Genomic DNA, 288,358 nt, shown 5'->3' on the forward strand with positions numbered 1-288,358 from the left:
CCAAGAGATTTGGCTAGAAATACCATAATTTCAGCCAGGAGGGGGTTTTCATAGCTCAGTTTTCAGTACAATGCCAGCACAGAGTGGGTAAGGCCTAAGTGTATAAGGATGGGAACTAAATTCTAATCCCACCTGTCATGGTCCTGCCCATGCTTTATGAAAATTGACTTATGAATATGAATATGCAGAATTTAAAATTCTAAATATGCCAAAGAGGGTCATTCAGGATATAACTTTAGGAACTTAATGATTAGTGATTAATTATTAGAGATTAGGAACTTAATGGCTCAGTATTCAAACCAATGGTTTTATTTTTTTTTTCCTCTAAGCCCAAACTGTGGTTGGTCCTAGAAGGACATGTGCCCATGCCATATGATGCTGGAATCCATCTTGGATCTGCTATTTTTCCCAGGGAGTGAGGAAACTGACCAAAGTGTGGAAAGCCTATTTACAGAATGAAAAGCCATCAGTCTTTTATCTTCATCTGGCTTTAGAAATTGCCTCCATGTCTTAAGAGGATACATATAGCTGAGTGGTTTGAGTATTGGCCTGCTAAACCCAGGGTTATGAGCTCAGCCCTTGAGGGGGCCTGGGGCAACTAGATTAAAAAATCTGCCAGGGATAGTAATAGGCCCTGCTGTGAAGGCTGTTTAGGGTAAGATTTTTCACATAACAAGTTCTGTAATGTATTGGCAGTTGTCCTGAATATCCTGCTGCATGGCTCGGAGTCTTGGACAATATATCTACCACCATGTTTAAAAACCTCAATCAGTTCTATATGCACTGTCTGAGGAAGATCACCCATGTGAATTGGTGGGACAAAATTCCCAACAGGGAGGTTCTTAAGCTGTGTGGGGTCATGGACAGGAAGCAATGCTTATGAACAAACGTTTTTTCTGGATTAGTCATGTTGTGACAATGGATGATACACAGATACCAAAGATGGTCTTCTATGTCCACTTGCTCATGGAAGGAGCTACATCGGTAGTTGGCAAAAGCACTATAAAGACATCTCAAAGGCCAACATGAAGTCATGTGGCATATCTCCTAGTTATCTGGAAACTCTAGTTCAGAACAAATTGTCTTGGCAGCAAACCACTGTACAGGCTTATCATTGCTTTAAGAGTCAGCATATCCAAGCACTACAGGAAGAGCATAGGATCCAAAAAGAAACTATGCCTGCAGTTGTCATTTTTTTATGTGACATCTGTAATTGGCTCTGCTGATCAAGGATTGGTTTAGTCGCTCACCAATGGCATCACGGAAGACAAGATCTGTCAGTCAACAGTTCAGTCCAAGAAGAAGTGTATTGGAATTGGCTGGTGTCTTCTGTTTGTTAATTTAGTAATTTTGATCTGTTTTCACTTGCAGTCACTTAATCCTATTTTTTATAATTCATAAAAAACTTGTGTTGTTATCAACCCTGTGTAAATAATTTTTACCTGATGGGGGTTGGGGAACAATGACTGTGCATCTCTCTCTCTCTCATTGATAAAGAAACATTTTAATGAACTTTCTCTGTATAAAGTTTTTACAGGGGGTAAGATGGATTTATTTGAGTTTTTGGGTTGGCCTGCTGATGGAGGAGGCAAAGGCGGTGACTGCCCTAGGGTGCAGAAATTTAAAGGGTCCCAGGCTCCTGGCTGCCACTGCTCCCACTGGGGCAGTGGCGGGTGTCTAGAGGCCCAGGCCATTTAAATGGCTGATGGAGACCTACATGGTGCACATTGTGCCTCTCTCAGGGTGGGTGGGAGCTTGGCAGTACCCCAGGCATCACTGAGGGCTGGATTGTCCAGCCGTGCCTCTTCTGCCCAAGGTCTTGCCTCTTCCAGGAGCATGGAGCCAGTTCCCCCCAGACTTTGCCCGGGAGCCTGGAGAAACAGTTGGCTCCTCTGCTTTTGGGGTTTGGTTTTCTGGATGTTAGCTGAGTCCTCCCAGACCTGAACTGGATCGGTGTTGAAATTGCTCTGGAGGGGAACAGTAACCCCAACTCTGTGCCTTGGCTAGGGAAGACCAGAGCTTCTGGACCAGTAGCACAGGGCTGTGGGGAGCCCTGGAAAGCAGGAAGGAGGACATCAGTGGCTTGATCGGTGCACCAGGTAACAATCCCAAGGGGAGTTCTGTGATCCAACCCATCCTACCATCTCTGCTAATGTCATCGATCAATCATGGGACAGATTTGTTGGCCTCTGTCCTTTCTTTTCCCCATTGGTAAAATGGGGATTGTGCTCTTTATCTGACAGGGTTCTCGTGGGGGTTAATTAGCCAGTGCTCGCAGCTAAACCTGAGGAAGCTGTATTTGCAGGCTGTTTAATTGCCACAAACCATTCCTTCACCTTCTGGGATATGGGTTGCTGGTGTTGCTGGACAAGGAGAAAGAAATAGAGCGACCAAGAAGCCCAGGACATGTGTGAAATGAAGAAAAAAGAAATAAATTGGTGCTATTTTTCAAACCACGGCTATGATTATCCAAGGTGACAAGCATCTGGATGTAAAGTAAATGTGATGAATAAAGGTCTATATATGGAGAGCAAGCAAAAGATATTTTTAGGGTGTCTATATTAGAGGGTCAGATAATGTAAAGCAGTAAGGTTTGCTGTATCTTTGCAGCTGGATCACAAGTGTGTTATCACAGAAATATTGAAGAAATATGAGCAATGATAAGACCACACGAGTAATGTTTTCTTAGTGACTGCAGGAGCCGAATGAGATCAAAGTCATGCCGCAGATGTCTTGGCACGGAAAAATATTGGTTGTAGGTTTGGACGTGCTGAACTAACATTGCAAATCCCATTTATTTGCCAGAAAAAATTAACAAGGGGCTGTTAATAAGATCCTGTTTTCCCCCATGGACCTCCTGGCTCTTAGTAAGCATGGTCGTTGATTTTCTAGGGAGGCACGTAATCTGAAAAGAAAATGTCAGGGTGAAGCTGCTCTTTAAGAAGTAAAAAACTAGAGGGGTGGAGGCAGGTTTATAAGCCCTCAGGCTGGCGAAGGCTGCATGGGCTGATCCTAAAAAGGAGCAAAAGGAAAGAAAAAGCAGCTTTTAAATTTCTCTTGGGTTTTTGAGAGGGTATTCATGGACCAGATTCTCTGCCAGGGGTAAGTCAGCATACCTTTATTGAAGGCAGCATAACTACCTATATTTATACCACACTATTAGGGATTGTGCAGTGCAATGGAGAATGGCCTTAAGTAAGTACTAGACTTGAGAGAGGCATGTGAAAATCTTTTACAAATATGGGGCCAGATCCTACTCTGCTGGAAACTGGCTTAGATTTGTTGAAATCCACAGAGCTGCACCCATCTACACGAGGTGAGGATCTGGCCTTCCTGGAATGTGATCTCTGTTCAAAAAAAAAAAAATCATGAAGCAGAAGGCACCAGAGAAACTTAGCTAATGCATATATCAGAGAGTTAGCCATGTTAGTCTGTATCTTCAAAAACAACAAGTGCTGTGGCACCTTGTAAACTAACAGATATTTTTTGGAGCTAATGCTCCATATCCTCAACAGGTTTAAACTAGTATTGCCTCTCAGTAGACTCCCTGCTAAAGGGCAGAGCAAACTCCAAACAAGCTAAAATGTAAGAGTAGCACAGACTTGCTATGGGAAATTCAGCCTGGTATACAGGTGTAGTAAAACCATTGTCTATATTAACAATTTAAAACTGGGTAGACAAAAGATTCTGGTGCTTTGATCTACCACATCTTTCATGGAGTTCATCCAAAAGACCTGCATTAGGCTGAAATGTCAGCGGCTCCTTCTCTGAGCAACTTGAACTGGGTAATCAATCATGATGTCCTTGCTCTAAGAACTGAGCTGATTACGACTCCTCTCTCATCTGCATCTATTCGCTCATCTGTGTTAGCTGAGGGATGCCTGGGAGATACAGACGTGCACTAGGGGAGGGTTGAAGCTGTAAGGCAAGGGTCTCAAACTTATGGCTCAGGAGCCATGTACAGCCTGTGCAGTTCCACAGTCTGACCCCAAAATGGCTGCTGGCGTATGAGTCCATGTGGCCCCCCGGGGCTGTCCATACCTTCCCCTGAGTCAAGCCATGCTCTGCCCCAGCTTCTCTCCTTCCCTCAAGCCCCTGCCCACCAAGAATACAGCCTAAGGGGCTACCGGGGGGGGGGCAGGTGTGGGGCAGCAGCAGAGTCAGGTCCCCCTGTGCTCCCTGCAGTGGGGAGAGCCACGGTGAAGTGGAGCAACTCAGTTGTTTCTGCTCTGCCACCATCTCCTGGGCCAGCCCGGTCGCTCCACTTCACAGAGGTTGGAAATGGATGTCAGCAGAGGGATCGCTTTTGTGACTCTCTGTGCTGTTCACTCCCTCTGGGGCACCTGCCATTGGCCTCAGTCAGAAGACAGAATACTGGGCTAGGTGGACCCTTGGTCTGACCCACTATGGCCATTCTTATGTTCTAATGCCTCTGGCCCCACATGGGCTGGCTTGGAAGATGGTGGAGGAGTGGAGCAGGCCACTCCCATGGCTCCCGTTGCCACAGTGAGTGCAGGGGCCCGACTCCTGCTGCTGGCCCCAGCCCACCCATAACCAAAGCATGGGGACCACCCCATCCAGATGATTGGGGTGGTTGCCAATCTATCGTATGGACAGGATGGCTCTGCAGATGCCTCCCTTGGGCCACTGGGATGTGCTGGCAGCCTCACAGAGCTAGCAGCCAGAAATAGCTCTAGCCCCGCTTTGCTATTGGAGGCTGCCAGAGATGGGGGGTGTTAAGTTGTTTGGAGGTGACAGACAGGATCAGGGGATGCACAGGGAGGTGAGAAGCCCACAGGCTGACAGGTGGGGCTGGGAGACTCATGGAGGAAATACTTGTAGACACATCCCCCCACCTCTGGAGCCCTGTCAGAGGCTGGCTTACTAGGAGGGTTGGAAGACTTGCATTGTCTTTAAGGTAAATTGAGTTTGACACCCTTGTGCCAAAGGTGTGTCTGTCCTGCTGAGTGAACCTGGTGTCTCACCAGGGTTTTAACTGTGTCCCCCAGTCTCTCTATCTCTCTCACACACACCCGCACATGTGTGCACACCTTTTCGGAGGTGCTTTAAGGCCAGGTATCTGGCCCAGAGGGAGGAGTGCGTTTGGGCACAGGCTTCACTTTGCAACCAGGATGAAAACTAACCCCCCAGGGACTAAATAACTCTGTGCGGACTGGTTTGGGTAAAGAAAGCCCTCACCCTCTCCAGGCCGAAAGCTGAGCATTTTGTGCCCAAGACCTCCCCAGTCAGCCCGTTGACTTGGGAGAGTTTTGGACCAGAGCCTGGGTTAAGTTCATAACCAAACACATTTTCTTATTGGTTTAATTTTTATGCACATCTGTGTTCCAGTCAGGGTTATACTTAGTTATGTTGGTGGGGAACCAGAAAGTCTGGCTGCGGGGCAGGGTCACTGAATCCTCATCCCTGTAGACAGCGCCTGACAACAGTCGCACACTTTGTCACGTGTTGGCCAAGTTTCCCAGAGGTGTTGAACATCAATGCTGAACTTACGGTCTGGGTTGGTCTTTATTATCTCGAGGTGCATTGTTCAAAATCTGGAACAATGTACTCAGGTGCTGGAAGAGAAACTATTAAAGAGAAGAATCAGAGAGGTAGCCGTGTTAGTCAGCGTCTTTTAGAACAACGAGAAGTCCTGTGGCACCTTATAGATTAACAGATATTTTGGAGCATAAGTTTCAAGTGGGTCTTTGCCCATGAAAGCTTATGCTCCAAAATATCTATCAGTCTATAAGGTGCCACAGGACTTCTTGTTATTAAAGAGTAAGGAACATGCCTACTGGGTAGAGCCATGGGTCTGAAAGTCAGGTGTTCCCTACCACTGACTTAGCTGTGTGACCTTTGGCAAGTCATTTGGGCCTACTTCTTCAAGGGGATTAAGGCACTTTGCTCCCATGAGCCTTTCTAGGCCCCTCTCAGGCTCAATATCCTTCCCCTGCCTGTAAAATGGGAGCAGAGCCGATTTATTCCAACACGTGGAAGTGCTATAAAAATGAGCGAGGATTTGAAAAGCATGGTGAGAAAGACACAGGAAGGGCAGAGCATTAGGGGAAAGAATGGAGGAGCTACGGAAGTGTGACAGCTGGTGCAGGAAAGAGGAACCAAATGGACAAAACATAAACTGCACTGATGGAAAACAATGTGGCATTTAGCAGCAGAGTAATAACTGAGGGAGAGATGAAGCCTTGTAGCTGGGCATCTGGAAAGTATTACTTTATCAGCAGTGGTGGCCAAACTCTTCTCGGCTTGGGGTGGGGACCCAGTGCTGTGATCCTAGTGGTGCAAAGGGCTGATTCCCCAGGCCCCTCCACTTCCATTCTTGGCCCCACCCTTTCTGAGGCTGCATAGCTGGGGCACCCCCCTGCCATTTTGCCCTGGGCACTTGGAGGCTGTCAGACCTGCTGAGGTCACATGTCTGGTGGGCTTGAGCTCCAGCTAAAATGAGAACTAGTTTTGAGGCAGCCATGCTTTGGCAAACCTGTTGCAGGCCTTGCATTCCTTGTTCCTTACTGTGTCTCTAGCTCCTGTGCAGAGAAATTGCCTTTATTGTTGTCACAGCTGGGAGATGAAACCCCGGAATTGTCGCCAGTGGTAGACTTACTACATTTCTTCACAACAAGCAGGCAAATAATTGCTCTTGGCTTGAAAGATTTATATTTCAGAAGTATAACTCAGTAAGACTTGTTTGTGTTTAATATTATGGCCCTAATTCTCTACTTGGTTCAACTGGGACAATTGTGAAAATCAGCAAAGAATTTATTTCCCTATCTGTTTAGTCACTTTCGACTCACTAACTTGTCACTAACATCTGTAGGGTTTTTAACAATGTCAAATTCAAAATATGCAATTTAAAGCAATAGGTTGGGGTTCTGACAATGCAAATTCTGCTTTAAAAAGACATTCTGTGAAACATTCTGCTTTCGTGGATTATCAAATTCCGTATGTTGAAACCTTGAGTGATTCTCTCTGAAGAGGCCTCACATATTTAAACCTAGATTATCCACAGTTACATCTGCCCAGAGTACTTATCACCACCGCCACCCCTTCAGTTTATTTTTAACAGTGTTTCACAAGAGATAAATGGTCTCAGTTTATGTATCCTCTTTGCCCCTCCCACTCCAGGTACAGTTTGTCAGACTAAGTGCTGTTTGGAGACAACCAGAAGTGATTTCATAAAAGAATAACAACTTCAGAAAAACAAATATTAGTTGCATGGCTTTTTCTTATGTCTAGACAGATAAAGCTACCGTATGGTTGCAGATATTTGCTCACAAATCTCCCAGTTTTGAGGACAAAGTGCTTTTCTGTAACCACATTATTGCTTTAGCTAGAGCTCATAAAGCTGAAATCCATGTGGGATACTTTAGAATGTTCTGTGTTGTGGTGGATGCGTTTCTCTCCTGGATGATCAATAAAAAAACAAGAACAACTGAATTCCTAATATTTGTAAGCAGGTCCCTTCATTTAATAAAGAAATTAAATTATAGTGAGTCTTTTATCCTCCTCAGAATACCAGTAGGTGTCTTCAAGGTCAAGTTGAAATCTCTTGTGGGTCATGCAGGATCCATGATGGATCATGTAAGGAGAGTGTTCATGAATCATTAATGCAGTCCATCTTAAAAACAGCACATTAAAAAATGTCAAGGTCAAAAATATGATTAAGTTTGGAGGTTTGGGTTTAACCTTTAGGAATTTCAAAACTTGATGTAGAAGCAAGATGCAGCAGAAGAAGGTGAGATTCACCAATAAGAATATAGGCTTGGCTCCAAAACCCATCAAAGACAATAGAAGTTGATTAACAAATAAAATAGGGTTTAGGAACCCTTGCCAAGGATCAGAGAGAGACCCATTAGATAGAAAGCTCTTTGGGTCAGCAAGTACTTCTGGTTGCACATCACCTCACACCATGGGGTGCTGGGCCATGATGGGGATTCCTACGCACTACAGCAATACAAATAACAGCATTGTACTAGGCACTCTAGAGAAAAATCACAAAGAAGACAGTCCAAACCTCAGGGACTGTGCAATTTCCACTGATAACAATGGGCTTTGGATCAAGCCTGTTTTGAATAAATGTGTCATCTTTTGATAAAATGTATTATTATTTGAATTACTGTGTCACCTAGGAGACCCAGTCATGGACCATAGTGCAGGATATTCTACAAACACAGAACAAAAGATGGTACCAGACCCAAGAAATTTACAATGTAAGTAAAATAGTCCAGGAAGGCATTTCAGATGCTTCTTCTGATGACTGTATTGCTCATAGGAAGCTATCAGGTGCTGGGATGACGTGTGCTATATATTGGGATGCAGTCTTTTGTGGCTCATGTGGGACCCATAGTTGATCTTGTAAGGAGAAGGTTTGTGGGGGATTAATCCAGCCCATCTTAAAAACAACACACAAAAAAGGTCAAGGTTTAAGATCAACGAAAAATAATTAAGGCTCTGTCCAGCTAGGGATAACAATAGCTTATTTATGTTGTTGTATTGAAGAAGTAGTCCAGGGGAAATCAAATATTGCACATCTGGAGGAAGGCAGAAAAGTTACAATGTTTTAAAACTGTTAGTTTCAACTGTGAAAAAGCAGATTAAAAATGATAGAAATGTTTTCTTAATTTTTTGAATAAGCACCCCTCCTCTTTAATACAAAGGCTTTGTACAAGCTGCTTAAAAACCCCGAAACCAAACCAGTTGAGGAACTGATTTTTCTAGGGCAGCATCCAGCTTCAATGGGATTTGTTTCCTCCAGTTGAGGAGAATCAGGCTTTGTCTGGTGATGACACATAAAGAAGCAGGTCTGGTGATTTTTTTTTCCCAGCAGTTTATAATGCTTGGCTCTGAGGGTTATTTCAGACACTATTTTGAAGTAACTATCCTAGTGGCTACACAACATAACTACTCTTTCAAAACAATTTAGAAATAGCTGATAGCTTATTTCAAAATAGCTAAACTTCATTGCAAGATGAACAGCACCTATTTTAAAATAGCTATTTCAAAATAGGGGCTGCATAGACAGGGAATAAAGCCTATTTCAAAATAAGCCATAATGCATCCAAATGGCTCTATTTTGAAATAGGCTGTGTCTTTGTAGATGCTCTATTTTGAAATTGCCAAGTGCTATTTCAAAATGCATTTTGTGTTTAGCAGTGTTATTTAGAAATAAGCTCTTCTGAAATAGCTCTTCCAGAATATCTTTTTTGGAATAACGCTGCTGTGTAGACATTCTGGCTATGTCTACACTTGCATTCCTCTTTTGAAAGAGGAAAGCAAATGAGGGAAGTCAAAAATGCAAATACACTGATTTACATATGTCATACTTCATTTGCATAATCTCTTTTCAGAAGAGATTCTTTCAAAACTAAAAGAGCAATGTAGACGGTGCTCTTTCGAAAATAAGCCCTGTCTTAGAAAAAACCCTTCTTATTTTGTTTCAGGAAGAAGGGCTCTTTCAAAGATGGGGTTTATTTTTGAAACAGCCCCACGACATTGCTTTTTTTCTTTTGAAAGTATCTCTTCTGAAAAGAGATTATGCAAATAGAGAGATATGTAAATCAGTGCCTCATTTGCATTTTGAATTTCCTTTATTTGCATTCCTTGTTTGAAAGAGGAATGACACTGTAGACGTAGCCACCCTGAGTTCGGACTGGTTGTGCAATGAACAGACAATGGTACAATTTTTGTTCCACTCAAGGTGGTGTTTTAAACGCTCACATCTTTACAGGGACATTGTAAATCTCTGGATCTTCTGAGACACCTCCCTGGAAGATATATGTAGAGGGTTGACAGGTACGTGAATAGGTTAGTGCCGTATTACAAAATTGCTGTGGTGACTCAAAGGTCATCCCTTTCACAGTGAGTCCCTTCATATTCCTCTCAAATGTTACCAGTGTCATGTACTGACAGTTCTGACAAGCAAGGTGGGCTAATTCTCCCTGTGTTCTTGTCACCGATAAGGCGGAATTAACATATTTCCAATTACCTGAGCTCTGCTTCTTCAGGATATGTGGCAAATGGTTTAGAAGAGGGGCATTAGGGTGTCAAGCCGCCAGAGGAGGAAAGAGAGAATATTTGGGATCAGCTCGTTGGCCTGGAGCTCCATTTACTTCAATTAAACTTCGCGGACTGGCTCGTTTGGCCTCTGTGGTTGCAGGAAGGTGGGGAGGTGCTTGGATGTGTAGGGTTTCTGTTCTTCCTTTCATGGCCCTCTCCAAGCAAATAGGACAGAAAAAGACTAGGATGATCTTCAAGGACAGACTTTTGCCTTTCACTTGTTATGACCCCATGCTGTTGCTGCCGGAAGTGGGCATGGGGAGTTTGTACTACGAGGTTGTGAGCAGGGAAGTCGTTTGCATGAATATTTGAGTCTCTGCTAGTGGACAGAAGAGGTGATTGGTGCTGGGGCACGAGGGTGGGGGGCAGCACCGGCCACCTGTCTCCCGCCACCCAGGGAAGGGCCAGGACAACCCCTTCCATCCCAGGCCCTGCTTTGCCTTGCCCTCCCGCCACTTCACCCATACTCTGCCCCTCCTCTTCCCCCAGCCAGGGTGGCCCAGGAGACTTCCAGGGCCTCAGGCCAGCCCTGAAAGCAGGAGTGTGTGCTGCCCCTTTCTGCACTCAGCGGTAGTGGCGGGGATGGCACAGCAAAGCAGGCCCAGCATATACAGTGCAGGTCTCTAATGGTGCCGCTCGGGGTGGGGACACCATCCCCTGCTCTCCAGCCGGGGCTGCCAGGCTGCGCTTCCCTCCCCTGACACTGCTGGTGTGTGTGTAGGGGTAGGAGGGATGTGGTGCAGCCTCCAGCCCCCGGCACAGTCCGTTGTCCCTGCTTGTCCCACTCTAATCCGTGCCTTCCCTGCCCCCCACTCACCAGCAGCGGGGTGTGGAGAAGTGCTCGTGTTGCTCTTGAGCTGTGCCACACTGTTTCCTGCTGGGGGGGAATGGGGGTGGTCCCTCCCCTCCTCTGGAGCAGCGCGAATTGGAGCTGCCTTGTGCTGAGGTTGCTGAGCATGGGTGGGACACGCTCCCGTTTCTGGTGCTGGTCCCCAGCTGCGCTACTACTCCCCTGCCAGCTGCTGGGCAGCCCCTCCTGCCTTGAGGCTGCATGCGGCCTTTTCTGCGCCACCCCCCTCGCCCCTGCTGGAAGGTCAAAGGACTCAACTGGTTTTCCTTGACAGAGAGAGAGGCTTCATCAGCACCCTTGTGTCTGCCTGGGTCCAGTAAAACCCCGATGTGGCTGGAGATAATGCAAGTCTGAGCAGGGTGGGAGAAGACAGCTCAGCCCTTGAGGGTTGGGGGAGGAATCTAGGGGAATGCTACCACCGTTGGAGCACGTTCACTTTTCTGTGGAATCCTGTGTGTGCACGAGCACGTGTGTATGTGCAAGGGTGTGATGTGAAAGCTCACAAGTGCTAGAGGTAGCCTTGGCAATGCAGCTTCCAGGGGAGTCTGTGTTTTTGGGGTGGCACAAATTTCCCCTGGCTGATGATTCTTGTCTCTTGACTCTCTCACAGCAGCTTCAGAGTGCCACGTATTTTTGTAGGTATTGGTATCAGCTCATTACATCTGCATTGCTTGGGAGATCCATTCAGTCAGGGTCGACGTTCCAGGCTTTGATTTCACGCAGCCCAAGGGGAGGCATGAACCCCAACTATCGGGGTCAGCATTGTCCCATGTACTCCTCAAACTCACAAGGCGAAAGGGAGGTCGACCTCCTTCGGTGAGGATGGCCAGGTAAATCGACCATAGATAAATCGATTCCAGCTGTGCAACTGCTGAAGCTGGAATTGCGTATCTATGATTGACTTTCAGGTCTAGTGTAGACCTGGCCTTAGACAGCCAAATGCCCAATTCTTCCTTTTACCCACTAGACAACACTGCCTCTCTCCTTTCTGCTCTATAAAGCGTGGCAAAGAGAAGACATGAATCACAACAGAAAGCAATTTCTGAATGTGATTGTCATCAGCCAGCCCGCCCCCTGTGAGGCCAAGTCATTGAGATACAGTCTGTGTTTTAACTCTGTATATGTACTCCCACCAGACAGCCTAGTTATGCAAGACAGCTAATAAGTGAGGCTCTTCAATGAGAGCAGTAGACAATCCAAAAGCATTGTGTAGCAGGCGCTTGAAGTAAGTGATGTGTCATCTTCTAATTGCCTCGGCTGGAAGGCAGCCTGACATTATGTTGTACAAACAGATGACAGACTTATTGTGGTTTGTCACCTGAATGCTCAATAAAGCAGGGTGCAGCTCTTCAGTCACAGGTTACACGTTACGGAAAGTATTGGTCCCATCGACTTCTTTGAGTTCATTACAGGGAGGTTTCTTTCAACCCCACGTGGTAGCTGTTCTAGCCAATTCCGCTGCTTACACCTCATCACTGTGGCAGCTTAGCGTCTTGTGATCATTAATGGATTGTATCTGGACAATAGGCACCAGCCCTGGGAGGCAGGAAGGGCCCAACCTCTATTTCACATCCTATGATGAGGAGCAAGGGAAGTTAGTGCCTTGCTAAAAGCCTCCCTGAAACTGGACTTGAGCTAGGAATTGAATTCAGACCTCCTCGGTCTGCAGTGATCATTTTTTTTTCTGTCTCCCTAGCCGAGGAGTTGGCAACCCCTGGCACGGGTGCCAAAAGTGGCACGAGCCAATTTTTGTTGGCACCCAAGGTGGGAGCTCAGTCCCATCCTTACTCCCCCATGCAGCGGGGAGCTTGCTTAAACCCGGGCTGCCTGTGGATTAACAAATGAACAGCTAATGCTACCGACCACCATGCCAGCTGTAACACTCTGCATCTTCATTTATTTATTAAGGAAGTTGTTGTCTGTAGGACTATTAGTGACTTTAAAAAGTATCCCTGGCACTCAGCCTGTGCATGAAGGTCAAAAGGTCAAATTCTGGGCATTCTGCTTTGGAAAGGTTGCTGACCCTTGCCCTAGCCACTCCCATCTGGTACAAATATATCTCAAAATCTGGGGTGTCCAACTTGCTAGTCACTAGCCACTTCTGGCTATTTGGCTGATTGAGTGTGGCTAGTTGGCTTGAACAATAAATGTATTTTCAGATTAACGTGGCTAGCAGTCACTCTTGTAGTGCTTAGTGCTTCAGAACAGGTTGGGCATGATGGTTAAAGTGTGGCTTTCCAATCTGGAGTATATGCACGATCTCAGAATGAGCAGTCGTGTTCTGGGATTCTGATCCACAGTCTCTTTCTCCTGTGACTTTTCATGGAAGCTGCCTCCTAGTTCTGGCACCCACCTTCCTTTTCCTGCCTGTCACATAAAACAGCTGCATTTGGCTGCTCCAGTCTTCTAGACCAATAACCCATTCCAGAATCCAGACATGGGACATAGGACTGGAAGGGCTCCTTAAGTCAGGCACTTCTTGGACGGTATCTGCCCCAGTGTGCAGACCCTTCAAAACCAGGCAGGTAGCAATCTGCTGACATCAGGTTCTGATTTTGAAACCTTCAGATCCAGAAAACATTCAGGCTCCCTCCAGCCACCCTGAGATTAGGTGTTATGCACAGGAAGTGCTGACAGGCAGAACGGAACCTGGGACCTCTGGAGTTTAGTGCCTGAGCCTCTACTGCATGACCCAAACCCCAGCTGCTACTCAGGTAAGCCTGTAGAGGAGACTCATTTTCTCTCTCTGTAAGGCCATGGCTACATTATGCAGAAGATCAACCCGTTCAGGCTGGGAATGGAGGGACCATGCGCTCTCATGTTCAGTCAACTACCTGAGCATGTGGACAGGTGTCAGTGTACTTTGAATCACCTGTGGCTTTCCCACTTCAACAACTATTTCTTGAGCAGCCTTTGCAAGACACAGGATGGATGATCCTTAAGGCTCTTAAGGCTTGTCTCTGCTTGCAGGGTTTTGGGGTTTATTTTGAAAACAAAAAAAACTTTTTTCTGTTGGGGGGAAAAAAGTGGGGCATTCTCACTGCAATGCACGAAAAGCCGAGATGAGAGAGCTTTTCCCTCAAAATAACACTGGCTCTGCAAATGTCGTTCATTGACTCCATCCCCTTTCAAGGTCGAAAATGAATAGGTGTGAACAAAGTTCAGCTATTATTGGCTTATGAGAAGGTTCCTTTTGCAATGCTGTGAACTGTGGCTGGAGATGTGAATGCTCTGGTTTGTAGTGCTGTAGCTGTGTGAACGTGATTTTTCAACTTTATGTATTTTGACCTAGTTTGTATTTTAGTTATGTATTTTGTTGTAGTTTGAAAAAAGTATAGTTAAAAAATGCAGTTTAGACACAACACTTTTCAGCCACAGATCTCAGTGCTTTACAAAGGTGAATATAACCTCTTGGGGACCCAAATTTTTGTTCTGTGTTCGCACAACATGCAGCGAATGTAAAGAGGCCTCTGGGCTATGACGGGGGTTCACAGGCACCACAGAAATGCAAATAATACTCACTATCCCCATTTTACAGATGGGGGAAACAAAAGCCCACAGAGGTTAAGTGACTTGCCTGTGGTCATACAATGAGTCAGTGGCAGAGATGAAACAGAACTTGTACATCAGCTTTGTGGCAGAAGCTGGACTAGAACCTTGTTCAGTGTCTTAGTTGCTGGACCAGTCTTCCACCTTAACATAGCATGACGTCTGTATTTGGTTATATGCAGTATGCACTGTTCATGGGTTTAAAAGCAGCAGCACAATTAAAGGAAATTGTGCCCTTGTTCATTTGGTATTTTTTCCACCCACGAATAAGGCTTTCAAAGGAGACAAGTTCCAAGATTTCAGCACCAAATTAAATTAAAGCAAATCAGCAGAGGAAATAAGTCTTTACAGTATGAGCAGTTCCTTTTGGACTTTACTAGCAAAACAGTGCACTAAATGCAATCGCTTATCATTAATGTCACTAATAAAACCTGATTTAGGATGCACAGTAGACTAGCACACAATACGGCTGTAGAGCTGATAGTTCATGAGTTACAGATAGCTTCTTTTCCCTTAATTCCACCTCTGGACTTCTATATATAATAGACCAAATCCTGAAACTATTATTCAGGCAAACACTCACTGAAATCTCAGTGAAACTGCAACGGGAACATAGGCTTTATCCCAGCGTTTTTTTTAACCTACCATGTGAAATGAAGCTGGCAACACATGTGGGTGCTTTCCAGTATTAGTGACATGGATTTACAGAAACCGACTATCGCAGAGAACCTGACACTGGCTTGAAATACTCCACATTGTTTACCCACTGCCATTCTTTGATCTCTCCTGATTAGGAAGCAAATCTTCTCAGGTCCTATGGATTGTCGGCATGCCCAAGTAAATCGGGGACAGAGCTGTGGTCTGTACCACAACAGCTCAGATTGCTACAGTCCCATCCACCAGGAAACAGGAGCATGGAAACAGTAACCTGGGAATCCAATAGCAACACAAGGCCAGATTTCCAGAGAAGCTCAACTCCCCTTTAGGCACCCAAGCAACGGGCAAAGTGTCTCCTGGGCTTATCACCCAAAGTACTGAGCACATTTGATAATCTGCCACAGGAGGAATAGATCACTGTTAGGGAACAGCTTCCTATCAGCTCTGCAGTTTTTGGGGCAGTATGTGATATGGGAGAGTCCTTTATAGGAGTACGAAGCTGAGCTTTCAAATGATCACTGCTCTCCAGAGCACAGATATCCCCTATGCTGAATGACAGTGGACATCCTTCATCCTCTGGCTCCCTGCATATACTCCAGTGCCAGGCAGTTGGGGGTCTGAAGAACAACTCCCAAGGACACACAGTAAAGCCTAGGAGCCTGTAACTGGAGGTGGAGACTCTAGACAGCGTGGGTGCCATGGAAAGGTTAACCTTTGCTCTCTGTTAGTGAAAGGAGCACAGGGAATGAGAAGGGAACTGGTCAGGGGAAGTTGTAGGGAAATGCTTAATTCCCCAGCTCAGTGTGGGTCTGATTCAAAACTCACTCAGTCAGTGATGGTTTTTCCATTGATGAGGTCATGCTTTGGATCAGGCCTCATAAGAGGGAGATTCAAAGGGGTCCAGAGTGCTGGCTGCTGCACTGAGGGCTGACTGCCCTAGGCCCCGTCCATTCCATCATTGGCCTTGCCTCTTCTGGGGTACAGAGCCAGGCCCCCCCTCACACTTTGCCCCAGGACCTGCAGCAGCTGTTGGCCCCACTGGCTGAAGGGTGATCCATTTTTCCCCATCCCCCTCCTCCTTCTCCTTTTCTGATACCTATCTGCACCGAGTTGGGCTTTAGACCTTCGTCTTAGCCTTGAGCTGGCACAGGCGGTGCCTCTCCCCTTTACTTACAGGAGGGAAGGCTTATTACATTTGTCATTGCCCCTTATGGGAGCAGAACAGTCTTCCATTTACAATTAACTCCACCTTTTCACCCAGCTGCTGACAGAATGGAACAGGGAGGATGACATTGCTCATGTCTTCCTTTTTATAGATGTTCTTGAATCACTAAAGTTATCCAAGTGCCTTTCAGGGTGTGTATTCAGAAGTCTCAGGAGGGTCGCCTTGTGAGTCTGTTTAAGCAAAAACAATGAGGAGTCCTGTGGCACCTTAAAGACTACAAGTTGAACCTCTCTAATCCGGCACCCTTGGGACCTTCCTTTGCTGGATCACAGGAGGTCAGTATTGGCGAGCACATTCCCAGCACTTCCACTAATTACTGGGCTCTTAGAAGACATTGAGGGGTAAATTACAGCTAAATAACAGCACAGAACACTGAGAACCAGGACTGGTGGCTATAAACAAACTTTATGGGACCACGGGAAACTTAGCTACACCCATGGTAAGTGGTCATCCAGCTAACTAAAATCATGCTAGACCACAGATGTTGCTAGGTGAGAGAGTTCCGGATTAGAGAGGTTCAACAGATTTATTTGGGCATAAGCTTCATGGGCTGGTACCCACTTCAGCAGATGCATTAAGTGGAATCTACAAGTTGGCAGGGATATACACATACATGCAAAGGTGGGCAATAGGAATTACCAAATTCTAGCTATGGCTCTGCCACTGGCACATGATGAGGTTCTGGAAAAATCACCTAACCACTCTTTCTTTGTTTCCCTATCTGTAAAACGTGAACAGTAATATTTGGTGAATCCAGGGACACAAACATCTGTTTTGTACTTCTGCAGCCCTCCTATGCAGTGAATCTGTGTCTGCTCCTCATGCAGTTGGAGGCTCATAAAATGTGTAGTCGCAGCTCCACATTGAGAGTTTTATTAACAGACCTCTAAGTCATCCCAATAATTTAACTTGTGCATTAGCACATTTCATAGCGAACTAAATGTGCATACAATTAAGTCTACCATACTGCAAATCAACCAGGAGCAAGTTCAAGGCAATATATTGTGCAGACAGCAAGATACTGTATTTGTTATGCAAAATGACTTTGCAAAACTCAGCATGAATGTTTCTCACACACAGGCAAAGAAGGCAAGTAGCTAATTCTGCCCTGACCAACACCAGTTTTACATTGGGGTAACTCCCCAGACTTCAGCAGAGTTCCTGAAGTCTGATTTGCACCAAACTAAGTGAAATTCAAGCCCAAACAGAGTGCAACACATAGGTGTAACCCACCCACCTACTAGATATGGTTCACTGCCCCATGTAATGGCACAAAGGCTTGGTTTACATTAGGCAGGTAAGTTGGTTGCAGATATGCAAATCTGGCTACAGCAATTGCATAGCTAGAATCAACTTGTCTGCAATCGACTTACCTGGCCATCCTCACTGAGAAATGTTGGTGGGAGAGTACGGGGACCAACTGCTGATCCCTGATAGGTCGATTTCACACGTCCCTACTAGGCACACAAAATCAAACCTGTGCGGGAGACCGGCATGATGCTGTGTACATGTATACACCCACGCCCACAATGCTGCTTTTGCTAGGTGATGTCAGGTTACTGTTTTAGGGTTGGTCTCCCAAGGTCCTATGCCTCACAAGACACAGGCTAGGAACCACCTTGCTGGTGTGGTGTTGATACTCCATAGTATTTACTTCACATGGTTTGGAGAAGGTCCAGAGAAGAGCCACAAAAATGATTAAAGGTCTAGAAAATACGACCTGTGAGAGAAGACTGAAATAATTGGTCGTTTAGTTTGGAAAAGAGAAGACTGAGAAAGGGACATGATAGTAGTTTTCAAGTGCCTAAGAGGTGGTTACAAGAAGAGAGAAAAAATATTCTTGTCCTCTGTTGACAGGACATGGAAGAATGGGCTTAAACTGCAACAAGGGAGGTTTAAGTTGGACTTTAGGAAATGATTCTTAACCGTCAGGGTGGTTAAACACTGGAATAAGTTGCCTTGGGAGGTGTGGCATCTCCATCACTGGAAATATTTAAGAGTGGTTGGATAAACCTCTCTCAGGGATGATTTAGATGGAGCTTGGTCCTGCTGTGAAAGCAGGGAACTGAACTTGAACACTCGAGGTCCCTTCCAGTTTTAGTATTTTGTGATTCTATGTTTGGCAATAGCAGCTTCTGCTCATGTCTCCCTACTGGCTGGAAGATGGGAAAGGTGTGAACGATGGTCATTCTGGCCACAGATGGTGATTTTTTTAAATAAAGGTATAGGCTTCTATCTCAATTCTTAAGATTAATGACAAACTCCGCAAGAGCTCAGACCAGATGACCTAGTTCTGGCTCCTTCTGGCCTGAAAACCTATAATTCTATGAACTGTGAGTTGAATAGCTATTGATAAAGCCTCTTTGAATAATTTACATTCTATTATCCAGGAAGCAGTAAGATTTGCTTTTCAATTGGTTATTATTTTGGTAATCTTTCTGGGCTAAATAAATCTTTAATACCATGTGATGCGAAGGTTCTCTCTGGCTGAGATGACAGCTGTGTTAGACTAATGAGTCCCAAGAAAGTTGAAACATGTACCTACGGCTGCTGCTTCATCCCAATCAGAATTAATGACATGGGCCTTGTGTACGGCACCCGAGAAGGGCCATTAATGAGCATGGGTTATATTAGTGCCATTTCCCATTCTCATTAGGCTTCTGTCACTCTCCTGTCAGAATGGATTGATGTCGTCCTTCCTTCTGTCCTCATTACGACCCGTAGCTCTGAGCATGTGAGGGCTCCTCCCTTCTGAATCGTTCATCTGCGCTGCAACAGGCAACGAGATGCGCAGACCATTTTTAATGATCTGGGCCTGGATTGGTTGCTCTCTTCTTTTCGCGGTTGAGAGTAATTGGGTGGGGGGTAAAAGCAGAAACAGGCAGGCAGATGGGATAGAAGGAAATGAACAAAGAAATAATTGACAGCCAGAATATTTGAAAGGTTATGGTATCATAATACAGGTCCAGTTTCTCAGGGTAAGGAGAGGCAAATGAATAAAGAATGGTACAAACGTAAGACATCCTCACTCACTGATATTTTAGGATTACAATCCATACCCTCCTTGGACAGTGAAGATATCTTTCATTGTTGTATATGGAGTGCAGAAGGTGTGCTTGATATTGTTCAGAAAAGGTCAACACAAATAATTAGGGGTGTTTAATAGATGCCATATGAGGAGAGAGTAATACGCCTGGGACTTTTCAGCTTGGAAAGGAAACATCTAGCGGGGTATATGGTAAAGGTCAATCCAGTTATGGCTGGTGTGGAAAAAGTGAATAAAAAAGAGTTATTTACTCCTTCCCATAACACAAGAACTAGGGGTCACCACATGAAATTAAGAGGTAGTTGATTTAAAACAAACAAAAGTGTTCTTCACACAACATGCAGTCAATCATTGGACATCCTTTCCAGAATCACAGAATACTAGAACTGGAAGGGACCTTGAGAGGTCGAATCGAGTTTCCTGCACTCATGGCAGGACGAAGTGCCCTTTAGATCACCCCTGACAAATGATCCATCGTTTACAGTCAAGCCCTGAGATACAATTGCATCTGCTCAGATACTACTGGTAGAGACTGAAAACTACAAGATCACTACGAAACATTCATAAACCTTAATGACCCACTGTGAGAAGTAAAATAACAAACACACAGGGCCAGATGAACACCCAGAAACCAGTTACTCCAAGATAGGCCCAAAAAAGCTAATAACAGAACACCACTCATTATTACCTACAGTCCCCAACTTGAACCACTGCAATGCATCATTAAAGACCTGCAACCTATCCTAAATCATGATGCAACACTCCAGAAAGCCCCAAGTGACAGGTCTGTTCTTTCCTATAGACAACCTCCCAGCCTTATGAGCATTCTCACTAGCAACCATAGGCTATAGCACAATAACGCTAATCCTGCAACTTTTCCTTACAACGAGCCCGGTTGCCAACTTTGTTCATATATCTATTCTGGAGATACTATCACTGGACCTAACCATGTTAACTACACTCTCCACATGACACATTCTCCTGTTCCTCAACTAACATCATATGTGCCAACAATGTCCATATGCTTTGTATATTGGACAGACTGCAAACACTCTTCGCCAAAGAATGAATGGACATAGAGCAGACATCAAATATCTCCAAGAACACAAACCTGTCACCCAGCACTTTAATGGAGTGGGCCATTCTATTAAAGACCTGAGAGTTTGTGGTCTGCTGAAAAGAGACTTTAATAACTGTCTACAGAGGGAATGTTCATAACTAACATTCACGTTCAAATTCGACACATTGACACGTGGTTTGAACAGGGACAGCAATTACCTGACCCATTACAAGGACTCTTTTAAATACTTTGATCTAACACTTACTTCCCCACCCCTCACCCCCTCTCATGCTTTTCTATCTGATTTGCCAGCAATGATAATTTTTCTGGTTTGTCAACCTTGATAACAATTTTTGGACCTCTGTGCTTTATATATTGAGTGTGTTCTGGTAAGGCTGTAGATCTGAAGAAGTGGGTCTGTCCCATGAAAGCTCATGACCCAACAGATTATTTTGTTAGTCTTTAAAGTGCTACGTGACTGCTTTTTTTGTTTTGATAGATTACAGACTAACACGGCTATGTCTCTCGTATTATGTCTGATAAATGTTTATCTAACCTGCTCTTAAGTATCTGCAGTGATGGAGATTCCACAACTGCCCTATGCAATTTATTCTACTGCTTAACCACCCTAATAAGAAATATTTCCTAATATCCAAGCCAAACCTTCCTTGCTGCAATTTAAACCCATTGATTCTTATCCTACCCTTAAAGGTAGAGGAGAATATTTTTTCTCCCTCCTCCTTTTAACAACCTTTTAGGTGCTTGAAAACTGTCACATGCCCTCCCTGTTTTCTCTTTTCCAGACTAAGCAAACCTAAATTCTTACAGTCGTTTCTCATAGGCCATGTTCTCTAGACCTTTAATCATTTTTGTTGCTGTTCTCTGGACCTTCTCCAATTTCTCCACATCTTTCTTGGAATGTGGTGCCTCAGACTGGACACAGTAAGTACTCCAGTTGAGGCCTAAAAATGCAGAGTAGAGCAGAAGAATGACTTCTCATATCTTATTTGTGACTCTCTTGTTAATGCATCACAGAATGAGGTTTGCTTTTGTATTTTTTATTTTTATTTATTTATTTATTTTGCAGTAGCGGCACATTCGCTCATATTTAGCCTGTGGTCTACTATGACTCCTACATACTTTTCTGCAGTACTCCTTCGTAGGCAGTCATTTTCCCATTTTGTATGTGTGAAACTCGTTGTTGTTTCCTGAATGAAGAACTTTGCATTTGTCCGTATTGAATTGTATCCTATTTACCTCAGACCATTTCTCCAGTTTGTCCAGATCATTTTGGGAAGATTTATACAGGGTCATATAAGTTCTGGGATCTCAAATTGTTGTAAAAAGCAATTAATTTAATCTCAGTATACCCCTTTGCAGTGGGTACATCATTTTATCTTAATTTTACGGATAGATAAGTTGAGGCAAAGAAAAGTCATATGATCAAAGTTATATGGTGAGTCTGTTTCAGTGCTCTGTTGTCCTGATTGCTCTTGCATGAGAGAAGGACCTGCAGCACAAGGGCACAAGTAGCTTTGTCTAACCATCTTGGGAAGTCCATTCTTACTATGTGTTTCCTAAGCTCAGTCCCAAAATGATTAATGCAAATTCATTTTTATCTCTTTGCTAACATAGATATTAACTTCCTTCTGTACTTTATATATTGCAGCAATATATCCCAGGCTGTAAGTGATCTAATGGCAATCTACACATAAGTATCTGACTGGTTTCCTTACAAAAGCCACTAAGCTTTTCAGTATACGCCATATCGGAAATAAAAGCCCAGCTCAGTGCACAGATATTGTTGGCTAGTAATTTTCCTGTAACTTTTATTATCTTAAATGCAATGGTCTTAAAATTATCTTGCACATTTCAAGGAGATGATAAAGACACACAGCACATAATAAATAATATAGCACTTATGTGTTGCTTTATGTCTTCCAAAGACTGTACAAATGTTAACCATTTAATTAGTCAGCTTTGGGAGTGTGTTAAAACAAATAATGAATAGCTGTCAAGTAGTCAAAGCAGGCAGGTTACGTGTTCTGATACTGGTTATTTACAAACCACGCAGATGGTTGCAGAACCCGGGTTTAATTCAGAAGCAGAAAAGAAGGGCTGAGTGCACCGGATTATTTATTCATGGTGAATAATTTGACTAGCTCTTATCTGTGCTATGGAGACAAAGACAGAAAGCAGTAGTTACAGCAAGGATGCACATGCCATATCTTTGTTCTCTGATAGGAGCAGTTTACACACCTGTACTTAAGGAAAATGGCATCTACTGTGCGTGGCTAGTCCTAGAATTGCTTCTTATCTACCTCTTAAGGGGGCGGGGTTGCTTTATGTACTGAGTTTGGATACCTGCCAATGTGGAAATGTACTGTGCAGAATGCCGGCAGTAATATAATTTAAAGGAGCAGCTCCTTGGCTGGTGTTTATCGGTGTAGTGTCATTGACTTTGAATAACTGGATTCGATACACCCCGAGGTTAATGACAAGTTCTCATTTACTTCAGTGGGGTAGGGGCAAGGCCTGCAAGCGATTCTCCCCCCGAAGAGCCTGGTTGTCTGCGATAACTAAACTGGCGTGTGGGATTGGAAAAGAAGCCAGCTGAAGCACAGACATCACAGCAGGGATTGTCTTGCACCTTGAGCTAGTTCTGTCTGAGGAGCGAGTCCCTGTGGTGGAGTTTGTCACTGTTTTCTATTCAGACAGCAGAGCATGGGCATTGCTTATGTTTAAATCTAGAGGTCCTAAGGAGATTGGAGGTTTAAAGGCTGCCAAAGCACCTGCTGAGATTTGCTTGTCAGAGCAAATCCAAGAGGCAGTTTTCCCTCTAGTGTTTTTCCATCCCCGGGCAGAATAATTTTGTTCTGTGCACCTTGGTACGTGTGGATGTGCACCACCAATTGAAACACATACTGCTGGCTGTGAGCGCTCTGCTACCCAGCTGGGCTGCCAGTGAATCCTTCCTGGGTGGCTGCCCAAGCGCTCAGTTTACAGGGAATGCTGTTGGCCTGGATTTTTCCTGGGAGCTTGGGTAAAATTTCATCTGTGTGTCTCTGACTGAGGAGCCCAAACCCCACTGAAAGTTAATGGGACTCAGGCTCCTAAATCACATTGGTGATTTTGAAAATTTAACCTTTGGAAAGAGGTCACCACAGGAGCCCCTTGGCAAGAGGGACGGTTCTGGTCTGGGGGAGGTAGTGAGATGTAAAGCCAATAAACATTGAGTCAAGCTTTTGAATCCACAGTGTTAAGGGTGTTTGAAAACTAGGCAAAAAGGGTGTATGTAACTCCCCCACCTCCGCTGGGTGGGGTTCACTGTCTTGTGTAGCAACACAGAGAAAGAATGTGTCTCCTTGATGGCCTTAGCTGAGCGCCAGCTGGCTTTTAGCTCAAGTCGTAGATGCTCCTGCACTAAGCTCTGGAGCTTCTGGGTTTGGTTCCACCTGTCGGTGTTACATGGATGGCCCTGGGCTGTGTTTTCAGCTGTGCACAGTCTGCTGTTGGCATAGCTCCTCGGAGACCACAAAGGTGTGGATTGCGGCTCCCGGATCCAAAGGCTATTTCATGTGGACGCTGTCCCTGGCACAACTCAGGATTGCTCTGAACTTTCCTAGGTCCATATGGCCCCAGGGGACCATTGCATCAGCAGGGGTGTTGCTGGAGTGCAGCAAAACTCTACCCATGCCCAAGGCGGTGAGTGATGCTGCAGCATCCCCAGGCTTTGTGCCCAGCATGGCCACGTGCCAGGGGCCTGGCCACTAGCTTGCATCCGGGACTCCTGCTGCCATCCAGCATCCTGGCTGCTGGTGCCTCACTCAGGGACCCAGCTGCCAGCCCCAGAGTCCTGGCCGTCTGCTCCACTGCCACCACCTGGGATCCCAGCTGTTCCTGAGCATGAGCTGGGGCTCTGCAGACATCCTCTGCTTTGACCCCTGCCTGGGCAGTGACGGGCACAGGCGGGGCAAAGGGGGCATGGCTCAGCACCCCCACCCTAACGTTGTTGCAGCGACACTACCCACAGTCCTTTTCTCCTAGCGACATTCCCTATACAGGGGGTAGGAATGGAAGGAAGAAGGAGTTTGACACTGGCACTATGTCACCTCTTTACACCTGGGAATTTCCCATACCAGGCCCACTGATGCGTGTAGGACTGGGGGCAATTGCTCTGGGACCCAGAGATTCAAAGGGGCCCAGAGCTCCAGGCTGCTTTGAATTGCCATTGGAGCGCTGCTCCACGCAGCTCTGAGGACTGGATGGGGCGGAGCTTGCCATGCTCTGGGCGGTGCTACAGGCTGACTGTCCTTGGCCCTGCCCATTGCACCTTGGCCCCGCCCCTTCCATGGGCACAGAGCTGGTTCCACGCACCCCCCCACGCATCTTGCTCTGGGACCCACAGTGGCTGTCGGTCCCACTGCCCACCCCAATGTGACAGCCTGCCAGCTGGCTGGCTTCATCCACATTTAGAGACTCTTTGCACCAGCCAATGGTCACAAAGGGGCCGTAACGAAGAATAGAGTCTCAGTGCATGGCGAGAGACAGATGAGTGCTGTGCTGAGGTGCGATTCCTTTTCCAGGGCTCAAAGCTGATTTTAAAACCAGCTCATTGCTCATTCCCCTGTTTGTGGCTCCCTCTTTTAAGACAAGCTGATCAGATTTATTTAGAAGCTGCCCTGGGTTAGTAACCATGTTTGTCTATTTCATTAGCTTTGCCTCATTTTGCAAACCAATGGGGGAAAGCCTGGTAATGTGCCGGAAGGAACATTTTCCAATAGAAACCATGGCTTCTAAACAAAGATATACGGTAAATCCGATATCTGTGTTGTGCCCGTTCTAATCCTCTGGTTATTCTTCCTTTGTGATTAATCACAACATAATGCTGAGCCTCTTTTTAAGCCTCTCTAACCACCAAATAGGTGCACATAAGACAGCCCTGGTCATTATCTGTTCATCTACTCTGTCTGTTTCACAGCAATTAAGGATAGCTTATCCTAAGTTTTTGTTGATCTTCAGACACAACTGGCACTTGCACGTGGTCCTGTTCGTGCTCGGCAGCAGCGGAAGCTCATCTGCTGAGCTTTGGCTTTGATGTGACAGAAAGGGTTGGTTATTCATCAAGATTCTCATCTTTTTCATGGTAATTTTGATCACTCTTCCCATTTGTTTCCTGGGGAACATGGTAGCAGCATGTAAGAGATTAGATCCAGTGGATCTGATTGAGCCCTGGAACATGAGTGTTATGCTTTATAACAAGGGAGAATATTGTCCAATAGATTTAGTGACGACAACTGACCACTGGTGTGCCTAGTTTAGCGTTTTTCTATCTACCTAGATACTCATCTGGCCCTCATTATCATAGTTAATGAGTATGTCATAGTTTTCTGCATACATACTCCTAACCTCCTATGATGAAGGGAAGTGTTGTTATCCCCTTTTTATTATAAGGGAAACCGAGGCACAAATAGGCTAAGTGATTGCCCAAGGTCACGCAGGAAATCTCTGGCAGAGGGGTGCAAAATTGAACTTAGCTCTCAGAAGAACATGAAAACAGCCATACTGGGTCAGACCAAAGGTCCATCTAGCCCAGTATCCTCTCTGTCAACAGTGGCCAATGCCAGATGCCCCAGAGGGAATGAACAGAACACATAGTCATCAAGTGATTCCTCTCCTGTCATGCATTTCCAGCCTCTGACAAGTAGAGGCCAGGGACACCTTGCCTCCCCATCCTGGCTAATAGTCATGCATGGACCCAATCTCCATGAATTTATCGAGCTTGTTTTTGAACCCTGTTAAACTCCTGGTCTTCACAACATCCTCTGACAAAGAGTTCCACAGGCCGACCTTGTGCTGCATGCAGAACAACTTCCTTTTGTTAGTTTTAAACCTGCTACCCATTAATTTAATTTGGTGACCCCCAGGTCTTACGTTATGAGAACAAGTAAATAACTTTTCCTCAGTCACTTTTTCTGTACCTGTCATGAGTGTGTAGACCTCTATCATATCCCCGAGTCTCCTTTTTTCTAAGCTGAAAAGTCGCAGCCTTTTTCATTTCTCTTCTTATGGGACCCATTCCAAACTCTTTTGCTGCCCTTTTCTGAACCTCTTCCAGTGCCAATATATCTTTCTGAGATGAGGTGACCACATCTGCAGGCAATATTCAACATACGGGCATAACGTGGATCTATATAATATTCTCTATCTTATTCTAATTGCCCCTGAATCCCAGTTCAGTGCCTGAACCACAAGACATCCTTTCTTAGACAGTGGCCACTGCTAGATGTTTGGACGTATTTTCAGAATGAATGATGAATGAAAAATCAAGACCCTAGTATTCGGCATAATGGATGGTTCGAATAGGAGAGGCAGACCCCACAGAGAATGGATAGATGATGTAGTAGATTGGTGCGGAGCTAGGCTACAGAAATTAAGCCACTCTGCACTGGATCAGGAAAGATGGAAGGAAATAGCGAGAGAGGCATCAGACACCAACGGGCGCTGAGCCCGCGGTTATTGATGATGACGATGGCTGCTAGATGCTTCAGGGGAAAGCATAGTTCTTGTATCATCTGCAAAAGATTTGACAAAAAATGTTGCTAAGTTTGAGCAAGAGCAAAGCTAGTTGTGAGTGAATCTGAGGCTCACATCCCAGTCAAGAATAACTTGTGGGATTTGCATGTGTTCTTGAATGCAAAACCAGGTGACCCTTGGGAATTCATTTGAGTTCCACATTTCTGCTGGTGTAAGGATTTGATAATTGGAGCAAATTGAAGTGATGCATTAAATGTTCCCTCAAGACCAAGCAAATCAAAACACCAAGGTCTTATCTTTTTTTAGCAGGTCTACTCCCCTTTTGAATGAAGGATGTACAGAACCACCCAACTTATTTAGATGAATGGTCCTCATCCTTTCTCATACTTGGACCCTATTATCTGTGTCTCTTTTTCCTGTCCTATCCAGCTAGGACCTTTGTGGGGCCCTGGTTACATTTAATAATGTCATGAGATTTGATGTCTGATACCCCTGTTCCCCCTCCTCCCCCCAGACATTGCTATTCCATGATTTTAGATCTATCATTTGAGAGTAGCTAATTAGATTTTTTTTTTGGTCTGAAATTTGATTTTTTCAAAGCCATATAATAAAGTGATGAAATATTAAGCTTTCCTGGTGGCTTATGATATTGGGTTTCCACATGTTCACACAGGACTAATACTTGATATATTATATTATACATTTTATGGTGCACATGAAAGCACATCATGGACCATTACATCTTGTGTTGCAAGATTTCAGCCATAAAAATACTTGCTTTAGCAGATTTATGCTATGAAGACTTTACAGTGCCTACAACAATGGATGTGTTTTTATAAATGACCTCATATGAAGAAAACAACCGATGATATTTTGATTTGGTTAACTGACAAAACTTTGGAGATGAGCATTTAAAACCATGTGGGACAAATTGTCTAATGACTTCTAAGCTTGTTGTTGTTCATTATTGTTCCTGGATAGCACTTAGGAGCCCCAGTCATAAACCAAGACTTCATTGTGTTAGATACGGAGCAAACACAGATTTGTTCCTGAATTGTTGTACATGCATTGTTTGTGGCATTTTTCTGCAAATAACAATTGTACATGAAGAACTGGACTGTTAAACACACAAATGTGGGGACGATCTTGAAAAGTGCCTCCATGTGTTAGATTCCTTTTCTAAATTAAAAAACATAACCAAGTCCCAAATATCTTGAAATAATATAACAGTAATTTTCAAGGGAGTGTTTCTCTAAAACCTTCAATCACTTTTGTACAGCTCTGCAAATAAACTGGTAGATTTTAGGCTTGAAGTATGGGAATTTAATTTTTTATTCTAATCTGTATATGGGCACAGGTTGATACAGGGGTTGGCAACCAAAATGGCAAGAAGAGTTATTTTTTCTTCGTTCAATAAAACACTCAATACTTCAAGAGCCACAATGCATGTGACTACGAGATGGTCCTTAATAAATAATGTCAAACCATACTTTTTGTAACCCCCTATTTTAAGAACAGCGCGCACACACTGATTTGTAATGTGATACGTTTACTTCAGGGCATTCGCCATTTATTGAAAGTAATCAGGAGGGGTTGTTTTTTTTTTTTTTTTTTTTACTGTGCAATTATAGCATCAGGGGCTGCAAAGAAATCCTTAAAGAGCTGCATGTGGCTCTAGAGCTGCAGGTTGCAGAGTCCTGGGGATAGCAGATCACAGTGACAGCCAGTATCCCCAGAGCTTTTAACTTGACATACAGACTCATGGGAAACGACAAGGTGTTCATTGATTTTTACTGTGTGTTAGCTAATGTGTCTTTCTTTCCCGGAGGAAGACGCAGTGCAGGAGAGTTAGACACCCAGTTCAAATGTGTGGGTTCCTAATTTCCTCAAGCTCACTTGAAAAATTCCGGTCCCCATGCATAAGTGTCTGGAGGATCAGATACTGTATGAAATATGCAAGTCAGTCTGAGACTACAATATTTAGGAGCCTGGTTTTTCTGTTGCCTTGACCTTGTGTAATTATTTCCACCTTTATCAAATGAGCACAGAACACTGCCAGATCAGAATGTAAATAACTATAGCAAGTGCACACTCTGGAAAACCCAGGCCTTAATAGCTGGCTCTGCATCCACCTTCAATTTATTATTATTTAATAATAGTTGTTCCACGCTTTACCATAGTCTTGACTGGCACAATATGGTTTCCCTAATTTGTTCAGGTCCCCTGGTGCAGACTAATATATAATTTCCAGAGAACAGGTCTGTTTAGGGCATTCTTGCTCTCTGTTTTTCTGAGGCCATCAAATCGACAGTCAAATTAAACACTCATACACCCTCATGTCCACTAATGCAATAAGTACCATCCTGTGCCAATAATGTCCCTCTGCCATGTGTATTGCACAGACCAGACAGTCTCTGCGCCTAAGGATGCATGGACACAAATCCGACATCTGGAACTGGAATACACATACACCTATAGGGGAACACTTTAACCTCCCTGCACATGCAATAATGGATTTAAAAGTAGCCATTCCTCTACAAAAGAATTTTACCATAAGATTGTAGAGGAAGACAGCTAAATTGGAATTCGTTTACAAATGTGACACCTTTAATCTTGGTCTGAATAGAGATCTTAACTATTTTATGCATTACAAGGGCAACTTCCCCACCTTTGGTATTTTTTTCCTTTTTCCTGTGCCAGAGGACCAGGAATGGGACTGCTCCACCTGTATAAACCAGTTATTAATATGTCTCTGTCTCTGTCACTTCTACCATTTGGTTACCATTGTCTTCTCCACTTCGACCCCTTTGATCATTCTGCCTGCAAAAGCCTACCCAAGTGTAGCCATGCAAAGCCAAGCTGGTTCTCTTGGATGGCAGAAGTAGGTAAGGGGTTTTTGGCTGTAGAGAAATGGGTGAAATTTTTCAGAGGAATAGCTTGCTCAACATGAAATGCCATTTCAGACAACCTAAAATTAGTTGTGAGTTTGGTACAGATAACTCTGTCTGTTCACAGGCTGGAGGAGGAGTTTAAATTCAGATGCAGATTAATTAAGGCTCAGATCCTCAATGGGATTTACACGACGAATTCCACTGATTGTAATGGAAGTTAAGTGTCTAGCTGTCTTAGACAATCTAGTCTTGAATCATGGTGTTTGTTCTCAGACATAGACTTTATTCATGTTCCTAATTTGTTGACTGCTTTCTTTTATCTGAAAGTTAAAAACAACAACAAAAAACAAACAAACAAAAAAACACTGCAGTGTTTTGCATGTTTTGCTCCTTGCGTGTAGGAAAGCACAACTGAGAATGAGGGTGAAAGTCGATGGGAGTTTTGAGTATGGCCTTTCGGATTAGGTCCATCTTCTTCTGGTAGGGCTTAAATCTCCAGTTAAAGATCTGTGCCATATAGTTCTGGGCATTGTACTTGTATTTCACTTTTCTTTTGGATTCTCAAATAACTTCAAAACACTTAATCAATATGAAATATTTAAATATATATATGGGCTACAATTATTTAATATTGATTAATATATATATATACACACACAATTATTTAATATTGATTAATATATATATATACACACACACACAATTATTTAATATTGATTAATACTATGTATATATAAATAAAACCCTAAATGTATCTATAGTATACAGAGTGAAAACTCAGGCATAGAGAAGTTAAGTGACTCACCCACTGTCATATAATGAGTCGACGGATTTCCAGCAGTTGAGGATCTGGGCAGGGAAGTCCTGAGTCATTCGTTCTAAATGCTGTGCATCACTCCCCTCCCATTATTTAAGTTAAATTATCAGTGCTCTGGAGTTAATGCTCTGAATATTACTTGCATCCATAAGCTGCTTAGGAACATCAGTAGGCCGTCCCATCATGTTAAAATGAAAACTTATATTATACTGTACCTTGTATGGCTTACATAGAAATAAATGAGAATCAGTAATTGATGGGTACTTCGGTAAGACACAAAGATGAAGGTTAGATATGACTTTGTCACAAAGTGATATGTTCCAGTATCTCTTGCTTAAGAATGAGCAGAACAAGTGCTGAGAAGAAAATGCCAAGTTCTGCATAAATGAGCTTGGCACAGAAATGATGTGTTAATAATGGCGCATAATTGTCCAAACCTAAAAGGAGGTCTCTCTAATTCCTCTAAATTAAAATGGTTGTTTAGCTGCAAAACTGTTTTTACTGAAGCATAAATGTCAGGGCCGTTTTAACAGGTGTTTACTTTTTGTGCAGTAGTTGCAGCTACATTTCCCTCAAAGGTCATTTAATCATTAAAAAGATAATATTTTAAAAACGTAAGTAAGAAGAAAGGAGAAATAAGGCTGTACTCTTATGGGAGATAAAGTCTAGTGCATAGACTGGCTGTGATGGAGGATTGTTTCTTAAACTGCGTTCTACAGAACCCTGGTGTTCTGTGAACAACTCTCGGGTGTGCTGCAAGCATTTGGAAAAATAATTCAAAGTATATATTTTCTTGTTATTAAAACCAGGGACAATGTTACTTCTTCATTGCTGTGATACCTGATGAAATCTATTTTGCTTTTCCTGTGTATGTTGCTGGGTTTTTTTTCGGCCTAACAGCTATTTAAAGAAAATGTTCATAAGTGTTCCGCTTAAAAAAGATTATAGTTTGGTGTATGGTGGTCTCAAAAAAATTTAAGAAACACTGTGTTACAGTACTGAGCTTATGCTTCAGTTTCTCTTATGTGCATCTGTTGTTAAGTGGTCTCTGGGCTAATGCCCTCTCCAACCCCGAGACAGTGCAAAGCATTGGCTCAAGTATTGTATAGATCTCAGCATTCTTTACAAAAGAGAGAGTGTTTTGTGCCCCATTTTACAGATGGGGAAACTGAGGCAGGAGGAAGCAAAGTGACATCAGCTCTCCTGGGTCCCTGCTTATTGTGCTACCTACTAGATTGTACTTCATCCCATTTTACTGGACATAATCCTGGTTGGGGAATCTGGCCCAGTACAGTTTGTTCTATCTTTTTACTTTTGGAGAGATGAACTGAGTTGAAAAATAAAAGCAAAAAGAGTCTGGTCCTTTTAGCGATGCCCTAGTACAGGGGTCAGCAATCTTACCTAGGCAGAGTGCCAGAATTCAACCTTTTTGCCCCATGTATGGGCCGAGGGCCACTGATCCTCTTTAAAGTCACTAATAGTCCTACTTAAAACAGCTTCATTAATAAATAAATAACGATGCACAACTTTACCGTATAGATGGTGGTTAGTAGCATTATCTGATCTTTTGTTAACCGACAGCCAACATGGCTTTGAGCAAGCTCCCAGCTGCACAGAGGAGGAGGGGTGGGGCTGAGCTCCCACCTTGCATGCTGATGAAAATCAGCTGATGTGCCACTCTTAGGACCCAGGCTGGGGGTTGCTGACACCTGCCCTAGCTGATCATGGCCCAAGCCCATTGCAGAATCTGGCAAGTTTTTGCAACCTTGGCAGACTCCAGAATAGATTAGCAATGTGGTGACAGGGTAGAACTGACTATCTTTCGCACAGAGCAAGTTTGAACAGTGCTGACCTGGGGCTCAGTTGTGGACCAGCTGTGTGCCCTGGGACGGCTTTTCAGACTCTTTCTTGTGAGCTCTTAAAGGATATTAATTCTGGCCCATGTCACAGTTTTGATTTTTAAAGAGAACTCCGCTTGGGGTTTCCAGTGAGCAGCAATGCTTCCAAAGTGTGATGTATTTGTGTTGGTGCCATTGATACATACCAAGACGGAGACCTCCTTGGAGGGTTTGAGCCATTGGCCGTTGTTAGTGGGAGGCCTTTTTTTCACTTTTGGACAGGCCCACTGATGGAGGGGCACAAAAAGGGTATCTGCCCCACGTCTGGCATTTCAAAGGGGCCCAGAGCTCTGACTGCCATTGCTGTTACTTTGGTAGTAATGGCGGCTGGAGATCTGAGCCTCTTTGAACTGTCACGGCAGTGCTACTCTGGCTGTGCGTGGCTGTTATGGAAGTCAGGGGGCAGTGCCACGGTTTGGGTGACATTGAGGGCTGAATGTCCAAGGCTTCTCCTCTTCTGCCCTAGGCCCTGCCCCTTCCAGGGCGCTGAGCTGGGTTCCTCCACCCCCCTTGTGCCAGAGCCGGCGGTGGCTGTTGGCACCTCTGCCTTTGGATCAGGCCCTCACACAGATGAAGTTATGTTCTGATTGGCATTCATTTGCCACATTTATCCTGCAGTCCACCCAGGGAATGGAAATAATATTTCTCACTAGTGGAGCGACTGTTAGTCAAGGACAAGGGAAAGGAAACGGGAAAATCCAGCTCAGGAGGTGCAATACCAAAAGGAAAGAATCATAACAAACTTTCGCTTCTCTTCCATTTCCCAAGATTAGATAAGGTCTTCCAGCGTGCACAGCGTGGTTAAGATAACATCATCTCTTCCCTCCCAGACTTTAAAATGCTGCCCAGAACTATTGCCTCTGGACTACCAGCAAGCTGGACAGTGCTGATAGGCAAGATTAAATGTTCATAGAATCCCCAGGCTGGAAGGGACCTCAAGAGGTCATCAAGTCCAGCCCGCTGCCCCAAGCAGGATCAACCCCAACTAAGTCATCCCAGCCATGGCTATGTCAAGCAGGGACTTAGAAACCTCCAGGGATGGAGATTCCACCATGTCCCTAGGCAACGCATTCCAGTGCTTCACCATTCTCCTAGTGAAATAGTTTTTCCTAATATCCAGCCTACTCCTCTCCTTCTGTAACTTCAGACCCTCACCCCTTGTTCTGCTGTCTATCACCACTGATGTTGCTCAAAGGGTTCACCTAAGAGTGGCCTTGCATGCTTATGCTGCATCACTGTGGCATGAGTGAGTAAGAATAGAATATTAGGACTAGGGAGTTTGAAAAAAGGACTCAAGTAAACTATGCCTTGAACTTCTGTCAAAGGCTGGAGTTTTCTTCCTCCTTCCTACAAGAGACAGCTGTTTTGGTGTGATGATGGAATGTACATAGATGGAATAGACAGATGTGTAAATCTATGACTTATGGACAGTAGATGCATGACAGGTGTAACTGGACAGGAAATGGATAGGTCATTCTGTGATCATTTGTGAGAGCTTGAGTTATGTTTCCCCTTTTGAATTGGGATGCAGTCAACATCTTAAATATTCATGAATTGGAAACTGATTTAAAAATGTGGGGGTTTTTGGCCCGTCAAAGTTTTGTTATGTATTTTCAAAGTATTTTGCTTTAATTTTTACTTTTTTCTATTTTGATCTGTTGTTTGTCTAATTAGCTTGCATTTTGAAACAAAAGATTGCTTTGAACTGAAAAACTAGGTTTCTTTGTTTCTGAAAACATTGCTGAATATGGCTTCCACATTTTCAGAATGGTTCTCGTAACTTTATTCTTCTGAGTCAGGAAATTCGTTGAGTATGATCCTGTTTGGTGAACTGTTTTGGTTTTGATGTTTGATGAACTGACTTTTCCCGCCCTCCTCCCCTGCCCTGCTTCAAAAAAAAAAAAAAAAAAAAGGAGTCCTAACCAGCTCTATTACAAGTGAGAAAAAGATTGAAAAGTAGGTGTGCACCGCCCAGCCCAAATACTCCCTTTATTCTTGCTGGTTTACCAGAGAGAATGCTTTGCTTTATGGTAAGGCTCAGTCAGTACAGGTTGAACCTCTCTGGTCAGGCAACATCCATGGTCCATCATGATTTTAGTTAGCCAGATGTCCACTTAATTATGGATGAAGCCAAGTTTCCCACAGTCCCATCAAGTTTGTTTACTGCCACCAGTCCTGGCTTTCAGTGTTCGGTGCTGTTATGCAGCTCTAATTTAACCCTAAAATTGCCTAGTAACCAGAGGAAGTGTTGGTAATGCTGCTAGACAATATTGAGCTCCCGTGGTTTGGCAAATTCTCTGGTTCAGCGTTGGTCAGTCCCAAAGGTGCTGGACTAGAGAGTTTCAACTTGTACCACTCCCTAAAAAAACAGACTGGAAGGTTATAAATTCCTTGTACAAAGGCTGGCAACCAGGTTTACTAAGGTATTGTGTAGGTGAGTTAGTCACTTACCTGTCTTTTTGAATCCCACTAGGCACCCAGCCACGTCTTTAGGTGCCTGACTACCTTTGTAAAACTGGTGTTGGGCTCATGCTGTGTGCTAGGACCAAACCACGTTCTCAAGACAGGGCAGCTGCTTTTTGAGAAGCACTGTGCTTTGGCTGGGATTAAATAAATTCCCTTCTTATGCCCTTCAGGCCCTAATGGGGTAACCCTGTTCCCCAGACAACATTAAATCATTTCCTGATATCTCAGGCTCTATGGCAGAAATTCCTCCCTCCTGCAGGATCACTCCACGGAGTCCTGTGCTCTGCTTCTGCCTGATTTTGAGGGCTGAAGTGGAACTTGGTTGGAGTGTGTTCCTCTGCACTGGGGAATTTTCATACCTACGGAGATGGTTCTTACTGGGGAAAGGACTAGTTTTAATTGGCACTCTGTGGAATGTTCTACTGAAGAAATGGGGGAGGCTCTTTGTCCTTTGTGGTGGTATCTTGCCTGGGATGCTGTAGCAAACAGCTCTTTCTGCTTCTTTGGAGGAAGTTACTGTAGGAGATACGGGCAGGGACATGCATGGAATAACCTTTCAAGCAGAGAGGAACCCCACGCAAAGAGCTTCTGCAAGCCAAGCCTTCCCCCTTCCATGCTTCTGTCTGCAGTGCCTTCAGCCCGAACATGCACATGGCTTGTGTTTCAGAGCCATCTGCTGCCTGACACACATTCTCTTTTATGCCCCGGCTTTTCTTTGTGAAGGCAGGAGGAGTCCATTTCACAGTCTATTTGTCAGGCAGAAATCATTACGCCGTGTGCATGATGTGCTGGTTCTTTGGGAAGATGATTCACAATGGGAGCAGGAGATCAAAGAGTATGTGTCGTAGAGGAGGACAATGAGCTGTAGCGGGAAGAGGAGCTGAGACAGAAAATGATGTGGGTACTCCAGCAAAGGATAAGACTTGCCTGCCTTCTGCCACTCATCCGCCAGGCTTTAATGACTGACTTTATCTACCCTAGAGGGCTTTCATCACACTGCAGCAAACAAAACACACAGCTCATCTTCCTCCAGTACATACCCATGTGCATGAGCACAGAGGGGCTCTTGGGACCAAAATCCCCCTAGATAAAATGTCTTTGTGTTGGAGCTATAACAGTGGATTCCCCAGGCTGGCCTTCTTCCAATAGTTACTTGCCTAGCATCCTTAATGCATCAGTTGCAGCTAAGGTAAAATGCTGTTGATTGTGTGACAGAACAAATAAAAGACCATTCTGAAGTAATGATTCAAGGCCCCTGTGCTGTTGCCTTGCTGGTGTCTTGCTCACTTTCTGCTACAATGGAAGTCTCTGTCGACTTTGTGCCAGTTCTTTTCTCCATTTAAAGTTTTAGCATCTGGCTAAGGACATCAGGGTGGATCCTCAAGATACCTTCTCTTATATTTGCTGGCGCGGCCTTTGCTAATACAAGCAATTCTTCCGACAGAAACATGCTCAACTCCTGCATGAGGATTGCCACTTAGGCTGGCTGATGAAACTTCTGCCTTTTCCAAATTGGTGAAAGAGCTTTTATCTTCCGAAGGAGGTGTACCGTTCAGCCCTGTGTTCAGACTGGAGAGCACTTGAGGATCTGGTCGGAGGGGATGCATTTCCTTCTTCCCAGCAAAGATCATCTTTCCTCTTTTGGATATGGCTGGATCCTTGCAGTCTAAGGTGCCTTTTAACCCTGGCTGATAAAGAAGAGCAAGTATTTCTTGTCCTTGATAGCTCCACATGTTGGACCAGACAGCAGGTTGTTTAAAAAATATCCCTAGCATGAGGAAAACCCTAAAAATACATATTCACTTTCCTTTCCCTTGCTAGAAACACTGTCACAGACCGAATATTTGAGCTGCAACAGGAGAAACAATTGCACCGGGCTGGGGATAGGGAGTTGCATTATATTATCAGTTGTTTCTTTTACAGTAGTGTCCAGAATTATTATATCCAGGCCTGCTAACAGGTGGGGCAAAAGGGCAGCTGCTCTGGGGCTCAGTGGTTTGAAAGGGTCCAGGGCTCCTGACCACCTCTGCTGCCACTGAAATAGCAGGGGCCAGAGCCTGGAGCCCTTTAAATAGCTGCTGGGGAGGCTAGCTTCCAGAGCCATCCCTTCTGCCTGAGGCTCCACCCCCTCTGGGGGACCAGAGCCACCCTCCCCACTTTGCTTAGGGCCCAGCTAAGTGTCAGCAGCCCTGCTTGAGGTACAAGTGAGATCAGCGCCCCTTGGCTTAGATGCCGCACATACATGCAGTAAGAGACAGCCCCCACTCTGAAGATCTTACAATCTAAATGGACAAAAGCAGATGAAGGGTGGAAGTGTTAACACCTTCATTTTACACAGGGCCCACTGAGGCAGACCTTGGGTTTATGTCCACATTGCAATTGACATAACCCCAAACTAGCTTTAATCTGGGTTGCGTGGGTCCCAATAGCAGTAAAACCACAGCAACGCGGGCTGGCTACAAGTACACACCCAGCTGGGTTTCTACTCAAGCAGTTAGCCTGTGCTATCAGTACCTGAGCTGGGTAGTATAAAGGTAGCTTGGGTAGGCCTACACATGCTGCATCACACCTCCACTCACTAAGTGACTTCCCCAAGGCATCACAGGAAGTCCGTGGCAGAGATCTTCTGTGTTCCAGTCCAGAGCCTTCACCAGAAGCCCAGCTTTTCTCTAAAGCATCATTCTAGCCCCATTTGATCATGTAATTTACAAATCATCTGAAAACTAAGCCTCAAATAAACTGATTAGCGAAGAGCCACGGTTTGTCATGCACAGGTGGAAAGGAAAATGTTGGCTATCTACCTCAGTGATTCTCCATTTCCAAACATTAGGGGATTGAACATCTGTAGAAATCAATACAAAAACACTTCAATGTAAAACATGAGAAAATTGATACTTGACTTGTCTCTGAGTGCGTGTGGTGGGTGGGGCAGTGGGAGGGGAAGCGTCTTCAGAGGGAGAGCCTCGATGAAATTCAAACCTGCCTGTTAAAAGTTAGAGGTAAAAGGCAGGTCTGCTGATGGGAGTGGAGGTAAGGGGGCCGTTGCCTCTAGGCCCAGAATTTCAAAGGGGCCCTGAACTCCAGCCATAGCTGCTACCAAAGTAGCAGCTGCAGGGGGTGGAGATCTGTGCCCCTTTGAAACACTGTGGAGCACTGGCCTCTGCTCTTTGTGAAGCTCTGAGGGAGTGTAGGGGGACCCAGGGTTTACTGCTCTAAGCCACGCCCTTTCCACCCTGCCCCACCCTTTCTGGGGTGTGGAGTCAGGCCCCCCTCCCACCTTGTCCCCGGCCTGTGGCGGCTGTTGGCGCCACTGGTAAAAGGCTTAAAATCCAGCTCCTGCTCCCCATGCCGTGAAATCTGATGAGGTGCCAGAGAACTGATATAATTTGGCAAGAATTTTTTTTTTTCCCCACGACTGTCTCAGAAATTCATCAGGCTCTGATGCTTCCTGTTCGAAAGGGAGCAGCCAGATATTTTCAGCAAGAGCAAAGGGATTAGCTGGACCACACAAGCTTTATTAAAAAGCTTCAGAGTGGGAGTTAAGTGCTGTCTGCATCAGGATTTATTATATCTCCCTCCCCCACTTGCTGAAGTTTCACTGGCTGCCTCAGAGGATCGAGTGGCATGTTACCAGCAGGACCAACAGCCACCATGGGCCTGGGGCAAGGAGGGAGGGGGACTTGACTGTGTGCCCTGGAAGGGGCAGGGCCAAATGAGGAAGGGGTGGAGCCTATTGCTGCCTCCTCCCCCTCCACCCCCCCGTGCTTGTCACAGCCATGTGGAGCAGCACTGTCATGACACTTCAAAGGGGCCCAGAACTCCTGGGCTGTCAAAGTAGCAGTGGCTGGAGCGCCGGACCCCTTTGAAATGCTGGGCCCCAGGGCATCTGCCCCCTTTACCTCCCTCCATCAGCAGGGCTGTATGCTATATTGTGAACTCTGCTGTGAGCAAATCTTAACCCTTTTCAGCTTATAATAAGGCTGATTTTTCCTGTGGGGCTGGGATTCTGCATTTTCCCTGCCCCAGTTATGTGAATTGAAATGCACAAGTTCTCAGCAGCTGTTTGAAGTCATTAAGCGCCTGATCCAAAACCTGTTGAAATTTTTCCTTTGACTTCAATGGGCATTGAATCAATTCCGTTAGACCCATGATGTCCAACCAGTTCTGAAGCAGTAGCCACTATTGTGAACTAGCCCCATTATTCTCAAAATGTATTTATTGTTGAAGCCAGCTAGCTACATTCAACTGGCCAAATAGCCACATGTGTCTAGGAAGTTGGACAACACAGCTTTAGACCATGATCTTGCAAAGACTGTTATGCATGTGGTTAACTTACCGTTGACTTCAGTGGGACTATAGGTAGGCACACAGTTACATGCATAAATCTTTGTGCAAATGGAGTGGTAAATACCGTTCCATGGCTAGCTTGTCCTGGGATTAAAATAAGTTCACAGCACTGATGAACACGTCTGTTATATAATTAGCTGTCTGACTAAACAGCGGCTGAGAGACAGGAATTCATTATAACGCAGAAAAATTGTATGTTCTCTTTGGAGAGAGGCTTTGTGGAAATAAAATGTCTGATCATGTGATTAAAGACTGTATAAAATGTGTGTGTGCAAGAGGGCAGAGTTAAGGTTATACAGGCAACTTTAAGCATGGTACTTTTAAATGATGATCACTCTGGACAACTGACTATGGGGAGAGCTAAAATCACAATAAGGAGTATATCAGGTTAATGTATGTCTGGGGTGAGTATGTATAAGAATGGAAGATCTGCTCTCTTCCATGCTCTCCTCCTAATGGTTGCAGTTGTAATCTTGATGTGAGTCTTATAAAATTGTGCACAATAGATGTCCCACACCAGAGGTGACTGCTCATCAGTTATACAGGAATCCCTGCTCATAATGGAGAGACCACAACCACAGAAGGAGCAACATCATAAGCTACAGTGTTTAGGGACCAGGACCATGTATGTTCCTACTGCTGGTCAGTGTTCCCTCTATCTTTTCCCCTCCATGGGCAGAATAAATTTTGTTATGTGCACCAAGAGCTATGTGTAAATGCAACACTAGTAGAAACGCATGCTGCTGGCTGTGGGCGCTCTGCTAATCAGCTGGGCAGCACCTGAATCTCACCTGGGCAGCTGCCCAAGCACTCAGCTTACAGGGAACTTTGCTGCTGGCTAATGCTTACAGTTACAAAATATAATGGCCTCCTTTGCTGAATGCAGTGCACCCCCAGCGGAGCTGCCAGGTCTACCATACACAGCTCTGGGAGACAAACTAACAATCTGTCGGGTGTTGGGGGAAAATAGATGATGGCTAAGTCAGGCAGATGAGAGACAGCCACTTACTCCCTTGCTTTAAACATTCTCAGCACCTATGAAAAACCGGGTGCATAGTTGTGGTGTCCAGGTGCCTCCATCCCTTACTCAGACGATCAGCCTGAACTCAGTGAAACTGACAGCACAGCAAGGGTCACATTTTCACGTGTGTGAGCTGTCTTGGAATGACTGCTGCAATGCATCATGAAGGGAAGATGGATTTCTTAAAAAATGCTCCTCTTCTGCATCAGATTTTGTGTGTTCCTTTTTGAAGCTTATCTGAATCATAGAACCATAGAGTCCTAGGGCTAGAAGAGACCCCAGGGGGTCATCAAGTCCGGTCCCCTGCCTAAAGCAGGATCAACCCTAACAATTTGGTCCTGAGCCAAGACATTTTTTGTCGACTTTACCAGGAAAACCCTATGTTCTGTTAATGATTGACTCCACTTCTTACAGGGTTCCTAGGTAGGGTAGGGTCCCATTTCAGCTCTACCAAGATCCTGGTGTCACAGGGCAATTATTAGAGTTAACTCTCTGCTTCTCCCTGTTTTTCCTCTATTTTGGAGTCAGGGTTGTTGGTGAACATCTGAGGATTGGAAGAAGGTGACATTGTCTTTGTCCTGCAAGCTCAAATGTGAACTTTTGTTCCGTTTTGCTAGACTGAGGGTGTGCGGGCAACTGGCTTCAGGATGACCGTAGAATGAGGCTGCTGAGGTGATGCATTCATACCACCAGATGTCCAATCTGCTCTTATGATGTACTTGCTGGCAGAGGCAGGCGTGGCCTGAGAGCAAGGCAGTTGCCTTGGGCCCTGCACGCTAATTAACTATAGCATCCACTGCCCACCAGGTGGGCCCCACTGTCAGGATGCCACGTTGGGTCCCTCCCACCAGCTGGGCCCCACTGTCAGCATGCCACCCTGGGCACTGCCAATGGTCTGGGCCCCACTGAGTCAGTTCTGGGCAGAGGCTGCTGCTTTGTGTCAAAATAACACAGAAAGAAGTCATTTGTTGACAGCTATAGGCATAAATTTGCGCATCCTCTGCCACGTCCCCTCAGTAAAGAAAAGAGACTCTTCAGTGCTCATTGCTGACATCCAAATTCAAAGAAATAGCTCTGAGTTCAAACTCTGCCCAGCAGTTTGTGCATGGCCTTGAGATGTGGTCATTCTTTGGGTAAGGATACCGGCATAAGCGACCACTGCACTCGTCTTTATGCTCATAAGAATCTGGGAAAATAAGACAAGTCCTTAGGATCTAATGAATGCATGCAGTTCAAGAAGGAGGATGGATGGCTCTGATTCCTCTATTATTAACAAAGACTTCCTGTTCTTCATGCATTAAGATTAGACTAGCTAACGACTTGGAAAGTACACCATAGGGAACAGTTCTATCCCACAGGGAACAGTTCTACACTGTCGGGGAGGGTGGACTGGATGATCTAATAAGTTTATTATAACTAAGATACTACCGCGAAAAGGAAAGAGATAAGGAGTCATAGCTGTCTTTGGCCAGATGCTTATATTGTAGTCTTGCAGAAGGGGAGAATTTGTGCCTGCTTGCTCTTTTATGGTGCATGGCTTAAGCCACAGAACTTGGATTTAGTTTCATCTTGCAATTAATGCATGGCAAGTGATTTCGCTGGTCTTGTGTTTATTTCTAATGTGAGAATTAAACAAGCATGAATGGTAAGTGATATGGGAGGATGGAAGTGGGAGGAAGGATGAGACCTTCTTGTTTTATCTCCATGGTAACATGCTTTGAAAGGGAAAAGTGTTGCTGTGGATGATCTAAGGTCGATTATGTACCGACTACTTGGTAAAAAAAAACAAAAAAACAACTGGAACAGGGAACATGACCTATACTGTATGTAGCAGACTAGAGGGGCTACATTTTGCAGCACCTGTTAACAGACACAGCTCCATACATGGCTAGATAAAGTAACAAATTTATTCATGTGGCATATTTTAAACACAACACAATGAACTACATTTTGGCATTATGCCAACTTAATCCTAGCTGTCCCAATATGCAAAATAATTAATGTATTGAAAATAATTTGCAATACAAAATAAAAACCCTTTCTCCGATTTTAAGGATGCTTTAATTAAGTTGACCATATTGAGGTTCTTATAAAATCTGAACTTTACCCTTAACTATGCATTTTAGTTGCCACATTAGATTTCAAGAATTAAAAATAAAATCCCTTTTGGTTCTGATGTTTTTAAAATTCATCTAATTCCCAGGAGCAATCAGGAAATGACATTCAATGCGGGGCTGTGGTGGTGGTGGTGGAGGTGGAGGAAGATATCTTTACATTTAATCTAAAAGCAATTGGTTAAAGCTGGTGCAGTGAATTGACAACCACAGTGGCAACTGAGCCAAAACTCCCTAAAAACTTAGTTTTGCTTAGACTGCAGATTTGGGTTTTCTGTTCCAGTGAAGATTGAGAAAAAACTGGTAATTAATTACACCCACTTTTTAGTAATCTTGGTTTCCCCAGGATAAAATCAATGATGCTTTGAATGCCCTCTGCCTTCATAAAACACACACTGTACGTGCTCATGTGTGCACGCGCGCACACACACACACGCACACACACACAAATCATCTTTGTTCAGAAAAATTTTAACAAGCAATACCAGTGGAGAAACCTGAAAGCTGTCCTCGATGTATGCGAGTCCCAACTCCACGCAGTTCTGTTCAGTTTGCTTGCAGGTATCGTCCAGCAAATTACAGAGTGGAAAACGCTCAGTGTGTTACTTCTGCATCTGCTTTTGTGCTAACTTTAAAACGCCGAAGACGAGCCCCCAACTTCAATTCTTTCGGGATCTGGAGGGGGGCATGGATTGTGGCTGATGGTGGAACGCAGGCATGACAGAGCTGATGACCGCATCTGAGGCTGGTACAGTTTTTAAGTGATTTAATTGACTCGGAAATGCCACCCTTCTGTGCGCCGGCAGCTTAGCAACCCGGAGCAGAAGCAGAAGCAGAGGCTGTAGTCAGCTAGGAAGGGGAGGCAGGTGACTTGAAGGTCGCTGGAGTAAGAGAAGTCACCTGATTCAGCCAAGAGCTTTCCCTGTGAGGCAGGAGTAACAAGGCAGAGGAGAGAGGGAGAGAAAGAGAAGTGGGTGTTTTAGTTAGAGGAGGGAGGTTTGCACTTTTTTTAAGCAGGTCTCTTGCCAAGGGTTGAGAATATTGGCAGCAGAGCCTGTGGAAGTGTCACCTTAACTATGTCACAGCCGGCTGACAGAATGCATTCTAAAAGGGCAGGAATCCGAGCAGCTGTTGTACTGATAGGTTTATTGCACAAATCCCGAAAGCAAAATAAAGAAAAAAGGTAAAGCGCAAGTTTATTTAGTATTTTCTCTCTCTTTTTTTTTTTTTTTAAAGAAAAAAAGAACAGTCATTGCCACTTCTTCGGGACGGAAATGTGAGCTGAGATCTGGGGAGGGAGGGGTATTGTGGAGCCCGCAGTCTGTCTCTATTGTAGCCATGATTGTCTTTCCTAGATCATATATTATTAGGAATGTATCTGTCTGTGCTGACAGGACTAGTCCAAAGCAAAACAATAGACATGATGATAACACCTATATGTTTAAAGCCCTTTCATAGCTGCTAAAGATTTGTATGTGTGTATATTTAGAGAAAGAGAGAGAGAGGTGAGGCTCCATCAGCCCCTCTTAAGTTTACCTCTTGACCCTAAACGTACATTTTTGTTCCTGTAGAAAACCAGCACAGTCTGTTTTCTTCCCAGGACTGTAGAACTGGTTTGTAGAATTTTGTAGAACCGATTGGACTCGAATGAAAGGCTTTGTCTCATTCCCGAAAAAAACAATTGACAAATGGTTTTCAGATTCATTGACTAAGCCATGGACTGTACTTTGTGTTCAACTTTGTGGTTTGGGGGAGCAGTATGTTTTGAGTGGTGTGTTAGCTCTCAGCTGAATTTCTGTTTTCTACAAAGGCTTACAATGATGTGATTTATGTCTCTATTCAGAGAGCTCTGTCTCCTTATGCAGTTTTTTTTCTGGCAAGTTTTTTGGTAAAGTTATGAAATGTGCACCCAAATCTATGCAATGTGTAGAATTTTTAGTTTGAATTGGGTAGCAAGACAATGATCACTTCAACTTAATATTCTTCACTGCATTTTTAATCTTTTCAAAATTTTCATGTGGAAGGAAAACATGCAGGCAGACTAGAACCATTCAGAACTCCGTGTTGAAAATGATATTCTGGTAAATCCACAAAAGCAAAGCAAATCCAGACATGAGGGTAGGCTCACCCCAGTATCTCTAGGTTTTGTGGCACCTGCTCTGGGTTACGTTTCACTTTGTTTCGACGTGCCTGCAAGATGATGCATGAGACACAATAGACAGCAGGTTGACTTAGGGACAGAGTTTTCTTTTGTGGATTTTAAGGTAGACCCAGAGCCATCCTTACCCATATGTAGAAGATGCAGCTGGGTAGGGCATCTGAAAATTAGGGGCATCACTGGGTCTTAGTATCCACTCATCCCTCTCCTTATCCCTGTTCTATGGCTCTGCTTCCTCAGGAGAGGATCTAGTTAAATTAAAAGTGAAAAAGCCACCAGCCCCATTAGCAGAACATAGAACCTGTGGAAGAGCGGTTCAAGGGGTAATGAAGCCATTTAACGGGCATTTGCCAACCCCAGGCATAGGCTGTCAGTTTCTGGACTTACTGTATTAGTTCTATAGGAGCTGAGTTTAAAATTTGCTGAAAACTATTGCATTAGTGTGTTGTGGAAGGTTTTTTTTTCCGTTCCTGGAGGCTTTCCTGGGTATAAGATTAAAACAATAGTTATGATATATGTGACTTAGTGCTCTTGGCCCCTCTCCCTGATTGGAAAATTACCCAGATGTGCTCATGCTGGACGTGAATAATCTTATTGCCACAGTGAGTCTCTTTTTTCATTCTGTCCCCTCCCTGTTATTTTGTTACCTGCACTTGTCCCATCAAAAGCTGGGTTTGGAGGTGTGTACTCTGCCACTGGGCAGAATACAAAAGTCAGCAGGAGCTGCTCTGGTAGTCAGTGCTTACAGGAATGGGACTGTAGATCGTAGTCTTTTGAGGGCGCACTTTTCTCTCTGAGATAACATGGCATTCTTTTTGCCATGGGAACAATAACACTGGGCTCCCGCAGAAGGTTCTCTCTAATTGTTTCCACCCATGGGCAGAATAGAGTTTGTTGTGTGCACCAAGGCATGTGCAGATGTGCACCCCTTATAGACACACACACTGCTGGCTGTGGGTGGTTGCAGGCACTCTGCTAATCAGCTCTGTGGCACCTGGATCTCTTCTGGGGTAGCCACCCAAGTGCTCTGGCTTACAGGGAATATTGCTCCTACATAACCTTATGGACTAGTCCCATAGCATTAAATAGGGAATGGTCCCCTTTCCAGATTTGTGAAACCCATTTCACAGAATGCAATGCAGGAGTCTATCCCTGCTAGGGGATGGTTAAAAAACAGACTGTGAAAACTTATTCTGTATTAAATCCTGTTGGTTTGGAGGTTTACTGGTTACAACTTAATTCCATTGCTGCACAAGCCTTTCCTTTGAATCCTGATACCGTTCTAAAGGATGTTTCCAGGAGGGGAAGAGTACAATGGTGCTTGAGTCTCCCATTGCTTCCTACTGGGGTGTCTCTACTCTTGTTCAGTGCCAGCTGTATAGCAAATAATACCAATAGTTGGTGTGCTGGCCATTTACAGACAGGTTTTCAAGAGTTCGATATATTGAGTCCTGCTCTTCATCCATGGGCACCCCGGGAACATCTCCAACGCTGCCTCAGTGCCTCCTTTCAACTCCCTCTGCCATCATTCCCTCAAAGCATAGGACCATGGCTAGCTGGTGGTGCCAACCAGTATTGTGCCCTTGTCACCTTGCATTCTTCCCTCCTGTTGTGTGTAGCCTTCTGCTTGCACTGTAGCTCCTGCGGGGCAGGGGTTCTCTCTCATAGCAGCAGTTCTCAATCTGGGATCTGGTGCCCCCTTGGGAGGCCAGAAGGAGGTTTCAGGAAGTCTGCTAAAAATAAACCGGAGAGCAGGGCTAGAGTTAGATTCTCTTTTGGAGAAATGCCAAAGCCTGCACCCCACCACCCAGGGCTGGAGGACAAAGTTTGAACAATTTAGCTTTGTGTGGTTCCCTTTGATGTGGGACTCTGGGCAGGTACCCTCAGGGATGTGTGTGGGGTGCACAGGTCTCACATGCACTCCCCCCACACCCAGTTGCCCCCTATCACCATCAGTACTGCTCCACTTCCTCAGGAAGAGGCACACAGGGGCAGGGAGAGGGTGGTGCATGGATGGAGAGGGGTGGAGCACCGGTGAGCCAGTGGTGGGGAGGAGGCGGGGCAAGTGTGCGTCTCACCCCCTCCCCCAGCCAAACCTGTGCACTAGGTGCCTCTGTTTATCCTGCTTGCTGCCCCATATGGTGCACCCTTCCTGGCTTTTAAACTACCAGCTGTGCAGAAAAGCAGGTGATGGGGCACAGCTGGACTGTGGAGCTTTTAGGGTGTTGCAGGATGGGGAACTCAGAAAGAAAAAAAAGCTGAGGTTTGCGGTCTTAGAGCACGTGCACACCTGAGCTGATGGTGTCACTTCCAGCGTTCGGAGACGTCCACGTGCCAGCTCTGACTGAGCTCGTACGCTGCAAATGGAAGTGTGGTCTGGGGGGCAGAGGCTGGTCGCTCAAATACACACATTGGCATCTGGGGCTGGAATGTTCTTGGCATAGCTAGTCCATCTCGCTGGCTTTACAGCACTGGCTGCACCGCTAGCTTGGTGAAACCTAGAGCACACACATCTGTCTGAGCTGCAAATTGCCAAGGGTACCATTTGGAGAGGATGGGTGGTGGGGAGGGAGGGTAAACCCCACATACTGGGGCATTACTTGCTCTTCCTCCCCTTCCCCTGACTTTCAGGGAGCGGGGAGAAAGTACACAGCTTGTGTGCATGCCTCTCATTCTCAGCTGGTGAAGGGAGTAAGTGATGCAAGCTGCGTGCTCTCCCCTCGCTCCCTGGTACTCAGGGGAAGGGGAAGTAGAGCAAGCAGCATCCCAGTATTAGCTGAGCACTTGGGTGGCCATCCAGGAAAGATTCAGGTGCTGCCCAGCTGGTTAGCAGAGCTCCAGAGCTGGCAGCATGCGTTTCTCTTGGTGGTGCACACCCACACATGCCTTAGTGCACACAACAAAATTCATTCTGCCCCGGATGGAAAAATTAGAGGGAACACTGCCCACGGTGTGTGTGGGGGGTTGCTTAAGCCCTCTCTGCCCTCCCCAATGGCACCCTCAGAAATTACACCTCCTGCTGAAGAGTAGATGTAAATTTTGTTCTTTGTCCAGACAGTGCCTGGCACAGTGGCACCCTGGCCTTTACGGGCTACAGTTATACAAATAAATAATAAGCGTTTAAAGGAGCTGCTGGGTGCTAAGTTCCTATCAAAATCCAGGCCTTCACGTTTTTTTCTTTAAATGTACTTAACAGTCTTAGGGGCTCAGAGCCTGTGTGCGAAAGTATAAATGAATTAAGGTATTGTGTTCAACAGGGCTACCTATGGGCTGATTCCCACTTCCGCTGAAATTAGTAAAGGCTCTCATTTAATGTTCTCTTTAATTTTCCATTCATGTGTGGAATAAATTTTATATGCACCAAGTCATGTTAGATGTGCACCACCACTCAAAACACACAGTGCCCATTGTAAGCACTCTGCTAACCATGTGGACAGCATTTGAATCTCACCTGGGCGGCCACCCAAGCACTCAGCTTACAGGGAACACTGCTCCCATTTAATGGAGCCGGACCAGATACAAGTGAATAAAGTCATTCACCTACCTAAGTATTTGCAGGATCAGGCCTTAAGATGGCTGCAATTTACCAGGAAGTTGATTTATTTTTTGGTGGGAGGCTTACAAGATGTGAAGCCGCACCCTGCTGGGAGCCTGGAAAATAAGAAGAGCGCATATGCTCGAGCAGGTGTTTGGTGATGTCAAATTGCCCGTTCTCAGACTGTGCTTGTTGAACCTGCCCCCGTCAAACCCCTGAAATGAATGAAAATTTTCCTTATGGGATGAGTGCAGGATCAGGCCCAACATGTCACTGGGGGAGAAAGGATAAGAACCAAACGCTCTGAGAAATCTGGCAGTGGCTTCAGGAACTTGAAAATTTGGCTCTGAGGTTGTTGGAAAATCTGGTTCGCAAAAGGCCAGCCTGGTTGTATAATAGCATGTCTAGCACACACTCTTGCCTTGTTTAGCCCTTGGTGCGGGAACATTGAGGCTAACAGGAGGCTCAAGGGCAGTACAAGCTCCTTCCCCGCTTGCTCCCCTAGCCGTCTTCTAGTCTGTCTTCTTGAGAGGGGCTGCTGGTGTTCAGGAGGATGTGCTCTAGCTGCACTATTTAAACTTACGTAAGTTTCTAGCGCTGTACAAGCAATATGAGCTGTGGAGGGGAAAATGTGATTTAGTTGTGATGTTAAAGTGACCCTTGCATAAAACTGTTCCGTCTTTGTTCTGCATTTGCAATTGAATTTCACTCCCCAGGAGCCAAAGGCAAGTGCGTCAGGTTTGGAAGCAGATGCTGACTCCCTGGTGGCCTGTGTCACGTGCTCATTAGCAACCCACCAAAGTGTAGCACTGCAAATGGACTTTGCTGAGGTTTCTTTCCAGAAGCCAGGCCTATACGTACTGGGTTCTCACTGCCTTCCTTCCTGAAACAATCAATCCATCCGCCAATCCACACCAGTCCTGTTCATTCGGAAACTATCCTGGATGTTAAGTAATGTGTAGTAACAACTGGCATGTTAATTACTGTTCCTTTTCGTGCATCTATAGTGGGGCCAAAAGTCCCTCTGGACCCCAGGGCAAGGTGGGTGGGGGCTTAGCTCTGCACCCTGGAAGGGGTGGAGCCAAAGGATAAAGGGGCGGAGCCAAGGGAGGAAGGGTTGGGGCCTAGAGCAGTGAGCTCTTAGCACTGCTCGGTTATCGGTGTTGGCTCCCCACACCTCAGACCCATGCGAAGCAGCTCTGCCACGGCACTTCAAAGGTGCCTGGAGCAACTGCCACCTTTGCCCCACCTCATCTGTGGGCCTCTGCATCCAAAACTCCTGCTGCCGCTGCTCAGTACTCCAGAATTCAGGGCTATGCCTTAGATTTTCTTTTTTACTAGGAAACTGGAAATGCACAATTTTTAAATTCTTTAATTAACCACCCAAACAGTTTAGCAACTGAGGAGGTTAGTGCTTGTAAAGCTCCAGCTATTTTTTAAATTTTCATGATGGACACAGGAAGCCCAGAGGTGCCACACCTGTGGACTGCCAAGACCAGAAGAGCCAGTATGACTTCCCACAGGCAGACTTGAATGGGGACCCTCTGGAGCTCAGTGGAGGGAGCCTCTGTAGTTTGAGCTACAAGCCAGCTGGCTCTCAGCTAAGGCTGTAGAGGAGGCTCATTCTTTCTCCATGTAAGTGGTCTAGATGCCACTACATGGGACAGCGCATTGCACCCCGAGGTGTGTGGGTTACACCAGGGCTATGAACTACTCAGCCTAGAGCTTTGGCACAAATTTAGCACTGGATGCAGTAGCCTGTGCATCATCTCCACTTTCTTCTATCTACACAAAGTCTTATCTGTGTGAATCATAGAATCCTAGGGCTGGAAGGGACCTCAGGAGGTCATCTAGTCCAGTGCCCTGCTTCAAGCAGGATCAACCCCAACTGAGTCAGTCCAGCCAGGACTTTGTCAAGCCGGAACTTAAAAACCTCGAGGCTTGGAGAATCCACCACCTCCTTAGGCAACACATGCAAGAGACTTGGCTCTTCAGGACCTTCTTCATTCCAGTCTGTCTTGAAGGAGTTTCTCACTCTGCAACCAATCAGCTATTTTTGTATGACCTCCATCCACTGAGGCTGGGCCTGCCAACCCTTGTTTTACCCTCCACTGACTCTCTGTTGCCTTTAAATCAAGACTGGCAGAGACAGAGGCAACCGGTGTGGGAATACTAGGAGGTGCACAGGCCACATGCCCCTGCTTAATCCCCTCCCTGCCCCTGCTCTGCTTGTGCCCCACCCCTTCCCAGATGGTGCCCCACCTCTTCACCCATGCCCCTCCCACTCCCTGCTCCATTGTGCCGCAGAAGCACCATCTCTTCCTCTAGAAGCGCTGCACTGCCACCAGTGTGTGTGGGGGGGCAGTTACCCACTTCCCCTCAAGTGGTGCAGCCTAGTAGTGCAAGCTAGGAAGCTCATGCTGCTTTCGGGCCATACCAATCTGTGGGAGGGGTGCGACTACCACCACACTTTTGGGAAGTGGTGCAGAGCTGACAGTGAGTGATGTGGGAGGCAATGCGTGGGCGGGGCCGTTGGCCCGCTGTGTGCCCTCATGCAATGCTCATGGGCAGAGTGCAATTCTGGCCTCACTGAAAGATGGGGAAGTCTGGTGAAGTCAGAAGGATGCTTTATTTTGTCCCATTGGCTCGATGCAGGAATAACTGGTTGAAAATCCTTGTGCTGTGTTACGCAGGGAGTCAGGCTACATCAGTGATTCCCAAGAGGTACACAGATGTTTTTCAGGGGGGACATCAATTCATCTGGATATTTGCCTAGTTTAACAACAGGCTGCATAAAAAGCACTAGTGAATTCAGTACAAACTAAAATTTCATACTGACCATGATGCTGTATATGCTATGCAAGGACATGGCAGAACAATATGTGTATCCCATTGATTTACTTCATAATTGTATGGTGAAAATGAGAAAGTCAGTATTTTTTTTAGTAATCATGTGCCGCAGTGCTTTTGTATTATTATGTTTGAATTTTGTAAGGCAACTGGTTTTAAGTGTGGCAAAACCCAAGGGCATGAAGGACCTATCAGACTCTTGAAACAGGCACTATATTTTGGAAAGACTGACAACCACTCCACTGGGTAATCAAAATGATTCCTTCTGGCCATAATATCCATTATCCCTTGAAAACTTCACCTGCACAATTATGAAAGTGTCATTTTTATTACAGGTTGAACCTCTCCAATCTGGAACTCTCTCATACGGCAACATCTGTAATCTAGCATGATTTTGGTTAGCTGAACAACCACTTGTGGCCAAGTTTCCCATGGTCCCATAAAGTTTGTTTACAGCCACCCATCCTGTTTCTCAGTGTTCTCTGCTGTTATTTAGCTGGAATCCTAAATGTCGTCTAAGAGCCCAGACAGCAGTGGAAGTGTTGGTAATGTGCTAGAAAATATTAACTTCCCATGATCTGGCAAATTCTCTTGTCCACCATGGGTCAGATCCTGAGGATGCTGGATGAGAGACATTCAAGCTGTAGCTCTAATATTAAATTATAAAGCAAGAATTGTCAAAGATAAGAATCTACTCCCACCCTTAGCCACATGTTGAGAGTGTGAGCTGTCCTCAGTTTATTAAGGATTTACTGCTTAGAAGTGTGTGTGTATATAAATAAATACAGGAATGCTGGAATAGTTTTTGCAGAGAGGTTCTGAGAGCCATTGAACCAAACTGTAAACGCTGCATATAATGGAAACCACTTCAAACCAGAGGGTGTGGTGGCATCCCTAGTTTCAGCAGATATATATGAAAACAAAAGTTAGCTAATTTCAAGTTACTTTGGGAGTTGTCTGCTTGTGTGTGATCCATTCAGTGACCTATAAGAACAGTAGTACATGCAGTAATGCATGTTCGAATGCAAGGCTCTGTGAACTGTACTGAACAACATTTCTCCTCTGTACAGAGGAGTAATTAAAGCTAAACTCATTTGCCGTTAAATGTCACCTTGCTCCCAGTTGTGCTTTTTCATCCTATTGTGAACTATCCCTTAGAGAAAGCTTTGTGTAGACAGATTTAAACTGTTAATTGGCAAATGCATAATTCCTTCCAGGAAAGTTTAGACCAGGGGTAGGCAACCAAAAGAGTAAGAAGAGCCATTTTTTTTAATTCAGTGAAAAAACCAACCAAACAAAAAACACTCAATAATTCAAGAGCAGCAATGCATGTGAATACAAGACGGTCCTTAATACATAACGTCATACCATACTTTTTGCAACCCCTGTTTTAAGAATGGCAGACACATATATCCCACAATGCACTGACATTAAAGGGGGAGTTATCCAACGTTTCGAGATCACATATTGTTTGTTATTTAGATATGAGTTGTTCATTGTTCAGCTTTTAGACGTCCACCAAAATACTGAAAATTATCAGGAGAGGGATTTTTTTTTACTTTGAAGTTATTGTATTAGAAGCCACAAAGAGGTCATTAAAGAGCCACATGCGGCTCTGGAGCCCTAGGTTGCAGACCCCTGATCTAGACCAAAGACATCGTTCTGTGTGTGGGCTGACTCATGCTTCACTATGTGCAAGTAACTTATGGACAGGGCAAAATCCAGAGTCCTGCACACAACTTGAACTGCATTGTGTATGGCACAAGCAGTGAAGGGAGTTATCTAGCACAGGGGAGATCTGCATTGCATGTGCAACCCTGACTCCTGAGCAAAACTTGTATGGAAGAAAAGAGGATCTAATGACAGTGGGTGAAACCTGAGCCCTGTTGAAGTCAATGGGAGAGCTTCAATTGACTTGAATGGGGCTAGGATTTCCCTCCTCCATCCCTGCCAATGTGTATCTTTTTTACCCACACCAACTCCAAGGTAGCATTTGATGCTGTGAGTAGCTCCTCTGTTTTCAACAGGGGTTCTGCATGGTGCTCAGGGGCAGAACTGGGCTGATAGTATTTTAAGAGACACTTTTGGTTCAGGGTGTCCTAAAAAAGAACCTGTATAGTGCTGGGAGAATCCCCAGAACATCATCAGCCTCATGCAGATGCTCATTCAAAGCTTGGCCTCTGTCAAGAATCGAAGCATTTAAGGTTACCCTTAGCTTCTCTTGATATTCACAGCATGACAAAAGTTATCCATTTCCAGCTCTTCTTCCAGACACATCACATGCTTTGTTTGTATCTCTGCATGACATGTGAGAACTCAGGCCCCCATCCAAAGTAATCCTTTAGAACCCAAACAGAGAATTGTCTCGGATGCTCAAGACCAGGGTTTTATGGAAGACTCACAAGCAAAAGCACTTATGAAGAATTTCTGCCTTCAGCATCTATCCTGTTCTAGAGGGGTAGTCATGTTGGAATGTTTCAGAATAAAACAGTGAGAAGTCCTGTTTCACCTTGAAGACTAATACATTTGTCAGGGCTGCCTCCCCACTCTGACACTCAGTGTGCAGATAGGGAGGGCCCGGCAAACCTTAAAAATACCTTGCCTATAAAAGGCTTGTCTTGAAAAACTCCCCAGGGTCACAGATTCCCTGACTCTGGGAGAGGGGTAGTTGCTGCCACCACCCAAGTAAAAAAAAAAACACTTTAACCCAGCAATATACACGTGGGGATGCCTCTCTGTGGGATAAGCCCCCAGCGCTTATCCTTTCCTTCAGAGAGAGCTTAGGAAAAACGAACTGTAATCTGAGAGCTGGCCTTTCAGTCTAAGGCATGAATACACACAGACCCTTCTTAGGACACAGGAATTCGATTGTTTGCTCAAAGAAAAAGTGATTTATTCACAAAACAAGAGAACATAACTCAGTCATACTGGTTGCAGCCCAGAGAATTACCTCCGTGGGATTCAGCTTAGAAGTTACAGAATACAGGGTAAATAATCAAGTCGTTAACCAGAGCCACTAAAAATAGTCCATACAAAATAACCATAACCTGATCATGTCTAACGACACATTTCCCTTCTACTTACGTATTGATGGCTGATTATGAGATGGCCAGGATATTTACTGGATTAATTCCAGCTGTTTAGGAGTAACCGTCTCTCTCAGTTCTACTCTGCAGCCACACAGATAAAGACCACTCAGACTGCAATTGCTCTCAGTTCAGAAAAGTTTCTCTTCCTTCAATTGGCTTACCTCCTGCTGAGACCCCTCCATTAGGGTTAACTCTTCTCAGGCAGTGTGAGCAGTGTCTCAGACAGTCCCTTCCACCCCCCGACACATGTTGCTGGCAGGAGCTTTGTACCACTTTGTATCTTAACTCCATATTGTACGTCAGGCTCCATTTTCGAGGGATATGCTCTGCTGTATTAGCCCATGTGAGGATGGCTGTGTGTGAGATGCATCTGGAAGTGTCAATGTGGATGCTTACTGAGTTAGCCTCTGTAGCCAGCCCGTCTGGACAACGAAGACTTGGTGGCTGAAGAACAATGGGATCTGGATTCTGTAGCAATGACCCACTCAGAGAGGAAGATTAAGTCCCATCTGTAGGTGATGAATCAAACAGAAACCTGAGGCAGTGGGAAAGGACCAAACCCATCTGCCATTGACTGCATCTGGCGTTGCATCTGAGGAAGTGGGTCTTTGCCCATGAAAGCTTATGCTCCAAAATATCTGTTAGTCTGTAAAGTGCCACAGGACTTCTTGTTGCTCTCGAAGATACAGACTAACATCGCTATCTCTCTGATACCTTTCCCTGCATGCATTCATGACTACATTTATTTGGGCATGATCAATTGACTTGTATTTATCTCGTGGTCCACTCTGACTCCGCGATCCCTTTTTGCAGTACTCCTTCCTAGACGATTAATTTCCATTTTGTACGTGTGCTAGCGGGAGTGTCTGGTGCCCACAGGAAGAGAGGGTATAAGGAGAGCCAGCACAGGAACAGGGAGACAGCCTTTTGGGGCAACCCATTTACCAATTAAAGTATTGGTGGGGACATGGGGGTGCACTTCCCAAATGTTACCATGAATCACATATCAGCAACTGATTGTTCCTTCCAAAGTGGAGAGCTTTGAATTTCCTTATTGAATTTTGTCTGGTTTACCTCAGACTATTTCTCCAGTTTGTCCAGATCATTTTGAATTATATCCCTGTCCTCCAAAGCACTGCCAACTCCTCCCATCTTGGTATCATCTGCAAACTTATTCTCTATGCCATTATTTGAATAATTAATGAAGATATGGAAGAGAACTGGCCCCAAAACTGATCCCTGTGGAACGCCCCTTGGCAATGACCTTCCAGCATACCCATTCAATGTTTTGATTTCGATATAACTGCACTTTGCAAAGGAGAACTAGCCAGTCAATGAATTTTCAATCAACTTTATTGCCATCCACCCATTTTCATTACTAGACTTACCTACAGGAGGACATGCATGATATTTAGCAACAGTGATTTATGCTAACAATCCAGCTGTCCTGTCATTAGTTGGGGTTGATTGTATGAAAGACACTCTGAAATTTTCAAGAAATTAGCCTTTTATTAATTGTCTTATAATTGAAAAATGGGTATGGAGCAGGGGTTCCCAACCTGGGGTCCACAAGGGTATTGCAGGGGGCCCATGAAAAAAAGATAAATAATCATAGAAAAAACGTTTAAATACATTTCAAAGTTACAATTGATAATTATTTTTAAATTAAATATTTTCCAATAATGTTATCAATTACTGCCTGAAAATCTATGTTGTGGTTTCCCTTTTATTTAATGACGTGTACATAGTGGCTAGACTTGGTTTGATAGGGGTCTGTGAATGGTTTGGGTGCGTGAGATTGTGGCTCTGCACTAGTGAAAAGGTTGGGAACAACAACTATAGAGTAAATATAACGAACTAAGTTGCCAGTCTTTGCATCTCATCGTCATAGTGCCCCATGCTGCAATATTAATTCTAGGTCACCTTTGCTGCTCCTACTAACACTCATTTTATTTAGTAACACAGTAGATGTTGCTTTGCATGTTGTTCTTTTTGTGGCTTAATTTCTCAATATTTTTAGATATAAGGAGGAGCTGGGTTCAAAGCTACTGAATTTGCATGCTGGTGTAAACCTATGGCATTGCGTCAGACAGTGGTGCTGGCCCTAGGTTATGGAGATCCAAAACTGGTGAAGATTCAAATCCGGGCGTTTTGGTTGAGTCTATTACAGAGAAGGCATCTGCTGCAAAATGGCCATTTGGATGAGGGTTTGAATTCTAAACATTTGGGTTTTTTCCATGTTTCTGTCTCAAATATACATTTAAAGTTGGTGGTCTAAGTCCTCAACTGGTGTCAGTCTAAGAAGCTCCATTGAAATCTATGGCTTGATAGCAGCTGATGATCAGGCTCACATATTCCATTCAACTCATTCATTCCCTGTCTTGACAGTGGAGACTGAACCTCTCTAATCCAGAACTCTCTCTTCCAGCAGCATCTGTAATCCAGCATGATTTTACTTCGCTGGATGACCATTTATCATGGGTGTCGCCAAGTCTCCTAAGGTTCTATAAAATTTGTTTACAGCTTCCAGTCCTGGCTCTCAGTGTTCTGTGCTGTTATTTAGCTCTAATTTACCCCTAAATGTCTTCTAAGAGCGCAGTAAGCAGTGGAAGTGCTGAGAATGTGCTAGACAATATTGACCTCCTTTGGTCCAGCAAATTCTCTTGGCACCAGTCAAGTCCTGAGGGAGCTGAAAGAGAGAGGTTCAACTTTTTGAGAGTTTCTCTCTTTCCCCGTAAGAGAAGCACAAGGGAATGTGTATAAAGCATGACTTTCTCATGCATGGGGATGAAAATGACTCTTCTTCTTCCAGGAAGCCCTTCTAGGAACAGCGGAATGCTTGTCTGTATTTTATTGGACTCTTTAACCCCAGCTACAAAGCAAGCAGCAGTGTGTTGACAGAAAACTAATAGAAAAGTGCAGTCTGCAATGAAAACTTAAAACAGTAAATGTTAGTTATTAAATACATTCAAAAGAGCTCTGTCGAGAGCAAAAAATGACAGCATCAAACCTAAGGGGCATCCCTATTTTCCTTCATCAGGCTAAAACAGAGGGGCAAATTCAATCCCACGTAAGGGGAACACTCCCAGTAGAATTGCACCTGTTTGTACAAGGCACACATTTGGCTCAAAGAATTCATTGCATAGGTGGTGATGCTACATATGTTTAATTTGCACAGTAGAATGCAGAACAGACTTAAACATTTCCTGTGAAATCTTTATGTAGGATAGTCAGTTGACGTTTCCCCCTCCCCCCTGTGTGTTTATATTAACCCATTTAAAAACCCGCCTGTTAGCACAGACATACAAAATAATAAAGCAGAGCACACTGGTAATGAGTTTCTTTCCCCCCCAGGTTTTCGATTCAGAGAACAGGAGGAAGATACTTACTCTAGGAAGGAAAAATGCGGTTAAGACTCTGTCCTAGGGCTCAGGCAATCTGTATTCAAGTTCTGGCTTTGCCACAGACTCCCTGTGAGATCCTGAGCATGTCACTTAGCACTATAGTAGATATGGTGCAGAGCACTTGGCAGCATTTGGTATTGCTGCGTCTGCAGTCTATGCATGGCCAAACCTATACACCTCAGTAAATCACCGCTAAAGCCCTCTGAATGAACAGAAACTGTGGGGGAGTCAAACTGCGACAATGAGCCCCACTATAAATACCTCAGTCACTCGAGTCACATTGGGCAACATTTTCGAAAGTACTGAAGTGACTTAGGAGCCTGAATCCCTTTGAAAGTCATTGACAGGTAGGGTCTTACTGTACCATCCTTAGGCAGAAGACCCATTGTGGTGAATGGCGTATTTCGTGCTCTTAAGAATGGAAGTAGGGGTTGAGATCCAGGATTTTTGGGCTCCAACTGAACCGTTGCCACTGACTGGCTGTGGGATCTGCCTCTCAGGCATGCCTCCACTTTGATGACAATAAAAGTATCATTAACAATTGCTCGACCCTAAAGGGTGTTGAGCTTAATTAACATTTGGAAAGTGATTCCAGATGCTCAGAGAAAAGGTGCAACAGACAAGGAGAACATTATGTCAGGGCAGGTTTATCTGGCAGACCGAGAGCTATAAACGTGCTCCCTGCAATTACTGTGTGTAGATTCATTTTGGAATGGAAGGAAGAGAATAACTTTTCCCCCCATAAAGACCTGTGAGGTCAGGCCCACTGATAGGGGGCAATGGGGACAACAGTCCAAGGCCTGGTGATATGAAAGGGCTTGGAGCTCGTGGCTGCTGCCGCTGCTGCCATCGTGGTGGTGGTGGCTGGAGCCCTGGGCCCTTTTAATCACTGCTGGAGTGCTGTGTGGCACACACCATCCAGCATGGAGGGTGAGTGGGGGCGGGGTGGCACTGCAGTCTGGGCGGTGCTGAGGGCTGCCTGCCCAGCCCTACCCCTTTCACCCAAGGGCCTGCCCCTCCTGCCTGAGACCCCGCCCCTTCCACCTGAGACCCCTCCCCTTCTTCCCAAGGCCCCACCCCTTCCAGGGGCCGTGGAGCAGACTGCTTTCCCCACCTTGCCCAGGGCCTCAGCAAGACTGTCGGCCCTGTGGCGTGAGGTGGATATTTCACAGACACACAGTCATCTCTCATGTAATTTCACTGGAAACAGTAGAGTTGTACCAGGGATGGATTTAGTACCGTCATCTGTTCCTTAAATCAGGGCTTCTTAGAGTGAAGCTGTTGCATTTCCTGGAGGCCTCTGTGTAACTGGAAACTTGCTCTAAAACCATTCTTGTGCTCCTATGAGTGCTTGAATCCCATTCTGCAGAATGGATTAAAGCAGAGGGTTTATTTGCTGGCAGGAGGCTGTGTTCCTGTAGCTGCGTCTACACGTGCACGCTACTTCGAAGTAGCGGCAGTAACTTCGAAATAGCGCCCGTCACGTCTACACGTGTTGGGCGCTATTTCGAAGTTGAAATCGACGTTAGGCGGCGAGACGTCGAAGTCGCTAACCCCATGAGGGGATGGGAATAGCGCCCTACTTCGACGTTCAACATCGAAGTAGGGACGTGTAGACGATCCGCGTCCCGCAACATCGAAATAGCGGGGTCCTCCATGGCGGCCATCAGCTGGGGGGTTGAGAGATACTCTCTCTCCAGCCCTTGCGGGGCTCTGTGGTCACCGTGGGCAGCAGCCCTTAGCCCAGGGCTTCTGGCTGCTGCTGCTGCAGCTGGGGGTCCGTGCTGCATATACAGGGTCTGCAACTAGTTGTTGGCTCTGTGTATCTTGCACTGTTTAATGAAAGTGTGTCTGGGAGGGGCCCTTTAAGGGAGCGGCTTGCTGTTGAGTCCGCCCCGTGACCCTGTCTGCAGCTGTGCCTGGCTCCCTTATTTCGATGTGTGCTACTTTGCCGTGTAGACGTTCCCTCGTTGTGCCTATTTCGATGTTGGGCTGAGCAACGTCGAAGTTGAACATCGACGTTGCCAGCCCTGGAGGACGTGTAGACGTTATTCATCGAAATAGGCTATTTCGATGTCGCAACATCGAAATAAGCTATTTCGAAGTTGGGTGCACGTGTAGACGTAGCCTGTGTAACATGCATGTTTTCAACCTGTGATTTGTGGACTCTTTAAGGTCATCAGATTATGTCTCAGATTTCCGACAGGTCTGGGCCTCCCTTCGAAATTTTGAAGGGTCCAGAAATAAAAAAGGTTAACAACCATGGGTGTAATATAAAGGTAATGGGACAGCACCTAGTATGAAGCAATGCAATTTTGACAAGTTTTTCAATATTTTAAGCTTTCCTTAAAAAAAAAAAAAAAAGCTTAGAAAACCAAATTCAAGTCCAGTAAACCCTCAACATAGTGGATTAATGGGGGGAAGGGTGTCCGTTAAAACTGAAAGTCCATTATATTGGATGGTTTACTCTGAGGGTTTGCTTCTCTGGCTCCCAGCTACCCACACTCCGCCCTGAGCATGGCGGCTTCTCTGGCTCCCAGCTACCCACACTCCGCCCTGAGCATGGCGGCTTCTCTGGCTCCCAGCTACCCACACTCTGCCCTGAGCATGGCGGCTTCTCTGGCTCCCAGCTACCCACACTCCGCCCTGAGCATGGCGGCTTCTCTGGCTCCCAGCTACCCACACTCCGCCCTGAGCATGGCGGCTTCTCTGGCTCTAAGCTGCTGCTGGCGCTGTGTTCCCCAGCCCTGTGGTTGGGATCACCACAGCTGTGGGGTCCCTAAGCACAGCTGGGGTCACCACCATGGATTTCAGCCATCGATGAGCGGTGGACATGGTGGTGGCAGCTCTCCAAGCTGCGGCCAGGGACCCTGCGGCTGTGTCAGTCTCACCCATGGCCAGGGACCCCGCAGCTTTGGTGGTCTCAGCTGTGGGGTACTGGTGACATTACTGGTGAGTCACCATTTACAGTATGTAGAGTACAGTACTCTACTCTACTCTACTCTACTCTACTTTGTTTGGGAGGGAGGCTAGTGGATGTCTGTTATTACTGATGTCTGGTAAAACTGGGTCCGCTACAGCGAGGGTTTACTGTAGTCCTTTTACTACCTTAGGGCCTGATCCCGTGTTGCTGGAGAGAGTGAGAATATTCACACTGTCTTTATTAGATCGTTGTTCCTTTCTGCTCCATGGGCTTGCCGTCATTTACATGATATCAGAGGACAGCTGAACTAGAATTCATTTCCCGGGCAGCCTGCATGATCATGTAGCGACAAAAGGAAGTTAATTTTTTGGTGAAATGTTTTTAAAGGAAATGGCTTATTATGGAGCTGAAGACTTTAGTGGGAAGTTCTTATTTCTGTCAACAGTTTCAAGGTTTTCCATGCAAAATTGTTGAAGCCTTAAAAATACTCAGTTTTCAAAAATTAAGAACAATGGAAACCTGAAACACTTTTAAACCTGTTTTTTCAAATGTTGGAAAATGAATATTTTGAGGGACTTGAAAACTGAAATAACTGTTTAGCATTTGGGTCTTCCTTAGAAAAAGGGTGGGGGAGGGAGGAAGAAAATCTATGGAAACATTTAACTCCTGGCAAAAATTTTAATTTATTTTCATTTTTTTTGGCAAAATATAATTGCTGTTTTCCAAGCAGTATTTGTAGCAACCTCCACCATCATTAACAGAGATCGAAATTAGAAAAAGTTTTCAAGCCTCTGTACCTTGAGGTAAAGGAGGAATTTTGTATTTGTAGCTGTAGTAGACTGTTATCCTCTGTATGGACTAGAAACTAAATGGAGGTAGGACATGCCCAACCAGAGTGTTACAACTTTATTCGTCTTCAATGTGCTCCCAGCTACAGCCTCCGTAATCTTCCAACCTAGCCACATCACCGTCTTTTCTTCTTTGTGGCCTGTCTCACTGTGTTGAATGGCTTCTGGTTCAACAATCAGGCATAGCCAAGAATGGCAGAATCACAATTAGCCCCCAAAAGTTTAAGGACTTCCTAAATGATCAGGGTTTAGAAATAAAATAAGCCCACCCAACATATACTGTTCTTAATACACATTCTACATGATCATTTTATTACCCACCTTTGGTTATTAAAGTATATAGGTAGAATAATGGATAAGCCATTAACATGTCCTGCAGGGTAAAATGATTCTATTAAATGGTCTCTGATGGAATCTCAACAGACAGGAGCAGGCTTTGTGAGGGAAGTGGCATGATTTATGTTTTTCTTAGGTCCTGATTTGCCCTTTTGTTTCCTCTTGTATTCTCCTTCTATCTCTTCTCTGATTTTTATTATTTTGTTTGCTGCTTCTCTGATATGTCACCGCTAGACCTGAGATGCCAGATCCCTCCTGTTGCAATCAAAATACACTAGCTAATGATGGGATAAAAGCCTGCAACAGCTACTAAATAGTTCTGGTGCAGGTTGAACCTCTCCAGTCCAGCACTCTCTTGTCTAGTAGCATCTGTGATCTGGCATGATTTTAGTTAGCAGGGTGTCTACTTATCACAGGTGTGGCCAATTTTCCGTGGTCCCATAAAGTTTGTTTCCAGCCACCAGTCCTGGCTCTCAGTAGTCTGTGCTGTTATTTAACTGTAATTCACCCCTAAATGTCTTCTAAGAGCCCAGTCAGCAGTGGAAGTGTTGGTAGACGATTGCTAGAAAATATTGACCTCCCATTATTCGGCAAATTCTCTGATTTGGCACTGGTCAGGTCCTGAGGGTGCGTGACACAGGTCAAGCCATGAGAGTACCTAACTAGGTAGGTTCAGTGTTAGAGGCATGCTGTTAGTGCTGACGGTCCTCAGAGTCACACACCAGTGATGATGCATGAGACGATCATGAGAGGTTGAGTAACATTGGGGCTGAGGTGAGGGGGGAGAGAGAAAGGAGTGATAACTATATGTTTGGCTGCAGGGTTTCCCAACGGAGATTCTAAGTTCAACTATATGATACTCAAGAACAATAGTACCTGTGGTGGGTGAGAAGGGTACGGTTTGGTGTAACTGCATCAAGGTATTTGCCTAACTAGATTTACTAAGAAATGTAGGTGTTGATGCCTTTTTGCTAATCTGGCTCAGTAGAATATGAACAATACTGAAATGATGCGCATTGGCTTCCAGGAACCTCTGCAGTGGTTGGAAATTGCTTCCAACTTTGACAGTTTCAAGTGAACAGGGTACTTGAATTAGCCTGAAGTCTAGACATGGAGAAAGTGGGAGGGATGGGATGGGATGGTTTGGCAACTGGCCGTGATTGTGTAATAGAGGAGTAGCTTAATTCCTGGAGCAAATTCATATAATAAGTGGTGGGCAGAAAATTTCAGGCTCTGCGTGCAGAACAAAATGTGCTTGCATAATGTTTAAAATTAGTTTCCTGATTGGTTTTCAATTTAGTTGGAATGCTTATTAAAATTATGTAGTTCACATTAGCAGCTATAACCCAGTGCTCAGGAATACCATATGTAGTATCCAGAGGCACTGAGACCTCATACTAGGGTGAGTGAAGTCTCTGCTCTACAGACTCTGCTGAGAACCAGCTGGCCTTGGATTGTGTGGTAGAGCACAGGGCTTTAGCCCCTATACTTGCAGGTTCTATCCCTGGTGCTGGCAACCCAGGTCTGTTGGTATTACACATAGAACGTGCACCACTGAAACTGTGTTAAGGACTTAGGTCAGTGGTGGGCAGCCTGCAGCCCCTGGGCCACAGGTGGCTCAGCAGGGTTCTATGTGTGGCCTGGGAGACATTTCATTCCCATGCACAGGGTTGCCAGATTCTGCTGGGTTTTATCCACGCAGTTTTTTCCTACTGGTATTACTAAAGTGTCATACACATACAGCCAGGGCATGTAAAGCATGGGGCATGTGGATTGCACATAGCATTGACTCTGAGAGCCATGTACTCCCTCTGCATCCAATCAAAGCACTGCTATGATTCAGTTGGCTCACCCCACAAATTGTAGGTATGCAAGCGCAGTGAGCAGAACTGCCCTATCCCAGGAGACCTTTCTGGCTATGACAGTTTTGTGGCCCGCTGATATGGAGGGCCACTCATGCAGCTCATTCACTAGCCTAAGTTGCCCCTCACTGGATTAGGTAATATATCAGAATGCCTTATTTCCTCAGGAGGCACCAACTCAATGGTATAACCTGCACCCTTTTACAGTAATCCAGACACCAGGGTGCTGGCAGTGAAGCAGTTTTGGGTGAGGCTGAAGTACTAATTCAAGAATAAGAAGTAGTCCTGAGGCACTTTAGAGACTAACAAATTTGTTAGGTCATGAGCTTTTCTGAGTAAAATCCTCTTGATCTGATGAAGTGGGTTTTACCCATGAGAGCTCATGAGCTAATATATTTGCTAGTCTCTGAAATGCCACAGGGCTGTTTCTTATTTGTGATACAGATTGAACCTCTATTGTCTGGCACCGTTGGGACCTGACCAGTGCCGTGTGAGATGATTTTCCATATGACGGGAGGTCAATGTTTTCTAGTACATTACCAACACATTCACTGCTCACTGGGCTCTTGGGGTAAATGACAGCTAAATAACAGCCCAGAACACTGAGAGCCAGGACTGGTGGCTGGAAACAAACTTTATGGGACCACGGGAAACTTGGCCACACCCATAATAGTTGTCCAAATAACTAAAATCGTGCTGGATTATGGATGTTCCTGGATGAGTGAGTTCCAGATTAGAGAGGTTCAATTTGTGCTAGTTCAAGGTAATGTAGATACATGTATCACTGGTCATTAACAATTAATAGAAATTGCTTATTAACTAACAGATTTTGCACCCAGGGGACAAGTTTGACCCTAAACAAGAAATGTATTGTGCAAAAAGAAAACCTCTTGGTGAGATGAATATGATGCTATGGCAACCTGTTTCAAAATCCAGATAAACCGGAGCAGATAAAACTATTTGTACACATCTCTACAACTTCAGTCCTTATAAACTGCAGGGTGGGACATGTTTTGTGCCTTTGGGCCTACTGTTTAACCTCAGGAGCCTGCTCCAGTGCTGGGAACCAAATACAGATTAAAGCAATCAAGCAGGGGTGCAGGCTTCAAAGGAAATGGAGCAAAGGATTTGTGGTTCACTCCAGACCAGGCTGTGCTCTTACACAGAGCATCCCAGCAAGCCAAAAAACAATGCTTAGCTGTTATATAGTCTCTTCATCTGCAGACAGATAGGCACGCTCACTTGATAAATGAGTGGAAGGGCTGGATAATTAATAGAGCTGATGGAAATATGAATACCCCCATTCCCACCATACAATTTTAACCAAACTTTTTTTAAAACAATTTTTTGTGTTCTCATCAGCAAAAGACTAAAAAAAGTCAATTAATTTTTAAAAGGGTATGTGAAAAAAATGAGATGAAAACTGTTGTTTCTCTTAAAAAAAGATGGTGTATATTTTTAACCGCCTCTAAAACAGGTCTGAACAATTCCATCCCTTCATTATAAATTTCACGTTTGGGAAGAAAGGAGTCCTTTTTCACGGGTGCTCAAGCCATTTTACATCATCCTGGCAGCGTCAGTGTAAATCATGCCCATTTTAAGCTTCCTTTGCACTGCCAGAGTGTCAGAAAGGGCTTGAATGTCAATGAGAATCAGGCCCAGAATGTACCAGGTTTTGACATGAAAAATGTAGCTCTGGGTCCATGTAAGAAACAATCCCTAGAGCACTTTGTGTGTGTTCATTACCCTCCCTCTTTCTATCAGCCGCACGATGCATCTTCCACTTTCCACTTCATTCGACTCTGCACACGGCCTCTCTGTTGGCCTGGAGGCAGGAAGATCCATTTTGCTATCTCATCTCAGCCTCCTCCTGTCTCTGTTGGGCCTGAGGGAGGAAGCCCAGAAGAATCAACTGCTTCAATGCCAAATACATCAGGGACTTCCCATTTGCTTGTTCCCCGCAGAAAATGCACAAAGGCAGCACAGCCTCCCAGCAGCCCATTCAAAGACAGACGCCGCCTGCTTGAAGCCACCTGTGGGAACTGTGGTTTGGTTCCTCAGCTGATGAAGAGTGATAAAGCTCCTCTGAGGTCAATGGAAATCACACCCATTTACACCCTCTGAAGGTTTGGCCCTGTTCTTTGGTTGGCTATACCCACCGTTCATTTGGAAAGGAAACAGGCCAAGAATGTGGGCAAATTACCCCTCTGTCTCAAGACTGCTGAAATCAGTGGGATTAAGGCGATAGAGCTGGCTGTGGTTATGCAGTTTGCATACCAAACCCAGCACTTCTCATGCTGTCTAGACTTGTCTCCCCTTTGGTGCTTCTCTCTGCTGTCTTTTGTTTTACAAGGAGAGTGTGAGCTCCTCCCGGAAGGGGCTGGGATTTGTGGTCTGTGACTGTGGCCTTTCAGAGCTACTACACTATACACGAAGGCAGTGTTTCTTAATCTTTTTTATAAAGTACTCCCTTTTCAAAAACAAAAATAAGCACACCCAGACTTCTCTCTCATACCCCTACGGGGATGCGTACCACTGGTTGAGAAGCATGGTCCTAAGGTAATCTGAGGTCTTGAAATAAATGCCAGTCAAACTTTCCAGATTCCTGTACCCTTTTCGGAGTCAGATTTGTTTTGCCTCCCAAATTACACCTCACTCAAAAACTATTTACTTACAGAAACAGGCAAAACTGTCACAGAAGACGACTATTGAAAACCTGCTGACTTTCTACCATTTTATTATCAAACAAAGGAATTGGAATGGAAATATTGTACTTACATTTCAGCGTAAGGCATATGAAGCAGTAGAAACAAGTCACTGTCTGAATGAACTTTTAGATTGTACTGACTTTACTAGTGTTTTTATGTAGCCTCTTGTAAAGCTAGGCAAATGTCTAGATGAGTTAATGTACCCCCTTGGTGTACCCCCAATGGTACATGTACCCCTGTTTTGAGATACACTGTAATAGTGGACATAAAATGGGAGGAGCAGTGTAGCAGATCAGGCCCAGCGTATAATAGTCAAATATTTTTATCTTAAGCAAGTGGTGCCCAACATCATTACACTAGAGGTTGAGGTGGGGGTAGGGAACAGGCTTGTCAGGCCCCTGGGCCAAGTGTGTGTGGGGGCGGCTCTGAGCTCCAAGAAAGGCAGGGCCTTGTGTTGAAGGGACAGGGCTGGGGGCAGGCAGCCCTCTACATTGCCTGGAGCCCATCACATGCCCTTAGAGCTGCACGGAGCATGCAACATGGTGATTTAAAGGGCCCAGGGCTCTGGCTGCCACTGCTCCTGTGGGAGTAGCAGCTGAGGGGCCTGATCCCTTTTGAATGACTGGGCCCTGGGGCAACTGCCCCCTTTGCCCCAACCCGCACCCAGTTCCCCCCAGACATGCCTTTTAGAGGGGAACGTAAACCTAAGCTCTGTCTCCTTTGAGCCAAACAGATTCTACATATTTCAGTAAAATATAAAGTCTCCTGTATTGATTTATATTTTAAGTTCAGCTTGTTCCGTGTGTATCTGGATAGCTTGTTTCTATGTACAGTGTGTATTGTTTAGTCACATATTTGTGTAACCTAAAATGATGTAAATATGATGACAAAATGCTCAGGAGTCCGCTGTTGGTGTGCTGTGTTGAAGCAAGCAAGTCACAGGCTGGACACCTCTATATTAAATGACAGTTTTAAAGCCATGAAGTTGTTCCATCAAGAGTAAATCTACTGAGCAGGAGAGCATCTGCACGAGATGTCTCATGATGGAGATAAAATATTTGTTAAGATTAACTCCTCTGTTGGAACTTCTTCTTCATGATTGCACTGCTACTTCTTCCAGGACCTAAAAGCTTGACGATATCAAGGGCCAGAGCCCCATCTGATATAAATTATCATCTAGTCACTGATGCCTATGTAGCTATCCTGTTTTGTAACAGCAGGAAGTGGCCCAATCTGTTTAACCTGACAGGATAACATACTCCTTTTCTTTAATTTTGCAAGTTATTCAGTCCGCCTGCACTCTGTTATTCTGTGAGTACCAGAATAATTAAAACTTCATCCCCTTAATTAAAAATCATCAGACCATTTGGGTTAGCTGGAATCTCAAATGGATCATGTAGCCTATTCCCCTGGTGCTGCCAGTCTGGACTTCATTATTTCTAAACCACCCCGGACACATTGGTGTCTAGTCTTTGCCTTGACTGATAGTTCCACAACTCCCTTGTTGAGCTCACTTCATTGCTTGAGGTATTATAACACCTCTAGGAACAAATTTATAGGCCTAAATTTGGCCCAGAAGTTTTCCCTAATATCCAACCTATATGTCCCTTGCTGTAGTAAATCCATTGTTTCCGATCTCTTCTAATTAACTAAAGAGAACTATCGATCCATGTCTTCTTAATGCCCTCAATTTGTAGACAGCTACTATGTGTCCCATTTCATTCAGACTCTCCTCAGAGGATTTACTTGCCCAACTTCTAATCATTGTTGCTGTTCTCCTTTGAACTTCCTTCAAGTTGTCTGTTTGTTAGCTTTTTAAAATGGTGCAGGCTCAGCTTCACTGCTGTACTTACCCATGAGAGGGGAGTTACCAAGCTCACCTGCTGTGGGTCTTAGTTTCTGTACTTGGTTAGCTTTTTTTCCCCCTTTTGGTGACAGATGTACAGTGCTGGACAAGCAAAACCGCCTGCACTCCAGCTGATGGCCAGTGTCATTCAGATAGAAGGCAGTAAATTCTGAACGCTGCATCTATTCAGCTCCAGAATTTCAGGGAATGTTTCACAGCCTCTGATGAACCCAGAGGCACACATTGTAGGGAACAGGGCCATGAAGGCACATGCAGAGACATTGGATGGGCTGGGAGAAAGGGTGAAAACTGAGTCCATGGCATGTGGTGGGGTGGGGGCAGTGGTGAAGGGCACTCAGACCCCCAGGCATGAGGAATGAGTAGGAGTCCCTAAAACAGAGGGAAAAATGGGGGGATGGAAAGAGCCCCGGTACATGCTCCACAGACTACATTGTGCAACCCCCCAGTTATTTATAGGTAATGATTTAGCCACTGTAACCTCCTTCATAGTGTATTCGCTGTTCCAGCATGATTTGAGGATGTGCATTATTCAGAGGGCGGTGCAGCAATAGCCTCTTAGGGCTGAAAAGTTCCCCGTAGGAGCAGATTTCATGAATAGGAAGGAAGAAATACAGTAATAAGACAAAAGGGGAAAAATAAAATACCACAAATGGTGTTTTGTCAAACACTGCTAATAATGGGTTCAGAATGTTATTAGTACTTTTGCTTTGTTCCAATTGACCTCCTCCTAGTTGATAATATTGTAATTAAAGTAAATGCTATTAATGCACTATATTCACAGAAAGTACTCGCAAATGGCAGGCTCTCTACCACCTCTTCTAGTATCAAGTCACAAGGGAACACAACAGTCCCAGTCAGCATTCTTAGATATAAAGCAGTCTCATGCAGTTTTCAGTTGCTTTACTTTGATACAGTGACAGGGCAAGGTGCCAAGTCCAAGAGCTTTTTCATCTGGTAACATTCAGATTGCAATGTTACGAAGGCTGCTAAGTTAAAATCTGTGACAATGCTGTTGAAGAAGAATATGGGTTTGTGATGGGGTGGACCAGACTCTGAAGCCCCCTGCTGGAGGCTTGTGGCCTTGCCACACCTTGTCCCAGAAGAGAAGCCATAGAGAGATCCTCCAGGAAAGCTAGAGAGACTATAGGAGAAACCAGCCAATCAGGAACAGGGAAGGACTACAAAAAGAGCTGCAGGACCAGAGTCAGCTCAGTGCCCCTGGAGATCTGAGAGAGAGAAGAACAGGGGTGTGTGGCTGGTGGAGGGAGTGGCAGCACCATGGAGAGCTCAGTGTGGATGTCTTGTTGCAGACCAGATGGAGGCCCATGTTTGGCTAGTAAGCGGTGACAGAAAAGAAATGTTGCAGCACCCTGGATAGGGTTCTGCTAGGGCTTGGAGACAAGGAGCTAAGAGCAAGGACAGTGCAGGCCCATGGGGTAGTGGCCCAGGGAGGGAGGCTGAAACCTTAAGGATTGGCAATCAGCAGGCAACTGCTATTTTTAAGACCCTGAGGCAGGGCCTAAAGAAGTGGGTGGACCTGGGTCCCTGCCACCTCCAGTAGCCACTGGAGTGAATGGGGTGAGGGTGGGGAGGAGGAACCTAATCTTAAGTGACTGAGAGGAAGAGTCGTTGGGACCTCATCCGGTCCTTATCGAAAAAAGAAGGAGATAGAAATCTAAGGCAAGGATGAGGATGCTGTTTCTGGGAGGGGAAGCCCTGGAGGCATGACTCTTGAACAGCGTGAGAATCAGATTGAGAGACAACGCTGAAGGCACCGGTATGGGCCCTTGTTAAATGTGTACCCTAGAAGGGGTATTTGATTTGCATAGAGTGTGGTTCGACTGGAGGGCTGAGTAGCTGCAAAGGCTGATAAACTGAGGTAGTACAGGCACATGCACTCAACCAGACAGAGGTGCTTGTGAGCGGTGAGTATCAACCGTTACAGGGCTAAACTGACTTCAAAAAGAACACAGCAATAAGTGATGTGTTATATAATTGAAGCTGATATAAAACATTTGTATTATCACAATAAATAGAATCACATCTTCATTAAAGTTAAAATTAGACACAGACATAAACATACAGAACCAACATTGGTTGAGTTCCAGCTTAATTTCCTTTGTTTACCAGGGACCACAGGCCATCAGGAACTCTATGAAGCAGAAAGGGACACGTACAGTTGGATTTTCAGAAATCCAGTTGTGGCCTAACTTTGCATTCATATAAGTCAATGGCAGTAAAATTAAGTCACTGCTCTGCACTTGAGAAAATCCTACTGTAGTAGTTAAATGGTATAATGGGAAAGCAAACGTACCGTTATGCCTTTCTATCACCTTGATGGTTCTGAAGCACTCTGTAAACAACACACAAACAGAAATCAATCATCACAGAAATGCAACCAGTTCTGGAAATAAACTATGACAGCTGTTTAACAGCACAAAGTAGCAATGCACAAGTGGAAAGATGGGAAGTGGTAAATGCTGCATCCCTTTGAGATTGCAGGTGGAATGTTCTGAATTATCATAATGGATCCTTCTGCCCTTAAAATTGCTGAATCTAGGGCCATGAAATGTAATCAACATCCTGGCCACATGACAGCTGAGTTACTGTTAACATTATTACTTGTACTAGCAATGCCTTGTTATCTTTGAGATTGACATGCCATCTTAATAAAGTGTAATGATGGTGATCATTCATTGCTGAGTAAGATCATCTTCCATGGCAATTAGGTGGCTGATAAGGCCTATCCTTGAACCAAAAGTTCTATTACAGCGAGGACAGATGTTTCCAGCTATGGCAGGAGGTTGTTGACCGTGACTGGAAGCCAGTCTCTCCTTCCTCCTGCCCCTCTTGTCCTTCTCAGCTTGCAGGCAGGCAAGTTCAAAGTTTGGGGGACTACTGCATAGGACTTCTCTCCATTTTGAAAGATCCTGGATGAGTGTCTCTTTCATTTACTTAAATTGAAGGTCAAATTTGCAGAATCAGAATAAGGATTTCAACCATACCAAAGTTGAAAGTTACCATCATTTTTTATATAGCGTTAGCGTTTGAGGGCTCTGGGGGGTGAGCCAGGACTTCATTGTTCTAGGTTCTATATGAACACAGAGCAAAGAGATGATTTCCACCCTAAATAGCACAGTGACATGCTCATGTCTGCAATTTTGGGTCTGCTCATTATAAACCATCTTCCATACTTGCCAAATTAGGGTCTGGGTTTGGATTTTGAACCTGGGCTTGATTGGCAAAAATGTAATACTGAGAACACACAGGATGAACTACCCTGGGAACTTGTCAGAATTATATTAAACAGGAGATCTTGGACCCACCACCAGCAACTCAGTAATGCCACTAATGGTGGAGTCCTTTAAGCATATAACGTTGAGTGGAAAGGTACTCTTCAAAGAAAAGAATAAAGAGAATTAAGACTGGGTATGTCTTTGCCTCAGAAAACAAATTTCCTGTGGCAGAGGGCCTCAGGGTACATCTGTACTTACTGAAAGATCGACCCAGTCAGGGTTTGATTTAGTGCACCTAGTGGAGACTCATGAAATTGAACTATCAGAATTCAACAGTCAACCCTGGTACTCCTCATTATTGTGAGGAGTAAGGGAGGTTCATGGGAAGAACTCTCCCTTTTGACCTTCCTCTGTGAGGACAGCCTGATAAGTTGATCTTTGATATATTGATTTCAGCTATGAATTGTCAGAACTGGAACTGTGTATCTAAGATTCACTTTAAGGGCTAGTGTAGACCTGTCCTTGGATGCTGAGCTTCAGGCTGAGCCAGAATTTCTATGTGTGGTGAAAGCCTAAATCTGTACACCTGGGGTCTAAGACTTGCAGCCCCAGTGGTTTTGTTTTTGTTTTTGTTTTTCTTATTTCTTTTTGTGTTGAAACATGCACTGTGGTTTGGCTGTAGTCTGGAATAATCAAGACCATCATATGAAAGCCCATCTGCATCTCCCTGAACTGGAATTCTTTTCAAGGATTTTCTCTTTTGGTGCCTGATCCAAGGCCCGCTGAAGTCAGTGGGAGTCTCTCTTGACTGCAGTAGGCTACCGATCTCTCCAATGAGGGGACCCAGGAGTTTGAGTGCCCCCATTTTACTTCTGAAAATGTAAATATCATCCCTCCCTAGGAGATCTTTGTCTTAGTGAGTTATCTGGCTGCCTCAACATTTTTCTCCTAAAAAATCCCTTTTAATCCTGCTTAATACCTCCTTATTTTGTGCTATTGGGCAAAGGTCAGGGAGAGACAATGGTTTATCTCTGACATTGCATCCATTTAGGTCTTCTATTATTTCTCAATTTTCTCTGAGTCCTGTCCTAATCATGAGGGCTCAAGAAAATCCAGATTAACATGCCCCCCACTCTCCACTGGAGGGATCTCTCCTTGGCAATTGCTCAATACCCCATCCCCCAGAGCTTGTGCTGCTTTATCCTGAATAAAGAATCTCTTGAGCAGTGGCATCTTCCAGAAAGCAATTGTAGCCATAGGCCTTCTTGCCCTCTGGGACCCTGAACTCTTCTTTGATCTTCACTTGCTTTTCCTTCCCTTGTTTTTTCCCCCCTAGCTTTTATTCTCTGGAGCTGGCCATCTGGCACCATTTTGGAATAGAGCTGGGTGAAATAATTCAGACAAAAGTCTTTTTTCAGCAAATAATGCAGATTCAGATCATCCAAAATGTTCTGCCACTTTGTGTTGAATGCATCAAATTGTTAGGTTGAAAAAAATGAACATTTCTGAAAAAGTCAAAGTGTTTCATGACGACGCTTGCAAAACAAAATGCTTTGCCTCTGCTGCGCAATGGCATTTTGCTTTTGAGAGTTGGTTTCAATTGTATTACTTTTTTCTTTACTTTTTTGTTATGCTGAATTGTTTTGGGTCAACCTGAAATATGTTTTTAGACATCTCTGGTTCAAAAAATCAATTATTTGCACAGCTCTATTCATAGACTCTCTTGTGTATCCATAAGGAACACAATGTGTAATCCTGTAATGTTACACATTCTTGCTCTGGGGTTTTGGTAGTTTTCTGGGCTACTCCAAAGGATAAATTATGGAGATGCTGCAGAGCACCATTAAAATCCTATGAGCCAGGTTCTGGTGTCCTTACTCATGCTGGATAGTATTTTACTCCTCGAGTAACTCCTGTTGCCTTGAATGTGGCTAAACAAGACATCAGTGAGTATGTTTACCCAAAGTGAGTATGTTTATCGGGATTTCATTGCATTAAAGCAGTGTGCTGAATCAAATGTTCTTTCAGCGGTGTGCATAAAATGCTTTGGCCATGGGAAAGTCTATGCATCTTCTAACTATTGTCACTATTAGCCATCTAAATGTCTTCCTTTGCAGAAGCACATTGTGTAGCATGTGTAAATTGAGACCGCCACATTTTATAAGTTCGGTGGAGCTGGAGACCAGCTGACAGTGGTAGGGATTGGTGCACTTGTAAAGATCTGCCCTCAGTTCAGCCCACTAAAAATTGTTCATGGCAGTTTCTCAGTCAACACTAGCTCCCCTCAGCTGCTGTTGATCTAACCTATGTACTTACCTGAGATAATTTCAGTGGAGGTGGATGTCCCATCGACTCCAGCTATTCTTCTCATCCTGGTGGAGTACCAGAGTGCTTGGAGATTTGATTTATCATGTCTAAGCAGATGTGATAAATCAACCACTGGTAGATTGATCACGGTAGTTTCGCTCCACCACTTAGTGAAGACAAGCCCTCTGTGAAACAGAACAGAATATTTATTCCTCTCCGATTTCCCACACAAATGGCTTCAGTCTCATTTAATTTCACCTGGACCATCTGAGCAGGAAACAAAATATTTGCCAAGCCATATGGTTGTGATATACACTGATTAGGGAAGCTGTGAATTAGTCAATGAGTGCAACAGATGCACCATAGCAAACTGCATAATTTTCTTGTGTGCAGCACAAAGGTCAAGATGAAGACTGAAAGAGCAAGAGAAGAAGGACGGAGGTAGGGGGTTGGGTTTCTGGAAATCTGAGTTTAATACCTGACTGGCTACAGATTTGTATTTGACCCTGGGCAGGTCACTCAGTCTCTCTTGGTTCCCCATCTGTAAAATAAGGATAATGGTACCTATTCTCCTCCAACCTTTGTCTGTGTGTTTAGCCTGTAAACACTTCAGGGTAGGTACTGTCGTCTGTTATCTTGTATGTACAGCACCTGGTGGGGCCCTGATCTAGATGAGGCTTCAAATGTTATTGGAAGACAAATAAAAATAATACCCCCGCCTCAAAAATCAGAGGTGTCTGCGATCACTTGTGCTCTGCCGCCAAGAAGTCTGAGTCCAGACACCAGGACTCAGGGTAAAGTCCTGGCCCCATAGAAATCAATGACCAAACTCCCCTTGATGTTGGGGCTTTGGGGGCAGGATTTCATGCACGGTACCAGGGCAAAGCAGTGTCAAGTTCATTGAGTATGCCCTGGCTTGCCTACTTTCACCTAACTAAGACTGGCCAAAGGGCCTTATGTTAACATACAGCCAGGCCCACTGACAAGGGGGTGAGCAAAGGGGGAAGTTGCCCCAGGCCCAGCACTTTAAAAGGGCCCAGAGCTCTAGCCACTGCCCCTGCTGAAGTAGCAGCATTGTTGCCCAGAGCTCTGGTTCCCTTTGAAATGCCACAGATGTGCTGTGCCGCTGCTCCACATGCAGCTCTGAGGGAGCATGGGGGGCAGGGCTGCCTACCCTAAGCCTCCCCTCTTCTGCCCTTGGCCCTGCCCTTTCCAGGGGTGGGAGAAGAGCTGGGCTCTCCTCCCACATTGTCTCCAAACCTGCAATGGCCGTCAGCCCCGCTGCGTGCAACTGGCTCTTGAGTAGAGGCTGGGACAGATGATTTCAGAGCTGCAGCAATGCTCTGGAGTGGTCTAAAGGCTGGTTGTTGAAATGTTCTGCAAAGGATCTTTCTAGGACTTGAAACCATCTTAAATATCGTGAGAATGCTTAGCCCCCTGAAGGTCCATGAGCTGTGTTTATTGGTAACTGGCTCAGCAGACCAAAACCTGAAGAATTGTAAAGGGCAACAAAGTAATGTCAGTATGTTATTTAAAAAGAATATTTTAATTGATTCCATACACATAAACATCTGCTAGGAGATACAGCTCCACAGCTGCTTCTGTTCTGGGTAGCAAACTGAGCGCAAACCTTGAATTCCTTACTCAGTGCACCCTCCCTTTGACTTCAGCTGGGGGCTTGCCTGAGAAAGGGCTTGAGTGTGCAGTCCCAAACACAACCCAAGTGAGCTCTGAATGAGGATCAGGTTGGAAATTAGGCCTTACTAACAAGGTTTCTGGACTGTGCATTAGCAAACCATCATTTCTTAGACATGAGATAGCTTCATTTTTACTGAAAGAGCCGGCCTTATGCAGAGACACGGTTTGCCATCTGGAGTGAGAAATGGCTAGAACAAGGAGAACCTGTTCTACATTTGTGTTTTGTAATGGTCCGAGCAACGACTGAAGGAATGCCGTGAAAATCGGATGAAGAGGCGTCAGGCCAGATCCTTGCAGGAATACACCATTATAGCTCCATTGACTTCAATGGGCAGTGTGTAGCACCTCATCAACTTTGGAGTTATATTGATTTACAGCAGTGCAAGAACTGGCTTAGAGAGTCTTGGGGGTCCCTCTTTTTTTGATTGCTTTGAAGTGAGGCTTTCTCTCCACTGTCTTAACAAAATGTTTTAGGCCTTAAGCAGTGATTGGGATAAATTGTTCACATTCTGTCAGTTTCACTTACCACTAGGATAAGGGCAAAAAAGGGCAGTTCTCAAGTGCCACAAAAGAAAAACAAAGTGCTAACAGAAATAGAGATTATGATACCATGTTAGTTCTACAGGAAAAAAAGGGAAAAATCCTCACCCATTATGACCAAATTTAAGGGCATATTCTTGTCACTGGGTTTGGTGTTTCCTTTTAATTTTGACATGAGTGATTATTGTGAAAGAAGCTGTTCCTGCTTTGGTTTGTATTAGATGAGGTCCACAGTACATTGTCATGCATAAGCTAGTATTCTTCTAGCGCAAATTTCTTTCCTAATACAAATATCAGAGAGGTAGCCGTGTTAGTCTGTAGCTTCGAGAACAATAAGCAGTCTTGTGGCACCTTGTAGACTAAGATATTTTGGAGCATAAACTTTCGTGGGCAAAGACCAGATGAGACAGGGGGATGCTGCTCACATATCTACACCAGTGACATTATCACGGGACCTAACACCAACTATGCCATCAGGGGCTCCTTTACCTGCACATCTACTAATATAATATATGCCATCATGTCCCAGCAATACCCCACTGCAATTTACATTGGCCAAACTGGACAGTCTCTCTGTAAAAGAATAAATGGACATAATCAGACATCAGGAATGGTAATGTACAGAAGCCTGCGGGGGGAACGCTTCAATCTCCCTGGACACTCAGTGGCAGATTTAAGGGTGACTGTTCTGAAACAAAAAATTTTCAAAAATCAAATGGAAAGAGAAATCTCTGAGCTGCAATTTATTTGCAAATTTGACTCCATTAACCATGGATTAAACAGAGCCTGGGAGTGGCTCGCAGTTTACAAAGGCAGTTTCTCTGCTCTGGGTGCTAGTATGTTCTCATTAGACTCTGACAAAGGCTCACATCCTCCTGTCTGATCTGACTTGTTTTTTCCTCTTTTTGATAAGTGCTGCTGATACTGGGCCATTTCCATCTTGCTGAATAGACCTTGTCAGCTCTTGCCCTCCCTTTTACTGGGACCCCACTCTTTAAATAACCCTCTGAAACCACCCTCCGACTCATGCATCTGATGAAGAGGGTCTCTGCCCAGGAAAGCTTATGCTCCAAAATATCTGTTAGTCTATAAGGTGCCACAAGACTTCTTGTTGTTTCCTAATACAGGTTCAGAATCTACTAAGTTGTATCTGTCTTGGAACTATGTTGCATTAGATCGGCTAACTCACAGCAGTTCTTTTAAGATAGAAAAGTTGCAGATGTCAGGATAAAATCCTGATCCTGCAAAAATCAGTGGCATTTTTGCTGGAAATTATCATGGAACTCCCTGTAGATTCAGATTCTGTGTGGCACTCACCTGTGTTGACAATGCATGGCAGGAAGGTATAAGGAGCCGGAGCAGCGTAAAGCAGCCACCTAACAGCCAAACAGCAGCCTGGGACTAAATACTCAGCTGTTTTCTTGAAAGGAATTTTGCTCATTTGTACAGTAAACCCTTGACTTAATGGACCCTGATATAGGGGACTTTGGAAATAACGGACACTGTCTGCCAGCCCCCCCCCACAAATAAATGCTGGAGACTCACCACAGCTGCTGCTGGACCTGGAGGAGCTTCTGGAGCAGCTGGGGCCACTGGGGCTGGAGGGGCCACCGCAGTGGCTGGGAACACCAGGGCCAGAGGAGCTGGGCAGAGGGGCTGCTGTGGGGTGCAGGAGCTCTCCTCCCCCAGCTCTGTGTGTGTGGAGCATGTTGGTGCTCAGCCACCACTGCCTGCAACGGTGCTGAGCAGCAGCCATGTGCGGGAGGCAGCTGCCCACTGGCAGGCTGGGGTGGCCACGCTCTACCTTTGTGCAGACAGGTTGGAGCCGGGGGCTAGAGGAGCCCCAGCATTGAGAGCTGCAGGAGGTGGAAGAAGCTAGGGTGGCGCTCAGCTCCTGTCCCAGTAGTTGGGAGAGGGAGATGGAGGTATATGGGAAAGAAGGGGGGCAGAGGAGAGGAGTGAGTGATGGGAAGGTCAGTGCATCCTCATACGGTATAAGTCTTCGGATATAATAGACTTTCTGCATTAATGAACACCCCGTCACCCCATTAGGCCATTAAATCAAGGGTTTGCTGTACCCGTAGAGATTTTAGCCATCCGAGCTTCATCTGTAGTGAAGTTGGGAGATGCAATTTCCAGCTCGGTGAGACTTACCTGCTTTACCTTTGGTAGTGCTGACTTACTGAAAATAGGGCAAAATTAGAGGCGTGGGCAGCCGTTTGGGCCAGGCACAGTAATATGCTGCTATTTTTAGTAAGTTAGCCCAATCCAAGCTAGCTCGGGTATGTCTGCTTGAAATGAAGACAATGCCTCTGGCTGCAGTGTAGGCTTAACTGCAGGGGAGAAGAAAAGAGCCTGTTACTTCAGACTCTGAGACGGACTATGGACCGCTGCATGTATCAGCCACTGTGTTCCTGAATTTAGATAGGTTTTCCAGAATTGGTAACAATTTGCACTCCATGGCAGAGAGCAGGAAGCCTTTCACATGGTTTGCATCCAGCAGGCTGCAAGGTATTTTTAATACAGTGTAACTTTTTGGGGGGTGGCGGGTAGCAGGCAGGGAGGAAAAAAATATCTCTCATGACTTTTTCCTCTGCTTCTTGGTGCTGATTTAATTTTCACCTTTACAAGGTGTTATGTACTCAGACACCACACGACATCTTCATGCCTGACAGTTCATAAGTGGTATCAGTAAGAGGTTAGGCCACTCGCCGCTGGAGTCACATGTTGTTACAGGGCTAGAAGCGCGAGCTTGCTCAGGTTATCACGGCTGCCACTTGCATGCATGGAATTTAGGCACTGCTTTAAAACTGATTCTCTGCTGGCATCAATGTGTATTGTAATGGAGTTGTGCTTATTTACGTCAGCTGAGGATCTGTACCTCAAGATTTTGGCCCAGACTCAAGGTCTTTTTCCAGACTTTTTGAAGTGACTGGTTGCTTGGGGCAGGGAGGGGAGCAGTTGTCTGATGCAGTTGGAGCCTGTTTTTCAGAGCGGATGAAATCTCACCACACTAATTGCGGACAGTGGGACTGGTTTAGCCACACGTGCCGTTGGTAGAGATCTCCGTCCTCTTCCCTAGGGCTGCCAAACCTCAAGGATTGTCCTGGAGTCCCCAGGAATTAAAGATCAAACTTTAATTAAAGATTATGTCCTGAGATAAAACCTCTAGGTATATTTCCAGCCAAAACTGGCAACTCTCCTACCTACACTGTTATGTCCCCTGCTGCTCTAAGCTAAGGCTGAGGAAAATAGGAATGACTATGCTAGATAAAACTGGCCCATTGTAGGCCCACTGATGGGGAGGACGAAGGGGACAGTTGCCTTAGGGCCCGGCAATTCGAAAAGAACCTGAGGCTTCCTGTTAAATCACAGCCAGAGTGCCATGCAGTGCAGTCTGTGTAGCTGTGAGAGACGGAAGGGAGGGTGGGAGGGCCCCACTCTGGGGGGGCATGGAACTCTCCCTGCAACTTTACTCAGGGGCCTGTGCAAGCTTTTGGCTCCTGTGCCCGTTATTGTGTGGCTAGCGTGACAGAGGCTAGCTAATACCTGATGCTGTGGAGGAAGGTGAAACTCCTCCCCCAGCCCAAGTGAATAAGTTTGACCTAACTTGCTCATAGAGGAAGATTTAATTTTCTAATCACAGGTCATTATGCGCTGAAGCATGAAGGTTTGTGGTCCTTGTAGTTCTTAACCTTGAATAGCTGTGGAAGTTCTATTTATTCATCTCTCTACTCCTTTGCTGAATTCTGCCAAATTCTTGGTCTCAGTGATATCTCGGGGCAGTGAAATCCGTGGGTTCATTAAGTATGAAAAGTGTTCTTAAATACATTGCCTTTCACTTTCATTGACCATCCCCTACAAAAAACGGACTTATAGGCTCATTGGATCTACCTTCTCAGTGTGTTTTCAATCCACCCCTACTTGGTATAACAGATCGCAGGCTGGGGACTTCATAGTCATTGCTAATGCTTCTTATAAATCAGTCTTAGCTTCTTTGTATCCCTTTGATACATAACATTCCACTGTAAAAGCAGAGTACATTATTATTGTGGGTCTGACTCCCACTGATTTAAATAGGCTGTGGATTATGCCCTGTTTTCTTTAATTAGGGGAAAGGTTTAAAGAGTCTCCAAAATTTTTTTGGCAGAATGGTGAATGTTTGTGCAAGCGTTGTGTATAAAATGGCCCCTTATGGCTATCTATCTGCTTTGCAGTTGAAAGAGTCTGTCTGTCTGTCTGTCTGTGTGCCTGTGTTTGTTTGTTTGGTCAAGAACTTCTCCTGAACGGTAAGAGCTAGGACCACCAAATTGAAATACAGCTTCCTCTTATCGTAACTTAAAGCCAAGTCAGGGTTTGGTTGAGCCAGAAAAATGGGGTGTGCCTGGAATGGGATTGCATCTCTCAAAGCCAATAGAAGAGAGACAGAATCACCACGCAGGGGAAAATGGGTGGCTGGGGCCACCCCCTCTTCCATCCGGAGCTGCCCCCACCCTGAGCCTCTGACCCCCCAGGCACCTTTTAGGGAGGAAAGGTGGGTGGGCGTGTGATTCGTATGAGGACATCGCTGGCTATCCTTCAGCAGGGAGCAGGGGGAAGTGCACAGTTTGCTGCATTCCTCACTTTGTCTGGGAAGCACAGGGGGCAGATGAAACTTGACCTGCCCAAGCCAGGGGCATGCACCCCTCCCCCAGCTGTGTCTGCTAGAGCTGCAGCAGCCATGGCCAAGCACTTTTCACCTGGCCCTGATGCTGCAGTGACAAAGGGCTAGGGTAGTCTTCTCCCCCCAAGGCAGCCTGTGTATAGAACCCTGCCTCCCCGGCCCCACCCCAGAGCAATGATTAAAATGAAGCCTGTACATTTCCTTTTATTTTCCAAAAACCAAAAATTAATTGAGTTAAGGACCCAAGCAGCACTGGATAAATCTCTAGTATCTATATATAGCTGAAGTGTGACTTTTTCTGATCTGCAGGTCAGATCCTGTTATAGAAACCTTTCAAAGTTTTGGATATTAACATAATTGAATGCTCACATCCCAGGAGAACCTGTTACCCAGATTTCCCTGAATCTCTCATTAGATGCATCTGTCATGGTGCATCAGTCAGCTGCGTTTTATTGCACTTTGCCATCTTATGGCAGGTTACCATAGAAACAAAGGGCTTGTTATTGCAAAATAAAGAGTTGGACATATTGGCCCAGTTACTGTGGGACTAACCTGTCTGGGACAAGAGTAAACTAAATTAAACGTCAGATTTTCTGACCCTCCACCACCCCTCCTCCCAGACTTGCATCTGGCACCACCCCTATATACAGCAATTTAATTGTCTTCTTAGGAAGTGATTTTGCTTTTTAAAAAAGAGACAGTATTTTTATCAAGCGAGCTCACATAGATGTCTCTTTATGCATGTTAAAACCACAGAATGTCTGTCATGCTTTTATTTTCCAGGGGAAGAGTTTCCTAATACAGCCGCTTTCCCCCCACAGACTTTATTTGAGATGTAATATCATATCTATAGAGACTCTGGACTGAAGAATCAGAGAGTTGCACATTCTTTAATGCATGCAGCCTCACAACGCTCCTGTGAGGTCAGGCAGAGTTATTCTCTCAGTTACTCAGATGGGGCACAGTGTTCCCTGTAAACTGAGTGCTTGGCCAGCCACCCAGGAAGAATTCAGGTGCTGCCCAGCTGATTAGCAGAGCGCCCACGGTAACCCAGAATGTTTCTATTGGGGGTGCACCTGTGCACATGCCTTGGTGCCCATAACAAAATTTATTCGGCCCTGGAGGGAGCACAAATAGGAGACCAAGCCACAGAGGAATTAGGAGTACATCTACACTGCAAAAAGACCTCTGTGGCCGTGAGCCTCAGAGCCCAGCTCACGGCACTCTGCCTCAACACTAAAAAATTACCACATAGACGTTCCTGCTTGGGCTGCAATTTGGATTCTGGAACCCAGGGGCAATGCACTGATATTTTTAGGCCTGCAGCATGGCCCTGTGAGCCTGTTTGCTGACCTGGGCTCTGAGAGACTCTGCCACAGGGTTTTTTTTGCCATGTAGGCATAGTGTGAGTGATATGCTCAAGGTCACACTAGACTCTATAGCGGAGCAAGGACTTGAATCCAGGTCTTCAAAGTTTGAGATTGCACCTTATCCCCTGGACCATCCTTCCTTTCAGCGGCTGATGGTATTAAATTTCCAGGTAGCTGAAGTTGAGATCTGGGAGAATACAGCATGGGATAAAGACTAGCAAACATTTCTTAAAATTAAACCCACAAGTATGTCTCAAGAGTGGCCATTATTCAGTATGTATTAATTATTATTAAGTATTTTTATTATAGGAGCACCCAGATAATCCACAGTCAGGGCCAGGAAGCCGACACTCACAGCTGGGGCTGAGAAGCTGGCGGTCCTATCGCCAGGGATAGGGAGCAGGGGGCCAGGAATCCTGCAGGCTGGGATCGGGATCTGGAAACCAGTGTCCCAAACGGGGGAAGCTGCAGGTGGTGTTGGAGAAGCGGTTGGAGCTGGGAGGGGGACCGTGAGGACATTGACCTCCCCTGGTCTGGCAAAATCCCCTGTCCAGGACTGCTCAGGTCCTGAGGGTGCTGGACCAGGGAGACACAACCTGTTCTAGTGGATAACTGGTGGAAAAATGGGTGGGGAACAACGTTGCCTATCATCTTCTCCACCTATGTGCAGAATAAATTTTATTATGCGCATAGAGGCATGTGGTGCTTTGCTGTCAGCTGGGCGGCACTGGGATCTCTCCTGAGTGGCCACATCAGTGCACACCTTATAGAGAACACTGATGGGGTCTGAATTAGTTGTACAGATTCTGTTCTATGAGAACAGCAAAGGACTGGTTGAAAATGAAATTTCTGTCCTGTTGGACATTCCAATTTTTTGACATTTTGTTTCATTCTGTTTTGGAATGAAATGGCCAACTTTCAGATTTTCCACAAAGGGGAATATTCTGATTGGAAAACAGCAAACATCATCTCCTCCTCCTCCAATAACTTGAAAACCTTTCAGTAAAAATTTTCATTGAAATGGGCAGATGGGAACAATTTATTTCTGCAGCAAACCATCCCACTGAAAACTTTCCAGCTAGTTTTGGCAAAGGTACAGGGACGGGTTAAGGACTCTGAAAGGCTTCCCTTACAGGATTGTATAACTATGATTTTTTTTATGCTGTCTATACTATATATATGTCTGGAAAATCATGGGAGACAGGGGAGATTCCAGAAGACTGGAAAAGGGCAAATATAGTGCCCATCTATAAAAAGGGGAATAAGAATACCCCAGGAAAATACAGGCCAGTCAGCTTAACTTCTGTGCCAGGAAAGATAATGGAGCAGGTAATTAAAGAAATCATCTGCAAGCACTTGGAAGGTGGTAAGGTGATAGGGAACAGCCAGCATGGATTTGTAAAGAACAAATCATGTCAAACTAATCTGATAGCTTTCTTTGATAGGATAACAAACCTTGTGGATAGCGGAGAAGCGGTAGATGTGGTATACCTAGACTTTAGTAAAGCATTTGATACGGTCTCACATGATATTCTTATAAAAAAACTAAACAATTACAATTTAGATGAGGCTACTATAAGGTGAGTGCATAACTGGCTGGATAACCGTACTTGCAGAGTAGTTCTTAATGGTTCTCAATCCTGCTGGAAAAGTATAAAAAGTGGGGTTCCGCAGGGGTCTGTGTTAGGACCAGTTCTGTTCAACGTCTTCATCAACGATTTAGATATTGGCATAGAAAGTACGCAGATGATACCAAGCTGGGAGGGGTTGCAACTGCTCTGGAGGACAGGGTCATAATTCAAAATGGTCTGAGGTAAACAGGATGAAGTTTAATAAGGACAAATGCAAAGTGCTCCACTTAGGAAGGAACAATTAGTTTCACACATACAGAATGGGGAGAGACTGTCTAGGAATGACTACAGCAGAAAGGGATCTAGGGGTTATAGTGGACCACAAGCTAAATATGAGTCAACAGTGTGATGCTGTTGCAAAAAAAGCAACCGTGATTCTGGGATGCATTAACAGGAGTGTTGTGGACAAGACATGAGAAGTCATTCTTCCACTCTACTCTGCGCTGATTAGGCCTCAGCTGGAGTATTGTGTCAAGTTCTGGGCACCGCAGTTCAACAAAGATGTGGAGGAATTAGAGACGGTCCAGAAAAGAGCGACAAGAATGATTAAAGGTCTAGAGAATGTGACCTATGAAGAAAGGCTGAAAGAATTGGGATTGTTTAGTTTGGAAAAGAGAAGATTGAGGGGAGACATGATAGCAGTTTTCAGGTATCTAAAAGGGTGTCATCAGGTGGGGGGAGAAAACTTGTTCTTTTTGGCCTCTGAGGATAGAACAAGAGGCAATGGATTTAAACTGCAGGAAGGGAGGTTTAGGTTGGACATTAGGAAAAAGTTCCTAACTGTCAGGGTGGTCAAACAGTGGAATAAATTGCCAAGGGAGGTTGTGGAATCTCCATTGCTGGAGATATTTAAGAACAGGTTAGATAGATGTCTATCAGCGATGGTTCAGACAGTACTTGGTCCTGCCATTGGGGCAGGGGGCTGGACTGGATGGCCTCTTGAGGTCCCTTCTAGTCCTGGTAGTGTATGATTCTATACTACGCATAGCGGTTGACCACTGATACGCAATTTTAGCTATACCAATTACGTTGCTAAAATCACCTTATCAGTGGTCAACTGCTATGCCTGTCTACACAGAAGAAGGTCAATGGGAGCGTTTCTCCCATCAAGCTTCATTAATGCTCACCTCTTGTGAGGAGTTCAAGGGTTGACTTTGACCCCGAAAAGCACCGTTTTGTGCATGTGTGAAACAAAATCCTGGAAGCTCAACCCTGAGTGGGCCAATCTTCTGCAGTAGTTGGCTGTAGGCACAGGGTATGTCTACACAGCAACCTTATTTCAAAATAAGCTATTCCAGAAAAGCTATTCTGAAATAGCTTATTTCGAAATAACACAGCTACTCACAAAAATGCATTTCAAAATAGTACCGCAGGCCTGACTGTCCACTCCTTGTCCTAGTTTGGCCTCAATGGGATGTCCTTCTCTTGTGTCAAACTGGCATAAGAGAAAGAACTAAGACCAGCACCATTTACAGCAGGTTCTAGGATTTTTGCCCACATAGTTTTGAAAGAATTCATCGCAACTAGTGCTCTGGCAATGGCTACTAAATGAAATGCTTATGAAAAAGCACTCTACATAATTTAGCTGCAGGGTAGTTTGTAGACCAGAGCAGAGATAGTCAATAGGCAGACCATAGGCTAAATCAGGCCTACCACTATTCCCATGGAATATTTTGAAATATTGTTTTTCCACTCAGAATATTATAACAAGATCCCAGAATGTAATTTCTATAAAGCATTTATTACTGTATGTTTAGTATGTTGTAACAAAATCATTTTATCAGTCACTGTTTCCACTGAAATTTTTCGTTAAATTCTCTAATGCACACTCATTACCAAAAAAAAAAAAAAAAAAGGTGCACAACCCTCCACGGAAATTCCAGCATACAGCCCTTATATCTATTTGCCAAAATAAAAGAGGTGTGATTTTAAAAGTGCTGAACACTTACAAGATGGGTTATCCATAGTATGCTAAGGGGAACGGACACTCCAGCCACTTTTATATCAATATCTAATTTCGGAGACTCAAGGTGGATTATTTCAGTACTTGATCTACAGTGTAAACTATAGGTAGGCATCTGTTGCCCATTGATTGTAAACAGAAACCTACTCGCCATCTGCCTTTAAAATTCTCTCCCATGGACTTAAACCTAATGTGGATCTTGCTGTAATATTGTGAGTGGAAAAACAATATTCCAAAATATTCCAGTTTTCATGTTCAGAATTTTTCAGATAAGACTATATATAGGCCAATAGCAATAGGCTTTAGGTAACAGTAAACTTTTCTTCATGACATTATGTTCACAGCAGTGTCTTTTCTGTTGCTAGCAGCCAGGGGTGTGCTGGGAAATATAGTCCTTTCTCTGTTCCAGAGCCAGCTCTCTAGGCAGGGAGCTGGCCAAGGAACTACAGTTCCCAGGGTACCATGTGTTTCCCCATCATGCCTTGCAGGTTCCCTCTGCACAATGCAGCAGAGAGCAAGGAAGAGAAACTGGACAGGGGCAGGGTTGTTGCGCTCCTGTGTATGGGCCTGGATATGGATTTAGGTTCTCCAGGGTCCAGATTCATTGCACACCAGGAGTTTACAGTGTTTTACATCAGAATAGACCCTGTTTGCACCAGGGAGCCTCAGAGGAGAGCTTGCACCTTCTGCTACCCCCAAGGCAAAAAGACTTTGCAGCTCAAGGTATTCACTGAGTGCACCCTACTCTATGCAAGCTACCTACAGTAATCATCAGTGTGTTACTACCTCTTGCACTACCATTATTTCCTTTTCCACTGTGGGCAAATGTTGACTTCTTAATAGAAATCACTCCTCAGAATGTGGCTTTCTTTTTGTGCTAACCACACCATACTACGTTACGCTGATCTCTGCTAAGAGTACGTGGTAGAGTCACTCTGGATTTACTTCAGTACAACTGAAATCAAAATCTGTTCCACTGTGCATAATGTTCACGCTGTTGAGAGGTGAACAAACACTGCTCAGTCAATAAATAACACCAGATGGAGAAGATAGAGGGGGAAAAAACGGTTGCAATGGTGTTGTCATAGAAACACAAGTCTGTTTATCTAACTCTCTGCCATCTCCACAGTGTAAATCACCTCAAATGAAATTTACCTGCAGAACAGATAGTTATTACAGGCTCTATTTCCCTCCCTTTAGTTGGACTGTCAAGGAAAGAGCAACCCACTTGATGGCACAGTCAGGCATTTATAATTGGGTTCAGTCAAAATCTTTCCAAACTACAAGATTTATTTTTTTTTATTTTAACAAATGTTGCCCCCCCAACTTCTATATATATATATATATATATATATCTATTTAAAAAACCCTAACTTAAAAGTTTACAGGGTTGAAAAACATCAGAGATCTAATTTTCTCTTCTCTGAGCTGTCCTTTGTTCAAAGGCTGGGTCGTTGGCTACGGCTATATTATTTTCCCTTTTCTGAGGAGAAATGCAAATGAGGGAGATCAAAAATGCAAATGAAGCCCTGACTTACAAATCTCACATTTTATTTGCATGATCTCTTCCGATTGCGTATACGGAAAACACTTTTCCAAAAGCCAAAACAGCTGTGTAGACAGCGTTCCTTTGGGGAAAAAAGCCCGTTTTCGAAAGAACCATTGTTGAGTTAGATCTTCTTCCTTTACAGGAAACAGGACCTGTTAAACAACACAGATGTGACCATTCCAGAGCGACCTTTATCTCCTCCATTCACTGCCCCAGCAACCATGAAGGTAGGTCACATAGGCTACGGTTTGCGTTCATTCCATTTTGTTCCTGTTCTGCGTTGCAAAGTGCACACTATGTCCCCTTGTGTAGGGTGCAGGATCTCTTGAAGGACTGACGAAAGGAATTGTACTGTATGTACGCAGCTCGGCTTAAGGTGATGGTCTTGAAACTGAAGCCTGTTAGTACTCCTGTTTAAAATAGCAGTGGGCAATCTGCAGCCCAAAGGCCACATGCTGGGGTTTTGTGTGTGGCCCATGAGACATTTTGTTTCCTGTCGCCCATGTACAGGGTCACCAGATTCTGCTTATTTCTATCTGCACAATGCAGTTAGCAAAACTACCCTATCCTGGGAGACCCTCTTGGTTATGCCAATCTTGCAGCCTGTTGAGATGAAGCAGGGCTGCTCACGTGGCCTGCTCACTAGCCTAGGTTGTCCATTGTTGCGTGTCTTGGGCACTCCTGAGTAGATTCTGGAGTTGAGCCCGAAAATTGCTCAGCTACCATCAGTTAGGGTGAAGTGCAACTGCAAAACTCTACAGGCCTGATTCTGTATTGCCTTGCACCACAGGGCAAAGCACTTGTGAAGCGATACTACATTGGAGGTGCTGGCACTTCGTGCCCACTTGGCATGAGTGATGGCACATGCTGCAGGGTGAAGAAGTGGCTCACCCTTTGTCTGTCTCGAAAACTGTTCTGCTGTGCAGTGGGGTGGATGACCCCTACTGCAAAGAAAGGGTTAAGGCAGGCCGGAGGGGAGCCTGTGCAGCTCCACCAGCCATCCAGTGTAGGGCTCCTGCGGGGAGCCAATCAGAGGGCAGCTTGCTGGAGTAGCCTTGCATATAAGAAGCTGCTCCGGCAGAGCTGAGTCAGTTGGGTCCTGGTCCAGGAAGGTGCAGGATCAGCTTCCAGAGAGAGCTAGCACGTTAGATAGGACAGTGCTGGGCAGGATAAGGGGAGCTTGGGAAAGGTTCCAGCCTGACTCCTGCTGTACTGTGGGCCCTGATGTAGAGTCCCAGAGGGTGCATGGGGTTCCAGGGGAAGTGCCCCAGGGAGTGAGGCAGTGAAGGGGAGTGACTAGGCTGCCAGCCCTGACTGCAGGTGGCTATGGTAGTCAGGCCTGACTGTAAGAGACTAGGCCACTGAAGTACTGGGCTGCTGGGCCTGAGCTTAAAGGACTAGGCCACTGGGCCTGACGGAGGGGGAAACTAAGCTGCGTAGGAGAACTGCTATGGGGCAGTGCCCCTTGAAAGAGGAGCAGGACAGGAGGCCTTGTCACACAGTGTCAGAATAACATGGGATTGCCTGTCTGTATACCCACCGACCAGCCCCCTCTATGGAGAGGGAAGCCTGCTGCACCCCCAGTGCATGAGTTGGAGGGGCCCTCCCACTGCGGTGCCCAGTCTGGGATCCCTGGCAGGAATTGTTGCTGAGTCAGCTCCAGCTGCGTTCAAGGCTTGGCGGAGTTGCCCTTAAGAGGCTTTGCCGCAGAGGAGGGATTTGACTGCTGAGCGAGCGAGCGCGTCTGCAGCAAGGAGACGGCGAGTCACGCAGCATCCTGCGGGGAGGGCTGAGTTTGGCGTTTTTGCTTCTTTCCACCCTGAGACATGTGCAGTCTGCAAGAATTTGTTCTGCTGGGATGCCTTATGGCCTTGAATCACCCGGGATGAAATCCAGCCAGAACACTGAGTCCGTGTCATCCCACCTCATCCTCTCTTGCCTCAACTCAGGCTTTCTGATTCCTCTGCAAGCTCTTGGATGGCATTCCAGCTCAGCGCTGGGCCAGAGCGTGTTGGCAAGGGAGCTGTGTGCTCCAGAGGCCATTTCATTCTCTGGGAAGGTGCTGAGGAGCTTTCAAAAATGGAGGCTGGAAGAGCTGGTTAGCTGAGGGGAGTTACCAGCTTTCATGCATGGCGGTAGCCAGGGTCCTGGAGATCTGGTAATTGGTGGAGGTGGGAGGGGAAGACACCACTACACCCAGGCTACTCCAGTATAGAGAATATTCAATTTGAGTAGACATGTAGGAAACAAGAGGGAAAATGAAGGAAGGGGGATGGGGGAAGCAGCAGGGCTGACAGCCACCGCAGGCCCTGGGGCAAAGTGGGAGGGGCATCTGGTTCCTCACTAGTGCAAGGGGTGGGGCCAATGGCAAAAGGAGGAGGACCAAGAATGGAAGAGGTGGGGCCAAAGGCCGTCACCTTTATCCTGGGCGCCCCCACAGTCATGCAGAGTGGCAGAGCTGTGCTACCAGCTCTTGAAAGATGCCCGGAGCTCCATCTGCTGCCACTGCTGAAGTAACAGCAGCAGCGGTGGCTGGAGCTATGGGATCTCTTGAGAAGCCAGGCCCTGGGGCAACTGCCCCCTTTTGCCCTCACATTGGCAGGCCTGGAGGGAAGTGAGTGGTGGAGGGATTTGGTGAGAAATAAAGAGAGGGGAGAGGTCAGGGGCCAGTGAGAGAGAGAAGAGGCGAGAAGGAGATGTGTGGTGAACAATGTTCCTTCTAATTTTTATCATTCATATGCAGAATAAATTTTGTTATGTGCACAAACACAGGCATGGATGTGCACCACAAGGAGGAACACACACTGCCAGCTGTGGGCACTTTGCTATTCAGCTGGGCAGCATCTGAATCTTTCCTGGGTGGCCGCCCAAGCCCTCAGCTTATAGGGAACACTGGTGGTGAAGGACAGTTGTGAAAGATACACTACTGCCCAGGCACCTACCCAAATCCTCTATGATTAAGCCTCAAGCATCCATCAGGAGGAGCACTTACTTCTGTAGAGGCCTAACCCAGTGCCTGATGACAGCAGTTAACAACCTGTAGTAACAGAGAGGAAGCCGTGCTAGTCTATATACTATCAAAACAAAAAAGCAGTCAAGTAGCACTTTAAAGACTAACAAAATAATTTATTAGGTGAGCTTTCGTTGGACAGACCCACTTCTTCAGACCATACCCATATCAGAGACCAAAAACTACAAGATCTTTACCAAATATTCATAAACCTGAGTTACCCACCAGGAGAGATTAAAAAAAAACAAATCGACAGGGCCAGACGAATACCCAGAGACCAGCTACTCCAAGATCGGCCCAAAAAAGCCAAGAAGAGAACACCACTGGTCATCACCTACAGCCCCCAACTCAAACAACTGCAACGAATTATTAAAGACCTACAACCTATCCTTAATCAGGATGCCACACTCCAGAAGGCCCTGGGTGACAGGCCCGTTCTCTCCTACAGACAACCTCCCAGCCTTATGAGGATTCTCACCAACAGCCACAGTCTATGCTGCAGGAACACCAGTCCTGGGACTTTTCCTTGCAACAAAGCCCGCTGCCATCTTTGTCCACGTATCTATTCTGGAGATACCATCACTGGACCTAACCAGGTTATTCACAGAATCACGAGCACATTCTCATGATCCTCAACTAACATCATGTATGCCATCACATGCCAACAATGCCCAGGTGCTTTGTCTATTGGACAGATTTCAAACTCTCTTAGACAAAGAGATAATGGGCACAAAACAGACATAAAAACGCTCCTGATCCACAAACCTGTTAGCTGGCATTTTAATGGATTGGTCCATTCTGTTAATGACTTAAGAGTCTGTGTGTTACTGAAGAGGAATTTTCACAGCACTCTTCAAATAGAGGCTGCTGAACTGTCTTTTATATTCAAATTCGACACATTAACATGTGGTTTGAACTGAGATTGGAATTTTCTGGGTCACTATAGGGGCTCATTTGCATACTTGGCTTAATCTAATTCTTGGCTCCCCGCCCCGCCCTTCTGCCCCTTTACTTTCTGATTTGCTCACCTTGATCATTTTTTTTCCTGATTTGTCCACCTTGATTACTGTTTTTGGTTCTCTGTGCCTTAAATATTGAGTCTGTTCTGGTATGGCTATGATCTGAAGAAATAGGTCTGTCCCATGAAAGCTCACCTAATAAATTATTTTGTTAGTCTTTAAAGTGCTACTTGACTGCTTTTTTGTTTTAATAACCTGTAGGTATATTTATAGGTGCACCCACCCCCAGGTCACAGGGATGTCCCAAGGAGTAATTAGCTAGCTAATGATTTGAAAGTGTGAAGCACTATGTGAGAGCTAAACCTTGTTGTTTATCAAAACAATAAAGCAGTAAAGTAGCACTTCTGAAATACAAACCCCATGAAAATGGAGGCTTTTGCACTCTGTTTTCAATTGTGCAAAAAAAAAAAAAGTGATGGTGACAATGGGCGAAAATTTACCCATTACTATACCTGTATCTTGCAGCAGCAACTGATAATTAGGCGATAGGCTTCTGAGATGTTGCATTGAGCTTTTTAGGCAAATCAAAGTGCATTGCCAAATCCAAAGTTCTAATATTTTGCTTGACTAATTTTTTTTTTTACCTGAAAGAGACATTGTGCTAGAAATTTGAGGTTGTAAGATGATCTGAAATGAAAGGATGTCAATGGCTTGATCATTTCTCTCCCCAGAATCCCTCAAAAATGAGGAAACAAATAAATGAATAAATAAAAAGGCAAGAAAATATTCATTGTTGTTGCTCAGCACAGCTGGGTTCAGCTAGCGATTGCCCTTCTCACCTGCTTTGTTTTGGTGTATTCAGAACAGGAACGAGCCCTGGTGTATAAATAAAGAGAAAACCAGCCTTCCCATAGGAGCCCAGTTGTCCCAGAAGTATCAGTGGAGTAACTCTCCGCCCTTGCAGACTAATCCTCATGACAGGGATTAACATGATTTTCAGTGAGGACTTGCTCCAGGCAAGCTTTAAATGGTGTTTTCTTTACATTGCAATTGTCAATGTAATATTTTTAGGGCCATGCACAGTTTTATATTAGCTCTTTGGGCCAATATTTTGCTGTGTTTCAAGAACAATGTGGTTTTTTTGTAACGAGGTGTTAATTAAGGCTCAGGCAATATGACTTACAGCCAGAGTTTGGCAAAAGAAGGAGACACAGATGGCCAGATTCCCATCTCACTGCTGCTTCACAGCAGCGTGATTCTGTTGGATCTGGCTCATTTAGTATATTCACTGCTTCTTGAGACCTGTTTTAATTGGCCAGAGAAAACCCTGGTGCCTCCATATTATTTTAGATGTATTTGCACATCTATGCAATGCTCTCTCTCTGTTTTGAGGGTGCCATGCTGTCCAGGAGAGTGTGATGCTACACCTCTGCAGGGAATTTTGACAATGATTTCCATAGGTGTAAAATAATAATAATCAGATTTAGCTCTTAATGATAACAATCAGAGTTAGCTCTTACATAGTCAGACAATAATAATCAGGCTTAGCTCTTAAGTAGCCCTTCTCATTCATAGATGTCAAAGAGGTTTGTAAACGATGGACGTATTCTCCATAATGGGAAACTGAGGTGAAGTGACTTGCCCAAGGTCATCCAGCACAACAGTGGTGGAACCAGGAATTGAACACAGTGTTCTATCCACTAGGCAACACTGTGCTCTTTGAGTTAGATGTGGGCCCTCCCTATGTAATCTTATTGATGTTGTCTCCTCTGATCTTCCTCCTATATTCCTTTTCCTACTGGTACTTACTGTATTGTCAGGGACACAGTTGGGTGTTATAAAATCATTCATTCATAATGAGGAGAGGACTGAGACTCTGGCTAGCCATAGGCAAATCAGGGCTGGAGGCGTGGGCAGATTTTGCCAGCCCATGTTTCCCAACCTGATTTCTCCCTGCTCCGATCACATTAGGACTGAGATCATGTTTCTTCAGATTGCTTGCTATGTCTGCCATGAGGGCAGAGAGGTGATAACTAGGTGGGCTTTTTCTCCCCCAGCTAGAATGTATTGCCCATAGAACCAATGCTTCTGCTGAAGTTAGACCATTCTGTTTGCCTGGAAGATGTTAACATGAAGAAAATTAATTGCACAACCTGTTCAGCATGCTGAATGCAAGATGAATGCATTTTAATGGGTTATGGAGGGTTTGCTTGCCAGCTATCCTCCAGGCTGAGTGTTGACCAGGTCTGGGTGTTCAGTTTGTTGGTTTTAGAAAGTGAGTCTCTGTCACTTGTTCACTGATGTTGCTTAGTAGTGAGGGCAGGTGACTGAGTGTCAGGCTTTCTGGTGGGGTTTTCTCACTGTGCTGGTGACTCATCATTTGACCTTGAGCAAATGACAGGCTAGAAGTTGGCATTTATCGCACATCTCTGAGCCATGGGCTATGCAGAGCTGCCCTAAACCAAGAGGGGTACTGAGAAAATTCTCTCAGGCCTACAGCAGGAGATGCATCATCTCCTTCTGAGCCCTTACAGTCCGACCCTGCCAACTGCCATACCAGTGTAACTCCACTGCAGTCAAAGAAACAGTTATCTCCAACTGAGGAGGGTGCCTTGATTTACTTGTCTGTGAAATGGGTATAATATCTCTCCTGGGTGCTGAGAATGAATCAATAGAAAAGTGGCTAGAGGTGATATGAGAGGAAGAGAGCTGTTTCAGTGGCTAGACTGCTAACCTAGGGCTTTGAAGACTTGAATTCCCTGCTGTCACAGATTGCTTGTGTGACCTTTGGCAAGTCACTTAAACTCTCTGTTCCTCAGTTCCTACCATGCCCTGCCTTGTGGGAATGTGACAAGGATAACTACGTTAAAGATTGTGATGTGGTCAGCTATGCTGGTAGTTGTAATAGCAAGTACATAGGCAGTACCACTAACACTCTCTAGGGAATAGTAACAGAGAGTAAGCCGTGCTAGTCTATACACTATCAAAACAAAAAGCAGTCAAGTAGCACTTTAAAGACTAGCAAAATAGTTTATTAGGTGAGCTTTTGTGGGACAGACCCACTTCTTCAGACCATATCCAGACCAGAACAGACTCAATATTTAAGACACAGAGAACCAAAAACAGTAAGCAAGGAGGACAAATCAGAAAAAGATAATCAAGGTGAGCAAATCAGAGAGTGGAGGGGTGGGGGGAAGATCAAGAATTAGATTGAGTTAAGTATGCAGACAAGCCCCTATAGTGACTCAGAAAGTTCCCATCACGATTTAAACCATGTGTTAATGTTCCGAATTTGAATATAAATGTCAGTTCGTCCACTTCCCTTTCTACAAAGGAGTGATAATTTCTTTTCAGTAACACACATACCTTGAGGTCGTTGACAGAATGCCCCATTCCATTAAAATGTTGACTAACTGGTTTATGGATCTGGAGTGTTTTGATGTCTGTTTTGTGCCCGTTGACCCTTTGTCTAAGGGAGTTAGAAGTCTGTCCAATATACAAAGCATCTGGGCATTATTGGCACATGATGGCATATACGATGTTAGTAGAGGAGCATGAGAAAGTGCCCGTGATTCTGTGAGTAACCTGGTTAGGTCCAGTGATGGTATTTCCAGAGAAGATATGTGGACAAAGCTGGCAGCGGGCTTTGTTGCAGGGAAAGGTTCCAGGACTGGTGCTCCTGGGGTATAGACTGTGGCTGTTAGTAAGGATCCTCATAAGGCTGGGAGGTTGTCTGTAGGAGAGAACAGGCATGTCACCCAGGGCCTTCTGGAGTGTAGCATCCTGATTAAGAATAGGTTGTAGGTCTTTAATAATTCGTTGCAGTGGTCTGAGTTGGGGGCTGTAGGTGATGACCAGTGGTGTTCTGTTCTTGGCTTTTTTGGGCTGATCTTGGAGTAGCTGGTTTCTGGGTATGCGTCTGGCCCTGTCGATTTTTTTTTTTTTTTACTTCTCCTGGTGGGTAATTCAGGTTTATGAATATTTGGTAAAGTTCTTGTAGTTTTTGGTCTCTGTCAGTTGGATCAGAGCAAATACGATTATACCTAAGAGCTTGACTGTAAACAATGGATCTAATCACGTGTGCACGATGGAAACTAGAAGGGTGTGATAAGTATAGCGATCAGTAGGAAAGCCCGCTGCCAGCTTTGTCCACATATCTTCTCTGGAAATACCATCACTGGACCTAACCAGGTTACTCACAGAATCATGAGCATTTTCTCATGCTCCTCTACTAACATCATATATGCCATCATGTGCCAACAATGCCCAGATGCTTTGTATATTGGACAGACTTCTAACTCCCTTAGACAAAGGGTCAACGGGCACAAAACAGACATCAAAACACTCCAGATCCACAAACCAGTTAGTCAACATTTTAATGGAATGGGCCATTCTGTCAATGACCTCAAGGTATGTGTGTTACTGAAAAGAAATTATCGCTCCTTTGTAGAAAGGGAAGTGGACGAATTGACATTTATATTCAAATTTGGCACATTAACACATGGTTTAAATCGTGATGGGAACTTTCTGAGTCACTATAGGGGCTTGTCTGCATACTTAACTCAATCTAATTCTTGATCTTCCCCCCACCCCTCCACTCTCTGATTTGCTCACCTTGATTATCTTTTTCTGATTTGTCCTCCTTGCTTACTGTTTTTGGTTCTCTGTGTCTTAAATATTGAGTCTGTTCTGGTCTGGATATGGTCTGAAGAAGAGGGTCTGTCCCACGAAAGCTCACCTAATAAACTATTTTGCTAGTCTTTAAAGTGCTACTTGACTGCTTTTTGTTTTGATACTCTCTAGGGAAGATTGTGGTGCTAGGAGCATAGAAATTACCATACAGGATGATTATTTATTTACTAATTGTGTTGCATTTGCTCCGAGGAGCTCAAGTCTTGGATCACAGTTTGTGGCAAAATAACATATTCACATGCTAGTTTGCCAAATTTCTGTTTAACTAAAGCGAGTCAACTGAAAGAGGTCAACCAGGCATGAAGATCAAAACAACATGCTGAGCTGCTGCCGGGACAATGAAGATATATAGTTTATTTGCTCTGCAGAGTGCCAAGCTAACTTCTGGAGAGTGACCTCTATTGGTTAAATTTATAACCAATTGTAAATAAATCTGTTTGTTTATGCGCCCTGACCATGAAGCAAACTATTTTTTGTACTGACATCCAGCTGTTGAGAATTAAAGGGAAGGCTGTTAGTTAAAATGAGAGAGTTCAGTCTTGCTCCTGTTTGGCTTCATGCTAATCCTCATCAGAGAGTGTTTAGCGTCTCAGATTATGGGTGAGGGTTTGGCATTATTTTTTTTCTCCTCCACTGCTCTTTAAAGCGAAGTGCAGATGGTATAAAACACTCTTCAGACCATGGATTTGGATACAAAACATGGTCCCAGAGAAGTTTTAGCTCATGTGTGGATTGAGGAACTTGCAAAAGTGATTTGCTGACTGCACAGTGGTCTGTCCCTAGGTGCTGGAGTGAGGGCTGCTACTGAACCCCCTGGCTTGAAGTGCTACAGGGCTTACAGTTGAGTTCTATGGCTCTCAGCCACTCCCCTCCCCCCCCGCCATTAGACACATTGCTTCACTACCCCTGGGTCGGTCACCTTGTTGTGTCAGACTAGGTCCCAGCAGATAGGTGTGTAGATCCCCAATAGCACCATCACTGGGGACACTTACACTGCGCCTCACCTGCACCCTGCAGCCAGTGTCAGGGCTTACAGCAACTGATTCAGGCTCACATGATGAGGCTAAAAATAGCAATGTCCCCTTAGGCTATAATACAGGCTCTGAAACCCAGCCAGGGCAGAGGGTCTGAGAGACTAGGCTCCAGGAATGTCCTACGCAACGAAAAGAGCAGCGTAGACATGTGCCTTGCGCCTAAGTCTGTGGGTCTGGGCTCTGAGACTTGCTGCCCATTTTGGACTTGCAGTGTAGATGTACCCAAAGCCACCTTTTTTTGGCAGTTCAGTGTGATGAGATGAATCAGAGGAGTCCCCGTAAGCTTGTCCCTGGAGTGCTGATCATGCCACCGATGGCCACATTCTTGCTTTCTGGGACTGCTCACCACCTTGTCCTGATGGGCCAGATCCTCTGCCTCCCACACCCCCAGAAATGGCACGGAGATGGGGTTACTGCCCCCCTGCAGAACAACACAGACATTGACCGAGTTCGGTTCTAGGGGGGCTCAGTTATAAGGGCTCAGGTCCCAGGAACCCAACCCCAACAAAGGGACCAAACCCCCCAAACAAATCTGTCTTACTAGAGAAAGCTGATAAAGAGGTCCACCCCCACCCCCTTTATCAGTGAAGGAGAGGGATGCACAGTGCTTGCTCCCTCCCAGGTAACAATGATTTACCCTCAGCTTGATAATCAACAGAAGTGTTTTTATGAAGTACAAAAGTAGGATTTAAGTGGTTGTAAGTAAAAACAGATCAAAGTGAGTTACTTAAACAAAATGCTTAGCTAGTTCTAATCCACTGAGAAATGTATTACATGAAAATTCTTACCCTAAACGGTTGTTCTAAACATGTCTTTCACAAGCTAAGCAGCCTCCTGTCTTGGCCCCAATCCTTCTCTCTTTTCATTCTTATATGTTTCCAGCAGGCATCTTAGATGGTGAGAAGAGGGTCTTGGTTTGTGGCATCTGCCCTATTGTTTGGTTTTCCCTCCCCCTTAAATCCCTTTTCCCCAAGGAGACAGTTCTTTGTGCTTAGTTCAAACTTTTCTCACCTTGAGCTGAAAATTTCCAGATCCAAAATGGATTTCAGCTTCAGGTGGCCTGGCCACATGCCTTTCTGGGAACAACCACAGTTTGGGCTTATAGGACAATCAAGACTATTCAGAGGTCGTTGACTTGATCACCAAACAATTCAGGTTCTGGGGCACCAATAGTGACCCTCATTGGCATATTTAGAATTCTAAAATTAGAAGTACAAAGTGTGATTGTTTATGTACAAGAACGATACATATACAAAACTAGGATATATGCCTTCAGCACATTGTGACCTTAAAATTGATGTGTTACGTGGGGTATTTAGTCTAAAATGTCTTCTAATTATACATGGTCATATTCATAAGCCAATTTTCATAAAGCATGGGTTTTGGGGGCATGACACTCAGTATAACACACTGGTAAAAGTGTGGTACAGATCCATTTCCATCCTCAATCCACAGTGATTAGAATTCTGTTATAGCCCTGGCCACGATGGTTAGAAATCTGTAACAGCCCTGGCCTTCCTGTTTACTCTAGAGGTCCCCAATTTAGTCATGTTGCGATATCTAAGGTAGCATCAGCCAAGAGGGCAAGGTCTCACTGAGCAATGAGCCTACAGGCATTCCTTCCAGCTGGAGTCTGCTCCCCATCCCAACTAGGAGATAGAGGGTAGGTCCTGAGGGGGCTTTGCCACTCCCTGTTGTGTGGGTGAAGAGAAGCCTTTGCTCTCCAGGGCCCACCTTTCACAAGCACAACTGTTCCTTTGGACAGTACTAAACATAGCTGCAGAATTGTCAGGTGGGCACCTCACTGGGTGCTCAATGGGTGACTGATTCAAGAGCCAAACCACAATCAAGTAGCTGAAGACAGGAAGAATACGTACAAAAGAACCCTGATGGCTACTCGAAGTTTCTGGACACTGTTGTTAGTTCTCTTTACCATCTCTCTCACGTTTTCTTTACAAGGAGGTGGGAACTGAACTCTTGCTGCGTATGGGCAATAATTTAATTTTCCAGAAGTTTTGCATTGAAAAAGGACTAAAGCAATATTGTATCAGTAACGTTCCATTGAAGGTTTGAGTTAAAACCAAGCAAAGTATGGCAATGCTAATGTATATTCTTTAGTAAGTATATTATGAAAATGCTTGGGTGGGATCAGGCCCCTATTGTGTCAGGTGCTGCACAAATAGAAGCTCGAGCCCTGCAATGAATTTTTTTTGAGGCACTTGGCTCTGCCTTTGTGGAGCTCACTGCAGATTCAAGGTATGGGCACTGTGTCAAAATTAACTGTGGAATGTTACAACCGTCGGTGGTCAGAAAAGCATCCACATTTTCCTCTCCCCAATTACATAGTGATACAATAAATTTTCAGGGGGAAATGCCTACTATTGATCAATACTTTCAGGTTTTTGTCAATGAACAAAGCAAGCTTTTTCTTTGGTTTCCAACAAAACAAAATCAAACCAAACTGCAAATTTTAAATGATCATTTTTTTAAAAAAGGCTGAAAGCTCAGAAAATTCAATGTAGATGTTTATTGAAAACTCAATTTTTGTTCTAAATATTCTCTGAAAATGAAATAGTGTTTGACCAGCTCTAGCACTGACCCTAGCTATTCAGAGTTTTGGATAAGGATGGTCTCCTTTTCAAAGTCGGCAGATGTTTCAGTTCCACTGTATGCTTTATGGTACAGTTCATGGCCCAAGTGAGCTCCCAGTGTGGTCAGTGGAAAGAGCCAATTGACTTCTGTGAGTGTTGAGCTAGGCCCTTACTAATATATGGTATAGTGAAAAGGATGCTTCATGGTAAATCCAATATTACTGATCATTAGGACAGGGAATATTCCATGGCATATAAGGCTGGGTCTACACGGACCTATAGTGCCAGCAGCTTCATGGAAATGAGCAGTCTTGCTATTGCAAATAGCATGCAAGACCTCTCTGCTTTCAGTGAACAGGCTGTATAGATGTGCCTCTGCTGGCAAAAACCCCCTCTGTTGCCAGCCCTGTTTAATTTGTCCTCTTCTCATGCCGGAGACATGTCCAGAAACAGATCATGATTTCGTCACGTGTATTTGAGGGTCAAACTCATTTGGTTTACATCTCTTAGAATGTTTTTACTCTTTGGCTTCATAGCCTATGTTTGAAGTATATGACGTATTTCTTCCCTGTCACTCAGATATGTAGAGAGGGAAGATAAAAGGGGCAACAAGTGTAGCAGAAGGAATTAATTAATACATTCTATTGAATATTTGTGGACCATTATTGCAATGTTCATTGAGATCTGCTAGTCAACGACAACGTCAAGGACTAGTGCAGCAGGGCTGCCAGCCGCTGCAGACCCTGGGGCAAAGTGGGAGAGGAGTTTGGCTCTATGCCCTATAATTGGTGGGACTAAGACTGAAAGGGGAGGGGCCAAGGACAGTTGCCTTTAGTGTGGGCCGGACTCTGGTGCTGGGCGCCTCACATCTATATGGGATCCAGGGCAACAGCTCCCTTTGTCTTCCCTCCCTCCCGCCGCAGCAGCAGCAGCAGCAGCAGCAGCAGCAGCAGCAGGCCTTGACTAGCGTGGAAGTCAGCTGAACTGGTGGGATTTCTTCCCTATTTCTCCTCTTGTAGCTGCTCATTAAAACACTTGGCTACCGCCTGCATCACAATTACAGTGCTATTGTATTCAGTCCCATCTTTACCATGGTTTAGTAAATAGTTTGTGACACTCTCACTCGGACTAGACTAGGGGTGGCTGGAACACAGCTTTCACATCCCACAGCCAAATTAAAAATTGTTTTCATCTCATGTTGGGAAACAAAGCCAAAATTTCATTTTTCCCCAAGAATGGAATTCTAAAAAATAATTGTTTTGCATCAATTGGAGCATGGCTTTGACCATTGGTATATTTCTTAACATAAAATAAGTTTTTTAAATGAAGAGTTTTAAAATAAGAAATCCAAATTCTTGTTCATTAAAACAATGATCAAAATTGAAGTTTCCTAAAATATGTTGGTTTCCTTGAAACAGTGTTTTTACACATAAAAGCTTTTGGACCAGCTGTGGTTGTACGTTGCATTGTTGGTCTACAACAGCTTTTTCACCAATGTAGCTATGAGTCAACCACGCTTGTGTCTTCAACAACCACGCTGCCTAATTGTATTAGCAGTGCATTCTGGGAAATTCTGGACAACGATTCCGTAGATTCACGCAGGGAATGGAGTGTCCAGAGAACGTCCGTGAAGGATGTGACAATAGATTCTGATGCCCCAGTGGAAGGAGCATTAAGGAAAGGTAATGGGCCAAACCAGTTAGTGTACCACTGATGTTGCCAAAGATCAGTGTGCTGAACCAGTTGCAGGAAGATGAGTATCTATCTAGCTGCCAGACACATGGACGAATATTAAGCAGATTTCCTGGGTGGACTCCAGCTGTCACCCCAGGAAATGAAGCGTAAGCCACCCTAACTTTCTTTACCTTGTTTGTAGGTATTGTACTGATGATGAGCAGAGCTCTGAAGGTCTGGAACTTGCATTCACCTTTGATTATGGTGATGATAATAATATACATTAAACTCTTTCATATCTGGCAGCCCTGGGACTGGGAGGTTGCCAGATATTCCAATATTCTGAATAATAGAGAGGTAGACCTAGCGACGCATAACACTAAAGAAAAACAAGATTAGATATTAAGAAATAAACAAAAACTATGCAGAGTATTTTATTTACCAACAACAGTAGCATTGTACACTGTAAACTTATACTGTATTTGGTGTATTTATTTGTGTTTACTTTCACAATACTGTACTTATGGAAAACATAACTAAAATTTACTTTTGATTTAAAGGCCAGGTATTTGAGCATTCTGGATGATAGAATGCTGAATATGAAAGTGTTTACTGTAGGAATAATAATAATGCTTTGCAGAACTGTGCCACTCTTTGCCTGTGGTGGTTGAGGACCACAGGCTGAGGGGCCGGATTTGTAAAGCTAGTTAGGTGCCTAATTCCCACCAAAATCAATGGGAATTAAGAGCCTAAATTCCTTTCCAACTCTGGCCATACATGAGTTACTCACACTGGGAATGGAATCCAGATCCTCTGGCTTCTGAGCCCACAGAATAACCTAGATATGCTTCCTCTCCAGTTATGGGAGTTTGTATGAAGCTTATCCTCCAGCAGCTTGCAGTCATTGGGCTGCATATAGTACTTTGTTCACTTCCACCACTGGTCTTCAGTGGATCTATTACAAGAATAGTCAGATTTATCACTGTTTGTACAATCCTAGTGGGAAACTAGAGATGAGACCTAAATAACATATCTAGGCTGTGCAGTTTTTCTTTGGTTCAAAAAGCAGACGAAGCAGAAGAAGGAGCTGATATGATCTGAATTCAGTCATTCTGTCTACTGCCGCTAAGACCTTATGAGTATATTGTTAGCTGGCACTTTTCATGTACCAGTTTCAAAGTGCTTTATATAGGGAGATGATATTGTCCTTTAGGCTATATCTACATAGCAGCCTTTTTTAGAAATAAGGTATTCCGGAATAGCTATAACTATTTCAAAATAGGAATGCTCCCCACACACGTCTGCACTCATTGCCCTTATTTCAAAGTAAGCACTATTCTGCATGTTAACAGAACTTGTTTTGAAACAGTTATTTCAAAATAGGGACTATTGCTCCTGCTATTTGAAATAGCACATGCATAATGTAGAAGACCGCAAAGTTATTTTAAAATAACAGGTGTTATTTTGAAATAACTTGGCTGTGTGGCCATAACCAAAGAGATAAAGAAACTGAGGCACAGAGAAGTGATGTGAGCTGCCCAATAACTAACAAACAAAAAAAATGGCAAAACTGGAAGGCTAATTAAGATCTCCAGTCTCCCAATCTGGTGGTCACATGGTCTTCCCCACATAGGTTTTTTTTTTTAAATTAGAGATAGGAATTAGCTGCAAAATGTGGATCCAGATTCTGATCTTAACAACCATACAGTGATATAACAACAATAGCCTCTAGCTTTTGTGTAGTGCATTCTGTCATTAGTTCTCAACAGACTTTATAAAGGAAGTAAGCATCATTATTGCAGGGAAACTGAGGCAATGATAGGTGAAGTGACTAGCCCAAGGTTACCCAGTAAGTCAGTAGCCCAGACAGGAACGCAACATTGGTCTCACAAGTCCCTGGCTAGTACTTTATCCCTTAGGGTAAAGTTTCTGGACCTGAGGATGTTGCTTGTATCCATCTTTAACTCTCACATCTAACTCCGAAATCATGGCATTTTATAACAGGAAAGTGTTTAATTTTCCACTCGAGTGACAATTTTTGGCATACAGATGCTTATTTTTGTTGTTGAGTGTTCATCCTCAGGAATTAAGCAAAGTAAACATGTTATAAAATGCTTACAGTTTGTTCAAGCGTCAGACTCCCTATTACATGGCAATCATCAGGCAATGCAATGAATTCTTTCTTTCTTTCTTACTTTCCTTCAAGGAGAGGAAAACACCCTCTCCGCTGTACCTTGCCCAAGGGATGCTCTGTTCCTTGACTCACTGAACTAAAAATGTGAAGCTGATTTAGATTCTGGGTCCATTCCATTCTGGGTCACTGATCCTCCTTCACCCCTGCAGTCCACTGTTCAGCTGTATACACAGCTGTCGCCCAGCAGGTGAACTTTCAGAGGCTGCATCTGGAGGTGGTATAGATTGGTGTAACTCCATTGGCTTTAGGGAAGCTATCTTGATGTACAGCAATTCAGGAGCTAGTCTTTGTGTTCCTGGAGCCACCTCTGAAAGCAAGAGTAAATAAAACAAGGGAAAATAACATTGTGAATGACCTCCTCAGATGCTCCTCATTTCTGATGGCTGCTTCTGTTTGTAATAGATATACAGGTACCAGGTTATCTGTCTGGTCATCCAGGGAGCTTCAAGAGAATTTCTTTCCTGCAAAGAATATGTAATATTTTTGGTTACTTTTGTTGCACATGAATCTTCACCTATCATAGCTTGGCGACCTTGCTCAGAGGACAGATACAGGGGAGTTTAGGACCAATCCTGTTCACATAGCAGTCAAGGAAAATACTCCCATAGTTTTGAGTGCCAATAGGCCCCAGAGAGGACAAGTCATCTGTTCCAGCCTTTTAATGAAGATTGTGACAGGTCAGCAAGTGAAATTTCAGGAGTTAGTAAGAGAAAACATTAGTTTTGTTGCAGTAGGGAAAAGACCTCAGGGCTGAGGAGAGAGGGAAACCCCTTTTTTTCCTCTGGCTGTTTGATGATCTTGCAGGAGGCATAGAGAGGCTGATTATTTTTCCAAATGAGCTCTTAACATAGAGTCAGTGCTAACATTTGCACATTGGAACTACAAACAATTTGCAGAGGTTTGGCTAATCTCTCTGGTATTAGGCCTCTTCCTTGATCAGGCTCTCCTTATTTTGTTTAATCTGGTTGTTAGCAGATGCCGGGAACTTTCTCTCCCCTCTTTCCCAGAAAGTGACTGGGAACCTGAGATGCTTCATTCTTCTACTGTTCACAGCATTCCCTGGCAAAGTTACTGCGTGCTTTGAGACAGCAAAATCCTATCCTTGAGCTAAACTTCCTGGTCAGTCGGCGGTGTTCCCTGTAAATTGAGCATTTGGACGGCTGCCCAGGAGCAATTCAAATTCAGCCCAGCTGATTAGCTTAGCACACACAGCTGACAGCATGTGTTTCTATTGATGGCGCACATCTGCACGTCTTGGTGCACAGAGCAAAATTTATTCTGCATGTGGATGGAAAAAGGTAGAGGGAACATTGTCGGTCGTACTCAAGTGTATGATCATAATCCTGTTTGGAGGAGGGCCCAGGGGATTCACCATTTGAAAGGTGGATGCATATGTCTGAGATAACAAGGGACATGGTAAATTGGGACAGACAGGGTGAATTGCAGTCCAGTGACTAGTAGATGTGGTCACTTTGTCAACACAGCATGCTACAATTCTGCATGCTGGCAGGTGACTCTGTTCCGGAGGTGTCCTGGCCTGGAGAATAAACGTACAAGTTCAAAACCAGGCTACAAGTTGCATTGGAAGAGTATGGGTCTCTGACACTCCAAGTGCAGAAAGTGGGAGTCTGCAAAAACCTTAAAAATACCTAGCCTCTATAGGCTCTGCTTAAAATAGCTCCCCAAAGTCACAGATTTCTTGAACCTGGGGGGTAATCACCACCACCACCAGGTGAAAAAGCCCCCCTAAAAACCAGGGAAGATGCACTTGGATATCTCTCTGTGGGGCAACCCCAATTTTATCCCTCCCTTAGGAGAGCCTTGGAAACAAAGATATGAAATTAAGATGTAATCTGACAGTCGACCCTTTAGTCAAGGCAGGCGTTCACACAGACACCCCTTTAGGACACAGGAATTAAATCATTGCCTTAAAAAAGTAATTTATTAACCAAAAAGAAAAAAGACAAACAATACCATAAAGTAAATAAGCATATTTGGTTGCAGGGTACAATAAAGCAACTCAAAACATCAAGATTGGAACATGGAGAATTATTTCCTTGGGATTTATTTTAGAATTTACATTCTACATGGGAAAAATACATCAACTGCCTTAGAAAGTTCCATACCAAATCCGAAATAAAAATAACCTGATCACTTCTAACTAAACATTTCCTTTCTACTTACATATTTATGTGCTAATGATGATGTGGCCAGGAGAACTACTGGATTAGGTTAAGCTCAGTCATCTTGGTCTGTCTCTCTCTGCATCAGCTGCAGACAAAAACCCCTCAGCAGGCAATGGTTTTAATTCAGGAAGAATCCCTCTTTTTCCCCATTGGCTCACCTGGCTGCCTCCCACAGACAGCCCTCTCTCTCTGGCTACAGTGTCAGAGAGATAGCTGTGTTAATCTGTATTCTACTTAAAGCAGTCATGTAGCACTTTAAAGACTAACAAAATAATTTATTAGGTGATGAGGTGCTTAATGACTCCTCTGTTTCGGTTTTCATAAGAAGACCAATGCAGAAATGCCAAACATAATGCATGCTTGCAGGAAGGGGGTAGCTTTGGAGGATAAAAGACATAAAGAACAAGTTAAAAATTACTTAGGAAAATTAGATGTCTTTAAGTCACCAGGGCCTGACGAAATGCATCCTAGAATACTTAAGGAGCTGATAGTGGAGGTTTCTGAGCCTTTAGCTATCATCTTTGAAAAGTCCAGGAAGTCAGGAGAGATTCCAGAAGATTGGAAAAGGGCAAACATAGTGCCCATCTATAAAAAGGGAAAAAAGAACAAACCAGGAAACTACAGACCACTCAGTTGAACTTCTGTGCCGGGAAAGATAATGGAGTAAATAATTAGGGAATTCATCTGCAAACATCTGGATGAAAATAAGGTGATAGGTAACAGCCAACATGGATTTGTAAAGAACAAATCATGCCAGACCAAACTGATAGCTTTTTTTGACAGGATGACAAGTCTTGTGGATAAGGGAGAGGCGGTGTACGTGGTATACCTAGACTTTAGTAAGGCATTTTACACGATCTCGCATGATCTTCTTATCAAGAAACTGAGCAAATACAACTTAGATGGGTCCACTATAAGGTGGGTGCATAACTGGCTGGATAACGTTTCTCAAAGAGTAGTTATTAATGGTTTGCACTCATGTTGGAAGGGCATAACAAGGAGGTGGGAGAAAAATTGTTCTTCTTGGCCTCCGAGGATAGGACAAGGAGCAATGGTCTTAAAAGGGAGGTTTAAATTAGACATTAGGAAAAACGTCATAACTGTCAGGGTGGTTAAACACTGGAATAAGTTACCTAGGGATGTTGTGGAATCTCCATCGCTGGAGATATTTAAGAGCGGGTTAGACAGGTATCTATCAGGGATGATCTAGATGGTGTTTGGTCCTGCCAAGAGAGCAGGAAACTGGACTCGATGATCTCTTGAGGTCCCTTCCTGTTCTAGTGTTCTACGATTCTATGAGCTTTCGTGGGACAGATCCACTTCTTCAGATGATGGACTTACCAGAACAGATTCAATATATAAAGCACAGAGGTACAAAAATTGTTATCAAGGTTGACAAATCAGAAGAATTGTTATCAAGGTTGGCAGATCAGAAGAGCAGAGGAACGGCGGCGGGGTGGAGTGGGGTGGGGAAGTTAAGAATTAGATAAAACATCAAGGTAAGTAAAAGAATCCTTATAATGGGTCAGGTATTTGCTGTCTCTGTTCAACCCATGTCTCAATGTGTTGAATTTGAATATGAATGTTAGTTCTGAGCTTTCCCTCTGTAGGTGGTTGCTTAAGTCCCTTTTCAGTAGAACACAGATTTTCAGATCTTTAACAGAATGGCCCACTCCATTAAAGTGCGGTCTGACACGTTTGTGTATTTGGATTTTTTTGATGTCTGTTCCATGTCCATTCATTCTTTGTCGAAGAGTATCTGCAGTCTGTCCTATGTAAATGGTGTGTGGGCATATTGGCACATGATGGCATATATGATGTTAGTTAAGGAATAGGAGAATGTGCCCATGATTATGTAATTAACGTGGTTAGTTCCAGTGATGGTATCTACAGAATAGCTATGTGGACAAAGTTGGCAATGAAATTTGTTCCAAGGAAAAGTTCCAGGATTAGTGTTATTGTGGTATCGCCTGTGGTTGCTAGTGAGAATCCTCATAAGGTTGGGAGGTTGTCTATAGAAGAGAACAGGCCTGTCACCTTGGGCCTTCTGGAGTGTGGCATCACAATTTAGGGTAGGTGTGTGATGGGGTTCAGGGGTCCCCCTGCACTGCACCCCATCCGCTAGCAGGAGTGACTCTCACTCAGCAGGTACAACAGGAGGTTTATTAGGCAACAGATGCCCAGTTTCTCACAGAAGCGACAATACAGCAGCCAGAGACAGTCCTTCCAACCTGTCCTGGGGAGAAGACCCCGAGGGGTGCCCCTCTGGGGTGTAGCTTTCCCCCTCCTCCCGGCTGGCTGCCTTCCAGCTCTCTCTTCCTCTAGCCTCTAACTGCCGCCCCCGATTCAAAAACCAGCTCAGCTCCTCCCTCCTCTTTGTTCAGGGCAGAGGTGTTACCTGCCAGTTGTAGCCCCAGGGTCATCCTTAGCCACTGGGAGCTGCTGCTTGCCTCAGACATCCAGCCTTACTCACACATGCACTCCCCCCACTCCATCACAAGGTTGCAGGTCTTTAATGATGCATTGCAGTGGTTTGAGTTGGGGGCTGTAGGTAATGATAAGCGGTGTTCTGTTATTGGCTTTTTTGGGCCTATCTTGGAGTAGTTGGTTTCTGGGTATTCGTCTGACCTTGTCTATTTGTTTTTTCACTTCTACTGGTGGGTAATTCAGGTTTATGAATGTTTGGTAGAGATCTTGTAGTTTTCGGTCTCTGTCAGTAGGATCAGGGCTTGACTGTAAATGATGGATTGTGTCGTGTGTGCGGGATGGAAGCTGGAAGCGTGTAGGTAAGTGTAGCCGTCAGTACATTTCCTGTAGAGAGTGGTATTGATCAGGCCATCAGTGATTTGTACTGTAGTGTCCTGGAAATGTGTCTCTTGTGTGGAGTGGTCAAGGCATAAATTGATAGTGGGGTGCAGATTGTTAAAGTCTCTGTGGAATTCTTCTAGAGCTCTTTACCATGGGCCCAGATGATAAAGATGTCATCAATGTATCGTAAGTATAGGATGGGTAATAAGGGATGAGAGCTGAGGAATCGTTGTTCCAAGTCAGCCGTAAATATAGTAGCATATTGTGGGGCCGTGCGCTTGCCCATAGCAGTGCACTAATCTGGAGATATAAGTTGTCCCCAAATTGGAAATAATTGTGGGTGAGAACAAAGTTACAGAGGTTGGACACCAGATTAGCTGTGGTAACGTCAGGGATGATATTCCTGATTACTTGTAGTCCATCTTCATGTGGAATATTTGTCAGCAAAACTCACTAGTGGAACCATAGCTTCTGGGTTTAACCTTTTACAGGCATTCATTCATGACAGGGCCTGGTATGAGGCTGTGGTAAGGTACTATGAGAGTAAACCAGCCCCTTTGCCCTCCCCTTTGCCCCCCAAAGCACAAGATTAGCACACCTGAAGACTGAAACTCTGAGTTCATTGAACCTGATCCTCTTCTTATTGATGTTAAAGACAGAACTCTCCTTGATGTCTGTAGGAGTGGGCTCATGTGTCGGGGACGTGAGGGCATTCAAAGCACATTCCTCCCTGCTCTGATTCAAGAGGGTGTAAGGGAGGTGGATTGTGTCTCCCTGATTCACAGGCTCTGAGTGGGGGCCTAATTTCCAGTTCCCACTGCTGCAGCCACAGTCTGACAGCACAGTGAGGAATCCGTGCAGTTCACAACCACTTAAGCCACCCCACCGCCTGAACTGAATCCCTGATTCTTTAGACTTGCCCCTAACACATTTCCCATCCACCTTTTTCAATGGTGCGGAGCTGACATACTACCCTGTTCCAGAAAGGCTTCACCAGGGCAATTTGTATCGGCCTTGAGGGCACTTGATGCTCTTAACAGGGCAATACATTTCCCTCTCAGAGCCGTATCAGGGCCAAAAAACAGAAGCCAGGTTGGAAGAGCTGAGCCACTGATTATTCTCCCATAACTGCAACTTTATCCCCTACTGTAAACGCGCTCTCGGCATCTCAAACCTTATCTTTGAGTCACAAACCATTGCAAAACCAACAAACCATAGCATAGCCCTTTCTCCATCCTTAATAGCTTCTTTCTCCCGCTGTGAAGAACAGAATGTTTGTTCCTCTCTCATGGGCTGAAACTGTCAGGCTTTGTTACTGTAATGTTTTCTATCAGCCACCCTGCCTCCACTAGAAGAAACACATTGTGGAGAGTAATTTATTTTATGTTGCAGAAGGGTATTAAATTGTTTGGTAACACTTGGCCTAAACTCAGTTGTTTTTGCATGTGTGTTCTGAACCCCACAGTCTCATAAGAGTTTGTTCTGCCTGCAATTAAATTACCTTCCTTTTGACAATCTCCCTGATGAGTTCTCAGCAGGGTGAAGCAGGTTGGGAATGTCTGTGCATTTTGTTATATGACTGGTGTTCTAAAAATGATTTGCTGTTGTTGGTTTTGTTTTAATGATGTTTGTGATAGAAATTTTGTCTTCTGTGAATTTGCGAGGGCGGAGTTATGAGCCCCCCATACAGCTGAGCTACTCTGCATTTATCTTCCTTGTAAATAAAAAGACAATAATTTATGCACAGGGCATCTGACTGCCCATCTCAGAACTAGAGCAGTGTTGCAATGGGGGCAGATCAGTGTTCAGGAAAAGTCCATGTAATAGCAGTATATGTCTAATAGTACAGGTTGAACCTCTCTCATCTGGCACCCTTGGGACCTGACTGGTGCCAAACAAGAGAATTTGCCAGACCACAGGAGGTCAATCTTGTATAGCAGCATTACTAACACATTCACTGCTAACTGGGCTCTTTGAGAACATTTGGGGTAAATTAGAGCTAAATAACGGCACAGAACACTGAGAGCCAGGACTGGGGGTTGCAAACAAACTTCATGGGACCACAGCAAACTTTAGTTAGCTGGATGCCCACCATGATAAGTGGGCATCCAGCTAACTGAAATCATACCAGATTAAAGATGTTGCAAGACCAGAGTGTTCTGGACTAGAGAGGTTCAATCTGTAGTACCTCTTGATTAACCAGAGTCAGAGAAATTTGTTTGTTTTCAAAAGGTTTGTTTTCGAAGAAACCCCATCTACATTACTGTTGTTGTTTAGAAAGCAGTCTCTTGTGGAAGTGAGATCACTTGAGATTACGCAAATGAAACACAAAATTTGTAAATCTGTGCTTCATTTGCATTTTTGATCTCGCTCACTTGCATTTCGAGGGGGAGTGTAGTGTAGATGCAGCCTATGTGATCATTGGCTGTGCTCAGGTGGGCTTTTCATAACTAAATCCAAGGCTTCTCAAATTCTGGATGTGGCTACAGGGACTCAGTGGTTCTAACCATTTTAATTTCACTCCATCTGCGAAAGACATCCTGGGGGTCACTTCCAAAGCTTATGGAATGGACCTTCCCTTATTCCAGATGAAGGCAGTTGGAACTCGTGTGTGTGTGTGTGTGTGTGTGGGGATGGAGTTCTTAGGAAGTGAATCTTATCTGGCCATTTGTAATTAGTATTGACAGCGCTTGATCAGTATGTTTTTTCCGAGAAAGAACATTGCTTCAGAGATACTCTGCAGATGAACACATGCAGTGTGCATGCCGGTGTGTGCAACAAACTTGATGAGTTCTTCAGTGTAACATCATGGCAATCCTCTTACACGGCCACTTATTTAAAGTGACAACTCCTTTATATATTTTTTTCTCTGCCCCAATTTAAGTTTCAGCCTGCAGAACCACTAAGTTTCACCTTCGTGTTGGAAAACCCTACATTTTGCGTTTCTGCCAGAACAGACTCACCTGGAAACGGCATCTACACTGATGCAAAGGCACGCTCAGCCAACCAAAGCAGTTTTCTGTTTTGGAATGAAGCCTGAAAGCTGAAGCATTTAGTGCAATTTGGGGTGACAGTGTGAATGGTCTGTGCAGACCTAATGACAACCTCCCAGTGTAGAGCATTTGTGTCAGTACACATCATGCATAAACTTTGCTGCAGCTCCTCATTCAGAAGCAGGAAAAAAAAAAGATGTCTAGCAGTTGCAGCAGAGAAGACTGTCTTTGGTTCAGTTTGCTGATGTTGCTGAAAGAAAGAAATCAGCTCAACTAAATGTCATAGGAGCATAAGAATGTCCGCAGCGGTGCCTGTGTGGCCCAGTATCCTTCTGACAGTGACAGCTGCCAAATGCCTCAGAGGGAATGAACGAACAGGACAACGTATTAAGTGATCTATCCCTGGTTGTCCCGTATCAGTTTTTGGCAGGTTAGGGATCCTAGAACATGAAGTTGCCTCCCTGATCATTTTGACTAATAATTATTGATGCATCTACCCGATGCTTTTTTTGTGCCCGTATGTGCTGCTACTGAGTAGTGGCATCTCAGCAGCCCCAGCCATAGGACTGGTGGGGAGTGAGCGGTGCGAGGAGCTGGCTGCGTACCAGCTCCTCTTTCTTTTACAAAAATCCCTGGATCTACCCTTGTATGAATTTATCTCATTCTTTTTTGAACCCTGCTATACTTCTGGCTTTCGCAACAGTTTCTGGCAATGAATTTCCACTGCTCATTGTATAAAGAAATACTTGCTTTCCTTTGTTTTCAACCTGAGTATTGATTTGTATAAGTCATCCCTGCTTCTCATGTTCTGTGAAATGGTAAATAACACTTCCCTGTTCACTTTCTCCACACCATACACAATGCTATAGACCTGTATCATACCTTCCCACAGTCAGCTTGACTAGCCATGATAACCATTTTCAAGTACACAGGGGGTAGTTGTGTTAGTCTGTAGCATCACAAAAAACAAGCGGTTCTGTAGCACCTCGAAGACTAACACATTTATTTAGTACTTTATTTAGAAGTACTCGTGGGTCTTACCCACGAAAGCTCATTACCTGTGAAAGCTCATCATCTCAGAAATAAGTGGGTTAGTCTTTAAGGTGCAACAAGACTGCCTTTTTTATTTTCAAGTACGTGAAATGTTATTATTAGGCAGAGGGAGAAAAATTGTTTTTCTTAACCACTGAGGCCAGGAGAAGAAGCAATCGGCTTCAATTGCAGCAAGGAAGGCTTAGGTTGGACATTAGGAAAAACTTCCTAACTTCCTAAAAAGAGTGACTTAGGTGTGGGAATCTCCTTCACATATTTTGCTGTGAGGACTGATGTAAATAATTCATTTAGCTTCCTTCCAATGGCCTTCTCTTCCTTGTGTGCTCCTTTAGCACCTGGATTGTCCAAAGACTGGAAGGCTTTCTGCTTCTAAGGTACTTTAAAAAACTTGCTGTTTGCTTTTGTGCCTTTTGCTACTTGCTTTTCAAACTCTTTTTTGTCTTGTCCTATCTGGTTATACTTTTACATTTATACATTTTACATTTGCCAAAGTTTATACTCCTTTCTGTTTTAATCTCACAGGGATTTGATTTCCAATGTTTAAAAATGTCTTTTTGTCTCTAACTGCCCTTTTTACTGTGTTGTCATGGTTTTTGGGCTGTAACTTTACAAAAAAAATTGGTATAGTGTGGAGTCTATCTTATGATGATTTAAAAAAGTTTCTATGTGGCTTGCAAACATTTTCTTTTGGTGATTATTCCATTTAATTTCTGTTTAACAAGCCTCCTCATTTTTGTGTAGTTCCCCTTTTTGAAGCTAAATGCACTGGGGTGGATTTCTTTGGGGTTTCCCCCTGCACAAGGATGTTAAAATTAATATTATGGCTGCCTATTAGTTAGCACTTCAGCTCATCAACTCACCGCAGTTCCTGGCAATGAATTTCCATATGTTCACATCCTGGACCAGATTCTATGCCTCACTTAGTACTAAATCAAGAATTGCCTCCTTTGTTGTGAGTTCCAAGTAAGTAAGAGTGTCTAGAAATGTTCTTCCTACATCCTGTCTGAAGGTGACTGTCACGAGTGGTTCAGGCCCATGAGTGCCTACCTCAGGCCAGACACTCCAAATTGGTGGTATGTTCCATAATTAGAATTCACCTGTGCAGTTACAAATGCATATAGCTCAATTACTGTAACAGCCTTACCACAGGAATCACAGGCAGTCCAATCTATCTTGCCATTTGGGTAAACTAGACTTGGTGACATGTACACCAGAGATTAAAGAAAACCATGCTGCTCTGGGTCTAAATAGACCCGTCACTTACCCAGGTCATTTCGTACCTTAGCTCTCACAACAAAGACAATGCTGGCAGCCAGTCCTGTTATCAACTAACTAAAGCCTTTTTAACTAGGAAAAAGGATTAAGAGAGTAATTTACAGATTAAAACAAGCAAGCATCTGTACACAAGTGAGTTTCAGTCTGTGATTCAAAGGATGACAGGGTAGTCAGTAAATTCAAAATGTCTAACCCTGCCACATAGCACAGGGATCTGTTTGCGCATGTTTAGGAATCTTTGCCCCTTAGGATGTGTCTACACAGCAACATTATTTTGGAATACTGGCCGCTAGTCTGAAATAACTTTGTGAGCATCTACAATGCAAAACCGCTATTTTGAAATAATTTCAAAATCGTGGGCGGCTTATTTTGAATTCTGTAAACCTCATTCTATGACAAATAGTGCCTATTTCAAAATAGATATTGTGGAATAGGGCTGTATAGACAGGGAATGGGGGCTATTTCAAAATAAGCTATTCAGGAATAATTTATTCTGAAGTAGCACTGCAGTGTAGACATAGAACAGCAGTTGCAAGTGACCGTCTTTTATGTGCTTCCAGGGGCTCTAATCTGACATAGGTTCTATTGTGTGTGGACATTCTATTTTGGAATAAGTTGTGCTTATTTTGGGGCTTCCTGGTAGTATGGACGCTATTCTGGAACAATTTATTTTGGAATAACAACTCTGGAATAAGCTGTTCCAGAATAACTCAGTAGTGTAGACATACCCTTAGAATCAAGGTGGCATGAAAAAGATCCAGTTATTCCTTGTTACGGATTTTATCCCCCTCTATTCCAAAGTCTCAGATTGATAGGATGAATTCATCCCTAGGCCTCTCTGTCCTGGAGGGAGTTAGGAATGCAGGTAACAGCTCCTCTCTTCCTTTAAGTGACTCAATCTTATTTTCCTATAACAGGCCATCTTGTACACATTACCTGAATTAATGCTGCTTTTCCTCTTTGGTGAATTACACTATTACAGAAGCTTACAATAAAACCTGCTATATATCTTTCTGTCCTGAGTTGTACAGGTTCTACTAGAGATGAGTACATGTAGCATCCTACAAGCATTGTATAAAGGCTAAACACTAAATACGTTCATATCAACTTAATGTCTAATATGTTTTTGGATAATGGTGACACACAGGTAAGCAAGACAAGTTTCTAGCTATGCCTTTGTAAGGGTTTGGTGAGGCATTGGCATGAGCTGACATCTGGCCTCTGAGCATAACCATGAAATGTTCCCAGTCAACATAAGGATATCTAAAATTTCCCATTTTTACTGGGTGTTCTGTTTTTGTATTCTCTCTAATCTCTCTGAGCACTTCACAGCCATTGTCACCATCGTGGTCAGATTGAACCTCTCTAGTCTGACATTCTCTGGTTAGGCAATGTCCGTAATTCAGCATGATTGTAGTTAGCTGGATGACCACTAACCATGGGTGTGGCCAAGTTTGCTTATAGCCCCCAGTCCTGGCTCTCAGTGTTCTGTGCTGTTCTTTAGCTCTAATTGACCCCTGAATGTCTTCTAAGAGCCCAGTGAGCAGTGGAACTCTTGGTGGTGCTGCTAGACAATATTGTCCTCCTGTGGTTTGGCAAATTCTCTGGTTCAACGCCAGTCAGGTCCTGATGGTGCCAGACTAGAGAGGTCCAACCTGTATTATATTTCTACTCCTGTGTTTTTATGAGCTCCAACGAGCGGGAAAAGTGATTTAAATTTCTTACAGGTACTATCCCATTGCAACCTGGGTACCTGCCAGTGCTTTAAATAGCTTTCTGCTGGTTTTTGCTGCAGATCTGCCAGCTCTTGCTGGAGCTGCGCACCAGGACACATTTGCTTACTTTCATTTCTGGTTACAATTCACTTTGTCAGAGACACAAAATGAAAGAACTTAGTGAAATCGTTAGTCCTTAAGGGGCCCTGGGAGTCCTGTTTTTTTTCCCCCTGAAACAGACTAACACGGTTACTTCTGTATTGTTATTGTTCAAGCCCAGTGATTCTGTGGTGCAGTTTGAGCTGTGTAAAATGTTTACTATGTTTGACTCTCTGTGTGTTTGACTTTCACCTTTAGTGCATCTCCTCCACCAATGGGAGCTAGCCTGTCATTTCTATGTATTTTGTACCCTGATATGACAATGTCTCATGATTCTCCTAGTTTCACCCAAGTTGATATGATGCCTGGTATATCAATATTATTTACTACCTGGTACTGAAGTTCACTCCACCTAGTATTTAGACTTCTTGTGCAGAAATCCCTCGATTTATGCAGAGGTTGCGTCCTGGGCAACCTCTGCATAAATTGAATTTCATGTGAATTGAGGGGGTGGCTGGGGAGGTCCCCAGAATTCCCCTGGCTGGGAGAGCGGGCAGCTCAGGGAGCTTGGCGGGGCTGCCACGCAGCCCCCGCCTTCTCCCAGTTGCGGCGTACAAAGCTGCTCATGCCACGGTTTATCTCAGCTGGGAGAAGCCACAGCACAGCCAGTTCTGTGCCTGTCGGGCTCTCCCAGCTAGGAGAGCTGGGGATGGAGGGCGAGGTTTCCATTTGCACTTAACTCACATGAATATGAGTTAAGCACAGATAGAAATCGCGCTTCTCATGGGTTTACTGTATTTGTAGAAAAACGCTTATGAAATTTGTCAGTGTTTAGTTGCCTGCTTTCATGTGGTGCAATTGAACAGGACTTTGTTTTGTGTGACTGTTTCTCTTCCTTTCCTACTAATATTTTTCCCCCATCCAAATCTTGCCTTAGAATAAGAATGCCTACGAAATCCAAGCACTAATTTTGTTTTAAAACATCACAGCCATTTGAAAACAGGCATTATGGGATTATTTTATTGTTTGTTGTTTGTACAGCAATGTTACCCGGCAGAGCCAGCCCAGCAAGGCCTGGATGGTGGGTGGGGCCCAAGCTGGCACACTGACAGTGGGGCCCAGCCGGTGGGTGATAGATGCTATAGTCAACTGATATGTGAGACACTGACGGTGCGTGGGCCAAGGCAACCGCCTTGCTCACAGTGTCGTAAGGTTGGGTCTGTTATACAGAGACCCCAAATAAGATCAAGACTCCTTTGTGTAAGGTGTGTTAAGTACATATAGCATGAGGTGGTTCCTAGATACACAAGACAGACATAGAGGCTATGTCTGCACTAGAAGCATCTGTCGAGAGAAGTTACTGTTGACAGGGAAATCTCAACAGAGCCTCTATCAACAGACTGCATCTACACACAACAGTGCACTGTCAACAGAGAGCTCCAAAACTGCACTGCCCTCTGGTGCCAGAAAGTGGAATAGCAGCTCTGCAAAGAGGGCGGGCTGGCAGCTGGACGCCCTCTCTGTCGACAGAACTGGCTGCATTGCACTTAGTGTGGACACAGCCCAAAAGTATTATTATTCCTTTATTTATCTGTATGTATTATCCCCAGAGGCAGAAGTGAGTCACAGAAGTGTGTCAAAGGTCATATAGGGAGCCAGGAAGTAAACCCAGCGTTCTCAGCCCCAGCCGAGAGTGTTGCACAGTTTTGGGCTCAAACTTTTTTCTTGTGAGAAATACAGATTCCCGGTCACTGAAATATTTAACAAAATTTTGTCAGTTTTGCCAAATTGCTTACTTAGGAGAGGGGAAATTGAATATTTTGTTGTGTCATTTTCTAATGGAAATGTTTCAGGTTTTCTGTTCCCAATGCCCTGTTTTAAACATCCCTTCATTTGAGTTAGCATCTCTCAAAACCATTTAAAAATGCTTTGAATGGAAATGAAATGTTGTGCTTTGAGCCATTTCCTTCAACTCCAAATATTTCTTTTTCATATTTTTTGCAATTGCCAGGGAATTGAAAAAAAAAATCTATTGTTTGCCCAGCTCTGCAGTCTGGGCACAGTCCACCCTTCCTTGCAAAGTATTCCACTTAGGAAGAAACAATCAGTTTCACATGTACAGAATGGGAAGTGACTGTCTAGGAAAGAGTACTGCAGAAAGGAATGTAGAGTTCATAGTAGGCCACAAGCTTAATATGAGTTAGCTGTGTGACGCTGTTGCTAAAACAAGGAAACATGATTCTGGGATGCATTAAAAGGAACGTTGTGAGCAAGACATGAGAAGTCATTCTTCTGCTCTACTCTATGCTGATTCGGCCTCAGTTTGGAGCATTGTGCCCAGTTCTGGGCACCACATTTCAAGAAAAATGTGGAAAAATTGGAGATGGTCCAGAGAAGAGTAACAAGAATGATTAAAGGTCTAGAGAACATGAGCTATGCGCGAAGACTGATAGAATCTGGCTTGCTTAGTTTGGAAAAGAGAAGATCGAGAGGGGACATGATAGCAGTTTTCAAGTATCTAAAAGAGAGTTAAAAGGATGAGGGAGAAAAATTGTTCTCCTTAGCCTCTGAGAATAGGACAAAAAGCAGTGGTCTTAAACTACAGCATGGGATGTTTAGGTTGGGCATTAGGAAAACTTCAATGTCAGGGAGGTTAAACACTGAAAAAAATTGCCTAGGGAGGTTGCGGAATCTCCATCACTGGAGATGTTTAAGAGGAGGTGAGAGAGACATCTATCTGGGATGCTCTAGATCAGTGGTTCTTAACCTTTACTGCAGCTTGCGCCCCTTTGGTTCTCAAAATATGTTCTTGCACCCCTTATCAAAATCAAATATGTTCTCGCACCCCTTATAAAAAAGGGAGATACGTATTAAATCTACTTAAAATAGTTTTATTTTATTATTCACCACAAATAATAGTACAGTAGGCATACAAAAATACACAAGTACTACCTAGAGATGTTGAGGAGTTTTGCTGTGGAAGTAAACTGTAACTAACATGTTAACAGTTAGCGGCTAACTGAATTCATACATAGATTTGATGAAACAAAGTAGCTGTACTTACGTGCCTGTTCTTAATTTGTGTTTTTGATCATTTACATTCTAAAATATGTGGCATGTCTCGCACCTCCAGAAAGGGCACCCCAGGTTAAGAATGACCTGTCTAGATGGTGCTTGGTCTTACTGTGAGGCAGGGGAATGGACTCAATGACCTCTTGAGGTCCTTTCCAGTTCTAGCTGTCTATAATTTCTGATTTATATATAGTTCAAGCCTAGTTAAGATGACCGTATCTCTCTGTCCCAAATACAGGATAGGGAGATATGCGGGGGAGGGGTGGCTCCTCCTGGCTGCACCAAGTCCCGGGGAGCTGGTGTCCACCTGGAGCCCTGGTCGCTCCCCACCTGGAACCCCGGTTGCTCCCCACCTGGAGCCCCAGGGAAGCTGCACCCCCTCCCCCGAGGGCCTAAATAGGGGACAATTAATCCCTTTTAAAAAATAAGTCAATATGGGACCATTTCGCCCAGTATGGGACGGATAGTCACCCTAAGCCTAGTGATAGGCTGAGTTGAGAATAGAATTTGGCTCTGTATCTTTAAGACAGGTTATGTGTAGCCACACACCGGTTTCCTCTGGTAACATTAACTTATGTGAGGTTCTGTTCCATTTGCTCTGCACTTCTTTTTAGCTCACACTCCTAATTTTGTTTGCCCCTTAAGGCTTTGCTGGAGACATACATACTGAACTAAAGCAGCATTGTATTTAGGTTTGAGGCTCTTACCACAGTAAATGTGATACTTCAGAAATCAATGTTTGTACTTTGTTCCAGGACATTAATAGGCCCAATAAAATCTTGATGGGACTAAACAAGCTTGTATTGCCTGCTCTGTTTGTATTACGGATTGCCGCCATTCTCATCTGCTGTGTCTCTGAAAAGGATAACCATCTTTGCATATCTTTCTTCATATTAGCAGGAAGTTTACTTAGGTTAGTGAGATATTGTCTGAATGGTTGGGGCAGACCACCACAATGGCGCTAAGGAATCGCCAGTAGCAGTCAGTACAACGGGGCTTTGTTTTGCCTTCTCTTAAGCACATGCAAATTTTTCCGTGTGTAGAAGTATGGAGTTAATTTTTGGAAGGAGGAAAGTGTGCTTGGTAGTTTTTGGAATCAGTTCTATGCAATGCATTTTGTGTTTCAAAAAGGGGGAAAAAAAGAAAAGAGGAGCCGGTACTCAGCCTGTACTCTGCCTTCCCACAGCCTATCTCATGTCTGGGGCTGCCGAGGTGCTGGTACTCAACACTGACACAAAAAAAACACTGCTTCTATGTCATGCTCTAGTTAGCATCAAAGTTCATCACCTGCAGTACAGATTGTACCTCTCTTGTCCGGCACCCTCACGATCTGATGGGTGCTGGATGAGAGAACTTGCCAGACCACGGGAGGTCAATATTGTTTAGCACATCACCAACATTTCCACTGCTGACTGGACTCTTTGAAGACCTTTGGGGTAAATTACAGCTAAATAAAGGCACAGAACACTGAGAGCCAGGACTGGTAGCTGTAAATAAACTTCATTGAACCGCGGGAAACTTGGCCACACCCACTATAAGTGGCCATCCGGCTAACTAAAGTCAGAGTGGAATACAGATGTTTGCGGACCAGAGAGTGCCACACTAGAGAGATTCAACCCGGTTACCATTAAAAAGCAGGGCAAAAAAAATAGACACTTGCTCCATGTCTGCATCTACACTTGCATTCCTCTTTCAAAAGAGGCATGCAAATGAGGGAAATTGAAAATGCAAATCAGGTGCAGATTTACATATCTGGCACCTCATTTGCATATTCTTTTTCCAAAAGAAGAAAAGCAGTGTAGCTGCAGCTCTTTCGAAAGTAAACCTCATCTTCAAAAGACCCCTTCTTCCATTTTTGTGTGGGAAGAGAGGTTCTTTTGAAGATGGGGTTTACTTTCGAAAGAGCTGTGTCTACGCTGCTTGTCTTCTTTTGAAAGAATGTGTAAAGAAAGATATGTAAATTTGTACCTCATTTGCATTTTGTTTCCCTCATTTGCATGCCTCTTTCAAAAGAGAAATGCAAGTGTAGACGCAGCCCACGTGTTTGAAATAATGTGAACTGCCTTCAAAGAAATGTGAAATTCTCTAGCCTTTCTCGTGAATTTAAATTCTGAACTGCTCTCTCCTTGTGCCCTAATCTGACTGCTGTGATTTCAGCAAAATTCCCATAGCAATCACCCAACACTTTTGTTTAAGAAAGTAGTGCAAGATCACATTTATTGGCAAGGCTGGTGGATTCTGTTTCATTGCTGATTATTCATTTTTATCTTTGTGTAATTAAGGCAAATCGAATGCAGTTAGTCACTTACTCTGCTTTGGTATGAGATTAAAGATTTCCACAATCGTTTACATAAGTATGGTTGTCTAAGAAAGGTGAGTCAGGATGTGCTGAAAGTCTCAAACTCATCTGCTCCTAAGTGAAAGTGACAATTCGAGAGTCTGGTCTAAATTATGCATTGTAATCAAGGTCCCTAGATCTCAGATGCAAGTTACCATGTGACTGCTTTCAGTTTGCTAGAAACTGCCCGTGATGGTCTGATTTGATTTTTTTTTTTCTGGCATGCCAGGAAGCTTCAGAAATGCCAAATGTGCATAGAAACAAAGGGCATGTTTTCTTCAAATCTGAATGGAAAGAGCATTTTATAGACATCTTTAGATGTGTTCATTAGGATCTGCTTTGTGTGTAAGGTTGCTGGTTTGTTCTCATCACATATTTTCCTCCTTGGGTGTATAAACTTTTTTTATTTGGTTTTTACTTGAATTTAAAGATAAGTCCATAATGGTCTAAAATAGCTGTTTCCAACCTTTTCAGTATTCAAGACCCTCATTCCCTCTCCAAAATATTCGTAGACCCCTATCAAAGCCAATTCTAGCCACTGTGTACACTTCATTACATGAGAAAGGAAACCACAGCATAGATTTTCAGGCAGCAATTAATAACATTATTGGAAGATATTTAATATAAAATTAATAATTGATTTTTTACTGTGGCATTTATTTAAAACTTATTTTCCATGATCATTTTTGTTTAGCTTTTATTTTTTTCACAGACCCTCTGCAATACCCTCATGGACTCCCAGGGGTCCATGGACCCCAGGTTGGGAACTGCTGGCCTAGAGAAAGGTTTTAGGAATTGTAAAATCTATCACTCAGAAGAAGGGCAAAGAAGGATACTCATTTTAATATATTGACTGGGAAAGAGGATATCTGTATTCAGTACCTGCTTCTCCCCAAGAAGACTTGCATTCAATCTCCTGGCTCTGCTATGGGCTTTATGCATTACATGGGGTAAATCACTTAACAGCTGATTCTATCACACTTAACACAAAGGTTAAGTCAATATTTTGGATAGCTACAAGTTTTCATAATACCCAACTCTTAGATTTGTCAATCATCAGAAAGTTGCAAAATGCTATACAAAGTAAGCAAGCATCATTATTCCCACTTCACAGATGGAAAAGCTAAGGCACAGAGTGGTGAAGGGGCTTGCCCAAAGTCATCCAGCAGACCAATAGCACAGATGGGAACAGAATCAGTCCCACTCTTGAGCTCTGTCCACTAGCTCTCACCAATTCCCTCTTTCATGGCGGAGTGTCGGGTGAGGTTGAGAAGGTTTACACTGGCCTTTGCTTATAGATAAAGTGATTGCCCATCTCTAATACAACACAAATGGGTTTAAATTCAGCCTATAAAGCCAAAGCAGTGTAAAATCAACTCAATATCTTTTAGAATATCAACAGCCCATGACTTCTATATGCTTGGCTAACCTCAGTAATCCATTTTCCTTCCTTCCTACTGCAATATATTTAATGCATTGCTGTAGCTTTATCAGTGTAGGACAGTGTGTCAGGCCATTTATCTGTCCATCACAAATGCACATAGAGAGTAGAGGGACTGTTACATCCAGAAAGTTTAGTCACATGAAAGACAGACTATGTAACACTTCTACCTGTAGCGCTTGGCACGATATTGCTCTAACAGAAATGTTCTTTGTTTACTGAAATAATGTTGCTGTGAAATGCAAAAGACTGTGTTATAGACAGCAATGCACCCACATGTTTAAAATTCATTATTATCTACACCAGGTGTCAGCAACCTTTCAGATGCAGAGTGCCGAAATTTGACCTTTCGACCCATATGTGTGGTCTGAGTGCCAGTGATACTTTTTGAAGTCCGGCTGGAGGCCCACACTCCTGGGAGTACTGCCCCGCACTCCAGCGAGGGCCCCAGCCCTGCGCCACAGGCTCCAGCCTAGGCTCTGGGACATTTTGAGCGGTCAGATTTCGGCACTCCGCCTCAGAAAGGTTGCTGACCCCGGTGCAACAGGCTTTGGGGTTAAGACTCAGGTTCTCGCTCCAGTTCCCCCAATGCTTCAGTGTGAGAGCTTTGCCACGCTGCTCAGCCAGCCCTGTGCCTCACTTCCCCTTCAGACAGAGCTGAACCTTTCCCTTGTAAAGGGCTGTGAGATCATCATTTCTCCAGAGATGTAGCTTGTGGATAAGGGAGTCTTAAAAGGGGCACTTTCAAATAGTTCCTTCTCCAAAGTGTCTGATGCCCGTAACAGCCATTCTCAACAGACTTCTGGCAAGGGACTCCAGCCCTGGTCCTGTGCTGCAGCGGGACAAGGACTCCTCTGCAGGAGCCTTGTGTGCCTGCGGGGGCCCCATGCTTCAGGCCCAGCCCCACGCTCCACCAAGGGCCCTGGCTCCAACTTCAGTCCCGTGCAGCAGCAGCAGTGGCTTCTGGTCTCATGCTGGCTCTGCACCGTAGCAGGGCTCCGGCCCTAGCCCCGGGCCTTTCACTGCAGCCCCATGCTCTGGCGGGAGACCCAGCTCCATGCTGCGGTGGGGACTCTGCAGCGGGGCTCCAGCCCCGGCCTTAGCTCTGGCCCCATGCCACGGGCCCCAGCCCTGTGCTCCCGCCCCGCCTGCCCTTCCTGCCACATGCTGCTCTCAGTCGACTTGCATGCCAAGTGTGGCATGCGTGCGGGGGGTTGCCAGGGTGGGAGGTGCAGTTATTGTTGAAGTAAGGCGTGTATGACTCTAGAAGATACACACAAACAGGCAGACATGAAAGCGCTGAAGGCACCGATGAATCGCATACCCATCACGTGCGTATTTCAAGCTGCTAGCCGATAACAGTTTAAAGATTTGACTCTCACATGGAAAGAAAATGAGAAACTGTCTTGGAATATATTTCAGCACACAGGGCAGTTTTCAAAATTAAAGAGAAACAAAAGCAAAACAGGAGAAAGGGATGAAATTGTGTGTGCACACTGTACATGTAAATACTTCTAGGCCCATAGTTCTTAGTGTAGGACACTAACGGTTTATTCAGATGGAAGGTTTTATTTGGGAATTAGAGATACGATGTTTTCTTAAATTCAGGCAGCATTGTTTTGAGTTTCGTTTTAGGTCTGCATCAAGCCACATTGAATTCCATTAATCAAAGCATTAATCTGCTTAATATTTCCCCTACTGTCCTTCCATCCACCAAAATACATCTCAATATTTACCTGGAAAAAGTAAATTTTTCCACCACTTCTCACCTGTTTTTGTTGCAAGTAATAAATACTGATAAATTCCTGGGGGAAATTAAATGAAATAAAAACAGAAAATGAATAGAAACTACTAATAGATAATCTGTAACACGTGTGACTTGGGCTTCCTATATGTGAGTGTACAGGTGTTCAAGGTTGGGGATTTATTCATCTCCTTCAGAAGAGCTGTGGCTCTTTCAAATTTAGATAGATGCCAAGCATTTCCCAGTAGGACAAATGGATCTCATGCACCCTAGCATTTGCTGCTTTCTGATTGTTGTGGGAGACCTGTATTAATGATACAATATTGACTGGTTCGTTTTGAATTTTTGTGGGCCATTCTTCTTCTGGGTAAGATGTAAAAATGAACGCTGAGATTCTTTTCAAAGAGGAATAAAAGTGTTTGCGGTGTTCCCTGGAAGATGAGAAACTGGGCGGCTGCTCAGGAAAGATTCAGTTGATACCCAGCTGATGAGCAGAGTGCCCACAGCTGGTCATATGTGTTTCTGTTGATGGTGGACATCTACACATGCCTTGATGCACTTAACACATTTTATCCTACCCATGCATGGGAAAAAGAGCAAACACAGGTTAGGAGCCAGATTTTCACTGGAATTTAGGCATCTGAAGGTGCGAATAGGCACCTGGAGGGATTTTCAAAACCATCTAAATTAGTTGAAAATCTATGGGAGTCAGGTGCCTCACCTGCTTAGGTGCTGTAGGAACATCACAGAAGGTGGCTGTCTGCATTTTAAGCATACTCCAAACCTTTGAAAATCTGTTCTTAGCTGCCGAAATTCCATGCATTTTAATAAGTGCTTCCCTTGCTCCTGGGAGCTTTTGAAAATCCCAGTTGTGGTTGTAATCGCTCATGCCAATGAGAAGTTTCAAGGCAAAGAACACACAGCTGGGAGCTACACTGTCTTGGCCAAATTCCAAGTTTCATAGATGAGGTGGTCTGCTCATTAGAGCCAGGACCAGTGTTCCCTGCAAGCTGAGCGCTTAGATAGCCACTTAGGAGAGATCCAGGAGCTGTCCAGCTGATTGGCACAGCATCCACAGACTCCCACCTCCGGAAGAGTGTGTTTCTCTGGCAGTGCACGTCCACCCATTGCACGGTGCACAAAACAAAATGCATTTTGCCCGTGGATGGGAAAAGTTAGAGGGAACACTGGCCGGGACTGGGACTCCCAGCTTGTGTTCTTGGAGTGCAACTCACTTGGGTCATCTTGAGCATGTCCCTTTCCCCTTTGTTGTCTCAATTGATATACAGTAAACCCTCGATATACGGCCCCTGTTATACTGGACATTGGGTATAACGGACGTCCGCTAGCCGTGCCCCCCCCGACCCCGCTGAAAGTAGAGTACTGTACCGTTCAGTACTACAAAAGACTCACCAGAGCCATCACCAGGTCCTTCAGCAGCTCAGACCTCCACAGCTGTGGGGTCCCTGGCTGCTCCACAGCTGCTGCCACCACCGGGTTCCCCCTCCCGCCGCAGCTCAGACTGCCACTGCCATGGCTTCCCTGGCTGCACCATAGCCACTGGGTTCCACCCCCCTGCTTCCCTGCTGAGACCACCCCAGAGGCTGAAGGAGCCCCCTGTGCTCTGCCCTGAGCCCCAGGGCTCTGCTGGAACCAGGAGGAGCTGGGAAGGTCAGGAAGTAAACCCTTGGGTGTAATGGACTTTCGGTTTTCCTGGACTCCTCTCCCTGCCATTTGTCCGTTATATCGAGGGTTTACTGCATCTATGAAGTAAGGACAAGGAGACTCATCTACATCACAGAGCACCTGTGTGACTTAATGTACGTAAAGTGTTTTGAATTTTGGTGTGTTAAGCAGCGTTGTTGTGCTCCCCTTTAACACCGCTTGAACCCCTCTAGTCCAGCACTCCCCTTTGGCATCATCTGTAATCCGGCATGATTTTAGTTAGCTGGACAATCACTTATCATGAGTATGGCCAAGTTTGCTGTGGTCCCATAAACTTTATTTATAGCCACAGTCCCGGCTCTCAGTGTTCTGGGCTGTTATTTAGTCGTAATTTACCCCTAAATATCTTCTAAGAGCCCAGTCAGCAGTGGAAGTGTCGGTAATGCTGCTAGATAACATTGACCTCTCGTTGTCTGGCAAATTCTCTTGTTCAGCACCAGTCAGGTTTGGAAGGTGCCAGGCAAGAGAGGTTCAAGCTTTAGTTTGTGTGCATGGGGAAGAGCTGTAATTTCCAGCTGGAGGGCAGAGATCATTTCCTTCCAGAACCAGCATCTCAGGCAGAAATAACAATTTGTCCTCTTGGGAAGCCAGCGCTTGCTGTCTCTACAAGAGGCTGAGCGCTCGGGACTCCTGAGGAGGATGAATTATGGATCTCAGAGATGAGGCTGTTGTCGCAGACAGTCCAGGATGTACTTCAAACCCAGATACCTTTGCCGTGCCTCATTCCCCACCTCTTCTCTGAGGACCTGGCCCGCTTCATCCCCTTCTCCAAGGCCATACTTACTCTGTGAAAATGTGGTACAGGGTGAGGTGAGAGGGAAACACCCTGACATCTGTACCCTGCTCTGCTGCCTCTGTCACCTTGCACAGCAAGCAGGAGATGGGGCAGGGCAGCTCCAAGGCAGAGAGCAGGACCAGCCTGGCAGTGGGGTAGGGGCAGTTGAGCTGCAGGAACTTGATAGCCTCTGGACCAAACCCACCAGGCTCCAGATCTATTGGTTGGTGACCATTGGTCTGGAGGTTCCCAATGGTCCCACCTAGCCTTGGAACCGAGGACTCCTCAGGCCCTTGGGGTCTTGACTTCTTCCAGCACGTGTGGCTGAAGAAGCTGTTCTTTGAGAGTCTCTGCTTCACCTAAGCACCTGTGAAAATAGGGGGATTTTCTCAACCACTGGGGCTGACACAGTCTTCCTGTCATCCCCCAGTTCATGTGGAAAAATGTGTAGGTTTTCATGGCTTTCACTTTGTGGTAAAGCGCCGGGTGGCCTGGTAGCTTGCAGGCTCCCTCTGGGGCTGAATGGGAGCAATTAGCCTCTGTGCCACACATTTACTGCCAGAGTTTCTGTGTTTCTGAAGTATTTATTCAGGGAATAATTGAAGGGAGGAAGGAGACAAGTTATTGTTGCTGCCAGGAACTGGATCCCTGGAGCATTGCTCGAAATGGAAGCACCAAGCAATGAGGAGACATCACAGATTGATTCTGTGCCGTTAACAGGGTCAGCCTGGGTGTTGTTTTCTGGGTTAACCTAGCCCAGATATGAACAGACCCACTGCGAAGCCATGTTTGAATTCCTGTGTCCCAGGAGTGTGGATGGAGGGAAGGGGCAAAGGAAGCAGTTGCCCTGGGGCCTGGGGATTTGAAAGGGCCTGGGCTCTGGGCTGCCACTGCTGCTACCATAGCAATAGCAGATTCCCAAGGCCCTGTCCCTTCCAGTGGACCTGGAGCTGAGCTCCCCCACATTGCCCAAGACCAGGTAAAGTCTGTCACTGTCCCTACTGTGTCCTCACTGGCCCTGGTCTCCTCAGTATGTGTGTCTGGGAGTCTGGGGGACACAACTTATGGTGCTTTGTACTACAATGCACTGAACCACTCTGTGGTCCTGTCCCAGTGAATTGCGGGAGAATTTGTCCTTCTGGGAACACGTGGGGAATTGTGGGAAGGCAGTGGATGACGGTCAGAGCTCAGGTCCTTTAGCCTGCATCCTCATTGACAAGAAGGGCGGATTACTAGCCATAGTGAAAGCAGCAACCAAGCTCTACCTTGTACTCGCAGCAGGGCTAGCTAACCCAGGTTTAAAGTCCCACCAAACTCAAGTGAGAGTTTTGTGTGTATGGATAGGAAGGTTTGGACCCAAGTAAGTGCCTAAGGCTAAGTCTACACTAGCCTGGAAGATCAACCAGCTCAGGACTGATTTTTGGGGTTCAATTTCGTCTGGTAGGAATGCGCAAAATTAACCTCTCAGGGTTTGCTGTGACCTCTGTACTCCTTGCAAGACATGAGGTGCAAGGGAGGTTGACAGGAAAAGCTCTCCTGTTAACTTCTTCAGTAGGGACAGCCAAGTAAGCCTAGTGCAGATACATCAATTCTAGCTACACAATTGCCATAGCGAGAATTGTGCATCTGCAGTCAACTTACTTTGCCTAGTGTAGACATAGCCTAAGTTAATGCTGGAGTGAAGCCATAGCTTTACAGACTCCTCAGGGCCAAGATCTTTTTATTAAATGCAATGTGCCATGCACTCATGAAGCATCACAGAAAAAATTAATAATCATAACAGCACATTGGTATTGTTTTCTGCTGACTTGCTGGAGCAATATCCCTAACAACAATCTCAGATGGAGAAGCCCAGACAAAATGCTGTGGGACACCAGTCTTCAGACATCACAGTCCACTGCCTGCCATGAGTGTGAATTCCCTAAACAGTGATGGGCAATTTGTGGCCCATCAGGGTTCTACATGTGGCCCACAAGGCATTTTTTTTACTGTTGTCCACGCACAGGGATGCCAGATTTCATGGGTTTCCGTCCAGGTAGGATTTTTTCCTTCTGAAATTACTAAAATGAAACACACCCACAAAGCCAGGGAACCTGAAGGGAGGTGTGAGCTGATTGCACACAACATTGACTGCGAGAGCTGGGCACTTCCTCAGCATCCAGTCTGAGCGCTGCTACGGTTCAACGAGTGCATCCTGCAAATCCTAGGTATGCAAATACAGTTAGCAACACTGCCCTATCCCAGGAGACCATCTCAGTTATGACAGTCTTACAGCCCAATGAGACAAAGGAGGGGCAGTCATGTGGCCCACTCTCTAACCTTGGTTGCACAATGCTCATCTAAAAGGGGAGGGAAGAGAGAGATCGAAATTGACCAGTAACTGATCATCGCTGTCTTTGAAGATTGGTATGATATTGGGAAGCTGGGTTCAGCAACCTCCGGGCAGGTATGCCCAGAGTGGCACGCAAGCTGATTATCAGCCTGACCCCTCCTCCCTCATGCAGCCAGGAGCTTGCTCAAAGCCAGGCTGCCTGTGGATTAACAAAAGACCAGCTAATGCTACCAACCATCACCTAAATGTTAAAGATCTGCATCTTCATTTAGTTATTAATGAAGCAGCTCTACATAGGACTACTAGCAACTGTAAAAGCTATCACCGGCACTCGGACCATGCATAGAGGTCAAAAGGTCAAATTTTGGCTCGCTGCTTCTGAATGGTTGCTGACCCCTGGGACTATAGGATCCTGATTAATGAAGGACTAATTTTTTGTGCCCTGGAACAGACATCAGGGTGAAGTTGTTTCATTGTTTAAAGCCTTTGTGGTTTAGAGGTCGTTCTGTATTTGCTCCTGTGTGAAATGGAATCAGGACTAGATAGGCATAAATATTATAGCATAATGCCTGGAGCCCGCCTTTTGTAGTTGCACAATGGGATTGGTTTCTCAACTTCCATTTAAAAATAAATAGGAGTCCTAGGCCTCATGGACTGAAAACATGACCCAACTGTAACTAATGCCTGAGTCTGCAGAAAGCCTGAAACAGGAGCTGCAGAAAGGAGCTGCCCCATTCATCTTAACTCACTCCTTCTACCAACCCAAGGAAAGGAAGGGACATGGCACAGGAATGGAACTATAGTGTGGGATTGTGGCTGTGGCAGTCGTTGTTGCCTTAACTGAGTCCTGATTGTGATTCCTTGAGATGAATGAGTCTTGATGACATAGTAAGGTTATTTTGTGTCATGGCCATTACTGCGTACCATGAACATTATAGGCACATGTTTCATTACAATTTGTTCGTATTTCTAGTTTTTCAATATTGAGCCACTGTAGCTTTGTTTAATAGAGTTAGTAGACAAATAGAATTTCCTTGCCACAGGAAATGTCGAAGTTTCAACATTTGTTTTCATCCTGTGTTTGGCCAAAATGTCATAATGTTGAAACTTTCCACAGGATGAAATGTCTGGAAAAACGTCAGTTTGGAAAATGTCAGAATGTTTTGGTTTTGGCAATTTTAATTGAAACAAAAAATCTCAATGTTTCCTGAATCTGTTTGTTTGTTTGTTGACTTAACATAAAATGTTTGGGTTTTTTGATTTTTTTTCAGACCAAAAATTCAGCTGAAAGTGATCTTGCCCAATGGAAATATTTAATTTGGACGAGGTCACATTTTTTGAGCGGAAAATGTTTAATTTGAAATTTTCCAGTCAGTCTTTGTGATTGATAATAAAGTGTGATTAGGATATTATCATGTGTTTTCAAATGGCTTAGTTTTCACAGATACAGGTTGAACCTCTGTAGTCTGGAACCCTCTCTTCCTGAAACACCTGTAATCTGGCATGATTTCAGTTAGCCAGGCAATCACTTATGTGTGTGGGGGGTGGGGAGTGGGTGAGTTTCCCATGGACCCATAAGGTTTGGTTTCAGACACAAGTCCTGGCTGTCAGTGTTCTGTGCTGTTATTTAGCTGCAATTTACCCCTAAATGTCTTCTAAGAGCCCAGTAATTAGTGGAAGTGGTGGTGGTGGTGCTAGACAATATTGACCTCCTGTGGTCTGGCAGATTCTCTTGTTTGACATTTGCCATGTCCTAAAGGTGCCAGACTAGAGAGGTTCAACCTGTATTATACTTTGGCAGTCCATATTATTGTCTGTCAGTATTAGCCTCTATAATTCAGATATGTATTATCCAAAAACACTTAAAATAGTGTGTCCCATAACAGTCACAGTGATTACAAACAAGAATGATCATTCTGAACTATGTTAGAGGATGCATCCATCAGATTGAGGTCACCACGATGGAATCTAATGACAAGATAGCTATGAGGATCTTGGTTTCTTTGCGCTCTGAAAATACATTGTGGCTACAGATGTGGTTACATTTCTTAAGTCAAACCTCCCTCCCTACCTCCCATGCTTTGATTTAAGCAATGGACACTAATTTAAGAAGTTACATTGTGCATCCTAAAACGTGTAGTACCCAGAGGCACTGAGACCTCATCTGGGGTAAGTGAAGTCTCTGCTCTACAGCCTCAGTTGGGAGTCAGCTGGCCTTTAGCTCATGTTGTAGAGTGCAGGGCTTTAGACTCTATGCTTGTGGGTTCTATCCCTGGTGCTGGCAGTCTGGGTCTGTTGGCAGTACACATGCTTTTTGTGGTTAAGAGAGATGGAGGGTTGGGTGCACTAGAAATGGATGTCACCTGTTTATTCACAGAAGAGAGGCCTTGATTCAGCAAAATACATGTGGTCACAGTTAAGAAAAATGCTGAATAAGGAGCAGTTTAAGTGCCTGCTTAAATTTAGGCACATGGTTAAGTCCCTTGCTGAGCTTGGGCCACATGTTATGTGGTTGGCTTCAGTAGAAACTTTTCTCATGGCACTGAAGCTAACATGAACCAACCAAGAGCTGGCGGGAGCTCTCGAGGCGTGAACTTTCTTCAGTCTCTGTGGTTAGGTGTTCAAACATAGGGTGGACGTGCACTAAGTTCCATGTCTGTTTTGGGGAGAAGGGTGTCTTTCCTAGGAGATCTTAACAGTGGATGCTCTGTCTCCTGGAGTATATTCTAGGAGCCTGTTTAGTCCAAAACCTGTCTCCCAAATGCACTGGAAAAGGAAACTCCTCAGTAAGTTGCTGTGGGAGAGAAAGTTCCAGACTTATGCATGCCCTGAAGTATGGAGGTTTATATTTCTTCCAGAGCTTTATGTTTATTTTTAACATTTAATATTAAACCCCTGGATACTTTCTTTATCCATATATATTTCCAATCCCCCCTTTTAATCTCAAAGGTACCTTTTTGGGGGCATGGGGTAAGAAGAGAGTTTTGCCAGGGTGGCATTGATCAAAATTTCTCTGTTTCCAATAGGGTGGCATGTTTGTCTTACGTGATGAAGCATTCCACCGCAGAGATGGCTATACCTCAACAGTGGGTGAAGTGATTCCTGTATATTTTGGTTCTGACACTTTGAGAGGAAAGATGCTATATAAGCATAAGAGACTGAAGTCTTCATTGCTATCAATGTGCAGAATTTGTTTTTTGTCGTCTTCTCGTCTGTGTTGTCATTAATTCCCTGATTATTGTTATTACTTCAATTACAAATTATAATTATCTTCCTCACTGCCAAAAGGGGAATGCAAACACATTTAACAATGGCCCTTGACAAATGACATGTTATGCATCTTTGTTTGCTGCGTTCAGGGTATGATTCATGCAGACTACAATTACCCTTCCATTGAGTGTTATGCATTCTTGATTGCCAGTGACTGCAGCCTGGATTGATTTAATTTAATGCTGGCTAGAAAGAGTGGGGAAATTCTGAACTGTTGCTATGAATACTGTCGGAACTATCCGAAGCTGGAAATACTGGATCCTGAATGCAGTTGTTTGTTTTTTTTTTAAAACTGAGGTAAAAAGAAGAAAAAGGACAAAGGCGGAAAGACTTGATTACGTTTCTACAGCATTCGTGTCAGTGCTTTTTTCTAGGGGAAAAAAAAAAGAGGCCAGAACTCAAGCCTGATGATTCTTCATAGGAGTTAGGACGTTCAGTTTTAATGTCCCTGTCCCTGCATGGCTGCTGGATCAGGGGTCAAAATTTTTCTAGTGTTCTAATGGAAGAAAGGCGCTAGAGATGCGTGCCGCCAGAAATAAAGCTCTGGTTCATGTTATGGAGTTCAGTGGTTAGAGTGGTTAGTAGTCATGAGTTTGATTATTATTGAGACCTCAAATATATTTCATGATAACAGATACGGCTTGGGAGGGAGATCCCACATGGAAGCCATTCTTTTGGGGAGGAGGTGTCACTTAGTGGGGTTCAGGGACTGGACTCAATTCCGGGATTGTCGGTGTGGCTCGACGTGGCTTTGCTTGCAGTCCATGGATGGTTTAGGGGGGTTATGGGGTGTCCACACTAGTAAAAAGGTTGGGAACCACTGCCCTAGACAAAGCTATCCACTTTGGGGGCTGGCCCCCAGGTGGTTGGGAAGTTACAGCTTCTTTAGGTAGCCTCAGCCTTCCCTGTGGACTTTGTGAGGCTGGAGGATTGGACCTGGCTCATGACCTTTAGTTAGTGCTAAAGGTTTCCTATAGATTGCAGGCTGGGATCTGCCCAGCTGTTCTGCTGTAGGCGAAGCTGTTGGTTATTCCAAAACAGGTTGGGTTCTGTCAGGTGGGAGTTTCTGAAATACATTAACAGAAGTATAAACATTCAACTGCAAAGTTGGCCTTGATCTGCTGTAGCTCTTACCAAGATGTTAAGCCCCTCACTGTATGCTCGGTGGTCTGGTGTCTAGGCTGCTGAACCGGGCTTCAGAGACTATGCCCACACGGCATGGTGAGCTTGAAATAAGCTCCGCAATTTGCATTGCTTATTTCAAGTAATTTCAGAATGGGATGTTTTGGCATGTAGCATTGTCTAAACAGCAGCATATGCCGAAATAAAGTCGTATTTCAGTGAGGTACACAGGGATGCCAGAGTATTGCACCCATAATCTCAAAAACTGTTTTGAGACAATGGGCATGTTGCATACATGTAGGCGGCTATCTCAGTATACCACCATATCCCAAAATGGTATCCACTGTCTAGACATAGCCAGACAAACCAAGTTCTCTTCCTCACTCTGCCAGTGACCCATATCGCTTGCTTCTCTTACTCCTCCTCTGTTGGTAAACTCTTCTCCAGAGGGACTGAATATTTGTAAATATGCCTGGCACTGTGAAGCCCCTCTCTAGGTACTGTCATGTTACAGCTCCACCACTTGCTAGCTATGGCTGTTGCATCAATCAGGAGAAATTTTTCATCCAAAGACAGAACCAGTTTGTTTTTTATTCTATTTCCTTATGCCTCAGTCAAACCTTGGTTATGTCAAATAAAAGATTCCCATTGGATTTCCATAGGTTTTGATTCAAATCTTTCAAGAGTGTGAACTTTCCGTGCAATCAGACTGTGCTGGTGACTCATGAATTTAGTACACAAGCAGAGTCCAAATTTAATGCAGATTGTCCACTAGATATGGCCATAACGCCTGTTGATTTAAGGGGGGGGGCAAAGAAATGTGTAATGGACTCTTGTGCTGCTGCGTCGAACATATTGAATAAATAAACCAGAAGACATGTGATGTGGAAATTGCTTTACAGCACACCAGGTGGAACAGCACGGCTCTGCTGCATCAGAAGATGCCACTCCTGTATGAGTAATTATTAATTGCTAGCATCTGCAGCAATTGCAGAATGACTCTTTAAATACTGTGTGATCCAGCTGCATATTCATGGTATTACTTGATCCCAGTGTAATCGAAATTCCCACTGACCTTATATAGCCATAATTACCAGGCTTTCTACGACGTACCTCTGTTTTTGAGGAAGTCCAAGGGCAGCTGGCCAGCTGCTTAGCTAAGAGATTGGCTCCTGTTAACAGTACCCAAAGGGGCTATCATCTCATATAATTGTAGCTTTCATTCTGGTGCAGCAGCACCTTCTTAGTATTAAGCTAGAACCTTGTTAATGTGCAAACCATTTGTTCATGAATTTCCAATAATAGGCACCTATCCAAGGCTTCGGGCATCCTCGCATCATTAATTATAAATGCAATTAAATTAAATCCCATCATCATTATGGTCATCAGTTCTATGGTAGTTCAGCCAGCCAGCCAGCCACCTCGTTCCTCTCTCATACCCTCAGACTTTTCAAAATCCAGGTGTTCTGGCTGTTTATCTGGAAAGTCACCAGATTGGAGCTGTTTTGGGCCAAGGGTGGGAGCAGGTTCCAGAGACTTGGAGCCCTCACAGAAAATGCCCTGTCAGCTGCCTGCTTTCCCACCCCACCCCCGCATCAGCCTCTGAATGGTTGAGAGCTTCAGTCGGGTGTAGAGCACATCACAATAGTCTAATCTTCAGGCAACAGTGGCGTAGATAACAATAGGAAGTGCCACATCTGAAAGGTCGGGTTGTAATCTCCTCCTCAGATGCTGAGGGTACAAAGCTGCCTGGGTCAACACTGCCGTGTGCTCATCAAACAGCAGCTGGGGGGGCGGGACTTAAAGAATGCCTTCAGGCAGTGGTGTCCAGTAGTAACTGAAGGATTGCCACGGTTGTGGTTGTCGTACTCCCATATTCACCACAGCCCCCACTGCTCTAGCAGTGCCTTCCTCAGAGCCAGGCACCTTCCCCCATGCAAACTGCCAGCAACTCACCAGAGCTGCCACTGCAGCACGAGGCAAGCCGCGCTAGGCCACAGGAGCCATGCTGGGGCAAGAGGCGCCAGAGCCGCACCGAGGCAAGAGCTGTGAGAGGAGTCACTGCCACTGCTGCCGTCACCATGCTCTTGTCCTACCAACTGGTGGGGCGTGGGCGGAGGGCGCGCCACGGTGTGCGGTGAGAGCCATGTTTTGCCACCCCACAGTGTCCAGGTCACCGCATGTGACGAGTGGCAAGCGTATTGGGCACTGCAGCCCTAAGGCGTGAATACTAATAATCAATAATCTCAATATTGGTGAGAAGGACCAATAGCACTTCGCAACAGGCTCAGAGGGGCCGCTGCCGTGTTAGTCTGTCTCTTTGCAAAACAAAGCAAGCAGCCCTGTCGCACCTTGCAGGCTAACAGTTTGATTGATTAGAGGATGAGCTTTCGTGGGTGAGACCCACTTCATCAGATTATGGAGCAGAACTGAACAATCAGGGAAATATGAAGCAAGGAGTGGGGGCGGGGAGAAAGAAGGAGGAATAGGTCTTACCCGCAAAGGCTCATTACTTAATAAATAAAATTGGTAGTCTTTTAAGGTGCTATAGGAGTGCTTGCTTTGTGTTACTTCCCAACCAGAGCTTTCCGTCACCGCTCTGATCTTGAGCTAGGAACACTAGATCTCACTTGTGTGTACATTGGGCTTTTAACCATGTGTAACGCTCTGCTTTCTTTTTCCTTCCTACCTTTAGCTCTCAGTTACTAACGAATTGGCATCAGTGTGAATCTTGGGTCAGATCGAGACACATATTGACTTAAGTGTCTGGTCCTTTGAGACTGGTGAATGTCACCTGTGGTGAAACAGGGGTCAGTTACCCCTCAACCCCTCCCCTTTGTAGATGGGAGCGAAGGGTTGCATTGCCTAATGGGGACTGTGTTTGCTTTCTGGTTAACTGGTGTGGTGTCACAGAAGCTGGATTGTCACTAACTTGGTGACTTTACTTATAGAATCAACACGTCTGGGGGATTCTCCACCCTAGTTTCTGCTGTCTGTCCTGAGTGTAGCATTCCCAGTGTGGTCACACCAGGTCATAGGAATATAATCAACTAACCAGTGTCGGGGGTACCATAGGGTTTCCTGAAATCTGTACACACATTCACATCACTTTCCATTGTGAAAAACAGCTGAAGAATCTACAGAGTTTGACAAGTCTTTTTTTAACTAGCACGGTGTGTTTTCCCACTCATTCGCCGTGCAGCGTACGCACTGCGCTGCCGGTGAAGAAACAGATGTAGCCTAGCTGTTAACTCACTTGGAGTAATTAGATCTGTCACATCCTCTACATGCCTTCTCGCTCTGATCCCCTCCTTCACGTCAGGTTCCTTTCCCAGCAGTGACAAGTGTGGACAGTTTGTATTTGCTAAATACTTGGGGTTGTGCCCTTTTTGCCGCCAGGTAGAGAAACCTTTCCAGCATTGGCACGACTGACTTAGAAAAGTGGCATAGAGTCTGTCCTGTGGATCTAGTGAAATTGTATCTGCATTCTGCCAGACGTGAAGTGGTATTGTCCTCAGTTTAGTGCAGGGAATTTGGGACCAGAGGACTCTTGGTCTGCATTCCCACCTGTACTGAGAGACTAATGATATAGTGCATCATCAATATAGCTACAGATGAGGAGAAAACTCCACAATGGCCCTCGCCAGGCAGATTTAATTTAAATGAGGGGCACTCAGATACTATGGTGATGGGCATCATGGTAACTCTTGAGGCAGATAGACTGGCCAGGTTATACCGCTTTGCTGTGCCTCAGTTTATCCACCTGTAAAAAGCATCTAACAATATTGTCCTGCCACTACCACTATGAGATGGATACTCTTCTGATATAAAAGTTGCTAAGTAAATGGTTATGGTTTTTATTGGTAGCTGCCCTGCACAGACTCCAAATACACCAAGGCCCAGCTCCTGCTCACAGTCACACTGGTCTAAATGCAGAGCTACCTCTGTTGAAGTGAACAACAAGAAGTCCCGTGGCACCTTATAGACTAACAGATATTTTGGAGCATAAGCGTTTGTGGGCAAAGACCCGCTTCATCAGATGCATGGGGGGGCAGTTTCCAGAGGGGTATTTAAAGAGTGGGGTCCCAGAAAAAGGGAGGGAAATGAGATCAGAATGTTGCCAACCAGCTCCTAGTTATCTTCCCCTCCTTGTAACCCTGTGTTTTCCCTCCTCAGTTCAGTGTGTGCCACTGCTAAAATGCTGCTCGGCTCTTTAAACCTCAAATTGATCCGCAGTTTACGGGTTGCCTTGTAAGTTGATATGAGTGTCACTCAGAGAAGGGCTTTGAATCCACTCCAAGATGTGAGTTTGAGGCAAAGAATTTCTTTCTTTTTCAGTCCTATAGCATGCTTCCTGCACAACCTGTTTCAGGCACAAGAGTTGACCCGCCCTTTACCCATAAAACAACAGCCCTGTCATGTCTCTTACTTGGAGAAACATTAACAAAGGGAGGGGACGGATCTGGGAGAGAGTTCTGCATGGATGAGCAGGCTGGCATCAAACTTTAGAAGCTCCTTAGCTGATCACAATAAGGAAGTTGAGCAGCAGCAGCTTTCCATGTGGAAAGAAGTTGCCCTGGCCGCTGCAAGGAGAAGAGAGTTGAGAAGATGATGGATTTCTTAAGGAAATTTTTGGTAAGAGTTGCACTCTCAAGCGGGAAATGGGTGATAAGATGTATGTGCTGCCTACATGCCCCAGTGCATAACATGTGGGATCATTAGCTTCCGTTTTCCAGTATGCAGCACTCCTTCTGGGTGTAATTTACAAGGACACTTTCAAACTGGGTGCTTGCTAATGGCATTTCCCTTCTTCATTAAATCACTCCAAATTCATAGTACTCCTTTTCTAAAACCCTACTTGTCTTTGTAATATGGAAATTAAATAAAGAGTAGTTGGTATAAGTCTAAACAGCCCACGGATTGTCTCATGCTCAAAGACTAGAATAACTGTGTTTTCCTAATGAAATGTAAACATTAATCTCTGCATTCTTTACCTTTTTTGTGTTATTGGAGTTCTGCTTGAGCAGAGTTTCACTGTGGTTGACAAGTGAAAGACAACTATGGGCTAAAAGAGTTTTATTTTTCTGCATTTTGCATTTATAAACCCAAATTACTAGCCCAGCTGGTCTTTTTTGTGCTAATAATGGAAATTACTTTCCACTGTGGCACTTTGGGTTCAGTGGGTTGTAAGAGGGGCACATAGTAAATTCAGTTTTGGACCATCAGTTGCACAAGAATTGGGAAGTATAGGCGTCCTGTGCTGCTAAACCGGACAATGTTGCATGCTGATAGGAATCAAGGAAGTGCCTTTGCTTTAGCTATAACCTCAGAGGTGGGAAGATTTTATTTGTGCTGCAATGTGAGGAAGCTGAAGGAGGCAGAGATACCTGAAGAGCTACAAGCAGACTGTCCACTCTGTACATACATTTTAAGTGTATTTAAAAAATTCTGCTCTGTACTAGAGTGTCACTTTAAAGCGTGGGCCAGATCTTGCCGTACTGGACTGTCAGTACATTCTGGCCCCACACCTGCTCTAACTGGCTCAGGTTGAGTCCTGCCACCTTCATTGATGTAGAGGCAATGTGGGATCTAACTCTAAAATACCCTGAATGTGGGAGCCAGGTTTTCAGAAGTGCAACACTCCTGACATTCACCAGTTGTGAAGAGTAGACTCTTTTGCTAGCATGGGTTCTGGAGACATTCTTGCCTCTCTGAAATTGCAGCGCTGTAAAAACAGACAAACCAGCCCAAGCCTGGGTTTTTCTCATGTTGTGCCATTTCTTAGTTGTGCTAATAGCTTCTTGTTACCTTTGCAGCCTGGAGTAAATTAGAGCAGCCCCTAGGCTACTATTATAGTGTAAATTGTCTTCTAGCTAATGTTTTCTCCAAAGGATTATACCAAATGTGTCTGGTTTCTTGGGCTGTCTCTGGTTTTACATACATAAACAAAAACCCTTTTGTTTTATTTTTTGGAAATCTGGTGGTATGTATATACAGCAGCATTATTTCAAAATAAGTTATTCTGTAAGAGATTTTCTGAAATAGCATATTTCGATATAACGCTGCTACACCCAAAGTCTTTGGCCACACTATTTCTCCCTTCAGGAGGGGGCATGTTAATAATGAGGGATTCAGAAGATGCTAATGAGGTGCTGACATGAATATGCAGCACCTCATTAGCATAATGGCAGCCATGCATGATTCAAAAGGGCTGCTTTTGAAATGCACACCACCTGTGTAGCCGGGGGCCTTTCTTAAGGACCCTCTGATTTCAAAAGCCCCTTCTTCCTCAAATCAAATGGGAAGAAGGGGCTTACAAAATCAGGGTGTCCTTTCTAAAGGCCACCAGCTACACAGGTGGGCATGGGTTTCAAAAGTGGCCCTTTTGAATGGCGCATGGCTGCTGTTATGCTAATGAGGCGCTGCATATGCATGCCGGCACCTCTTTCACATCTTCCGAAATCCCTCATTAACATGCCCCTTCTGGCCACAGCCAAATAGCCCTCAGCTGTTTCAAAATACAGCATCTACACACACAGAGCCTATTTCAGAATAGTCATTGGGTGCACTATGGCTTATTTCGAAATAGGCTCTGTTCCCTGTCTGCACAGCCCCTATTTCAAAATAGGTGCTATTCCTTATGGAATGAGGTTTACCTATTCTGAAATAAGCCAACCGTGGTTGTGTTGTGTAGACACTAGCAACGTTATTTCAAAATACCTTTGCTGTATAGACATATCCTGGATGTTTACTGCAGAGTCTGCCAAAAAGCTGCCTTCAGTGTCCTTCTCTCCCTAAGCCTAAGGTTCCTTTTCAAGCCATTAATGAGCAGGGAGAAGAATCGTGGCTACTAATCCCATCTTCCGCATTATCCCACTTTGGCCTGTAGTATTTTCTCACTGATTGGGAACCCTGTGCAGGAGGCTTTGCAGTTTGAGCTAAAAGTCTGCTGGCTCTCAGCTAAGAAGGTAAGGAGACTCGTTCTTTCTCTGTAAGTAGTCTAGGGGTATGTTTACACTACTGGGAAGATCAACCCGGAAAGGGTCAACCTTCCAGAGTTTGATTTTGCATGCCTGGTAGAGGCACGCAAAGTTGAACTGTCTGGGGTTGGCAGTCGATCCCTGTACACCTCGATTTAGTCAGCTAAGTTGATTGCAGATAAGTCGATTCTAGCTATGCAATTGCTGTCGCTAGAATTGCATATCTGCAATCAGCTAAACTCCCTAGTGTCTACCAAGCCTAAGTGCCACTATATGAGAGATTTCCAGGACCAGCATCTGAAGAAGTGAGTTAACTCACGAAAGCTCATGCTCTAAACTTTTCTGTTAGTCTATAAGGTGCCACAGGACCCTTCGTTGCTGCTATATGAGAGAGTGAGTCACACCTAGTAGAGGAGTATGGGTTATGCTTGATTCTGCAAAGGCCACCTGTTTGTTTACTGGGAGTGTCGCAATATTTGATAGACATATTTAGGGCAGGAGAGTAGTCTGTCTCTATTTTTAGATGAGGGATAGGGATGAGTGTGTATGGTGGAGGGAGGCGGGTAACTGAGCATTCAGTTGAATTACCCTGGGATTGTTTGATCAACAGATCTGAAATGACAGATGACTGAAAAGTCACGAAGTGATGCATTGATCTCGTTTAGCTTGGTTGGCTTGCTGGACTCTTGCCATTAATATCTCTAATTGCCTGTGTCTGTATTTTCCTGGGCTGGGCTGAAGGGATCTTTATTTTTTGTTACAAAGTCTGTCTGGTTTAGCCTTCCAGGGCCAATTTCTCAGCCAGTCCCTTTCAGATAAGGCAGTTGTGCCAACGGCATGCAGTCTTCACTGGCACAAGTGACATCCGATACTCACATGGGGAGGTACTTGTACATGTCAAGAGTGCATTGAGTGTGTGGTCCTTGTCCCCGGAGAGGCAGATTCACTCAGGCTGTGTGAAGTACGTCTACGCTGCACTAAAAGCCCAGGTCCGCAGGATCTTTCAAAGCCCATGCTGGAGGGATGACCCCGCATGGTAAACCAGGTCTTACACCTGCTGGATTCAGGTTTCACAGTCGTGCTAGTGCATCTGTGCTGCACATCACAGACCCTCTGCCTCAAGTCTTTGGCAGGAGCTGCGCCCACACTGGAAAATGATGGGGCTTGGACTGAGCCTCAGGGGGACTTTGGACTCTGATGGACCCTGCCCACCCAAGCAGGATCCTAGGACACAGGTCCAGAGCACTTGCTGACCTGAATCAAACTGAGCTGTGTGTGGACAGAATGGAGGTTTGGGTGCAAACCTGAGACAGAGCCCTGGCTTAGTGTGCAGCACAGCCATACTCACAAAGCCAAGTAGCTGGGTGGTGTGGATGAAAAGCAGAGGTGAATTTTAGAGGTAAAATCCATTCACCGACATGAAGGGCAGATGAGTAACCTCAGTCAGCAGTGTTGGTTGAAGGTCTGCAGTAGCTGTCCCAGCCCCTCTCAAACAGGGCCTACACTAGACCTTAAAATCAACTGTAGATACACAATTACAGCTATGGCAATTGCATAGCTGAAATTGACTTATCTACGACTGACTTATCTGGCTGTCCTCACTGAGGGAGGTCGATGGGAGAAACCCTCCCGTCAACCTCCCTTTCGCCTCATGAGAATGAGGAGTACGGGGGTCAACTGCTAGCGCCTGAGAGTTCGATTTCATGCATCCCCCCCAGGCGCATGGAATCGAACCCCCAGAAGAGCCAACCTGACTGGGTCAATCTTCTGGTAAGTGTAGACATACCCTCGGTCATTTTCCAGCGGGCTGACCCTTTCGAGCCACTGGCTCTTTTCTGTGATATATTCAAACCATCGCACGTTATAAAGGAGCTTCTTTAAAGTTCTAAGATAGTTTTTAAAAAGTGGACACAACTAAGAAACCATTTTAGTTTTTCCCCTTAAATTTAAAGGTGAAGTGAGTCACTGTTGTCATGTGTGGATCCATATTCCAGCAGCACATTCTTGTGTGCTAGGTACTTTGTAACAAAGACACAGGATCTGCTCAGATCTGAGTGTGGGGCAGGAGTAAGCGGGGCGTGTACGTGCTTTTCTCCCGCAGCAGCTGTCTGGGAGAGAAAGTCAGATTGAAAAGTGGGTAACTTTTAAGAAATGGTGACTGGGCAGATGGCGATGTACACAGGCAGCCCCAAGGAAGCTAGTGGGCTTTGGGCAGATGGAGCAGCTTGTCTGCACACTTGTAATTGTAAGATCAGGGCTGTGAACCACTTGAAGTTGAGCCCTGTTTGTGACGGGCCATGACTTTTAAGCCATGTCCTAGCCTGTTGGTCTCCTGAAATATTTGCCAAGTAGGCCTTTGTCTGTAAAACCCTGCCAGCTAACCCACTGCAGGGAGCCACATCACAGCATTCCTTGCCTTGCTCAGGGTGTTAGGGACCTCCTGAATTTGTAGCCTGCGACAGGCAGAAACCTGGACTTGTATCTTGCAAGGTAAGGAAAGGGGGGATATGATTTGTAGGTATTTTGCTTGAAAACGACATCATTTGTAGTTTTTGAGTCTGCTGATGAACCTTGTGATTAGTATGGATCTCAACTGGCTTTGCTTCCATGTGTTTATCACTAGATGATTTACCCGGCATTGCTCAGATCCTTAACATGATTCAGTCTTGTTTTTCTTCACTGAAATCATTGCTCTGTGATGAGGCTGGGGATGAAGGCTTCAGGAGGCAAGCTGCCCCAGGGAATGAGGACTACCTCAGCCCTCTCTCAGTGCAGTGGCTTGGGGCCAGGTCAGAAGCACCTCTCCATGGCTACTGTGTGTCTCTCAGCTGGGGCAGGTCCAGGTTCATCTGCCCCTGGCACCCCCTTAAAGGGCCCCAGGCTGGGGTAGTCCCAGATGGGGCAGAGAGCAACCTCAGCCAGCCATTTTCAGCTACCAGGTGATTCTTTCTCTTTTCTGTATGGCTTTGTGAAAAGCAACCCCATTCCCAGTACATCACATTTTCCTGGCACAACCAAACCCAACCTTCCATGAAGTTATGATAAAAGGAAGGTGTATATCAACTTTGGTGGTCCTGGCTCTTACTGTTCAGGAGGAGTTCTTGAACAAGCAGACAGACTGACTGACAAACTCTGTTAAATATATAGGTAATTGTTTAAAGATTACCTCCTGCAAAGGAAGATCTTGCATGTCCCGTTCGAAAATGTTGGGTGCAAATTTCATACACTCAGATTTATATGACAAACTGAGTAGCTAGCCAGCTGTTCTTCTGCCTGACTTCTGAGTACAAATGGCCATTTTGTGACCACTAGTAGAGTACTGGCTTATTGTCCATTTCTTTGGCTTTCAGTGTGCTAATGCCTGAACAAATTGTTCGTTTGTTTTTTTGCTTAAACCCTCAGCCCCTGTGTGGTCATATGAGAATCTCAATCCTGTTTTTGTTGTTCTTGTTGCTTTTAGGTCAGTTTATATTTCCCTTGGTTGCAGAGAAAAAATGGAAAACATGAACCCTAAAGGTGCAAAGCTCACTAGACAAATAAAAAGAACCCCAAACCTTATTTTTACAATCTCATGATTTTAAGGTTATGTCATGATTTTTGAACCAAAGGTTTGCAGTACTGGTAATCAGTGTTCCCTGTAAGATGTGTGCTTGGTTGGCCACTCAGGAGAGATTGAAATGCTGATTAGCAGAGTACCCACAGCTAAGTTTTTGTTTATACCACTGGTACACATTTGCATGTGCATCAGTGCATATAAAATTATACCACACATGCATGTAAAGGAGTAGAGGGAACATTGCAGGTAGTGCTATAAGAAAAAAATAGCTTCAGGGCCGTAGTGAAACTGATTATAAATTGGAACAGGTAATAAAGGCAACACATTACTGAACAGCTGAGTTGAACCGGGGTGATTATCATTTGAAATATTATATTGCACAAGCGAAAAGTAAACTCTGAGCCATGTGAAAGTGGCTGTTACTCCAAATGATTGTTATTAAGCTGCTAATGGAGAGCTTATGTTCACCATATTCACTTTGCCCTAAGGGTGGGTAAGGTCTCATCCGGCAGCCTTATGTTAACCCTTGTTCTGGCACTTTCTGTGGGAGTCAAGTGTTTTCAGCGTTGTTATTTCAAGAATGACTGAAACAAATTGCAAAAGGACATTAAAGGGAAGTAGCTTTGTTACAATAACCAAGGAAAGAAAGAGTCACCAGGGTGGGGAATATTTGATGAATTTAGCTGCCTGCTCCTAATCTCATGTATTCAGAGATACTGAAGAGAGTAAATAATTTACATAGAAGAAGGAAACATGACCTTAAGGAATCAATCTTGGAGTTGAGATTGATTGGCAGGTGTTGTGTGCATGTGTCTGACCCAGAGTACATGAGGTGCCGCTTCACTGAAATGGTGAGTGCTCTGTCTACCTGCCCTCCTATCTTGCGTTTTCTCTATTGCACCTGAGGTAACTGAAGTGGATCTGACAGGTCGAGAAAGCCTGTACCTTAGTTGAAGGGCCAGCAAGCCCTGGGCGTGGGTCTCAAGCCACAAGCTGAGAAAGAAACAGGGCTTTTCTGCAGCTGAAATTAACCAAAGAAAATCTCAGAGGATTCTTGTAACCAGATTTTCTTTGATCGTTCGAACCCTGAAGTTGCAAGGGGCTCAGCTGTCTCTCTCGATCACTTGGGATAAAGTCATTCATGTTAACTGGGTCTCTCAGAGCTGGGGTCTGTGGCCTAGTTAGTCATGGGAGTTCATACCAGCGGTTGATTCTTTTCTCGGATCAGTGAGCATTAGCAGAATGGCATCTTCAGGTCCTCATACATGAAGTTCTAATCAAACCTAGTTCCAGTTTCCAGCAAAGAAATTTAAAATACCAGGTTGTGTGTTTCTAGACGGAACACAATGCAAAAGATTGGCAAAGCCTGGAGCTGTTAATTCATCACAGCGTGTACCATTGCTGAATAATGGCTGTTGTAGCAAATATTTCTCCTACACAATCAGCTGATTAATTCTATGGTTATGGTAATGGCTGATATTGTGCCGGGAAGGGGAAGAGACCTCCTTTTTTTCCATGAAGTTCACACAGAAGCCCATCACAAAGGTGTGTGTGTGAGACTGAGCCAGAAGACCTTAGAGCAGCACTTCGTACATAGTACATACACCTAGTTACCTGCTAAGTTGAGTGTCTGCTTGGCCTGTCCCCCTGACAAGATGTGTGTGAACCAGGGATCCTTTACCAGATTGAAAGTCAAATCTGCATGAGTGTGCATGTGTGTAGTTATATTACCCTCTGGTTAGTTCATGCAAAAGTATGAACCACAGTGCTGTTGCTACTGCTAAAATGTGGGATTATATTTCTCTCCACCGGCCACTGTGCATGCGGCATATAAAACCAGCTGTGCTAAGATCATGAGAGAGGAATGTTTTGCTTCTGTCAAAACCACAAAGCTGGAAGTCAGGACTTGGAAATTTTAACCCCTTCCTGTGCTACTGACTTACTGGTTAGGCAAGTGACTTCAACTGTCTTTGTCCTTCTGTTCCTTTGGTAAATGGGAATACAAATATTGCCTTTTGGGTCTGTTGTAAGATGTAATTATTGATGTCAGTAAAAGTGGTTTACATGGCTCTGCCTCAGTACAGCCCACTGGACTTGATGATTTCTTAGGGTCCTTTCCAGCCAGATATTTCTATCATTTTATGGGCCTATAAAATGCTTTGCAATACTCAGATTGCAGGGATTACAGAGTGTGAACCATTGTTGCTATTCCTGTTTGGGCAGGAAGATTTCATGGTTATCATCACTAACAGTAGCCACCAAAACAAAAAAGCAGTCAAGTAGCACTTTAAAGACTAACAAAGTAATTTATTAGGTGAGCTTTTGTGGGACAGACTGTCCCACGAAAGCTCCCCTAATGAATTATTTTGTTAGTCTTTAAAGTGCTACTTGACTGCTTTTTTGTTTGGATAGAATATAGACTAGCACGGCTCCCTCTCTGTTACTATTCAGCATGCAAGGCAGTAGCTACTGGTGTTTCATGTATGTTGTCTGCTTAGATGGCTGCTCAAAAGAGATTCCAATGTGGTCCAGCTGATTAGTGGAGTGGCCATGGCTAAGTTACATGTTTCTGTTGGTGGTGCACATTCACACATACCTGAGTGCACATAGCAAAAATTATTCTGCGCATGGATGGAAAAAAGTCTGCCAAAGGCTGGAAAAGATTAGAGGAGACATCGGTGGCCACCTACTCCAGTTATTTAATTTGACAACTTCTTTTTTTTTTAATGCTACACTTGTTAAAGCCGCAGTGTCCAATATATTCCCCACATACGGCAAATGGGACACCGCGGTGTGGCAGTTGGCTCTGGAGCCATGTGCAGCTCTTGGAGCCTTTAAATGCAGCTCCTGCAAGCCCCACACGTGGGTGCCGTCTGCCCGCACGGTGCGTGTGCCCCACTGCATGGTAGGACAAGCAGGTGGTGGCAGTGGCTCTTGCTGGTTCAGCCGCAGCTCAGGCCATGGCTCGAGCCCCCGTGTGGCACCTGCCAGTATGGCTGAGGCTCCTGGCATAACTCCTGAGGTTGTGGTGGCTCTGGTGAGTCGCCGCATTCAGTGTGGGGTCGGGGAATAGGGGAAGAGGGTGCCTGGCTCTGGGTGAGGACATTTATTTGGAGGGGGGATGCCTGGCTCTGGGGGGAGGGCACTGTACAAGCCCCACTTCCTCCCGGAGCTGGAGCTGTGCTGCAACCTGAGAAGCTGCCTACACTCCTACCACCATGTGGAGAGGTGCCCCACGTTCACCACAATCCACAGCCCCGTTTGCCACACGTGGCGAACAGGGAGCGTATTAGACAACGCGGGTCAATAAAATCACAACGCATATGGAGAAAGTGAATAAGCAAAAGTTATTTACGTGTTTCCATAACACCAGAACTAGGGTTCGCCAAATGAAATGGATAGGGAGCAGGTTTAAAACCAACAAAGGGAAATATTTCTTCATGCGACATATGGTCAACCTGTGGAACTCCTCGCCAGAGGACATTGTAACAACCAGGACTTTAACAGGGTACAAAAAAAGAGCTAGATAAATTTATGGAGCATGGATCCATCAATGAGTATTAGCCAGGATGGGTAGGAATGGTGTCCCTAGCCTCTGTTTGGCAGAAGCTGGAAGTGAGTGACAGAGTGGATCACTTGATGATTATCTGTTCTGTTCATTCCCTCTGGGACACCAGGCATGAGCCACTGTTGGAAGACAGGACCCTGGGCTAGATGGACCTTGGTTTGACTCAGTAGGGCCATTGTTATATTCTCATAAAATCCATATCTAGAGCTGAATTGTGCAAGTTGAACTCATTTTAATTTTTATTCCAAACAGGCAAGTGATTTTGGTTTTCATTTATTTTTTTCAGTCTGCGGAGTTCTTTGAAATGCTGGAAAAAATGCAGGTGAGTAGCATGACAGAGGTGTTACAGCACCCTACTCATGCATTATTTCTCCATGGGAACACTGTCTAGAATGATAATAGATACTGTGCATATCTCAAGTTTCAAAACCAGTGTGTGGCCTTGAAGTACATTTAACATGGCAAGGTGATCTTACAAAACCAAATATATTCCACATCACTGTGTCATTAAAATAATATTGTCCAAATAAACTGATCAGAGAAGATGCTTTGGGACTATATCTGAACATCAAAAATCAGATGCAAATGTGTAAGTCTTGGTGAACAGAAGCAGATCTTAGTTCTATTGGGATCAACCCATGTTGTTGCTGAAAAATTCTTTGAAAGCCTATCCCCAGCTTTTAGTCTTTCTAGGGTATCAGCAAACACTGGCACGTGCCAGCTGAAATGTACGCCAGTTACTGTCAGGCGCATGAGAGCTAGAGTCAATATGCTTCTCGCCTCACAGTTGGAGCAGACAACACAAGGTTTATCTTGTGCTGGGATGCTGTTGGGCAAGACGTCCCTGATTCAGTAAAACCGAAGTGCTTTAAAACACCTACGTGGCTTCAGGCATATGAGTGGTCACTCTGACGTCGAATTTAGAGTGTCTGGATGAATTGGAGCCATAGCAGTTTGTGGTGTATTTTGCAGAATTTCCCTATAAATACTCAGTAGCTGCCAGCAGAGCTGGGGCAAGGTGGGAAGTGGGGGGCAGCTTTTCATCCTGGAATGGGCAGGGCCATGGGTGGAAGGGGTTGGGCCTAGGGTATTTGGCCCTTAGAGTTGCTGGGATCATGGCACTGCTCTCCACCCGCTCCTTCACAGCTGTGTGGAGAGGCACAGCAGTACTGCCACGGCAATTGAAAAGGGACTGGAGCTCCAGCCACTGCCATGGCAGCTGGAGCTTCAGACCCCTATGAAACGCCAGGCTCGGGAGTGACTGCCCCCTGTGCCCCCCTGGTCAGCGAGCCTCATAGCTGGTATTTGGGCTCTTGAGACTTGGCTGTAACTGCAGCAATCTCTGGCTGACTGTAAACAAGGTGACTTGATCCATTTTGGCACACTTGGCATGACATTTTCCTAATTCTCCTTGTAGGTCATGGCTACACTAGGAGCTCAGGGTATGAATTCTCTGGCTTGTGTCCATATGTTTGCGCTAGTTCTCATCAAGGCAGGGGTCTGCAACCTAAAGAGTGAGAAGAGCCACTCTTTCCAATTCAGTTCCAAAATCAATCCTTCAAGAGCCATGGTCAAGGACAAGACGATCCTTAATAAAATAATGTCAACCCGCACTTTTGTAACCCCTATTTTAAGAACAGTTGGAAGGTTTAAGTCGCTTTCACCCCTGGACTGGAGAGCAGATGAGGACAAGGAAAATGCCATGTCCGGGGACAGGCTCTTAAGCAGGCAGGAGCAATGTTCGCATCAACCCTCCACGTGACCCCTCCATTTTCAGGCTCTACCCCATCGGCCCCCAAACTGCCCCCTGTCTCCAGGCTTTTCCCACCTCAGCCTCCAAATCTGCCCCACCATCCTCAAGATTTGCCCCCCATCCGCAAACCTACATCCCCATCCCCAGGCTTAAACACTCTCAGCCCCAAACCTGTCCCCCTCCTCCCCAGGATTAACCCACTTCAGCCCAAACCATCCCCTGGGACTAACCCATCCTCCCAAACAGGCTCCCAGCCTAACCCCGCCTGAACAAACTCTACCCACGTTAGCTCCTCCTGTTACCTCACCAACATGGTGGTCGAAGCTACCTTAGCCACCACTGCTCCTCTGACTCTAGTCCCAAGGGCCTGATTTCATGGACTGCTCTATGGCAACGCGAGATGAAAGGTGAGGATGACACAGGAACTGCAGGACCCATCTGGCAGCCCTTCTGGATAGCCATTAGCTCCCCTTTCCCTGCTCCCACTGGGTGCATGCATCCAGGTACTTTGTGAGTGAAGGGCTCTCTGTGACTCCTTGCCCCACCACCGCTGAAATAATGGAACTAAATTCAGTTGGTTTAACGGCTGGATCCTTCCCGCTGCCCTGCCGGTCATTAAACCAATTAAATTTAGTTCTACTTTTTCAGAGGCGGCAGGGCAGGGAGCTGCAGGGAACTCAGCATCCAGAGCTGCAAATGACTCCTTTAAAGAGCTGCGTGCAGCTCCAGAGCTGCAGGTTGCCAGCCCGTGAGCTAGAGAGAGCTTAAAGAGCAGTGTAGCCACAGTAGCACAAGTAGTAGCAGTGGAAGCTCAGCTAAGCCACGTGCTCAACCATGCCTCTGCTCTAGCTAACTGTGATATGGTGGCTTGATGGCTGTATGCTAGCCTGAGGAGAGAGAAAACAAGGTTGTGTAGACAAGCAAGGGAACCACACCCTTAGATCGTAGTGTGTACAGAGCCTTCAAAGGGATGCGTTTGCTAGAGCGGTGCAAATAATGGAATTGGGGATTCTCTGGCAAGTCTAAATTAAAAATAGGTGGAGGAGTTTTGGTCTGAACCAAAATTACATTTAAAAAAATCAGTGAATTGAAAAATAATATAACAATCATTCTTGGTCAAATGAAACATTTTGTTTGACCCAAAATGAAACATTTCAATGTGATTTCAAGCATTCACAAGTGCTTTTGGATTGTTTGAATTTTTCAGGTCAAAATGACTTCTTGTTTCAATATTTCCTTTAATTTTGTTTCATAAAAGGCCATTATAGTTAAAAAGTGTCTTAGGAAAAAGTTTTGATTTTTTTCCCCCAGAATTAATTTTAGGCAGTTTTTGACCAAAACAGAGTGACAAAATTGTTTTAGTGTAGCCAAATCTACATTCTTTGCCAAAAAAAATTGACTCAGCTTTAGCTGTTACAAGAGGTTAGCCAGCATGTGGAAACTAATGTGGTAAAATCCCTATGTGAATCATTGGGCCTCAGAGCAACTGCGCCCTTATATCTTCCCACTTCCCACCATCAGCAGGCCTTCCTATTCCCATGGGATGGGTTACTTGCACCTACAGGATGGAATGGTGCTGTAGATTAGCCCTCTAAGTGACAGTTTAAGAGAGATTTCACTGCAGCGCAATATTACTGAGCTTTCTTGCATTCCATTGGAAACGTCTTAATTACTTAATGTATTATTGTCATTTGTTCAAAACAGGCCCCCAAACCTGAAGACCAGAGAACTGGAAGCCAGAAGAATAAGGTTGGTTTTGGGATGGCTGTTGCTCATTGTGCAGAATTCTCAAAATCATTTTTTGTCTCTAGAACTAGGGATTTCAGGGGAGGTTGGCAAAGACATTGAAAAAACAAAAGGGTTTAAGTGTTATCTAAAGACATGAGACTAATTGAATTGCAAAGATAAAATAGATGTGCACGCTGGTTCTTAATCTAGCCTCAGGTCTCCGACCTGTTTGTCTTTCTGCAGTGAGCTGCTTAAAATGGCCTGCCTTTTAATTGCATTGCTGAAAAGCTTTACGTTGGTAACTAAATGGGGAAATGGTTCATTATAGCCTTGCATGCTGGGGTGTTTCGAAACAAGGAACCCCAGGGGGAATAGAAAAGTCACCTACCCGTGTCTCTCTGTTTTAAGTCCAATTCAGTTCTTCAGCCCCTAAGGCAAACTGCTGGTCTGGTTGCCTTTCTAGGACTTGGTCTGTACTAGGCAGGTAAGTCGGTTGCAAATATGCAATTCTAGCCACAGCAATTGCGTAGCTGGAATTGATTTATCTGCAGTTGACTTTCCTGGACATCCACCCAGAGGGCAGTCAACGGGAGAGTTTCTTCTATTGACCCTCCTTTACTCCTTGTGATAGCAAGGAGCACAGAGGTCCACTGTCAACCCCAGATAGTTTTATTTTGAACAACTGTTATTTGTAGGAATTGCAGATACTTGCCCTATTCAAACCTGCAAAGCTCAGGGTATTGATAATAGGATGGGAAGAGATCTCTATGTCTGCAGCACTTCTCACATGTCTGAGCTCTGCTTGGCACCACAAGGGGACCCGTGGGGAGGCAGATATAGTTGTCTGATTTTGCACTGACCTGCCCGAGCATCAGTTAGAACAGTCTAGGGGCCGTTCCCGTTCATTATCTCATGAGTTGCGGTAAGGGTTATAGTTGGCACCGGAACCTCCTCCCCTCACCTGCTCCTATCATCCTTATTACTGGCATATCTGAGCACCTCTAGATAGTTAACCTCTGTAAAGGAAGAAGTATCTCACAATTTCATTTGGGGAACTGAACCATAGAGAGATGATGTGATTTGCCCAATGTCACACAGGAAGTCTGTGGCAGAACAGGGAGCTGAGCTGGGATCTCATGAGTCCTAACCCACCTGGGTTTACACTAGTCACTTTCCCCTTCACAAGGTGCGTTCTTTTCTGGACATTTACGTGCAGATTATACCAGATGGACCTTCCTTTTTTGACCAGGGGCAAGAATACTCTATGGCTCAGTTCTTCCATCTGTTGCTTCCCTATCACACAGAGCTGTGGTGAGAATACATCTGTGTTTGCAACGCACACTGCACTGGAGACGTTAAAACATACTTCTATGCTCTGTACGATAGGCCAGGTTTAAAATGTATGCATTACACGGAAAGGGGTAAAAAGGTATGATGTAATGGAGGACAAAACAATCATTTCTGTGATGTTTTGATCTTTTGCAGGAAGATTACATCCCCTATCCCAGCATTGAGGAGGTAGGTGCTCGAAAGCCTGTTCGGACGGCTGCCTTTTTCCAAACTGGTAATGAAAGTGATTTGCAGAGCTTTGTTCCTGTCTTGTGGATGACCTGTGAAACCAAGCTCCTGCCACGTTGCTCATTACAATGCCATTTGTTCTCCAGAATATTGTCCCTAGGGATAAGCTATGCAGCTTTGTAATTGCTTCTGTCCAGAAGCCTAGAGGCCACAACATGTTCTCATAAATGAGAATACACAGCAAGCACAGTATCCTGTCCTGGCGCAGTGCATTGGGGGAATTGTATTTTGTCTGCCTAAATTCCCCCAGCAGTGAATGTGATGTTTATCAGATCACAGAGTTATCCCCAGGCCTGAGTGAGGGGCTACCCTAGGAACAGGTTAGGGACTGAATTCTTCCCCTGGAGCGATCTGTGTAATGCAGTGATAGGCAATCTAGGCTAGTGAGTGGGCTGCATGAGTGGCCCTCCTTCATCTCAGAGGGAAGCAAAATTGTCATAACAAAGATGGTCCCCGGAGCAAGGGCAGTTTTGCTAATCGTGCTTCCGTTCCTAGAATTTGCAGGGTGTGCCAACTGAACTGTAGCAGCACAGAAGCAGTGGTAAATGAAATGTCTTGCAGCCACATGTAAAACCCCTGCTGGGCTGCAGGTTGTCCACCACAGATCTAGTTTCTTATTTTCCCATTTCCTAAGGGTCAGGGGAGTACTGCAGATTATGCAGGTTCCACACTGGCTCAATTATACTCGTGAACCCTTGGGGTGGGGTGAGGTGGGCGGGAAGACCAAAACAGGGAGTAGCAGTGATAAGGGTTTGTTTGCATCAGGGAACAAAGGGGCTTCTGGCACCCCTTTGCTCCCCTGCTCAGACACATAAAGCAGCTCACAACTGAGTCTTGTCTGTCTGGAACTGTTGCACACCATTTCCATATGCTGCCACTATGGCACACCCCAGAGGCGGCTGCATTTCAGTGGTGTGTGAAATGATTCTGTTTGCTAATATTCCCCATTTGGATTCTTTGGGATGAATGGTATTTATAAATGTAAGGCATTGCTCCTGCGCTGTGTTGCACTGCTTCGGTCCAACTCAGCTGGGGGCTGATTACAAAAAATAGTTTACCCGATCAGTTGGTGAAGTGCTTTGGGATCAGCCTGGATGAAAGGCATGATATAAACACAACTCAATATAAAGCTGTTCCTGATGTGGTTTTAGAACCTGATCCTGCACCACTAAGCCAGTGTAACTCATTTTAAGGCATGATCCCGATCCTGTTGGAGAACCGTTCTTGATGATGAGTATTGTATGCTTTCCTTCACTCCCAAAATTACCTTTAAAAATGAAACAAAGGTTGCACAGTTCACTTAGTGCTGTTAAGCTAGAACATTTCTCTTGCAATCTGACTTGCTGTCCCAGACCCTGGGGCAGTGAGGCTATTGATCAGTAGCAATGCAAGAAGTGCAGTGGTAGGCTTGTGAATTAGTGATTCTTTAAAGACTGGGCTAAAGTCTAGATTACAGGGATTTGTCGCAGAAGTTTTTGTCGGAAGAGAAAAAAATCTCGTCGCTGGAGATATTTAAGAACAGGTGAGACAGATGTCTGTCAGGGATGGTTTAGACAGTACTTGGTCCTGCCATTGGGGGATGGGGCTGGACTCGATGGCCTCTCAAGGTCCCTTCCAGTCCTAGTGTTCTATGAGTCTATGATTTTGACAAAACGTCTGTCGATAGATCATGGCCCAGCAGCCAAGTGGATTGCAAGAGCAATCTGCTCTGTCAACTGAGAGTGGTGGGACAGCCCGGCCACTCTCTCAACAAAACGGCCAACTGGAAGCACCAGGCTGCCCTGTTTCCCTGAAGCCCTGTCTGTTAAGAGAGGGCCCTCTGGAACGTCCAGACTGCTTTATGTCAGGAGATCTCTGTTGACAGAGGCGTTATGCCTTCTGGGGAGTGAGATAAGACTGTTGACAAGAATTCTGCATTCTGTCGATGTACAGTTGACAAAAAGCCCTTGGGAATCTGGGTGCTCCCTGGGTTTTGTCGCCACAGCACCAGTTTTGTCGACAAAATCCTGTAGTGTAGGCACAGCCTGGGGAACTATTCAGAGTGCTGGTTTCACAAGCACATGGCTGGTTGTTTGATAACATGCCTCTCCCACCTCTTAAACAATGAGAGGGTGTGAGGAGTGCAAAGGGCCCATGGCAGCTGAGAATGAATCTGACTTCTACAAAGGTGGTTAACTGATACTCAAGTCAGGGAGAGTTCTGCCTGAGTGGAAGGTGAGCAAACATTGATTAAAGGTTCCACAACTTGGCCCAGTGTGTACTGGTTAGTTGCTAATGAGCTTATCTGCAAGTGGTTGGAGGATGAACGGTTGTTTCCCCGCTTTAGCAGTCAGCATGAAAATCCTGTTGTTGCCAGATCTCTTGATACAGTTATGAATCTCATGTTTTGTCTGTTTCTTAAACCCTCAAATCCTGGAGACATAGGAAAGCTAAGGTCCTAAAGTGAGAAAAGGGCACTTCTAGGCCTTATAGTTGCAGAGATAAGCTTGAAAATATGACTCAACTTCACCCTTAACGGAGCAGAAGGCCAGTAAAAAGAACCCCAAATGAGCCAGGCTGACAGCCACAGCAGGCCCTGGGTAAGGTTTGTGTGGAGCTCCTGGCTATGCGCCCCTGGAAGGGGCAGGGCTGGGGGAAGCCAGGCCTCAGTGCTGCCTGGAATGCATTGTTGGTTGTTCCCCACTCCTCACAGCCCTGTGGATTGCCTGGCATGGAGCTCCAGTGGTGATTCAGACAGGGATGGGGTTCTGGCTGCCACTGCCCCGGAGTAGCAACAGCTGCTGGGAGCCCCCAGCTGCCTTAGAACTGCTGGGCCTTTTAGCTTCCCCTTCCTCAACTTTGTTTCTTTTTAAAGATCATTCTTTTCAAGCCTGTCACATGACTTTGGGGGCTGGACTCATGATTTTTAAATGTTTGTGGTTGGCACTATGTAGTTCTCGACTCCTCTGCTTCTCCTGGATAGTGATGGGAGACTCTCAAGCCCTACGGACTTTGGTGTGTTTTGCCCAGCTGATCCAGTCCCCGTTGCATTCCATTATGTTCTCATGGCGCTGTGTTGGAATTCTTCACAGATTTTAGAGAAAGGAGGCCCGTACCCCTTGATCATTCTGCCCCAGTTTGGCGGGTATTGGATTGAAGATCCAGAAAACCTCAGCACACCCACCTCGTCGGATAGCAGCATCTGCGAAGAGGAAGAGGAAAACCTGAGCCCTAGCACGTACGGGTATAAATTAGAGTGCAAAGGGGAAGCCAGAGCATACAGGAAACACTTCCTAGGGAAGGTCAGTGCTCAGTATTTATCTGTGTTTCTCAGTCTGTTGTAAACTATGTCAGTTTAGTGTGGCACTCTGTCCTCCTGTAATGGCAGGTAGGAAAATCAGAGATTGAGCCTGCTATAGCACTGTAGGGCTTTTGGCTTGCGGTAGAGCAGGGGTGGACAATATGCAGCCTCTGGGCCATTCATGGGTCATCACCTACTTTATTTACTTGAACGTCTGCAATTATGGCTATTTGCAGCTTCCATAGATCATGGTTCATTATTCCCGGTCAATGAGAGCTGTGGGAAGTGGTGTTCTGGTCCACGCCAAAGGGGCTGCTTAGTTCCCACCCCTGCAATAGAGGCATCAGCGTTCCATGTGTAACCAACAGATTTTCTTCAGGAAAGATAATTAGTTGGGTCAATCAAACATTTTTATTTATTTTCCTCAACATTTTAAATTACAATGAACCCTGAGGCACAATTTTTGCAGGGAGTGGAAATCTCCTTTCATTTTTCATCCACCTCTAATAACTAGTGTTTATTTAGAGGTAGACATTTGGATGAGGACATAAAACAGCACTTCCACTGCCGATCTGGCTGCAGAGCTCCCTCTCCTTAAGTTTTATATGGTGGTGTTCAGCTGTCTCTGTCATTTTGCCATTAGGTTAATCTCTGTGTTTAGGAACTCAGAGTTTGCTAGTGCTATGTGAAATTTGGTGTTGCCGACATCTGCTGTGGGTCATGGGGCACAGTGGGAGTGGGGACCAGCTCCGTGCCCTGGTAGGGATGGGTCCAAGAGGCAGTCAGCCCTTAGCACCACCCAGATCATAGTGCTGGGTTCCCCCACTTCCTCAGAGATGTGTGGTGGCCCAAAGTAAATTTTATCCTGCAGAAGCAGGCAGCAAGAAAATAGAATGGACCATGGGAATCCCTGAGACGCAGGTTAATTTGGGATCATGTGCCTCCCCACCTCATAAGAACAGACTGGGGTTGTGAGTTTGAATCCCATCATTTCAATAAAGGTGCCGTTCTTGCTAGTGATGGGAAGAGTTTCAAAACTTTCCTGGCCCAACCTGTATCAGTGTTCTAAACCGTGAGCTCCTGTCGCTAGACACAGCAAGTTTTCCATCGGCAAAAGCTGTTTCTACGCCAACAAAACTTTTTTCTTAATTATAGATTTTGACAAACTTTGGTCTGGAAAAAGAATTGGGAAAATCTGCTTTGAAAATGTCAGAATATTTTGTTGCAACGTTTTGGGAACAGAAAGTTTGGATTTTTTAAATGCCATTTCATTTCAAAACGTACTTAATTTTTGGTGTTAAAATGGTCAGAATCCCAGGCTATGTCTACGCTAGCACCCCCCTTTCAAAAGGGGGATGCTAATGAGACACTTTGGGATATGCCAATGAGGTGCTGCAGTGCTTCATTAGCATAATGGCAGCCGCAGTCCTTCAAAAGCTCTGCTTTCGATCGTGCATGAGTCGTCTACACTGGGTCCTTTTCAAAGGACCCCACACACTTCAAAATCCCCTTATTCATACAGCCAAATAAGAATAAGGGCATTCTGAAGTATGTGGGTCCTTTCGAAAAGGACCCCGTGTAGACGAGCCGCGTGCGATTGAAAGCAGCACTTTCAAAGTGCCACGGCTGCCATTATGCTAATGAGGTGCTACATATTCATTGCAGCACCTCGTTAGAATATCCTGAAGTGTCTCCATTACCCCTTTTGAAAAGTGGGTGCTCGCGTGGACATAGCCCTAACAAATCATTTCAAGTGGAATTGTGTACCTCACTCAACAGGACAATTTTTTTTTCAAAATTTCATACAAAAACTTTAAAATCTTGGCTTTTTATCCAAATTTGGGATTATTATTTTTTGTTCAAAATCGCAATGCTTTTTATAGGAGAGAAAATCAATTCCCAGCCAGATCTCCATGTTCCATGCTTTGAGTTACTACAAACCCCTTCCCCATTGTAATCTGGGAGCTCCCTTCTTGTGGACAGTGTGAAAACAGTGAGATTTTAGGACTGGTTCTGAATAGGGATAATAAAAGATTGGAAATCCAGCATACTATCCAGTACTTCAGATACTACATAGGCATTAGTGAGGCTTATTACTGGTCCCCGATATTCATTCTGTGACTTTTTACAGTGTTTTCATCTAGCATCTCTTCATGCTAATGAGTTAAAAATAGCGATGTGCTTACATCACAAGCATTTGGACTGAGATCACAGCTTTCCCAAAATTTTTTGTGGGCCTGGACGCTATCTGGGTCTGACCCATGTGTTCAGACATTCACAAGCTCAAATAAGAGATAAATTATTATTATTTGGTTCACATCTGACCCTTCCATTGATCAGCTAAGAGTTCTCGGGCATGCTGAAGGCAAGATGAGAAGTAATTGACTTAGTCCTTGTCTGCACTACGTGGTGCTGGCAGTTTACTTCAGCTATGCGAATAGCATAGCTGCAGACGACATTCTCATCATGACATCTTGCATGTGATAAAGTTGGCGGGAGCTGCTCTCCTGTTTGATGCCGGCTCCTCTTCTGATTTTGGTGGAGTACTAGCATAGACAGGAGCATGCTCGGTGATCGATTTATCATGTCAAAGCACATGTGGTAAATCATGTGAATCGATCACTGCAGCATCCATCCACTGTGTAGTGTAGACAAGGACTCAGTCTGCAACCAGGGAGATTTAGGTAAAGCATTAAGAACATTCTAACTATAAGGACAGTTAAGTACTGGAACAATCTTCCAAGATAGTTTGTGGAATTGCCAGCACTAGTGGTTTTAAAGCATAGAATAGACAAATGTCACTCAGAGGTGACTTGGGTATACTGGCTCCTGCCTCAGCCTAGAGAGATGGACTGAATGACCTCAGGAGGTCCATTCCAGTCCTATATGGCCATGCTCCTGTGTTATTTTTCCTGAGGAAAAAGTCCTCCCATCCAAATTTGACCTTTGCCAATCAAAATATTGTCTTCCACTTGTCCCTCTGGAACACCTGAAGGATGGAGCAATACAGTCTACGGGTTGAAAAAATAAATCAGCCCTTTCAGGTTCCCAAAGGATGGAGACATGGGGCATGTATGAGTGAAGTGACGGAGAATTTCTTAAGACTGTAATGAGCCAGCCTCAGCTTTCTACTGACATAGCGACCAGTGTCTAAGGCTAGGTGTACACTGGCCACGGAAGATTGAACGCAGTGTCGACCCCGGAACTCCTTGCAGGCTGCGCGGATTAAGGAATGTCAGCAGGAGGAGCGCTCCCGTCGACATTCTGCAGTGAAGATAGGGACCAATGTCAACAACTGCGAAATCGTTTCTAGGTACACAATTGGCGTACCTACAATTGCATAGCAGCCATTGACATTTCCAGTAAGTGTAGACATAGTCTAAGCAGCATTCTAGGAAGTAGGGATATAGGTTTTTGGTGTAAGATAAGGCTGCCTTATCATACCACATTAACACATCTCTTCTATTTTTAGGATCACTTAAATTTTTATTGTACAGCCAGCAGCCTAGGAAATCTGATTCTTTCTGTTAAATGTGAAGAGGCAGATGGTACTGAATATTTAAGGATCATACTCAGGTATGAAACTCCTTCCCTTCCCCTCCAAGGTTACACAAAAAAATATTGCTATTTAAATACTCTTTATCTGCTTTTTCATCCTGACGGATGTAGATGAACTTGCTACTCAGAGATTTAATACATGTCCTATATGCAATGTTCCCTGTAAGCTGAGCACTGGGATGGCCACCCAGGAGACATTCAGGTGCTGCCCAGCTGATCAGCAGAGTTCTCACAGCCAACAGCATGTTCCTATGGGTGGTGCACATTCACACATGCCTTGGTGCACATAACAAAATTTAGTCTGCCCATGGATGAAAAAAATTAAGGAACACTGCCCATATATGTGTAGTTGGTTGTGGCATTATTTTACTTTCTCTGGCTTGGGAAAACTATTTTGAGATTGTGCTGGGAATGAACATTAGACTGATCTGTAGCCAGGCCCAGTGAAACTGAACATAAAAATCTCTGAGAGGATATTGGATAATATCAATCAGATTTAGTACCATCATGTCTGTAAACTAATGAGACCGAGTGTCTGAGTTATCTCCTTCGTCTCTCACCAAAATATGAATATTTTAAAACAATGGAGCTGCCGCAACAGCAAAAGAAATGGAGGCAATCGTTCCTAGTCATTCCCAGGAAATGCAGTAGAGAATATCATTTCCAAACATCTGGAAGAGCTTCCTGCTGCACATTACCAGACATAATAAGCATGCCTGAAAGCTCTGGTGACATCTCTACTGTCATAACTTGTTTCATGTTTTCTGTTCTTCTCTTTTCCTTTGTTAGGTCCAAAGTGAAAACATTACATGAAAGGATCCCCCTGGCAGGACTTAGCAAATTCCCTAGTATCCCACAGATTGCAAAGGTAAACTGTCTCTATTGCCTGGAGAGAACTGGTTTATGAGATGTGCAAGCTACAAGTGCACCATGGGAAAATTTGCAAAAGCGTACACTGTGCTGTTATAGGATTTGTCTTGGGTGCAGGAGGTGGAGTTGTCAACGTAGAGAACAGTGTGCAGGTTTTAGGGCTCTAATCCTGCTTCTGTTACTTACTTGTTCTGTGACTTTGGGCAGGCTACTTAGCTGCTTTGTACCTCAATTTCTACATCTGTAAAATGGGGATAATATCATGTGTATCTCACAGGAGTGGTGAGTCATAATCATGTTAACAATTTCAAGGATCTTGGAGAAGTTTGATAGAATAGCGGTAAAAGTTCAAACTCCCTTGTCCAGCACACTCTCATCCAGCAACATTCCTCATCCAGGGCGTTGCTGGACCAGAGAGTAGCCATGAGACCCCAGCCGTGGGAATCCCAGCAGCCCCATGTCTAGGAGCTGGCTGGGTCATGGAGCCCTGCCAGCAGCTCCAGCTATGGGGACTCCAGCAGCCCTGCAGCTGGGAGCTGGCTGGGACACAGAGCCTTGCCAGTAGCCACAGCTGTGGGGACCCTGGCAGCCCCATGGCTGGGAGCCAGCTGGGGCATGGAGCCCTGCTGGCAGACCTGCAGCTGCAGGACCCCTGCGGGAACAAGTTGGGGAGGGGGAGCCCAGCAGGAGTGGGGGCCCCTTCCAGGCAGCTTGCCTGACCTCCCCTCATCTGGGAGCACTCATGTCCTGAGGGTGCAGGATGAGGGAGGTACAATCTGTATCAGAATGGCAGGTGTTAGTGTTTATTACAATTAATGCATGTTACCTGTGAACACAACCATAATGTGCTGCTGACAGAAAAGAGAGAAAGTATTAGGAGAGAGTGTCGGGGTATGTGTGTGTGTGTGCGCGCAAATGGTCTGCAAAGCCATAAAGAAGAGGCAATGAAGGTTTCTGCTATTATTTTGTGTGTTGACCTGACAGTGAGGGGCAACAAATACGTGCGTGTTTGTTCTCTTTTTCCAATCAGAAGCAAATGCTGTTTGAGTTTGTCTGCACTATGGTGTCATTATCCATCTCTACAGGGAGCAATTCTTCATGATAAAGCAGCTTTATGTTGGCTCCTGCATCAGCAAGGCAAAAACTTCACTTAAGTTTATTTGGCAAAACTCTTGCCCTTTATTCAGTTCACCTATTGTTTGAGAACAGACTGTGATTGATACAAATTTGTTTGTATGCTTTGTGTGAACCTGCTTCAGACTTGGAAACCACTCACTGTCAGCAGGCAATGTTTAATATTTGAGCTGTGTGACTGGTTGTCTTTCTTGTGTGGTATTTTTATTTTTTTCTGTTTCCTGATTGGATGACTTGATCTATACGAACAACTGCAAATAACAAATTTTGCTGTGCCATTGGCCCATGAGCATTTCCGTGAACAAACGTCTACCTATGTGCCCCTTTGTGAAAAGTGAAGAGAGCTATAAATGTGGCTTGGAGCAAAATACTGTATATGTGCCACGTCAATATCAATGGATCATTATTCACTTAACTCTGTTTTGTGCAAAGCCTTTAATGTGAAAGTCATCTCCTATGAATACTCTTCACATGTAAAATTCTATGAATACCACACCGTCACTGATTGAATTAGAATTAGAGAAGAAGCTGTGAAGCAACACATGCAATTTAGAGAAGCGTTTGGCTTATTATATTAAGTTAGCAGCCTCGACTTTGAACGTCTTCCCTCAGTGGCAATTCCATACATATAAGAAGTAGGGAACGCTGATGGTGAGGTCTGCTGTGCAGATTAGAGAGGGCAGTTCTGCCTGTACACTGGAGAAGTCAAGTTCTCTGAGGGAATTGCATTTATTTTCCCCTCACTGAGATGTTCAAAAGAAGCCAAGTGCTTTTCTGATCACAGATGTACTGGCTAATTTTAATAGTAACAGAGAGGTAATTTTGTTTTTGTTTGTGGTAGGCTTTCTGCGATGATGCCTCCGGACTGAAGTTTAACCCAGTCTTGTATCCCAAGGTGAGGCTAAAGACCATCAAATACTCTGGCATGCTGTACCTAGAGGTTTTGAAAACTGCTTGTGTCATTGCACACCTAATTTGTGCACTCCTTTGCATATGCAAAATAGGTTGGTGCTCACACAATTGGCTAGTTAGCTGCATAGGTAAGAGTGGTAAAGCAAGGAAATAACCGACCCTCAAGAGACACAGGCAAGCATAGAATCATAGAACACTAGAACTGGAAGGGACCTCGAGAGGTCATCGAGTCCAGTCCTCTGTGCTCCTGGCAGGACCAAGCACAATCTAGACCGTGGTTTCGCAAACTGGGGGGCGTGAAGAAATTCCAGGGGGGGAGTGAGGCAACCCAGCCCCCACACCACCCCCCAGTCATTCCCCTCACCTGAAGAAAAAGCCAGCCCTTGCTTCCAGCTCTCAGCCCCTGGCATTTCACATGGGTGACCTAGCGCAGTCACTATAAAAAGCAGGCAGCTGGCAAAGGACCATGTGGAGCTAGCTGCCTCCTGCAAAGGTGAGTGAGCGTGGGTAGGGGGGGTAAGACGAGGATGGGGTTAGATGAGGGGCTGGTGGTACCTGGCATTGGGGGAGTGGAGGGGCTCAAGCAGGCAGTTCACAGGTGGCTGAGGTGGCTGGCCTGGGGTAAAAAAAGGTGGGGGGGCATGAGGGTTTCTCAAAAATCAAAAGTGGGGTGTGATGCTGAAAAGTTTGGGAACCCCTGATCTAGACCATCCCTGATAGATGTCCATCTAAGCTGCTCTTAAATGTCTCTGGTGATGGAGATTCCACACCTACCTAGGTAACTTTTTCCAGTGGGTAACCACCCTGACCATTAGGAATTTTTTCCTAATGTTCAACCTAAACCCTCCCTTGCTGCAGTGTAAGCTCATTGCTTCTTGGCCTACCCTCAGAGGGAAAGAAGAACAATTTTTCTCCCTCCTCCTTATAACCCTCTTTTAGGTACTTGTAAATTGTTTACTGCTGGTGGAATAAAGGGAGAGTGTAACGTGTGTGACACAGGAATTCTAGAGAGTCATGGAACTTGGTTTAGGGTCGCAAAAATTTAATGTTCCTCCCCTTGGTCATGAGTGGGTCTGTATTCACTGACACCACTGGGTACTTTTTTATAGGGTACAGAAATGAACACTCTTTCTCTTTAAGGAAGTTTCTGTCTCAGTTTTGTGTAGCTGTAGTTCCTAATATACCATTTCTTTAATTAGATGAGTCAGGATATGAAATTGGAAATCTTCAAAATAGGAAGGAGCAAGTCGATCCTGGGCACCATATGCCAGTGGATTAATTTAACTGAAAATAATCTTGATCTTCTTCAAGGTGGAGGGTGAGACAGCCTCTACATTCCCACCCCTGTGCTGCATGTAGAACATAGAGGAGGCTGTTAGCTACTTGTATGCAAACCAAAAAGAGGTTTAATAGCAAACAGCTGCTACTGTCGTGGTGGAAAAACACATGTTCTGATTTCTTGCCTACTTTTGCGTCAGTGCACACAATCTCATTTGTGGAGGGTGTGTAAGTTTTTGAATGACTCTGGCAGTAATGTCTATACACACAAAACCGTGAACAAAAAGAAGCTTGCAGAGTTTCATTGTGGTGTGTGATGATTATTGCCATGCAAATCATTGACTACTTGCTGAACTTCTCTAGCCTGGCACTCTCTGGTCTGTCGATAGCCATGGTCCGACATGATTCAGTTAGCCAGATGATCACTTATCATGGGTTTGGCAGTTTCCTGCAGACCCGTAAAGTTTGTTTACAGCCGCCAGTCCTGGCTCCCAGTGTTCTGTGCCATTAGTTAGCCCTAATCTACCCTTAAAATGTCTTTTAAGAGCCCAGTAAGCAGTGGAAGTGTTGGTCATGCTGCTAGACAATATTGACCAAGGTTTGAGGCCATGGTTAAAAGCTCCAGAGTCAGATCACATCCCTGGAAAAGTTCACAAAGGCTGTGTCTACACTGCAATATAAACCCAACTTAGTAGAACTTGAGTTAGCAGACCCTAGGTTTGATAATTTAGGGTTTAAGTGTCTATACTCATTGTAACTCCAGGTTAGGAATTTTTGAACACTGGGTCCCAGCCTGGGTTTCCAGGATTTCCTCTGAAATCACGCATATTGCAAACTTGTTAACACCTTCCCAGAATGTGGCCCTTTGTTTGTGGTGCAGTGAGAGACAACTTGACTGTCCGCCAAGCCTGACTGTCCAGAGTACCAAGAAAGTCAGTTTGTGGGATTGTGGAATACTTCTGAAAGACTTGCAGAGCATGAGTCTATAGGGACCGTGCCTACACTGCGAACCAACAGAACTTGAAACCAATTTGACTCAGGCTCAAACCCATGAGAACTTCGGAGCAAGCAATTGGTCAGTGCAATTTGTGCACAGATAGAAGAGGGCTCAGCATGAGCCTGAGTTTGATACCTGAACTTACATGCAATGTAGAAATACCCTAAAGATTTTACAATTCAGATTCAATTTAAAGGTTATAATTTTTTGTGCTAATCTGGGCCCAGATTTGAGCAAACCTGGGGCCATTTCATGATGTTGTATTCAAATGATATGGAACTAATGGGTTTCATGTAGTATCGGTGGGAAACTTGATGGGTCTCACTTTGAGATTTTTGGGTCTGTTTGAAAGCACCACACTTTGAAATGTACTTATTCCCCAAACGAATTTGGAATAAGGGAATTTCGAAGTGTAGGGTTTATTTTGAAGTGCCCACATCTATACAGCCAGTCTGCGTTTCAAAAGCAGCACTTTCAAAACTCAACTGACTGCCATTATGCTAATGAGGCACTGAATATGCATGTCAGTGCCTCATTAACCTGTTCGGAAGTGCCTCATTGATATGCCCCTTCTGAAAGGGAGAGATATGTGTAGACATGGCCTGAGGCTATGTCTCTCCACAGCAACCTTATTTCAAAATAAAATAATCCAGAATAGCTAGTCTGGAATATTTTATTTCGAAATAACGCTGCTACACACCAAATGCATTTTGAAATAGCACTTAGCTCTTTTGAAATGGAGCATCTACACAAAATAGAGCCTATTTCGAAATAGAGCCATTGGACGCACAATGGCTTATTCTGAAATAGGCACTAGTCCCTGTCTTAACAATACCTATTTTGAAATTGGCACCATTCCTTGTAGAATGAGGTTTACCAATTTCAAAATAAGTTTGCATTACGTTGCTGCTAGTATAGTTATTTTGAAAGAACAGCTGTTATTTCGAAATAACTTTGCTGTGTAGACCTTCCCTTAGAGTGTTATCAAATTCTTGTCGCAAGCTTCAAGTCAGATTTATGCCTGTGCATTTGAAACCTATTTAACTGCTATAAAAATATGGAGGCAGGTAGTTTGTTCCATTTTTGGAGTGGAATATATTATTCATGGGATTCACACGGGGCTGTCAGTGTATCATGTGAAACAGGGGATACTTCTGAGTTCTGAATTCACACCCACTTTTGCCCAAAAGATTTCTCTGTGCTGCTGAGAGTGCTTGGGACACTATATAATGATTCAAGTAATAATTTGAACCTTTGAGGTTCAGTGACGTAGTCATGATCATTGGGACACTTGAAGAATCATGACAGTTCTATTTAAGAGTGGCTTTTAATGACATAGCCTATTTTTAATATAATTGTTTAAAGAGCATGAAACAAGACAAACCAGGCCATAGTTCCATGGAAGCATGTTTCTGCTGTAACAATGAAACTCCCATTGGAAGGAGACAGTAATGAAGGAGTGACATACTTGCACGCTCCATGCGTGGGAGGAAAACAAGAGGCTGCTCCTTTTACAGCCACTATTAGAACATTTCTGAAAGAAAACTAAGAGGCTCATGGTGTGATTCTCCTGTGACCATGAAATGTCCCTCCTTCCCCCTGAAGGACAGTGGCATTCATTCAATGTGGCTGAGCTTTTCAAAGGAGCCCAAGGGAGTTAGGAACTAAACTTCCAGCTGATCGGGACACAACTCTCTCGGGTGTTTGGCAAATTGTAGCCTTTATGTTGGAACTCCACACTCATGCCATTTTTAAAAGCAGTGAAATCCAATGAAGTGTTCATGGGAAGATACATATATAGCCTCACCAAGGTCATTGGGCAAATATGAACTGGAGATCATTAAATGAAAGGAGTAATTCATTAGCAAATAGCTGAAGTGGGCTTTTATTCTTTCAGTGGGAGACAAAGATACACCATGTAGTATGGGAATTCTCAGACATCTGGGGCTGCTCCACATTCAGTTTTGAGCTGGTTTAGTTGGTATAAAATATGAATAAATGGGCTGTACCATCCAGGTTTGGGACAACCTTGCTCTGTGGTGCTGTGATCATTTCTACCTGCTGAGGAGGATGTGAGTTGGAACAAAATGTGCTCTTCAAAAGAGATCTACACAGGGATTCCAATTGTTTGTCACTGCTTATCAATTTATGTAATTGTGCTGCCATAACCCCTTACGGGGTAGCTAAAGCATATTCATCATTTTTTAAGATGCTTGTAGGTTGGAGACAGCGTACATCAGAAAGCATTTGGACCATCTTTTAGTGCAAACCAAGGTCAAAATTATTATTGTTGTCATTATTCAGACATTTGAGAACACCCATTGTGCACAGTTCATTAAGAGGAATGTCTTTGATGAGTACTCTCCCAATAACACTATTTGTTTAAAAAAACATGCACAGTATTGAAAGATGAAGATGTCCCACATGATGACCCATGGGGCAGCCTTTAATTTACCTGGTGGTAGAAAAGCAAAATCTCCCATCCCAACAGCCCCTGACTTTTGAGAAGTTCAAATCCAGATTCATTTGAAGGCACTGGGAGCTATGGATTTTCAGTACCTTCCATGAGCAGACTTTATTGGCCAACTTCTTTGCTGGTGCAAGTAGTGTGTTAAAGTTCAGTCGTATTTCCTCCAGCTGGGGCTAGCAAATGAGGCCAATGAAAATTTGGGCCCTTATTGTCTATGGAAGTACCTGTTTGGTTTCACCATTGCTTTGAATGTGCCCCTGTATTTTCATCTTGGCATTGATTCCCACTGTTCTACGCCTTCGAGGGTCTCAATAACTTTGACCTTGCCTTTATCTTTGCATCTTCCAGGTCCCCTTCCTTCTTCCCAGCCCTAGTCTTACAGCTAGGTGAGCAAGGTGGTTGCCTTGGGCCCTGTGCCTTCAGTGCCCTGTGCTCCAATTGGCTATAACATCCACCACCCAGCAGCTAGGTCCCACTGTCAGTGTTCTGCCTTGGGCCATATCTGCTTCTTCCTGTGATTTACCTATATTTGGTGCACCTGACCACCACCTTTGTCCCTCTTCCAGCCAGCCCCATTATCATGCCTTATCTTGCACTGCCCCAAGAGTCTGGAATATCCATCCCCCTCAGATACCACGCTCCATCCATTTCCACTTCTGAGAAATACAGAAAAAGAGGGGCCCTATGTAATGACATCTGCTCTACGTACATCCCACCCTTTCTTGTTTGTATTCTTTGTCTTTTTTGGTGCCTCTAGTTTGACAGCCATTTGGGGGCACTGACCTCCAGAGTGAGGGAGAGGGGAAGATATTTTTTTGGCCAAAAATGCCTCTTCTAGGTGCTAAAACATTTTGCAAATTTCTGTCAAATTCACTGGATTATTTCCATCGAGAACTACTCCTGCAAAATTCCAAGAACATAAAAAAGTGTTGTTTTGCTCTTTTCAAAATGAAATGGTTTGATTTTTCCATTGTCATGCACTTTATATATAAAACCCTCCTTCTTTCCTCCACGGGTTACTCGGTAGCAGGCAACACTCACTTGTGTGCGTGATGGTTTTAATATTAAAGGAAATCCTGAGTGTCCCAGTGGTGGTGTTGAATAGTTGGGAGTCCCTTTCCACCCCTTTGCTTATGTGCTATATTTCTAAAGACGTATACAATGGCAGCTGGCTTGGCTCCTTAAGGGTGTGCCTTGGGAACCTCCAGGAATACTCCAGTAATAAACTGGGTTTAACTCAAAAGCAACAATTATAAATAAGATAAATCTAACTGATCAAATTAGAACTAATACATATCTTTACTTAGGCCAGGTCTACAGCAGCCCTTAAAATTGATTGTAGATACACAATTCCAACTACGGCAATCCCATATCTGGAGTCGATTTATCTACAGTTGACGTACCTTGCTATTCTCACTGAGGGAGCTTGAGAGCAGAAACTCTCCCATTGACCTCCCTTACACCTCATGAGATTGGAGAATACAGGGGTGCAGTGTTGACCCTAGATAGTTCAATTTTACGTGTCACCACTAGGCGTGTGAAATCAAACTCTGGAAGATTGACCCTGATGGGGTTGGTCTTCTAAGTAATGAAGACCGTAGTGGTAGGGTAGTGAAGAATAACTTAAGGGAACAGTGTTACAAACTAAAATAAAATAAAATCAGTTAACAAAGAACAGAAAAATAAATGAAATGCATCCAACTGGCATTACAGTGCCATCAGTTATCCCGGAGTGTACTTCCCTCAGGTATCAGAGCTGAAGATACCTGCTTGCGTTGGCCCACTTGCAGGTCTCAGTTGGACTGGAGACAACTTGGTGCATGTTCTGTGTTCCACTAGTCATTCCTGGACTGAGAAAAGGCTCCACACCTGTCCTGACGTGGGCTGTTCAATCACAGGCCACAGCATGCCCTCAGCAGCAAGCTGTAACTTCCCAAAACATGGAGATCCCCATCTTCTCTCCCTGCCTGGAAGAAAGCCACCGTTTCCTTCCTTTTTTCCCCAAGGCATCCTGGAAGTTGTAGTCTCTAGAGCCAGATTGCATCACAAAGGATCCTCCCAATAAAAGTCAGTGGCTTCTGTAGGCAGAAGGGGGCTACATTTGTTTTCAGATTCTCCTTCAATTTTGTTTTTTTTTAAAAATTAAAGCTTGAAGACAAAACAATTCATTTTGTTTCCGGTCAGACAAAATGTTTGATCTGTACTGAAACAAAATGGGCTGCCAAACATTGAATAAAAAAATTGTTTTGTTTTTACCCAAAACATTTGGTTTTGTTTTAAATTTTTGGTTCAGCCAGGGAATCAAAAAATTAGTTATTTGTGAAGCTCTGATGATCTCTGATCACCTTGGCCCTGACCCTCCATATTACTGAGCTAGGAACAAGTGTAGCACACACAAATGACAGGTAAGAGCTTGGAGCCTGGTGAACAAGGATGACTTTTTCACCATGCCAAATAGATTTTAGCATTCCAGTCTTAACTGTGCTTTTCCTAGGCACCATTTTTATCTATGCAACATTTTAAAATCAGGTTCTGGAAATTACTGAATGACATCATTCAAATTATGTTTTGTTTCAGGCATCCCAGATGATAGTGTGTTACGATGAACACGAGGTTAATAACACATTTAAGTTTGGTGTGATTTATCAAAAATTTAAACAGGTAAGTAACCCCATTGTATTCCAGTAAGCACTTTCTCAAAAGAATCTGGGGCGAGTAATTTTTAAATGCTGTGCACCCAAAACTCCTGCTGAAGTTGATGGGAACTGCAGGTGCTTGACACCTCTAAAGGTTTGTCATTATATTGTAGTGTTTTCATTCCCATAATATGTTTCTTATTACCTGCACATTTTCTTTGTTCCTTAATAAATGATATACTTGAAAAATAAATGAATATATAAATCAACTCCCAAGCTAACTTAATTGGAAAATGCATTTTAGTGGCCAGGGTTTTTTTAGTCAGGCGTACGCTTAGGCAGCCAAACAGTTATATTTTTATTAGAAGATTGTAGACTGTGGAGATCTGTGTTCCCTGAAAATGCTTTCATTAACCTAGGAGTTTAGCATGTGCAATATAGACAGAGATGAATCTTATAATTTAACAGATATTATTCAGACAAGCATTTGAATTATAGTTCCATATTTCATCTTATTGTGTGTTGAATCCCTAATGCAAGGATGATAATTAAGGTCCATTTATTATGAAGTATACCAAATTGGCCTACATTAAGGCGCCAATGGTCCAATGAAGTATTTATTTAGATTTAATATTTTAACTGTACTTTTTGTACTTTTTTTTCAATTTGAAGTTCCTTGCAGGGACTTTTAAGGGGAATGACTTGGTTTTTAGGCATATTGTGAACCTATGTGTTGTAAATAGTATTTTTTATTTGGATTGTGGTGAGTAGCAGCTAGAGAATGAAATCAAGGATTAGGGCCCCATTGTGCTAGTTACTCTCAGTAATGAAGTTAGGCTCAGATACTCAAACGTATGATTTCAATGGGAGGAAAGCACCTTCACCTTTGAGGATCCGGCGTTAGTTTCTGCCTCAGGGAGCAGCACATATTGAAGGGTCAGAGAAGCTGTCACTTAGGGAGAAACAAACAAATGGGAAAGAGGGAGCATGAGGTAACAAAGTGAAGAGTTTAGCAGAAAAAGGAAAGGCTCATTTTGCTGTTTGCCTAATGCCGGAAGGGAGTGTTTTGAAGACATCACAGCAGAGGTGAGTTTTGAGGAAGGTGATCAGGCGGAATTTTGAACTGTGTTTTACTAAAATCCGCCTGTAATTTCAACTGAGCAGGGTGTACTCACTTCCTGACTCATACAGCATTAATACTGTGCTGTGGTAACATACAGCCATCATGCATGGTGTTCCCTGTAAGCTGAGCACTTGGGCAGGTACCCAGGAGAGGTTGAGGTGCTACTCAGCTGATTGGCAGAGCGTCCGCAATCATCCACAGTTGGCAGTGTGTGTTTTTATTGGTGATGCTCATCTGCACATGCCTCAATGCACATAACAAAATCTATTGTACACATGGATGAAAAATAGAAGGAACCTTGTTCATGGCCCCCTGTAAAAGTGATTGCATTTTAGTGCTGGGAAAAGATCCCTCAGGAGGAATCATAGAACACTAGAACTGGAAGGGACGGCAAGAGGTCATTGAGTCCAGTCCCCTGCACTCACGGCAAAGACCAAGCACTGTCTAGACCATCACTGATAGCTGTTTATCTAACCTGTTCTTAAATATCTCCGATGATGAAGGTTCTACAACCACGGTAGTCAATTTATTCCAATGTTTAACCACCTTGACTGTTAAGAAATTTTTACTGGTGTCCATTCTAAACCTCCCTTGCTGCTTCTTGTCCTGTTTTCAGAGGCTGCAGAGAATAACTTTTCTCCCTCCTGCTTGTAGCACCCTTTCAGGTACTTGAAAGCTGCTATCACGTCCCCCTTCGGCTTTCTCTTTCCCAACTAAACAAACCCAGTTCTTTTAGCCTTCTCTCACTGGTCATATTTTCTAGACAAATGATCATTTTAGTTACATTTCTATGGACCTTCTCCAATTTCTCCACATCATTCCAAAAATGTGGGGCCCAGGACTAGGCACAATACTGCAGTTGAGGCCTAATCAATGCAGAGTAGAGCAGAAGATAATGGTATAAATGTTAAACTCTCAATTACAAGCCTCAGCCAAACTTCAGCAGACTTCACCACATGTCAAATGTTTCTAATTACACCATGGCTTGCTCCTTTGCTGATGTACATGACTCCAACCAAGTGGCTTTCAGCATGCTGTGAGAGTAGAGGTGCATGCAGACAGCATCAGCATAGTTAATTTGGGTTGGTTGCTGAAGACAGGCAATGCTTTTTGGGGCAGTTTTCTTAGAAAGCAGAAGATGAGTCAATACCCGTAGGCCTCCTTCAGTGTTGAGTGCTTGAGACAGCATGAAGTGCAGACAAATTCATTTTACTGACTGCCACAAGTAGGAGAGAAACAATCAAAGAAAAGTGACTTTCCCATTGCTTCCTGACTTGGGCATTCACTTACCTGTCAGGTATTGCTATGCAGTTAGTTTTTATTTGAGAATTTTTTTATTTGTTCAGTTTTTTTTTGAGAGAGGGAGAGGCGACTGAAAATACTTTTTCCATTGCACGTTGCAAAGCAATTAAAATTAGTCACCTTTGGACTGCAGCATCTTTCATGGGTCCTCTTAAGTTGTGTATCTCATCTTTAACTTTGAAGTCTTAAGAGAAGAACAAAGATTGCTGAAGATGTGGGGGTCTCATGCACAGGGGGTTTCAGGTGTAATGATGTTAACAGGGTTCCCTCTAACTTTCTCCATTCAAGGGTAGAATGAATTTTATATGTGCACTGACGCATGCGTGGATGTGCACCACCCAAAGAAACACAGGTTGTCCATTGTGGGTGGCTGTGGCTGCTCTGATAATCGGTTGGGCAGCAGCTGAATTTCTCTTGGGCAGCTGCCCAAGCGTTCAGCTTACAGGGAACACTGAATGTTGATGTGCCATTCTTTCCTGGTGTGGATATAATGTACCATCCATGCAGAGGAGGGATACTGGTCCTCTCCCATTTAACTTCAAGCAACCTGTTGGGAGAAACTTTTATGGGACATGTGTATTCCCAAGTGGAAGCTAAACTAGTAAAATTCAGACCCATATTTTAAGCCCTTCTGCATTTAGGAGCTATGAAGTTGAAATCTGGGGTCAGGTTCTGAACATCATCATCCTCTTTCACTCTCAAAGTCTGGGGCTAGTCAGATTCAGAAAGTCAGGTGATGGGCCTAACCGTGCAGCAAAGATGGAGCTGGGATTAAAAACTAGGGATGTCGTGTGCTGAGTTCATGTTGCTGCACTGTGGTTAGGAGTAGAGATGTGTAGGAAAAGGCTATCTTGTTCCAGGAGAGTTTTCAAAATTTAGAATATTTTTTCCCTAACTTGAAATGGAATGAAAAGTCAGAATCTCAATTTTTGTTTGTTTGTGGCTTTCTTTTCAAACCAATAATTGGACTATTTTTGGGGTGGGGAACAGGTTGATTGAAGTGGTTTGTTCCGATGTTTCATTTTGATTTGTATTTAACCTCACCCCAACTTGCATACTAAAAGCTAAAACTCCAAAATGAGCAGTTAGATTGACTCTAAAAAAATGAAATTTCATTTTGATGTCAAAATGGCCTGTTTCAAAAGTTCGGAAAGTTTTTCAAAAACTGTTTAGAACCATGAGATTTGTCCGTGCTGCCCCTTTCTTGCAAAGAGGCTTGATTTGATTATTTGAGTTTGGCCAGTGGAAAAAAATGTTGTGTCAGAAATTTCCCAACTAACTCTAGTTCTGAGGAAGAACTCCCAAAGAAATAAAGGCAAAAAAGTGCTCTCATGAGAAATATTGTGATCCCTTTACTACATTTACCCCCAACCAGTCATCCATCATCTACCCACAACCAATCCAGTTCTCAGAGTCCCATGCATTCGTTTTGTTCATTGTCCCTCATAACAGGAGAATCGTTACAGCTGAAACCAGCTCCCTGCAGCAAAAGCTGATACCCACGCTAGCTTCTCTGCTGTACTCTCTCCATGCTGCAGCCAGTAGGCGTGGCTTATGCAGGCCTGCTGAAGGGAGGCGGCAAGGGGGCAACTGCATTGGGCCCCACAATTCAAAGGTGCCCAAAGCTCCCTGCAGCTCCTATTGCAGCAGTGGCCATGGTCAGAGCCCTGGGCCCCTTAGAAATGCCATGGGAGCACCACTGTGCCGCTCCACATGGCTCTGAGAACAGGGGTGGGAGGGCCCAGCGCTATGCTCTGGACGGCACTAAGGGCTGACTGCCCTTGGTCTCACCTCATTTGCCTGAGGCTCCACCCCTTGTAAGAGCATGAAGCTAGACCTCACCACCCCCACGCCCCATACATAAATCCTTGCCTTGAGGCCTGCAGTGGCTGTCAGCCTGCTGGGCTTATCTACCCCACCACAGTCTACTCATTTGCTAGGTGGAGATTGTGCAACCTGAGCCTGACTCTGATCTGGGTTTACACCAAAGTTACTCCATTGATTTCAGTGGAGTTACCCTAATTTATGTTACCATGGCTATGTCTACACTAGCCCCAAACTTCGAAATGGCCATGCAAATGGCCATTTCGAAGTTTACTAATGAAGTGCTGAAATACATACTCAGCACCTCATTAGTGTGCGGGCGGCCGCGGCACTTCAGAATTGACGCGGCTCACCCCGACGGGGCTCCTTTTCGAAAGGACCCCGGCTACTTCGAAGTCCCCTTATTCCCATGAGCAGATAGGAATAAGGGGACTTTGATGTAACCGGGGTCCTTTCAAAAAGGAGCCCCGTTGGGATGAGCCGCCTCAATTTCGAAGTGCCGCAGCTGCCCGCACACTAATGAGGCGCTGAATATGTATTTCAGCACTTCATTAGTAAACTTCGAAATGGCCATTTGCATGGCCATTTTGAAGTTTTTGGCTAGCGTAGACACGGCCCATAAGTAATATCAAGGCCAGACACCAGGAATGCTGGTGTATAAGCACGTTATTACACTATCTGCCTCTTATTTTGATGAGTATTTAAACTTTCAGGCTGGCCCCTGCATCACTGGAGTGAAAACTAGCCTGAGTTTTTCACTTTACTTCTTGATGTGTTTTGCAGACTTTGGAGGAAGAGTTGTTTGGGAATAATGAGGAGAGCCCTGCTTTCAAGAACTTCTTGAACTTGCTAGGGGAAACCATAACACTCCAGGATTTCAAAGGGTGAGGAAAATAAAGGAAGCAGTTTTATAAGTAAATGTAGTAAAACACCATTTAAGGGGTACAAACATCCAAAAAAGAAACAGAAGTCACTTTGTTGCCGGACTGTGTTGTACAAACTAGAAACAAAAGGCCTTTTTTGTCCATTGGTATCTGAATGCATATTAGAGCAGCCCCAAGGCTACTCAGGAGGTCAGCCCTTCTCCAACAGATGCAGGTTTGGGGAACAGCAGGGGCTTGACCCTGCAAGTCCTCTTGTTTGCTTCGACAGGAGTTATGCATGCCTAAGGACTGCAGGATCAGGCCTCGATGGGCCTAGCAGGCTGATGCCCACATCACACTACCGGAAGTGGAACCAATTATTGGCTTTCTTGGCTGTCTCTGCAAAAAAGCTAAAGACTGAGCAGCCCATGGAGACTGAACGCACCCAAATTTTCATCATTTTTACTCCTAGCTGTGGGCCATGTTTTTTGTTTTTTTTAAAGTTTCTGAAGCGTTCTGATACTTCTGCTTTCACACAGCTTGGGGCTTCCAGGTTCAGACCATGACTAGGACAGGAAATGATTCTTGGACATGTCAGATAATTTGGCCAAACATCTGCTCTCAGACGCTTCTCTAAACTCCAAACCACTGCAAATTAAGCTAACATATATTCTGAGGTCCAGCTCGCTAATAATTACACTTATTATATATCAGCTAATTACCTGTAGAAATAACCAGGCATACCAACAGGTGAGGACAAAGGGGGCAGTTGCACAGGGGTCCAGCGTTTCAAAGGGCCCCTTCGGATGGCTGCAGTAGCACTGCTTTGCCACCCCATGTGGCTGTGAGGGAGGGACAGTGACACAATCTGAACTTCACTAAGGGCTGACTGACGTAGGCCCTGCCCTTTCTGCCCATGGCCCTGCTCCTTCCAGGGGTGCAGAGCTGGGCCCCCTTCCCACCTTGCCACAGGGCCCACGGTGACTCTCAGCCCCAAAGACAATGACTAACTATATAGGAAACATGGGCTAGTTTTCTGTGTCGCTAACTAGACATGGGTTCAGAAAATAATTGTCTCTCCTGTTAAATAATGTAACAAGCTGTTACTTTGAGTCAACATTCTGCTAGTACTCAGTTCTTCCCAACCTTTCCTTTTATTTGTAGTTTCCGAGGTGGCCTGGATGTAACACATGGTCAGACTGGTACTCAGTCGGTGTACACCGTGTTCAGAGACAGAGAGATTATGTTTCACGTCTCCACAAAGTTGCCTTTTACCGAAGGAGATACACAGCAGGTGAGAGAGAGAAAGACACAGAGAGAGAAACTGTTAAACAGAAAGGAACAGCTAACTATTAGAATCGCCAATGAAGTTTGGAATTATTAAATGGACATTGTGCATCCGGAATGAATGAAAAATTTTGCATTCATTTCCACTAGACACGTCTCACCTTTATTGGTACTACCTAGAAGAATCCCTAAATTCAAGCCCTTTGAGATGCGGGTGGTTAAGAAAGTTAAGGTTTTGGCTACATGCAGACTTGTACCCCTTTTACTATGGTTACGTCTACACTTACAGGAATATCAGTGTGCTGGCGGTCAAACTTCTGGGTTCAATTTAGCATGCCTAGTGGGACTGCACTAAATTGAACTGTCATGGTGCCACTGTTCACCCTGGTACTCCTCCTGGCAGTTGCAAGGAGTGAGGGAAGTAAATATGGGAGTTTCTCCTGTCACGCTCCCACTGTTTGGATGGCAGAAAAAAAAATCAATTTTAGATCCATCAACTCCAGCTACGCAATTCTCGTAGCTGGATTTGTGTGTCTAAAATTGATTTTGCCTCTTAGTGTAGACCTGGCCTATGTTATAGTTAAAATGGCCCAAAGCCCACTAGTTTGTGAATTGATGAAATTACATATCAGGAGTCAGGAGCTCCCGGCACGGGTGCCAAGAGTGGCAGATGAGGTGATTTTCATTGTCATGCGAGGTGGGAGCCCAACCCTACTGCTTCTTTCACATGCACTGGGAGCTTGCTTGAAGCCATGCTGCCAGTGGATTAACAAAAGACCAGCTAATGCTACCAACCACCATCTGAATAGTAAAGTTCTGCATCTTTATTTTTTTATTAATGAAGCTGTTGTAAATAGGACTATTAGTGACCTTTAAAAACTATCACCGGCACTCAGACCATACATAGAGGACAAAAAGTCAAATTTCGGCACTCCGCCTCAGAATGGTTGCTGAGCCCAGTTGTATACGTATAAAGGTGCCATAGATCAGTGTAGCTTACTCCTGAGCAGGAACGGGAATGAGCTATATTGGTAAAGCATACCTTTATACGAGTATATCTGTGCTCACATGAGGGGTTGTACTAGTATAAGTATTTTGGTAACCCATCAAACCTTCAGCTGACTGAGTTAAATTGGTACAATATGTGTCAATCGGGCCTAAGTGATTTTCCTTAAATGTTGAGCAACAGAGATTTAGCAGAATAAAAAAGCAGTCCAGTACAGTCCAGTAACACTTTAAAGACTAACAAAATAATTTCTTAGTCTTTAAAGTGCTACTGGACTGCTTTTTTGTTTTGATAGTATGTACACTAGCACGGCTATCTCTCTGTTACTAGAGATTTAGCAGGTGTTGTTGAGTCTAATCTACAAATCCCTGCAGGTTTTTGACCCAATGAAATTAGTGATCTTACAATTTTCAGTCTTTAGTGGCTAAAGTTGGACATCTAAATTATTAGCAAAGCATTTTTAGCTTCATTTTCTGGGCTGTTGGGAGCTATGGAGGCTGTTTCAAATCAAGCTACTTATTGAGAGGCCTAAACATGAATTTAGGGAATTGAAATAATAGATTTTAAGGCCTGAAAGGCCATTATGAACATATAGTCTGACTTTCTTCATAATAAAGGCTACAGAACCTCACCCAATAATGTCTATATTAAGCCCATAACTTCCCTTTAAGCTATTGCCTATGAGAGAGAGAGAGAGAGAGAGAGAGAGAGAGAGAGAGAGAGATCCAGTCTTGATTTAAAGTCTCCAAGGGACGTAGAATACACTCTGTCTTAAGTTCTAGTTGTGGGCACCCCACTTTGAAACCTTTGGTCTAAATAATTGCTCATACGAAGTGGATATCTGTTTCCAGGAGACATGTGAATGACTCATTTTAACTCCCAAATGTTTATACCTTCCATTCAGCTCCAGAGAAAAAGACACATTGGTAATGACATAGTGGCAATTATATTTCAAGAAGAAAACACTCCCTTTGTCCCAGACATGATTGCCTCGAATTTTCTGCATGCATACATTGTTGTGCAAGTGGAGAACCCTGAGACCGACAGTGAATCCTATAAGGTAAGAGGATTCTGAAAATTAAAACTACTGAATGTTGGTTCTGTGAGCCCACCTGAAATCTGACAATGAATGGCTGTTCTCATGCTTAAGAGCTTGCCAGTTTTAACTTGGATAAATAGATTAGGGCTCAGATGCTGTGAAGACTGCAGAGTGCTTAGTTTTCTGTATTGTGATTGACAATTTACCATATATGTATGTAAATCTTTAAAAGATTTAGGGCCTTGGTTACCTTGCTATAAGGCTTATCCAAAACCCATTAAAATCAATGGGAAAATATGGTATGCCCTGGTATTTCCTTATATTGACTATAGGAAATATCTTGATATGCGTAAATACTAAAGAAAAGCTCCTGGGTATGTAAGGCCTTCATCCTGCAAGTTTCTCCACTGAACTGGTCCTATGGACCCATCCAGGAACACAGAGAAAGAGCAAGTTATACAGTAAAAACATAAAAATGGCCATAGTGGGTCAGAACAATGGTCCACAAAGCCCAGTATTGTATCTTCTGACAGTGTTAAGTGCTAGTTGCCTAAGAGGGAATTAATAGAATAGGGTAATTATTGAGTGATCTGTCTCGTGTTATCCAGTCCTAGCTTCTAGCGGTCAGAGATTTAGGGCATGTCTTGTACCCACTGGATTGATGGGCAGCAATCAACCCAGCAGGCATCGATTTATCATGTCTAGCATAGATGCAATAAATCAACTGCCAAGCACCGTCCCTTGACTCTGATACTCCAGCAAAACAAGAAAAGTAAGCAGAGTCAACAGGAGAGAATCAGCTGTTGACTTACTGCTGTGAGGATACCACTGTATGCAGACCTAAGTATGTCAACTTCTGCTACATTATTCACATAGCTAAATTGCATAGCTTAGGTCAGTGACTTGCGGTAGTGTAGATAAGGGCTCAGTGACCTACAGAGCATGTGGTTACATCTCTGACTATCTTGGCTAATAGTCATAGTAATTGAAATAGAAATTATATATTCAGGGACAATCTGCAGTAGGAATTCACTGTCAATAGCTTCATATGTGTCACTGGAGCTATGACCATTTACATCTGCTGATGATCTGGCCAATGCTCTCTATGGTCTGTAATCAGGAAGTGTTTCCTATTCCAGAAGGCTCTTAAGCACACTTATTTTAAAGCATATGGGAACTAAGCACATGGTTCAAATTTAACCACTTGCTTAGGTTCTTTCCTCTGTGTCTGCCTGAAAAGAGACAGCTATGTCAATCAACAATTAATCTTTCCTGCAGTAAAAATTATGAGTAGTTTGAAATATGTGAAATTGGCATATGCCTCAGATTTATGGACAATATATAAGTAGTTCACAAACAGTTTCTCCTTCTGTGGGCTACATATATATATTTCCTATTTGTTTTTATACTGTGTATACATATAAATAGTTAAGCTTCATAAATAATTATATATATATATATATATAATTTTATATATAATTATTATTATATAGTTAAATATAATACAGATAAATGTACAGTATGTAATTTAACTCTAATAGTATGCTAATTATAAATGGAGGATATTAAATTAGTATGCTATTTAGTTTTTTAATTTGTCTTGCAACATTTAAATTCTGTACAGTTTCAAATGTACACAGAATAAAAATAAAAATATATTATATGTATAATTTTTAAAATTCAAAATACATTGCTTGAAGCTATGAGCAAAACCAGAATTCATATGAAACTAATTAAAAACTAACTAGAGTTAACCATAAAGTGAATGTGTTTACTGCAGGAATACATTATTAGCCTTGCAGTGGGTACATTGCTAAGGCGAGAGTCACCTTTGTGTAAGCTTTTAGGTAAATATTTGCGCTTGTAAAGGTGATCTGACTGGTAATGTTACAATGGAACCTGAGTGTTTTCTATCCAGAGGCCAGGGAACATGCAAAACAATTACTGCAAAGACCCTGGCTGGAAGTGTGCTGAGGCAGGGTAATGCTAGAGACAGAGTCCTGAGCCTGTAGTTACAGTTTCGTAGAGTCTCTTCCAGGTAGAACCTGGGTAGTGAGACCTGGGGTTCGGGATACAAGGCAGCACTAGTTGTGTTAGATGTCTGAGGGCTAGAGAACCGGAGTAAACCACAGGGGCTGTATGTGTGCATCTGCCTCAATAAAGAATACACTTTATATTCCTCACAGTTAGTCCTGTCCCCTCATATCTCTCAGATGCAAAGGTAGAATAAGTACTCAAAAAGTTACTTGAGTAACAGTGCAGCTGCTTTCACTACCAGATACTTGAGTACAATCAAGATCTGACGCATGTGTACTTTTACTCAAGTAGTTTCCCAGAGGGACACTGGTGACTTGTATTTCAGCACACCCCCACAAGCAGCTGTGCTTTTACTCGAGTAACTTTTGGGGTGCTTTTTTCCCATCTGCTCAGATGGGATTTCAGTATCTCTGTTACTCCATTTCAATGCACTTCCTTGGGCTGCGCCACGGATCCTTCATGAGAGCATTGTTGAAACAGCTCACAATGGGAACTTAGAGGTGAATCAGTAATCTCGTTCTGCATGACAATGTAAAAAGGGATTTGCTTCCTGTTTCATCTTAGCCTTCTGGCTGTTAAGGGAGGAGTCTGACTGTTACAACTTTCACATAGAAATGTGGTTTCTACCCCACCCCACCCCACCTGGTTAGGACTGTCAGTTCCTCTTGTTTTCTGCGCATGCTTCCAGATTGTGACTGAAATGTGAAAAGGACACTTGCCTTGTGCAATGAGCTGCTTGTTCTGCACTCTTCATGCTCCTTGGCTAAGCCAATGAGTTTCTTTGGCTTGTAAAATGGAAGAGTTAAATATATTAGAACTTAAAGGGGCATTTAACAAGAGAACCAACCACGCAAATTAAATCATCCAAATGGAAACATAATTTCACAACATCAGGCCTTAACCAGCTAGTCTGCCTCAGTGACTTCAGGTCTGGCAGTAGCAAAGTAGGATTGATTAGATTTGTACTTTTCCTTGCTCCATGTCCAAATTGCCACCCAATTTGATGGCAAATCTGTCTAAAGTTTACTCAGATCCATCTTTATGCCCTATTTAACTCTTCTAACAAGTTGGCTGATTGCCAGAGCACTGCAGACATCAGGAGCGGGCGAGACAGTTAAAGGCACAGGTGGTGTCTTGTCAGATGGAAAGCTAAAATTATCCGCTGGTGTGGTACATTAGCCTGTTCATACGAACAGATGCACTCTAAGTAAAGTCAAAATCTCACACCGTCCCTCTCTTTCTGTGTTGGGCTGGGGGGACGCCAGCAGAGGCGAGGTGAAGGGTAACGTTGTAAACCCCTGAGACAGGGTTATTACTAATTCTCTGTTGTTTGAACAGTGGCCAGGCCGACAGGCCCCACTCAGGGATCAGGGCCTCTTTGGTGCTAGGCTTTGTAAGCAAGATGACCCATGCACCTGAAGAGTTTACCCCCTAAGAGCAAGTGATTATCAAACCCAGATCAACTGCGTGGAAGGCAGCTACGCTCACCAGTATACCACCACGACAGATAGAGAGAAAGCCTACAGGAAACACTAGCCTCTACCCACAGTGTAAGACCTTACCATTGCCCCTAAAGAGCTTACAGGCTAAACAGGAAAAGTGAACCAGGGGGATAGCTCAGTGGTTTGAGCATTGGCCTGCTAAACCCAGGGCTGTGAGCTCAATCGTTGAGCAGGCCATTTAGGATCTGGGGTAAAATGGATTTTTTAAAAAAAGAGGGGGATAGTGCTTGGTCCTGCCAAGAAGGCAGGGGGCTGGACTAAATGACCTTCAGAGGTCCCTTCCATCTCTATGAGATGTGTATCTCCATCTGTCATAAGCACAGAGGTTTGCTCAACTTCATATATCAAATCCAAGACCAAGCTGGGCATAAAACCCAGGTCACCTGGCTCCCAGTTGAGTGCTTCAGTGCTTCCCTTGATCACAGCATTGTATCTCTTAAGTGGGCTGGGCTGTAATGCAGTGCATTTAATGTTTGCACACTTGGCCTTGTAACATCCCTGGTATAAGGAGTCTTGCTGCCAAGGTACTCCAAGCAAAATGAATACTCTGGTCATGACCAATATGTTGTTGTGGCACCCATGGGTTCAGGCAACTCACATATTCTTGTTTTTTTCTGTTTCCAATAGGTATCGGTCACTGCCAGGGAGGATGTCCCATCATTTGGCCCTTCTCTGCCAAGCCCACCGATATTTCAAAAAGTAAGGAGCCTAATAGGAAGCGCAACCAAGCAGGTTGTGGGGTATTTTTTTTTAAAAAAAAAAAACACTATCCACCCAAACTGTCTCAAAATGCACCTGTTTCCTATCCACTGTATATCTGAGAGTTTGCTGTCTGTCTGTCTGTCTGTTCAAGCACTCCACCTAAACAGTCAGAGCTAGGACCACCAAATCTGGAGTGAAAGGGGCTTGCTGGGGACATGCCACCCCGGAACTATCCAGCCCCAAGGCTCCCACCCTCAGCTGCCCTATAGGGAGGGCCAGGGGACTGAACCCCCCCAGTTTGTATAGGGATATTGCTGCCTGTTTCCCTTTGTCAGGCAGTGAGGGGAAAGCGCATAATTTGCTGCATTCCTCACTCTGGCTGGGGTGTGCAGGGGGCAGACAAATCTGGACCTTTCCCTGGCTGTGCCTACTGGAGTTGCAGCAGCTATGGAGGGGCACTTCTCACCTGGCCCCAGGCTGCTGCAGTGACAGAGGACTGGGGTTGTCCTCTCTCCCTAGGCAGCCACATACAGCACCCCTCATCTCCATCCCCACCCCAGAGCAATGATTTCAATGAAGCCTGGACATTTTCCTTTTCTTTTTCACCTCTCCCCCGCAAAAAAATTAATTGAGTTAAGGGCCTGAGCAAGACCAGGTAAATCTTAGAGGGTAAAATACAGTAGGACAGTGATCAGAGCTAGAGCAAAGCCTTAGAGCCTGATCCTCCACTGGTGCAGATCAATCAGTGAGTGAAACTATGCTGAGTTACATTTGCTGATGATCTGGCCGATGCAGGTGCTGAATGCAGGCAGTTTGAAGGAACAGTAAATTATGAAACTTTGACCAGTGTTCCATGTAAGATGAATAGTTTGGTAGCCGCCCAGGAGAGATTTAGATGCCACCCAGCTGATTAGCAGAGCACCCACAGCATGCAGCATGTGTTTCTCTACTGGAGGTGCACAACCATACATGCGTCAGTGCACATAACAAAATCTATTCTACCCATGGATGGAAAGAAATTAGAAGGAACACTGCCTTTGACCTTTCAGGATTTGGGAAAAATCCCGAGTGGCAAATGAAAATGAATTTGGCAGGAGGATCTCAATCTAGTTAGTTTAGATCTACTTTATGTTTAATTTCCTATTTAAAGATGATTTCCAGTGTATCCCACACTATATCTTTGTGTACATAAAATCAGACACTTGTGTAAAACTGTCATGTCATTTCCAGTACAGCACTATGGCCAGATCTGAAGAAGTGGGTCTGCTCCATGAAAGCTCATCACCTAATAAATTATCTTGTTAGTTCTTAAAGTGCTACATGACTGCTGTTTTGTTATGTAAAAGTTTGTTTCCTTAAGTACGTGCTGTATTTAAGGAAATGCTTAATATAAAGGGTGCATGTGTGAAGATCAGCACAAGCCCTGGGTTCAAACTAAGGCTTAAATTGGATTTAATTGCATGTTTGGACCTTGTGCTGTCCCCCTGCACAGGGGTGAATTCCATCCCAGTGGCACCCACTTTTTCCAGTAGAATGAATAGCTCCTTTGAGACAGTAGGTGGTGCCATTTTCCCTCAGAGTCACTGATGAGCCAATGCCCAGCATCCTATTAATAATATCTGGCTCTTATATCTATCACTTTTCATCAATTGATCTCACAGTGCTTTACAAAGCAGCTCAGTATCACTGGCCCCGATTTCCAGATGGGAAAACTGAGGCACAGAGAGATAAAGTGACTTGCTCAAGGAGAGCAGTGGCAGAGTCAGGAGTTGCACACCTGTTTCTTGAGGCCTAACCCAGTGCTTTGTGCACTGGGCCATGCTGCAGCAGTGAAGTGTTTTCTTTTCAGGTGGGACCAAGACATTCTGACACCCCTATTTCATGCCCATAAAGACACTGTGGCTGTTCCTTTCAGAGGATGGTTGTTATTAGGTGTCTCCTCCCCACCTTGCCTTTGCCCAGGCTGGAAGGAAGGAATGCTGATTTGGTCAGGTCTCAGATCCAACATAGCTGAAAATAGTAAATCACAATGGATCTTTGGGACAGATTTGTAACTTGTCACTAATACTAAAGCACCCGGGGCCTGGATGTGATATTTTGTGATGTATTTGCTGGCATGGAGGATTATGGAAGAGTCAGGTACTGCAGGCTATGTCTACACTACAGAGTTATTTTGAAATATCCTATTTTGGAATAACTCTGCTACACACAAAATGCATTTTGAAGTAACACCCAGCTATTTTGAAGTAGCATTCCAGACGCATATTGTAGACGTAGCTTCAGAGTATTAAAGCAGCTTTGATTTACTAACCTGGCTTCACTTACCCCTTCCTAGAATGCAGAGTTCAGGGAGTTCCTGCTTACCAAACTCATCAATGCTGAAAATGCTTGCTGCAAATCTGACAAGTTTGCGAAGCTGGAGGTAAGGAGAGTAAATAATCTCTTTTTCTCTTTCCCTGGTATCTCCCTCTCATGCTTCCCTCCCTCACCACTGTCCTCTCTTTGGGGCCAGGCACAAAGACAGAGTAAGGCTGGAAGCGACTGGTGTATGAATGGAGGAAGTTCTTATCCATCCACCTCCCTGGGCTGCCATGTCCCAGTAAAATGTCTAGGTCAAAATTTTCCTTGGGAAAGTAGAACCTCATCCCTTACCAAGTAACGCCTTAATTAAGGGACATTTTCTAAGTGACCCTCTGTGTAGGTGCCAACCCCCGGTGCAGGGCATGATGGGAACATGTCTCCCCAGTGTTTTACTTCTCAATGTGATACAAACCCTGAGACATTTGCAAGCCCCTCTCCCCTCCCTGCAGCTTTTTTACATGGCCGAGCTTTTGTTCAGCCCTCAGTTCTCCGCTGCCATACTGTAATGTAGTGTGGGTTCCCACCCAGCAGTGCTGATAATGTTCTCAAGCCACAATCTGAACCAGGTGTATTTGGTCTCAACAGAAGCTAGTCCTGCATTCTCCCTCAGGCAGGAAAGGGGGTTACAAATTATGCTGCTGTGAACTATGAATGTCCTGCAGAATCTATTTGACCGTAAGGGATTGGGGGTGTGTGATTTATGAGCAGATCCTGAGGGAAATGGGCTTGTTTAGTCCACAGAATACAAAAAAGAGGTGGGGGAGGGATTTGACAGCAGCCTCCTTCTACCCAAAGGGGGAGTCCAAAGAGGATGGAGCCAGGCTATTCTCAGTGGTGACAAATGACAGAACAAGGAGCAATGGTCTCAAGTTGCAGTTAGAGGTCTCAGTTGGCTATCAGGAAAAACTATTTCACTAGGAGGTAGTGAAGTGCGTTATTTAGGGAGGTGGTGGAATCTTCATCCCTGGAGGTTTTTAAGGCCAGGTGTAGCAAAGCCCTGGCTGGAATGATTTAGCTGGGGTTGGTCCTGCTTTGAGCAGGGGGTTTGTTGGACTAGATGACCTCCTGAGGTCTCTTCCGACCCTAATATTCTGTGATTCTATGTCCTAGACTTTATTACCTCATCTAATTGAGCTGGCTCAGCCCATCAAGGCAACCAATGGAAGAGCGACCACAGGTTTTTGCTAGCTGTGCAATTTGTAGTCCCATTCACCATACATTCAGATGCTGTTGCAATGAGATCCTGATCCCGTGACTGCCTTTTGCTTGAGGAGATGATATCCACTGCACAGAGCCATTGTTGCATCATTGTTCCCTGGTTCTGCACCAAGAGACAGTCGAACCAATTCACACACCACCAGCTATGTCCCTTTTCATTCTTTCAGGACCGGACACGAGCTGCATTGCTGGACAACCTCCATGATGAGCTCCATACCCACACTCAGGCAATGCTCGGTCTGGGGCCAGAGGAAGACAAGTTTGAGAACGGAGGTCATGGAGGTTTCTTGGAATCATTTAAGGTACTTACCTATCACTTCACTATCAATAGAATGGGCTATGGCTAGGGCCCAGTGTGCCCCAGAGTGAGGGAAGATTAGGTAACCCAAGCTGATCCAAAGAGTGTCTTGCAAGAAAAGGTTTCAAAGCATGATCTGGGGACCAGGCAAAAGACCTTTTTGCAAAAGTTCCAATCCAGCAACGTACTTTTAGAACACGCTTAACTTAGGACATACGAGTAGCCCAATGGAAGTCAATGGGAATATTTTCATGCTTAAAATTAAGCAGATGCTTAAGGGTGAGGGTGGATAGAAACCTATATCAAGGAACCCCTCCTCCAGAGCATTCGTGTGTTCCTTTACCCGCAACAGTGCCAAACTGCTCATGCCTTCTTGAAAGATTGCCAGTAGTACATGGGGTGAACACACAGAATTCCGTGACAAATGCCCATTGTGACCTTCTTTGCTCGAAGGGACATCCTGCAGGCTGCTTTCCAACTTCATTGACTGCTTTTGTCAGCAGATGCTTTCACTGCATTGTCATATGCCACCAGGCCATGGCTCTGCAGAGGCGGGATAGGAGGCATGCTAAGATGTTGCTTCTGAGCTGATGAAGTAAAGGGGTGTGCTGGCACTCGGTAGCTGCTGCTATTCAAATAAAAAACAAGATGGAAGGTGGAGACAACCGGGGAAGAGAGCAAGAAAAAGTTTCCAGATCCCACAGATGAGTCTGGTGTAAATGCCCAACAAGAGTTAGGGATGGATAGATAGAAAGGGGGAAGGAGAAGAAGAAAATGCAAAAGGCTAAAGAATAGTGAGAGAAGAGGACAGAGTGAAATGCTGAAGCCTTGTCTACACTAACCCCACCATAATCTAATCTACAGAACTCCAGCGGGGAGGGTAGTTGAAGTAGATGTATTTACTGTAGTGTTTTATGTGTGCTAAGGTTGGCGGGGGGCCGGTCTCCCATCAATGCTTGCTACGCTGCTTATCTTGGTGGAGTGTCGGCGTGTATGGGAGAGCACTCGGAGATCAATTTATTACATCTAAGGAGGCATGATAAATCGACAGCCGGTGGATTGATTGCTGCAGCGTTGATCCCCAGTGTAGTGGAGACAAGCCCTGAGTGACCACACAGGGGATTAATTGTTGGGCAGAACTGGATTCCTAATAATGGTGGAACAGAAATATAATCAGTGCTTTGGGGAGATCCCTAAAGTAAGGAGACTGTCTAGTAAGAGCAGTATCTCTTGGACAGGCTCCATAGCAAAAGAAAAGAGAGCGTGGCAGGATGTGCTTCCATGGGTGCACATAACGCCAGCTATACTGGGACACTGTGAGTGTGGAGGCAGCAGGCACGTTTGTTGCTATAGCTTATTCTACCCTCCCTGAGTGAAATAAGGCATGTGGGCAAAAGCACGGTTTTGCTGGCATAACTGCGTCTATGTGAGAGGCTTTTGCCAGCACAGCTACGTCTGTCAGGGATCACATCTCATCATGTTGCAAATGACAGCTGTGCTGGGAAGGGTTTGTAATGCAGACCTGGTCAGACACCAGAAGATAGGAAAATAACAACTGATTCGAATGAGAGCTGATGCAGACAGTGTGAAGAACCCAGGGCTACTTCAAACCCAGCAGGCTATTGAGTGACATTGTTCGCGATTAGTGAAACACAACGTTAGCAGCACTGTGCAGAATCCAGAGGCTCACGCTGTTTCAAGGCAACCTTCAAGGCACATGTTCTGGGATCCCAGTTCTTCAGACACCCACATCTCTCTCTCTAGAGGTCACCCCAGCTTTATCTTCGAGCTCTGGCAGTGTGGATGGTGTCAGTCTTTCAGGACTGGGAGTGCCCCTTGTACAGCAAGTCCTGTCTGTTTCCTGCATCAGAAAGAAGGTTGTGAGTCAGTTTAAACTCAGGCTGTTTATCCCAACATCCTTTCTTTGTTGGCTGCTCTCTGGAGAATCCAGTCTGAGCCAGAACCTGTAAGTGTTTCTAGGAGGTGGTACACAGAGGGGTTTGCAGCCTGGCTGATTTGCTTTTAATCACCACTCAGCATTCTGAGTTCCTGGCAGAGCTGTGCCAGCCCTTCCCCCTGGAGTAGAAAGCACTCATAGCAAAATCACTCTTGTAAATTAATGGCCCCAAAAGATACCGTGTGGCGTTGCAATATTGGTCAGACGTCATAGAGATTTGGAGTCAGATGGGCCTGTTCAGATTCTGGCAGGGCTCAGACAGGGATGTGCCTTTCTGGCTGTAAGGGTGGCACAGGGAATACAGAGGGCCTGGGTGGGGAGCACGTAGTATTCCTGGGAAAAAGCTGCCAAGCGGGTGGGGGCTGCCACAGAGCTGAGTCATGAGGTCGCACAGCTAACAATTGGCATCCAGCCACGGGCTGACTGGGTTGTTCTAATAGGCCACAGGGAGTCCCCTCTCAGCACATGTACTGTGGGATAACTGGAAGCGTGTGTTTTCCCGATTGCTGTTCGTAAGCATACGGCTTGCTGAACAAGGCCGAGATCCCAGTACTATTATCCTGCTCCCTTGTTGCTAATGCTCATGGCCTGTAGGCCTCGACCCGCCTCCTAGCACTTCAGAGGGAAAGGAAAAGAAGAGGGGAAGATGCAATCAAAACCATAAGCAGCTGCTCCCTGTCTAGTCTGTGACGGTCAGCTGTTCACGCAGCTTTTGTTGCTTGAGGCTTTAGACTTTTAGGTGGGTGTCTCCAACCTGTATAGACTCAAAACTATTGATTTATTTTTAGGTAATGCAAAGTCAGCAGTAACGACTACCAGAGACGGCAGATTTTTTGTATGTTATGGTGGTCCTTCAGTCTTGTCCTGAAAATGTTCAAGTTAAGATGTTTACACCTAATTTTAATCTTGTTCGTGCTGCTTTTACACTCGTGTAACTCTGCTGACTAGAGCCTTGCACCAGTGCAAAGCAGATTTCATGTACCATGCGACTATGAGCACAAGAACTACATCAGATGTAAAGATGATATAAACTGGAGTGGTAATTAGGGCAGTAGACATGTCTGTGTGTCTTGTTGGGTGTCCGGAATGTTTTTCTCAGAGCAATCATGCTATATCTGATCTCTGTCCTCCTCTGCAAAGGAAATCTGCATAACTTTCAGAAGATGAGCCTGGAAGCTTAAATTCATAACCTTTGCTAGATGCTAAATATCACAGACTGAAGAGAGGTGTTGGATTTATGGCTTATTGCAGCAATCTAACTATTACAGCAATCTAACTAACTAATCTAACTAAGGCTAGAGCCACACTACAGCAGAAGGTTGTTGGGCTCAGGGTTGATCTTCCGGGGTTTCATTTTGTGCTTGCGCAAAATGATGCTCCCAAGGGTCAACATAGACCCCCTCTACTCCTTGCGAGAGGTGAGGAATAAGAAAGGTTAAAGGGAGAAATGTTCCCATCGACCTTCTGCCATGTGGACAGATGTGAAAGGTGACCATGGATAAATCGATTTTAGCTATGCAATTGGTGTAGATAAAATTGCATATCAATGGTCGACTTCTATGTCTAGTGTAGGCATAGCCTAATCTCCCCCTCTTTCCTTGTCCTTGTTTCCCTCTGCTCTTCTCCCTGTGACTAGAGAGGTGTTAATGGACCATTTCTCCTTGAATGGTCCCTTGAAATAGGTATTAACTTCACTCTGCCTTGTATTTAGCTGTGACCCCCGCAAAGAGCTCTGTGTAAGCATGAAACTCTTCCCAGCACAAATGGGTCCAATGTATTACCTCACGTGCCTGTCACTCAGAAATTAAGACACACAAAATTAATGGACAGTTTTGAAACTTTTGGCCACAATCACTCTGGGTCATGGATTCTGATTTCACACCATTTTTACATGGGCATAACTCCACTGACTTCATGGAAATTACTCCTGAAATTGGAATCAGACTACGTCTTATTTTCCCCATCTGTAATAATATTTCCTTGCCTGTCTCCCAAGTGTAGGTGAGGTTTCATCAGATGATAATGATACTGTGTTTCGAAGATGTGAAGAACTGTACAAGTGCTAAACCTTGTTACTCATGGGTTATGTCTACACAGCAGCGTCATTTCAGAATAAGCTATTCCGGAAGAGTATTGAACTAGCGCTTGGCTATTTTGAAATCGAGCATCCACACACAATAGAGCCTGTTTTGGATTAGAGCCCCTGGAAGCAAGAGCACTTATTTCAAAATAACCCCTATTCTCTCTCTATACAACCCCTACTCCGAAAAACCTGTTTCAGAATGGAGGCTATTCCTTGTAAAAGGAGGTTACAGAATTTGAAATAAGCCGTCCGCTGTTTCAAAATTATTTCAAAACAGCAGTTTTGCTGTATACACGCAAGGTTATTTCGGAATCGCACCTGTTATTCCAGAATAACTTCACTGGGTGGACACACCCATGTAGAGCAGGAGTGAGCAAACTTTTTACATCAGGCCCCACTTTTCGTCCCTGAAATTAGCATAGTCATCCCCAGCAACCTACATAGTGTAAACCAAACCAATGGAAATTTCAATTATATTCATATGAAAAAACCACTTCTGGCACGGGTAAGAAAATAAGTCTGTAGAATGGAAAAACTGCATTAATCAGTCTAGCAATGTGAACACACGTACATAAAAACAGTAACAGATTTCAACATTTTTAATGGGAAGGATGAGCCTGAGACCCAGCAGCTGATCATGCTGCACCCCACTTATGAAATTTCACCCCCCTGAGGGGACCTGCCCCCCACTTAGCACACCCCGATGTAGAGTGTTGTAAGTTAAAAACACACAGCAATCCTCTAATCTTATTTTCTGCCCCCCACAGATCATGTCTGTTAGATTCACTCTCCAAAAACAAAATCAGCAATTGTTTATTGTAGACCAGTGTTCCCTGTAAGCCATGCACTTGTGCAGCCATTCAGGGGAGATTCACATGCTGCCCAACTGATTAGCCAGAGTACCCAGAGCTGGGTGTTTTGTTTCTACTGGTGGTGCACATTTGCACATGCCTTGGTGCATGCATAAAATGTATTCCACATCCGAAAAGGAAAAAATCTACACATGTATGGGGAAGGTGAGAAGGAACATTGCAACAGACCCACTAAAAGTTATTCAGAACATCACTAAAATGGCTCATTTTTTAGACACATTTATGTCAAGAGATTTTTGAGATATTCGTGTTGCATGGTATTTTTGCCTATAAGAAAGTGGACTTTATTGCTCTTTTGGCATTTCAGGGTCACCCACTGCATGTGATGAACTCAGCTGCCACAGTAATTTTGCGTTTGCCTTGTTACCTTTGGACAGCACTGCTGATCTGCCTGATAGCTTATTTCCTTCCCAGTGTGTTTCCAGTGTAAATATAAAATGAGAGGAGAAATGGTAAATCGAGCGGCTGTGGGTGAACGTGGGGAGACGGGAAGGAGGAAAGAAATTAGACATGTTTGTTCTGTTTTTCTCCTGTGCCACACTTGCTTTCCTACTGCTCATCAGGTGTCAGAGCTGCATGAGTTTGCTGGCTTTTGTGACGGGAGACTGGTTGCTTTTAGCCCCTCACCATGCAGCCAATGTTCTCTCCTTCCCAGTGAAAGCAAATGAATCCTTTCACACCTTTCTCTCCCCAGGGTGACAAGAATTTCAAACAAATCTTTTGCTGGCACAATTTTCAACTCATTGTGGCCCACTGGCCAAGCTAAGGTGTAAAGGATCATGGACTCAAATCCCCCCCCCAAAAAAAAAACCATGTAGGTAGCTAACACCTATTGAAACCCACAGGACTTAGGTGCATTCAGGTGATTCCAATTGGAGTTAGCACTTAAATGTCTATGAGGAGCTTTGGCATGTCCTTCTTCCCAAGCCACCAGGCTTTGAGTCCATGTAGAGAAGAAGTACCCCCTCCTTCCAGGAGTTCACATCACCACCCCCAGGAGATATTCCTTATCCTTACTTGCCTGTCAGGCCACCTTTGAGCCTGCTTTTCCCTGGCCCTGCCATAGGCACCTTTCCTGGTTCCCTCTCAGCTGCAAACCCAGTTCAGGTCTTCTCCAGGTGCTGCTCACTTTGTCTCTCAAGAAACCATCAGCAGGCTGCTGTCCTGTCCAGCTCTAGCTTCACACTGGCTTGGCTTTCCTGTCCTTGCCTAGTTGGTCCTGTGGTGGGATGAGCAGCACAGAGCAGAGCTGCTAGTGGCACTTGAAGGCCCAGCTCACTGTGGGGCACCTTTCATGTCAATACAAACCAAGTGGTACAAGTCCCAGATCAGACACTGGGGATCTGGCTTGTTAAAATGACCAGTGTGAAAAATACACCAGGCAGCATTCAAGATTTTAAAGCGTAATATGTTTATTTCTAGAAATCATGGGTTAAGAATATTCATTACTAATGCCAGCCCCAGTGTGCGCATAGTTATAACGATGCCAGTAACTATATTGATGAACCCTCAGTATAGATCCATGTTATGTCAGTAGAAAATTATGTCTGGAAAGCTTACACCTTAAGACACACAAGTAGTCTTGGCAGAATTCGATTTTTGCTTTGTATAATTAACAGATAGTATTGATTCTAAAGCTTTTTTGTTTAAATATTCCAAGTTGTATGAAAGTATTGATTTGAAGCTGTTTTATCAATTTAAATTTTCACAGCTGCACAAAATTACAGGGGAGTCAGATGCAGACGGCATGGGGAGGCAGAGTCACACAATTATTTAATGAAAGGAGACACTTAGTGTCCAAAAAATTAAAGCTTTATAAAAGCAGTAATATTTGCTGAGACACAGTGGACTAATTTTTAACCCGATACACCTAGAATTAAGCATGGTACTCCATCACCAATTCAGAGAAGAATGGGCCATACCATGTTTTTTCCTGCCTCAATCCTGCAAAGTATTAATCACATGCTTAACTTTGCTTCAAGTGAGTAGTCCCATGGGAACTTCACACAGGGTGCAAAGCTGAGAGAGAGAGTGCATGTTTGCATGCATGTAAGGTGAGGCCTTAATGTTTATGATCCCTAATGAAAAACCTGGAAGAAACGCTAACGTTTTGTCGATGGGGAATGCTGAATGAACCAGTACAGTAATGAGCTGAGCCAGGACTTTATGTGAATGGATGGTACACAGAGAAAGTTATTTGATATGGATCATAAAGACAACTGTCAGTTATAAGAATTAATTTTGTTTTCAAGTATTGTTCATGTATATGCATCATTCATAATAAACAAAACTTTGTGGATTTATGCTTTGTCTTGATCTGTTTTTTCTGCAGGAAGAAGCTGTGGGTTAAAGTGTCTTGGGAATGTACCATAATAGTCATTTATTTGGTCTGACCTGACACCTACTGGCTTAAAAAACAGAAGTAACATTCACCAGTTTAGTATTCTAGCAGAGACTGGATGCACAGCACCCTGGGTTATGCTAGTTGTAGATCATTGTAATTGGGAGAGAGTGACACATAACCTATTGTTTCTTTTTCACTGAAGCCCCACGGCTGTTTATTTCTACTGGCTGAACTTCTCTAATCCAGCACCCTCAGGACCTGACCAGTGCTGGATTAAAGAATTTGCCGGACCAAGGAGGTCAATATTGTCTAGCAGCATTACCAACACTTCCACTGCTTGCTGGGCTCTTAGAAGACATTTAGGGGTAAATTAGAGCTAAATAACAGCACAGAACACTGAGAGCCAGAACTGGTGGCTGTGAACAAATTTTATGGGGTCACAGGAAAACTTGGCCATACCCATGATAAGAGGTCATTTAGCTAAACAAAATCCTGCCGGATGTTGGATGTTACAAGACAAGCAAGTTCCAGGTTAGAGAGGTTCAAGCTGTAATGGTGTTTAGGCTGCAGATAGGCACTTATGGGAATTCCCAATACCTCAGTCCCAAATCCCAGATGTCAGTGCTTTGTCTGAAGTGAGTGTGGGCTAATGGTTAAAGTGGTGGGGGGGGCGGGGGTTGGGAAATAGGTATTGTGGGTTCCTTCCCTGGTAGGAGACAGGGAAGTATGGCTCTCCGGTTTTACTTCTGGCTCTCCCAGCACTCACAGAGTCACATGCTAGAGAAGGATGTGTCCTCACTCCATAAATGGTGCGTATAAAACTCATTAAAACAGTAAGAGGAAAACATATGTTTGCTGTACGCCTTGCCAGGTGGATGGCCTCTACCTCTTCCTAGGTAGTTTCCTGCTATGCAACATAGATTAAGTGTTTCCAATCTTTTCAGGTCGTCAACCCCTTATTTGAAGCATCTGCCACCCTCTGACATTGATTATAAAGTAAAAAGTGTATCGCTGACCTCACTGAATTTGGTGCATGTGTTTCTAGAGGGAGACAGAGCAGGTGAAGGGGGAAGCGTACTGTGGGGACTGAAGGAGACAGGCTTTGCTTGATTTACAGTATAATACAATTCTCGATAAGTTGCAGCTCTCCCAGTTGCTGTTGTGATCCATGGTTTGGGAAACACTGGCATAACCCAGAGGCACTGAGACCACTGGCACGGCAGAGTGAAATCTGTGCTGCAGCCTTAGCTGAGAGGCAGCTGGCTTTTAGCTAACAGAGTAGCAGCTCATGGCTCTAGCCCCTAAGGTTGCAGGTTCAATCCCACCAGCCAGCACTCAGGGTTTACTGGCTTTACGCTGGCGTATGCAAGAAAGATATTTAATATATTTGCTTTGTCCTTTTTTTTGTCGTTGAGTAGAACTTGGCTAGTGGATGCAAGTGACAGTGATACTCCATCTCCTGAAGGATTGCTTGGGTTTGTTGTGGACACAGAAACCATTAATGCCATTTTGGGCGGTTCATGAATGCTAGCATGAGGCCTAAGTTCTGTTTTGAGGCCTTAGCTGGCACAGAAACCATGTGAATTTAATCCTTTGTGAACAGTTCATGTTATGGACTCAGCCATCACCATTTGAGAGACACTGGCCGATTCCTGCTTCTTCCAAGGATAAGAGTCAGGTTACTGGGGTGGATATTTGTGTTACAGATTCAGCTCTGGGTTTCGGTTGCTCCTGATGCTGATGTTTAAAAATATAATGACATCCTGTGGTGCTGCAGAGGGGTAGTTAGTGGAAGGAAATACCATTCTGGCCTCATAACGAGGAGTTGTTCCCTGTTCCTGTTCCCTTGTCTACAGCGAGCCATTCGCGTCCGCAGCCACTCCATGGAAACCATGGTGGGGAGCCAGAAGAAGCATCACAGTGGTGGGATCCCAGGGAGCTTGAGTGGAGGAATCAGCCACAACAGTGGTGAAATAACCAAGACGACCTTCTCGGTGAGTCCAGCTTGTCTGCTGTGGGACAGTTGCTGGTGGTAGAAGAGGGGAGCAAGCGGTGAGAAAAGACATCTTGGGCTGTGTAGTCTGTCCTTCCGTTCCCTTACAGTACTGTTCTTGGCAATGCGTGCACATAGGCTCTAGTGCAGATAAAGCACTGGATTGGGAGTCAGGAGACGTGGAGGGGTTACCCAGCTCTACCATTAACCTACTGTGCATCCTTAGACAAGTCACTTCATCACTCTCTGCCACTGTTTCCCCTCCCACTCGTCCATCTTGTCTAATAAGGTCCTAAGTAGGGACTGTTATTTAATATTTGATCATGTCGTGCCTGATACACTGGAAGTCCAAATTCAGGGCTTGTAAGGGATGTACAGTAAAGTCTTTCATAGCCGGCATTCTATCATCCAGAACTCTCAAATACCCAACCTTTTAACCATAAGAAAATTTTAGTTCTGTTTTTCATAAGTACAGTACAATGAAAGTAAACACGAATAAATACAGCAAGTACAGTATAAGTTTACAGTGTACAGTACTGCTGTTGTTGGTAAATAAAGTACTCTGTGTACATTTTTATTTATTTCTTAATATCTAATCCTGTTTTTCTTTAGTGTTATGCATTGCTGGGTATGCCTCTCTGTTATCCAGAATATTTGAATATCCAGCAAACTCCCAGTCATGGGGCTGCCGGATATGAAAGTTTACTGTATATTTCCTCGTATATTCAGTCCAGGTTTAAGTATCTCGAGTGATAGTGTCCAGCAGTCTCTTGGCATGACTGGTCCAAAATTTTATAGCTATTGGTACAGATTTATGTCTTAGGTGCCTAACTCCCACTGGTAGTGTAATGATAATTAGTGGGAATTAAGTGCCTAAATCGCGTAGATGCCTTGGTAACGCCCCCACCCCCTTTGGCATCTGTCTATGGTAATATCTACGCTATCGAGTTAATGGACCTGATCAGTGTTGATCTTCCAGGGTTCGATTTCATGCCCCTATTGGGGACACATGAAATTGAACTATCTAGGGTTGACAGATGACCCCTGTACTCCTCAATCTTGTGAGGAGTAAGGGAGGTGGACAGGAGACTTTCTCCTGTCGACCTCTCTTGGTGAAAATGGCCAGGTGAGTCAATCATAGGTAAGTTGACTCCAGCTACGCAATTGCCATTGCTGGAATTGCATAGCTACAATCGACTGCTACTGTAGACAGATCTGGTCTATGTGTTGAGATGCCTAAATATCTTCTCCAGTTTGACCCATCCTCAATAGGATTTTTTTCCTCCATATTGTTGGAACAAATTCTGTACACTGTAACATGCATTAGGAATTTTCATCCTACAGTATCAGATTTAATTTTCCTTTGCTCTCATCTGATTTGTCTTTGTTTTGCCCACTTGAATCACTCTCAACAATTCCCCTCCCTTCTATATGCTTCAAATCCCTTATAACTGGGTCAGTCTGACCTCTTCAATCTTTGGTTGTTCAAACTATACATCTACCTAAGACTTTTCAGGTAGAAATATTCTCTGAAAAGGTTTATGAATGAATGGGAACTTTGTTTGCAAAGCTGGTGTCAGATATTACCCGGCTGTTTTCTAGACCCCTGTTGGTAATAAGGACAAGGACTAGCTCTGAGTGGTGGATTGAGATGCTTTGCTTGTTTTGGACCAAATGTTGTTCCATTGCCTTTGGGGAAATTACAATTTTCAGATCGATGTCCCGGGTTTCCTTCTTCTTTGTTCCAGGAGTGGCATTAACTATGTTGCAGCTCTTCACAATGAGGAAAAACTACATGGCTGGAAATAAGTGTCTGGTATAATTTCCATCTTGGCTGTGACAGGAGTAAGATCCTGGAGAGGGATATTTTTGCTTTATTTTAAATTGGAACTCTGTTTTTCAGCCTCCTGTAGCAGCAGCAACAGCCAAGAACCAGTCCAGAAGTCCCATTAAGCGACGTTCAGGGTTGTTCCCCCGCCTGCACACAGGATCAGAAAGCCAATCAGAAAGCAGGATGAGATGGTAAATACTAATGTGCACCAGGAGTAGGTGTTTTGTCTCAGGCTTTGTCTTGACTAGGAAAAGAGAACATGCATGTTATCATGTGACCCCAGCATGCCTTTGCCCTTAGTATGGACATTTTAAAACAATAGTTTCTCCCCCATTGGCTGACCACATCCAGTTGACCTATGTCTGTCTGAGAGGCAGACTCATGGATGAGGTTCCTGCAGCTGTCGTTGGCTAATACAACGTCAGGCGTTGAAGTGGGGCCAAAAATGAGAGGCTGCACGGGAAGCACGATGAGGATGGGAATGTGGGGTCTGAGTGGGAGGGAGGGTGCAGGAGCAAGCTGGAGGCCTGGGCCAGAAGGAGGGTGCAGGAGAGGTGGTGGTGGAGATCTAGGCAGGAAGGAGTTAACTGGTTCAGCTCCCCAGGGGCACACATGACTCCCCCCCCACGCTGCTCCCATGGGCCACAGTTCGGGAGCAGCAGGGGAAATCCTCCAGGCAGTGCTTCTCTGCATTGTCCCCCAGGTGGTACGAGGTTAGAGGGGGCAGGGCAGAGGGGTGGGCAGCAGTGCAGGGAACCACTCCCTGCCCTTGCCAGGCATAGCCTGCAGGTGGGATCTAGCCCTAGTTTCCTGGATCCAGCCTGCAGGTTTTGGAGCTCACCGATATTTCGCAGCAGGGAGCTGAAGTGTGATCCCGCTGTAGGGTCCCCACCCTTGACTTATACCTTATGCAAAGTTCAAGAGCTCTTGGATCTAAGATGCTGACTCAGCCCATTGCAGAAAAAAGGCCCACACCCAGAGTTTAGGATTTGAGCTTCCCCAAAGTTTTTGGGGCTTTGGAAACTAGAGCCCCTACCAGCAGACACCTCCTTGGAAGGGGAATACTCCTCTACCCACCTCAACCATGCATCAGTCTGACCAACTCCGGAGAAACTATTGTTTGATATTAGCGAGTTTGCACACTCGTGGCCATTTCTAAGCAAGAGAGGAAACAGTCTCTTGTGTACAGGTCAGTTGCCAGCATCCTGGATCCCTTATTATTCAGTTTCACACCACACTTTGGTCCGGAGTCGGCAGGTGTTGGTCAGATGGATTTTCATTGGCCTAATGAGGAGCAGAATTTGGCCAACTATTTCTTCTCTTTCATATAAATCATCCAATCTGTTTTTTGCCTCCACCAGTGACAGCGTATCAGGATCACAGAAGACACCGGATGGGGGACATTCTTCTCAAGACATGAAATCCGAAACCTCGTCCAATCCTAGCTCTCCTGAAATATGCCCCAATAAAGAAAGGTAAATTAAAAAAAAAACCTGACTTATTGCCACCTAGTTGTCGTTTATGCTCAAGTTCATATCAATGCAATTCTGTAAGGAACCAGCAGACGACCAAACAGGGTAGGAAAGTGAAGTTATTATAAGCCTCACTTGGCAGAAACCTACCCTTCTTCTTCTTTCTTTAAATAAGACTTGTTAAGGGGGAAAAATACACCAAGAAGGTATCTCCCTTGCTTGGGTGAAAATATCTACAATTCTCTATGAACCTTCTTATTAAAATAAACCGTATTTTGCAGATATTATCCAAAATGCTACGGCATAGCAGTAAAAGCAGTGTCTATCTAGAAGGTGATGCTTGTAGGAATCCTTGGAAGGCAGAAGGGAAATCAGTGGAAATGTTTAGTGTTCTGTTTAGCTTTCAGGAATTAACATGGGCTGTTTTTTTCTAGTAGTCTTTTGCACCTGTCCCCTTACTTAATGTGTTTTTCCTTTTCAATGATTACGTATTGATTTAAGAACACCAGGCCAGACTCATCCTTGACGTAATAACACTGAAGTAAAGGAATTGTACCAAGATTTAACATCTCCCAATGAAGCTGTCTGTGCTGCAATCATCTGTGTTCTCCTTGTTTGCTTGGTAGGCCATTTATTAGATTGAAAGAGAATGGAAGATCAAACATCTCACGCTCTTCATCAAGTACCAGCAGCTTCAGCAGCACAGCAGGGGAGAGTGAAACCTTGGAAGAATATGATAGCGTGGTAAGCACTAAAGTACAACCCCATTATGCTGAGCGGGGCCTGCTTCTGATCCTGTTAACACTTTTCTAAGTCATAGAATCATGGACCAATAGAACTGGAAAGGACTTCAAGAGATCATCAAGTCCAGTCCCCTGCCCTCACAGCAGGACCAAGCACTGGCTAGATCGTCCCTGTTAGATATTTGTCCAACCTGTTCTTACATATCTCTAGAGATGGAGCTTCTACAACCTCCCGAGGCGACTTATTCCAGTGTTTGACCACCCTGACAGTTACGAAGTTTTTCCTAATGTCCAACCTCAACCTCCCTTGCTGCAGTTTAAGCCCATTGCTTCTTATCCTGTCTTCAGAGGCCAAGGAGAACAATTTTTCTCCATCCTCCTTGTAACACCCTTTTAGGTACTTGAAAGCTGCTGTCATGTCTCTTTTCTAAACTAAACAAACCCAGTACCATTGACTCCAACTGAGTTACACCCGATTTACGCTGGTGTAAAGTCAGAATTAAGCTCATAATTGCTACACATAGTTGTATATTTATCTAAACCCCCTCATGTCCCCTATTTTTAGCCAGCACTTTTTAAAATGAGTTTCCATCATCTCAGTTAACTAAAATGCTACAGTAGTTCTTGCACCAACTCCAGAATTGAGTGCACTGGTCCCTAGTGCAGTAAAATGCTGAACCGGGGTGAAGGGTCTGTCTACACTGCAGCCGTTGGGTCTGATTGCAGCTAGTGTAAACACAACGGATCTAGACTGAATCTAGCTAGGTTGGGTGCTGGACTAGTGAACCATGTCAGCGTACACTTCAGCTGGTTGCATGTTGCAGTGACATTTACAGGGGAAGTAGAACTGAGCTACAGCTCTTGCTCTGTCCTCCTCCATATTTGAATTGCACTCATCAGACAGTAGCAAAGTGCCTAGAAGTATCATTACCTTCCTGTTATTGATGGGAAACTGAGGCACGGAGCTGTGAAGTGACTTTTCTGGTCACACGGTGAGCCTGTGGCAAAGCCAAGAACACAATGAAGTCACCTGACTCGGGCCCTCGCTGCATGTTGAGTATCCTTGGAGCCCTGCTTCCATGAGGAGGCAGTGGCTGCTGGGGGTTAGTGTGTGTTCGGTCATGTGGCTGAGCTGTTTCAAAGGTGCTTACACCATTCAGTACAATGCAATCAAAAGCAAAGGGTCAAATCCTGCAACTCTTCCTGACACTGAGGATAATGGGATTACTAAAGGGAACTCAGGCTGCAGGATCGAGCCTGAATCTGATCTCACTTGCATTGGTTTATTCCAGCAGTGGGCAACCAGGAATAATGGATGGGCTACATAAGTGGCCCACCTCCACCTCAGTGGGCTGAAGCAGCCCACAGCTCAGTGGGTTCCACCAAATGCCCCATCGCCCCCCCCATGTATCCCTCTCCTCTACACTCCCCCTCGTGCACCAAGGCACCAGACCCTGGCACTTACCTGCTCCTCCCCTTCCCTCCCAACACTTTCAGAGTGTGTGAATCACCTGATTTGTGCTCCATCTCCCTCCCTCCCAGAGCTGGAATGTTGCAGACAGCTGATTCGTGGCATTCCAGCTCTGGAAGGAAGTGGGAGGAGCAGGGATGGAAAGCAAACCAGGTGTTTCGCAGCTCCTCTGAAAGTGCTGGGAGGGCAGGGAAGGAATAGGAACTGTGGGCTCTGGTGCCCTGGTGTGTGAGAGGTATGTGAGGCAGGGAGCACACGGGGAGGGGGATGGCTGTGGGGCCACAAGTGGAATCCCAGCTGGCCACAGGCAGCCCACCCACTTCAGATTGCCCACCACTGGTTTATCCTCGCCCCACCCCCTTCTGATATCCATTGACGTCACCCTGGCTATGTATAAGCTTGAGGGCAATTCAGTCTTCTGGGTGCAGAAGTCCTTACTGCAGGCCGTGGGCACAGAGCTGTGCAAGACTCAGCACTAGCAGGCAGCTCAGAGTTTGCTCTATCAGCACCGCCTCTCCCATGAATCGTGCCGTTTTCACCATGGCACTTGGAGCAGGGCCTCTGCTGAGCACAGAGGCAGCACAATATACACAGAACCCCCCGGGGTGAACGCTCTCCCTAGCTCATCTATGCTCTGTCTCTGCCTACAGGGCAGCCAGCCGTCCACAGCATCGCCTTTCAAACAGGACGTGTTTGTCTACGGCTCTTCTCCCAGCAGCGAGAACCCGAGCATGGCAGCTGCTGCTACACCCGTGATCATGAGCAGGAGTCCCACAGGTGTGTAGGATGTGCAGTGTCGCTGAACCGGGCTGGGGTCTGTTGCTGTTGGGCAAAGGCACACACTTGTCTAGGGAGGCCGACTCCCTGAGCACCTCCCATGGAATGAAACCCAAGGAGTGGCCACCACTTCAGCCTTCTTCTAAAGGGGTTCTTATGTGGCCCTTCCACTGGTGTGCCTGAGCACCAGCAGTGCATTAATCACCATGACTGCACACCCGTCATGTGCTGTTTATCCTTTGATCCTCTCCTGAGAGAGGGATGGGTGCCATGGAGACTCTTGTCTGGGTAGGGCTTGTTTGGAGGTTTCTTTGGTCTCCCCGGAGATGGCCAATAGGTAGCCATTGGAAAGGGGGGAAAATAAGGACAGGGACTTACCAGTATGTGGCTTGGGATGGCAGGGTTTCTGGGCAAGGTCCGGGCAGCTTGTGATGGAGTCGGGTGTGTGTGTGAGAGAGTCAGAGCAGCTTACAGCTAGTCAGGATGACCCCCTGGGGCTGTAACCTAAGCTGGCAGGTGACACCTCTGTCCTGAACAAAGAACAGGGAGGAGCCGAGCTGCGGTTTGAATCCCAGGTGGCACTTAGAAGCTGGGGGAAAGAGAGGGAAGGCAGCCAGCCTGTGCTGAGCGGGAAGCTAGACCCTAGAAAGGGGGCACCCCTTGGGCTCATCTCCCCAAGATGCATTGGAATGACTGGCTCTGCCTGTTGTACTGACACCTCTGTACTGAGCTGTGCGTCTGTTGACTAATAAACTTCCCATTCTACCTACTGAGTGAGAGTCACTCCTGCCCACGGACAGGGTGCAGTGCTTGGGGACCCATGAACCCCATCACATAGCTCTGGGCTCCTGAAAGTGGTGTGGCCTTGGGCAGAAGGGGCAGGACGAGGGGACCAGACTCCCCTCGCCAGGCTTTCATGGCTGCCCATCGCCATAGTGACAAGGAACCTGGGGACTGTAGCAGCAATTTCAAGGGCCCAAAGTTCCCTTTGGGGTTCTGGCTGCTACCCTTTAAAATCTCTGGGAAGCTGCACCTAGGGTCTGGCAGTGGAGGAGCAAAAGGGATAACACCTTAACATCTGCCATATACAGGCCAGAAGTGGGCTCCCCAGCACATCTTGTCTTTTGCTCTCCAGGGCCCCAGCAGCCCTGGAAAATTGTATTTCTTCTGTGAAGAAAAATATGCCCTTGTCATAGCTGTGGAAGCTGCTTCATAGTGCTTCTGGCAGGGCATGGAACCTACCAGAAAACATTGAGCAAAGTTACTTTGAGAGGAGAGTATCGGAGGGGTAGCTGTGTTAGTCTGGATCTGTAACAGCAACGAAGGGTCCTGTGGCACCTTATAGACTAACAGAAAAGTTTTCAGCATGAGCTTTTGTGAGCACAGACTCACTTGAGAGGAAACACACGTTTGTCTTACAAGAGCAATAATGACTGAACTTTGGGAAGTGACTATCTAGGTTTACTGACCTTCTGTGCCAGCCAGTCATTAATCTCTGGTGACTACCTTATCACCAGTCGTTGTTACTAAGAGCCCTATTGTTAAGCTGCTGCCAAAGTCCCACTGAAACCAATGTGACAATTCACATGGCTAAGTACTACTTGCCATGGGAGGATTTCTGAATTGGATTCTTGCTTCAGGCTTGATATGGCAACCATTATTCACATTAGAAAACAGTTCCCTGAAGTCAGTCAGTGGACACAGCTGGCTGGAATAAGGGCCTTTTAGAATGACTATAGATTGAAGAATGGGACCTATGAAGCTGGAACCAAAATCTATTGAGTCAATGGGCATCTTTTCATGGTTGTCTTTTTGGGCAGTTCAGCAGATACACTTTATCATGTGCTTTCTTGTCATAGTCTCAGAGGAGTAGCTGCTTTAGTCTGTAGCTTCACAAATAGCAAGCAGTCCTGTAGCATCTTAAAGACTAACAAATTTATTAGGTCAAGAGCTTTCATGGCTAAGAGTGGGTCTTGCCCATGAAAGCTCATGGACTAATACATTTGTTAGTCTTGAGGGTGCGACAGGACTGCTTGTTATATGTTTGGTAAAGAATTTAGACATATAATCAAGTCCCATTGACTCCAGTGGGCTTTGGATTAGTCCTTTAAATTAAGGTAGAATGAATCATTCTGATCCATAGAAGTCTGATGGTGATGTCAATGATCATACAAGTTGAACCTCTCTAGTCTGGCACTAGGTCGTCCGGCATGATTTTAGTTAGCTGATGGCCACTTATCATGGGTGTGGCCAAGTTTCCTACAGTCCGTAAAGTTTGTTTCCCAGCTACCAGTCCTGGCTGTCAGTGTTCTGTGCTGTTATTTAGCTGTAATATACCCCTGAATGTCTTCTAAGAGCCCAGTCAGCAGTGGAAGTGTTGGTGATGCTGCTAGACAATATTGACTTCCTGTAGGCCAGCAAATTCTCTTGTTTGGCACCAGTCGGGTCCTGAGGGTGCCACATGAGAGTAGTTCAGCTTGTACCACCATTCTGTTTCAGAAGGTTTTGTGTGTGCAGGCGAGACATTTGGAATTTTAGCATCATATTCTCCTTACCTCTAGACCTACCCCTGTTTTAAATTTCATGCCCCATCAAGAGTGTAGGAGGAAATTATGATCTAAATATGAAGTTAGGAGTGTTAGAAGTATTAGCTGTCTGCACAACAACCATCTCAATGTAACCTTTCACCAATTAGTAACTGGGAGCATCTGTAAAAGAAGGATGACGGGGGATTTCTGAGGGAAACTTTATTTCTTTTTATTTAGTTCTGCCCACACACCCACCACAAGTCCTCTTCCTTCTCCTCATTCTTCCCAATTATTTGTCAGAATTCAAACAGTCATTCTCTGTGTTTAACGTTTGTATTTCATATCTGTCCTCCTAGCAAATTGAAACCCATGTCAGGCATTTCACAGATTACCCATTTATTATAGTTGTTTTGTTGACGTGTCTCTCAGAAATATTATGGGATATAATTAAGCATCAGTTTGCCCCAGCAAAGATGAATTCTTCATGTGGTGATTTTGCCAACCTTTTTGGAAAAAATGAAATGATTGATAAAAATCAATGGGAATCCATTAAACGGACCAGCTTGTTGGACTGCGCTAGTGAAGGGAAGCATACAGCTTAAGCAAATATTGTTGTATTGATTTTTTTTTTCCTGACAGATATAAAGAGCAGAAACTCTCCAAGGTCAAATCTAAAGTTTCGCTTTGATAAGCTTAGCCATTCCAGTTCCAGCACGGTACGTACGTGTTATTTTAACCAGTGTGCTAAGCATGGTATTGCATACTTAACGCATTACAGCTCCAATTGTCCTCTGCGTCCAAGCCATGCTTGGGTAGCTAAAAGGTACCAATTATGGGATTCCTGATCCTCAGCAGCAGGCAAGTGTGGGTCCCACTTTAACTTCTGTAAACAATGTTATGCCTATGGAGATTCAGTTTACAGCAGTTTTACACCCTGGAATACCTTAACATTCTGGTTCAGACCAGGTGCAGAGGGGACAGCAAGTGTGGTTGGTTGTGGAAAGTTCTCCCAGGAGAATCTGGGTCTAACAGACCAGAGAATGTAACCAACTCTGGTAACATATCTCACATCAGCCCACAAAAAAATGAGCACAAGGATAGGAAAGAGCATGTGACCTCCATCACCAAATCTACAGAGGGGCAACTCAGAACCTGAAGAGAGGAGAGGAGGTCCGGTCTGAGGCCGAGGACTGAGCGTGGTTCTGTGAAAAAGCCCCATAACAAATGATATAGTCGCTCGTATACATACGCAGATTCCATCCCCACCATGTGCTACTCGCACATGTTGACAGTCTCTTACAATAGGTTCCCAGAGTCAGTCTCAGACATGAGAATTTGAATTGAGACTCCAGCACAGGAAATGTCAAAGACAGTCACCAAAGCTGTCACCCAAACAGACTTTATTTCAGGGGTGGTTAATAAGCTGCTAGATGCTGTTCACCAGTGTTAGCTCCTGGTGGACCACCACAGCTTTATTTTCCTGCACAACTGTAGGCATGGCCGCTCACAGCTCCCGTTGACAACAGATTGCTGTTCCCAGCCAATGGGAGCTGTGGGAAGAGATGTGGAATGGAAGAACACTTCCCGCAGTTCCCGTTGGCTCGGAATTGTGATCCATGGTCAACAGAAGCTGTGAAGGGCCATACCTGCAGGTGTGGTGGCCTGCCAGGGGCTAACCTTGGTGAACCGCCTCTGGCTCATTGCTCACCCCAGTTTAGTTGCTTCAGGCATCAGATGGCTCTGTTACACAAAATGGATGCAATGCTTCTTTTATAGGGAGGGTAGGGGAGGGCAGAAAATGGGATTGGGAGATGCAGAGGCTCTGGTCCCTGGCCAACATCAGCAGGGTATCTGTTAGAGCTCGTCCAGATGCTTCAAAATTGTGACCATGAAGTTGTCATTGTAAAACTCTCGTCAGCATGTTGTGTGTTATTTTTGCCACCCAGTCTGATACTAACAATGTGAATCTAATTCCTGACCTATCTCCCAGCTTGTTCTGGAGGCCAGACCAGGGACTATTGTACGGCAAGTTAAGGAGTAAAGGAGGTGCAGGGTAAAAACCATTTTATGTTCAGCTGTCCTTTGATTTGTATGAAAAAAACGTGTTGTGCTTGTTTTCTTTTATATAGAGTCACTAGCAGGCAATAGACATCATGAACTTGTAAAAGGTAAGTGTTCGGTAACTGCTATAAGCTGATTGGTCCATTTCCCTAACAATGCGAGAACAGTGTATTTACTTGGGTTTTGTCCAGCGTAGTTTTAAAAGCCCCAGTGGGGCTTCCATCAGTTCCTTTTTGGGGGTCACTGTGTGGTGAGCTACTAGATCTCACAGTAATCAGGGCAACATTTTTAACAGCTGGGTGTTTTTTTAAAGGAGTAGTTAGCCATTTTACAGTGAGAATAAGGTTACATTTTGTTCACTTTCGTAACTAGAGAAAAATAAAAGCCAGGCTGAATAAGTTGCTCAAACATCCGCCTTTCACAATCCTCCTTGCATAAAAACACATTTGGGCAGGGTACATGCATGGGAACATTCAGCTCATAAGCCATGTTTCACGAGCATTTAAAACGTGGAACTGTTTTGCAAATCTTAGCAATTTTTCAACTTGTGATAACTTGGGAGCAGGGCGGGGTGTTTCAGTTCAGTTCTGAATAAAGAGGTGTCCATAGCAGAAAAAGTCTCCATCAGAGAAGTCCAGATGTTTGTGCCTGGATAGTATTCCAGTTTCTTGCTGGCCTTCTACAAGTCCAGGTTGAAATACGCTGATGTATACATGTATACTTAAATCTGGCAATTTTTAAGCCTGACTCATCAGTTGTTAATATTTAACAGTTAGCAGTGCTGTAAATTTGAACTTTTCTGCCCCTACAGGGGGAATGGAGAGGCTCAGCACCTGTGAGAAATCTAGCCTTTCATATTTAGGAGCAGTGAATACCCTGATTCCAGGCAGCTGTGGCTCAGACCATATTTCATGTGCAGGTGAAAGTTTTTACATAGGCTATGTCTACGCTAGGTAAAGTAAGTCAATTGCAGATACATGATTCTAGCTATGGCAATTGTGTGGCTAGAATCGACATATCTGCAATTGACTTACCTGTCTGTCCTCCTTGAAGAAGGTCAATGGGAGAGTTTCTCCTCTCGACTTCCTTTATGCCTCACATCTTGCGAGGAGTACAGGGGTTGATGCTGATTGTCAATTTTGAACCTGGGAAGATTTTACCCTAAGTGGAGTAGTGTAGAAGTAACCTCACAGCACTTGGCAGAACTCTGAAAGGGGCATGTCTTCCTCATACTGCCACTGACCCTCTTGTGAGAATTTTCCCTATGCTCAATTACTGATGTTCTTCTTCTCTCTTCTCCTTGGTTTGCAGTTTTTCTGTTCTAACCAAGGGAAACTTCTCTTCTGATGTCAAATGGGAACCACCACAAGTGACATGAATAGCAACTGCCATGCTGTGTTGTGAGCGCCTCACCCTCAACTGTACCTTTAAATAAGTCGAGAAGACACTTGCCTTTTAGCAGTCCGTTTCATACGCGAACAAGAACCTATCTGTTCATAAAGGTAACATGCTGCTCGATGCCCGTGTCGTCTGAGAAAACTCCATTCTCTCGCTGCATCGGGAGATGCATTTCTGCCACATACTTGAAACAACTTCACCCTTTCGCTCGGTACTCTGAAATGTTATAACCTTGTGTGCACTTTGTATGTACGGTAGCTCTTTGTCTTAAAGATGAGTGCTGTTCATCTTGTATAGCTTTGACTGGAACAAGACTGTTCAGTAACAAATCCTGTTTCCCCATAGGCTTTTTCATATTGCAACTCTGTGTCTATCCATTTGCACTAGCATAGAAGTTTCCTTTTCCAGAAATAAGCAGGACAGACATTCTCTGTTGTTTCAGGATATCTCTGTGCTTTATTTTTAGTTATTTAATGAAAAAAATCTGGTCACGGTTTTCTGTTTGTTTGTGAGCTTGTCTCTAAGGCTGCAAGATGCTTGTCAGGAGACACGCACAAGGTATTTCATATATAATACGATTCTCACTTGGATGGGAGAGATTTCTTCCACCTCCATTAGGTGATTTTGGAGCAAATCAAGGGCCATATTTTGTGCTGCTGTAAATCAGCAGCTCTCCATGGGTTGTCATCTAGTGAACATGACTCTGGGGTTTTATTCCCGATCCCAGTGACAGAACTGGGGCAGTAACTTCTGTGTGACTCTGTTCCTTCCCACCTTGTTGGGGCAGAAACTGTCTCATATGATAGGTTTTTTCAAAGCCTAGCACGATGGGACCTCCAGGCACTCAGACACTAGAAATAATAATGGAGGTGCCACAGTTTTGCATTAGAAAATTTGACCCTCACTTTTGAAGTGGACATATGGTCCAGAGAAGGTCCGCTTGGATGGAATCTCTCTCTGGCAAGCAAATTATAAGCCGTTCAGAAGATGACTTCAGTTTGTTTGTTTGTCTAAATTCACTTGGCAGGACTACGTATTGCACCTACTCAGAGGAAGTGGCTCCCCTTTGCTGTGTAATGGATTATACACATGCTGGGGAGCAGCTATGCAAAGGGAAAAGAGTGCTGTGAGGAAGGGGAAAGATACCCAGTGAAGAGTGTGTGAATTGGGCAGGGGGCTGGACTGGATGACCTCCTGAGGTTTCTTCCAGCCCTAGGAGTCTATGATTCTATGAATGAGCAAACTCCACCCTCTCATAACCACAAAACCCAACACTTCAGTAATGAGTCTATATCCCCCTAGTTCGACCTCAGCTTGGGGCTCAAGGCAGTTTCTGCAAACAGGGCTCAGACAAGGTTCTCCTTTGCTTGAGCAGCAGCTAGGGGGTTCACATTTTTATGGGGGCTAGGATGGTACAGGTTCAACCTCTCTAGACTGGCACTTATCATGGGGATGGCCACGTTTCCCATGGTCCCATAAAATTTGTTTCCCCACCATTCCTGGCTCTTAGTGTTCTGTCCTTTTATTCAGCTGTAATTTACCCCTAACTGTCTTCTAAGAGCCCAGTCAGCATTGGAAGTGTTGGGGATACTGCTAGATAATATCGACCTCCCATGGTCCAGCAAATTCTCTGTTTCGGTACTGGTCAGGTCCTGGGGGTGCCTGACTAGAGAGGTTCAACCTGTACAAAAGCAGCTGCAGAATAACCTGGTGCAACACAAGCTCTTGTGAGACATCACCAGAGATTCTGCGTGTCACCCACTTAGTGGAGTAAGTTTACCAGCAGAAAAGGGACAAAAAATGGGAAAAGTGTTTTGAAACTGTATAAATCTGCTGCAGCTTTACAGGGTTGGGAGAAGAGTCAGGCAACCCCTCCCCCACTCTTTTTTCCTTCCCTTTTTTTGCTTAATGGAAAGAGGGTCCATACCCTCCCCTCCACCCCAGGTTAAATCATCAGTCTCACCATTAGGGCATTGTTAAGGAACACCTAGGTACCTCCCATGTTCCGACAGGACAAATGTAGCAGTTTGGCCAACCACCAGGAGTTTAAATGTATGTCTATCGCACTGCACCTTTTTCTTTAGCACAATGCAAGCGTGAAATGGCATTATTCTGATTGGCTACTTTGCGCCATGTGACTGACTGAACACGGCGTACTGCCAGGCAATGGAGATTCAGCGCCTGGCTGTTTGTTTAAACTTCTCCAGTAGTACGATGTGGCCCTGTCAAAGAAGCGGCACTTTTATTTTATCAGCAGCTGAACTGCAGCAAGCAGGGCAGTGCTTTATCTAAATTAATCCCCTTTCCCCCTGCCTCCCATGCTCACAGCAGCTCCAAAAGGAGCCACTTAAGCTATTACTGGAGAGTGATGACTGACTCAAATAAATAGATAAATAAAGAGCTCTCGAAAGCACCCACTGCTTTTTATGGGCCAGGTCGTCACCAGGTGACACTGCAGTGACATCAGTGAAGCTATGCTGACACACCACATTTTAGCTTCATGGGGAAGCCTGTTAATATATTTTTTTTCAATAATTAACTTTTTCCTCCAGAAAATGGGGAGCCAGAGAGGGTAATTTCTGGGACAGATGGCACAATGTTAGGAATTTCTTTTCCCATAAATAAGCATTAGCATTCTTCCATATTTTGTAGGGATGAACTAGTGGGTGTGTTGCACTTTGTGGTCCTCCTTCCATCCCCTGCATGACAGCCAATACTTGGCCATTTTAACTCATTTCTGGGGGTAGGTGCAAGTAATCAGTTTTGTTTTGATACCAGGGACTTAAATTGCCTCTACTGCCATTTGATGTAGCCAGCTTCGTTTTTATAGAGGGTCCCATCCAAAGCTCACTGAAGTCAAAGGGAGTCTGTCCAGTACGGTGTGGGGATGAGACCCATTCTGTTTATATGCCTAAAAGAGGTTTGCCGTTTTGCACCGTGGACATTGTGGAAATCACTTTTTCCCTTAAATTAATCCAGCAGATTCACTAAAATGGCCTCAATAAATGACAGAAGCCAACGCCTGATGCCCCAGAGGGAGTGAAGAGAGCAGGGAATCATAAAAGTGATCCCTCTCCTGACATTCATTTCCAACGTCCAACAAACAGTGGCTGGGCCATCATTCCTACCCATTCCAGCTAATAGCCATCGATGGACCAGACCTCCATGAAATTATCTAGTTCCTTTCGGAGCCCTGTTAAAGTCCTGGTCTTCTCAGCCTCCTGTGACAAGGAGTTCCACAGGCCTACTCTGTGCTGTGTGAAGAAAACCTTCCTCTTGTTAGTTTTAAACCTGGTGCCTATTCATTTCATTTGGTGACCCCCTAGTTCTTTTCCTTATTCACTTTCTCTACACCAGTCATCATTTTCTATGCCTCGATCATATCCCTCTTAGTCTCCTTTTTTCTAGGCTGAAAAGTCCCAGTCTTTTTCATCTTTCTTCGCATGGCACCCGGTCTAAAGTGAGAGTCTTCACCTGGAAAGAAAACACTTACTTTAAACTTCAAATGTAAATGGGAATGCCCTCACCTTTGGCACCAAAGAGGCACTGAACTGTCCCAACTAGGTGTATGGTGCCTAATTTGTGGGTGTACGTGCAGAATTGGGCACCCTAATAAAACCTCCCAACTATGAAAGTTGTGCCCACCTCCACTCAACCCTACCGGGGCAGAGGGATGTTTAAAATACCCCAGGGCGTACCAAACTGAGGAGCCATGTTTTGAAGCAGCTCATAGAAGAGGGAGTGTTTCCCACAGGCGTATCATGTAGGACCTGGATTTTATTCCTGATCCCAGTGCCGGAACTTGGGCAGTAACTTCTATGTGCCGTTTTAATAGGACTACAGGGGGCCAGCTCCTCAGCTGGCATGCTCCAGTGTTGCTTCTTTGACTTTAATCAAACTATACTGGAGCTAACCCCCATATTGGCAAAGTGCCATAGTAATTTGGATGCAAGGTTGCCGGGACTTTGTAAGCCGTTGGAAATTTTGGCTGAGGCAAATGTGGGACCAGATGTTCATTTTCAGTCAGTAGCATCCTGCACACAGGTTTAATAAAAGAGATACATACAGTGAAACAGATGACATCGGTGCCAACACATATTTTGCCAATTTAAAAGAAAACTAATTGCCATATGAGAGCTTGTGACTATAGCAGCAGAGGGGGGTAAAGGGCAAACATCAAATACTAGGGATTATTCTGTCTGGCTACAGCTACACTGCTCTCTAAATGCGAAATAAAATACCCAATTTGCACTATGCAAGTTGCATATTCTGTTTTGAGTTAATTTCAAAATATGCTATTTCAGCATTTGTTGCTGTCTCTATAGCGCCAAATGGTGAAATACTGCACCATTGTGAGGCATCCCTTACTCCCTCTGCAACAATATTTCAAAATAACAGGAGCATTTCATAGGTATCCCAAAATAGCTCTGCCGTATAGACATAGCCTCTGAGAACAGACTATTTTTCTTGATTAGTTCATTTGCTATACAGCTGTGCTTTTAACACAAGCTGTAAAGTGTTTTTCCCTTTCCTTTCTCTGAATACAATTTAAATATTAAAAATTCATATTTTGTTTACATATGGAAAAAGCACAGTCTCTGAAGTCCTGTTTTGCAGCAGTATACACGGACAGCTATAGATAGCTCAGTTGCAGAACATTCTAAAGGTCAGAGCTCATATTTCAATGTGCCAGGGCAGCAACTTACATATTTTCACCACTCTTTACCGTAGCAATTGTTTGATTAAATTCCTTAAGCCATATACCAAACTATCACGTCGTAGCTGTAAAAAATACTTTTTGTTGGGGTTTTTGAGGGTATTTCAATTGACTGCTTTGCTTCCACAGAAGTCATCTTTAGCTTAAGTTTAATCTCTCTGAGTATTTTTAAACCTAAGATGTGATATCTTGTGGCACTTGATCAGAGACTGTGATTTTCAGTAAGAGCTGGAAAAGCCATTTGAATGCTATTCCAAGCAATGAAGATGGGAAAATGTGAAAATAAGTGAGAGACTTACAGCACAGTGAGCTCCTCCTTAAAACACCAATCCCACAGAATTTCAGAGGAGATGAAGGCTGAAGGACTTCGGGTAAAATATCCAAACATTTCAGGAGTTTAAGTCTGATGAGTCTTAGATGCTTTTTGCCCCTTGCTACTGTTAAAATTTTCTACCCAGTTTTTCATGATGACAAGAGTAGGGGTTATAATGCTAGCTGAATTCCAGTATAATTACTTCCTGTCTACTTACCGTCTTTTGACATTTTAAGGGATATAAAATTCTTCATTTTATGTCCTAACTGTTGTGCTGCACCTTGGCAGCATGTACACATCAACAGTGGGTGAAAAGCTATCGGTATAGATTGCAAAGCGCTTTAGGCTGGTAAGAACATAAAAAGACATTAGGGGAAACCATTGGTAGTTTTAGTTAATACACTAAATGCTAAGACAACATGTTTTTTCAGTCTGAGTGAAAAGGGGGACTCAAAGGTAACCTTCATACGGTCAACAAAAAATGGGACATAAATTCCAGTAATTGATTTGAGGATCGTATGCTGGTGTCTGTCGTACCTTCTAATACTGATATTTTACTGTTTTAATATGAGCACAGGTTGAACTGGTTTAGTCCAGCACACTCTCATCTGGCAACATCCATTATAGGGCATGATTTTAGTTAGCTGGACAACCACCAATCAAGGGTATAGCCGCGTTTCCTGTGGCCCCATAAAGTTTGTTTACAGCCACCACCCACAGTGTTCTGTGCTGTTCTTTAGCTCTAATTTACCCCTAAATGTCTTCTGAGAGCTCAGTCAACAGTGAAAGTGTTGGTAACACTGCTAGACAATATTGACCTCCCATGGTCCAGCAAATTCTCTCGTTCACCACTGGTCAGGACGAAAGGAGTTCAACCTGTACTATGGAAGTGCAAACACTGTATATTTATTTGATTTCCCAATACAACATCCAGGGCCAGATCCTCAGCTGGTACAAGTCAGCATAGCTCCACTGACATCATTGAAGGCCTGGCCTTCACGTTATGAATTATTTGATGCTTATCTGTTCCTTCACGTATTGGACCATGAAGGGGAAAAAGTCCTCCTTTCTAATCTGCAGCGTATCTTGCAGTGGTCACCAGCATAGAACATCTACAGCAGTCTCTAGGGACACTGGCCAGAGAGTAAAAGGGAGTTTTCCAAGAGTGTCTAAGGGAGTTAGCAACATGAGTCAAATTGAAAGTCTACAGGACTTGTGCTCCCAAGTTGTTGAATCTAAGACAATAGCCCATCCCAAATATATACTGTGAACTTCCACATTGCACTATGAACTCCCACATTGCAGAAAAGGCAACTCATGTGCTGATTGGAATGGAGAATTTTATCTTGCCTCTCTGTGTGCTGGTGTGTCACCAGCAGAAAAGGGATTCATATGCGGCTGTGTACTCAAACTTACAACAATAATAACACAGAGGAAGCCGTGCTAGTCTATACACTATCAAAACAAAAAGCAGTCAAGTAGCACTTTAAAGACTAGCAAAATAGTTTATTAGATGAGCTTTCGTGGGACAGACCCACTTCTGATGTGAAGTGAACTGAAGTGGGTCTGTCCCACGAAAGCTCACCTAATAAACTACTTTGCTAATCTTTAAAGTGCTACTTAACTGCTTTTTTACAACATAAGGGTATGCCTATACTTATGCGGGGGTTGACGTGCTGTGATCAATCTTCCGGGAATTGGTTTTGCCATGTGTGGGAAGACATGGCCAAGTCAATCTCTCTCTGGACTCGTCCTTCGACCCTGGTACTCCAGGCTGATGTTGGCACAAGCCAAAAGATCCCTGATCTACACAAGAGAAGAAAGTTGATCCTGATACATTGATTCTAGCTATGCAAATAGCGTGACTAGAATTGTGTATCTGGGATTGACTTTGATCCCTAGTATAAACCAGGCCTCATTCAAATCCAAGGCCAGGACGGGCCTTAAAGTGCTTTTCTGAAAAAGGATGTGCTTGAGCCAAAATGTAACTGCTTTTCTGAACTGGGGCTTTGGTTAATGTTGAGATGTAGGGCCACACAGCTAGCTGGTGTAAATGGGTACATTTACACCAGCTGAGGATCTCTGCCAAAGATTTTTCAGCTACCCTTGGGCCTGATTATTAAAGGCATTTAGCACGTATGACTGTCAGTGGACACTGTGATGGCTGTGCAACTACGCAGATCAGCCCTTTTGCGTCATGCGGCTTAAGTTAAAAATTACGTTTAATTTTAAAACAGTTACAGGTTTCCTTTACTTCCTCCAAACCTTAAAGTATGCTTTCAGGTTTTCTTTGTCACAAATGTAGTACTGTATAAAATCCTGCAGAGGGGTTTCAAAGCACTGGAATGTGATGAGAGGTAACAGTGTGGGGAAAAATTCTTAATGAAATGTATCTGACAGAAAATTATTTTTTTTGTAGAGAGGCAATGCTTTGTAGAATTTCTGGTTACCTATGTTTGTGTAAATAATGTACATTTAATTTATTGCTATGGTAGCATATTGTATTTGTTATGTATAAAACTAATTCTAAAGGTTCAGAAATGTATATTTTGTTGCTTAATCGTGTCTTTGCAAAGTTCACAATAAATGACATATTTTGTGCCTGTAAGTGTACTTGGATTTATGTGAGCTGATAAAGGATTCAACTGAACTCTGCAGGGATTGCTTGTGACCTCCCTTTTGCGGTCTTATGCCGGTTTACTGCCACGACCAACAGTGGAGTTACTCCTGCTTTACAGCAGTGTATGAGATCAGAATCGGACCCTACGGGAAGCAAATGTGGCTAAACTGTATAAGCCAGATCCCACTTGGTATAAATTGGCTTCTATGCATTGATTGCCAAGGCCAGAGTCTATCACCTGAAGCTCTTTACTCAGTAGTTACAAGTTGTAGTGTCTATTTTAAGATACTTTTTCAAAATGGAAAACTGATCTACCACATGACAGGCCAAATTTTGTTCATTTATGGTGGTGTAAAACTGGAGTATCTTCAGTATAGTTACTCCTGATTTACTGCAGGTAACTGAGACCACAATTTGGAACCATTGAAACATGTATTTAAGTTCCATCAAATTCAATGGGATGGGACGTAAGCATATTTATAAAGTTGTATTCCGACAGAAGTAGGTACTTGGCCGTTTAAAATCGGCTATGGAAACTAGCTCTTAAGCATCAGCTATCAATCCTGCTGCTATGCAATAGGAATGTCAACCGTCTTAGTTCAGTGTTAAAAAACAGTCTGAATGCCCTTCTTTTTCATGAGTGCAATTGACTGCAAGTAGTTTTTGTGAATCAATAGCTTCACATCTGGTGTTTTGCTCACTTTTAATGGTCTGAATTATTTACTGGAAAAAAAAGCCTCACAAAGGAAGACCGTTCCTAACACCGTGCTCTTCTCAGATAGCATGTCATTTTTACCATAATTAGGCTCCACAAAATGGTTTCGTTAAGACAATTCAATATGATGCTTTTTCTCCCTTAGTTAAGAACACTTAGGCTACGTCTACACGGGCAGCATCTGTCAACAGGTGTGACTGTCGGCCAGGCTTTCCCAGCAAAACAGCTGTCGACAGATTGCGTCTGAACATAAAAGCAAATCGAAAGAGCAAGCCACTCTGTTGACAGAGAGCAGCCAGACTGCCCAGCCCTCTCACACCCGAATGGCTGACCAGGAGCTCTGCAAACAGGGCTTCCTGGTGAACTAGAAGCCCTGTCTGTCAAAAAAAAAAAGGCCGCCAGGGCACCTACACAGCTGCTTTGTGACAGGAAACTGTTGAGAGAAACGTTACACTGGAAAGTGGAGCAGTATCACTCTGCTGGCAGATGTGCTCAGTTTTGTTGACAGATGGGCAACAAAGCCCATTTTTTGCATGTATTCACTCGGCAGGGTTTTCCGACAAAAGCCCAGTTTTGCCAGAAAAAAAAAACTGGCTTGTGTAAATGGAGCCCGACAGCAACAGGCTTTTACATTGCAGTACCCTGTAGCCCAGGGCTGGGCAATAATTTTTTTGTGTGGTTGGAGTTGGGGGAACTCAATGCCATGATTTTGGTAAGTAGCCAAGGCCTGTACTTTTCTATGGCTGGGGTACAGGGTCTGAGCTGGAGGTTGGGTGCAGGTGGGGGGAGTGGGATACAGGAGAGGGGGCGAGGGCACTTGGGTGACCGGGGGGGGGGGGGGGGGGGGGGGTTGTGACTTGGGTCAGGGGACTGGCATGAAGGGCCCAGGAGGCCATATGCGTGCAGGAGAGGATTCTAGCCTGGCGGGGGGCAGTGTGGGCGGGCGCTGTGACTAGGGATGGGGTGGTTTGCAGAGGGTTTGGGTGGTGACCTGGAGCAGGAGAGGGGTGGTGTCAGTGAGTTCTGCTGAGGGGAACTATGGGACTGGTTCCTGCCTGAGGGCCTGATGGGGCAGGCTGGGGGCTGAATTAAAAAGCTTGGTGGGCCACAGCCAGCACACTGCCCATACCTACCCACCCCTGCTGTAGCTTGGCTACACGGTGGTTTTCAGCACGTTTTCTTGCCATACCGGTACTGGATATCAAAGGGTACCTGTACCTCAGCTGGCCCATTAGACAGGTGCTTTATACAATATGGGTAAACCAGGCCTGAGTTAACATGTAGGGTGCATCTGCAGCTGCTTGAAATCATAGACGTTCATTTAGCTTTACTAGCGCTGAAGTCCCTCACCTGCGCATCTGGCGCTTGTCTTTCTCCCCCTTCGCTCGCCTCAAGGAGAGTTTATTTCCCGAGAAGATATTTTTGAACCAGAGCCCTGCACCCGTCACGGCGCGTCAGCAGTAATTTAGCATGATCCCTTGAACTAACATTGGTTCCCTCCCCCCACCCCCCACCACCACCACCACACGGTGGAAGGGGAAATAAGCAGCAATTCAATTAGTTTAACAGCTGCACCATGCAATAACCAGCTGACAGCGTTTACTTGGAGTCCTCCAACCTTTGAACCCTTGCAACCATTCTCCATGTGCCAGCTATGAACATGGCTGTTCACTGACATGGAGAAGGGCTCATTTAACGCACTCTCATTTGGAAAGTTGGGTGCTATATCCCAGGGTCGTCCCTACTAGGGCTCTTAGGAAAACAGTTGATGTTGACTGGAGGCAGGGCCATCCTTAGGCTGCTGGGGCCTATGCAGTACTATTAACTTGGTGGCCCTAGATTGATGGTAGTGGGGTGAGGGGCCAGGCCGCATGATTTTGGAGAGATTTGATTTTTATAGTCAACAACACACTAATGCTATATTTTTTTCAAAGCACATTTTAAACTATAGTCCTGTTAACGCACACAGTTCAAGTCAGGCACTGACAGGCTGGGGGCGCCAGCCGGGGGGGCGGGGGGGGGGGGGGGGGGGGGGCAAATGCCTGTTACACAGTTTCATTACCACTAAAATGGTTCATTCACTAGTTCTGGGTGCTGCTAAGAGCACAGCCAGTGATTCACTTTTAAATGAACACGAGCTGCTCAAGCAGAGCCCCAGACCTGGGCTGGAAAGAGGCATGTGGGTGGCCACTAAGCCCCAGCACTGCCCCCAAAGCGTTGGATGCCCTACACAACTGTGCATGTTGCGTATGGCCATGGTGCACCCTGTCTGCTGAGCATTGTAACTGTGCCTACCGCGTGCGCTGACTAACCAATAAGGCAGCTGAGCCGGCGTTGGCCTGATATGCTTTAACTTCCCTGCCATTGCACGGATGGGGGTTTTTGTAGCACCAACACTGTAGCCAGAGGCCAAATATGTCTGCCTCGCTTTACCTGCTAACACAGTGGTATGGCTCCTGGAGAGGCCTGGCTGGTCTTTAGGCTAGAGCAGGCAGGGCCCGAAGCACTGGAAAGCTGGGCTTTTGGAAGGGGCTAAAGGGCAGTGGGCATCAAATTGCCTGCTCCTCCCTCCACCCAGCCTGCGAAGGATTTATTGTTGCTTGGTGCACACTGTGACAGAGGGCCCACTGATGACATGCAATGGCTCACCTTGTGGGCTGTGTGCCTCAGGGAGGTGCGCTTGGGGTGAACGGCTGCTATGCCACCGCCACAGAGGCTCCTGCAGGCATTTCACCACTGCAGTACCCAGGTCAACTGGGAGCATGGACAGGGCAGAACCCTACGCATGCTTCTAGCGAGGGGCCATGCTGCTGCAAGGCTCGTGTGAGTGCCAAAGCTGGAGAGCCTCTTTTGCCTCCGCCCGCCACCCCAGACGAGCTGGCCACAAACTGGTGTGAGGCAGGTGTTGCCTCTGGAGCCCTTCAGCCCTTAGCTGGCCCACACAGGGGCATGCAGACCTGGCTCTGTTTAAATCAATGGCAGACAGGTCCCAGCCCATGTTCCCTGAAAGCGGAGTGCTTTGGCTAGCATCCAGATGAGATGCAGGGGCTGCCCAGCAGAGTAGGCACAGCTGGCAGCATGTGTCGCTACTGATGGTGCACATCCATGTGCCTTGGTGCACACAACAAAATTTATTCCACCCAGGGATGGAAAAAGCTTGAAGGAACATTGAGCCCGGTGTTACATGTTCCACAGTAAATGTAGCTACACCTGGGGCAAAAATCCCAGTAGAGCCACAGCCTTGTAGTGCAGCTCTCAACTTAACCCTAAATTGAAAACATCTTTCCCATGGGCCCATGTCCCACACTACTGCAGGTTTTGGCATCTCTCCGGGCTTCTGGCACACAGCCAGCCCCATGTGGGAATACTACACAGGTGAGGTAGCAAATCCACAAAAATAGCTCAAGTGCAGCTGGCAGTTCAAAACCCAATCAAAGAATTTAGGCGCATTTCTCTTGTGTGTCTTTATTGCTGGTAAATGTTTAATGACCCGTTGGCATTTAACAAAGCTAAAACAACCAGCAAGGAACTGATTAGAGTGGCACAAGCTCAACACCATGACACAAAAATAGCTCAAGTGCAGCTGAACAATTCAATGTGAATGACCACCAGAGACTCCGGCAACTTTCACATTCAAATAACCCCGTCTCTGCAACAAGTCCCCACCCTCATAACCAACCTGCCTGCCTACCCCCACCATATTCAAATAGCTGGGATAGAAAGGTCAGATTTGCCCTGTGCTCTGAAGGTTTTCTGACTGTCTATTTCAGACTGGAACGGGGGGCTAATTTTACAGCTGCCGGGGACGGGGGGGGCGGGGAAGGGCCTCAGCGAATTGGTCATCAAGTAGTCTTGTAGGATGCCAGCACCTTTGCTAATCTCAAGGATTATGACACAAGCACAGAATCTCAGGTATGTAGGGCCTTAGGGTCATATCTACATTTGCCAAGGGACTACCATTGCAACAATCCATCTCCTGGGGGGCTCAGTTTCGCAGGGCTACAGAACACCTGCTAAATCGACCGCCGCGTGCTCGTTTGTATTGACTTCAGTATTTCACTGGAAAACAAAGTGCAGCAGGCAACACAGAAACAGGTCAGCATTTGAAGATGCACCGTCTCGTTACTTGTGTAAATCCGGCACAGGCTGAAGTCAGAGGCACATTTTTCCTTTCCACTCTCTGTGATGAGATTCATTTCTCAAATGGGCAAGAGCACGCCCTAAAAACAAGGGATGGAAAAGGATATGTTAGACTGTCAGTAGAGGCTGTCAATTATGGCCCATCCCTGAGTTGCTCAGTGATTCCTGATCCTTTTACCTCTAATTATGCTGACTCCACTAATGACCTACGCTGGGGTTTTCCAGCGTGCGCCGCACTAGCCAAAGTCAATGATTAAAAAGCCCATTGGGTCCCATGAGAATGGAGTTAGGCTGATGTGAGGTGCTTCTGAAATCCCACCTTTAATAGCACGTCTCCATAACTAGGGGCATCAAACCTCCAAGCCCAGGTCAGCAGAGCTGGGCTCGCAGAGGTTAGGTTACCATGCTAAAAATAGCTACACAGGCCACTCTTTTAAGCTCCAGTCCGGCCCAGAGATTGACTGAACCCCCCCCGCACCCCATTCCTCAGCTTCACGGCCTGTCCACCAGCCCAAGCCACAACACACATGCAGCTATTTCTAGTGTGGGTGCCTGAGCCCCAGCTCTGCTGACACAGACTCGAGGCCACGGGCAGGTAGACATACCCTTACTGGCTATCGCGTATTGCCGCTGGGACCTCGTGCCTCTTACCTGACTGGACCGAAAGCTCTTGTGCTCTAGTAAGGTTTTGGCTGAAATTGAAACAGACATAACACATTAGCCAGCAGCACAACGGAAACAGCCTGGAAGGAATGTGGAAACGGCATACAAACGTACCTTAGCGCTGCTCCTCGCTGGGGGTGGAAAAGAAAGAGATGGGTCAGGCAGAAGGTTGAACTATCGCCCCCCTCCCCCCCACATTATTGTCACAACCAAACAACTTGGTCACAGCTACAGCTTTGAGACTCACACATGCCCGTCTCTACTGACGGCAATGGAGCTGTGCTGATTTACACCAGTTGGCGATCTGATCCTATGTTTCAGGCTGCTGGTGGTCTGTCACACTGACCTCTCTTATTGCTGTGCTCCCCTAATGTAGCTCTGTCTACCTGTCGCTTGCCGCTTTGGGCAGAGACACTTGTTACAATGCTCAGCACAAGGTGGGTCCTGATCTAGCACAGCCTCCTAAGTGCTACACCAGCACAAATAAATAATGAATGGCCATGAATCCATTGCCAGCAAATTCCCTTCTACCCCCCATATCTGGTTTTCAAACATTGTGGTTTTTTTGGTTTTTTTTTTACCTTGGTGAAGATAATACAACAGCCCAACAAGACACCCAGCCAGGACGACCAATAGCAGGAGAAGGAGCCAAGTTGCTGAGGTAGATTCTGTCCATAGATAAATTTTAACAATGACTTGCAGAGAAGAACCACCCCCTGTGATGCCCCCTAAGAGGACACAGCTATAATTTACAATGCCAAAGCCCTATTACATGTGTGTGTGTTAACTGACCTCCCCGCCCCCCCCCCCCCCGGGAGCTGTTCCTCTGTTGCCTGATGGAAAGGTGTTCAAAGCAACATGGCAACACAGGCATGTATTTTGTGCCTTCCACCTCTGCTTTTCCCAGGGAATGAAGTAAGCTTGTCAGAGTAGGAACCGTCTGTGTTGCCATGTGTGCTACTGCCCTGGGCGCACTGATTTTTGTTAAAAACAAAACAAAGCCACTCATTATAGACCGCTATCCCCCCACTCTCTGCCCCCCACCCCCGCCAAAATCCAACTGTGGTAAATTTTTCTTTACTTTTCTGTTTTAAAGGTTTTTTTTTTTTTTTTTTACAGAAATGGACATTTTATTGTGAAAATTTCTGGAAAATTGAAGAAGAAAACCAAAAACAAAACAAAAAAAATATCCCAGCAAATGATTCTATGGCATGAAAAACACCAGGAGGTTTTTAAGTCCCGGCTTGACACAGTCCTGGCTGGGATAATTTAGTTAGGGTGGAGCTTGCTGTGGGCAGGGGGGGAGGGGCTGGACTTGATGAGCGCCTGAGGTCCCGTCCAGACCTAGGATTACAGGATTCTCTGATTCTAAGTCCTGATGAGCTCTGCCATGGGGTAAGACGTCAAGGCAGCAATTGTGTCCTCTGGTGAACACCGTACCTGTCACGTGCACCGTCAGACTTTTCCTGATGGGATGCTTCAGGCTTTGGTGCTCCACCCGGCAGGTGTACCTACGCCCATCATCCCCGAGGGAGGCCTTAAGCAGAAAGTAACTGGAGAAGCTGTAAGTCCCATCCCTGTTCTGCCTGTGACTGCTAAAGAGAACGTGATTCACCACATGTGGGAGCATCCCTGACTTGTTCGGTTCCTGAAGCCACTGAGCCTCTGCATCAAGAGGGTAAAAGTGACTGATGTCACAGACCAGCTTGTGTTCGTCGCCTTCCACCAGAGACAGGACGTCTGCGTTGAGGGTCACCGTGGGCTTTTCTGATGAATGAAAGTCATTACAGTGCTGCAGCCTTACCCATTTAAAAATAAACAGAACCCAAGATTCAAATACAGCCATTTAGAATCCCTCATTTCAAAAGATATCACTTGTTCTAGCCCCAAAATTACTTCCCAGCTGCACAAATTTGGTCTCCCTTGCTTCTGTTTCTGAAAACTGTGCACCAGCAACGCACAGTCATGAGACAGAAGTTCACTTGACCCAAGTAAGGAATCCCATGACATTGTAGCATTTCCTACATTGCTATAATTGTATCAGACAGGGAGCCGAGTGTCTCCCTTATTTTGGGGGTTTCAGACTCGCTGAGACACACGTTTCTACAAAAGATTTTTTTCCACAAGACTACAGAGGGAAACATCTGAAGTAGAATTCATTTACAAATGTAACATCTTTAACCTTGGCCTGAAGAAAGATTTTAAGTGGCTTAAAGACAATTTCTCCACCTTTGATCTTTGCATGAATGACACATATCCAACTTAATTTGCTTCGTTATATGGTCCTACTAATGACAGGTAACTTCCTCCCTACCCCCTCCCCCCGCTAGGTAATCCCTGGATTATGTTTTTCCACTCCAAATCCACCTAAGGAAGTGGGTTTTACCCACGGAAGCTCATGGCCTAATCAATTTGTTAGTCTCTAACGTACCGCATGGGATAGCGTGTTATTTGTGACGCACATTTAAGTGGTGGCCAGTTGAGAAGAATGACATGAAACCTTTAAAAAACGCTTGGACACGTATCTCCCACAGGAGTGACATTTAACATAGAAAAGGGAAATGACACAAGTAATATGGGCAGCTTTAATAAAAGCTGGGTATGACCTGGCGGAACTGCAGGCTTTGCCCAAGGATGCTCCATTGGCTAAGGCGTCAGCAGAGCTATCTCTGTTATAGAAAGAGCCCTGGGCGAGCACAGCCCTTGATGCCGGAGCTACCCAAGCATCTGGCGCTGGTCCTGAATCTACTCTATTCCTTGATGGAATTAGGCTTGGTCTACATTAGGCAGGTAAGTTGATTGCAGATACGCAATTCTAGCTATGGCAATTGAGTAGGTAGAATCAGCTTATCTGCAGCTGACTTATGTGGCCATCCTCACTGAGGACGACCAATGGGAGAGTTTCTCCTGTCCATCTCCTGGAGTTGACTGCTGACCTGTGATAGGTTGATTTTGCATGACCCTACCAGACCTCTACCCTGAGCAGGTGGATCATCCAGGTAATTTTTTTTTTAATTAGAGATATACATCTCCTAGAACTGGAAGGGACCTCAGGAGGTCATCTAGTCCAGTCCCCTGCCCTCTCAGCATGACCAAGCTCTGTCCCTGATATCTATTTGCCCCAATCCCTAAATGGCCTCCTCAAAGATTGAACTCACAAGCCTGGGTTTAGCAGGCCAATGCTCAAACTTGAAGACATGGCTGCAGACATAGCAATATTTATCCCTCAGAGACAGCATTAAAGGGTGGCGGAACTAAGGGGGGGGCGGGACTAGCAACAGCAATCCATCACATGGCATGCAGACTGGCTGCAGCCTGAAAGCCACACAAATTCCACCCCCGCCACTTTGCTCAATTCCAGCAGGGTCCTTCATAAATAAAGAATACTGTGATTGTTGAGTGATTACCTGCTCCTATGTCAAGGCAAGTCGCCTCTCACCTTGCTAAATGAAGACACCTACAATTTCTCCCCCATAACCATTCAGTCAAATGACACCTCCTTCCATCATCAAATTTTGAGCGGTGCCCAATACACACAAAAACAATCACGTACCTACTATTTCCAGCTGGATAGCCTGTGTCCCAAGAAGAGACGACACAAAGACTGAGCAGTAATAGGATCCTGCATCTCTTATTTCCACTGCTCTTAGTAAAAGAGAAGCATTTCCCTTCGAGATCTCTGCTGGAAACATCTCCGCCCGGTTAGCATTGTGTTCCACCTGCTTGGTAGAGCCATTGTAGGCAAGTATCAGCTTCTTTTGGCCTCCTTTCGGCTGTAAGATCCATTTGATGGTGACAGCTGTGTGGTGATCAACTGCGAAAGCACAGTGGAGAAGGACATCCTTGTTCAAGCCAGACTGGATTAGAGAAGGACCTGTGCGTACTAAAAATACACCTGTAACACACATGATAAAACTGTCAGAGCAACCAGATTTTTTTTTGGATCAATGGCATGAAATACACTCACAGTACTAACTTCCATTTAGAGAAATACACAAAACCATGCTAGAGAATAAAATTTATATGCGTTCAGAGCAGGAAATGAGTACATTTCTCCCCATTCTGCCACTGACCTTTTTTGTGTCCTTGGGCAAGGCATTTAATGTCTCTTTGGGCCTCAGTTTTGCCATTTGAATAATGGGTACAATTATACTTCAGTAATTCATTGCTGTTCCACAGTTCTGATGCAGTTTTATTATAGCCTTGTTTGTCCCAGGATATTAGAGAATGCAATGTTTCAAACCTTGTACTTAACACACACCCTTTTGAATTACTTTGCAAGACCTGAAGAACAGCTGTGTGTGGGCGCAAAAGCTTGGCTCTCTCTCTCTCTCTCTCACCAACAGAAGGTGAACCAATAAAAGCTATGTCTCACTCACCTTGCATCGTTCTGAGACTTCGTTAACCTAAGGGAGGCTGTAGAAGCGCCATCACTGGTGATACTTAAGAACAGATGAGCTAGACCTATCAGTAATGCTTTTGTGCAGCGTTGCCAAAAGTGTGGTCTGTGCCCCACCCCGTGCTGGTACTCGGAAAAAAATATACCAGTCCTCAGAAAAAATATAAATTAACGCTATGTGCTATTATTAGTGTGAATAATAAACAGTGAGAACATTGCCATTTTTCATTCTTTTTTTAAAATGTGTTTCTATATTTGGGTCGCCAAAAAAAAGGTACTGGCCGGGGTTGCGGGGGGGAAATGGGTCCCAACTGTATAAAGTTTGGGAAACCCTAGTCTAGAGACTCTGGATGGTGCTTGGTCCTGCTGTGAGGGCCAGGGACTGGCCTCGCTTTCTCAGTGTCCCATCCAGTTCTAGTGCTCTATGCTTCTATGAACCCATATTGTGAAACACAGTCTAGATTTTTCATGCCAGTAAATAACCAGGAAACAGGTATCTGTTCTTTAAAATCCTCATGTGAAAAAGCTTATCCAGAACCTACATCAGGAGAGTAATTCCCAGTTTACAGTGGGTATGTGAGCAGGCCAGCCAATAAACAGGCATCAGCAAAGACGTTAAACATTTGCCTGCTGGACATCAGAATGCCACTCCTCCTATTAGAGGGTGTGTGTGTGTGTGTGTGTGTGTGTGTGTGTGTGTGTTCTGTAACTATATGGAAGCAATATTGTTGAGAAGACTGGGCACAGAGCTGGAATTCTATTTTCAGTTCTGACACTAAGACAATTCATCCCCCTGCCTCCGTCTCTCACCTGAAAAGGGGAGAAAAATATTTGACCTCACATACGTTTTGAGCACTAGCCAGTACAGTGGCATAGTGGTTTTGAATATTCCAGAAGATTCCAGGAGCTGGGGCTTTAAGGAAACCACCACATATCAGGACACTGCAAATAAAGCCACACAAACTGGCCACACTGCCATAGTAATGTCAGAACGAGGCCCACTATTTTGATTCTACGCAACTCTAGCAAAGTTGCTTCTCCCTGTTTCAAGCCCACCAAAGGGTGTTTTAAAAATATCATGTTGCTAGTTAGTTCAACGTTCTCATGCTGGCGTTACAATGCCAAACTCACATGGTAGAATGTAAGCATGTCCACAATGGAACAGCGTGATAGAAATGCAAACTACGATTAATTAGCATCGTTGGTATTCCAGGCGTCTTCGACGGTCTCACTATTACCTGAAAGGAAGAATCTTTCTGGATGGCTGTGAAAAGCCGCGTTCGGGATTTGCTTCGCTGCCTCGTTGCTGGCACTCAATTGCACCAAAAAGACTGTAACTGTGAATTTGTCAGCCTGGTGCTTTATGGTGCCAGTGAACCACGAATTAGGTTTATCCACATGCGTTTGTATTCCAGGCCAAAGGATCTGGGTGTTATCTGTGAAGTACCTGCTAATCTGACATTCAAGTTTGTCGGTGTCCCTGCCCACGTGTTGGAGAATATCCAGTGAGGACTCTGCAGGGGGAAAAAAAAAAAAAAAAAGAAACTAAAAAACAAAACCAAACAAGCAAAACAAAAACAAAAAGCCCCACATCCACCAATTAGACTCTTCTCTCATCTTAACAAACATGGAAAAAGGTCAAACTATTTGTGCACATCATTCCCCAAACACTGTGCAACCTTACTAGCTCTCTGCTGTAATCCACTTTCAGTAGATGCACAAACAAATACAATGGAAACCCTCTCTCTCCAGGTCCCCACTCTTACAACATGCACAGTAGGCTCAAGTATCTGCCTTCACAAAGTCTGGAACCAGGTCCAGAGGTGGAGCCTTAATCTGATTGTGTATTCACAGGACTAAAAGCTGTTTGTTAATGAATAGCTCGTGCATTTCTATGTCTGCCAATTACGCTGGCTTCACAGAGCCTGTTTTTTCTCTGTGTTACGCTGGTGCAAATCAGGAGAAATGAGGTAGCAATCAGTGGAGTTACAGCAAAGTAACCAGATTTAAATGGAATCATATCTACAGTTTTCTGCATCTTTGAAATGAGTATCACAGCTGACAGACTGTTATTATTAGTATACGCTAAGAAGGTTTCAGTAGTTGGCTCTGAAAATTAACTGCTATTTTATTCCCATGAACGAGCTTAAAAAGTGAGGTTCGCTTCTGTGCAGAGGCTTGGAAAGGACTTAAACAGTTCACAGATCTTGCCCTGGCTGAAAGAATTGCCAAAGAAGCCATCAAATCAACAAGTGAGAGCAAAGGAAAGGTCTTAATTTCTAGAGGTGAGCTGCAGGGTTCCTCACGTTATAATTCATTTTACCAATTCCTTGAAGCAAATAAAGAGAGCCCCCAGGAATTTAACAGCGTTCACTCAAATAATGAGCTATTTTGGGGAGTGCACTGTAGCACAAAACATTTTATGAACATAAGGTATTCTTGTCCCTGGAGTTCTTTTTTATGCACTACATTGTTGCTACATTTTGTTATCTGCTATAGCCACAATGTTATTTGTGAGCCACACAGTAGGGCACTTCATCATTACCCCACAATGATGATATTTCTAATGATAAACCCAAAGCAAACCCCTAAACACATGGAATACTTTGAACCCTGGACCAAGATCTGAATTTTGCTGCTGATTCCTTTCCCACCATGCTCAGCGCTGCATGAAAGGGCTCCAAGCAGCACCTCTGTGCAATGAATCCTCCTACACTGTTGTGACTAGTTCGAGCAAAATGTACTCTGCATATCCCCCCTCTGTTGTGATTAGCTTTACGTGATGATGATATTACAGTGCAAGCTAACAACGTTCCCAACAGGGTTTACCCTGACAGATTTGTCTTCCCACTCTTGCAAAATGATTAACTACTCACTCACTAAGTGAATTAAATTTAATGTGAAGATTGAGAACTTATCTACATGGGGAGGTTAGAGTGCAGTAAGCTAAGATGTGAATTTAAAGTGTGCTAGCTACGCCGCACCAATTCCCCAGGTGGACACACAATTCGGTTTAGCTCAGAACAGGTGTAAGCTAGTTTTGTCAAGGTCACTTTCCTGTTAGTGAAAGTATACTCAAGTTTCAGACTCCAGAGAAACATTTTTTTCACACTGCAACAACAATCATGATTGCAATAAGTAAATAAAAAGATTTTGCAGTCCTCTCAAAAGTGTTTGGTTGTGCAGATTTGGCCCACAGTCCACCTAGTGACCACCTTTGGCTTAGCTGACTTCCAAAGTGTTCAAAGCCAACGCACACAAAGGTGTTCCTAGAACCCACTCAGAGCATTTACATAGGAAGAGGCAGAGCCTCTTCTCATTCAGGCAAGGCTTGAAGTCTTTTGCTTACCCACACTGACACAGCCCAGCCTGCAGTACCACTCCCGTGTGCCTCAGCCCAGAGCAGAAGATAAATCAGGTTCTTTCTGTTCATTTCTTGCAATAGGACAAAGCCATTCTAATGTGCACCAAGCAAGGCTGGGCCACCACTCAGGATCTCGGCTTTGCAGTCCATGGTTCATTCAATTTGTCTGCCTGGACACTCAAACAAACCACTTATAAAGGGGGCTGACATGGGCACCTGTCCCCCAGGCCCTGAGACACAACCCACCAACTCATTTCAGACTAGCCAGCCATCCACTGCTAATGTGCAGTGGCTGTGACCCCAGGCACTCCCCATATTTGTGGGTGGGCAATAATAGTTGATTGTGGGGGGCAATGCCAAGAATTTGGAAGGTGGTCAAGGGCTGCACTCTTCTATCATATTAATGGAGGAGGTGCAGGGCCTGTGCTGGAGGATGGGTGCAGAAAGGAGCTTGGGGTATGGGGCTGGGGTACAAGAGAGGAGCAGGGGTTTGGTCTTTGACTTAGGGCAGGAAGGGATGTGACCAGCGGTGCAGGGTCTGGGACAGGGCATGGGTGCAGGAGGGGAAGAGGGTTTGGGCTGTGTGCGTGTGTTGGTGGGGGGGCCGGGCAGAGGCTGGGGTGAAGGGACGAACTGGGCTGCCAGAGGCAGGGTCTATCGAGGAGACCTATCTGGGTGACTCTTGGCCAGGAGCCCAGCTGATTTCACAAGCAGGCTCTCTGCCCACAGGGGCATGGCAGAAGTCATGTGTTGATGGAGGAGTGTTTCAAGCAGGAAGTGCCCAATGGCCAAAAACCAGCCAATGTGATTATGCTGGGGTGGGGACAGTGTTTGAAACTGCTCCCTGTGGCTTACAGCTATTGAAAGAAATAAGTTTCTCAGGTGCTTTCCTCTGACCTAAAAAAGTTACCCATCCCTACTGTGGAAGAATCAGTAAAAAAGGTACCACAAACTATAAAGAGACATGGAACGAACCTATAAGTTACCCTCCATGTGAAGGAGACAAAGAAACCACACAATTTGATCTCTGTGATAGGTTGTGTCCAAGCAGGTAAAAAGCTGGGAAGGTGATGAAAGAGAGAGAGAGAGAGTGTGTGTGTGTGTTATAAGGAAGATCTACCAATAAAACTTCAGTTTAACAGCTACTTAGACCACTGCTGATTTGTGAAAATTACTCAACACTGTCTCTCTGCTCCCTGTTGCCATTTAGAATCCTATCCGCTGACTTGGGTGATAGAAACAGGTTTGTGACCATGATTAAGTATTACAAGATAACAGGGCTAAAGCAATGGAAGAACCTCAGAGCTATGAGCACCAGATTTATGAACAGACCAGTAGACCACATTCCTTCTTTGGAACCAGAAGTACACAATCTGGCAGCTGCAGAGACAAACAAAATATTCCCAAATACATGACAGTATTGTGTGAAACACAATGGCCTAAAAAAATTTAAAGGCAGAACAGCATTCTTCTTCTGCATAGTAAAGTTTCAAAGCTGTATTAAGTCAATATTTGGGTGTAAACTTTTTGAACAACCATAGTTTTGGGCCAGAGTTAAGAATCACCTCAATTCCCAAGGTGTTTCTAACTCCACTGCATGTACTTGGTAACTCCCACTCCTTAGATTTACTTGCCTGTGTACACCTGTAGCTGTACACCTGTAGGCCTCAGCACCATGGGAACCTGAACTTCCTTCTGCTAAATTTTCAAAGCGTTGCAGTCAATATTCTGAGAATAGCTGAGGGAATCTATGAATGACTCTTCAGTCAAATGCACAAAAAAATGGACTCTCATGTCAAAAGCATACTGTTCTGATCTTCACTCGACTGTCACCCTTTCATGGAAGAAAACGCTCATCCTTCTGTTAGGGTTCTCACTTGCAAAAATACTTTCTGAAGCCAGTCAGGGTTCTTGGGCACACAGAAAACAATCTGACATACATCAACAGCCCTGTGTTGGAATACAAGACTTATTGTAGGGTAGTGACAGAGAGGTAGCTGTGTTAGTCTGTACTCCAACAAAACAAAGCAGCAGCAATGTAACACTTTAAAGACGAAGAAAATGATTTATTCAGTTATGAGCTTTCGTGGGACAAACCTACTTCTTCAGATCAATTTAATTTCCAATACAGACGGACATATATAAATGCAGAGGACCAAAGAGAAAAAAACATGCAATAAAACCTGATGCATCAAATGGAATTGAAGAACGGGGTGAGAGGTGGGGGGAGGGATGTTAATTGTCCTGTCTGAGATAATTATGAGCATCAAAGGAATGGAATCAGTCCTCCTAATGCATGAGGTAGTTAATGGCTCTGTTCACACCACATGTTAATGTGTTGAGCTTGAACGTGTACTCCAACTCAGAAATCTCTCACTCTCATCTGTTGTTAAATTTGCTGTGTTCCAGGACACAAATTCTCAGGTCTTTAACAGATCAGTAGACCAGCTTATGTGTATTGAGTTTCTTTACGTCTGTGCTGTGTCCATTTATTCTTTGGCAAAGGTTTTGCCCAGTCCGTCCAATGTACATAGTGTCAGGGCCTTGTTGGCACATAAGCTGGTCAGTGAACACATCAATGGAGTGGGCCATTCTGTTAAAGACCTGAGAATTTGTGTCCTGGAACATAGCCAATTTAACAACAGATTAGAGGGAGAGATTTCTGAGTTAGTGTACATATTCAAATTCAACACATTAACACATGGTATGAACAGAGACATCTACTACCTCATGCATTGCAACGACTGCTTCCCGTCCTTTGATGCTGGTAATTATCTCAGACAGGACACTTAACATCCTCCCACCTCTTACGCTCTTTCTTCAATCCTATTTGCTTTGTCAAGTTTTTTTTTTGCAATTTTTTTTATTTTTGGTCCTCTGTACTTCTAAATGTATTTGGAAATGAAATTGATCTGAAGGAGTGGGTCTGCCCCACCAACGCTCAGCACCAAATAAATCATTTTGTTAGTCTTTAAAGTGCTACATTCGGCTGCTTTGTTTTATTGCAGGGTGTTATAATGCCATCTGCTGGCAAATGTAGAATACTGCAGCTATTCATTCAAGTAACTACCATGGCCAATTTCTCCCCATAGCAGGACTCTTGGGGTGGCAATGTGGAGTCCCCAGCTCACAAAGGGGGACACTACTACTCATATTACATTGCATATGAGTGTACTATATATTCAAGAATTCGTTTGCATGTTTGTTCAGGAATGCACCCTAATGGTAAGAGCTAGGACTACCAACTTTGCTATGCCGCTTCCTCTTAGATAACTTAAAGCAAGGTCATGGTTTGGTTGTGCCAGGAAAATGGGACATGCCTGGAATGGGATTGCTTCTCATTAAACCATACAGAAAAGAGACAATCACTGGGCAGGTGAAAGAGGCTGGCTGGCGGGGGGACCCCTCCACCCACCTGGGACTGCCCCAGCCCAGAGTCTCTCACCTCTGGCACCCTTTTGGGGGAGGGGGGGTAGAAGAGGCTCCAGCTCCCAATCCTCCCAGTTCATACAGGGAGGTTGCAGGCTGTTCCCCTTTCTTGGGCAGAAAGGGGAAGTGCACGTGATGCATTTCGCAGTCTGGCTGAGGAGCGCAAGGGGCAGATGAGCCTGGACCTCTCCCAGCCAGGGGACATGCACCCCTCCCCGAGCTGTGCCGGGGCTGCAATGACCAGGGAGAGGCACTTCTCACCTGGCCCCCAAACTACTGCAGTGAGAGAGAGGGCTGGGGAAGTCCTATCTCCCTGAGGCAACCTGCATACAGAACCGCTCCTTCCAGAACAATGATTTAAACAAAGCATGTTTATTTTCATTTTGTTTTCCATAAAACAAAAATTAACTGAGTTAAGGACCTGTGCAACACCAGGTCAAGCTTCTTTGTGTGTGTGTGTGTGTGTGTGTGTTCAGGAAGAGGGGCTTTTCTCCCACCTCTCAGGCATCACAGCCTCAAGCCAGTTCCCTCCAGTGTCGCCCATCCCCACTTCCTTCCCTTCCTCTCTGAGCTTGAACATAGAAAATCAGCTATTTGTGGTGCTCTGGAAGGCCAGAGGTGGAGTTGCTGAGCATAGGCCCCCCACCCCAGCTTTTCCCTGGGAATACTCCAGCCCTGGAGCACCCAGGGATGCCAGACCAGGAAAGTCCAGATTATTTCACCGGTGTTCTGATACTGGTGGAATAACACCATCAGCCATGCTCAGCCCCCCCCACCACAACTCAGCGTCCACGCCTGGGGACCCACAAAGGTTCTGGAATGGAAGACCCACAAATGAACTGTGTGCACCATTTCAACTTTGGCTTGCCATCATCCCTGAGCAAACTGGCTGTCCTCCAGGCAAGATTTGTCTGCCAACACGCCCAGAGACTTGGAGACCCCAGTTTTGGTTGTGTCAAGCCTCAGTCTGTGCCTGCTTCCCCACACCTTAAATGGGAGCCAAATGTACTTAGCTCAACAGGTAACTCACCGCGTACAATAAACATCATTGTATCATCAGCAGGAAGATTTTCTGGTTGAGGTCTCTCAGGGTCCTTGGATTCTGTCTCACGCAGCAGGAGCCAGGCATTCTGCCTGGTGTACTTGATTTCACTTGACAACGGGATTGTTTCAGTTGTCACAAATAAGCACGGAAGCTGCCTACTTTGACTAAAGGTTGGACCTGCTGTGGCAACTTCATTATGGTGCTTTAGGGTTCCTTAAAGGCAACACATGCACAAATGCATTTAAAATACTATGAATCTTTTAACAATAAAAATACTCCTTACAAAAAATGCATATAGGTAACACCCTTCCTATGCAGTTTTAAAAACTCCATTTGTTCCATAGCATCTTGAATATTACTTGGGGGAGATGCGGGGGGAGGGCAGGAAAAGGCATTAGTGGTGCTGGAACAATGTTTAATGTAAGGACGCTGAGAGTCATTGAACCAAACTTTAAAGTCTGTATGTAATGTCAGCCACTAAGTCAGAGGGTGCTGCAGCTCCTATGTTCTGCATTATAATAACAAAAGGAATGTTTGGCTCTTTTGCAGTTAAGCTGCAGTTGTGTTATGAAATAAGTGTTTGAAATTAATATATTACAGAAATTAAAAATGAGCTCACTAGCTCAGACATACATTTTTTTTCTAGCACATCCCCAAATCATGCCTCACTTTAAATTTCATTAATAGCCAGTAACGATAGTCAGACTGATGTAAATTCAGCGACATCTACCCAAGCTTTGCATTTGTGTTTTAAAGTTGATGGTATAAATGAGCCAAACTCAAATTTTTTTTTTAAATAGACTCTAAATTAAACCTGGGCAAAACAGAGCAGTTTCAGCTGAGTTTCACTTTAAGATTTTGGGTTCATGTCTATTCCAAAACTAAGGCTATGATTTTTAAAGTAAGATGTCTGAGTCCTTCACATCAGATGCCCAAAAACTGAGGTCTTCCCCGGAATCCCTAGACACTTGAAAATTTTAGCCTTGATAGCAATGACATTAAAGCAAGACTACTGGGATCAGCAGTGTTCTCCAATTAAACCCACCCCCAGTCCAACACAGAGACACTCAGCTTTACAACAGCACACAAACCATTACAGCAACCAACAGCCTCTGCAAGACTTTAGTATATAAAGTGATTCAGGCTCATTTTACATCACACTATAACACAAGCATCTATATTAGGTGTACATACCAGTGCAGAGGAACCAAAATGCCATATAAATCCTAAAATTCATAGTGGAGTTGCCTTAGTTACAGAACCAGCCCCTACAGACCCGCTTCCTAACGCTCCCTGTTTTTTTCTTTCACTTTCATTTCTTTTAAAGAGGCTGTCACAATCTCTCTACAAACACTGCAGGGCGGCATTTCCGTTGCTGGTTGAACCAACCATATGACAGCTGAACCAAATTCTCACCAGTGAAGTCAGTTGTGTTACACCAGCAAAGAACTTGGCCCCTGGAGAAGGACGAGTGGATGCAGCTGCTAAGTGGCACTAAGATTTATTTCGCACGTGCAAATGGACAGCAGGTTTAGAAGTATGTGCTGCTAAGCCTGTAGTACATTAAAGACTAACAAAATAGTTTATTAGGTGATGAGAGTTCATGGGACAGACCCACTTTGTCAGATCAAGCACATTTCCAGTCCAGACTGACAGGCATATAGCACAGAGGGCCAAAAACAAAAACAAACCTGACATGGAACTGAAGGTGGGCAGTGAGGGGGCGGGGGGATACTAATTGTCTTGCCTGAGGTCATTACCAACACCAAAGGAAGGGAAACAGTCCTTGCAATTGCCCTCTCTATTGAGGCCAAGTGTTACTGTATCAAATTTGAGCATGAATGCCAGTTCACGCAACTCCCTTTGTAATCTGCTGTTAGTCTCTTCGGTGTAGGACGCATACTCTCAGGTCTTTAACAGAATGGCCCACACCATTGAAATGCTCAGTGACAGGCTTATGTGTTTCAGATGCCTAATGTCTGCTCTGTGCCCACTCATTCTTTGCCAAAGTGTTTGTCCAAGGGGCACTGCTGGCACATGATGGCGTGTATAATACTTGCTGAGGTACAGGAGAATGAGCTCCTAATCCTGTAACTGACATGGTTAGGTCCAGTGATGGCATCTCCAGAATAAATATGGGGTCAAAGTTGACAAAGGGGTTTGTTCCAAGGAAAAGTTCCAGGATTAGTATGACTGTGGTATGGCCTGTGATTGCTAGTGAGAATTTCCATTAGGTTAGGAGGTTGTCTGTAGGAGAGAACAGGCCTCTCACGTAGGCCCTTCTGGAGTGTAGCATCATATTCTAGTGTAGGCTGTAGGTTTTTGACGATGCGCTGCAGTCACAGGTCATAGGAGCCTCTAGATTGCCCCATGTTAATAAAGGTTGGGTGAGGCCTCCTTAGCAACCATTGGCATAAATACCATCCCACAAAGAGCAGCATTCCACACAGCACTAAGTGAAGTCACACTGGAATGCTTCTCACGCCTGTAGGATTGGACTGTATGAAGGAACCCTCCAACCAGCATTCCCTCTAATGGGTTCCATGTGAGCAGAATAAATTTTATTACATGTACCACCAGTAGAAACATATGCTGCTGGCTGTGGGAATGCTGCTGCCAACCCCAAGTGCTCAACTATCATATGCTTGATTATGACACTTGAAAGATAATAGACATTTGGTGCCTTTTTGTTTGTTTTTTGGTTTTGCAGCATAACACGGAAAGGCAGCACTGAACCTACAACTGCTGGAGCTTAGCATGTGAGCCTCTATTGCCAAGGTGTCCAATACACCTCCCATTTGGCACGTGGTGAATGGACACTGGGGTGTGGTGAACAGAGTGCCCTCTGCTCCATGTGTGCCCCCACCACTTTGTAGGAAAAGCATGTGGTGGCAGCAGTTAGTGCCACTCCAGCCAAATGGGCCAGCAGTTGGTGGAGTGGGGGATAGTGCAGTTTCCAGCCACAGCACCTGGTAGTCGGAGGGGGCAGCACACCTTTCCCATCATGGGGCCTGGCCTCCAATCAATCATGGACACTGGTGAGTCAGCAGCCGTGGTGCAGACAGCGCTTGGCTCTGTGGCACGGGTGGTGATTGGGAAAATCATAGTGGACACTACTGCACTATTGCATGAGCTAAAAGGCAGCTGGCTCTCAGTGAAGGCTGCAGAGGAGACTCATTATTTCTCTCTACATGTAGTCTAAGTGCCACTACATAGGACCCACACCCCCATGGTGTAGGTTTATGGGTTACAGCAGCATTTAAAGTCATGGGGCCAGGTCTTTCTCCTTAACCAGGAGAGCCAGAAACTTAGAAATTAAAAAAGGAGCATTCGCATCCCAAAACCACTGCCAATATAGTTTCATTGCACTCCTCCATTTTTCTGCATCACACTTGTCTGATACTTTGGCCTTGTCTTCGCCACGCAGCTGCTGAAATTGATCACCAGATATCAGCCTGTCATGGCTGCTTAGAAATGATAAATTGATCTTTGAGCTCTCTCCTTCAACTCTGGTACTCTAATAAGATGAGAAGAGTAGTTCGAATCAACAGGGGAGAAGAGTCTGCTGACCTTACTGCATGGAACACACCATTTATTTCAGCTATGCTATTTGTATAGCTGAAGTTGTACAGGTTAGATCAACAGGGGAGTTGAGTGTAGATAAGGCCTCAGACTGAATTATTTGGGGGTAGGGAGCCCTGTATTTTTACAGTATCTAGCACTAGAGGCTCCTGGGCTAGGTCTTACATCCTATGTTAATACAGAATATAAATCATTTTCAGATAACTCAGATGAACGCAGCAGCTGGGACTTTAAAGAGAAACCCCAAATATAGTGAGACTTGCAAAAAATACATAAGCATGTTTCTCCCCAACATTGATAATCTGGGATTAGAGTTAGTATAGATTTATGAATGTCTTAAAACACATTTCATGTACTCAGCAGCTGCTCAGTGGTAGTGATGGCTGAGTGGCTGCTCACCTTCTGGCTTAAAGTTTCCTGAGTCACAGACCATGTTCTAGCAAATAAAGCTACAGGAAAAGTACTTTATAAATGACCCACTGATATACAGTCTAGCATTAAAGTATCAGGGAGTACTCTTTACCACTGAGTATTTAGGGCTTATAAAAATGTACCAAATTAATAGCTTGGGGTCAAGATGTAATTATATACCCACAGTACAGCATAGAAAGAGGCAATGAGCATATTTCCATTTTTGCTGCACCCATGTTCTCAAGCCATAAGCCAGTAAAACTAATTTTAAGTCCCCTTCCTTTCTAACATGTCTCAATGAGCAAAAAAGATGTGCTTTTTAATCCTTAGCTCAGCTGAGCAGAATGTGATTGAAAAGTACCCTTAAGTTGTACCACCCTGCTTATTACAAGGTTTTTTGCCTGTGTTCAGGCCATTACAAAATGTCAATGGAAACAGGGAACTACAATCTAATGAGGCACTCACAGGACAGGAAAAAAGATGGAACAAAACAGTGAGGGAGGCATTGGACACCAACAGGCAATGAGCCCATGGATGCTGCTGATCTAATGAGTTGGTGTCCAGAAAGGCCACACAGTGATCTGTTCTCCACATCTTGCCTGGAATAGAAATCATTTGTGGCTCATTTGACCAATCTGCATTTTAATACAGCCAAATTAAAGGTGGTTAGAAACAAAGAATGTAGGTCAAACTTAAGATGCTGTATCCTGGAAAGTTGGTGTGGTTGCACACAACAAATTGAACATGAACTCACAGTGAAATCCTGTAAGAGAGAACAAATATGATCCTTAGGTATATAAGCAGGAGGAATATTCAGCATAAGGGCAGTAATATTACCTGGGTATACATGATTAGTGACACCTTTACTGGAATACTGGGTTCAGGTTTGGTCTCCACACTTCAAAAGACATTAAAAAATTAGAAAGCATTCAGAAAAGATCTAGGAGAACAATTCAGTTTGGAAAAAATTTCTTACTGTGAAAACTTAAAGCTTCATCTATTTCATTTATCTAAGCAAAGATACAATAGTGATTAGAACACAAGCTATAAGCAAGGAAGAACTTTCGAATAGTACTGGCTTTTTAAATTGGCAGAAGGTAAGATTTAGATTAAAATAAATAGCTAACCGTGCTTTTCTTCAACAGATAAGAGTGCTTTGTAACAGTGGCATTAAGTGGAAAAATGAGGCACAAGTTTTTAAACAGTGAAAGTAATTAGCTATTGGGACTGGAACTGGTGGATTGTGTCACTTGGGTGGTTTTCAAAAGAGTATTTACTATTGTTCACATGAGAAGTTAAAGGCTTGATGTAGAAGTTACTGGGTGAGGTTCTATGGACCATTACACAAAATATCAGACTAGATCAGGGATTAACAACCTGGAGCTCCTTAAGGAACCACTTGGGGCTCCAAGCACTGCCACCCCTGACTCCACTTGCAGCTCTGGAGACTGCCACCACCACTTAAAGCCTGCAGTAAAAATGGAATTGAGTTTTTCTGCTTAAGTGGCAGCAGGGCAGGGAGCTGCCCATACCCCGCATACAGGGGAAGGAGCAGCCAAGCATGCCCTGCCCTGCCAAAGCTGCACCAAGAAGGGGTGGCTATGGAAGAGCAGCAACAGCACACAGAGCTCCTCATCCCAGGCAAGTAAACGCTGGGGAAAGGGGCAGGTGGGTGTTTCAGGCTGATTGGGATTAAGCCTGGAGATAGGAAGGTAGATTTGGGGGCTGAAGGGGTAAAGCCTGGAGATGAGTGTAACAGCTTCCTAACTGGTACAAATCATTGTGTGCACTGTTCTTAGATTAGTGTGACAAAGTATGGTTTGACGTTATTTATTAAGGACTGTCTTATTCACATGCATTGGGGCTCTTAAGTATTGAATTTGTAACTGAATTTGAAAGAATGGCTCTTTGCTATTTCAGTTGCAGACCCCAGGACTAGACGATCAGAATAAGTTTTAAGGCCCAAAGGAACCAATCTAAGATTTTACACCAGTTGAGGATCTGGGCTGCTCATATTTGGCCATTTTCTTCTGACTAATATGCAAACTTAACATGTTTTGAGGTAGTTTTCCTTCCTTCTTCCCTTAGCTCACCCCTGTACACGCACACTCAAATCAAAACTGACAGTTTAGTTTAAAATAAGAGATTCGTTTTCCCCTGACCACACTCATTTCAATTAATAGGATAATTTCCTGCTATGGAAATACTGAACATTTCTATTTTATTTCAGTGAAAAAACCTCCAGACAACAACATTCTTAGTCAATTGTTATTTGTAACTACTTAAAACATTTTAGTCATTGTGATACAATCAAGTGATATGTTAAACAGTCAGCTGATACAAAATTTGCCAGACCATGTCATTTAGACAAAATGTGAGAGTTAAAGGCTTCCATAAGGAATCAGATGGATTAAGAGGCTGACCCAGCAAAGCAATCAATGGCTTCCAGGCCCACTGATATCAATGGGAGTGAGGGTACTTAGCATCCTATAGGCACTTTGCAGGGCTGGGATCTCATTAAGATTTTCAAAGAAACTTAAAAGGAGTTTGGTGCCAATTTCAGACCACCTTTGAAAAACTCCAGCCTTCATATGACTATGCTGCCAGCATAGTACTAATGGGTTTCGGGAGAAAGAGGCTCCTGCTTCAGTCCTGAGTTACTTAAAAGGCATTAAAGATGAAGCAACAACTTTAGGTGCGTCAGACTCCACGGCCCCGAGCTGGACCCTTCTCCACATAAGTTTATAGCAGCAGGAAATTAAAAAATTTGGGCTTTTCAGGTTCTAATCACTTCACAAAGATAAAATTAAATAACCTGCAGAGAACTCATAGGTGGCCTTTGCCTTGATTTTACAGATAGAGAAATGGAAGCAGAGAAATAAAAACTTGCACAGTTTGCCTCATGATTGCACTCTCTCTAGCCGGTACTATGAAAAATACTAGAGACACTGAACCTCTCTAACCCAGAGCACTGTCACCTGGCAACATCTGTAAACTAGCACCATTTTAGTTAGCTGAATGGCCACTTCTCATCGGTGTGGCCTAGTCTCCTGTGGTCTCATAAGGTTGCTTTACGGCCCCCCCACCCAGTCCTGGCTCTGTGTTCTGTGCTGTTATTTAGCTGTAGTTTACCCCTATATTTCTTAGGAGTCCAGTCAACAGTGGAAGTATTGGTAATGCTGCTAAATATTGACCTCCTGTTGTCCAGCAAATTCTCTTGTCCAGCACCAGTCAGGTCCTGAGGATGCCAGATGACAGAGGTTCAACCTGTATTAAGAGCACTTAATGTCACATTGTGAACACACTGCCAGATTTACAATTGGTGCAACGACTTCTGCCTAGTAAAGTAACGGTTTTAGCCCCTTACAGGTTCAACCTCTCCAGTTTGGCGCTCTTGGGACCTGACTGGTGCCAAACAAGAGAATTTGCCAGCCCACGAGGTCAATATTGTCTAGCACATTACGAAGGCTTACAGGGCTCTTAGAAGACATTTAGGGGTGAATTACAGCTAACCACCACTGAGCCAGGACTGGGGGCTGTAAGCAAGCCTTATGGGACCACAGGAAATTTGGCTACACCCATGATAGGATTATGGATGTTGCTGGACAAGAGTTCTGCATTACAGAGATTCAACCGGTATTATGACTGCTCCATCCTGAAAGGTTAACCTAGTGAATTGAGTGCACGCACTGTTTCACATCAATAAGGTGGAACCTCCTTACAGGAGGATGGCACTCTCTTCATTTAATCTTCTTTGGTCCACATCTCTGGTCAGGCCCTTCGGCCCTCTTCTTTCGCCAATCACAGATCTCAGATTAGCTGCATGATTGGCATTTCCACACTTCCTCAGTTTCCATCCCCTGCACCTCCCTTTGTCCTTTCCAGTAAGCAAGGTAGTACTGTGCTCTCCCTCACCTTTTCTTTTTCAAATTGGACCACCTCTGTCCCCAGCAGAGTGTTGCTGTCTTGGTGACTAATCAGTTTTCAAACAGTCAATGTTGGGGACGTCCAAGAGCGTCAGGTTTAGCTACATCAGCTCCAGGAGGTCACCAAAGGAAGTTACCATGAATCCTACTTTCTGGGCATACTCCCAAACTTGCGATCCCAGCATCTTGTCTGGCCTCAGATGGTTGTGACTGGCGATAACATCAGGTTTCAGGTCTCCTTGTACCATGGCATCAAAAACGTATCTATATAAACAGACCTGCAAGGTGGGTTGGGGAGACAAATTAATAGATTAGTTGAACAGTCCACTACATCAACATGCTTTAAAGACTGCAAAAAAATGGGATGAACTCACATGTCTTACGCCTATACCCAGGAGTGAATGCAGCTTGCACAGACATATTCCACTCAGAGTTGGTGACAGATTTCACCAGGCCATGTAGAGATGAGGGCGGGGCTTGGCTCTGGGCCCCTTGGAAGGGGCAGGACCTACCCTCCGGCAGTCAGTCCTCACCTCCACCTGGGCTATGCTGCCCAGGGCCACCAGGACATAGAAGAACTGTGCTCTCTACCTCCATGCCCTCTGAACACAGTCAATGGCCCTGACTCCATTTCTACTTATCAGAGCAAATACACCCTGCAGTGACACAAGTGAGCCTCCTGGAGTACGTGCCCTCCAGGTCCAGAGGGGCTCGTTACTCAGAGCAGCTAGCCCAACATGCTTCTGTCCATGCTACACTATTGTTCGGTCAGATGAGGACAAGCAGGAGCAGGTCTGTGTGAGGGTGGTCTGGGAATCATACTACCAGGTCAGATAGTAAGCACAGCCCACCCTAGCCTGGGAACCCCAACCCTAAACTATCAGGCTAGTCAGTGCACTATACCCTTGAAAGTGAATACATTATACTTAGGAACAGCCTTCTCCATAGGGTTACAGATCACCTCCAAATAAATTAGTAGCCTAGGAAAGTAGGCACAACTTGCTGATCCACAGAGGTGCAGGTGATAGACGCTATTTATAGATACAATACAATGTGTTCAGCACTGAGCAAAAAGTCTGACAGAATGACACTTAATCAGTCACTTTAAAAGAGGAGGTTTTCCCAGCTGCTCTAGTTTTGGGGCAACCAAATAAATCTTTTCAACAGCTTGAATCACCTTAATAGGGGACACCAGGAAATAAGCTTAATATTGCACAACCAATCCAACAGTCATGGGATTTGCTGGTAAAAGCTGAGTAAATGACCTATGTCTCTGGAAGTTAGTACAGAACCAGGGGTCTGTGGAAGGCTATAGGCTGCCAGAGTTCCAGCTTTTGCAGATGTTGAACCAGTGTCCTGACAACTTGCCTATGAAGATCCTATGCCTCTTGTCCCAAGAGAAAGGCTGTGAATGGAAAGTGTCTGAAAATCTGAACTCTGATTTGGGATGTCATACTCCACCTACACAAAGTTCCCATTCAGATTTCAACTGAGTATTTCCTGTCCTAACCTGTTGCATAACATGGCTACTCGTTATCACACAGCCACTCCCTTTCTTTCCAGAAACGGCTACAATTCATACATAATTTGAACAATCTATAGCATGTTTCTGGTATAAGAGGGCTAATATACATATAAAGTCTTACAGAATTTAGGTTGAACCTCTCTAGTACAGGAACATCCATAATCTGGCATGATTCTAACTAGCCAGACAATCACTTATGGGGTGGTCAAGCTTCCCGTGGCCCCATAAAGTTTGTTTCCAGCCACCAGTCTGGATTCTCAGTGTTGGTTTTTAGCTGTGATTTACCCCCCAAATGTCTTCTAAGAGCCCAGCAAGCAGTAGAAGTGTTGTAATGCTGCTAGACAATATTGACCTCCTGTGGTCCGGCAAAATCTCTCATCTGGCATTGGTCAGGTCCTGAGGGTACAGGACTAGAGAGGTTGAACCTGAACTTTTTTTTAGTAAACAGACTAATAATCAATAGCTCTCCCTCTTCTCTCCCCATCAGTTGCATGTTATTTGAGCAAAAGCTCGTCTCTGAAGTAGAGTTGCCAGATTTTCAAAAAGTTTATGCGGGACATGGAGCCTGCTGGCAACTCCTGTTGCAGGAACCCTGGATTTTAAATTGGCAGACCCATGGGACATTTGTGTGTAAATGCATGATGTGGGACTGCTGATCAAAATGCAGGAATGTTCTGCAGATGTGGGATTTAGGGCAACTCTACTCCGGAAGCACCCCTCCATGGATATGAGGTGTTTTACCCACCTGGAAAGAATCTTTGTCTGCACTCCAGAAGGCATAAATGGCCAGCCTCACATTTTTAGCTCTCTCAGCTCCAGCTCACCCTTGGCAGTATAGCATAGCTCATCAATAATTCCCATCAGGAAAACACCTTCTATTACTCCACATACTGGAAGCTCCAGCACACAGCCACCTGGAATACAAAAGCAGATACCCATCTGTTTTATGAGGCTAGCACGGCTTTGAATGAAGAGGATGTCATTCTTCCACTCTACTCTGCGCTGGTTAGGCCTCAGCTGGAGTATTGTGTCCAGTTCTGGGCACTGCAGTTCAAGAAAGGTGTGGAGAAACTAGAGGGGGTCCAGAAAAGAGCAACAAGGGCTAGAGAACGTGACCTATGAAGAAAGGTTTAAAGAATTGGGCTGGTTTAGTTTGGAAAAGAGAAGATTGAGGGGAGACATGATAGCAGTTTTCAGGTATCTAAAAGGGTGTCATAAGGAGGAGGGAGAAAACTTGTTTTTTTTGGCCTCTGAGGATAGAGCAAGAGGCAATGGACTTAAACTGCAGCCAGGCAGGTTTAGGTTGGATATTAGGACAAAGTTCCTGACAGTCAGGGTGGTCAAACAGTGGAATAAGTTGCCAAGGGAGGTTGTGGAATCCCCATCGCTGGAGATATTTGAGAACAGGTTACATAGATGTCTATCAGGGATGGTTTAGACAGTACTTGGTCCTGCCATTAGGGCAGGGGGCTGGACTTGATGGCCTCTCGAGGTACCTTCCAGTCCTAGTGTTCTATGATGTATACTTAACACTGCAAACTTCTTGGAATTGTAGTAATGATGCATTTTAAGAATTTGCATTTAATGCCTGATTAAGAGAATGCTTGCATGCCTCCTCAAGGAGTTTTAGTTTTCATAATCTAAGATGGTTATTCAAAATTCAGACAAGGGAATATAAAATGAATATTTTTGTCTTGATAATCTCTATTGGTTATTAAGACAGCACAAGGATCACAACAAGCGTTAGGATAAAAATGCACAAGCACATCACAAAAAAGAAAAAATTACAACAATGCCTTTTGCCTGCCTACGGACCTGCTTGTGGAATTGGAATTGCAGAAAGAAGATTCAGTATTCTTATTGCCTGAGAATCTTCCCTGCTGGCTGTATGTATTTTCATTGTCATAGGCTTTTAGTTCCAATTTCAAAACAGATTAAATGATTATTAATTTAAGGAGGTCCCGTCTCAAAGGCTCAACTGAGCTCTCAGTCCCATTGTGCCAGTCACTGTGACACATGGTAAAAGAGCTTCACCACCAATGCACATGCTGGCATGGCCTTTTACCAAGATTAAAAAACAAAAACATATTCAGAAGTTGTTTTATTAACCATCAGTAGTATTGTACAGGTAGTGTCAGTTTTTCCCATAGTGCACAGGATAGAGCTGAACTGAGCTGGAGGGGGTGTGTGTGTGTGCAGGGGACTAGAGCCATGCAAGGGGGGGCATTTGAGCCACAGCCATGCTTAGACAGCTGCGCTGGGGCCGCACAGAGGGTGGCGGGGAGGTGGCTTCGCTACAGCCATTCTCAGGTGGGGAGTCAGACCACTAGGTGTGTGTGGTTGAAACAGGGCTGCATCAGGGCCATGTGCAGGTGGGCAGGAGCAGCTACAGGGGGGCCATTCTCAGGCTGAGCCACATGCTGTGAGGGGGTTGAGGCTGAGGGATGGGGTGTTTGAACCAGGGATGTGGGTGGGAGGTGGCGAGCAGGGCCAGAGCTGGACACAAGAGCTGTGTCTACACGTGCACGCTACTTCGAAGTAGCGGCACTAACTTCGAAATAGCACCCGTCGCGGCTACACGCGTTGGGCGCTATTTCGAAGTTACCTTCGACGTTAGGCTAACCTAACAAAGTCGCTAACCTCATGAGGGGATCGGAATAGCGCCCTACTTCGACGTTGAACGTCGAAGTAGGGACCGTGTAGACTATCCGCTTCCCGCAACTTCGAAATTGTGGGGTCCTCCATGGCAGCCATCAGCTGGGGGGTTGAGAGACGCTGTCTCTCCAGCCCGTGTGGGGCTCTATGGTCACCGTGTGCAGCAGCCCTTAGCCCAGGGCTTCTGGCTGCTGCAGCGGGGGATTCATGCTGCATGCACAGGGTCTGCAACTCATTGTCGGCTCTGTGTATCTTGTGCTGTTTAGTGCAAGTGTGTCTGGGAGGGGCCCTTTAAGGGAACGGCTGGCTGTTGAGTCCGCCCTGTGACCCTGTCTGCAGCTGTGCCTGGCACCCTTATTTCGATGTGTGCTACTGTGGCGGGTAGACATTCCCTCGCTGCGCCTATTTCGATGTGGTGCTGTGCAACGTCGATGTTGAACATCGACGTTGCCAGCCCTGGAGGACGTGTAGACGTTATTCGTCGAAATAACCTATTTTGATGTCGCCACATCAAAATAGGCTACTTCGATGTAGGCTTCACGTGTAGACGTAGCCAAGGAGTGGTGAGCAGGGCTGATGGGGGCGGGAGGGTGAAAAAGAGAAAATCAGGGCCACACAGGTCCAGGGGGGATGCGATTTTGAGTCGCGCTTGATCCACATTAATGCGGATTAAGCAGAAATTGAAATTGTACATTTCAAGGGTTTACTGTACTGTATTTGCTGCATTTATTTCTATTTACTTTCACTATACTGCACTTACAGACAATGCCACTGAAGTTTACTTATGGCTAAAATGCCAGTTATTTGAGTGTCTTGGGTGATACAGGTAGACAATGAAAGATACAGTAAACAGCAGGGGACCCTCATCTACAATGAGGATTGGCACAGTGAGTTTTCTGTAACATTTTTTCTTGAGCATCCCTACCCCCCCCCCCCCCCAATTTCTAGCCATTTAAAATTTTCCCTGGTGGCAGGAGTAACTAGGGGAGGTCACACCAAAATTAAGGACCATAGATGTTGATATTCAAGAGTTTGAAACAATTAGCAAACATGGATGATCAATATCATTGTCCAATTATTGAAAGCAACAATGCTTCCTTTGCCTGGCTATAGGCTTTGATCATCATGGATGGAAATCTCTTCTCTGTGAGGAGAGTCTGGGGAAAACTGATGTGTTTAATGAAAATATTGAACCCTTCTCAGGCCAGCCATGACTACGGCCTGCCCCATCACAAATACAGGAAAGCCAGAGTGTAGGAAACAGTTTGCATTTTATGACAACTCCACCAAAAAAGCATCCTGGGCACATACAGCCCCCTAAAAAAGCCAGAGAGAGAGGACATGCCCCCGCCCCCCAGACTTCCCCCAAGTCCACTAGAGACCAGACCTCACTATGTTGATCTATTAACCTGAGAGAAAGGTACCTTGGGTGGGAATATTTACATCTAATAACGGGGGGGTGGGAGGAGACCCTCACTCCCTACTGATGAGCACCATCTCCAAACCAAGACAGGCAGTAAGACACCACAGCAATGGCAGGATGCAAATGAAGTTGGGGAAGACATTCACAGAGAGCCCATGTCAAGACTCTCAGAAAAGTTTTGAGCATGAGCTTTCGTGAGCACAGACTCACTTCATCAGATGCACACGACAGCTCATGCTCAAAACTTTTCTGTTAGTCTATAAGGTGCCACAGGACCCTTCGTTGCTGTTACAGTCCCAGACTAACACAGTTACCTCCCTGATACATGTCAAGACTGTAGCCACCAGATGCCATGGGCCAAACTACATTCCCTCATGGCATTTCTGGGGCACTGTATGACAGCAGCAAACCCAGGCCCCCGTGGGAGGAGACCAGGTGGTGACACTCTGAGTTCCTCACTGCAATTCAAACAGTAGGCCTGGGACAGCCTCATCCTGGAGCACAGGGAGTATGATGAAATCACCACCATGCTCACCACCACCCTCCTCATGATAGTCATGGTCAGCAAACTTGTCGTCATTTCCATCATCCTCAAACCTGGACAGGTGAAAAAAACATGATGAAGTGCCCCCCCCCCCCCCCCGGCAACACCCAGAGGTTTCTGTGCCATCCCACCACATGGCTGTCCTCCCCCTCCCACCACAAGGCCACACCCCATTCCACACAGGGTCTTTTTACACCTTTTCCCTAGGCCTCTCCCCACTCCCAGCCCTCTTCCCCACAACTCCCCACTGCCTGCCCCCACAGGCTCCTCATCACCTCACCAGACACTCCCCGGGCTCCCCACACCCCCCAAACAGCTCCCATCTCTTTGCCCTACAGCCCCCCACCAGTCACTACTAACCACCACTCCCACACCCCCATGAGCTCCCCCAGCACCCCTGACCTCCACAGGCGCTGGAACGAGGGGTGCACGGGGATGCTGCAGCACCCCACCGCCCTGAAGTGGTTTCCAGCCGGGTTCAAGAGCGCTCAGCAACCCCCGCTCTAAAAGTTGTTCCAGCCCCACTACCTACCCCGGCAGCCCCCGCCCGCCCCATCAGCCCCTGCACCCACGTCCCCCTCCCCCCCGCCCTGGACAGCCCCTAGCCCACCCCGCCAGCGCCTCCCCCTCCGTCCTGGCCAACACCCCCCACCCGCCCCACCAGCTCTCAGCTCCCCCACTCTAACAATCGTCCCAGCCGCCCCACCCGTCACCCCCGCATCAACCACCCCGCCCCGACATTCCCCAGCCCGCCCCGGACATGCCCCGCCCGCCTCGGAGATCTCCGCAGCGCCCCCGCGACCGCCGCTCCAGCGCCAAACCCACCTCCAGTCTGGCAACCACTCCCCCCGCCCTCTGCAAGCCACCCCATCTCCGGCGGGGTTAAAAGCCGGGAGCGCGGCTGGGGGCGGGGTCAAGCGCGGCGGAACTGGGGTCCCATTGGCCTTTCTGTGGCACGTGATTCTCCCGGTCCGATCCGGGCTCTGCAACCGCCACGCGCCCCTTGTGATGTCAGTTACCCCCCAACTCAGTCAGGGGCGGGGCTGGAGTAGGTCACGTGGGAGAGTCCCGAGTCGGGACAGGGAGAGATGGGGGCGGGGGGACCCTATCATCCCCCAGCTGCCCCCCCTTGCCCGAGGCTCGCGGAAGTGACTCCTGTCGGCGGAAGATATCAGCGGGGGGCGGGGGAGGGCCCAAGTACGGGACAGTTTGTCCCTTTTAAAAAATAAGTCGGGACGCCAAAATACGGGTCCCTCCTGCCTGATACGGGAGGGAGGGTCACCTTAGGGATGGGCAAGGGGGCGATCCTATGGGGCTGGCAATGGGGGCTCCTGTGGGGCAGGGGACGGGCAATGGGGGGCTCCTATGGGGCCAGCAATGGGGGCTCCTGTGGGGCAGGCGATGGGCCATGGGGGGTCGTGTGGAGGTGGGGCAGAGGCAGGTGACTTGCAATAGGGGGATGCTATGGGGCAGGCAGTAAGTGGGCTGAGGCAGGTGGCTTGCAATGGGGGTATGCTAATGAGCAGGCAGAGGGATAGGGCGGAAACAGGCGACTGGCGGTGGGGGACGCTATGGGGCAGGTGGGGGGTGAGTCTGAAGCAGGTGATGGGTAATGGGAGGATTCTGTGGAGCAGGAGTGCTGCTGGTGACACTGTCTGGGCAGAAGACCCCTGTGCAGCACATGACACTGGCACCAATGCTTGGAGAGTGTGAATAGGAGGGTAGGAATTGTCCAGAAGGCTCAGGGCTCTGCCCCACAGCAAGCGGGGGGGGGGGGGCGGGGGGAGAGGAGCTTTAATAGCTGTTATTTAACCCATTGTCACCCTCACCGGCACAGCAGCTCCTATGCATTGGCCTGGTCTGGAGGGCAATGCTGAGCCTGCTGATCTGGCTCCACTTCGGAGGCCGTGTTCACAAGACGCTTTAGGCTGCCTCTTGCAGGGCCAAGACCCAGCTGGGACTGGCTGCTGGTGGCTTGTGTGAGTGCTGTGAGCTTCTCAGGGAGGTGGCTGCAGGCGTCCTTCACCCTCCCAGCTGTGGAACTTGTAGACACTGCTCAGAAAGTTGCTTTGCCAGGGCGAAGGATGTGGAGGATCTTTCACCCCAGAGGCAGCTGGACCTTTGCACCTGCCCAGCCCTGGCTAAAACCACCACCAGCCTCAAGTCTGATCTCGCTGTTGCTCCTTTCTATTTCTGCCACAGCTCTGTAGCTGGGCGCCAGGGTCTGTACGCTGAGTGGTTGCAAGGACAGCACCGTTCTACAGCCAACACAGAGCCGCTGCACCATGACTTGGCTTTGTGAGCCCTGCTTCGTCTCTGACCCCTGTGAGGGGAGAGCTCCCTGGGAGCCAGAGAAAGACCCATATCAATACAATGGGACACATACACCACTGCCCTCAAAGAGGGGCACATGACCTGGTATGTGCAGGGCAACTCACTGCCCCCTCACTTATTGTTGCCCCATTCAGAACAGTTAGTGAGACGTCTTGCTGCAGGGAAGGGCAGGCAGAAGGAGTGTGGAAACAGGTGACTGGCCGTGGCTGGGGGATCCTTTGGGGCAGGTATTGTAGAGCCCCAGAGATGTGGGGCTGGGAGGGACCCCAGTTCCCATGCTGAAGCAGCACCAAGTATCTCTAGCCCAGCCTGACAGCAGTAGTTAGGTGAATTTGATGTACGTGGGATCTAGACTAATAAATAATAATAATCTGAGAATAAAGAACCTGTGGCAGAGAATAAATTCTATCTCCGACAATTTGAACGGTGATTTGGAACTGACGGTGGTGATTTGTTTAGTTCGGAAGTGTTCACTCGAGGGCACTGCCTGTTTTTAGAATGCCAATGGTATTGGGCTTGTCTGGCTTCAGAGAAGCTCTGCTCAATGAGAGAACAAGGAACTGTCTTTAAATTCCAGGTGTACTGCCTCTCGCTGCAAAGAATTGACTAAGCCACCAACATTTTACCCATAGTTATGATGCATTCTGCTCCTGCTGCACCCTTGCTCTAAAGTAATTTAGCACAGTTTTGACTGAGAAATATTTTTTTCCTGCAAAACCATTGACCAGTAGCAGATTGTTGCCAGAAAATGAAAAGTGCAGCAGCTTATCTAGGAATTTCCTTTCCCCCACTCTCTCTATGCCCCAGTACAAACAGTAAATAGGTTGGATTAAAAGGAAATCAATACTTGCACAGAACATTAAAATATTTAAGGACTGGACACCATCAAGTAAAGTCTTTGACTTCCTGCTACACCAGGTCTGTTCACCTCTCCTGCCTAGCTGATCCATGTTGCAAAGAGAAGAGGAGAGGTAGGTCACAGCCAGTGTTCCCTGTTAGCTGAGCACTTGGGTCGCCACCCAGGAGAGATTCAGGTGCTGCCCAGCTGATTAGCAGAGCACCCACGGCCACCCACAGTGGTGCACATTCACATATGCTTTGGTGCACAAAACAAAATTTATTCCACCAATGGAAATAATTAGAGCGAACGCTGATCAGAGCTTCACCATTGTTTGTCACCTGTTGAAAACAGGAGAGAAACACAAGAAAACAAGCACTACTAAAGCATCTGCCTTTGTCCCTGTGTGGTGCTGCTGCAGTCTGCGTGGTTCTTGGCCTGCTGAGAGAACCTCATCCCAGACTTCCCACACAGGGACAACCCCAAATGTTTGGAAAATGGTTCCTAATATTTTCATCTCACCCTCTCTTGCCTCTGCATCCAAACATCCATTGAAGCAGAATCCATGACTACAGCCTGTATTTGATATTAAACAGATAACCCCCCACATGGCCAACACTGATTGTGTCTTCCTCATGAAGCCTTACCAACTCTTGTGTGTTTCTTGTGATTCTCACTGGATTTGGTGTATTCCATAAAGCCCTAGCTCCTGCTGTCACCTAGAGCAGGGGTGAACAAACTTTTGACATTGTGCCCCACTTTTCATTTCTGCAATTATCAGTTTCATCCCTGTCTAATGTAATCCAAACTGACAGAAGAGTCAGACAGACAAATGGACTCAGACAGACAAATGCACAAACTCTCTAAAGTACATGTAGAAAAATTAAAGAACCCTTGTCAGGCATTGTTTAGGGAAAAGTGCAGCTTTCGAAAATAGGACCAAAAGAGGCACCTGATCTCATGAAAACCTCACTTTGTTTGAAGCCTGATGGTTATTTAAACCCACTTCCCTGGGCAGAGCATAACAAATAAAATCATCTCATGGTCATATACAACAAGAGGAGACAGTTCCTACAAAACCTCTTTGAGTTCTGTCTTTCTGGGAAAGACATGGACATAGTTTTTTACTCTACTTAAAAATTAAAACTGAGTGTGGCAATAAATGTTTGTTGCTCTTAAACTTGGCAAGAGAGATGCAAATTAATGTTACCAGGTGCATGTATATAACACAAGCTAGAATGTACATTGTCTCTAGATACATTTCCTTTTTTATTGGGAAGAGTGCAGAGGATTAAGCAATACATCATGCACATGATACAATGCTCCTTTGACTAGGGACTCTTTACAGCATGGTTTGAATGCAAACATCTGTTTACTATGGGCATCTACCCAGATATTTCCTGGATGGCCTACTAATGAGACTTGGGTGATAGCCCACTGCAACAAATATAAATATGACTCTAGCCCAGAAAGGGTTTACTGTATCATTCAATTTGTCGTGGTAAAGGGATGGCTTCCTTATGAGAAATCTCCTGACAATATTTCTTTTTTTAATTTTGAGAAGAATAAAATGTGTTGCACAGAGAAAGTAATACCCAAACCTTATAATACTTGACTATTGCAAAGTTAATCCAGAGGCAGTAATGCTGTAGTGATGGTTAGCTTTTGATCTTCAGTCTACAGCTTCATCTCCTAAGGGTACAGTGTTTTCTGAAAACAAAGGACATGTTGATCTTTTCAAACTACTACTTGTTTTTCTTTTTTAAATTCACTGCATCTGTTTAGTCACAGCACTACACCACACATGCCCATGTTCAGTAAAATTGTTTGTCTGAAATTCCGGAAGAGATTCAAGGCCAATTCCTATTAATTGTAACAACTGTGGCTATCAAAACAAAAAAGCAGTCAGCCGTGGCTCTGTCTGCACAGAAGTGTTATTTCAAAATAAACTACTCCAGAAGAGATTTTCCAGAATAGCTTATTTCAAAATAGTACATCTACACACAAAATGCATATTGAAATAGCACTCAGCTATTTTGAAATAGAGCGTCCAGACACAATATTTTGGATTAGAGCCCTTGGATGCACTATAGTTTATCGTGAAATACCCTTATTCCTTTTCTACATAGTCCCTATTCCGAAATATCTATTCCTTATAGAATGAGATTTACCAAATTCAAAATAAACCATCTACTATTTCGAAATTATTTCAAAGTGGCAGTTGCGTTGCACAGATGCTTGTGAAGTTATTTTGGAATAGCGGTTGTTATTCTGAAATATCAACTGCTGTTATTCCAGAATAACAACTGCTATTCCAAAATATCTTTGCTCTGCAGAGACACCCTGGGTGTCCAGATTTACTAACCAGCTTTGAAAATCCCAGCCATACTGGGCATTTTGAGACACTTTAAAAAGTTAACTGTAGGTCAGATACCCAGGCTCTGGAATATAATAGGGATGATTTGGTAATGTTTATGAAACTGCTGTAATGTGATGTTAGTTCAAATCACACCACCTATAATTGATGGCATGTCACAAAAGCAGCAACAATTGATTTCCCATGCATAATACCATTCAGATTAGTACTACTTCTGGAAAAAAGCTGAAGAAAAAAGTGATATTTTCAGGGTTAACTAAAGATCCTTGCACCAAAATATCTGACTTCTGCAAGGATTTTGGAGTAATCGTTTTGCTTGTCTACACTACCACCTTCCTTTGAAGGAAGGATGGTAATTAGGGTGTTGGGAGTTTACTAATGAAGTGCTAACGTGCATAGGCAGCACTTCATTAAGCAAATTCCCCCCTGCTGCAACTTCGAAGTTTTTACTCCTCAGTAAAGGGACTTCGAAGTTGCCCCGGCACTTCGAAGTACTGGCGGGTGAGCCGTGGCTAGACACATGCCAGTACTTCGAAGTTGCCATGGGGGGGGTGGGGGGCTGGAATTTGCTTAATGAAGTGCTTCCTATGCACGGCAGCAGTTCATTAGTAAACTCCCAACACCCTAATTACAATCCTTCCTTTGAAGGAAGGTAGTAGTGTAGACAAACCTGTTATAATTAAAGGAACCTGCAACATCATGTATACCGGGGGTCAGCAATCCCCAGCCCAGATGACAGAAGTGGCACGTGAACTGATTTTCATCAGCAAGTGAGGCGGGAGCTCAGTGCCCCCCACCCCACTATGCAGCTGGGAGCTTGCTTAAAGCCATGCTGATGTAGCTTAATAAAAGACCAGCTAATGCTACCAACCACCACTTAAACAGTAAAGCTCTGCATCTTCATTTATTTATTAATGAATCTGTTATAAGTAGGACTATTAGTGACTTGAAAAAGTATCACCAGCATGCAGACAGTTCATAGCGGTCAAAAGGTTAAATTTCGGCATCATGCCTCGGAAAGGTTGCTGACCCACAGTGTATGCAATTAACATGACAAGAGTGTCTGACCTTTACTGTATCAAAGGCTGCATCTGAAATATTCCAAGGCCATGAATTCACATTAAAAGGAGCAGGAAAGGGAGGTTTAGGTTGGACATTAGGAAAAAGTTCCTAACTGTCAGGGTGGTCAAACAGTGGAATAAATTGCCAAGGGAGGTTGTGGAATCTCCATTGCTGGAGATATTTAAGAACAGGTTAGATAGATGTCTATCAGGGATGGTTTAGACAGTACTTGGTCCTGCCATTGGGGCAGGGGGCTGGACTCGACGGCCTCTTGAGGTCCCTTCCAGTCCTAGTATTCTATGATTCTATGAAATATTTTTTCTTTTCTTTTAACTGGGAACTAGAGCTTGAAGTCTCAGTGCCTATGCTCTGTCTTGATCTGAGGAGTGGATTTGCTTTGGAGCATTGCCCCCCAGGAATAATGACAAGTGCACAGATGGGTCCAATTGTACAACACATGCATTCTTTGCAGGGTGCTTTGACAACTCTTCTGTGGCAATCTCCAGAGCTAGGGAAAACAGCAGCCAGCAAACGATCAGGGTGAATACAGACACACAAAGTTTAGGACCCACAAGTTCCAAAAAGGGAAGCAAAAATCCTTCCCCAGCAAAAGCAGCTTCTCAGGGTATTCATCTGCACAGCAAGAAGAAAAGACCTGAAGTGTCAACATGTCCATTAGAGAAATTATTAGACTATTTTTCTCTGTAAACCTACCAAAAGAATAAATTGACTACCTGTCTACACTGCTATTTAAAAACCCACCTCACAGGAAGAAATAAGCTTACAAAGCGGAGCTGTCTCTCACACGTGCACAAATATGCACACAACTTTTAGTGCATACCACAGAACAGGGGTTCCCAAACTTTTTGGCATCATGCCCCCTTTTGATTTTTGAGAAACCCTCACGCCCCCCCACCTCATTTTCACCATGGGCCAGCCAACCCAGCCGCCTGTGAGCCGCTCGCCTGAGCCCTTCCCTTCCCCTCCCCTCCCCTCCCCTTCCCCAAAGCCAGGCACCACCAGCCCCTCACCTAACCCCATCCTCCTCCTTCCCCACCCACCCACACTTAACTTTGCAGGAGACAGGTAGCTCCATGTGGGCTTTCACTGGCTGTCTGCTTTTTGTAGGAGCTGCGCTGGGTCACCCATGTGAAATGGCAGGGACTGAGAGACGGAAGCAAGGCTGGCTTTTTCTTGGGGTGGGTGGAATGACTGGGGGGCATGGGGGCTGGGTTGCCTTGCACCCCCCTGGGAATTTTGTCATGCCCCTCCAGGGGGAAACACCCCCCAGTTTGGGAAACCATGCCACAGAGTCAGGTTTTGTCAGAAGGCCCCTACTCGGTGCTTCTATTATTTGAATATCTGGTCAGCTCACACATTTGATGCTCTCAGAAGGATCTAGCCCAAGTCCATCACATATATTTAGGTGGTTAAATACCTTTGAGAATCTGGGCCATAGTTCATACAGGACATTCTCAGAAGCTGAATAAGTATTTGCACCATTATGAGATACCTATCCTTAGAATGCACTTGCACCCCGTCCCACCCACCTGTTGGTTGTCTGGGGTGAAGATCTATCTCCAGAGCACTGATCTTCTGGCAAGTGAACACAGTTCTGGAGAAGCCTACTGCTCTGGCGCCTGAAATCCCTACTGAGCCTTACTTTGGAGTTGAATAAAAGTTTTAGTGGCTTGGTTCCATTGATTTACACTTGCCTCTTTCTTGAAATGTAGGCACCTTTGGTACCTTCTCTGATTTATGCTGTAATCATTCCCTAACTGAACACTGCTGTCTACATTATTCTAATTTGCATCATCAGCATTTCCATTTGATGTGATTTTTGACCTAGCATACATTGTTTACTGATGTCCTAATTTTTGCCATTGTCAGTATGTGAATATTTATGTTTGGCTATTTAAAAACTGTTTAATATTATCTTCAGAGCTTAACAGAGAGGCAGCACCATATAATACATCTATTAGGGAAGTAGATAGGACTGTATATTACTTTTAATGAAAATCCTTAAGTGCCAGATAATCATTTTGGGTTTTCATGATTAAAAATCTCTGAAATATAATGTATCAAGTAATTTGATAGTTTCTGTAAGGAAATACAATGAACAACACAATTGCCTATTCTAAATCACTGGTAGGGATCTTGATTACAGTAGTTTCTGTGTATTATTGGATAAAGTGGTGTATTTTACAAATTAGGTCATGGGTAAAGCACTTATAGAACAATCTATTGTAGCACACTGCTATGCATTTGGTTTAATACAAACTGTCAAAAACACTCAGGAGCTTTCTCTGGGAAGATACTCGGTATAAAACATACAAGAAAAATAATTATCTATATCCAATTACAGTAAAAATTCCATTGCCTGGCACCCCTGGGGACCTGGTGGTGACAGATAATCAAATGTACCAGATATTGGAGTGGCCCCACTGCCACCGGCTGTTCAGCTGGGCCTGAATGGGTAACTGGCCCCACAGCAGCTCTTCCTGGCCAGTCAGCCAGCCCCATGGCAGCCAGCCCCAGCCAGGTAACTGGTCCCACAGCATGCTGGTTAAGTCAATGGGCTGGTTATCCGGGTGCCAGATAACTCAGTTTTTACTGTAATTCTAACTCTGTGATTTCATTTAATAAGAAGGTTAGAAGTTTATGGCTAGATTTATATCTCTTTTTGGTTTTTGATAACAATGGATGTTTACTTCTCTCATCCATTAAATATTATCTCCAAAGCTGTTGGAATTCATGGAAAACAATGAATGAAACTGATAGGCTTTCTTTGTAAAATCAGAAGTTTTGGGCACATGTGCATGCCTTAACACACAGCTCTACATGCTGGAGAGCTACTGAAAATATAAAACTGCTGGTACTTAGTTTCAGCAGTGTTGTATGCCTCAAAATGTTTTCCATTTTTATCATCTGCAACTTTTCTCTTTACGTACAAAAACATCCCATTCTGTGCACCAGAGGGAGCTGATGAAACAAAAATGAAAGTAAATACCATCCTCTCAGCTGTCTCTCACTGGGCAGGACACATTTGTTTCTGCAAAACATATCAGGGATTGGCACTTTCAAAACTGATCCTAATTCCCAACCACATTAAGGGATATATTTAATCTCACTGAGTAATTTACTCAACAAGCAATCCCACTGATTTCAATGGGACTACATGAGGAGTAAGACTATGGCAAACTCTTTCATAGCTGGAATTCTCAAATAACCAGCATTTAAGCCATAAGTAAATTTTAGTTACGTTTTCCCTAAGTACAGTATCATGACAGTAAATACAAATAAATACAGCAAATACAGTATAAGTTTACAGTGTGCAATACTACTGTTGTAGTTTCGTGACAGAACCTCTGTTGACAGATAGCTGCTACACACAACTTGCTCTGTTGACAGGAAACTGCCGGACACCTTTGCAAATCTGTTCCCCAGACACTTGTGAAAATTGTACCAATAAAATAAATTCTACTGAGGTCTGAGTAGAGACAAACTGAGCCCTTACTCTTTTACACCCCCTGTGCCGCTGAATAAGGGCTATTGTGACAGCTGTCACCTTGGCCAACACCCCATGTAGTGCACTGGGGACTTCCAGCGTTAAAAGCTTGAACTAAAAAGCCAAGGCTTGGTAATTGAGGGAATCGAACAACTGCAACCAATCAGTTCCTGTTAGTTTTGGGTCAGATTGCAAGAGTCTTCAGCCTACACAAGAAATTGTAACACACACACTCACCAATGGCTACACTGTGACAATCTAGCCCTTAAAAATGTACTACTACTTTTTTTGAACACACACACACACACACACACACACACACACACACATTTCTGAAGGGCTGTGTGGGAGTGTAAGAGAGGCTGTAAGCAGGGAAACCCGCTCTCCAACATGCTCCTGCTCCTTGCCTGCCTGAGGATGAGACAAGGAGGAAGTTGATTAGAAGGAGATGAAGAAACACTAGACTTGGCTACACTGACACTAAACTTTGCTGCAACTTTCTGGCTCGGGGCAGTGGGACTGACAGCATCAGCAGGCCCCTGAGCAAGGTGGAGGGGGAGAGAGGCTGCTCTGCACTCCAAAAGGGTCGGAGCCTCAGGTGAAAGACCCGAGCCTGGGCTAGGCAGCCCTCACTGCAGCCTGGAAAGTGCGTGCCTCCCTCCCCACAGCCTTTAGTGTTGCCCAGAATGGACCATATGGCAGTGATTTAAAGGACCGGGGTCTCCAGTCACCACCACTGCCACCATAGCAGCACTGAGGAGCTCCAGGCTCTTTCTTAACACCAGGCTCTGGGGCGGTTGCCCCCACCACATCAGTGGGCCTGGTCAGGGGTGTGAAGAAAACACCCGTCCAGAGCACAGCAAGTTACAGCGCTGTAAAGCTACTCCCCTTGGGGAGGTGCTTAACCCACAGTGCTGGGAGAGCTCTTGGCCAGTGCTCCTACCATGAGCGCACTGCCATGCTAAAGAGCTTTGAAAAAACACGTAGACAATGCCAATGTCAAAATATACCCCAGCTTACATTTTTTGTCTCCAGCATTTTGGCATGTGGCATTTCTTGGGCTACCTTTAAGCTGGATATTGTGCATCTTATTTTATACAGTACTGTCAACTTGGGTGGAGGGCACAGACCAGCAATAGCTGTCTGGACACATCAATCCTCTCTCTGCGGGGAAATTTTCCTTTTCATATTACCCAGAAGGAACCTCCACAGTTAGTACAGAGTGAACCTTTCTAATCCAGCACTCTCTTGTCTGGCAACATTCGTAATCTGGCATGATTTTAGTTAGCTGGATGTCCATTTGTCATGGATGTGGTCAAGTTTCCTGAGGTCCCATAAAGTTGGTTTACTGCCACCAGTCCTGGCTCTCAGTGTTCTGTGCTATTATTTAGCTGTAATTTATCCCTAAATGTTTCCTAACAGCCCATGTTGAAAAGTAACAGAGAGATACCCAGGTTAGTCTGCATCATAACAAAATCAAAAAACAGTCATGTAGCTCTTTAAAGACTAACCAAATAATTTATTAGGTGATGAGGTTTCCTGGGGAAGACCCACATCTTCAGACCAGATTTGAAGAAGTGGGTCTGCCCCAGGAAAACTCATCACCTAATAAATTATTTGGTTAGTCTTCAAAGTGCTACATGCCTCTTTTTTTGTTTTCTATGAGCCCAGTCAGCAGTGTAAGTATTGGTGCGAGAAAATGTTGGCCTCCTGCTGTCCAGCAAATTCTCTTGTTTGGCACCAGTCAGGTCCCCAGCGTGCTGGACTAGAGATGTTCAACCTGTATACATCATCTGTAACCAGGAAGGAAGAAAGCAAAATCCAGGTTTTCTATACCTGTTGTGAAGAAAGCTAGGTGCCCAGATTACAGAAGATACAGATTACATCCCAGTACACTACAGCTCAAGCTGCACTGAGCGCAAACTTATGTATTGTAAGGAAAAAAGAAACAAGAACTAACAATAATATACACTGTGCCTATGATTCAGGGAATTGTCCACTCTGTCTCTGGTCATTTTGGGCACAGAGATATTCATGGGCAATGACATGTAATCTTTCATACCTTTCTAGACTTTCAAGGACCAGAAGAGATCATTAGGATCATCTAGTTTGACTTCCTGCACAACACGGGCCACCTAATTATACCCAGCAATTCCTGAATTAAGCCACAAAACTTGTGGCTGAACTGATGATCTGTTTTAAAAAGATAGCAAGCCTTAAATTAAAGATCCCAAGTGACTGAGAGTTAAGCCATCCCAATGGTTAATTACCCTCAATAACAACAATTTGGATCTTATTTCCCATTGCTCTTTGAACAAACAGGTTTATTTTTCCACAGAGCTTTATGGAAATTGGACACATACATCTCAACTGAATATTCTGATGGAATCCTTCTGTGAAGCTGATGAATGTGTCAAATATAGTACTCTCTTGAGAACCTCTATGCTGCACATCAATTTCATTTCACTTTCATGCCACCAAAATGACATATCCTACTAATACCAAAGGCCTGATTCTAATTTAAAGCAAGAACAGTGCAAAGGGGTCATCAAGTAGGCATAAATTACACTGACACCTGTTTTAAGGCCTCTTTACTCTGCCAGAGCATGACAGGGCATGAATGTAAATGGAATCAGTTTTTTTTTTCTGTCTTTGTTTCAAATATAGCTATATTCAACACATCAAAGCTCAATGCTGTTTCTGGACATATTTATTGGAAACCACACTGTGGCAGCATTGCTTTGGCTAAGAAAAAGCATTTTGCTTGATAATACAGTAGACCTCCAACTTACACGGAGATTGCATTCTTGGCAACACTGTCTAAGTTGAATTTTCACGTAACTCAGGGAGCCAGGAAACTGGCCAGCAGCAGCCTGGCTCCCAGCTCCACTCCACTTGCAGCAGCCAGGAAACTGACCAGCACCACTACTGGTCAGTTTCCTGGCTCCCACAGTGAGGCAGGGAGCCAGAAACCAGACAGCAACCTGTCTCCTGGCTCCCTCTGCTGGTGGGAACCGGGAAACTGACCAGCACATCCACAGTCAGTTTCCCAATTCCCATCAGTGGACGGAAGCTGGGAGTGAAGCTGCTGCCTGGTTCCCAGGGACCAGAAAACCTTTCCTGTCAGGTGCAGCAGCCTGACTCTCAGCTGCTGCCACTGACAGGAGTGGGAAACTGCTCTTGATAAGGGTGGCAAGAGTCAGGCTGCGGTTTTCCCCACTCCTGTTAGGGTTGGCAGCCTGACTCTCCGCTGCTGCCCTTGATTAGGAGCAGTTTCCCCGCTCCTGTCAGGGATGGCAGTGGAATTAACTCGAGATACATGCAATTTGAGTGCACATATCTCGGGGTTTTACTGTATACAGCTGCTTTGTATTTGAAGATTAAAAAGAAAGTAATCCAAGTGTATGAAAGACTATAGACAGGGCCACAGACTTTAGAATATATTTAGTTTAAGAGTTCAGAATTGGTAGATTCAGGAAAAATCTCAAAGCCTCTATCTGCAACCTTTAAGACTGTAAAACCTCAGAAGCCCTGGGCACCAAGAGTGTGTCCTTAAAACCAGCTGGCCACCTGGATTGCTAAAATCACTTTCTAAACTTCAGTCAAGAGGCACTGCAAAAATAAACATGGAATCTTTGTTTTCCTGGTGTCAGTAAAGTGGTTATGTTTATATATTACATTCTAACAGAGTGTAACATTTCAGATAACTTTTGCCCTTATCGGAGGAAGCAAATGTCTGAATTGGACAGGAAATTTTTCCAGCTTTATATTATTTGTGAGATTGGGACCACATTTGGCAGCACATCCGTCAACTTGGGTTAACTGTTTTTCGGAGTTCTTTGGGGGAATAAAAGGCCAAGGGACTGATTTTTTTCTCTTTTAAAAGACCTTTACATTGTTTAGCTCAAAGATGGGCAATAATTTTTGATGGGGGGGGGGCACTCCATGAATTTGGAAAGTGGTCAAGGGCTGCACTCTTGCATGATATTAATGAAGGAGGTGGGGGATTGGGGATGAAGGCTGGGTACAGAAGTGAGCTTGGAGTAAGGTATTGGGGTGCAGGAGGGGGTGTGGAATCTCGACGGGAGTGTGGGTGAAGGAGGCGGTTGTGACCTGGGGAAGGGGAATGGGGTGCAGGGGTTTCAGTTGTGATCTAGGGCAGAACTGGGTCATGATCTGCATCAGGAGACTGGGATTATGGGCCAGGAACGGGATCTAGGTTGCAGAAAGGGTAGGAGGACAGAATGGGGGTGGAAGGTTGGGGGAGGGAGGATCTGGATGCTAGAGGCAGGCTCCAGCTGAGAGACTTATCTGTGAGACTCCTGGCCAGCAGCCCAGCTGATTTCTCAGGAAGGCCCTCTGCCTGGCCATGGTGGGGGCCATGTGCATCTCTGAATAGCCACAAGCCTTAAGGGAGGCTGATGGGTGCTTCAGACAGGAAGCTCCCATTGGCCAGAAACAAGCCAATGAGATTGTCTTGGAGGCAGGAGCAGTGCATGAAGCCCCTCCCATTCCTCCCCACAAGCTTGCAGTTATTAAAAGACAAACAGAGCCTGAAATTGAGGGCAGCTGCAGGGTGCTGGGGTGGGGTGTGGCGGGGGGGTGCAGGGAGCCTGCCCAAGACTCCCTGCTGTGTCTGCAGGCCAGATCTGGCAGTTTGGTGGGCTGGATCTGGCTGCAGGTCGTACTTTGCTCAGTCCTATGATAGTGGCATTCTCTTCCATGTTTTATATAGGCACACATGAGTGGGAATCAGGTGCTAAACTTGCCCTCTGTTTGGGCAGTATTAGGATCTCAACTTGCAGGAAGGCAAAAAATGTATGGCCAGATCCTCAGCTGGCCAGACCTGGAGCTATGCTGATTTACACCAGCTGAATCAGTGGCCCACAAAGCATGCTAATATTAGTGACCTTTCCCCTTGACCTGGATACAGGACTTCTAAATATCTTTCACTGCATAATATTTGTAAGAAATTCAGATCAGGGAGTCAGCCCCTCTGCTAGTAACCTAGCTCCACTGACTTTGGTGGAGTCAATCAAACAAAGTAATTTACACCACTTGAGGATCTGGCCCAAAGTTCAAAAATTTCGGAGTATTACTGGGGTGGGGAAAATTGCTTGTGGCCAGACTTTCAAACGTGGCCTCTAATTTTAGGTAAGAATTCCTAGGGCCTGATTTTCAGAAAATCTGAAATTTCAGAAAATTGTAATTTCTTTGCACCTCTGTAACCAGTCCCAAAGGCATTGATTCCAGTGGCATAAAGTGACTTCAACCCCTTCACGAGAATTTTCAAGGGGAATGGAGCTGCTAAGGTGTCCGGCAATATTCTCTCCAATATTTTCCATCTATATGTGGAATTAATTCTATCTGCACCCAGGTATGTGCAAATGTGCACCAACAGTAGGAATAAAACCTAGCTCTGGGCACCCTGCTAATCAGCTGGCTGACATTTGACTCTCTTCTAGGAGGATGCACAATGGCACAACTTTCAGGGAAAACTCACTTGCGAGTCACTGAGGGAAAGGCGGCATGGCTAGGGCACCTCTGTACAGCCAGTTCATATCCAGCTGCTGGAAGATGTTCTTAAGTGTGTGCGATTGACAGTGTATAAAAAACCTATTCCTTAAAAATAGCATTTTTTTTCAAAACATATTTTAAAAATTTTGCTCTATGAAAAATACAAAACAAACAAACAAACATAACTAAAGTGTCATCCTTAAGTTCACAGCTATCTGCAGTGGACGGATTTCTATAGCTGGAATCCTCCCTATTTTCTAGTACGGGAGACAGCTGAAAACCTGAGTTACTCCTGCTGTGGTGATGGGGACCCAAAGTACAACTGAAAAATCCAGGTATTAGGACAAAGAGCTGGAAGGACTACTGTTTTGAGTCTGCCTGCCACAGTTTCTAAAAATGTCTCATTAGGCATTGCTTCCACACTGAGTGCCCTAAGGAACAATGCTGTATTCTTACAGATGCTTTCAGAGCTTTCTCCTGTACATTTGGCTTCATTGGTTATGATAATGAAAATTATACCAGTTAACTGACAGTCGCCCTTTGAAATTTCAGGAAGCTTCTAGTCCAGCCCCACCTCCACCTGGCAAAAAATTGAGACAATTGTATGATGTTTTGATTTTCTAAACAGTTTGACCTTGAGGTGAATCCTAGAAGCAGCTCAGCAAAAGTACCAGGTAATGGAGGAAAATGGTCATGTCATAAGAGCAGATTTAGGGAACGTATTTCCTGCAGAAGCTGAGGACCTCATTGGGGACATCCTGATTGCTGCATAATCAAGGCTAGAGTTGGACTGTGGCAGAAGAAACGCTTTGAGAAGTTCTGTTTTGTGAACTTCACAGTCAGGTTCAGCCAACACACATGCTCTTGCACTGATCTGCTGCAGGGCACTTTTGTGAGGGAGGCCATGTAACTTTCCTGTCCCAACGGGAAAAGTTTCAGTGATTATTCCCTCTCTATCAGAAAGGGTCTTTAAATGTGGCCTGATGTAGAATTTCCCTAGGGAAACCCGGGAGTACATGCCATGTTAAGGAAGCTCTCAAAAGCATGAAATTTAGGGGCCCACATACAAAAAAAGTAAACTGGAGAAATCTTAGAAGCTGTATTAGTTTACTGGTCACGGAAAGGTAGGGAGAAGAGGTCATTGATTGATTGTGTACTTGAACAAAGCACAATACAAATTTTGATTTGGCTCAGGAGCAGATTAAAGGTTTTGCCAGTTCTTAAATTCTCAGAGTCAGGATTCCTTCTCATAACTGCAATTTTCTTTTAATTGTAATTCATATTGTAATTTGGGAGAGTCCAGTTTGCAGAGGATTAGTGCTAGACCTATCTTTCTATCCTACATACTTAGTCGTGATTGTCACTATGTGATAAATTGGTGGACTGTGTGATAAATTGCATTGCCATGTTATACTCTGACCACTAATCCATCACCCCTTTGGCTTCTTCTCTTTTTCTTACAGTCCAAAATCCCTCAGCAGCATCACATAACATTTTCCTGGGAGCGTGTGTGCACGAGAGGTCGGAGGGAGGGGAAAAAGGAAGCAAACCACTCCGATTAGCCTGCTACAATGTATGTCCTCCTTTTGCCCAATTGCAGCATTTCCCCTTCAGAAATGTCGTCTTAGGAACATTTTGGAATATAGAAAAGGCCATTCTGTATTAAAGCAGGGGCCTGCCTTATCAATTATTCAACATGTGATGGATAATTACCATATGCTTCATACGTTTATTCAACCCTCATTAAAGTGACAGTTTGCTGTTCGGTGGCTCCGCAGAGCTAGGAATGGTAGATTCTCATTGGAAAAAAAAAAAAAAGAGATTTCCATCTTATCTGAGTGAATGGCATATGGCAGCTACTCTTGGAAAGACCCAAAATACTAAAGACTGATATTTATATTGAGAAACCAATGTTCTTTTCAGAGCCATTTCAAAGCCATTAATTGCAACGTATTGTTCTCTCTGAGCCCTGAACCATTCTACTTGTGGTTCAGGAGAGCTTGGTGTTACAGATGAAGGAATACAAGGGGTAAGCCTTTAAAATTTCTAAAGCACAGTAAACCATTTCTAAAAAATGAACACTGCCACTCGAGCCTCTCTCTTACTTCTCCTGCACTGTGCATCTGCATTTGGCTATCCAATTGACAGACCTGACTAGCAAATGCTCCTGTTAGATTTGATTCTGAATCATCATAGTCAGACCTGATTGAAATTTTAATTAAAATTTTGGTATGTGTTAAAATTTGAAAAATATACAAAATGATTATAATTATTTTGAGGACATTTTCCTTCTAACGATGGTGTTAATTGACTTTCAAAAAATTTGAGTGTTGAAATTCTGGAGAAAAATGGGTATTTTTCCACATTTTTCCAGTAAAAACTCCTCTTTCCCCCTTTTTGGTTTTCTCTGAAGTCTACTAAATTTCCACAGCATTTGGAGTGGGATGGGGTGGTCTTGGATCTGAGGTCTGTCCTTCTGTCTCAGGGTACGTCTACATTTACCAGGGTTTGGTTTTGCGGTGATCCAGCAAACGAGGTCGATTTATTAAGTCTAGTAGACCTGCTGAATTGACCATAGATCACTCTCCCATCGGCTCCAGTACACTACCAGAGCAAGACAGGTAAGGTAAGTCAAAGGGAGACAGTCTGGCATCAATGCAGCAGAAAGTAGACATTGCTGTGAGTTGATGTAAGCTACATCATCTTCAGCTACATTATTCACATAGCTGGAGTTGGGTAACTTAGGTTGACTTACCCTGTAGTGTAGACCAGGCCTCCATTTAACTGAATGCCTTCTAATGGGCATTTAATGATAAGAACTAAATGGGTCAGGAGTAAGACACACAATTACTCAAAATTAACACATAAAATAACTGATTCTGTACCTCTGTAGGCAATGGGAGCTTTGCCATTAACATCCATAGGCAAAGGACTAAGCCCAGAGAGATTAGGATTTCAAACACCATCTTCTTTCTGAAAAAAGGCATTCCAATGGCCAGTCCTACTGACAGACACAATTAATGTTTTGTTCTTGCAGAAGTAAAATCTAGCTTGTTTTCCATTTCTACACATGGAGAAGAAGCATATTGATTTTTCTTCACTTCTGATTGTTCACATTACTTGCTTCCTTCTAAATAATTGAGACAGAGATCATTCATTTTACTGCACCAACATATTTTATGGGTCTGTTTGTTTTGTTTTTGTTTTTAATGGTTTTTTTGTTTGTTTTTCATATCTATACATCATATTGATCACATTTTACAAACTGCAGGCTCTACATGGAAAAAAATATTCTTCCACATTTTTCCACCAATTACTTCAATGCTTATCTTTCAGTTTCCTCTCTGAGAAATAAAAGACAAGTTTCAAACAAGTCTCTCAGTGTAGACCAGAAAATGTCAATTAGAAGAAACAAACTAATAAATCCATAGACGTGAAATCAGTGTTTAGTAGTGACAGAGGTATTAAAAATTCTCAATTAGGGTATGTCTACGTTTGCATGTGATCGACAAAACTTCTGTTATTCATGGGTGCAAAACTCCCCCTCCCCTGTGATGAATGACAAAATTTTGCCATGGCAAGTGATCATGTGAATGCTGCTTTGTCAACAGTATGCTCTGCTGTTGACAAATTGAAACCCCCTGGTTGGGGATGGAAGTATTTTGTTGACAAAAGTGCTAATAAATGATGTTCACGTATGCTGATTTTTAACATTTGTCTACGCTAAGGAGAAGATTGACAATGTTGTGGTCGATCTTCTGGGGTTCATTTACCATACCTAGTAGGAATGTGCTAGACTGAACCTTGATGGCACCCCCATCGAGTACAGTAAGTCGATGGGAGAAACCCGCATCAACATCCCGCAGTGGTGCCATTCCAGAAATTTGACATCAGTCAACTGCAGCTACACAGTTCTCGGTGCTTGAGTTGCGTATCTTGGCCAAATTTCTGCTCTAGTGTAGATCAGACCTTAGTGACAAGGCTGTGACTGTCTTGTCAGTAAAAGCTGTGTAGTATAGATGCACACTTAGAGGTTTTGGCTCATTAGAGACACAAAACAAGGGACAACTAACTCATAAAGATGGAGATGAGGCATATTTGAACCCAGGTCAGATACAAGCTCAGAAAACTGCTAGGCATCAGACTGGAACTTTAAAATAGCTAAAGTACCCCTGAAGGATCCAGCCCGTGTTTTAAACTACTATTGGGGACCAACTAGAAGCTGGTGGGCTATTTCAGCAGCCCAAACCTGAGCCAATGCCATGGTTGGGTCCATGTTAGACCCTTGCCTTTGGGCACAATTTATTGTTCACACACACAAAACTCAATAACAGGCTGCAGTTCCAAAGGGCTTTCCCTTTACCTCCCTCAACACTAGAAAATGGGCACACCCCATTCCCTTAAATATCCATCTGGTTCCTCCTGCTTAACTCTTTCCTGCCTGTTTCTCCCTCTCCTGCCAAGTGACATACATTCAGTGCAGCTAATTCTTTAAGTTAGGAGGCTTAAGTTCCTAAGTAGAATCAAGGTCTCATTGTGTCAGGTGCTGTACAAACATATAGTAAGAGTCAGTGCTTGCCCAAACATCTTAGAAACTACATAAGGAACATAGGCAGAGGAAGTACTATTATCCCTACACTGCAGTTGAGGAACTCAGGCAGAGAGAGAGATTAAGTGATTTTTGGAAGGTCACATAAGCTGCTTGCAGAGCTAGGGATTGACCCCACATCTCCTGAGTCCCACTCTGCTGCTAAAACATGCTATCAACTTTAAGGCGCTCCTTATGCACCAGGGTGAATTGCATCCTTAAAGTGTAAGTGGCCACAGCTTCACTGGTGTCATGTAAAACCATGAGCTTTCCCTGGGAGATCATTAATCTACTCAAGAAGTCCATCTGAAATTGGGCCCTGCATGTTCTAACAACCCACCAAATTTCGGGAATCTGTCAATAAACCAGAGGGCTCCATTTTGTGCTTTTAACTACATTGGGATTTTGGTTTAATTGTCCTTATTTCATATAACTCTAAGTTGAAGCAAATAGCTGAACACTAACAGTACATTTGCACTACCTGATAGATCAACCCAGTCAGGGTTAATTTTCTGGGTTTTGGTTTCATGTTCCTAGTGGAGATGCGCAAAATTGAACTAGCAGGGATCCACATTTGACCTCTGTACTCCTTAACCTCTTGGAAAGAAGGGAGGTCAAAGGGAGAGTTTCTCCTTTTGACTTTCCTCACTGAGGATGAACAGTTAAGATGATCGTAGATAAATCAATTCCAGCTACATAATTGCCATAACTGGAACTGAATATCTATGATCGACTTTAAGGTCTAGTGTAGACCTGGCCTAATTCTCATCTCAGTCAATGCAAATGGGAAAATGGATTTAGGAATATCACCAGCAGAGCTGGTTAAACAAGGGAAACATTCACTGTGAAAATGTTTAGGAAAAAAAATCTTTATTTTTCTTTGAATACTTTGAAAAATTTTGTCCAATGGTAATCACTAGTATGGCTAGCATGCCAGCCCTGGTTCACCCCCAAAATGACAAGTACTGGTATTTTGAGCTTGTACTATAGTCCTGGAAATTGTGAGGCCTTTCAAAGGTAGATAGGACACTGAGCAGCATGACTCATGGCTTTTCTCATCCTGAGTTTGACTGTACTCAGTGGTTCCAGAATAGGAGCACACAGACTACTCTAATTGTTTTGTGAGAACAGCGTCGGTGAAACAAACAGCTGGTTAGGGTCTGTACTTCTCAAAATATATGTGTGCCTTGCACAACTATTAGCCCATTCTCCCAGTTTACCCCCGAGGAATAAGTAAGCAAGTTGTAGTATTCCCATTTTGCAGATGGGAAATTGTGATTCATGGGTCCCAAGAAAGCAAACTTGTCCTGCCTGGAACTTCTGTTGAAGTCAATGGGAGCAGTAAGTAGGAAATGCTTTTGTCCAGAAAGGTTAAAATGGTGTGTAAGGAGAGAATGATCCAAAAATAGAAGCTCTTGATTTTCCCCTTCTTTCAAGCCAGTAGATTCTTTCAGACAGAAGAAATGCTGGTTTGTTCTTTGTAACAGTGCATTATTTTCTTGTGCTCCCCTATTCCTTGATTTGATTTATCCTTCTGATGTCCATAGTCTCACGCTGAGCCGAGAAGGTCTTTGAAGGCAGGCCCTTTTTTTTTTTTTTTCCGCTTTAGGTAGGTACAGCACTTAGTTCAATGAGACCCTGGCCTCTGAGTGCTACCACAGGCTGAACCTCTCTAATCCAAAACTGTCTCACCCAGCAACATCCATAATCTGGCATGCTTTTAGTGAGCCAGATAGGCCCTTATCATGGGTGAGGCCAAGTTCTTGTGTTCCCATAAAGTTTAGTTAGAGCTATCAATCCTGTCTCTCAGTGTTCTATGCTGTTATCTAGCTCTAATTTACCCGTAAGTGTCTTCTAAGTACCCCGTAAGCAGTGGAAGTATTGGTAATGTGCTAGACAATCTTAACCTCCTGTGGTCCAGCAAATTCTCTCATTCTGCCCCAGTCAGGTCCCAAGGGTGCTGGACAAGAAAGGTTCAATCAGTACCTCTACTCCCACCTATTAATAATAAAGCATCGTGAGTGTTCCCGGCCTCTCTCACCTCTCCTGACAGATGTAGCTCAAAGGGAAAGAAGCAGGAGCCCAAACATATTTCCTCCATTGTAATCAACGTGAAGGTGAACTTCAGCCGTGGCTTTGCATCTCCTATGAGAACCTGGCTCCACTTTTGCAGGAAAGGCAACAGCCACTAGATATACAGTCTACACTTACATATCTGCAGATTATCAGCGGTGATGACCAGGCAAATAAATTGCTGCCGATTCACGGTGTTATACAAAATTGATTCATGCCTTAGGCACAGCTCCGGGCTACAAGATTTAAAACATAAAAGCATCAGCTTCCAAGGCAATTGCGAAAGGCATAAAAGGCAGAACAATCCTCGCCTGAGAGCTTGTTATAAATCTGGCCTGAAAAGTATGTTAATCAATGGTAGTGACTCGAAATCAAAGCAGAAAGGTCTGTCACTTTGCCATTTCTAGACATTCATGCATTATTTTTTTTTCCCCGGGAGCCACTAATAGGCCTTTCCCAGGAAAACAGAAAATAAGTTGTACAGTATATATCTCCTTCCAGTGTCTGTCAGTTAGATCTTCTCTTCTCAGTCTAGGTGAGGGCTCTGTGCAGACAGCCTTCACTTGTGCAATATGGATTGAATTTATGAGCAGCCTGCCAGGTTTAACTGCCTGTTTTTATGTTATAGGACAGGGGTCAGCAGCCTTTCCATGGCGGTGTGCTGAAATTTGACCTTTTGACCGCTAAGTACAGTCCAGGTGCCAGTGATACATTTTAAAGTCAGTAATAGCCCTATTTAAACAGCTTCATTAATAAATAAACATGCAGAGTTTTACCGTGTTGCTGGTGGTTGGTAGCATTAGCTGGTCTTGTGTTAAGCCACAGGTGGCCTGGCTTTGAGCAAGCTCCTGGCTGCAAGGGGGAGGAGGAGACGGCTGAGCTCCCGCCTCATGTGCCAAAGAAAATTGGCTTGCGTGCCGCTCTTGGCACCCATGTTGGGGGTTGCTAGCCCCTGTTACAGGACACGTGTAAGTGGACTGAAGCAGGAATAGAGAGCTTTACTTCTGTTGCTTAAATGGACTAGATGGGGATTGGACTAAATGACCTCTTGATTCTATAAGGCTTCTTGTGCAAATAACTTAGGTACATCTTTGGAGGGATGTTGAATGGTTAATGGATAAAAATACCAGTAAGCATGAGGCTTACCAGTATTCATTTTTACTGGTTAACTGGTCCTTAAGAGTTAACAGCCCCTGACAGCGAAATCTGGTGGCAGCCAGATGTATGGGGCCAGAGTAGTTCCAGCTGTGGCAGGGCCAGGTGGTGGAACCATATGGCTGTGGCGGAACTGAAGATGCGATCCCACAGAGATAGTGAGGCTGGGCAGCAGGTCAGCAGAAAGGACCTAAGTTATAACTGTTAACCAGTTAAACATGATCATTTAATTCATTCACTGTTTTAACTTCCCTATATTCTGCCAAAGTGAGATTTCATTAGCAACTCATTACTTATAAATAACAAGAGCTTCTTGTGTAAGCAGATGTGTGAGATTGAATCTGAACTGGAGAGTTGACGGACTGGTTAGAGGGAGGGACCGATGAAAGGGGAATCAGGCAGAATCAACCATTTATATGATTTCACAGACAGGTCCAGTGTTTGGCTGAGAAATATTCATGGGTGTTCCCTTGGCTGGTGGTAACCATACTGCACTATACAAATAGTAATGCCCTGTGAAGCCCAAAGGATCTGATTCATCTCTTTTAGGTGAGGAATACTGTCGACTTCCCCTTACAGGCTGTTTGTGTGTTTTGCAATATTTTGTCTCTCTCTTACAGGCCCAACTCCTCAAGGCCTGTGAATAGGTGAGAGTCTCAGATTTTATTTATAGAATTTATTTATAGAAGTAAGATACCAGTCCTCATGGTTGCAGATAAAGACTTGAAAATATAGTTTTAGAACACCCCAAAGGCTCAAAAATTAAAAAAGAAATCCCACATTTATTTTTTAAAAATAACATGCTTCTAAAACAGATCTCATGGCTTTGTGGGGGCAGGAAACACCTTTTTATTTATTTATGTTGAATGCTTGTGATTGGCAGTCCTGACTGGATGCAAAACACTCTCACTCTGAACAGGTAGCGTTTTATACTCCCTTGGCACAGCTGAAAATACCTGCACAGAGTATTAAGCTTTGGAGAATAAGGCCCAAATGCTGCTTCAGCAAGCAAATAAACAAACAGAAATGCTTTCAGAACAAAGGAATTACCAGTGGAATAGAAAATAACAGCCTTGGAACTGTTAAACTAACTGTATTGATGAAAGTGAGAACACAAAGTATATTAACATATGACTAACATCAGCAAAAGCCTATCTCCCAGCTAGAAAATCGCCTCTTTCACAGGTCGCAAGCTGAACAAAACCAAACCACTTTCAGGAAGAAAAAAGGGAGAAAAGATGTCAGTGGGAAATGAGGGCAGTTTTAAATATGGATCTTGTATGAAATTCACCAGCACATGCATATTGTACAGTAAAATCACAGCTTCTTTTCACACAAAATGAAAGCAATGATGCTTCTGCCACTTTTGCAAAAAGACAAAAGCGACAATGATCTCACTTCTCAGCGGTGTGCTTTCATGGGGTATTTTAATGAAAACACTACTGATCACAAGATTTGTGATAGAGTCATAAAGGTTGGCCACATTATTTTTCTGTAACTTTCTTAGTTTTTCTTGACTCTTTTCCACTGCATTTTACATACTTCGCATATGTTCTCCAACTCTAATATCACAAAACAGGAAGCATTGGAGCCTTTATTCAGCATAGGCCTATATGGACTCTTCTTTGAAGTCTAATAGTTGTCTTGACCAATATAAATCTGATTCAAAATCCTTTGAAGTCAATGTGAGGCTTTCCTTTGAAATCAATGGAAATGTTCCTTCTGACTTCAAACGACTTTGGATCTAGGCCCAAGATTTTCCATCAATATGTTAATATAAACCCTTTTATTAGTTCTTTCATGAGAAGTAACAATTATTGACCCACATCTTCTCATTGATGCCGGCTGAGCTAACCATCACACAGTTGACTTAATGCAGTCCTGTTGGTTGACATGGCACAAACTACGAGACTGTGTCTGCAGTGATACAACAGTGTATTTTAATAGTGAGATAAATATCAAACAATAACTCTCTTAACAGAAAATTCCAAGAGGTGACAAGACACATGTAACGTTTGCTGCTATGAAGTCCCCACTATACCATTCCACCTGTGACTGTCTTTGTCTTGTTACCTTATAGTAAAAATCAAAGTGCCCTCTTTTCCACTATTTGGTTAAAAACCCACCTATTTCTTCAGTGAAAACAAATGGCTTTATCATGCCATCTTAGATTGCTTTCCTTTTCCCGAAACTCTCCTTTCATTGAAATAATACCACAGACATGAAAAAAAAATATTTTGTGTAATCCCAGTCTGTTGGCAGGAAAAATGATTTGTTTACCTGCAAGACAAATCCTGCATGGGAACATGTCTCTTATGAAAGATTCCCAGTCTCACTTTTGTCTGACAGGAACTGATGATCAAAACTGTGTTGGCAGAAACAGTTGCAGATGAAAGTTTTCATGTTCAAAGTCCTACGGATCATGTTGAGTACATCAGAATTATGGAGCAGCACCATGTTTGTTGCTATGAACTCAATGGACAAATGTACATTAAGTATGAATTCCTTGTCTCAGATACGGGCTGACTCTCTGTATAAATGTGAAGTGAACTCCCTTTAACCACCCACAGGCTTGTAGTGCCTAGGGAAGGCATTTGCATTAAAGGTGCAAAATATACTACAAAGCATAAGAAGAATGAGATGTGGTCCAAATGGATCCCTGAGAGAAATCCACTTAAGGCAATGGCATTACAATGGGGATGAATCTACTTTAAAAAAAAAAGAATCACAACACAGGATGTTGTGTGTGGTATCTGCATAAGATTTGCAGAAACATCTAACTGACTCAAGAGCCGAAGTCCCACTGACTTTAAATGGAACACAGGCTCCTTAGGTGCTTTTGAAAATTGCATGCTCTATCCTTCGGAGTGGGTGGCTGCCCTGCACTGGAAGGTAAAGGGTTAAAACAGCCCAGGGAGAGTGTTGTCCTGAGGACCAATCAGTAGAAACCTAGTGGCAACTAATCAAGGCCCTGTTTGACCCATATAAGAAAGGCTCACTCTTGCTCAAGCTCTGGACGGAGGGGGACCTAGTTGTCTATGAGCACGAGTACCTTGGACAGAGCAGTGCTGGGGAAGGCAGGGTGAGACAGGGGAGTTCAGGCCTGAATAAACCCCAGGCTGAGGCCCAGTGGCAAGGGGTCGGAGAGATACAAGGGCTGCACAGCAGCAGCCAGGGCAGGAGAAGGCAATGAGGTCTCTCTGGCCAATGATGAATGGCTATTTCAGACTTGTAGTTTGCCCCCTGAGGCATGGGCTAGATGACGACTGGCAGTGGGTCATTAAGGCAAGGTGATTATGGGGGTTGGGGCTCCCTAGGAGCAGAAGACCCCGGGGTGTGGGGACACTGCTGTGACACAGTAACCTGAGGGAAGGTCACCCTGGTCTAGGAGGGGTGCAGGTCCTGTTAAGTGGTGGAGAATGGACACAAAGATAACAACGGGTGCAACACCACCAGAAGAGGGTGTGTCAAAGCTTGTCTGAGCTAATTCCCAGAGTGACCAGCAGGAGACACCAAGGCACTGAGTTGGGAACTTGCTCCAGCCCTTAACACACACACTGCTCGCAGTTTGTGTGTAATCACAGTGAAGAATTGCTCTTTTTGAATAACACAACGGTGGGAGCTCATCATGGCTGCATCTACACGAGCAAGTTCTTTCAAAAGGTTTTTTTGAAAGAAGGGGGCTCTTTCGAAAGATCCCGCTGACCGTCTACACACTAGAAGTGTTCTTTTGAAAGTAAATCGAAAGGATGCAGCACTCCTTTTCAAACCGCTCTTTCTTTCCCATTTCAGGAAGAGCGCTCCCTCTCGAAGGCTTCTTTTGAAAAACGTCGTAGATGCTCTGCAGGCCCTATTTTTATAAATGAGCAGTCCTCATGGCACCTGAGTTTTTGATCTTTGGCCCATTCTTTTGAAAGAGCAGAGGCTGTGTGGACGCTGTCTTTCAAAAGAGCAGATCACTCTTTTGATCTGTTCTTGTGTGTGCAGACGCACTCTTTCAAAAGAAGTTCTTTGGGAAGAGATCTTCCAGAAGGGCTTCTTTTGAAAGAGCTCTGTAGCGTAGGCGTAGCCCATCTGTTTGTACACTTTTCCTTTTTTCAAGAAAATGGTAAACTTTGGAGAAAGCATAGAAAGGGTCAGAGCCCCCACTGATGTAAATCAGCCTTGCTCCCTCTAGAGGTGGGCCCCTTAACAGGAGCTGAGGACCTGGCCACCCCCAAGCCTTAGAACAAGATTGGAACTCGTTTTCTACAGATGATGCATACTTCAGAAAGAGAAACAGGAGGACTTTCTCCACTTTGTGCAATAACATAGATGTCTACTTCAAGCCCAATGGGCCACACAGGAACTGTGTGTTTACCTAACAAAAGTGTTGGTGTTAGACTATGCAAAGTTGGCAGAGCAGAGGTAGGCCCCTTGTTCTCTCACCTCACTTATCACCTGGCAGAACTGAGTTAATGCAGAGAGCTCTCAAGGCTCTCTCTAAGAAAAAAACAGCTGAAACTTTCCCTACCCCAGTGAATGGTGCTCCTGACAAAGGAATTGCGGGTGAGTCCAACTTTTGGGGGAATCCCAGCTCCTATGTATACCAAGCTGCTCCTAAACCCTAAACTGGAAAGCTGCAATACAGTCTTTAACTAGCCAATAAGTTAAAAATAAGAGCAATTTACAGTGTTATTTATTAGCTAGTTCTGTACCTGGTTGAAATATTTTGACCAGAATTTTATCTCATCAGAAAATGTGGTTTCATTGAAATGAAAACTTTTTGCATGACAGCTTTGATTTTGATTAAGTGCTTTGATTTTCATTTAAGAAATACAAACACACAATAAAAAATGGTTGGGGCAAATATTTGTTTGGGGTAATTTTGTAGCCAGTGAAATGTGGTTGAAAAATGTCTCTTCCAAACAAAACTAAAATCATTTTACATTGATGTGTCAAAACAAGAAATGCTTGGGGATTGGTCGAAAATGTTGTTTTTTTGACATTTTCAAACTTTGGACATTGTCAGCACTACTGTTGTGCTAATTAAAAAAAAATCACTTCCATTCTGAATCCAGACAAACGTCAAAATATTGGAATTTTGCCATGGAACAAACCAACCACTTTCCAGCTAGTATTTTCCAACCAGCTGGCAGTTGACTGCAATCAGGATTTTGAATGCCTTTTATTCAAACAGATTTTCAAAGGCAGAAAAAGAACTTTGGCACTCAGTTCCCACTGATTTTCAGAGCATTTCCACACAGCCCAGAACAGTGAGTCTTGTCAGAGCCCGAACACTTGAGCTTGTGGGGCTTGTTGCTACATCACTGAAAACATTCATATAGACATTCCTGGGAGCTCATGCTGAGAAGTTCAAACCCCTAGGCTTCAAAACCAAGACCAAATGGTTATTCAACTGTTTTTGTTACCATAGTTTAAACCTAGTCTGCAGTGGAGCCAACAATCTCACCAGGCCCCTGGGCAATGGGGTATTCTGTGCCCTTGGAAGGGGTGGGGCCCCATATGGAAGGGGCGGGGCTGGGGATTGGCTCTCCTAGGCAGCCTTAGCGCCACTTTGAGCACACAGAGTGTGCCACACAGTAATATGAAGAACCCAGGGCTCTGGCCACCACTGCTGTGACAGTAGCAGTAGCAATGGCCAAGAGCCTCAGGTCCTTTTGAATTATCAGATTCTAGGGCAGTTACCCCATTTGCCGCCTACACCCCTTTCCCATTGGCGGGCCTGCTGGTCTCTCAACTCTGACTCTGAGATGTGCCAGCTGCTTGCTGGGTGCCATTTGTGTCAAGCTGTGCATGGATCTGCATAAACAAGTAACAAAGATGATGGTTCCACACTCTGGGAGCCACAGTAGGGGGGTGAAACAAAGTAGAAGAAGAACTGGGAGGGATGAGTTAAAAATAAAATGACCAGAAATAAGACGTTTAAATGAATGTTTAAAAAATTTCTGAACTCAAAAGATGAACAACTGAGAAGAGGGTTATAAAAGAAGGGAAAGTAAGAAATGAAATTAGACAGAGGGAAAGAAACTCATTTAGATAGAAAATGAAGATGAGCCAACTGTTAAAAGAGAGTTCTCTGACTTTAGAAGGGAAATGGCTAAATCTATAGCAGGTTAATTACTTAAAGCACTTAATGAAACTGTCTGTATGAAAATGTGTTCGTCAGCAATCGACAAAGGAGCAGTGAGATAAGATGCAAGTATAAAAGGAAACAGGTTTTAAAAGAAATCGCATTACTTGGGAAATTTCTTTATTTCTCTCTTCTTCTGCAGTCATGATCTAACTCCCTGCAGACTAGTGCCTCGACCCTACAGACCTGGGTCCTGCGAAGTCTGTCCCATGTGCCTAACTTTAAGCTGTCCCATTAAAGTTAGGGACAGATCCTCCAATGATGCCAACGGTCATATGCTCCATTTGTTTCCATGGAGCAATGATAGTTTGCTCCAATTGAAGATCCAGTCGGTGTAAAACTGAACACGTGCATTTGTGAGATCGTTCGACTAGGCGAGCTCAGACGAGCATAGCAATATGAAGGCAATCCATCACCAGAACAGATTACCAAGTGGTGCGGTAAGTTCCTACATCTCTTGGTGTCTTTATTTCAGGTCTGGATGTCTCTCTATAATGGATGCTCCAATTTGGGGTGCACAAACTGGGGGGGCATTCCCCCTCAGGGGGGTGCGCAAAATTGCAAAAGGAGGGCGCAGCACAATCGGCTGCCCCCCACATGGGTGCTCTCTGATGACTCCCCATAGCTTCTGTGCACAGCTGTGCTGTGCTCGTGTGCTGCGTTGCCTTCCCCCCTGCTGCCAGAGGGCCAGCTTCATTTCCGGTCCCTCCCAACCACAGAAGCCCTCCATTGCCTCCCTGCAGCCTCTCTTGACTCAGCTGTCCACTTCCCTGCCCCCCCGCAGTCTCTGCCATAAATTCTGATCCCACCCCTAATGTTTTGCAGAGGCAGCTGAGTGAGGATAAGAGATGATGCTTTTACCAGGACTGCCCCTTGTTTCAGCTTCCCACATAATTCACATTTTCATGCAACTCAGGGGGTGATGGGAGCCGGGCTGCTGTTTGGTTCTATGCTCCCTTCCACTTGCAACCCAGGAAACTGACCAGCCCACCACCTGGTCAGTTTCCCAGTTGCTTCTACCTGCCTTCCTTCAGAGGCACGGCTGTCAGCCTGACAGCAGTGTGGCTGGGGGAAGGCAGGGAGAAGGGGCTGTAGAGCAGTGGCAAGTTGTGCTTAACTCACGTTAAAGTGAGTCATGCACAACCTGAAGCCACGTACGTCGAAGGTTTACTGTACTCACTGTGTGACTCTGTCCAAATTACTTCGCCACTCTGTGCCTCTGTCCTTCCCTTCACCCCCAAATATTCTGTCTTGTCTATTTAGACTCCAGGGACTAGATCCTCCAAGGTATTTAGATTCATAACTTCTACTGAAATCAGTGAAATAACTGATCGCCTGATTTCAGTGGAAAGTTAGGTTAGGTCTAAACAGCAAAGTTATTTCGAAATAACAGCAACTATTTTGAAATATCTTTGCGAGCGTCCACACAATGCAACCACTATTTTGCAATAATTTTGAAATAGCGGTTGGCTTATTTTGAAATTGGCAAGTCTCATTCCAGATGTTTCAAAATAGGGGGTAAGTAGTCAGGGAATAGGGGTTATTTCGAAATAAGATATTCTGGAATAGTTTATTTCAAAATAAAGCTGCTGCGTAGACCTAGGACATCAGATTAGAGCCACTGGAAGCACTGCTAATCCGAAATAGGCTCTATTGTGTGTGGACACACTATTTCAGAATAAGTTTTGCTTGTTTTTGGGCTTCCTTGAAGCGTAGAGATGTTATTCTGGAATAGCTTATTTTGGAAAAACAACTCTGGAATAAGGTATCCTGGAATAACTCTGCGGTGAAGACATATCCTTGGGGCCTAAATACTTTTGAGGCTCCAGACCTCATTTCTTTGCGGCCAAGAACTGTCTTCTCCTAGCTGTTTGTGTACTGCCTGTCTCAATGGGGTCCTGATTACAGTTAGGAGTTTTGAGCACTAAACTAAATTGAAAAAAGAAATAATAATTAATTTTACACTTCAGAGTTTACTGTCTGCAAATGTCACAATATTCTGTACCATACGCTACTTCAGGAAGTCCTCTGACAGGACACACATCTGCTAGAAAATCATCACAGAAAGAGAGCATAAAAGGAGTGGGGAAATGGTCACTGTGAATTCATTAATAAATTCAGAGGAATGTTGTGCATCGTTTGCTGTTTTTGCAGTCTAGCTCTAGCAATGCCCTAGGTTAACAAAGCACATGGGGGATGAGATAAAAAGAAAAGGGCCATTCAGTCATTGACAGAGTCTTTGTCAGTGAGCTCACAGTGCAAGTGTGTTAGCCCAACAAGGAGACTGCGTCCTCCTCTTGCAGGAGTATGGACTCAATAAGCCATAAGTCTTCCTTCTCTAACCTCATTACAAGGTGAAAGGAATGCAATAAGAAAGAACTTGCTTGCCGCTGAAGCAATTATATGACAATTCACTATGCTCACAGCCCAAATGATTGCGTGCCCCCGCCCCCAGCTCACAGGTCAAATCGAAGGCACTGGGGCAGGCTGATTGAAAACGAAGCCCTGTCTTAGCTTCCCCGGACCGGACAGCTACAGTTAGGCCAACCAGTTAGATACTAAGGATCAAAATAGCTGTGGATAGAGTGCAAAAAGACACATATTATATATTTATTTTTGTCTATGTATCTACAGATAGATATATAATAGGTATCTATTATAAATAAACATTTAATATGTGATTCAATGCCCTCCCCGTCCCCCAGCAACAGGCACCCCCAGCCCCTGGCTCTAATCCAATCCCTCTCCCCTCCTCCAGAGCCAGGCACCCCCAGCCCCCCAGTCTAACCCAATCCCTCTCCCCTCCCCCAGAGCCAGGCACCCCCAGCCTAACCCAATCCCTCTCCCCTCCTCCAGAGCCAGGCACCTCCAGGCACCTCTAACCCAATGCTTGGGACTTGCTGGAGCTGTGGCCACTGCCACAGTCATTCGCTTTTCCCTCCAGGCACTGTCGTGTGGTTCTGAGAATGAGCCACATGTCGCTCAAGAGCTACGGGTCACCCCCACTCCGGGTTAGGCTAACATAGGTGTGCTCGTTACAATGGACTTGACTCAGTCAGTGACAAGAATGTCGTCACTGCCCCCATGGTCAGACCAAGACAACGCTTTGAGATGATGGTCGGACCAAGACAACTCTTTGAGGTACACTTTTATACACAGGTCCAAACAAGTTACACCTCATGCCGGATGCATCAGGTTGCCACCTCTTGTTTAATTACCGCCCCTGCCTGCGTACATGTGAGTTCAATCATTGTCTATCACAACTTCAGTTTAGACCTTGTCCTGAACCTGGGTTGATTTGTGTGTTATTTGTGGGGAGTGTGTTGCTACCAAGATGTTTCTTCAGGAGATGTTCTGTTACGACCACTCTGGAATGTATGCCCAGTCTGTGCCTAGCATTTTTTAGTGGTTTATACCCCTTGCCCTGTTTGTGCCACATTCCAGTAGCAAAACCTTGACCATTTTTTATGGTGCCAGCCTCATGCCAGGCCTGTACGTATCTGCACAGCCTGGGAGTATGTTCCAGAGGGGTCTAATATACAGGCTTTTGTTTCAGGCCCTCATCTTACCACATAAGCGAGGGTGATTGTGTCTGACCATAACAATCAAAATTACCTACAATCATATGTTTTTTAAAGGTGAATGGGAAAAGCCCTTTTAAACTCTACTTCTGTTCCTACTATGAACGGGCCAGATTGCTGGAGCAATGGTGCTGTGCACCAGTTGACTATCTGGCCCCAGGTCCCATGCTGTGGGTGGACGATTTGCCTCAGAGGCTCACACAGCCCTCAGGTTAGATGCCACTTGCTGTTTTGGTGAGCTACGCTCACCATCGGCTGGCTCAGGGAAAAGAGAGGAGACCAAATTCCATAGTCTCTGCTGCCCCTCCACGTGATTCAGGCAGGACAAACCCCTCCACCAAGATCAGTCCTTCTCCTGTGCTTGATGGGAAAATGCGAGGAGCCTGAGTCCCCACTCTACTCAGGCTCCAGACCAAGCACCCTGTGATAGCATCTGCCTGCAATGTCTCAAGTCTCAGCCGCCTGACAGCTGTGATTCCCACTTCCTCACCGTGGTCCCCAGTACCCTCCTTACCACTTTCCTTCTGCTACCTGCTTGCCCTTGCTCCTCTCAGCTTCTCCACAGCTTCTTTCTCATCAACTGCTCCAGTGCACTGAGCCAACAGAAGAGGAACATTTTAGAACCAGTTTCAGCTGGTTCTTCGCCTCCAGATGTCCCGATTAACCTGGCTCCCTTGAGTCTGTAAGTCTCATAATTGGCTCCAGGTGTTTTAATTGGCCTGATTGCCCCTATTGATTCAAACAAGCTCTTGCTGGTTCTCGATTAGCCCTTGCTAGTTTACTCTGGGAAGAGGGACCTATTCAATCTAGGACTAATATATTTCCCTTCTATTACTCTTCTGTAGCCCCCTGGCCTGACCCTGTCACACCTTGTTATGCTGGGAGGGCAGGGGATAATATAACCAGCTACCACCAGCTTGTATTAGGTTGCAACTTTATTATTGGGAATGCTAAAAACTAGTTTCTACTACCAAATGTAAACATCCCTCCGATACTGTCTCTGCTTGAAATATACTGTTATATTTACAGTGCCTTCTTACATTATTGTTTCACTGATGTATAGTGATGTTGCAGACGCTAGATTTCCCATTGCTGAGACAATCAGTGCTTCCGAAGAATTCATCTCCACCATTATTGATCTTCTGTCAGCAACAACATTCTAATATTCTCTCCAGAGAAACTAATGACACTGACAAAACACACTGAACTGCTGTTCCCTTCACAACATCTAGATAAAGACAACAATTCTGTTTGCAAGGAACATTATTTGATGAATGCCAACTGTTATCTGTTTTTTTCCCCTTTTTATTAAGAACAAGACATGTGGCCTTTTTCCCCTGATGAACTTTTGGAAACATGTGATCTGGCAGTTATACTTCTGCTTTGGTAGTTTTCTGTTGATGCAGTTTGACTGTAACAGATACTACACCATTTGTTGTATCAGTTAGTACTCAACTCCTACTGACTTCAGGGGGAATTGGAGCCAGCCCACAGAGCCCTGTAAAAGCAGAATATACACTTTAAGGGAAGCTTCCCTTCCTCCCCATAATATCCTATGATAATCGTTAGACTGCGGGGCTGCATCTGCACTACACAGATTTTTTGAAAGACGCCCTTCTGGAAGATCTCTTCCGAAAGACCTTCTATGAAAGAGAGCGTCCACACACAGCCCCCACTCTTTTGAAAGAATGGGCCAGGGATCGAAAAATCCGGCCCCATGAGGACTGCTCTTTTGAAAGAAGGGCCCTGTGGAGCATCTGCACATATTTCCTTTTGAAAGAAGCTTTTGAAAGGGGGCGCTGTTCCTGAAACAGGAAAGGAAGAGCGATTTCAAAAGGAGCGATGCATTCTTTCAATCTACTTTCAAAAGAACAATTTTTGTGTGTAGACGCTCCAAGGGATCATTCGAAAGAGCCCCCTTCTTTCAAAAATTCTTTCAAAAGAACTTGCTGGTGTAGATGCAGCCCTGGTGTACAGAGACCTGACAAGTATCATCTGAATGTTTCCCCGAGTTTATCTGTATCCACCTGTTGTATTTTGTCTTCTAGTTATATCATAAGTTCCTTGGGGCACGGATTGGCTTTCAATTTCTGCAGCATGGAGCCCAAATCCTGGCTCTTGATAGGCCAGGCACTACTGTGATACACCTCACATCTCTATCAAACTGGAACAGACCTTGAGAGGTCATTGAGTCCGGTCCCTTGCCCTCACAGCAGGCCCTATCACCATCTGTAACAGATTTTTTTGTTTTTAAAGCTACACTGCCCCAAGCCCTTGTAAAGCCCCCTCAAGGGTCCAACTCACAACCCTGGGTTTACAAGGCCAATGCTCTAACCACTGAGCTATCCCTCCCAAACAAATAAATAACAATCTGGTTGTGTATAAGGAAGAAAATGGTGCCAGAACTTTGCGTATGGCTTGTTCAAGCCACATAGGTAGATGTGCCTCCAACAGTCAGAACTTCTAGTAAAGAAACAGACAACTAGCAAAAGCAGGAATGCATCAGGGATTAGCAGTTGAGCCCTTTCTGGTTTATCCTCCTCCCTGATAGCCTCACAGGAAAGGTACAGAAGGTGCCCCCCTGGGGCCATGCTGGAGATTAGACGATGCAGCAAGGTGAAAGAGAGTCTAGAAGAGGCTTGAGTTAAGTGGAGGGATATTTTGGAGATACAAGTCCCATCTAAGCAGAGGAAAAGGAGAACATAAGGCATTTCATGTCAATAACGTGAACATGGAAGAATTATCCTTGAAACTAGATGTATCTCTACACAGCAAAGAAAACCCCGGGGACGGCCTGTGTCAGACATCACAGATGGCTCTAGAAGGGTCCCAGAAGTTGGGCATCAGCCCAGGCCCAGACGTCTTGACAGTAACAGACTAGCTCCATGGTGTGAGCTCTGTGAGCTGGTGTCGACTGGCATGGCCCAGCTGCTGCTCTTTGGTTGCTGTGTGGACTTCAGGGGGGCTGACTAATTTGCCAAGCCCCTAGGCAAGGTGTGAGAGGGCCAGCTCTGAACTTCTGGAAGGACAGGGCATCAGACATAAGGGGTGGGTCTGAGGCCAGCCAGCCCTCAATGCTGTCCAGAATGAGCCGCATTGTGCCGTCCCACCCCTCTGCCCCTCCTGACAGTCCCAACAGTTGCCTGGAGTGCACCATTCAGTGATTTAAAGGGCAGTGGCAGTGGCAGCTGGGAGCACCAGCATCTTTTGAATCACTGGTCCCTGGGCAACTGCTCCATTTGCCCCCACCCCATCGATGGGCCTGGTGGACATACTCTAGATGGATAGACAATACCAAAGCCACAATGCTTCCAGTGTCTAGCACTCAGAAGCTGGAGAATTGGAAAAATAATTATGAGCATTTCCTGATTTGGTTAAGGCTGAAATTTGGACAGTGGGCACAGTGTAATTTTATTTCTCAGACAATCAGCTTTGTGCAGGAACCCCATATATTCCAGCAAACTGAATGAGATCAGGCCAATTTAGTATGGAGCCTGTAAGTGAACCCTTTGTGCTTCTGGAAGCAATGTGTTTAGTTTAATTGCTGGTATGTTTAATCAGAGTAAATACCCCAGCGTGGCAATAGAGGGCACTGGTGGTGCTATATGATGAATGAGACATGATGCTAATATGGTGGTCAGTTGCAAGTTCTAAAGGTTTCACTCGCAGCAGTCCATGTTTTTCAGGCTGAACTGTTCCATGTTTTTAAATGTGCTGTGTTTGACCCCAGATACAGCTGCATTTTAGTACAGGCTGAACCTCTCTCTATCTGCCCTCTCACAGAGGCTGTCCACTTGAAAGAAGAAACTCTCCAAGAGCAAATTCCAAAGCCACAATCATTATTACAGATTGAACCCCTCTAGTCCAGCACCTGCAGGACTTGACTGGTGCCAAACAAGATAATTGGACAAACCATGGGAGGTCAATGTTATTTAGCAGCATTACCAACATCTCCACTGCTTATTGGGCTCTTAGAAGACATTTAGGGGTGTATTACAGCTAAACAGAAGCACAGAACACTGACAGCCAGGTCTGATAGCTGTAAACATACTTTATAGGACCACAGGATAAGTGGCTGTCTGGCTAAGTAAAATCATGCCAGATTACGGATGTTGCAGGACAAAAGAGTTCAGATTAGAGAGGTTCAACCTGTAGTTGGAAGATGGATTTTTGGAAGTAGTTTGCATTCCGTTTGTGAAATGCTTTGAGAAAGAGGTATTTTATGCATTAATTATTATTATTATGGTAAAGATCTGCTATGGAAAAAGATCACAAAATTTGCTCTGGACAGAATTCAGCTGAGCAATGAGACCCAAACAAAACCATGGATCCCAATTCTGGGTTGATAACTGGATTTGAACCCAAGTTCACAGCTCAAACTTACTGCTTTTTTTGGGCTGAGTAAGGGCAAGAGGCTGGCACGTTCAAAGGAGCCTCAGGAGGGAAGTACCCAGTTCTCACTGTATTTTTTTAAGCCGCTTTGAAATTTAAAGCCCACACCAGAACAGCCTAGTTCTAAAGAACATTTGGAAGCTAAACTGGAGTTTGAACTTACACATTTGGGAGTGTTTGGGTTTGGTCCTGTCCATTTCAGAGATATGAAATTCAGGTCTGGATTTAGGATCTTAGATTCTGGCCTAAGGTGATTGGTAATTTTCTGATTTTAGGTGAAAGCCCCATGATGGCAAAAATGCCTTCTGTGTTTGGGGAAAAAATAAAAAGTTGAAAAATGTGCACCAAAAATTATAACAGAGCTTATTCTGTGTGAGCACATGGGTTATTTTTTCACAAAGCACCATACCTGTGAATTTTTATGAGAAGAACTCTGGGAACCTAATCGAACACTGACATGAACCGATCTGGTTCTCAAATGAACTAAGTGCCCGTGTATGTTGTGGGATTGATAAGCATAGGGATGGGAGTCCTTTGACTAATGCAGCACAGGCTGTGGCAATACATTCTCTATCAATGTCCAGCCAATGGTCCTCAACCATGAACTAGAGGGAATGAGGGACAAACTCCAGCACGGTGAGAGACCAATTTAGTTTTACATAAGAGTTGCCATACTGGGTCAGACCAAAGGTCCATCTAGCCCAATATCCTGTCTTCTGACAGCGACCAATGCCTGATGCCCCAGAGGGAGTGAACAGAACAGGTAACCCTCAGGTATCACCTATCACCCATTTCCAGCCTCTGACAGAGGCAAGGGACACCATTTCTGCTCATCCTGGGTAATTGCCATTGATGGACCTATCCTTCATGAACTTATCTTGCTCCTTTTCGAACCCTGTTTAAGTCCTAAAGTTTTCATGGCCATTCACTCCTTGGCTTTTCTGCTGAATATTATTATTGTGATAACTGAAATGGTAAGGATCTGCTATGGAAAAGAATCACAAAATAGACAAATTTGCACTGGACAGAATCTTACTGAGCAATGAGCCCCAACCTAGAACATTTTTAGATAACAATTCCTCTGACCCTTATCCCCAGTAAAATGCAGATGTGGGCCAGTTGAAACATTTAGCAAATTCATGTTGATGTGTCTGAATTATTTCAGCCTGAAAAAGCAAATAAAACCCTCAGATTGGAAGCACTTTGCCTCTACATTTTCAAAATGAAATCTGACTCGAAACATCTTTTTGTTGTCAACTTTACTATAATTTTCGTTTTCACAGATCAAAAGAAAGACACAAAGAAGAAATGTCTCATTCCAGCTCCAAGAAAACATTTGGAAAAAGTGGGGAGAGTTTGTTCTGAGTCAACCTGAAATGAATATTGTTTTAACTATTTTGGGTTTGGCTACCAAAAAATCAGCTTTTCTGACAGTTCTGGCAGAGGGTAGATCTGTACCAGTGAAGCTGGGAATATAGTTTCCATTTTGGGAGATGTACCAAGGCTAACTTTGATCAAGCTCATGTGCAAAAAATAAAATGTAGCTGCAGTGGCGTGAGCAATGGGAAGGACAAGGTGCTCAAAGTACTTGCTTAGGCCTCATGCTTGCACTGCAGTGGTGAGACTATTCTCAAAGCATTACACCTCGATCAGGGAGATTATGTGGGATATGCATCCTCAAGGTAGGAATTGCACTCCTAACAAAGTACAGACAGATCCTGAGGGCTTGTCTCCACTATGCTGGGGATTTTCACAGCAACAATCAATCCACTGGCTATCGTTTTCACACATCTGCTTAGAGAGGATAAATCAATTTCCAAATGCTCTCCAATTGACATTGATACTTCACCAATGCTATTCCATCACTGAAGTCACACAGATTAGATCGACGGTGGGAATGAGTGTAGACAAAGCTTGAGACTACCAAGTGTGCTAATTAGTGCCAATTATGGGGGGCAGTTTTTCTGATGCACTTTTGCACATTAGGACTGAACTATGAACATCTATCAATTTCAAATGAACCACACAACAGTCATCAGATGGTCACAACTTGCTTCCGTTACCCATTGGATTTGAATAGGAGACTGAGAGACCAAATGTTTTTCCCCTTACCCAAACTTTGAACCATCCACCCCAGTCTCTGAATTGTCAATGCAGATGAAGTCTTTGCAGGCTGTGTATTTCTGCAGGAGCTCACATCTTGCCAAATGCTGCACATCACAGACTGCACACTTGGTAGCTTTGCAATTTTTTTTTGACTGGATCCTTTTAAAGCACCCTCATTAATATCCACATGTTAATACAACTTGCAAATAGAGTCTATTGGTGAAAGAACTTCTCAGCAGCTTCATTAGACATTTACCCAGATTTAAAAATAAAAATAAGTATATAAACTTTCAGAGTTAGAAGGCATTTAAATATTTAATGACTCAGGAAGCTCATCTGAAAATAAAAGTTAAGAGGGCGGTAATTCATTTTCTCATTAAACCACCTAAAGCAAATCACAATGATTACACAAGATGCTTTCACTGAATGACACGAACGCTTGCCAGTTCTAATCGGCAGTGTGCACGCATGGGAATGCTGGTGCTCTCAGTCTTGGCTGGGAGGCAGGGAAGACTGCCAGAGTCAGCAAATGTACAGGGTCTGCTCTGCTTCAGAGCCAGTGGAGGGACTGCATTCAAACTTGCAGCATGGGCCAACCAGATCAACAAAAAAGAACTCTGCAAATGTACCCTTTCACTCTCCATCCCCAGAGATTTTTAAGTCCCGGCTTGACAAAGTCCTGGCTGGGATGATTTAGTTAGGGTTGATCCTGCTTTAGGCAGGAGGCTGGATTAGATGGTCTCCTAAGGTCCTTTCCAGCCCTAAGATTCGATGATTCTATGACTCTCCTTCATCACTCAACCTGCTAGACCACTTATGAATACTTTGAATCAAGAGCAATGGCCTCTGGCTCTTGTATCTACAAGACTATCACTTCCTTATGTATTGGCATTATCTGATTCTTTAAAACTCTAGGCCTAAGCCAAATACCAATGAAGAGACCCATTGACTTAGCTCCCAGTGCCACACCTTCTAAGTGAACAGTAAGGACCCTAGAAGAGTGGTACTAGGTGACTTAACCAAGATGATGATGTTGCTTATGTGATGGAGTTCTGTGAAGAACTCCGAAATCCTCAGATGACAAGGGGTAGGCCTACACAGCAAAGTTATTCTGGAATAGCAGCTGTTTTAATAACAAGTTATGTTGCAATAACGTGGCTATCATCTACACAATGCAACCACTATTTCAAAATCATTTTGAAGTAGGTGCTGTTAAGACAGGGAATAGAGCCTATTTTGGAATAAGCCAATAGTGCATCCGATGGCTTTATTTTGAAACAGGCTCTGTGTGTGTAGCACTGTTATTTCAAAATAAGCTATTCCAGTATAACTCTTCTGCAATAGCTTATTTGGGAAGAGTACTCCTGTGTATACAGACCCAAGCATGCTAAAACACTGCTAGTCTCCAGGAAGGTTTGCTTTTTAGCAGTGATTTTCTTGTAGCCCTGAGACAGCATAATTTGCCTCATAGCAGCAGTGATTATTGCTGAGGAACAGCAGCAGCAATCCCACAGAGCAACACTGAATTTTTAATAGACTCTTTCAATTATTACTGAAACACAGCACAGGCACGTGCAATCATTTTTGCACCCCAGCAGAAAGACAGGCCCCAGGCTCCAGAAGTCATGGTATAGTTTGAAAATTC

General features: G+C 44.7%; 3 protein-coding genes across 5 annotated transcripts; 1 reads left to right on the plus strand and 2 right to left on the minus strand.

Moving 5' to 3' along the window:
• The first annotated feature begins 87,296 nt into the window (after positions 1–87,296).
• On the plus strand, positions 87,297–207,977 carry RAP1GAP2 (RAP1 GTPase activating protein 2). The gene is made up of 23 exons (XM_075013339.1): positions 87,297–87,313; positions 147,579–147,614; positions 150,750–150,794; positions 152,259–152,291; positions 155,423–155,632; positions 159,104–159,207; positions 159,979–160,057; positions 162,035–162,088; positions 169,428–169,511; positions 174,519–174,619; positions 175,763–175,892; positions 177,796–177,951; positions 182,097–182,168; positions 184,507–184,593; positions 185,918–186,052; positions 195,161–195,298; positions 197,201–197,319; positions 198,490–198,603; positions 199,227–199,344; positions 201,465–201,591; positions 204,759–204,835; positions 206,249–206,287; positions 207,492–207,977. Exons 1-22 carry the CDS (start codon positions 87,308–87,310, stop codon positions 206,255–206,257), a joined length of 2,034 nt encoding a protein of 677 aa, XP_074869440.1. The 5' UTR covers positions 87,297–87,307; the 3' UTR covers positions 206,258–206,287; positions 207,492–207,977.
• Positions 207,978–219,393: 11,416 nt separating this feature from the next.
• On the minus strand, positions 219,394–241,030 carry LOC142023139 (tapasin-related protein-like). 3 transcript variants are annotated; one of them, XM_075013794.1, is made up of 10 exons: positions 240,892–241,030; positions 237,814–237,874; positions 232,969–233,196; positions 226,384–226,659; positions 224,300–224,641; positions 222,187–222,513; positions 221,328–221,414; positions 220,861–220,877; positions 220,735–220,775; positions 219,394–220,163 (listed from the first exon to the last, which is right to left on the minus strand). In XM_075013794.1, the coding sequence occupies exons 3-9, from the start codon at positions 232,985–232,987 to the stop codon at positions 220,761–220,763; spliced, it is 1,083 nt and encodes a 360-aa protein (XP_074869895.1). In that variant the 5' UTR covers positions 232,988–233,196; positions 237,814–237,874; positions 240,892–241,030; the 3' UTR covers positions 219,394–220,163; positions 220,735–220,760. The 3 variants fall into 3 exon arrangements, with proteins under 3 accessions (XP_074869895.1, XP_074869894.1, XP_074869893.1); XM_075013793.1 differs by lacking the exons at positions 237,814–237,874; positions 240,892–241,030 and adding an exon at positions 234,178–234,285 and having other exon boundaries at positions 224,300–224,560; XM_075013792.1 differs by lacking the exons at positions 237,814–237,874; positions 240,892–241,030 and adding an exon at positions 234,178–234,285.
• Positions 237,887–246,955, minus strand: EXO5 (exonuclease 5). Its single transcript, XM_075013795.1, is given in 5 exon segments — positions 237,887–240,882; positions 240,884–240,952; positions 240,954–241,194; positions 243,183–243,341; positions 244,243–246,955. Coding segments are annotated over 5 exon segments (726 nt in total). The 5' UTR covers positions 244,334–246,955; the 3' UTR covers positions 237,887–240,716.
• Between the last annotated feature and the right edge of the window lie 41,403 nt (positions 246,956–288,358).

Source organism: Carettochelys insculpta, chromosome 19 (genome assembly GCF_033958435.1).
Source record: "Carettochelys insculpta isolate YL-2023 chromosome 19, ASM3395843v1, whole genome shotgun sequence".
In the NCBI taxonomy this organism is placed as follows: Eukaryota; Metazoa; Chordata; order Testudines; family Carettochelyidae; genus Carettochelys; species Carettochelys insculpta.

What these genes read in the sequence shown, in the direction of transcription:
- RAP1GAP2 (XM_075013339.1), top strand. An exon ending in GGAAACACTTCCTAGGGAAG is followed by an intron (nt 155,633 to 159,103) that starts GTCAGTGCTCAG and finishes TTCTATTTTTAG; the next exon opens with GATCACTTAAATTTTTATTG. An exon ending in ACACTCCAGGATTTCAAAGG is followed by an intron (nt 174,620 to 175,762) that starts GTGAGGAAAATA and finishes TTTTATTTGTAG; the next exon opens with TTTCCGAGGTGGCCTGGATG.
- LOC142023139 (XM_075013792.1), bottom strand. Translation starts at nt 234,220, where the DNA reads ATGAATTTTAGGATTTATATGGCATTTTGGTTCCTCTGCACTG. An exon ending in AATGATGTTTATTGTACGCG is followed by an intron (nt 226,660 to 232,968) that starts GTGAGTTACCTG and finishes TTCCCCCTGCAG; the next exon opens with AGTCCTCACTGGATATTCTC. An exon ending in TATCCAGCTGGAAATAGTAG is followed by an intron (nt 222,514 to 224,299) that starts GTACGTGATTGT and finishes TTCATTCATCAG; the next exon opens with AAAAGCCCACGGTGACCCTC.